This window comes from Vitis riparia, chromosome 9, assembly GCF_004353265.1.
Source record: "Vitis riparia cultivar Riparia Gloire de Montpellier isolate 1030 chromosome 9, EGFV_Vit.rip_1.0, whole genome shotgun sequence".
Lineage (NCBI taxonomy): Eukaryota > Viridiplantae > Streptophyta > Magnoliopsida > Vitales > Vitaceae > Vitis > Vitis riparia.
Genome location: NC_048439.1, coordinates 43,722 through 327,151, shown reverse-complemented (window position 1 = coordinate 327,151; position 283,430 = coordinate 43,722). Strand labels below are relative to the sequence as shown.

The window sequence follows — 283,430 nt, the reverse complement described above, 5'->3', positions numbered from 1 at the left end:
GGCCTCGAAGTCGTCGTCGTCATCGTCCTCGACGCCTTCGGACCAGAGCGACTTGGAACAGTGGTTGCCGGAGGTGCGTTTTTTGAGGGCGGGGAAGTAATCCTCGTCGAGCCGGCGGCAGCGGCTCGCCGGAATGAAGTCGGAGATGATGGCACCACCACACATGGTTTCTCACAGATTGTGGGAGAGATTATGAGGGCTCGAAAGCTGAGAAATGGAAATCGATTTCGAAATTGGAAGCGAAAAAAGAGAGAATTTGCAGGGTTTTTCTTCCGAAAAATGAGTTCTAACTTCTAAACAAAAGGTTAGGGATTTTATATTAAAGTAGCTGTGCTACGGTTTTACCACATTACCCCTACCTCCAACTCTAATTTACCAGGATGAAAATCTTTTTGGCATTGGGATGAAATAATTTAAAATTTTCCAACTTCCAAGTCGTTTGCCCTTTTCTTACGTTAAAAAACAAATTCTTAAGACCATGTTTGGTTGTTTAAGAGACACATTCGTATTTAATACGTAAGTTTAAGATGAAGATAATTAGATTAGGAGAGTGTCTTGAAATTTCTTTTAATTTCCTATGAATATTTATTTTTATTTCAACCAAACATAGGAGTAGACACCTCATCATAGCTTCATCCTATGTAAAAACCCATTTTCACCCTTGTCCCAATTAAAAATTTTCCATACTCACCTTGTTTTGTTTAAATTTTGTGACTTGTCCCACATCTATCCCTCATCCCTATTTATTAAGATTAGGTCTGATTGTTGGGAATAGGTTGAAAAAGGAAAGAAAATATATAAGGAAACTATATTTCTCTTCATATGTATATTTGGTTGCCATAAAATAGGTGAAGCAAAAAAATAAATAAATAAAGAAGAAATAAGAAAAAAAATGTTAAAAGATTCCCCATTTTCTTTGGATAAAAATGAGAAAGTAAAAGTATTTAAAAAAAATTAATTATCTTTTCCTCCAATTTTTCATAAACTAATAATGGTGAAATTTTTTATAAAGTTCTTCGGTTTTTTAGTTTTTTATTATATATATATTTTACTCATCATTTCGTTTCTTTCAAATTTTCTGAGAATCAAACTTGTATTAAAGAAAAAAACAATTGGGATTTTATTATGTTTGTAAGTAATTAAAAAAGGTGAAAAAAGAATTATAAAAAGAGAAGAAAAATATTAAATATATATATATATATATTTCCTCTTTTTTTTTTAAATAAAGATAAAGAAAGTTCCAAAAAAAAGAAAATCATTTCTCAATAATTTATTGAAAAAATTAGATAAAAAATAAAGATAAAGTTAAAAGGAAATTAGTTTTCTTATATTAAGTGTAATTGAAAAATGTAATAAAAACTAAGGCAAAAATAAAAGAAAATATTAAAATATTTTGGCCCTTGTCTTTCTTATAGAAATAAGAGTAAAGTTTGGGGAAAAATACATCTTTTAACCATGCATTTTTTTTTTCTTTACCTTTTAGGAATCACACGTGGCCTTGGCCTTCAAAAGTGGAAAAAATATTCTATGGGGAATTATTTTATTATTATTATTATTATTATTATTTTCATTTTATTTTGAAGGAAATAGTGAAAGACGGCGAAATTTTTCGTTCAATCATGTAATGACTAATGAGATGCGGATTTTTATTTATTTGTAATAAATAGGAAATTTTCAGATGTGTTGAATTAAACCCTAAAAACAAGGTGGTCAGAGTTATTAATCAATTTAATTCATCAAGCTCCGTTCAAAGTGTGCTTTTTGACTAAACCACTTCAAGGAATTCTAGGCAGGAGATTAGTGTGTAGAAAATTTTATTTTCTCGGCGGCCAAATGAGGGGGGGTTTGTTGGAATATTCCTAATTTTATGCTATGAAATTGTTGAGACAAACTTGAATTTGTGGGACACTTTTGGAAGGTCTCATCTTGGTTGGAGAAAGTTTCCAAACCTAAAGCATATTGCATTCAAAATTGAAACAAATGCCTTCTTCAACCATCATTGCTTACGATTGTATCATGTGGGGGTTCCCCTCCATGTGTTCTGTCACGAGGAACTCCCCTCCACGTGTCTCTTTTCCTACTTGGACTCCTTGATCACTCGGCATGCAATCCGTCCAAGACATCCCATCCGGATCTCTACCAGCCCATTTAGTTCCTGGCACAATGAGACCCCTATTTTCTATAAGGCTAGGTGGCAAGAGGGGACCGAGCTTCCTAGACGGACAGGATTGTCCAGTCGAGCCTTCAAGACCCATTGGCCTATGTGATCATTTGTGCCTAACATAGGAACAATTGAAGGGACCTCTGATAGCCTTCAAGTCCATGTCAATTAAATGTTACACGTAACCCCAGGCCATCTACAAGTTGAAGGGATAGACGGTTGCATGGTTAAACATCATAGTACATCAGTTGACAGCACTTGTCTTGCCACCGGCAAAATAATCATCATTATAGAGAAGCTTAAAGTGCTTAGTCAGAACTACAGTGATGTTCTCTTTAGCATTATAAAAGCCCTATGATAGCACAAACAAGGTACGCATAGGCACATAGGCTGACATATTCACTCTCTCATTTGAGTAGTTCAAACTATCTTTGTCTGACTTAAACTTCGGAGAGGCGTGCCCGAACCACCTGTCCAAACATCCTTTGTGTAGGTAAGAAGCTCACCCAGTCTTAACACCGTTGGACAGAAACTCTGAGAGGCACGACGTAGGGAAGAAGACCGTCTAAACCTCCATTAACTTAGATAGACCTAACCCCGGTTGAATCGGGAACAACATATCCCATTTCATCTCTCAATGGACTTCTAATTAAGAAAATTGTTGCTTCTACTTTAGTAAATAAAAACTCAGGTTTAATTAATAATTTATTATTAATGATATTATGTGCAATAAGTATACTTCAAATTAGCTACGAGTGAAAGTTCTTGTCATTTATAAAAAGCGTTCATCCCATATGTGAAAACAATAGGGAAATTTTATTTACTTTAGAACTCATTTAAAAGTAATTTTGAAATCATTAGAAGCGCTTTTTTTATTCAAATAAAATGCATTTTTTTTAAATATTAGAAAATTACTAAAAGTGACTATTAGACGTTTCTTTTAAAATATTATAAAAATATTTTTTATATATTCAAATATTAAAATTTTCTTTTTAAAACATGTTCTACAGAGAAGAATTACTCTCAAATAAAGTCTTTTGTAAATGCATTTAAAAAGTGTGAGTTAATTAATTCAAAGCAAACAACACCTATATTAGAAGTAAAAGACCGATTTTAAAATTTTTCATGAAAACAATTTTTTATTTTTCAAAGCAAAAATAAAGTTTTTAGTTAGAAAATACATGTGACAAAGTTTTTAACGGAAAATAATTTTGTTTGTGGAATGAGGTTTTTTGCTCCAACTTTAAAGGTGGGACTCCTATAAATTTTGACAAGTGAACATGTATCCATGTGTACACCTAAGGATGGAGTTTGAAGGCAAAACTAGAGAAATGTGTGGAGATTAAAGTCTAAATGTTTCACATGAGATGAGGTGGTTTACCTAATCTTTTATAGAATAGATGGATTCATCACCTACTTTGACTTGGAAAAAAAAAGCATGTTGAATCACCTAACTTTTCTTGAATTCAGGTGCTTCTCCATCCTCATGGACTCATTAGTCCAAAACACTACAACCCATTCTTATCTATCATCATCAGGCCCATACACTAAACACCCTTTGCTTCAATTCAGGTCACAGACACCAAATCCAAATTCTTCTCTGGACTTTACCCACATTTTCTGCTATCAAAGTTGAAGTTTATTCCACTTCAATACATGAGTAGAGACAAAGGTGATGAGGATCATGGCTTGTAATGAACATGGATGTAATAGGGCGGCAATATCCCATCCCATTCCTATAACCGAAACCTATTGATCTAGGGATGATAATAGGACGAGTGTTTTATACTTTTCAAATTGCTCATCCTTTTTTTTTTCTAGTACCACGAGGTTTGTGATAATACTAACCAGGGTTAAAGACGAGTTTAAATTTCTTTTCTTTTTTAATCCATCTCTGGACCATCTCGAGTTTAAGTATTATCTTATTCTCGTATCTCTCCAATTATAAATATTAAAAAATAAATATAAAAATGATTTTATTTTTTCACTTTTATCTTTTTTTATCACATATAAAATAAGAAAAATATTTTTCATAAAAGTAAATTATAAAATTTATTTATTTACAAAATATATTTATTTTTTCATATAATTAATTTTTGGGGATATGGATATGAGAAATTTCCCTTCTTGGACTAACCCACCTTATTATAGAAATTAATTTAAATAATAACATGGGATTAAGATGAAGGTGGCCTGCTTTAAACCCGTTAGTTGGGTTGGACAATAAATTAAAATTAAAGTCATAGTTTAAAAACGGAAATAAATTCCTATATAAGTTAAAAATGATTCCACTTATAAATAACATTTTATTTGGTCACGTATGTTTAGAAATAAGTAACTAAAAATTAAAGCGAAAGTTATAATTTTTAAAATAATAATACATTTTAATATAAGTTAAATAGGAAAAACAATGCTTTTCTTGAATCTAAGGTTTAAAACCTTTTATAAGTCAAATTATTTGATGAAGACAAAAATATTTTATTAAATAAAAAAAAAAGAATTTTCAATCCAATCTTAAAGAGTGAAAAAAATTATATACTGCAGTACTTGAGAAAAAAATGGAGAAATTATTTTTCATATTTCCTAAATTCTATAAAACAATTTTTACGAGTGGTGGCAATTTGGTGAATAAAAGAAAGGGAGAGGGGTAACCTGGGAAGAATGCAAAGACAGATGATTCAACGCAGCTGTCCTAGTTTTTAACAGCAAAGGGCTATAATTGGCAAATGAAAAATTGAGAAGAGAGGAGGTTCATGCACCGGCATCTACCGTAAATGAGGAATATCTAGAGAGAGAAGCGAAGAGGACAAAACCCAAAAATAAAAAAATAATTTTTTAAAAAAAATAAAGGAAAAAAAATGAAAAAAATGCAAAAAATGGAAAGGAAAAGTAGGAGATGGACCCACAAAAAGAGGGCCTCCAGGCTAATGACACATGAAGGGGGGGCTTGGAGCCCTACAACTTTAGGGTACCTCTTTACGGGTATACCTAGTTTTTGTTTTTTGTTTTTTTTGTAATTTTGTGTATTAGAGTGCGTAGAAGACTGTTGGTAATGTGACAAGGCCACACGCTTTCACCTCATCTGCTTACGTCCAGTTTCCAACTCTCTTCCATTATTTTCCACTTTGGCTACCTTCCAAAACCTTCTCTTGTGTCACTATTCCTAATGGTGATATCCCATCTTCGGCTCTAGGCTTAACCCATCCCCCCTCCCTTCAACCCTACTCCTCATCCCACTTCCTTTTTGGACAAGTTTTGGTGTCTTGGTGTTGGAAGATGAGGGGAAAAACTGTTACAAGCTTTGAATGAAAGTTCCCTTCCTGTTGTTCTCCATATGGACCTGATGAAATTGAACTCTGTGAGAAGATGCCGTGCATCAATTGCTAGATAAGGAGATTGATGCGTCTTGACACGTATATTGATTTAATAGGAAATATGATGAAATATGTGTCCTTAATCAATGAACCAAGTCATGTTAACAAAGAATGGGCTAATAATTAATGATGTAGATGGATGACAGGTAAATAGAGAAGTTTCGAGCAACTTATTTAGATATTAGGTGGATAAAAATCATACGGGATCGGAGTTCTAGCATTAGAAATGATAAAATAAGTAATAATAGTAATTTTTTTCCTGATGACAAGACGTTTACTTGAATATAGGAGTTGTTAATTATTATATGAACCCATAAGACATATTGACTTAATTTATATATATATATGAAATGATGGGCGTGATTGCGATTAGGGTAAGTTTTATCCTTTTATGTGAAATTAATGGTTTGATCCCAAGACGGTCCAAGAAGACAATGGGCTCGTGCCGCACACGCTTCACTTTATTAAAATATTGATATATATTCTTCCCAATAAAAAACAATAAAAAAAAAAGAAGGGTAAAACGTGTGGGTTGAGGCCCATGGTCAAAGGCAAGTGGGGCAAGTGGGGCAAGTGGGACAAGTGGGCAAGTGGGTGCAACCCTCCTCATCACTATAGACCCAAGCCAAATTAATAAATTCTCCCCACCCTTGGCCCATATATTGGGTACTCATCTACCCATTAAAATCTTTTGGATAGTTATAATTTTAAAGTCACCAAAGTTATGGGTGGGGTTAAATATCCCATGTGTAAAAAAAATGTGATTAGGGACATTAAAAATATAAATAAATGATGAAAAAAATATGATTAGGAACAATAATATTGTTATAGTACAAGGAATGCATGAGTGGGTTTTTTTTTTTTTAAAAAAAAAGAATAGGAATATAAGAATATGATTAGGATAGGGATCACATGAGAAATCATATATTAAAGTTCAACTAGATATTTTAAAACCGATATGCTTTTGATACTGTGTAATTTTCTAAACTTTTAAGAGTTTATTTGAAAATTAGACCTGAAGATCGTTGTTTTGTTCTATAGAACACAAACAATTTTCTAATTGAAAAAAAAAAATGATAAGACTTTAATAGAAAATTTTGTTTTAAAAATCAACTACTTTTAAAAACAAATTTGAAGTATTGTTAATTGTTTTTATAAAGTGTTTTGAGTAATAATTGAAAATATAGAGAACATTATGAGAACTTTTACATGATGTATAAAGGTATAATATTTTTCATGAAGCATAAATTGAGAAAATTATATTTTCCAAAATCATGCTGTCATTTACTATTATTCTCGCGGCTAATCACATAAATGGGTGTATGGTGTCGACATGTCTTTTTGTATCTTTTATTGACCTAAGTGATTGCAACATGTCGGCCCACTTGATATATTTTATCTTCCAACACTGTGTATTCTTGGCTTATCCATGAGCCACCCTTGTCGGGTTCATCTGCTGCCGGACATGTCTCTAGGCCCTGGCTGCGCCTTGTATGCGACTCATCTAAGATTTCAAATTTAAATCGTGGGTCAAAAGGGTCTCGTTACTTTGTATCTTATTAATGGTCTGATTGTTTTATGTATAGGTCATATTTGTTTATATTTAGATTTTATTTCCTTGTACATTTATTTAACGGTTTAGATTGTGGGTTGATGCAGTACTTATTTGATACCACAGCATTTTCAAAGGGCAACTCGGGTTGTGTTCGGGACCGAGAGGTGGAGATGGTGATGAGTTTGATGACATTGTCGGTAGGCTCCCCAGATGGTGACCTCATCACCTCCCTATTTTGAGCCCTTTGGTGTCATCAAAAGCAGTCCTTGGGCCATCGGTTGTCTGGGCTGGTGGCTTGGATGAGACCAATACTAATACAGACAAGCCCATGTGAAGCCTAAGCCAGGTAAGATTAGGCCCATGTTCATTGGGGTTGGGCCTCTCCAACTAAACTGGATATTGAAGGCCAGAGTTCTTTTCAGAGGTCATGGTGGGTTGAAGGGCATAATCTGCAATGGGAAGAGAAAGAGACATGTCAGAAGAGACAAAGCAGGTGCAGTAATTGGATGAAACCCATAATTATAGGCCACAGTTGTAAAGCAGTGGGTCCTTTTTCCAGCTAAGTTGTTGTCATTAAGCTGGTGCTTGCATCGCCTTTCTCACAAAAGTTGACATTAATTATGATAACGGTGATTATAAATACTATCAGAACCAATTCTTGACCTAGTATGAGACTGAGTGCTTGGAGGGACTCCGTAATCCTATGAGACACAGTGTGAGGAAGAAGTTGTGTTGGCTCTGATGAAGTTGTATTGGCTCTGACCCAATACGAGAGTATGAGTGCTGAAAGGGACTCTGTAATCCCACGAGACACAATGTGAGGAAGAAGTTGTGTTGGGCCATTGGCTCTGACCCAATACGAGAGTATGAGTGCTGAAAGGGACTCTGTAATCCCACGAGACACAATGTGAGGAAGAAGTTGTGTTGGGCCATTGGCTCTGACCCAATACGAGAGTATGAGTGCCCAGAGGGACTCCGTAGTCCCATGAGACACATTGTGGGGAAGAAGTTGTGTCTATATGGAGTGATGATGGAAATATCTAATGTCAGACAGAGAAAGTTCCAACTATGAGGGCCTAGTGGGTCAAAAGCGGGAAAGATTCGTTACTTCATTTCTGCTCCATATGCAAGTAATCGAACCGAACCGAACAGGAACCGAGTTCTTCATTTGGCTATTAAAACCCAGTTTCTGAATTCAACCTGGGGTCCAGCTCAATCTTGGTGAAATTCATATCACCAACCAATCAACAAGAGTCTTGGATACTCCAAATGCAAGCCTCCTGTCTCTGAAAGACACACAACAGAGTACACACACTAAATACAAAAAGAAACAGGGGAAAAGCTAATAAAGTCCATGCCCACACACATGAATTTTGTCTTAATGATTGTCATTATCATGGTCGCTTTGTTGCTAGGCATTTAGAATACATACGCAGATCCTGTGAGTTCAAAACTACACCACAAAAAACACCATCCTCCCTTCCCCACAAGCACTTGCCCAAACATGCCTTAAACAAATTATGGTAAGTTGAAAAGATTCAACCCCAAGATAGAAATTTTTTTAAAGTAACAAAAGCAGTTCTTTCATTGCTCTTGGCCTCTTCTCAACACACAACATTTCTTCAAACATTTTTCTTACTCCACTCGCTTTCTGATATAGAAAACGTTTACTTATACATAGGGAGAGATAATTAATTAATAATCCTATAAGAAGGAAACGAAAATTCCTAAACCCCAAAACCCAAAACCCTAACTACAGAGGTTCCTGCAGTGTCACAACTATGGGACTAGTGACAGTGTGCTTCCCATCTGCCCATACTATAGAGCCACTCTTTATACTAGTGCTTCCTGGTGAGAGCTTAACTGCCATGGCTTCCACCCTCACCAGGAAGTTCAGCTTCTGCCCCAACCTCCTGAACACAAGCTTCTCCGGCTGTACAGTCACCAGTGTTCCAGTGGGGGGCTTCACTGTCACTTGGTATACTGAATTGGGGTCCCCAACATTGGTCACGGTTCGTATGAAATGAGTCGAGAACTTGTGCTTTCCATATTGCTGGAAAACAGCAGACATGGATGGATAATTCAAGTTCCCAACATGGCCGGCCTTCCTTGCCTTGCTGCAATCCGCCATCTTCCTGGTGATCATCTGAATGTTGGTGACAGTGTAATTTGAGTTACAGAGGAAGTCGATGTAATCATTGGAGGTTAAGTCATAGATGAGGCCAGGGTCCATGGCCTTTTGAGGATGAACATGGCCTGCTCCAAAATCCATTACAGTTGAGGTATTCCCTGTGGCTTCATCCAACATTGTCTCGCCCCGGTTATCTTCTGTGTATGCGGTTGTCATCAAGGCTGATCGAATTGCTGCCGGGCTCCATTCTGGGTGGGCAGCCTTCAGCAATGCAGCTAGACCAGATATATGTGGGCACGCCATTGATGTACCAGAGAGTATGTTAAACTCTGTTCTGCGCTTGTCTGACGGAATCCCAGATGGGCCAACTCGGTCGGGCCAGGCTGCGAGGATGTTCAGCCCTGGAGCAATGACATCGGGCTTGAGTATCTCCGGTGACTCTGGATTGGGGCCACGGGCGGAGAATGAGGCCACGACAGGGGCTGGACGGACCCCTAGCCTGGTTCCCCGAAAAATTATGGTGGCGGTGGGCGGTGACTTGGATTTGGAAGCCACTGTGATGTACTTCCGAATCTCGTCACCTCCGGATGCTCCGATGGCTGTGGCCGGCAAGACATGGCAGTCAGCCACCAGGCCTTCGCCGTCAAACACACCATTAGCGAGTATCATTCCAATTCCACCAGCTTTTCTCACAACTTCACCTTTGGTAGCTCTTGAATTGATTCCTCTGTCACATAATACGATTTTTCCTCTTACGAAACTGGGATCTAAGGATCCTTCCAAGCAGAGTGATGATGAGTATCCATCGCCACCTACACTTCCAGCGTATATCAGAGGATAGAGCCGCCCAGGGGCCAACACAGGTCCGCCATAGACGCTTACACCCGGAATCAACTTTCCGTTTCCGAGCTTTACGTTGGCGGGGAAATCACGATCCATTGTTCCGGCGCCGACGGTTGTGACCCAGGGTGCGACATTAGTGACGGTGAGGCCGCCGGGGCCTCCATTGCCGGCGGAGGCGGAAACGAACACTCCGTGGTCGGAAGCTCCGAACGCGCCGATGGCGATAGAATCGAGGTAGTAGGGGACTACGACGCCACCAACGCTGAGGGACACGACGTCGGCTCCGTCGGCGACGGCGGCGTCGAACGCAGCGAGAATGTCGGAATCGTAGCAGCCAGCATTCCAGCAAACCTTGTAAGCGGCGAGGCGGGCTTTGGGAGCCATCCCCGCCGCGACGCCACGAGCGTAGCCGAGAGTGGAGGCCGGAAACACGTACCTCCCGGCGGCGATCGACGCAGTGTGGGTACCGTGCCCGTCGGAGTCCCGCGGCGAACGGTACTCCAACGTTTCGTTCATCTTCCCATTTGTAGCCTCGTACCCACCACAAAAGAACCTCGCTCCGATCAACTTCCGGTTACACGAACTAGCCGGAAAATCCTTCCCACCCACACACTCCCCCTTCCACTTCGCCGGAACTGGACCCAAATTTCTGTCATTGAAACTCTGCCTCTCCGGCCAGATCCCAGTATCAATAACTCCGATCACCAGATCGGACCCAAAATCAGACTCCTTCAACAACCCAGCTCTATCCGTCGTCTTCAACCCCAGAAACTGAGGAGACCTAGTGGTCTGCAATTCCCTGACCTGCTCAGGAATAACCCCAACAATACCAGACACCTTTTGGAGCTGGTCAGCCTCCAAAGGAGATAGCTTTGCAGAAAACCCATGAAACACAGTCTCGTAGGTGTGGAGAATCCTACTAGTGTCGGAATGAGACGTGGTTTGAATGGTGGAGGATAGGGATCTGAGGGACGAGTCGTACCAGTGCTTGTGGGTTGGGAAAACAGAGGGCTTGGCGTCGTGTTGGACGAAGACAATGTAAGTCTTATGAAGAGCTGAGGCTGAAGCTGAATAGAAAGGAAGGAATGGGAGAAATGAGAAGAAGAATAAGGAGAGAAAGAGAAGTGGAGAGATGGCCATTAGAGCTTAGAGGGAGGTGGAGAGGAGGAGAGCTGAGGCTTTAAAGGGGAGAGAGAGACATGTGTGGCTACAGTGGGAGCAGAAGCAGCAGTGCAATTAAGCTTTATTTTAAATCTCTCTCCCCCTGTTTTTCAAAATTGAATTGACGTTATTTTAGTTTCTTTTCAGCCATGGAATTATCTCACTCTCTTCTTCTTTGCCCCACACCGATTCCTTTCCATCATTTTCTATTCCACATAGAACAGAGGACAAGTTTGTAGCCCTTACAACGTGATCTTAGTGTCGATCCTTGATCAAAACATATATAAGAAGCCATGATCATCATATGATATTATGTTTGCAAGATGGAGTGAATTTTTTTATTATGCCTTTTGAAAGTCAAGCCTAAAATAGACCGTATCTAAATGATTGGGTGTGGGTTATTACAAATGATATCAAAGTTGATCCACAACCCTGGTGTAGGAGTTTATTTGGTTGCATGAGGAGTGTTTGTCTATTTGATCCCGCAATCTCATGGGCGTTGTGTCTGTATGAGGGGAATGTTTGTGATGTCTCACATTAGATAGAGAAGAAAATTTTTAGCGCTATATATGTAGAGGTTCTTCTTAACTAAGTAGACGCGTTTTAAAGTCGTAAGGACCCCTTAACACCAAAGCGGACAATACTAAGGGTTTATTAGGTTTGATGTTATTGGGAAGGAAATGAATCATTATAAACTATATAGAGGTCCCATCAATACATTGTGCTTTGCATGGGGCTCATTTTTGGCATAAGAATAATAAGTGAGTCAATCTAGACCGCCTAGAACCAATAACATCTCTATTAAAATGAATATGCAATCTTGTATTCCTTAAAAAGAAAGGACATTACATTTTTGGAATGGTGAAAATGATCCGTAGAAGAATTGATTGCAAATTTGCAATTGCATCACATCACCCAGGGGATGAGCATCTCACATGCCCTGCATCAGCTTAGATGGTAGGATGAATATGACACTCACAAGGACCACTTAAAACATGTATAGATGTTTTGCCTTGAAGTTCAAATTTCTTTTGGAAATTTTTAAGTCTAATCATGTGTCATTTAGCATATCCTCATGGTGGAGCTAAAATCATATATATTAGTAGAATGAATCTATGTTCATTCAGTTCAGGGGGGGAGGGGAGAGAACGAATAAAAACCATGGTCAACATACTCAAACCTTATTGTATATATATATATATGTAGACTACAAAATTTGGAAAACCTATGTTTTTATATTGTTTTTGAATTGAGAATCGTGACATAATATTAAAATAAAAACCCATAGAAACAACTTGGGCCCTTGGGGCCCTACGGGATTCTGTGTATGTTGGGTTGGGGTCTGGACTTTTGTGGTCATCCCTAAGCCTCTCTCAAGAAGAAGAATCACCCCCACGTGTTAACAACACCCACCTGATTCATACACCACCATGCTACCAAGCGCCTCATTCTAGGAGAATCACCTCCCCCTTCTCACACACGCGGGGCCCAAGTATTAAAACAACACGGTTTTTCATGCACCCATTTATTAAAGTCAGGGTCAGGGACATTCCCCAATAATCCAATCCAACCCATTCCATTCCAATCCCACTTTATATACTAAAATATCTCTACTATTATTACCATATATATATGTTTTCTCATTAGGGTTTAATTTATTGTAAGGTTTTAGTTAATTAGATTTGTAGTGATAATGGGGTTATTATTGTAGCAATTAGAATTGGGTAATGGTGATTTTTGTGGTGGGTGTTACTGGGGTCTCACATGTTGGACTGATAATTTTTTGGTTTCTTGTGGTTTTATTGCCTTGTCTCCTTTCTAAGTATCCATGGAAATATTAGGAAGTTGGCCCATAATTGAAGGAGACAGGGATGTTAGGTGGCTTCACCTTCACCCATGTGGGTACTTCATTTTGTGTAAATTGGACTTCATTTGAGGCACTAGATTGATCTCATTATTTGTTTATTAAAACACAGAATAGTTTTCTAATTTCAACTATTTTTATTTCCATATTTGAATTTTCAAATAAAAATCTTGTTCTTGAAGATGTTTTTAAAAACTTTACTAAATAATTTCTTCCCTCATAAATTATCTTAGTTTTTCAATTGCTTTTTTGTTTACAAGATATTGTATTTGATAAAAGAATCGACCCATTTCATGATACCAAATTTAGATTTCTCCATCAGCCATTTAGGTTTTCCTACTAGAAAGGCTGCATTTATTAACCAATATGGTAGATACATACATGTGGCCGAAAATTGGAAGGGAGAAGGATATCCATATCTACCAAAGGTAGTCACCCATCAATGCCTGCAGGTTGTTCCCATAAAGGGCATGTGCTGATTCTCAATTCATAACTTGGATTGTGTAGAGACAATCAATCAATACTCACTATAAGCAAGTCTACCAAGTAGGTAATGAACATTGTGCCCAAAATGGCTGATTTCTGGTGTTGGATTTGTGAGTTGGACTGGCTCAATGGTGCTTCTGCGCATGGCTTGGACAGTTGTCAATCATCCATTGTCATCATTGTGAATTTGGAGGGTAAAATGGTGGTGGGTCATGGAGTAGAAACAACAGCTAGCTGGCCATGATTCAATCATGGGGTTGTTTGAATTGGGGTGATGGTGGTCTTCTTGTGAGACTTTGATCCTCTTTTAGTTTGACATCATGCAAATATCAACCAGTATCAATGGTGGGGGACCCTTGAAGAGAGACAAATTCTCCATGCAGGGCTCCTACTTCTTGGGTTTGTGATGCTATGACTTTGAATTTAAAATGGACAGACTGGGGTCTTAGAGCCCTCCCTCTGACTTTTACCATTGAGAAAGACTACAGTACTAATGGGCATTTAAGTGTCAGTGTGTCACTATCCTCCTGGTAAAAGGGTAAAACAAGATGGAAATAAAAAATAAAAAAAAAATCAAAGAGAGGAGGACAGAGTAAAGGCATGGACAAAGGCCCATGGCACAGCTAAAGAAGATTAAAAATGGGTTGCAGAGGGGGAAGGAAGAGAGGTGGGGTCAGTACAGTTCACATGCAATTATTGGGAGTAGTCTCATAATTACAAGTAGAGAGAGAGAGAGAGAGAGAGGAGGGGGGCGGGCATGGGGTAATGGGTTTGGTTTTAAATGAAAGCAAAACCTTTCAGATTTGAGAAAACAGTACACCTTTCTCATGTGCCAATCCCTTAAGCTGGCTTTTTAAAGGGAATGTTGCTTAAGGCTTTATACACTTTATTATAGAACAAAAAGGAAAAGTGGTTTAAGGGTTCATGAGAAAAGAAGGTTCTTTACCATCTACCATCTTCTTGATGATCCTTTACTTTACTCAATTATTATGGTCTATCTTTAGTAAACTTTTGACAAATCCTAGTCTTTAAAAAGCAATGAAGAGGTGACATGCCAAAGAAAGCACCTGTCTTTCCAGGAAACCATTTGGATTGTATGGGAAGAGTAATGAAATGATATAGTAACAAAGCCCCCACCCACCCACCCACCCAGCGGTCCACCTTTGTTGTTTCCTGGCTTTCAATGGAAAGCAATGTATCTAAACGAGACCCATGACTGCAATTGCCTCCTTTAATCACTCTCTGGTTTCAGTTTGTTGGGTAGTCAAGCGATGAAGTTTAGTAACACAGAATAATTTGATAACCAATGCAAGTTTGATGTGTGGATTTACAATGTAGAAAAAGAATAATCAATGACAACTAGAATAAATTGCTTCTAGCTATTAGTACAAAAACACCAAAAGTTGAGTGACAGCAGAGAATTATATACTGCGTAAATTTCTGGACAAAGCAATGGATGAGAAAACAGCAAGGGAAACCCAAGTACAGAGTTATAATGCTGCCAACAACACAGTACATGCAATGAAGGAGGATGCTTGTCATTTTCCATGAGTTAAAGGTGGAGGATACAGGGGTGATACAGAGAAGAAGAGGACCACAAGATATCTGAAAAGATGGAAAATCCCAAAATTAATCCACATTCAGACAGCTTTTATCAAGGGCTTCCTGAGATGGAATACACAAATATCCAATCAAACAATAGATTCTTGTACTGATAATTACAATTGAGAGATAAGCTTACCACTCTACACCACTGAACATAGATGGTTGCATCACAGTATGAAATTGCCTTGGTGGATGATTCAGGTGAATGCTTCTTGCAGATGAGTTTTTGAACTACAGATGAATACATATGACAAAACAAGTAAAATATTTTCCAATAATTAACTTTCATTAAACTACATCAGCTATAAATGTCTATTTGGAGAAATGTCTTACAAGGACCTTGATAAGGGCATTCCATTCCTCCTCTCCCCGCTCCCTTGAAAACTGACCTCTCCTCTCGAACCCTCACCTCTACCCCAAGAAAATAAAAAAGGAAAAATGAAAAGAAAAAAGCCTGGGAACTTCATTTCTCCACATTGTTTGTGTTACTGATCTCTTGCTTCCCCATTTTGTGAACCAACTCTAATGCAAAATGATGGTAACTTAATAATACATGCCAACCGGAGTGGCTGAACGGATTAACAAATTTTCTCATGTGTAAAATGTGAGAAAATTAAATCTAACAGAGATATAGATCACACTAGTCATGATACTGCTAAACCTCAGGAGAAACCATTTGGGGCTTTATTCGCTTTCTTCTTAAAATTTGTAACGCTGCATTGTGGACAAATGTATTCTAGCCCATCTGTTTTTGCATAATCCTGCAATTTCAAAAAGGAAAAAAGGTTACATTTGTCATAAAAATTAAATATGAGAAAGAAATAAGACAAAATTAAGATGCATCCAAACTGCTATATTGGCCATGCATGTCGTGGGATAATCAAATTTTATCAAATCCAAAAGCTATGGACTTCGTATTACTTTCACAACCAAGAGGCCCTAGTGGAGCTATAATCTCATACCTTGAAGGCACCAAGGCCCTGCCTTCTATCACAGCCAAAGTGGGCCCACTCACCACAAATGCCACAGTTCACCCAATCCCCTGCTGCACTACTGGTAACAGATAGCACATTCCATTGTCAGTAAAACATTAATTTGACACACAGAATATAGTTTGAATAGAAATAATGAGATGAAAAAAGGTATGAACCTGTGACACAACAAGCAGCACTCTCCATCTACATCGTCATGTGCTAATTCATATTCTAAAAGGTAAGTTTCATAATGTCTCTTCAGTGTATTCCCGACACCCTGGTTCAAATAACCAAATGAAAACATGCTAAATTCCTGATTCCTTATAAATAACGGTTAGAGCTCCAAGAATCCAAGCATTAACATATGAAATTTACCATTGAATCCTCCAAGTCCACACATTTCAGCAATACCATAGACAGAAATACCGTTTTACCAACTTCATGAATAGATTCAGAGTTGAATACCCTAAAAGTACTATTGAACATGCGATCTTTACATAATACAAAATGAAATCCAAGTTTCCATATTGGCAAGCATGTAACCAGGGCCTGCAGCCCTGAAAAATAAAATTACAGTAAGGTGTAGGTTTCAATCTATTCATTAATGAAGCATAGACTCCAAACCTCTAAACTATTTGAAGAGTGAGGACTGGTGCAACCAACCCAATTCCCAGAACTGCTCCACCATAGTACTTCCAGTTCTTTTTTAAACTCTCCAAAGTGCAACTCAAAATCTTTAACTTGCCATCTTTGAATTTTTCTCACTTCCATTAGTTCCTGTAGCCGTTTTTTCTCCCAATCAAGTGAAGTACTGACACATTTTTGCTCATACTCAGGACAACCTAAACCACATAGGCTTATGTAGTTAAATTTACCTAAGTTTAAGGTACAGTTAGTCTTGGAGAAGCAAATGCCAAATTCATGGTACTACTTGACGTATGGGGTTGCTGTTTTGACATTCATATATCAAAAGCTTTTATCAAAAGAAATGAAAATTTCTATTGGAACAATTGTATTGGACTAAACTACAAAAATAGATAAAATCATTAATAAACATCATCAGGCTCAGGTTGTTTAGCATCCCAGAAACTTGAAACACCAACCATACCTGAGTATCTGGAGTCCCCTCATAACTTGAAACCCTACCCAGAGATGGAGCCACAAAAATGTCCGAGGGGGCAAGTGCCCCCCCTGAACTTTGGAAATTTTTTGGCACAAAAGGGGATTTGATTGACTTTACCTAAACTCATTTTTAAAGAATATGACTGTAGGAAATATCTCAAAATTCAAAAAGAGAGAGCAGCATAAGTAAGAGGTTAGGGCATACAGTCATTCGGTTAGTGACCGTGTGATTGCGCATCTTGGAGAACACCTGTCCTTTCCAGTTGATGCCATTGCCAACATGAAAGCCACCTCTTGAAACCACCTACGAAAGAATCCATCCTTTCAATAACAAAATTCCCTTACAATTTGATATGCAAAAAGAACAGTATAAAACAATTGCCCATTTGAAGTTCCTCAAGCAAACAATTAGCAGCTACTAGCCAAAGAGTTGTCAAAAACCTCACCTCCCTATACAAGTTATAGAGGTCAAGACGCTTTGCATTGAGAATAGCATCAGGGAACTCGGCAAGTCCTCCTTGAGGAATGAGACGAGTGTGTCCACGAAGGTTTAAAAACTGCATCACATCCTTTAGAAACTCCTCCTGCAGAACATCAAACAATGAACTGAAATTGAGTATCAGATGGGATGTAGGAGTCAGGTGTTCTAAGGCCAACTGCCAATGGTCTATATGATCAAATGATTTGAAGTGTTCAAAAGTGCATTATATTATATTAGAAAGTATCTCAAATTCATAATTTGGTTTAACAGTGAATTGAAAAGAATTTCTTTTGGCAGAAAATATTGCATGGAGTATTTCATTTATTAGTGCTTCCTTGTTAGATAAGGCAATATCTTAGGAACAACTGAATGTATATTTTAGATCAAGAGGGGACAAGTGAGATAATGTCTCTAGAGGCTACACTGTGTATGTAGAGATTTGGGATGCTTTTGGTTCACAGGGATCCTAACTAGAGAATGAATATCTTATATCCAAGTATAAGATTTCCATGTTTGAGTGTGTAAGGTTTGGGAATTTTTAGTTCTAATGTCCTTGTTAAAAGTAAGAGATGAACCAATTTTTTTGAAGAATGGATAAGTTTGCCAATGGAAGGCACATCTCCCACAAATTTCCTTTTCTTTGATAGGTAACCCTTTTTTGTTGTCCCTATCGAGTCTCAAAGACAGATCTCTAACAAAATTTACAACACCAAAATATTGCAGTGTGGAAGAATAGAAGAGTTTATATTTTCTTCATAACATGCAAAAACAGATGTCTCAAATTTCTGAGAATAACCAGATCTCACACCCAAATTTATGCAATTTGGTAGTGGAAAATCGTTGAGTATAATGTTTTTTGTTAAGTTAATGCACAAGAACAGACATGTCAAATTTCTGAGAAAACAAGATTTGACACCAAAACTTATCCCCGGTAATGGAAAGCATTGTTCAAGACCTTCATAGGTTTGAGTATGACAAAACTTACCTCAGAGCAAACCCGTATAGGGCTTCTGCCACAACCATGTTTCTTCAAAGGCAGGGGATTCAAGGAAATTATCTGCTTTGCTTGATATGAGCTTGAAAATGATTTTCGATGCATTGCAGAAGTTGATCCTACAATACTATGCTTCGTAGGGGGGGGCACTGACAAGTTAGCCTTAACTTGGCCTCCATCATGCCCATCTGCCTCAGAAATTCCAGAAAAGGGCAACATTTTATGGTGACGAATATGAGGAATAGGCCTCATTGCAGCAACTTTCAGTCTCTGCCGAGCAGGTAGTAGAGGCATGGTCACACCATTCACTAATCCAGTTTTTTTGTCTTCTTTGTCTATCCTTCTAGAAGTAGCTTGATTTGCAAACACGAGACCATTATGATGACCAGGACTTGTGTCCTGGGATGGTTCAACTCTCTTTCTACTAGGAGGAGGTGGTTTCAACCAGCTTGGAAGCCTGCTGGGAGTAAAATTGTTAGGATGGATATATTTACCCTGCCTTGTACAGAAGAAAAGAAGGCGATCGGCATCATCTTTCTCAAAAGAAGCAACAGCCAATCCTTGAATGCTAGCAATGCCAAGTGCAACTAAACTACGATAGGAAACATCTGGAGCGAGCTGCCTCAGAACCTGAAAATGCAAACCACCTAATCAAAACTCAAATTAAGTACAGGGAATAACGGTACGTTATGATCCATTACACATTGGAAGGGAAGGTTACTAACATGGAGGAAAAGAAATATCAATTAACTACAGTCATCAGACCATCCAACGTTCTGGATCTTTTTCCAAGCCTTTACACCATACTGATTTTTGTTTAAAGCACTTCTTGATTAACAACATTCTTGCAGCTTTAAATCCAAATCCATCCAGATTTGGACCGCCAATTAAACATCCAAAAAAGTAAAGTACAATACAATTGACATATGGTACACAGGAGGAACATGTTCATATTCCAAATGAAGTGCAACCATCACAAGTAAACTTGTAAAAATATTCTAGAAAACAGAGAATCCAAACAACATAATTTAGAGAATCCAAAAAGGGGTAGACAGGATTAGACATAAACAAACCTGTGAAGCCCAAGCAGGAACTTTGGCACAAACTTCAAATACTGCTGCCCCACAAGCAATTGAAGCAGACCTCCGAGGTTCAGACAAAGGTGGCTTGTTTCCCTCAGAGTATGGCAGTGCATGAACTAGTTGACTCTGTTCAGTGACTTCCTTCTTTATATTATTCTCCAAGAGCTAAAAATGAAAAGGTTATCAATGACTATCCACCAAGAACAATACCACAACCCAAGACAGAAGTAATTCTTTATTACCTGATCATCAAAGCAAGTTTGTGCACTACCTGAGACCAGAAGCGAGATATGAGCTGAACTACAGGTTGATAAATCACATCGCATGGTCACAACACCACGAGAAAACGTCCCTGCCTGAAGAGGTGGTGGAGGGGCACTGAACCACATTACAATGGCATTAACAAACTCAAGTTAGTTCAAGCCTACATACACTAGTTAGAAGATCTGTAAAGTAGAATGACTTTAAAATATTAATACTTAAATGATAGATTACTAGAACATCAAAAAACCAAAAGTAATAAAGTACACATGGTAAAACACTAATATATATACACATAGGTTCCTTATGAGAAAAAGCTTATGTATTCTCTCCTCCCCAATTAAGATATGGTGCTAATCTCAAGTTGATAAGAAATGCTATGCAAAGGATAATAAAAATCTAATTGATTTTGAAAATTATATAAATACTTCTTATGTAAACTATTAGGTTCCAAGTTGTAATATACCTAACTCTGTTATGAAGTTTGCTCCCGCGTATCTGAGACAGACAAAGAAAATGAAAGAAAAAATAAGAAACCTCTTACAGAAACCCATGCTAAGGATAACTCCACATGGGTAAGCAGCACATACCATGGTTTAAGGGGAAAGAAAGGCAAAAGAAAAACAAAAGCAAAAACAAAAACCAAATATCTCGTACTTTGAAATTGCTCCTTGCAGGAGAGAATGGAAGAAAGAAAAAATAGAGAAACGAAAGAATACAAGGACATTCATCCACAGTTGCCCTTGCTTTTTTCATCAAAGACAACCATCTGTATGAAAAATATCGTTCCACTGGAGGGGAAGGCATGGGTTCATCCTCCACTATATATGGGGGTGTATAACAAATCAAAGACAAGGTTGATTAAATTTAAGATATAAATGCAATCAAGTTTTTCATCATACTCACTTCAATGCTCAAGAGGGCATTGAGACCATCTTCTAAAGATTCGAATAAGCATGAATCCTGAAAAAATAAAAAATAAAAAATAAAATCAGTCTATAAGCCATAATTTATGAGACAAATTAACAGATACATACATGAGTTGCAGGTGCACAAACACAAGAAAATAGATATTCTTTCCAACGTACCAACATGCATGGCTCTCCACAAACAAGAAACCTAATGCCCACATCATCATCATATATCTTTATAGCAGGAAGAGTGCCCAGAGAGCCTTCTTCATCTTCCCCAGCATCTACCTCAGGAGGAGGAACATCAATTGTTGCAGGGTCCCCAAGAAGGCGTGGACCCAACTTACCACTAACTTTGTGGCTGTTGGCTGGAAGGACATGGTTATTGCGAACACAGTAAAGTCTAAAGGATGCATATGCAAGTTGGAAAGCATCCCATGTATGAGTAGATGAGCTGCAATTAATAAAAGAGAAAACACATGACTACGAATTTTTTAAAATACTTCTCTTTGTCTTCTCAATAAAAAGACAAAGAAGTAAAAGTAGCCGACAGATGCCCTCATTCCCCATTTAGCAAACAGGTTGAAAACAGGCCACTTAATGAATATGAAAAGGTTGGTTTACCAAGATTCAAACTGAGAATTATTTTTTGTATAACTTTACTTGTCCTGATAGATATCTTATATTTTGAGTCCAATAGGACTTTCAGAAGTCAGGAGGGATGATAGGCCCATTGGATAATCTAGTTATTCAGGTTGGATAGAAATATAATCCCACAATGTGATTGTGGTTGTATTGAAGTCTTGGGATTCCTGGTTTGAGAATAGAGAGGTTGAGGGCTTTTGTATCCTACATCATTATTTGGTAGTAGATCTGATTCCTTCTCTTTTGTGGATGTAGGTGCACTGCCAAACCACAAATTCTGGTGTTCCAGCATATTAATAGGTATTGCGCATTATCATATTAGGTCAGCTACACAACATTTGTATTTTCATTTTTATTTATTTTCTACGACTATAGTGTAGCTCAAGAATGGATAATTCAACCTTGCCCCTGTATATGCATTTTGACATGTTTGTTCATCAAGAGGTTATACAGTCAATGACCCAGCAATATTATTCATGTATCTTAACACCCAATTAATGAATTCCAGCATGGCATTTGACATTTTCATTTATTCAATCTTTATTTGCTTGGTTTCATAAGTAGATGGGTTCAATAATGTCACTTATTCAGATTTCATAGACAAGCATAGGGGCAAGTTTGGCTAATCATTTTTGTTGTGGTGCTCTCTATATACTCCTCATGTACTTGGGTTGTGCCCTACTTTTTGCAATACACATAAAACAATCTGATCATTGCAATTCTTTCATATGATACATTCTAGTGATAAAAAGGAATTGAATACTACACCATGACAGGGTGAGGAGTCAGTTTGCTAAGAGTATACTTACAAGTAAATGACAACATACCTCTGTACCACTGAAAATAATGCATTACGAAAATGGCAAGCTGCATAACAAGAAAATGCATTCTTCCAATATATCACATATGGGATTCCCTGCAATGATGAAATATCTTGATTCGACCTTTTTTTCCATGAAGGGAAGATATTTAAAAACGATAATGCAAGCTTTAAGCACTCAAATCCCAAAACCAAAATCCAATTCAAACAACCATCCAAATCATTTATGACAACCACCTGAAAGACATGCGTATAAACCATTGAGATCATAATTACCTTAGAGTGAAGTGCCTCTGCCAATTTTTCTCCATTTGGGATCTCAATATAAACCTGCACAAACATTTGAAAGTAAACCAGACTGAATGAGAAAACTAGTTGTGATGCATCATAAACAAAAACCACACACCCACATTGCACTTAACAAGTTAAGAAGAGATATATCACATACAGTGGTTGGCAATTTGGAACCAAAGAGCCCACATATATCTTCTGCACTGGACAACTCAACACCTCCCCATACTAGAGACCCAACTTCATCATTCTGAAGCTGTTCTCCTTGAAAGTACACAAAATTTGGCTGAACTGATTCAAAAACTCTACGAAACTCATCAGGACTCGGACTGGTCAGCGTTTGAACCTGTACATAGAGATTGAGAGGGTGGTCAATAGCCTTAGGGATCATCATAGAAACAATTAGATTAAAACTAGCAGAACAATGAGACATCCAGGGAAATACAATATGTGTGATACATTTTCCATTTAAACTGCACAAGAGAATGAAGACAGATTTTGCACCTCCAATCGCCCCAAAGAAACAAAGTCAGGAAAAGGGTATCTTGGTCGATCATTCGAAGTTTCATGCTCCTGTTTACATTCAGAAGTTTTCCCACATGTGACTGCAAGGAGACCACAAGTGTGATTTGAAATTCCTTGAGTATGCAACATCTTTACTTATGGTGTGTACCCGGAAATCAGAAAGGATCCTCCCAGAAGAGTTAGAACCCAATAACCTGATTCCACATCCACTGATTTAAAAACCGGGCAAAAGCCCCATACTACCAAACGTTGAAAGGAAAGAAACTAATCTCCCGAAGAAATTAAACCAATCCTCAAAACTTGCCCTAGAACTCAATCAATTCCATGAAAGCCCCAACTGCAAATCCAGAGTCCAAAAAACCCCACTTTCGGACAGGAATCAGAAGGGATGAGAACATCCTGGAAAATCAAACTCAAAAACAGCCGAAATCAGGAAAAATCACCCTACCCAGATCAACAAACACGGGGAAATCAAGAACCAGAAAAGTAAACATGAAAAATTGAAGACCCAGAAGACAAAGCCATGAAAACTTACCAACCCTTGTGAGGAAATAGAGAAATTCCAGCAACCCAGATGAGAAAACCAAGAAAATCCGACGACCCGTATGTGGAAAACTTGGCGTGTAGCTTCTAAATCACAAACAGGAGACACTCGAAATAGGAGTAAAGTAACAAAAGGAAACCCTAAGGCATTAAAAATCACAAAACCCAAAAAAAAAATTTTAAAAGAAAAAAAAAAAACCCTCTGAATAAGAAGAATCTCTCTATTTATCTCAAGCTATCCACGATATCAACACAAAAATCAACTACGCCCAAAAGAAAAAAAAATTAAAATAAAATAAAATTATATTCTCAATTGTCAAATAAAGTTGTCAGTTTTGGTGCAGTGACAAATACATACCCACATATCCAACCTCAGGTCAAACAAACCAATACATCGAAAGAAAGAAAAGTAGAGATTATAATTAAAAGCCTTTTGACGATCTGATAAAAGCAACAAAAACATATTTGAAAAACAAACCCAATATATAAATCCAAATAGGGGGAGAAAATGTATGAGTATATTAATAAAATTGAAGCAATAATGAGAGCTAATATTCATAACAAGAAGACTTTTTACGAAGTTTGAATGGGTGCCCACAAGATTCGGATATAGAAAACGTTATATTGTTGTCGTGCTCCAAAAGATAAATCAATCATCATAAAATCCCAAAACAAAAACAAAACGCTCTTTTTTTTCTTTTTTTTTTCTTTCATTTTTCCTTTACATGTTCCCCTCCTTCCATTCTCGTTTCTCTGTATTTCTGAACACTTTTCAGTGACGATACTTTACTGCTCCCTCCCTCTCTTCCATTTTTTTCCCAAGGAAACTGAATTCCAGGATTTGGATTTTTCAGGAGGTTTTTTTTTTTTTTTTTTTAATGGAAAATGGTTTCTATCATGGGTTGTGATTAACATGATGATACAGTACTAGATTTCTCCATCAATTAAGTAAAATAACAAGGAAAAGCTAAACCCCATATGTTTTCTTCATAGATTATTCTCTGAAAGTGATTAAATTTTGCCTCTAAAATTGATATTCATGATATGATTTTCACATTCTGAACATGGGAAAAAGTACAGATATTTAAAAAAAAAAAAAAAAGTGGTAAAAGTACCAAACCGTCTTCTCCACTAACGACCCAAAACATTTAATTGCAGAAATTTGATTGTGAGGACCACATGTTATTCCTTGTTTAGTCTTTTTCATTCAACTTCCACATGATAATTCAAACGTTTGTGTTAGTAATTTTGTATTATGTTTTAATGTAGAGAAGTTCCATGTTTTCTTAAATTTATTAATTTCTGTTTCAAAGCCCAAAGCATGGTTATACGGAAAAGGAAAGAACTGTGATCGGACGGTGAATCCAGGAGAGTCCATAGGAAAACTTCAAGAGGGTCAATTTGATGAATTTTGGAAGAGTTTTGAATATATTTTCCAAAATGATATTAATTAAAGGTGTAACCATTTCAAAATGATGTGTGGATTCTCCTGTTATGGCCTGTAAGCAATACCTATCTTGAAATGGATAGGGAAACCAAAAAATGTGGCTTCAAATTCATCTTCATTGTGTGATCACACGTAATACAATTAATGCTACAAAGATATTTCAACTACCCTCACTCATTTCTTCCACTTCCTATTTGTCTACCTTCCATACAATCTTCCTGGTCTGAAAAAAGAAACCCAGGAAAATGGGTGTTAACTATGAGACTAATGCTTGATTTTTATGGCGAGAGATTGGCTTCCTTCGCCGCCGAAGGTCCTCTAGGAGCACACAGGTCTCACACCCACCAGCAGAGCGGCAATGCCGGGAAGATGCTAGAATTTTCTTGGTTGAAGTCTCTATTTCTTTCGTTTCATCCATTACTATCTGTCTGTTCCTGCACTCTACACTGCAAAAGCCTTCATCACCCCTGCAATATCAATTTGACATGTACAAAAGACCCATGAGAAGGAGGACTAAAGCTTTGATTTCATAGCTTTGAAGCTCACCAAGGAGAACAAATAAAATCATTTCCTCAAATTCTGAATTTGAGATAGGGATATAAATAGTTGATAATTACCTCATGTATATGTCTTTATCAGGGGTTAACTCCTTGTTGCAGAGATAACATGATTTGAGAAAGCAACTCTCAGGAGAGGCGCCACTGGGTGGAGGAGGGGTTGGAACCCTCAACCTGCATGCAGATTTAAGGACAAGGTTGGATTCGCCATGTGAGAACTGTGTAAGGATTCTCAACCCAACAGGATCGACTGAGCTTCTCTTGAAGCTTTCATGGCCTGGGAAGTTGGGTCTCCTCTTGCCCTCATGGCCCTCTTCTTCCACATTCAAGGGGCTCATAGTTGATCTTGTGTGGAGGTGGAGATGGAGAAAGGAGATGAGGGTTTGCAGTGAGGAAAGGGATTAATATATGGAGGGAAACAGAAACCCTGGAGTACACATAGTCGCATACACCAATAATGCCATTTTAAAGGGAGAGAAAAGCAGGTGGCATCACTATCACGTGGTGAAATTCCAATTTAATATATACATACCCCACAGAGAGTGATGATGAGAAATGGGAATGGTGAGAGACGAGGCGAAAAAGTTGAAAAAAACACAGGCGGGTCAGATGCTCAATCAAACGTGCTGCAACTTTCCCATTTTTATAAATTTACAGTTGAAAGGGTGGGGGTGATTAGCCCTTTTACATGGGTCACCCCACCAAAAACCGTGGGCTCTCTTTGGGTGGAAGTGAAACAAGGAAAACGTGGAAACAGGAAGCAACTACTGAATAAAATATGAGATGTGACTAGTGAGCAACCCTCCAAGTGTTCATGCTGGGAATGCCCTTATGACCTAAGTATGTGTCTTGCTAATCATGGCTTAACGTGGCCAGTGCCCCTCCTCCTCTGGTTGGGTTGTATCCATTTTTGGAGTTTGAGTGTTGAGGAAAGAATTGAAGGTCTGTTACAAGTGCCTCATCATATTAACTCACTGGTTGACCCCGAGAAGAAAAGATCAGTAGCTATCTTGTTATCATTAATAAGGTGAAGTGACATGTATAACTTACATCTTAAAACTTTATATATCTTATATCATCATGTCTCCTTTTGTATCTTTCTTTCATTTTTATACTTTCTTTACTTTTTTTTATTCCTTTGTGTCTTAATATTATTGTTTTTCACATTAATTTATCTATTTATTCTTTGTAATTTCTATGAAACCGATAAGAAATTGATATATCATAATTTGGTTCTATAAATTAGGATAAGGAGCTTTAAACTTTATTATTGAATGTTACCAATAACCTATTTTTAATAAAGAAGAGATATATCTTTGTGATGCATCATTCGTGAAAGGTTATAGGTCTAATATTTTCTTGAAGGGGTTGACATTTTTATGCCTCTTGTATACTTTTGTGTGTATAAGGTGTTTAATAAAAGTTATATTACAAGTCTCACTCAAATGGGAAAAATAAATGTCATGTTTAGCAATTGTCTTTTAAAAATGATTTTATGTTCTTCAAAATAAATAATATAAATATACATATGTTTTACAATATAAAAAAACAAAAATCAATTTTTAAAAATTTTATTTTAATTATTTTTACTTATTTTCTAAAAATTGCTTTAAAAAACAATTATACATGAAAAATAATTAAAAACAAAATACTGAAAATAAAATAAGAAACATAGAAAATATGTTAATAATAGTTTGGATTTTCAAATAGACGTTTATTTTACAGAACATCATAAATCAATTTTCAAAAATACCGTTTTTCATAAACGTTTTCAAAAAATCTCCCTAAAACCCTAAAACCCATGAAAGTAAAAAAATTCAAAATGACTCATAGTATTTATGTACAAATTAGTTTTGATATTTTCATTGTCTCTCTAAACTAGAAAGGAATATGACTACCAAAATACATAGTCAATTTTATTAGTATAGATTCTGAATGGGGTAATCTTTAGATGATGATGATGATGATGGGTGTGCACTTCTCAATTTCTCCACAGCTAAAAGGGTGTGTTTGGAAAGATGCTTTGCGTGAATAGAAAGATGGGGCACTAGTGTATTGTTCCCTTAATCTTTAAATAGAATCTCCATTTTCCAAAGACAATGACATACCCACCAAAATGAAAGATGGCCACATATATGCTCCCGCATTTGCATGGTTGCCATTGCAATAGTCATCACTAAAAACATGTCTATTTTTAAAAACAGTTTTTTTTTTTTTTTTTGCCTTCCATAAATAATATCATGCTTGAAAACTTAAATATCAAAAATAGTTTTCTCCATTAATTATTTTTCAAAAACCATTTTATTTTCAAACTATATATTTAAAAAACTATACAATTTGTCAATGGGTACGTGTTGAAAGCTTAAAAAAAAAAAAAAGGAATTCATTTGTTATAAACTAGTTTACTATAAATGAAAAAAACACGAGGTCGAATGTAGCTGCATATAAATAAAGTGAGATGGCTAAGGATTCGCATGATATTAACGGACCAAGTTGCAACCACATATTCCAATTTGATTAATTAGTGAAATTTAGAAAGTTTAGTCAAGCATAAATGTAGACCTATGTCATAGGTGGTGAGAGGAGCAACTTGATTCCCATAATACATCACCATATGCAATTTATGTGTATAAATCATGACAGCTCCTTGTGAAAGATGATCCATCTTCAAAGTGAGGCATCTTGAAGATGATGATTCCAAGCAAAAACACCCCACCCCACCCCCACCTATTCCATTAGCCTACATTTGTGGCCCCTATCATTATTTTATCTTCTAGCCAAAGTTTGTTTAATCTTGGTGATCCTTGGCAAGCATGATCTAAAGATAACAAAGGTGACAATTATAAAACATTGAGAACGAACAAGAATATGATCAAATTGTAGAATAATTGGTTCTTCCATTGTCAACCATTAGTTAGAAAGGATCATATTTTGAGGCTACGACGCCCTACCATGGTGATGTGCAAAACCTTTCAAATAATTAAATATATATTCTAATAAGCTAAATAAACATATTTTAAAATTGTAAGAATAAATAACTCGAAATTGATATAATATTTATACAACTTTGAAGTTTAGCAAAACCAAACCACCTAGCTGTGAAAGAAAGTAAAGAGTTCATCGTGAAGAATCTGCCAGCAAGAAAGGGAAAAAATGAGAAAAAAATATCAAAATTATTCTTATAATGAGAAAGGGCCAGTGAGACAAAAAGAATAATCGTCAAAATGTGATCATTAACTGTATAAAATATCCTACCGAGGCAAAAATATCTTCAATTTTGTCAAAAGTAATAGAATATGTCAACATTTTTAGCTGGTAGTAACCTCATCACATAAAGGCTGAATAAAATTTTTATCATTTGAATACAAATTACTGCAATAAATTATAATATAATAAAATTAAACTTGTGACAAAATTAAAATAAAAAATTATAATAAAGAGAATAAAATAAGAAAACGAAGACAAAAAACAAATAAAGCACACGTCAATTCATCTGGTTTCATCTAAACTTATATAGACTATTATTGAAATTATTACAATTTTAAATCTCTTAAATCTTAAAATTCTAATTACACTAGGAACGAGTAAAAAAAAATTTCCATGTACATTTTTTATTATATAGTTATATTCTAATTAGGAAGCTAAGATTATATTTGATTGACAAGATAAAATATATATATATTAAGATATCATAAATGAAACCACATATTTTAGAATATGATTTTTAATGAAATATGATATTTTTGAATATTAAATCAGTGAACATAATATTTAAAAAAAATTATATTTGATGAGATATGTTATATTTTATTTATATTAATTTGTAAAATGAATAAAAAATAATATATGAATATATGTAAAATGTTGTTTTATAATATATTTTATAAATATTTGTTTAGTTCTTTTTTTTAATCATAAATTTAATTTTATAATAATATATTTTTATTTTGCAAAATAACTAATATAAAGAAAAATAATATATATATAATACATGGAATATATCATGTCTATTAACTTAGGATTAACATATTTTATATAAAATGATATAAAAATAATAATATATGATATATTTTATAACCACTTACCTTATCTCTAGTTTAATTGAGAGAGATAAATATTATGATAATTTATTCTATTCAATCACTAATCAAATAGAAAATAAGATATATTATAATATTTTTTTTCATCATATTTCACTTTATATCCCGTCAATTAAACATAGTCTAACAAATAATAATATAAAAAAATTGCTCTCTTTTCATAAAAATCTTTTTTCATAGATTTCTAATTATATAGTTAATTATATTCTAATTAGGAAACTAATATTATAATCATAAAAGAAAATTAAGTGTATAATTATTAAAAATAACTATTTTTAAAAGAAGATTTTACGTTAAGATATTTTATTTATAAAAATAGGAAAGACTTTGACGTGAACATATTTTACTTAATCATACACTTGCTTTCTAATAATAATAAAATTACTTATATGAATATATTTTATTAGAAAAATATCTATTATTGTTATTATATATATTTTTTTGTATATATTTAAAAAAAAAAAAAAAAAAAAAAAACCTTATCTTCCCACACATGTTCTTAAATACTGGCAATTATCTTGGGAATTGTATTTCAAAACTACTATTAAGCAATTTTAACTTTATGAAAATTTTAATTAAAATAAAAATCTACTCCTTGGCATGTGGGTATGTGATGCCATATTCTCAAGACCTGCGTGTCAGCTCCAACTAGAGTCTAGACCAATCCTTTTTGGGCCGTGATTCAACCATATACTACTGAGATATAATTAAGAATTTCCTAAGCCAATCAAAACTCTAATATACGTAGAGCCCTATGATCACATCCAAGGTCCAAGGCCCGACGTCTGAGCTTATAAAAGCCCTTGTCTAGGCATAAACCCATCAACACAAATCGCAAAACCCTTCTTCTATACGCCTAGTTCTCTCCCTTTCTCTATCTGCATAATTCTCTTTTTCTCTTCAACATGGCAAAGGTTCCCATTAAGAGCTTTCTCCTTTTCTGCAATAGGAGGTCATATGCAGCTGCAGCAGAGACTGCAGTAGTGCAGCCAGTAGCTTCAGCGGTGAGGAAGGCGATGGATTCGACTACTACTTCGGATTCAAAGACCGAAGCTGCAGTGCAGCAGAAGGAGAGCTTCTGGATGAAAGACCCCAAGACCGGTAACTGGATTCCTGAGGCTCACTTTGATGATACCGACGTGGTGGCACTCAGAGAGAAGTTCCTCCCTAGGGGGCCTCCATTTTAACGGAGGATTCAAGTCTTATCAAATCTTCTCGCTTCTCCTACTACTTCTAGGCCGGTGGTTAGTTACAAATTAAGGCTAAAACCACCTCAATATCTATCTATCTATCAATATACATGTATATTGTCAAAGTTAAGATAAATATCGGGATGTATCCACCATTAAGATATAAGTTTTCTTTCTATTTCTTGTCTTAAGTTTTTTCATGGTGACAATGGGAATGGCAACAGGGTTCACTTTATGTGGTATAAGTTGCCATATATACCAATCCTTTTCTTTGATGATCATATTCACAGATAGTTTACTGATGAATGGAAAGGGGACGAACCCAGTTGCAGATGAGGTGGTCAAGGATTCCCCAGTTCTTAACTGGTCAGGTTGCCCAAAAAAAAATCTTCAATTTTGTAAAAAGTTAGGTGGTCTAATTAAGCCTATATCTATGGAAAGATTCTAATCCTAGTCTTATTTTATATAAAAAAGTAATTGTCGGCTTGATATATTTTTAAAAGAATATCCTCCACGATATGTTCCTTGAGAATAGGAAATATCATATTAGGAAAATGTGAATAAACTAATATAGCATGTTTCCTTTGTAATAAGAAAGTCTCTCACATCAATATATTCTATTAAAATAATATTAATTACTGAAAATAGAATTTAAGATACTTTCCAACAAAATTGGATATTTTTTTTTAATTTTAAAAATTATAATTAATTTTAACTTAAAAATGAGCTATTATTATTATTATTATTATTGTTATACATGCTTTTTGGAAAAGCTTTTAAGGGAATTTAATTTTGCTTTTTATCTTTAAAAGGTAGGCCGAAGGTTCTTTTATATCCTATATATGAAACTTCATATAGAATTCTTTTTATTGAAAATTTAAAATTAAAAGAAAAAAAAAAAAACTTTTTCTTTCCACACATCTTGATTTCTAGGTTTTAGCCCTAAATTAAAGAAGACATTAATATCATTTGAGAGAAAGTCTTAGCTAGGAAGTTGTATTTCATAAGCTTTCTTAAAGAATGATTGTATATGATAAAGATAAGATAAGAAATATTAGCAAAGCCATAGAATTAAATGGTTCTTATAAGTGAATAAACCAGTCTTGGTGTGGGTATGTGATGCCATATTCTCAAGACCTGTGTGTCAGCTCCAACTAGATCAATCTTTTTTGGGTTGTGATTCAACCATATATATACTACTGAAATATTATGTGTATAATAAAATCCCTAAGCTTCCTTTATGCTTTTCCGTATATACACACAGAGATGATGCACATACAACAAGGATGTAGGAACCTCGTCTGAGTTAAGTTTCTGTTATGAAAAATCACGAAAAAGAAAATTAATAAAGAAAATACGTAAAACCCACAAAGGATTTATGTTCTAATTAGATGAAAAGGAGGATGTTTCATTTTAAGTACTCTAATTGAGAAAGTTTCTAAGTCTTATCTATCTTGAGGTTTCCTATGTTGGAATTTTTATGTGTGGACTTACATAATCAATGTAATAATGTCATAAATCAATGTTATTTTATTTTTTCATTGTGGTCCATAACGAGACTGGACATATATTGTTGCTTGATTTTTTATGGGATTTACTTGACTGGTTCATTAAGTCAAGTGGTCCAAATAATGTGTGATATATATAAGTGCAAATGAAATGACTCTCTTCTTATTGGCTGAAAGAGCACGCACTGCACGCACTCTTGAGAGCACACACTTGGACTGAATCTTGAGGAGGAAGGGGAAGAGCTCATTGAACCCAAATTTTCACACCATAACTGGATTGAACTTCTTCTTAAACACCAGTGGTGCGAGAAATGGCTTTTCATGGCATTGATCAAGGTGAGCATTTCATTTATTCCCATTTAATGCATGTTTTAATGTCTACATGTGATCCTATGTTGTTTAGATTTTCATCAATTGGTATCAGAACACTATATGGATGACATTTAAGCTGCATATTTGGGTTATTTTGGGTTTCCCGTTTTCTGGTTTGGAAGCCTTTTTTTTTTGGAGCTTTTTTTTTGTTTGGTGTTGATTCTCGATTTTCAAGCCCGATTGAGGTTGGAGACTTATAGAGAATATTGTTTGGAGCAAAACCCATCATTTTTATGGTTTTTTGGAGCTCATTTGGTGGGATTTCGAAAATTAAGGCTTATTTTGGTTAGTCATTTTATGCATTTTTTGTGTAATTTTTGGGTTTAGATTGAAGGATTGATGTTTGAGGATGAAAACCTAAATGTTTTTGTTGGAAAATGCACAAAATTTTGGTCGAATTTTTTTTTTCTCTAGAAGAACCAGGTCGTGTTTAGGTGGAGAAGATGAGATGGCGTCATCATGATGTCATAATTTTATTTATTTATTTGGTTTTGGTTGTCTTGGTATTCTTGGAATTATTGTGTGTTTATTAAATTTGGTTTTATTGGGACAATTATTATTTTATTATTTTTTATGGTATAATTTTTTATCTTATACCAATAATGTTGTCCTAGGCCATTTTTGTTAAATATTTAAATTATTATGACAATGAAGAACACTTGTGTGATTGCCTATCACAATTGCAAGTGTGTCAAGTTGTGCAAATTAAATATTTGAGTTTGTCATGACAATAGTGAACATATATGTGGTTGTTTATCGTGATCTTATATGTGTCAAATTGTCTCTGTTGAGATATTTTATCTCCTCTTTTGGTTGCTTTATTATTATGATTACTAAGGTCCATACGGGTATTGTAATTGTCCTATCAATGATTATAATACTTGGTAGGATACTTAGATTGGTGAAGGAAACTAATTATATATTATGAATCGTACTAATTTTCTTTTGCCTTTTTGGTAATAAAATTAGTGCACCTTTGTTGTGATATTTAATTAGTTGTCATTACCGCTATGAAATTTCAAAATTCCAAGTTATTGCTAAATTGCGAAATTCTGGAAACTAGCAAATAGCATGATATTGAAGTAACATGCATATTGTTTAATTTTGCTATTTTCCAGCTACTAGCAATCCTAGAATTACTCTGCAATTATCTGCCATCAAGCCTCTTACTGGAAATAACTTTGAGGAATGATATGAGTCTTTCAATGTGCATATGACTCTGCACAATTTGGACTTGGCTTTGAGAGTTGATGAGCCAAGTAAGCCCACTGATGTGAGCTATGCTGATGAAAGATCCTTTTATGAGAAATTGGAGCACTCCAATAGAAGTTGTTTGATGGTGATGAAGTATACTATGGATAAATCTATTAAAGAATGTGTGCCAAAGATGGAAATGGCCAAAGACTTTATAGAATATGTGAAGGTCAATTATACCAAGATTGATAAGGTAGAAATGACAACTTATTTGAAGTTTCTCACAACCACTATGTATGATGGAGTAGGTGGGGTTAGAGATCACATCATCAAGCTAAAACACTACTTCAACAAGGCAAATGAGATGAAAGTGGGGTTGAGTGAGAAATTCTTGAAATGGTTGATACTTGAGTCTCTTCCTACTTCCTTTGATGCGGTGAAGTTGACTTATAATGCCTTGAAGGAGGAATAGACTCTGGAGGAGTTGATGTCCATTGTGGTGTAATATGAAGTCTTACTAAAGAAAAATGAGACTCACTCTCTTGCTCTTGTTACTAACCAAGTGAACGATATGAAGAAAAAACCTCCACATAAGAATTTTGGAGGCTCTAAGCAATTCAAGAGGAAAAAGAATCCGAGCCAAGGAACCTCTAATGCATTTGCTTTTTCTAATGCTACAAAGAATGAAAGATTCAAGGGGAATTGCAACTTTTGCTACAAGATTGGCCGCAAGCAGGTTGATTGCTTCAAGTTTAAAAATTGGCTAGAGAAGAAGAAGAAATGTGAAATTGTGGTTGTGGTTAATTTGAATGCAAACATGATTGAGACTAATATTGTTGATGTTCATGCCAATTATTGGTGGTTATATACTGGTGCCACTATTCATGTCACTAATTCTTTTTAGGAGATGACAAACAAAAGGAGGTCGTCAAAGCATGAAGAATGTGTGTATATGGGTGATGGTAACAAAGTGAAAGTAGAATTTTTTTGGCATGATAAAGCTAAGATTGACCACATAAAGTTTTTTTTTGTTACACAATGTTGCTTACATACCCTCACTTAGGAGGAATCTGATTTCTGTATCTATTTTGGATAGACAAGGTTACACTTTCCACTTTAGAGGAGGAAAAATGGATATATTTGGCAATGCTGTTTTGTTTGGCAATCTTTATAGTCTCAATTTGCATCATGGTCCTTTATGTGATTCATCTTCTGCTAATTCTGTTGTTGGTTGCAAGCGTGCTAGAATGAATTTGAGTTCTTCCATGTTGTGGCATAAACGCCTAGGTCATATTTCTAAGCAAAGATTAGAGAGATTGGTTAGAGATGGTGTGTTTTCTAATCTTGATTTCTCATACTTCGAGACTTGTGTTGTTTCCTTAAAGAGGAAGATGACAGCTAAGACCAGAAATGAGAAGGTTGATAAGTGTGGAAGTACTTTAGACTTGATCCACACGGATATATGTGATCCTTTGACACCAATTGCTTTAGGGGGTTATAAATATTTCATCACTTTTATTGATGATTTCTCTAGATATGGTTATGTTGAACTAATCCATGAGAACTCTGACTCCCTAAATGTGTTTAAGGCCTTTAAGGCTAAGGTGGAGTTGCAGTTGGGAAAGCCCATTAAAGTTGTGAAGTCTGATAGAGGTGGTAAATATTATGGGAGATATAATGAAATTAGATGGAATCCTGGACCATTCGCTAAGTTTCTGTTGGAATGCGGCATTGATGCTAGATATATAATGCTAGACACTCCTCAACAGAATGGGGTTGTAGAAAGAAGGAATCGCACATTGTTGGATATGGTAAGTTGCATGTTATCTAATTCCTCCTTACCAGAATTTTTGTGGGGTGAAGCCTTAAGGACTGCGACATATATTTTGAATCAAGTGCCCAGTAAGTTTGTGCCTAAGACACCTGATGAGTTATGGTCAGGGAAGAAATCGAGTCTTCACCATTTTCATGTTTGGGGATCTAAGGTTGAGGTTAGGCCGTATAACCCACAGTCAAAGAAACTTGATCCTAAAACTATTAGTGGTTTCTTCGTTGGTTATTGCATTGGATCAAGGGGTTCCAAATTTTATTGTCCATCTCATACCATCAAGATCATTGAGTCAGACAGGGTTGTATATTTTGAAGATGAAGGTAATGTTGATCCCAATTTTGTGCCTCGTGAGATACCTTTTGGAGAAGAGCATATTATAATTCCTTTTCCTACATCTCATGTTCCAGATGTGGATGTTCCTATTGTCCAACAACCGGCCACTGATCAAAGAGAGCATGGTGATCAAGTGGAACTTGGCATTCCTGTTGATGGTACTGTTGTTGATGGAATTCATTTGAGAATAAGGGTTCGTAGGCCGGCTATTTCAAATGATTACATGATTTATTTATAGGAGCATGAGTATGATGGTTATGATGTCTTTGATCCAATCACTTATCAAGAAGCAATTCATTGTCCTCAATTCACTTCTTGGAAAGAAGGCATGGATGATGAAATGAACTTTATGTATATGAATGGTGTTTGGGATTTGGTTGAATTGTCACATGGTTGTAAATCAATTGGATGCAAGTGGGTCTTTAAGACCAAACGTGATTCTAGCGGGCAAATAGAGAGATATAAAACTAGACTTGTGGCTAAAAGTTATAATCAAAGAGGAGTAATTGATTTTAAAGAAACATTCTCACTTGTGTCGACCAAGGACTCTTTTAGAGTGATTATGGCTATTGTAGCTCATTTTGATTTGGAGCTACATCAAATGGATGTCAAAACAAATTTCTTGAATGGTGATCTGGATGAGGACATGTATATGGAGCAACCTACTGGTTTTACAGAAATTGGAAAGGAAGACTTAGTTTGCTAGCTCATTAAGTCAATTTATGGTTTTAAACAGGCTTCGAGACAATGATATCTGAAGTTTGATAGGATTATCACCCAAAATGGTTTTAAAGAGAATACAGTTGACAAATGCATATATTTGAGGGTCAATGGGAGTAATTACATATTTCTTGTTTTATATGTTAATGATATACTACTCGCGTCAAATGATTTTGACTTGTTGATTGAGACAAAGCACATGTTGTCAACCCATTTTGACATGAAGGATCTTGCTAAGACTTCTTATGTTTTGGGCATAAAGATTCCTTGTGATAGTGCTAATGGGGTGTTTAAATTGTCTCAAAGAACTTATATTGAGAAGATATTGAAGAGGTTCAATATGCACAACTGTAGTTCTACTAGAGCGCCAATTGTGAAGGGTGATAAGTTTTCAAAGACTCAGTGTCCTTAAAATGATGATGAGAGAGAGGAAATGAGAACCATTTCTTATTCATCTTTGGTTGGCAGCCTTATATATGCTCAAGTATGTACACGCCCTGATATTGTTTTTGTTGTGGGATTGTTGGGAAGGTACTCGAGCAATCCTGAGAGTCAACATTGGAAAGCTACTAAGAAAGTCCTTAGGTATTTGCAAGGAACTAAGGACTTAATGTTGACATATCAACGCACCAACATACTTGATGTAGTTGGGTTTTGTGATGCTAATTTTGTTGGCTGCATAGATGATAAAAAATCCACTATGGGCTATATTTTTATGATGGCATGAGGAGTTGTATCTTGGAAAAGTGTCAAGCAAACACTTACAACATCTTCAACTATGGAGGCAGAGTATGTGGCATGTTATGAGGCTTTTTGTCATGCAATATGGATGCAGAATTTTATTTCAACTTTGGGAGTTGTTGACTCCATTTCTAGACCGTTGAAATTATTTTGTGATAATTCCATAGCTGTTGCTTTCTCTGAGAACACTAAAAGTACTTCTCGTTCCAAGCATATTGATGTAAAGTTCTATTTTGTTAAGGAGAAAGTGGCAGAGTCTCTTATTGATATTGAGCACATGTCCACAAAAGGTATGTTGGCGGATTCACTAACAAAAGGCTTACCCATAATTGTGTTTCATGAACATGTATCTCAAATGGGGTTGTTGGGAGCCTAGGTTGCATTAAGTTAGTGAGAGCCATTTTTGGTATTGTAATATTATGCTATTATTGAAAGGATTGTTATTATTGTATATTTTCGTGTGAATCAAACAATGAAACATGTATAATTGCTTTTGATTATTTGTTTTGATGAGATTCTATGAGACATTGATTTATGATTATGTATATGTTGTGATGTTTGATTATGTAGTCCAAGTGGGAAAATTGTTGGAATTTTTATGTGTGGACTTACATAATAAATGTAATAATGTCATAAATCAATGTTATTTTATTTTTTCATTGTGATCCATAATGAGACTAAACACATATTGTTGCTTGATTTTTTATGGGCTCACCCTAATTCAGTTGACTGGCTCATTAAGTCAAGTGGTCCAAATAATATATATATATATATATATATATATATATAAGTGCAAATGAAAGGGCTCTCTTGTTCTTGGTTGAAAGAGCACGCACTGCACCCATTCTTGAGAGCACACACTTGGACTGAATCTTGAGGAGGAAGGGAAAGAGCTCATTGAACCCGGATTTTCACACCATCACTGAACTGAGCTTCTTCTTGAACACCAGTGGAGCGAGAAATGACTTTCCATGGCATTACTCAAGGTGAATATTTCATTTATTGTCATTTAATGCATGCTTTAATGTCTACATGATCCTATGTTGTTTAGATTTTCATCATCCTAAACCCATCAAATCTCCAACCAAGGTCTAATGGTCATCCTCTATGCCTATAAAAGCCGTTGCCCAGGCATAACATCGACGCAAATCACAAAACACTTCTTCTATATACCTAGCTATGGTCTCCATTACGGGTTTTCTCCTTTTCTGTAGTCGGAGGTCGTTTGCAGTTGTAGCATAGACTACAGAAGTGCAACCAACAGCTTCAGCGGTGAGGAAGGCAATGGATTCGACTACTACTTTGGATTAAAGACCAAACCTGCAATACAGCAAAAGTAGAGCGTCTGGATGAAAGACCCTAAGATTGGTAACTGGGTTCCTAAGGTTCACTTTGGTGATACCAACTTGGAGGCACTGAGAGAGAAGTTCCTCCCTAGGAGGCCTCCATTTTAATGGAGGATTCAAGTCTTAAAATCTTCTTCATTCTGCTTCTGCTTCTTAATCACAGATTAAGAGCCCATTTGACAGTGATTCTAATAAAAACGTTTTTCTTAAAAGTGTTTCCTTCTATAGTGTTTCATTGGAAAACACTTTTTTTGAGAATCAGAAAAAATGATTTTCAAGTGTTTTTGATAATATATTGTATAAGTATAAAAACACTTTTGATATTAATAAATTACCAAAAAGGACATATATACATTTATATTGTTTAAAAAAACTAAATATATATATATATATATATATATATATATATATATATATATATATATTATGATTTAAATAAATTTTTTTCAAGAAGAATTAGATTAATAAATAAATATCAATCATGCTATAACAAATTATTTGATTATATATTAGTTTAAAATTAATAATTTTTTTATCACTATAATAAAATTTTAAAAAATATTTATAAAAAACATCTAAATCAATAAAAAAGAACATTGAATAAAAGATCATTTTCAAAATAATATGATTTCATATTAATTTCTTCAAAAAAAAAAAAAACCTTTTCTAATTAAAAGTAAATAAGAAGACAAATGTTTTCATAGCAAAAAAATGGGGAACTGTAGTCGCATTTGAAAGGGTTTTTCTCACCTAATCAGATGGCTCATTGACGACCTAGGAAGTGAAGCTTTATCTGAAAATATTTTAGCTTGTTTCCCTGGTGCTTTGTTTGCATGAGTTTCTCATTGTTGTGGCCACCTCTGTTCTTGGACCCTATTCATTGTATGAGCTCTAAGGAGTAGAAGATTCATTCTCCGCGTATGGGTGCATCCCTTTTGCTTTGGTTCACGTCAGATCCACTACTCTTTTGCCTCATTTCTAGTATGCCATGTATGGCTACCCTCCAAGCTGTCTCTAATGTTTCTGCTAGCATCTCAAGTTCATCCACCCATGTGCATGGGACCCATGCAAATATGACTACCTCTTCCACATCCATTTGTTGTTAACCTGCACCACTTAATATCATTGATTCCACGCCCTTTACGTTCGACCCATTCCCAGGATTGGCTGCCACCTCCATCACCGCTGTCAAACCATCTTCCATTACCAGGCTACCTGAAGCTATCAAAGTTGTCGTTGCAGTGCACCGAGCGCACCCTCATGTATTATTTGGGTGATGCAAGTGATCTCTTGCCAGAGATCCCAGCATCATCGTCGCTGTTTGGGACGTCACCGGAGCGAGTTGCAGTATGCTTCACGGAGGTGCTTTAGACATGCATAACCAGCTCGTGCTTCGATGCCTCCACGCCGGACTGTGAGCTCAGTCACCACACCATTGAAGCGTCTGAAGGTCGTCCTACCGCTATCCCCCGTCCTCCGTCACTCATTGTTGGCAACTTTCCCTTCACTGACCAAGCCGGCAGCAGTTGCGCCTCGAGGTCGCGAGCGAATTCTTCCCCAAAGCCGGCGCATGGTTCGCCTCGAATTGCTCTGACCATGTAGACAGTCGTGCCGATCATCAACGACAACGGCAACATCTTTTGGATGTCACCGAACTGCCACCATTGCTTCTCTCCCCATCGTTTTACCGGTGGTGGAAGCTTCTTCTAGGAAATGTTTCCCAGGTGGAGGAGCGAGTTGTGAAGGAGATGGAGCCTTGGGCTTGCCCATTGGTGACGGATATTAGGTTTGAGAAGAAGCCCAAGCCCAAACATGTTGAGGGGGGGGGGGGGGGGGGGCTCATGCTCTCCATGCCAGCCATCCACATGGCCCATGTCCACATTTAGTCAGTCCATTGGGTTGTTGCAATTTTGAATAACCTTCAGATTTCTAATTTTCATAATTGATTTATTTATCTATTTCCAAAAAAAAAAAAAGAATGAGCTCTGGTTTCTCAATGAATTTTCTAAATTCCGAATTTTAAATCCTATTTTTAAAACTTATGTCCTTAAGCAATTATTCAAAAATCCGATTTTCAAATTTAATCTTCAACCTCAAAAATCTCACTATTCCCTTTCATCCATTCGAATATCATTTTGATTAATTAGTAATATTACTCCATATTTGTTTATCTCTTTTAAAAGTCTCAATCATTGAACTTAATTTTCAACCCTGAAAATTCCACTATTCTTTTTTATTCATTTAAATGTTATTTTCGTTAATTAGTATTATTATCCTATATTTATTTATTTATTTAAAGTTCAATCCTTCAAAAATCCAATGTCCTAATTTAATTTTCAATCCTAAAAATTCCACTATTCGTCTAAATGTTATTTTCGTTAATTAGAATTATTATCCCATATTTATTTATTTAAAGTTCAATCCTTCAAAAATTCAATGTCCTAATTTAATCTTCAATCTCAAAATTTTCATTGTCCAATTTTATTCGTTTAAATATCATGTTTGTTAATTATTATTATTATTTCATATGTATTTATTTATCCTATTTTAAAAATCTCATTCATTAAAGTCTAATCCTTCAAAAATCCAATGCCCTAATTCAATTTTTCAATCCTAAAAATTTCACTATTCGTCTAAATGTTATTTTCGTCAATTACAATTATTATCTCATATTTATCTATTTATTTAAAGTCTAATCCTTCAAAAATCCAATGTCCTAATTTAATTTTCAATCCTAAAAATTCCACTATTCGTCTAAATGTTATTTTCATTAATTAGAATTATTATCCCATATTTATTTATTTAAAGTCTAATCCTTAAAAAATTCAATGTCCTAATTTAATTTTCAATCCTAAAAATTTCATTATTCGTCTAAATGTTATTTTCGTTAATTAGAATTATTGTCTCATATTTATTTATTTATTTAAAGTCCAATCCTTCAAAAATCCAACATCCTAATTTAGTTTTCAATCCTAAAAATTCTACTATTCATCTAAATGTTATTTTCGTTAATTAGAATTATTATCTCATATTTATTTATTTATTTAAAGTCCAATTCTTCAAAAATCCAACGTCCTAATTTAATTTTCAATCTAAAAAATTCCATTGCTCATTTTCTATGCATTTAAATATTATTTCCGTTAATTAGCATTATTATTCCATATTTATTTATTTATTCTAATCGTTAAAGTTTAATTCTTCAGAACCCGACTTCCAAATCTAATTTCCAATCTCAAAAGCTCCATCGTTCATATACCGTTGTTTAATAATTATTCTCATTATTAATGTTATCCCATCCATTTATTTATTAAGTTATTCACATACCCAAGATCTCATCTCTAAATAAATTCTTAAGTTTTCAATCTCTAAATTCAAATCTCCAATCTCTAAAATTTCATCTTTCGCAATTATTTACCTAATCTTTATTATTTTACCATTGTCATTATTCCATTCATTTACTTATTCACTCATCCACTTATCCACTCATTTAAAATCCCGAACTCTCAAATCATTTTGAAAATTCCAATCTCGTTCAAATTTAATTTCTAAAATTTTCATTCTCACATTTAATCTCTAAAAGTTTTATCTTCAAATAAACTCTAAAACTCCAATTTTCAAATAATCTTCGAGACACCAATTTTTCAAATAAATTTCAAAAATCCAATTTTCTCTCAAATAGTTTTAATTTCACTTTGGTTTTCAAACAATCTTCTGCTCCTCTTGATTTTAATAGGCATGAATGAATTTTTCATAATTCCGGAATGGAATCTGTGATATTAATTCATGCAAAATAAATGGGTTTTGGTGGAAGCCCGACATATGTGATTTTATGATTGATTAATTTGATGGTCATACATTATTGATTTATTCTGCTCTATGACATACATGGGATTATTTCTTAATTGTGCACTAACACGCTCTCTTGACAACGCATTGATCGTTTGATGCCAAGGTATGCCCCGCTCCCACTTCGATCGTTCTTTATTGAGTGTCTTGATTCTCATATGTGCATGATCGATTTGAGTATCCATTGATTTTCTTATTGATTGTCATGTCAGCTTCATTTTATTAGTAGAGACCCGACTTTAGGGACTTAGAGGGATGTTACGGTCTTTACCATACCTTCCCGATAAGTAACCTAACCCCCGAGCCTGATCCAGTTTTTCACAGATCACCTTTTTCAAAATAAGGAATCACACTTAGGGTTTTCTTTCTTATTTTATTTACCCTTTTAAAAATAAAATAAAAATAAGTAACGACTCCAAGTCATATTTTTTTAATAAATAAAATCATTTTCGAATAAAAATCTAACTCGTCATCGAGTGGAAATCGCATGAGCCAAAATGCGGGGTCCATAGGAACATATCTTATAGAAATAATGAACCTAAAAAAAAATTAAATGACTAAGATGAAATATAAAAAAAGAATAAAGAAACTACACATTAATAAAATAAAAAACAATACCAAATTTTATAAGAAGTTCACCACCAAAGCTCATCTAATAGTCACAATTTTTAGAGAAAGAAATAATAAAAAGTATAAAAAAAAATGGCATAATGACTTTTCAATTCACACATAAAGCAAACCAACATCTCTTCCCTCCCTTCAACCTAACAACTAAACAATATTAGGTAACAAAAATATGTTTCCACATAAGAACAAGAAACAACTCCAACTCTCAAACATGTTTATGTTTAAGCCATGCAATTTGATCAACTGGGTCTTCTAATGCAACAAACATCTCTCTATTTTCCTTGACAACCATGATAACCGTGGCTTTCATATATAACTTAGTCATTCTTCACTTTAGGCATGCTACATATGATTTTCATCACTTCAACAATGCTACAACTTGGCTTATCTCCTCTAGATGAGATAGAAGACCTATTCTCCACAGCACTACAAATGCGCTCTAACTGGATAGCCACAAGCTCAAATTTGGTTTCATCTATTTTCCTCTTTCTTCTTCCTTCATTCTTTTTTTCCATTGAAGGTTGAGTAGTAGCTTCAAAATTATGGGAGATGGTATCAAGTGACGGATTGCAACTACAATCATCTTGGTCTTTTATTATATTATATTTGTGTTCCCCCACCTTAGATGAATCATCAACATCTTGTCCTACAAAGCCTTATGATGGTGCCCAAGCTCCTTCACCAGTAGCAACAATATCTTTGAAAAGTAGGTCTAATTGCTAAACATTTTTCAAGCATTTTGTTTTAAACTTTATTGCTTCAGGATTCTCCTACAAGAGTATTTAATTTATCATATTTCATAACCAATATATAAATTAATCAAATAAATTTAATGAATAAACAAAACATACCTTCAATTTCTTATCCCACCATTCATTGCTTACATTGATGGTTTGTCTCATAGGATCCCACCCAAGCCCAGTCTCTTTCCCAATCAAGGTATTCCAAAGTTGCCAATCATTTTTAAGAGAACTCCATTTATTCTTAAGTTGTCTATATTGATAGTTTCTTCCAGTCAAATTGTTGAAGGTTTTTATCACATTTTTCCATCTCAACTTGCTAAAGTGACTTTTTAGTCTATTTCTAGCCAGAGTCTTAGCCATACAAACTTTGATAAAAGCATCTATTGTAATATCATCCCAATAAGCTTTGCTTTGTTTTTCACTTTCTTCACCACTTGGTTGTTGTAATGGTTGAACTATATTGCTAGACATCCTCTATTTAAAATATATATATATATATTAGAGAAATAATAATTTTCAAACAAAGAATCACACAATTAAAATGAAGAATAAAGAAAGAATTAAGGAACAAAACATCATGAATATATAGTTATCTAGTGTAAACAATGCTTGGTATGATTAAATTTTTTAAGTGTAAACTCGATATTGAGCATCATATAAGCAGATTTTGTAAAGCATAATAAACAAATAAGAAAAAGAACAATGATGTTATCTGAATTTTTCAAACCAAACCATAAGAACAATGATGACATGAAAGCCTGAGTAGAATTTGGTATTTCAATTGATAGCTTTTTATCTCTGGGAAATTTAACTCATTAAGAAAAACTTTATTTTCCACATCAAGCACATAAGTCAACTGTCCAACCATCAATTTAGCCGACAATAAAATCACAGTAATCTGAAAAAGACTCGCAGTGAGCTACCAGCAACAGAAAGCTCAAATGAATATATTTGTTGATTCAAAGTTCAAGACAAGAAACTCATTGCAGTTTGTCAGCTCTTTTTAAAAAATGCTTCATTTTATCAATTCAAGCATTAAAAATACTTCAAGATTTGTCAATAAATTTAAGAATGGCTAAAGCTGGAACATGAGTTTGAACCAACTTAATGTAGCAAGGCTGATATCTCTAAATTCAAAGAACTCTCATGAAAGAGTATGCTAGCTAGCTTCACATTTCTCTTCAAAGAAAGAACATATGAAGAAGCTAAAGAAACAACAGGTGTATCATAACAAAACAGTTCCAATGATGGCGACTATCACTATTGAATCTAAAAGAAAACTTGATTTGCATGTTATAGAAATATTTCAAAACAGAACCATTTATCCATTCATAGGACAGTTTCTGAAGAAGTTCTATCATCTTAGAATAGATACCTATGAAAAATTGCCCTATTATGTAAGTGACAAAGTAATCCAAAATGCACATTCTAGATGCAACATACATGCAAAACAAATCAGCCTAGAAAAAAAGTGAATAGGTTGCTGAAAGATTAAAGCACTGGAAAATATGAAAAACCCATTAAATTAAACACATCAGAGTTGAATATCAAAAGTAACAGAAGCAATATGGATGTTATCTGAATTTTTCAAATTTTTTATATGGTGTGTACTACAACTAAAATAAATCCCAAATATATACTACTCATTATAAGGTGTGTCAATCTCAGATAACACAAAGCCCCCTCTTTTGCACTCAATCTCAAATACCTAAATAATAGTTACACAATCATGTTCATGTCAAAAATACAAAACAGGGCCCTATATTTTCCAGGAATATGGAAAGAGAATCTGTAACTGTAAAGAAAAAGAGTGATTTTGGAAATAAATATGAAATTTGGTGATGAAACCAGGGCAATCTCTTTGGGGTTTCTTATTTCAACACCACACCTTTCAGAGGCAAAGATCCAACTCAAAAGAAAATCAAAACTGAAAGAGGAAAAATCTAGTGTTTTCTTGAATTTTGATGAGAAAATTTAACAGAGATAGGGTAATCTTCCATTGCTGGTATGGATTCACCAAATTGTCACTTCTGTATGTATATATCAGACCCATCTTTCTACTTCAACACCTTATACAGAATGTTTTTGTAAGCTTTTCTCAGTAGTTAACCTTTTCGACAATTATGTTTTCTAGTCTTTTCAAGACATCCAAACACTTAAACTAGCCATAACCAACAACAGACAGAAAACCCTAAACACTTAAACAAGGTGATGGCAGCAGAGACATGTGGTTTACAGATATGTGAACCAAAAACCCTAAACAGAGCAATTGCATATGTGAACCAGAATAGAGAATGAGAGTTTTAGAGAGAGAAATACCGGGAAATGAGACTCGATTGCTGTATTGATTTACTATTTCATTTTCTCATACTTTCCTCCTAACCAAACAATCCTAAAACTCAAACCCTAACTAACATTTCAAGACAATCAGACATTAAAAACAAGGAAAAGAAAAACAAGAAAAGAACAAAGGGTTACCTTCGATCAAACCAATGACGTCAAACGAAAGTGTAGCGTCTTTCCTACTGTGTAGTCTCAAGTGGAGAGCGATGGAAGAGAACAAAGGAGAGAGGTACGAGTGAAAGGGAAAGTGAGGTATCAGGAATCACTTGGGGGCATTTTTGGAATCTTTTAAAATTTTGAAGTGTTTTTTTTAAAAACACCTGTCAAGTGATTCTCTAAAAAATCACTTTTAAGTGTTTTTCCATATTTTCAAAAGTATTTTTTAAAATTTACCAAACACCTTATTTTCATCCCAAAAACACTTAAAAGTGTTTTTAAGAGTAGAAACACTTTTGAAAATCACTGTCAAACAGGCTCTAAGGCTAGCTTCAACCACTTCTATATCTATACATTGTCAAAGTTAAGATCAATATTACAATATATCTATCTTCTTGTCTAAGTTTTTTCATGCCTGAAGCAAAATACTAAGGTTTTCAAGTGTGTGTGTGTTTTTTTTATAAATAAATTACTATTAGAAATAATTGAAAAGTATTTTGAGAAATTTTGCATTATATATATAAATAAAGAATACCTTCATGAAAAATAAATACATAAATAGAATTTTTATGATAGTTGTTTTTGAAGATATTGAGACCATTTTTACCATAATTGTTTTCAAAAATATTATTGAATAGATTTCATCCATTAGATTTTATTTGAAAATTGTCTTTTAAAACAGTTTTTTTAGAGTAAAAAATAATTTTCCAACTTATATTTAATAAGATGTTTATTGAAAATAGTTTTTTCTATTTTGTAGCGTATTCTTGAATGTTTTTTCTATTTTATATTTAATAAAATATTATTGAATGTTTTTGCAAATCATCTAGTATATTTATGAACTCACAAATATTTTGACTACCATCACGTGAACCTCCAACCTATAATAGATTTTGTTTTTATAAATCATTTTTAAGAGCTATTTTACAAAACTGTTATCCAATAAACCCATAAATTTTTTTTAAAATTTCCTATAAAGTACTAAATTTATAATGTGAACATGGCTAATATGTGTAGTTAAAATCTAAATGGATGAATAAGGTCACTAAAGAAATGAGACAAGGATCAATACCATTCAGACCACAGAATGACCCTTTTCTCGTCACTTTCTAGGGTATAGTTTGATGTAGAGGCAATGGCGGTGACCCATGAGGAAAAACAATCAGTGACTTTCAAGCTCACTCCAAATCAGATTTTACAAGCTTAGACCATCGGCAACTGGAAGGCCAAATTCTGATTCGTGTTGACCTATGTGAGAGAAGTTTCTTAGACTTATTGAGGAATCATTAGACTCATGGATGGCGCTCCTTTTTCTAGCCCATGGTTTCTTTCCTTCTTTTCCTAGAGGAATCCATTCAATGTATTAACATACACTTTCTAGTCCCACAAGGAGTTCAGTCATCTTCTACCACAAATCTGAGGAAGCAAAAGCGAGGATAAAAAAAATACATATATACTCGGGGAGGGGAAGGCTTCCACTTTTATGGTCAACCACCTGGGAATTTGATATATCAGTAAAGAGAAATTGATTGAAAGGGATTTGATGCCAACTGCCAACCCTTTATAACCATTAATCATCAAGAGAAGCACATCAAGACAGGGAGGTCATAGCCAAATTGCATTGGAATCAAACTGCAATGCAAGTGGGTGAATTCGAGAATCAATCTACTGCCTTGACTCCCAAAGCAGTCCATTGGCTCTAAAGACAGCAACAAACGGGTAGAAGCGAACCACATTTTTCATTACTGAAAAGCAATGAACAAAAATTTATCGAACTAGTTATACTAAAGTTAACTTCAACCCAATTTGCACTTTTGTGCATTGAATACAGTGTTGCCCTTCCATACGTCTTCTATCAGAAAACCATCAGGTGGGGGCGACCAGATCCTATTTAACAAAATCAAACAGAATTAGATCCACAAGTGACTATAAGTATAGCTGAATGAGTTCATCACTAACCACAGATGGGGTGAGAACACCCAGATCTGTAAAGAGTAATGTGAGATACTGAGGAGGTGTATAATCCCGCGCAGATGTTTCAACCTCAACCTTTGAAGGGATGGGAACCCCAAAATCAATGGGGCGTAGGGCGGGGGCCATGTCTTTCTGGTCCAATGGATAGAGACGAGCAAACTGCAAAGCAAAGTATGTGATGATTTGTCAAGTGGAAGTAAAATCAGTGGCCGATGATTCCTCTACCACACTATTACAGAAGGTATGTTTTTTCTTTCAACATACCTTGTAGCTTTCAGCAGCAACATAAACTGGTTTGTTCATGCTGTGAGCCACCAATGCGATTTGGTATGTCCCCATCATGTTAATTATACCTCCACTTTCAACTACTCCATCAGCCCCAACAAATACCATGTCAACCTCATCCATAGTATATGCCACTGCTGAGTCTATTAAGAGCTTCACCGGAACATCAAGCTTTGCCATTTCATTGGATAGTCGTAGTCCTGTCCTGTCCGGCCTTCCCTCTGCATTTTACAGCAAGTTAATTTGAATTCTATGGTGGACATACTACCCAATCTATATTCTACACCAGTTGAACATATATAATGTATCTGTAAGTGATGAGCTTCAGACAAACATGCATTGTCTCAAAACAACTTCCCCATGCTTTTGATTGTCAATAAATGATATACAATATAATTTATCGACATCATGCTAATTTCCAACACAATGTGGGGTGATACCTTGAAATGGATGTATAGCAAACTGCATATGCCAAATGGAAGTATCTTTTGTTCATTGATGGCTTTGATTTGATTTTAATACAACTACGGAAACATTCAAATCAAAAACAGGGTGTTAAGAAAGAAACCTGTGCAGAAAACTCGAAAGAGTTTCTTATTCTGTGCTGCTGTCTTCAGAACTTCCAAGACAACTCTAGAGAAACCATGCACCAAAATGGTACAACCATCAAATATAAAATCTTGACCAAGCATTGCAATGATTCTGCGCGCCTGTCAATATAAGGGGTAAGTTGAAAGGTTTTTGTGCTTAATTTGAACATTTGCATTGGGGATAATTGCAACATGACACAATAGTGAAACAATTATTACCATGGAAAAAGGGAAAAAAATATATATATAATCAATATACCTTATAAGATATCTCTCCAAACCTTTCTGCACGCTCAATCAAACGAGATTTAGCTGAATTAAAGTTCTCATATTCTAAAGCGGAAGTTCTTGTCACATATCGCATGAACAGATCGCAGCCAGCCGTCAAAGAGATGGAGGTTGTATCCCATGACTGAAATGCACAATAAGATTAACCATTTCAATTGAAAGATACATGAAATGCAAAATGCTGATGTCTTTACTCTATCTTAACTTCTTCAACTAACCTAAAGATGACTTGATGCCAGCAAAATCACCATCCTTTCAAGAGAAAACCATTATTTAACTAATCAAGGTTAGTCGACCTGTAAAACTAAACATTTTTGCTTCCCATGATGCCTCCAATTTGGTTAGACATGTAATCAGGTATCCACCTAATCACTTGGAACACTCACCCTGCTCAGAAATTTTTTGTGAGCCTGTTACTTACTTGCAGCCAGCTTAATAAAAACCAATCATATAAATCAAACAAATTTATACAAAATCATACAAAACATTTTGTCATTAAAAACCGAAACCAACACAATTTATATTGGTGTGATTTGATTGGTTCTCTTGGACCTTTCCCCCAAACTGGATTGTGCCCCTGTCAATATCCATTTCACAGCTCACCAGTCCATGATCCTCCTTGTAATCTACCCAGACTTGCTTGAAGGCTTTTTAGCGCCACAATGATATTGTCTGTAGCATAAACCTCGAGTTCCATTTATAAAACCCATCCATATTTAAATCTACTCCTCCACATTGTTGAAGCAGCAGAGGAACCCTATAGTTTTAACCAAATCTATACAATTCGAAATTCATAATAAAATCAAGCCGCTTTTCCTGAGTTAGGTAACATGATTCAAGCTTCGGTTTTCAAAGGTCCTTGTTCTCCAAAAATGAAAATACTAGCAACAAAATTTTCGAAACACAATGCATCATGTATTCATATGAAATAAGAATTTCAATTATCAATAAAGATGAATAAAAACACAAAATTGACGCCCAGCTACGAACACAAACAAGGAATCCCCCTGCATTTCGGTAGAAAGCACTCACTTTAAGAGAATCGGAAGCCTTCTTGAGCTCAATCTCCAGTTCCATCATGGTGGTAGCCTGGCTGAACCGAATCACCGACGCCAAAGCGCGAATCGCGGCCACCGCCTCGGCCAAATCGGGCTGCTTCCGCCAGCTATTGAACTCATCGATGACGCTAAAAGGCTTGCCGGAATCTTCGACCTTGGGGGGCGGGAGGTCGTCGGGGTGGCGGCCAACGGCGGCCTGAGCTTGGGAGAGCCAGTCGCTGGTGACGACGCCGTGGTGATCCGCTCTGGTCTGGTAGTAGGCTGAAATCTTAGGGTTAGGGTTTTGGAGAGTGTCGGCCATGGAGGTGTTAGATGGGGAGAGGCGGAGGCTCTCGCTCTCGTCCTGCACTTCGTCGTTTTGACCCTTGTCGAGAATGAAAGAAGCCGATCTCCACCACATCAATAATCTCTCTCTCTCTCTCTCCTCCTTTTTTCCTCTCAAAATTTTGATTATTCGTAATGAAAGAGAAGGCAATTAGGATTATAATCATTTTGGAGGATCCCCATACGATGTCGTTTTATTGTCATCACAGGAAAAAACGTCGTCGTTTTCTTCCACCAATTTTAGAGATATTCATACTATTAAAATAATGAGCGCCTTGATTATAATACCACCAGTGGGCCCTCCAATTAAGCCCAAACCTCATACAAGGCCCCAAAGCCCAAATTCACTGATATCATGGCCAAATCTTGCTTGAATTGGTCCTCTCATGTAAAAAAAATCTTTGAATAATATGATTGGATATAAAGCTTAAATAACACCCTTTTTTTCTTTTAAATTATTATCAATTTAAATTGTATATTAAAATTTGATGAGTAATACTAAAATATAAGCAAGGGCGAAACCCAACTTGTGCCTAGTAGCAGCAAATGACCCCTTGAAATTTTGAAAAAAAAATTTATATAGGAGATGAGATTCAATCCCTTAACCTAAGATTTTAAGTAAAAATAAGCCATTACCATTAGGTTATACTAACATTTATATATTGTTCTACCCTCTTAAATAAATTTCATATCATGTCTCCTTAAGTTTCCTTTTTAGCTCTGCCTTTAAATGTTAGTATGATATTTGTTGACATAGAACAATTTCCTTTATATGTCCCTTTAAGCATTATTGGTTAAGTTCCGTGTTTTTTCTTTGCAATCTTTTGGGTTGTAAGTAGTAAATAGTTATAGTTGCATCCATACAAGAGTTCTAAAACCACATTCGTAAATATAGGCTCTCTAGCAAGGAGAAGATCAATTTGATGCAATCTTCATGGATATAATGTATTAGCTTCAATTTTGCTTTAATGTTTATATGTTTTCATTCCATGCATATATACTTTTTCTACATCTGTTACTTTTTCTCTACATTCTTGTCTAGATGTTTCTTGTTAAATGCTCAATCAAATATTGCTTAGGGATTAAATCACTTTAATTTGTTGCATACTTTGAAACATCAAATGCCTAAAGATGTTTGATCTTCTCCGATTTGTTTGCATTCAGCTTAATTTAATAAAGTTGAAATCTCTTGTTAGAAAGTGAAAAAAAGTTTTCATAGAGAACGAGGAAACATGTCTTAAACAAGTATTTGTTTTGTAAAATATTTTAAATTAAAAGGTATTCAAAACTAATTAAACCTTCCAAAGTATACTCACAAATAAGATTTCATTTGCTTTCAACCCCTAGGTGAGATCATTGATGACACATCCATCTCTCCTAGCTAATGCTTAATCTTGGTATTTTACAATTCACCCTTTATCATTTCCTTTTCCTTCCAATCATATCTTCCACTAAGACCTCCACAACTTCACCACCTTACCTATTAACCTTCTCAACTAGCCTTAACTCCCTTCAATTCTCTCTTAGGTTTGACATCTCATACTCACTAGGTTGCTATAAATTCAAAGTCCTTACCCTCAAGAATTCAACAAAATTATGATCAACCACAAAACACAAAACACAATCAGTACTCTCCAAGTTTGGGGAGAAGAGGGTATTTATAAGAGGAGCTGGATACATATATATGGAGTCACATTTTGTGGTTGATAAGACCATATACAACAAGAAGTCCCATGACGAGAGAGTGATCAATATAAGGCTCCACCACCATTGTCAAAACATCATCTCCCAACACAACTCCACACTTCGATGTTTTTCTCTTTACCTGCTCACAAAGCATGATGATATATAAAACTAGTTATATCTATATAAACTATAATAGTAATGAGTTTAATCCACCTAAAAACATGAAGATGTACAGACCATCTCACCTCTGCAACAAGCAACCCCAATTCATCTACTATCTTGCATGTTGAATTGCTACTAGTCCTCTTCTCTATCTTAATCTGACATGGTTGATTTTTATCCAACCCCACAACCGCCTTAAATGGAGAACCTCCTCTTAGAATTCCAAATGTTTTCGATCTAACCCGGAACCCTGGCTTACCTTGCTTAATCTCTTTAGCAGCACAGTAGCCCTCCCAGCAACAGAAAAATTTAAATCTCTGCATAAAGAACTTACTTCAATTTATGAACTAAAGATTTATACATATATGTATTGCTTACCTTTCTCAGTATGGTGTAGAGAACTTTGCCTCTGAAATCCATAAGGTAAACTTCATTGCTGCATTTGCGGTCATAGTTATCAACACGATACACGATTCCCCCGTTTGAATCAAACACAGTGCATCCTTTTCCGTGCAGTACTAGAGACTTCATCCATAGAGTAAAAACTTCTTGTTTGGAAGTGAAGTAGCAGTGAGCAGAAGAAAGCAGTGATTGAGGATGAACCCTAGCCATTTCAAGGAAGTCTGAAAGAGTTGGATTTATTCATTTAGCAGCTCAGGCTAGCTAGAGGTTTTAAATGGCTCAGAAATAAACATGCAGTATAATCTTGTAAACCAGATAAAGACTAAAAAATTGAGTATGAAACCAAAACTAAAGTATAAAACCTTAGTTATTGTTCTTCCTAGATATCTAGTCTTATGCCATCTCCTATAGACCTATCTATATAATATATTTGTTCATGAATGCAGATGGGTTATTCCAAGAATATGACAAGAGAAACTTGCTAAGTTACAATTAAATTCCTTGTCTAGTTTCTTGACTTGTTCTTAGAGATTAAACAATGGTAACAAAAAGATAAAAGGCAAATGATAGGGTATTCTATATAAAGAAAAAGTGTTTTCTTTCTTTGATTATACAATTATCTCAATCAATCCTTATTGATAGCCTTCTTATGAATTGGTGCAATTAACATTCTTCCTCATTGGGTCATGTTGAATTTGATTTTTTGGATTTTTGGTACTTTAACAATGGAGTGTCTAATGGAATTTTGCAGTCGAGGAGTACTGAAAAAATAATAAGAATAAAGGAAGCAACAAATGGTAGGAGTCAGAGCAGACTCCAAACAGTAAGTCTTCTTACATAAATGGTTAGAATATGAACAACAGAGACATCAAATGAATGAGAAAGATTAGCATAATGAAAATGAAGATTCTGCATTGATTGTTACATTCATGTTATTAGATTATATGCTTTGGGGTCTGGATGACCCTAGTGGGGATTATTGAGCTGGAAACCTTGAAGGATGATGGACCTTTGATTTGTTTAATGTAACTTTCTTTGTAAACTTCAGTTGTCACTGTATTGAATAACTTGTCGTTGGAGATGATTGGCCATGAATTTGGAGAAGACAGAATGTTTGATCTCCTTCTAAGATTTCTGCTGCAGCTCCACTAATATATATAATAGTTTGATATTATGGCCCTTTCGAACCTTTCTCTTTTTTTAGGGTGTGGATAAGCATCACCCATTGTCCAGTGAGAGGGTTGGTAGGTTGGCCGACTCCTCTTTTTTTATTGCTACCACTTTTATTTTTTTCCCTCTTATTTATTTTTCCATTTTGATTAGTAGCACATGACTCTGTGGCTGAAACCACTCTATAGTTTCTATTCCTTTCTCTGAAATGGCTGATGCTATTAGAAGGGACTAATCCCCATTTACTTTTAGAAGATTTTTTGCCATGCCCGTCAATATTGGGTGGATATTTTTGGAAGGTGTTTCAGAATTTACAATTTTTTTTTTCCCTGGTACATACTTTCTTCTTGAACAAAAGCCCAAAGCTGACCCAAGTGGTACTAGCTCTGTTTCATTCACCTGGGCCACATGCCAAATAAGCCATTGGGCCCTTTTTGGATGTGGGGCTCCGAGTCCATGCCTCATAAGTAAAACCCTAGACTCAATGATATGCCCAGAGGCGCAAAAACCCTAGAAAATGTCTAGGATAAAGAGGGATTTCGCATTCTACAGATGCAGCAGCCACCCTTTAGTCCACAGAAGACGTCTCCTGAAATGGGGTGCTTTTGAGTGCAGTTTTCTTAATGGGTTGTTCAAGTTGAGGCATACCTAGAAATTTTGCCATGGCAAGGTCAGTTGGGTATTGGGGTGATGGCTAAATGTTATTTTCTTTTGTGGGTTTGGTTGATTGCAGCTAGCCGAGCTGGTTGGCTCAAGTATTGCCAGGCAGTAAGTATAGACAGCTGCATATATTGAAACCGTGGGGCACAAAACCAGCTCTTGACTGCTAGAGTTTGAGCAGTGAGATTGATAGTGCTCTACATTTAACCTCTTGTTTGATGGACCCTTTTCAGTGTCAGTTCCTTTTGTTTCTCATTCAAATGTCAGAAAAATCAAAGAGAAATGCAGGGGTAGCCTTCATTATCCATTTGGTATTGAAAATTTTAGGGTGGATTGTCTTTGGATATAGGTTGAGTTTGAAGATACAAACCGCCTCCATGGATATATCAAACTTGGAATTCTTGTACCATTGACTTCTCTGGGTCTTAGTTTTTTTTTCTTTTGTTAAATGTGTTTTTTATTTGGAGGGTTATATCTCTGTGCCATTGCCAGTTGGACTAGTTTTGGAAGTATGTTGTGGGCAATCCATTTGGTCAAGTCTAGCAAACTCTTTGATGCCTTCTTTTTCTTTCTTTTCTTTTTTGGGTGGAAAAGAAGAAAATAAATGGTGGGGTATGGATTAGTTGTTTGGTGGGTGCTTCTGGTGAATGCAAGCTTCAAATGGACACTTTCTTTTGACCAATTCTAGCAGATCTTTCATGGAAGTGTGGGAGAATTCCTCTAGTATCATTGCTTTCAATGAATAGTTGCCTAGAAAGAAATTGGCTGGTGTAGTGTCTTCCCCAGTCTAGACATGATCTAATACCAAGAAAGCCCTCATATGAGGAATTATGGAGCAAAGGGTTGTAAGCTACTTTGCATGTTATATGCCAAGAAAGCCTTGAAGCAAGATTTAAACGCTCAAGGAGTTCTTGAAGTTACTTTCTGTTATTTGCATCTGCATCCTTCGTATAACAAACCTCACATCACAATCACCCGTTGTCCAAAAGACAATTAAGAGAAGCCTACTTCATATATAATCCGATTTGAAGTTCGCTATATAATTAATCTTTGCAGGGTCAAAATTATCCCTGGTGGGGCTAGACAGATAACCCTCCTTGTAGAATTTGTTAGCTCTAGATCCAAGAATCCTTGTGGTATGCTTACTCCTAGCGGAAACATTAACTTGTACACAGCTATCTGAAACTTCTGCAGAAAGCCCATCTAATTGCAGTAGCAAATTGATTCCAGAGTCATATACATGCAATGGAAAAGCATCACATTCTACCATGAACTATTGACAGATGAGTGAAAAGTCCTAATCTATTATGACAGTAATGTGTTTGTTACCCTAATATGACTTGTTCATGTGCAAAGAGACTAGAGCAGCATCAATGAGGTTTTTGTGGAAGCTTGGACTGTAAACTACACTCTGCTTTGGTCAATGAGAGTCCAGTTTCAGCAAAGAAAAAAGGGAAAGTTGTGCTGTGGGCTTCCATCTCAATATAATAGCATTTTCAAAACCTAATAATGGGAAATATGAGAATCAACTTTTAGTGTGAAAAGTATTATCATTTTGGTGCACTTTGAGCCGGTTTCATCTTTTGTGCCCAAATTGCCCCTCCATTGCTCCAACTCAGTATCCTCAACATCATCCTAACCTCCAACTCAGTACCCTCTTTCCTTTGGAAGCTTTCTCTCATTTTTTTCACTCCCAAAAACTCTAAATTTCTCTCATTTCAATTCAAAAACCCAAATCCAAAACTCCAAGGTGGTGTCAAAACACGTCTTTCGGCCCATCTAGGAGCCATGGGAGTCCAAGAGAATTCGAGAAAAACGAAATGGAGCTCAGGTGGAGAGAGTAGGTACCCAAAAATCGAAACCCTAACCTCCAAATGTGTCCTAGACTTGCAAATTTGTGTCCAAGGTAACTCTATCAACAAGAAATAACACCAAGCATCTCTCTTATACCATTAAATCGACAAAGCTCTTGAAGAACCAGATGAAACAGTGTAGAAAATGAAGCATGAGAGACTCTTAAAGTATTGGGTCCCAACGAACTAGTGACTGTACCTTAGGTAGTACTTTAATAGCTCTTACGTATGACCTTAACAGGTCTTAGGTACTACCTTAGTTAAACTTGGGTATTATCTGTGTGAAACTTCAGAACTTCATTTATGGATATTACTTATTTTATTTGTGACTTTCAAAACATGTCATTTTGTGATTAATTAGTGTGGTTAGTTAATTCAACTTTGGTATTTTGGTGACGGTACCTTAGGTACTATCTTAATTGACCTTAGAAATTACCTAAGTAAAACTTGGGTACTACCTATTTGAAGCCTCAAAACTTCATTTATGGGTATTACTTATTTCATTTGTGACCCTTAAAGCACACCATTATGTGATTAATTAGTGTAGTTAATTGGTTCACCTTTGGTATTTTTGTGACTGTACCTTAGGTATTACTTTAATAGTTCTAAGGTGTTACCTTGATCTTAAGTATTACTTTAACCAACCTTATATACTAACTAAGTAAAACTTGGGTACTATCTATTTGAAACCTCAGAACTTCATTTGTGGATATTACTTACTTCATTCTCGATCGGACCTCGACCGAGAAGGGGTAATCAATCGACCGATTTTATGTCTAAAACTGAAAATGATACCAACCCGCTCTTAAACAATTGAATGAGCTTAACTAAGGTAGTACTTAAGGTCGGTTAAAGTAGTATCTAAGGTAGATTAAGGTAGTACCTAAGGTACGGTCACAGAAATACCAAAGGTGAACCAACTGATCATACTAATTAATTATAAAATGACATGTTTTAAAGGTCACAAATGAAGTAAGTAATATCCACAAATGAAGTTATGAGGTTTCACACAAGTAATACCTAAGTTTAACCAAGGCGGTACCTAATGTAGATTAAGGTCGTACCTAAGGGCTATTAAAGTAGTATTTAAGGTACAGTCACCGGTTCATCAGGATCCAATACTTCAAAAGTCTCTCGTGTTTCATTTTTTGCACTGTTTCCTCTGGTTCTTCAAGGGCTTTATCGATTTAATGATCTAGGAGATGTTTTGTGTTATTTTTTGTTGATAGAGCTATATTGGACACAGATTTGCGAGTCTAGGATGCATTTGGAGGTTAGGGTTTCGATTTTTGGGTACCTTTTCTCTCCACTCGAGCTCCATTTCGTTTTTCTCGAATTCTATTAGACTCCCATGGCTCCTAGATGAGTCAAAAGATGCGTTTTGACATTGTCTTGGAGTTTTGGATTTGGGTTTTTGAACTGAAATGAGAGAAATTTTGAGTTTTTGGGAATGAAAAAAGATGAAAGAAAGCTTTCAAATAAGAGAGGGTGACATAGAGGTTGGAATGATGCTGAGAATGCTAAACCGGAGAAATAGGGGGGTAATTTGGGCATGGAAGATGGAGCCGGCTCATATATTTCATTATTGGGTTTCGAAAATGCTATTATGTCGGACTGGAAGCCGGAAGCACAACTTTCCCAATAAAAAATATGACAATAATGGGAAATATCACATCATCTTAACTCCTAATTATGGCAGTGAGTTGTGATAGTCACATAACTGTCCACTGCCATTTAAAGTAATGGCAGAAAGTTAAAATGGAGTTCAGTAACGAGCTCTGCAGTTTCTGCAAATTTGTCATATCCAAAAAAAAATGGTTTCTAAATACAGGTGTTAAAATTAATATCAATTGAATACCCTAAATAAAATAATTAAAAAAACTTTAAATTTATTTTAAAAACCATGCTTTCAAAGTTAGTTATGATTTATGAATCAAAAAACTGTTCAACAGGCCTCACTTTTACCAACCAACTGTAGCTCACCTAAAAGGCTAAAACCAAACCCTCGCTGTAGAAATTTCTAACAAGCAATTAACAGAACACAGAAGCAAACAACCAGTTGCCTACTTCATTTCACATCATGTCAAATCTGATGAGATTTTGAAAAAAGTGGAGATCATTTTCTTCCACCCTCCTTATCCAGATCGTACAATAAAAATTTATTGTACAAACCTTGAGACCAAGTTCTCCCTCATTTATAAAAAATAAAAAATAAAAATCTAGATCATATTTTTCATTTATTTCATATATTTTTATTATATTTTTAAAATTTTAGTTTATGTCGTGTTTAAATAAGATTGGATAACGACTTTGTCAAAGCAATATCTATTAGCGATGTAATTCGAATCTTTGAAATATATATTGTTGTACAGAAAAATAAAATATATAAAAGAAATAAATACGATTAAGGTATAACCAAAAAAAAATTTATAGTCAGAGTATAAGACAAAAAAATCAAACTTTGGTATAAAATATGAGACATAAAGTGTATAATTGATATGATGGGAAGTATTGCTTTTTCGGTTTTAAAATTTAGGGGTTAAAAATAGGGGGGAGAAAAGAGGTGTAGACTGGTATCATAGATGAGATATTAATTCCCCATTAAAATGGAACTATAATATAAATAATTAAAATAAATAAATAATTGAAAAAGCAGAATTGAATGGAAATTTTATTTATTTTTTGAAAAATAGAATGGAGAATTTTGGTTTAAAGGCATTCACGGTGTATTCAAGAGGCCTTTTTCTCTCTCATCTGCCTCAGGAAGAAGGAAGAAAAGCCGCCGAGTAAGAACAACAAATCGGACACAGCAATAATAGAAAAAAATGAAACCAAAAATTGAATTAATCTGATAAAATTTTTCCCTCTTTTTTTTTTATTCTTTTTTCTTTTTGGTGTATTGTGTATTGTAATCGTGTTCACCGTAAAAGGAAAATATTGGGAATTGGGAGTTGCAGGTGTTGGTGGGCATTTTTGATTCATCAATATTTCCGATCATTCAGTTGATTTTACGGGAATAGAGAAGGAACCCGATTCTGGGCGTCAAGGGTTTTCAAGGGTTATGATCGCATGGCTGCCTCGAAGATCTGATTGCCATGTTGAATTCTGATTCAAGGTAATTCTGGGTCAAATTACCCGTTTACCTCCTGAATTTGTTTCGTTTTCTTTCATTTGACGCGTGAATTAATCTGAATTTGAGTGGGGGTCCTGAGGAAATCGTGATATGTATTGGGTTTGATTGTTTCTGCAATTTGAAGATTTGTTGGGGTGTTTGGATTCATCTTGTTGCCGAAAAAATAGTTTTCTTTTTATTTATTTTTTATTATTTATTTATTTTTATTTTTTTATGAATGGAAATTGATCAATTCCGCGTGAGAGTAATTTGTGGCGGATGGGTCTGAGTTGGGTCCTTAAAGGAACCGTGTTTTAATTTCATGATGCATTGTGGTGGTCCAGCTGTAACGTTTTTAAAATGATTTTGATTAATTTCATTTCTTTTTGTGCCATATTAATCGATTTCGTGATTGGGGCAGGCTGTTGTTTACCTTCAACAATTCATTTGGAGGCATCGTGGAAACACTAACCCTATGATTTGCAGTTTAGAGTTTGAATAATCTTCTGAAATAGGTTTCGGAGTAGAAGTAAGGATTGGATTAAGGGCTTCTGTGTGGCAGCTTCAAGAATTTAGGACTATGGTTGATGGGTCTTGATCATTTGAGTTTTTCTGATTGGCAATTTGTTCTGGACTTGCATTTGGAGTTATATGTGCAATCAGTTATAATTTAGGGGTTTTAATTTGTTTCTTGTTGGTGTTACTTTTCATTTTCTGGGATTTGGTCTTAAGAGTGGCAAATGAGCATTTCAGAATGAGTGGGGCAGGAGGATTACTTGTCAATGGATGCCCCGGACAAGACATTCTCTGATATAGTTGGCATCGTGAAATCCTGGATCCCTTGGCGGGCTGAACCAGCTAATGTGTCAAGGGACTTTTGGATGCCTGATCATAGCTGTAGGGTATGCTACGAGTGTGATTCACAGTTTACAATATTTAACCGTAGACACCATTGTCGACACTGTGGACGGGTGTTCTGTGCCTGGTGTACAACAAACTCAGTCCCTGCACCCTCTTCTGATCCAAGGATTCCTAGGGAAGAGTGTGAGAAGATTCGGGTCTGTAATTTCTGTTTCAAGCAATGGGAGCAGGGCATAGCCACTCTTGATAATGGGATCCAGGTTCCCAGCCTGGATTTCAGTACTCCATCATCAGCAACAAGTGTGGTTAGCCCTAAATCTACTGAAACCGGTAACAGTAGTTGCATTACACTTGGTTCAATGCCATACCCAGTTGGACCTTATCAACGTGTTCCTTACAATTCAAGTCTCAGCCCACGTCAATCAGCACTAACAGAAACAAGCATAGATAGGCAAGGCATAGACATGGTAGCATCCACAAGGAGCAACAATCCCATTGCAAGCATGGGGGACCCGTCTCCAAATCAATTTGGATATTGCATGAACAGGTTTAATTTCATCTCCCATCTTGTTTATTTTTCCTGTTGTTCACTCCAGAATATTTTGCTTGTTTAGCAACCCCTAATTTTTTTGCTTAAGAGTTTTTTTTCCTGCCTATCCAAAACCAAAAAAAAAACTATAATTTATTCTACTTAATTGGTATCCTGAAAGTTTTGCAACTTGTTTTAGAACTGGACAAAGATGTCCTGTGCTTAATGGATCCCATGGCACCTATAAACTGACATGTGGAATCCAAGTGGAAGGCATAACATGATCTGTTAAACTAAAGGTACGCCTGGCCTTCCTGAGGTAGAAGGCTAATATTTTCCATATCTTCCAGAAAAATGATCCGCAGTGCTTCTCATTTATGGCATGTTAAGAGTTTAAGATGCACTGTACAGATTTACTGGCTGTCCATTGAATCCCATTGACACTAGCACTATGATATAATGACTCAAGGTCTTTGGCATGTTGCCGCCATAAAACGTCACTAAGGTAACAATATGCCCCATTCCTTTTAATGTGGTGCAGACATTCCCATCCTCCTTAGAAGGACGAATTCTCTACTGGTATTTGAGGGACAGTTTGCACATGTTATTTGATTGCTCCTATAGCCTGTCATGGTACTGCACTTGCGCTCAGACTGCTTGCTGAGGCTCTCGCACTTGCTAAACTGGCTATATAGTGCTCCAGGGCATTATTCAAAAGCACACGATCAGAAAAATCTGAGCATTTTCTTTTTCTGGTTTCTTAAGGTCTTGTTTATTCATAAGTCAAAATGAAAGTACTCTTTTCTCCCTCCCAAGCTTCCTCCTGGCCTGCTCCACATTCTCCTCGTATTTGCTTTCTTTTGCGATCTTTACATCATAATAACTTCCCCTTATCCCCAAGAAGAACCTTCCCACTCAGAGTTGCTTGTTTTTGCACATATAGAATATGCATGTATTCAGTTGCTTATTTTTGCACATATAGAATAGGCAGGTATTCATCTCCAACCTGGAAGACAACTATACTATGGTGATATGTATAACCTATTTTATTGAGCTTTATGATTTTCAAAGTCGATTGCTCAGTTGGCAGTTTGAAGCAGTAGGCGTTATTTCAATTCACAATTTAATGTAGTTTAAATTAAGTCCACTGATTGGATGGCCTGGATCAATGGGCAGACCATGAGGAATGTGGTTTATATTGCATGTTAGTAGAATAGGACATTGCTAGGTTTACTAGTGTTTGTACCATGTCTTTAGCAGTTGTTAACTGATTATTGAGTACTTGTTGCTTTCTTGTTCTCCGGTATCAGGAGTGATGACGAGGATGATGAATATGGTGTTTATCGCTTAGATTCTGGAACAAGCCATTTTCCTCAGGCGAATGATTTCTATAGTCAAGTTGACTTTGATGAGATTGATAATGACTATGGTTCACATAAATTTCATCCTGATGGAGAAGATTCCAACACAAAAAGTTTGAGCAGCTCTCCATTGCACCATAGTTGTGATTCACAGGGTTTGGAAGGAAACCAAGAGGTGGGGAAAAAGGAAGATGAACATGATATTGGAGATGAGTGCGAAGCACCTTCCTCTTTCTATGCTGCAGAGGATGTTGACTCAGAACCTGTAGATTTTGAAAATAATGGACTTCTCTGGCTCCCCCCTGAACCGGAAGATGAAGAAGATGAAAGGGAACTTAGGGAAGCTCTCCTCTTTGATGATGACGATGATGGGGATGCAACAGGAGAGTGGGGCTATTTACAACCTTCCAGCAGTTTTGGAAGTGGGGAATATCGCAATAGGGACAGATCTACTGAGGAGCACAAGAAAGCTATGAAGAACGTAGTTGATGGGCATTTTAGGGCTTTGGTAGCTCAGCTATTGCAAGTTGAGAATCTTCCTGTAGGTGAGGAAGATGATGGAGAGAGCTGGTTGGAGATAATTACATCATTGTCCTGGGAAGCTGCTACACTTTTAAAGCCTGACATGAGCAAAAGTGCAGGAATGGACCCAGGAGGATATGTGAAGGTGAAATGCCTGGCTTCTGGGAGGCGCTGTGAGAGGTAAATGTTTTGATAATTTATGTTATCTTTCATATAGCATCCATCATGATGCTCTTGTTGCATATCTCAACTTCTTTCCCTTCGATGAAGATTTTGATTACTTTTCTTGCAGTATGGTCATCAAAGGAGTTGTTTGTAAGAAAAATATAGCTCATCGAAGAATGACATCAAAAATAGAGAAACCACGCTTGTTGATCCTTGGAGGAGCTCTTGAGTACCAGCGGGTTTCCAACCTCTTGTCAAGTTTTGATACTTTGTTGCAACAGGTTGTGATCATTTGCCTTTCTATCTGTTCAGCTTGCTATTTATACTTGGGAATGTAAAGAAAAGGGATATAAATTCTGTGATCTGGAATACTTTATTTTAGTTACTGGTTGTTAGTGCATGAGCAAAGAAATATGTTTATTTACTGGATTTTTACTTTAATTGGGTTTACATGCTTTATAGGAAATGGACCATTTGAAGATGGCAGTTGCAAAGATAGATGTTCACCACCCTGATGTCCTTCTAGTTGAGAAATCAGTTTCTCGATTCGCACAAGATTACCTTCTCGCAAAAGACATCTCACTTGTTCTTAATATCAAGAGGCCACTTTTGGAGCGAATAGCCCGATGCACAGGTGCTCAAATTGTCCCTTCGATCGATCATCTCTCATCACAGAAGTTGGGGTACTGTGACATGTTCCATGTGGAAAAGTTTGAGGAAGAGCATGGCACTGCTCGACAGGGTGGGAAGAACTTGGTGAAGACATTGATGTATTTTGAAGGCTGCCCAAAGCCATTGGGTTGTACTGTAAGTTCAAACTTCCCATGCTTGTGGAAAGTATTTAAATTTGTTATTAGTGGACCATGCAATTGAACCTTCTAATAACTAAGTTGATTTGATAGACCTTCTACATAGAATTCATCTGGCCCTTTTCTTTTTATCTATCGCAGATTTTACTTAGGGGTGCTAATAGGGATGAATTGAAGAAAGTGAAGCATGTAATCCAATATGGAATTTTTGCTGCCTATCACTTGGCTTTGGAGACGTCTTTTCTTGCTGATGAAGGAGCCTCTCTTCCAGAACTCCCATTGAATTCTCCTATAAATGTGGCACTTCCAGATAAACCATTAAGTATTGACAGGTCCATTTCAATGGTACCTGGTTTTACTGCGCTTCCTAGTGAAAGGCAACAGGAATCTCAGCCTAGTGATGATGCACAAAAATCCAACAGTGTCCCTCCACTGATGAATGCCACATTTCTCCAAATGGAAATGGCATCATCACCTAGTTTACCTAATGGTCCCAGCATGCAATACACACAACCTATTTCAAGCTCCATTAATTCTACTGATTTCTCCTTCATTCCTTCTTCAAAGCAAGAAGTTTCAGATTCTTACCATAGTAATATCCTTCCTTATCATGCATTTGTGGAAAATAAAATGGATTCCTCAGAATCATTAGAGGTGAGGGATTTTGCAACCAATGCTGGTGAAGCATTTATGTATAATCATCTCAGTTTTAGAGGTTATGGGTCTCTAGAGACAATGGGAGAAGGTGGTGTTGCCAACAATGGCCAAAATTATTATGATGCAACTGTTACAAATCAGCTAGGTACCTCAGAGATGATATCCTTGCAACAAGATATTAAAAACCATCATGGGGAGCCAGGATCATCAAAAGAAGAATTTCCTCCATCACCTTCTGACCATCAGAGCATTTTGGTTTCCTTGTCGTCACGGTGTGTGTGGAAGGGGACTGTCTGTGAAAGGTCCCATCTCTTTCGCATCAAATACTATGGCAACTTTGATAAACCTTTGGGGCGGTTTCTACGAGACCATTTATTTGATCAGGTAAGGTTTCTGTTTCTCACATTTTCACTCTCTCAATAAAAACTTGTAACATTCTGTAAGACTGAGGAAGCCTTTGTTATCAGAGTTTCCGGTGCCGATCTTGCGAGATGCCATCAGAAGCACATGTTCATTGTTATACTCATAGACAAGGCACCCTCACAATTTCCGTTAAAAAACTGCCAGAATTTCTCTTACCAGGTGAAAGGGAAGGAAAGATCTGGATGTGGCACAGGTGCTTGCGGTGTCCACGAAATAATGGTTTTCCTCCAGCAACCCGAAGAATAGTGATGTCTGACGCTGCTTGGGGTTTATCTTTTGGGAAATTTTTGGAGCTCAGTTTTTCAAACCATGCAGCTGCAAGCAGGGTGGCTAGTTGTGGTCATTCCCTACACAGAGATTGTCTTCGGTTCTATGGGTATTTCTTCTTCTCCCAAATTTCTTTTACTTGTAAAAAATACATAAACTTGAGTATTATCAAGAGCTCTTGTTTCCTACAGAGGACCTGTGCAAAAATGGCTGTGTGCTGATCCTGGAAATTTCTTTATGCCATTTGTGTGGCATTTTTGGATGAGTTCAGATGAACCCTGCTGTTTGAATTAATCCTGTCAGTTGATATCAATTGCCATTTTGCATGTTCACATAGATTTGGTGAATGGTCCCGGAAAAAAAAATCAAATTGGTATCATTGTAGTGTCCATCCAAATGAGGGATATTCGTAATCTGGTTGATACCTTGGATGGGAATGATTAAAAGCAATAAAGTTATCTTTTTCATTCATTTATGTGCACGATATCCATCCCAGAATTATTTCCCATCTGTTCCTCTGTTACAATCTTGATGTCACGGCCATCCTCCCACTGTCTGCCTCACCTTCTCACTGGCTGTTTTTACATCCGCAGATTTGGGAAGATGGTTGCTTGCTTTCGCTATGCATCGATCGATGTTCATTCAGTCTACCTTCCTCCTGCAAAACTTGAATTCAACTATGAGAATCAAGAGTGGATACAAAAAGAAACAAATGAGGTGCAATGATTATGATTTTGGGTTTCTGAAGTCATTTGAAATCTCACTGGTCCTCAGTGATCTAATTATCTGGTAAAAACAGGTGGTTGACCGGGCAGAACTACTATTTTCTGAAGTATGCAATGCTCTCCATCGGATTTCAGAGAAAGGACATGGGATGGGGTTGATTACGGAGTCAAGACACCAAATTGCTGAACTAGAAGGCATGCTACAAAAGGAGAAGGCAGAGTTCGAGGTGAGGTTCTTGGTTTTGTATTAAACTTCATCCAGCCTTGGTAACAGTGATTCTATTTACTCCCAATAAAATAAAGCAATCAATAATGATCATTCAACTATTAATAGTTTCTGTATTATGTTCATTGTTCTTCTTGTAAACCCTTCTGATTAACCTTCAATTGTTTTTCATTTGGCCTGAGGAATGCCAGACATTATTTGGTTATCTCAAAGTGCATAGCTTTGTTAATGAATCCTTTGGTTTTATATTTTTATGTTTGCATCAGCATTATCCTGTTTGAAGTGAAAATGATATCTTGAAATTTTTATTAGTATGTTGAAGATTTTATGTTCTAGAACCCAAAAATGTAAAAGATTGGAAATTCTTATAATGCTCCAAATTTAAAACCCAACTGCTTTTATTTTCTGAGTTCTAATTGATTTTTTTTTTCTTTGACATTGTTTTAGGAATCACTCCAGAAAGCCGTTAGTAGGGAAGCTAAAAAGGGCCAACCGCTTGTTGATATTCTCGAAATCAATAGACTACGAAGGCAGCTACTCTTTCAATCTTATGTGTGGGACCACCGCTTGATCTATGCAGCTAGTTTAGACAAAAATAGTATTGTGGATAATGTCAGTGTATCCATTTCAGAACATGAGGAGAAACCCCAAGCTACTAGTGACAAGCTTATTGACATAAACAGGCCTATTAATCCAGGCAAGGGCTTTAGTAGTTGTGACTCTCTTCTTGTGGATGCAAAGCTCAATAAGGGCCCTAATCAAGGAGGGGGGATTAGTAGCCAATCTAGCCAGCATGACACTGTTTATCAAGGAACAGACATGGTTCAAGATTCAAATCATAAGGAAGAAGACCAAGGTAATCTTCCTGCAAGCAGCAACGTCTGTGATCAGCCTGATCCTCTGGAATCTGGGGTAGTTGTTCGCAGGGCCCTCTCTGATGGGCAGTTCCCAATTGCAGAGGATTTGTCACACACCCTTGATGCTAAATGGACAGGAGAAAATCACCCAGGAACTGGAGCACCCAAGGATAATACCTGTGCACTTCCTGATTTAGCCTTGGCAGATTCTTCAACTGCATTAGTTGTGCCAGAAAAGTTGGAGTTGGAGGACCATACAGAAGAGCGGACTGGGCTCAAGGTAACCCTTTCTTTTTCATCACTGTTACCTGCCAAGGGCCAAGATACCATTGAGGACTCAGCCAGCTGGTCAGGAATGTCCTTTCTAAACTTCTATCGAGCATTCAACAAGAATTTTTTGGGGAGTGCTCAAAAGCTTGATACACTTGGTGAGTATAACCCCGTCTATGTCTCATCATTTCGGGAGTTGGAACTGCAAGGTGGGGCTAGGCTACTTCTCCCTGTTGGTGTTAATGATACTGTCATTCCGGTTTATGATGATGAGCCCACAAGTATTATATGTTATGCACTGGTTTCACCACAATATCATGCCCAATTGTTGGATGAGTGGGAAAGGCCAAAAGACGGTGGAGAACCTATGAGTTCCTCGTCACTTTCTGAGTCAGTGAATTTGCAGTCATTCCTTTCTTTTGATGAAACAGTCTCTGAATCTTTTAAAAATTTTAGTTCAATAGATGACAGCTTTTTATCCATGTCTGGATCACGTAGCTCCCTGGTTCCGGACCCATTCTCATACACAAAGGCTTTGCATGCCAGAGTTTTCTTTTCAGATGATAGCCCTCTTGGTAAGGTGAAGTATACCGTGACTTGCTACTATGCAAAGCGGTTTGAAGCCTTAAGAAGAATTTGTTGCCCGTCAGAGCTGGATTTCTTGAGGTCCCTTTGTCGTTGTAAGAAGTGGGGGGCGCAGGGAGGAAAGAGCAATGTTTTCTTTGCAAAATCCTTGGATGAACGGTTTATCATTAAACAGGTTACAAAGACAGAGCTGGAATCATTTATAAAGTTTGCTCCTGCATATTTCAAGTACCTATCTGAATCAATCAGCACGGGAAGTCCAACATGCTTGGCAAAGATTCTGGGGATTTACCAGGTATTTCCTGAGGGCTTCAAATGACAATTAGACTAGATTGTCAGTGCCCACATTAACCTGACATTTGCTAAGATCTACCACCCATATTGAAATGCTGGTATCTTTGCTATGATTACCTCTCCTAACTTAGCATGGATTTTTTTGCTTTATAAAGAGGTCATTTTAGTTAGAATGCCTAGATAATGACTGATGAAACCAACAAAGGAATTGTTGATTGATTATTGAGAATCTGCATTACTTCTAATAATAAAATACTGCTGGTGAAAAGCAAATAGTTATGGGCATTAAATAACTTGTATAATTTTGTTATAAACAACAGGTTGATTTATTTGGCTGACCACTGAAGCGCCAACCATGATAGTTGGCCATTGCAAGGTGTGCGCACACCTCAGTCGTTGGTCATGCTAGTTACATCATGTTTGGCTTCCTTTTCTCTGCCTGGGTTTATTTTATGAGGCAATGCAGGTCCTGGCTTAGATTAAGCGGGTGTTTTAGGAGGTGTTAGAGATTTTTATTACAAGTGACTTCACTGCATTTTGTAATTAATCTGACAATTATAGCTTGTTATCTCAGAGTTGTCCAGAATGTTCCTGTAAATAATTCATCTACTAATTATTATTTAATATAAAAATATCAGCTGAAGTATTTGAGCTACATTATTTTCAATCCTTTATAATTTGGGTTTTGAATATTGGTTATTCATTTAAGTTGGCTGTGTCATACTGATTGCTAATGTAAACTAGTTTTGGATGCTCTCCTACGGTCCTACCATATATGTTGAACAGGTTGAGGTCAATTAGCATCATCCTTGTCACAACTCAAATCCTATAATGTTTGTGAAGATAGTTTTTCAGATGTTTAAGTGGGTTTTGTGTTGGGATGATACAGTTCTTCAATTGTCACTATAAAATCTCCTGCATTTAGAGAATCAAAGATGGTCTTTTGAGCAATATAGTGATGCAAGTATTTAGGTGTATGCTTGTAACAAAAATAGATAGCTTTATACAAATCTTAATTTTTTTCATTTTTTTTAGTTAAATTCGTTATAGACCTTTTGAATATTGTGGTATAGAAATTTCATATGGTTACCTCTCCATAACAGTCAATTATACCCAAAGCTCCATCTGCACTGACTTTCTCTTCTTGATGTCTTTATGTTGGAAGGTTACGTCCAAGCATCTGAAAGGAGGGAAGGAATCAAGGATGGATCTTCTGGTTATGGAGAATCTTCTGTTTGAAAGGACTGTGACGAGGCTTTATGATCTCAAAGGGTCTTCTCGATCACGCTATAATGCAGATTCTAGCGGGAACAATAAAGTTCTGCTGGATCAGAACTTAATTGAAGCAATGCCAACTTCTCCCATTTTTGTGGGGAACAAGGCAAAGAGGGTGTTGGAGAGAGCTGTCTGGAATGATACTTCTTTTCTTGCAGTAAGTTTTGAAACCGATTGTGTTGCTCCCAAGAGTCAATATGTAGGCTGTTCCAATTTTCAAGTAGATTAAATGCTTGTATCCATTTTAATGTCTCTTTACATTATGCTATTACAGTCTGTTGATGTGATGGATTACTCATTACTGGTTGGGGTGGACGAGGAGAAGCATGAGCTAGTTCTCGGGATCATCGACTTCATGAGGCAGTATACATGGGACAAGCACCTCGAAACTTGGGTGAAGGCTTCAGGCATCCTTGGTGGGCCCAGGAACTCAACTCCTACTGTAATTTCACCCAAGCAATACAAGAAAAGGTTCAGGAAGGCCATGACCACCTATTTTTTGATGGTCCCAGATCAATGGTCACCTGCTACTCTAATTCCAAGTAAATCACAGTCCGAATTATGCGAAGAGAACACACAAGGTGGGACCTCCGTCTAGTTTACTGTGAAATTATGTGCTTGTACATGTAGTACATTGTTTTTTTCTTCCATGTATTCCCCCTTCTCCACACTGCAATTCTTTTGGATAGCAGTTTCATTTGTATTCTTGTTAAAAATAGAAATTCAAGATTATTTGTTAGAAAGATGCGGAACAAGGCTGTTCAAGCCAAAGAATTCTTCTGGGGGTATGATATTGGATGACCTCTGCACGAAATCTTTGTACAAAAATATTTTTGATGTATCTAGAATTCCAATATGTATATGTAATCCATGTGCATTCTTTGTGCTTCATATTTGAAGTTTTGATGTCAACTTCCAATACAATCTCCTTCCTTCTCTATTCCTTTTCTGATTAAGCTTTTGTGAACATTAGACCTGCATATCTTCTACTTATTTGCTCTCAGCTTAATGGACTCAGCCTATTTTGCTTTAGATGGCTCTCTTTGAATTCTCAGCTTCAACCAATTTAATTATATGGAAGATATCTAATGATATCCTGTATCGGATCGGAGGAAGAGGTTTTTAATACTATATGTAATGAGGTCATCTTTACTATGTGGTTATATTTTGAAGTTGTGAGATCTATTATTAGACCTTAAGTAGATATAATATCTACATGAAAGGGAGTAGTAGCTCATTATAATAGCGTTTATTATAAATAGTATTAGAGTTAATCCCTAAACCTGGATTTTGAGTGAGTGTTCAATTTTGAGTAGCATTGAAACAACTATTACCTTGTATTTGCATGTGGGTGAGTTCCTCTTAATCATAAGGATGCTTTCCAAAACCAGTCGCAAAGGCCCACTGAATTAAAATCCGATAATATCAACACGAGAGGTAGCAGATCGTGACAATACTGCACTCATTGTACCTTTTAGTTTTTTCACATCATCTAATTGTAAATGTCACCTCATCATGTAACCATTTCTCCCTGCCATTTCCAATTTCCCCATTTCAGATTGGTTCAACTGTTAGAAGCACTGTGTTGGCATGTACAATTTTTATTTATTTAAAGGGGGAGAAGTGAAACAAGAAAATAATGGGGTGAGAGAGAAGGGGGAAAATGTTCTTTGTGAAGAGGAAATCGAAAGGATGCATTTCAATACAAGAACCAAAGTGTAAGCCTTTTTTACATACAGTTCATGGTTGAAGGAAATGGCATGTGCCCATGTTCTCTGATCACCAGTATGTGTTATAACCATTCCAGTTGAGGTCCTCTGGCACACCAACTGCGACCTCATCCCCTTTAACTATCTGAAGCCAGTTTTGTTGAAGAAGATCAATGATCTCTGCATCCCTATTACTCACATATCACAACAATTTGTTAGAATTAGGGAAGTGGGTATATCTTAATACTCACAATCCTCTTCATTAATTACCTTGGATGATAGTTTTTCCTCTGCAGCTCATGGTGTAGACGAGGGCCTTCATCATATCCTTCACAGACTATCTCCCCTTTATCATCTCTGTAACAAACTATACCCTTGGACTGATCCTCAAAAACCTGTTACAAACAACCCAACCACACATTCAATCATTCTCTAAATCGAAGGTTTTTGATGAAACAAGATGTGGGTGTATCAAGAATTAGATAGAAAAAAAGTACCTTGTTTCTGAAGGAGGATTTGATCTCAAGTGCTGCTATCTTCCTGACTGAAACTTGACTCCTGTGTTCAAGCATCACCATGATTCTACCAACAGGCCTCCTGATAGGACAAGAATCTAGAACCAGGATTTGAGTGGTGGAATAAGCCCTTACTGCCATTGATTCTGTGCAACAAGAAGAGGAAGGAGGAGAAGGAGAAGACTCGGATGGATCTGTGGCTGAAATACCAGGAATTTAATAGTGGGTAATTGCATACAAGTGTTAAAAAAAAAATCATATATAAAATTCCAAGGAATGGAAATGATAGGCGAAGTCTTGTCATGCTGAATTATTTATAGATATGGGGTTAGGCTGGCCCCCATGGGGCTTATCTTCTCACCATTGATGCTGTCGATGCCCCAAGCCATTTCGTAGGTTGGTGCCACGACTTTGTGTGTCTTGATATAACTGTTGATGGTGGTGAAACCATCATCCGCTAGTTGACGAATGAATTGGTTGGTGGGTCTATTCCCACTTTATATATTTATATATATACTCCACCAGAGCTGTGGTTACAAGCTATTGCAGTATTACTCAAAGCCTTTCATGTAGTGCATGTTGAATGATTGGACGTATTTCATGTCTTTTTTTAGAAAGGTCTCTACACCAGAGCTGTGATTTCGCTTTGACATTGGATGTCATCATTTTTACTCATGTCACAAGATAAAAATGACAGGGTATAAAGAAGGTGAGCCTTCAGGGTGGATGGCTAAGATCAATGGAACCATGTGACTGAGAATTGGGTTTGACATTTAAAATCAGGATCAATTATTCTATTCTGGTGGGGTTCTTGAGGGTGTCATCCCACCACAGCTTCCACCCTACAAACAACAACAAAGCCTAGTGTATCATAGTTGTTATTTTTTATTATACCCTATGCTAACAAAGATATCTCCAATGAAAGGGTGCCACATGAATTCCGAGTCCACTTTGGCTTATTTACTTTGTACTAGACATTTTATTCCTTTCCATCTTAGTTTTACTTTGTATCATGATTTCAATTTTTCCTTGTTCTTGTACATTAGTGTTTATATTTGACCGATAAATTGGTATCACAAATTTTTCTCTAACCTATTTACAAAAGTTTATACTTGTCAAATCAAGCGACATTTTTTTATTCTCTAGAAAAGATAGATGATCCATATATGGTCATTTCTTCAAAGAAAGGTGCATAAAAATTGACAGCATCCACCTTGCTGCTCAAGGGTACCAATCCCTTAGATTGGGGATGGAAAAAATTGAATGCTTTTGACAAAAACGGAATGTTGTAGACCTGAGAAAAAGCTTGTAAAAAGTAAAACCATAATGGCTGACATCACGTAAATATCAATTATATAAAAAAAAAGGGAGATTTAGGTGGTATTTGTTTCTTGGACTTTTTTTTTTTTTTTGTTGAAATCAAGTTGTTTTCAAAATTTAAGTTTTTTATTTTTTTATGACTTATTATAACTTTTTTATTAAATGAAAAAAGTCAAAACATGTAATTTTTTTTAAATAAAAAGATAACATATTAATTTTTCTTTACTTTTAAATACTTAATATAAATAAAATACTATAAAAACAAACAACCTAATATTTAACATTATTAAACATTAAAGTTCTATTTTGAATTAAGTAAAAAAACAAACACCACCTTACACTTAGAGTCATCTCCGTACTGACCTAAAAAAAATTTATGTTTTTTTTTTAGAAGAAGAAAAAGGTTTTTATGCATATGAAGGGAAACAAATTTTGTCAGCAAACAATTAGATATTGTATCTCAAAAAAGGCTATATTTTTATTAGGGCATTTAATAGATTATGCTTTTAGGTTGAATCAGTACTTCAAAGTAGTGTTAGAATAAATCTCACCATTTTGAAGAATAAAAAAAATGGGTTAGAGGGTCTTAGTCCAAATCAAATTGTTAAATGGACGTCCTTGTCTCATCCTTATCTAATAACTTAAACCCTTAGGTTTAATTAGCAAGTTAAGCTGATGTCATGACTTTATTTTATTGAACATCAGCCTAAAATTAATTGGTCAAAAGACAGAGATGTTAGAGTGGTGTAACCCAGATCTACTGTGTTTACATTTGCTTGATACACATGATTAGTCCACTATAAGCAAAATTGGTGGCAAGGAGTTCAAAAGAACCATTAAGGCATTGAATGGATACCCGAGTTTGAATTTGGATTATTGAAAATGTAGGATGAAATTTAGGTTATTAAATATAAGTAAAAATATATGATGTGATGATATAAATAAATGAGGTAAAAATGGTATAAAGTAAATAAAATTGGAGTGATAATGCTCATGGAAGCCGTATTCTAAGAGGGGCTAAAATAAAGAGAGAGTTGAGAAGAGAGGGAGAAGGGAGAGAATAAAAAACCAAAGGAAGAAGCTTCGCTTCCCCAAAAGAACTCAAAATAAACAATGATGGTTGGGGGGTTTGTATAATTTTATACTGAGAGATGAGGAGTGATGAGTGCTTTTTCTTTCCACCTCCCAAGGCCTTCACACTATTCTTTTGATGAAGTACTATTTTGTCTTGTTTCTGTGAGAATTGAACTACATGACTGTAGTGTTGTTTTGAAGCAAGAGCTCCTTCTCCATGTGAGCCTCTCCTCAAACAGTATTTTAGACCTTAGTTCCTTTGCAGTCAATGCTTTTTCCCTGTTTGGCATTCCTGTTCAACTGCCTCCTCAGTCACTTTCCCAACGCCACCTCACTCTCTTTTATCAATATGATTCTTCTGAATCTCATACAAATCCCATCACCCCCAGCCCCAGGTTCCAAATAGCTTCTATCTCTTGCCTCACTACTCCTTTTTCACCCCACACCACCCCCCCATGGATCTCACCAGCCCCAGATACATTCAAGCTCCTCCTTTGTTTGCTTCTCTTGGGGTATGCTTCCTTTTTCTTTTCTTTTCTTTTCGTTTCTTTTTTCCCCCCATCTATCTGTGGCTTTCTGTTCATTCATTCTGGATTTTTATTTTATTTTTTTCAGGAAACATCATTGGAAGGGGACACAAGCCTCTGTGGGAATAGCAAGGGCAACCCATTTGCAGATACCTTCCCTGACCCACTCTGCAAGCTCAATCTCAAGGAGACTTCTGAGTTTGTCAAGTCATTTCCGATGGCAAACAATGCCGCTGAGGGGGGCAGAGGTTTTCTTGATGTCTCAGCTCAGAGGAGGAGGGAGGGGGTGAGCTCAGTGGCACAGAGGAAGCTTGAAGCTCCTCCCACTCCTGGCAGACCTGTTTTCAGCTTCAGTGTTGGTAATCTCACCAGAAAGAGCTTTCCTTCAAAATGGGATGATGCAGAGAAATGGCTGATAAGCAGCTCCTGCCATGAATCCCCTGCTCACCCCATGAAGCCACCCTCAGATTCCTCAAAGGTTTCAAAGCAATGTGATGAGGTGAAGCAACAAGTGGAGGTCTTTGCGGAGAAGTGCAGGGTCACTGAGGAAAAGGTCTCAAAGGTGGCTTCAGGCTTTCCAAGTCCGGTAGCTTTGGACCATCATAACTCAGCCAGACCTTTCAATGGGGTCTTAGCCTCGGCAGATGTACTTCTAAAAGGTTAAGATCTTCATTCCAAAAGCTTCATCACTTTTGCTTTACTTGCCCCACCAACTCCTTTTCTTTCTCTCCACCATTATCATCATTCTCTTCTTTTGTCTTCCACTTTTAAAACTCTTGCTTCTCTCCGCGGTTTGATTTTTTTTTTTTAACTTCCCATTACCTCACTCTATTTTTCTGGTCTTTCCATGGTCAATGGATTTAAACTTTGTTTGTGGGGAAGCAAAGGAAAGAAGAAAACATAGTACAAGTTTGACTCAGAAGAATGTGTTCTTTCTGGGGTCCCAAACAGACTGAAAATTTTAATTTCTTCTATTTTCCTAGCAACCAAAGGGACCATCATCCTCTCTAAGATGATCATTTTTTTTTTATGTATTACAAAAGTAAGCCTTTTTTTGTACATACCCAAATGCTGTTTGGGGGGGGGGGGGGGGGGGGGGAATTGCAATATTAAAGCTATTTAATAACCATGACTCCCATTTGAATTTGTTACTGCAGATAAGTTCACAGATGGGGTGGACCCAATTTTCCCAAATTTCAGATACTCAGAACCAACTAAAGAAGGGTTTCTGTTTGGAAACTCAGTGGATGAATCCATGAAAGATGCAGCCACAGAAGTGTTTCATGAGGTTCACCACAGAGACATTGGCACAGAGATGACTCCAATTGGCAGTTCCACAGTTTCAAGGTGTCATACACCCATCAAAAGCTCCTCACCAGCCCGCCATAACACTCCTGCTAATAGGTCAGGCCCATTGGCATTAGGGAGCTCCAACACAACCATTGACATTTCCCAGCTGCAAGAGTGTCATTTAGCTAAGCTGCAGCTTGGTACACAATTTGATTCGGTTGGGTCTCATTGGAGTTCAAGGGAGGAGGAAGAAGAAGAGGTATCAAAGAGCCTTAGACACTCTGAAACAGGCAATTTCTGCAGAAAGAGTATCTCAGAGACCAAATCTGCTTCATGGGAAGAAGAGGAGAAAACCAAGTGCTGCCTCAGGTAATTTGGCGCCTGAGCTTTGGAATTCTCTTGTTTTCTATCTTATGTCGTGCACCAATTCTGATTTGAGTTGCAGGTATCAAAGAGAAGAAGCAAAAATCCAAGCTTGGGTGAATCTACAGAAGGCCAAGGCAGAAGCTCAATCAAGAAAGCTCGAGGTACTGTTCTCCATCACAAGAACCTTTTTTACCTACTTCCATCACTTGTTAACATTTTTCATGTTCATGAGCAGCATAAGATCAAGATATATCTAATTAATTAGTCATGTCTTCTTTTCCATTTGTAGGGATATTACAAAACTTAATGCCCATAATTCTATAGTTGCAAAATCGGTTTGATAGGAAAGAACCTGTGAGCTGCAGCCAAGCTGTGGCTTAGTATTAAAAATCAAAACCTTCCGAGTCTAAGAATGTGCTATCCCGCATATGAAATGGCTGTATTATGTTGACTAAAGTTGGAAAATTTTGTCGGGTTTATCGTTGGCATGGTGGGTGTTCCTCGAGCCACCCACTGCTCCCAGACACTCCTCCCCTTTTATTTTTCTTTGCTGGTCCACCTCTTTTGTAGTGTCTTCACCTAAATATGCTGTTATATTATATGCTTTCACTCCTTAAGAGGAAGAATCATGGGAGGCCATGCCTTCATGCAAGACAGTTGTATTTGTAGAGCCCATGTGAAGGTCTGGGAATTAGAAGAGGAGGGGAGACTGACTCTCTTCCTTGAGATTAGTTTTTAATTCCTCATGAATAAGATAATGGTGGTACTAATCATTAATAAAAGATGCCACTGCTTGTTTTTCGCCTACTTACAAAGTATGATTTTTGGGATTTTACAGTCTGTTCATTTCAATGATTTTTCAGGTGAAAATACAGAAGATGAGATCAAATCTTGAAGAGAAGTTAATGAAGAGAATGGCAGTTGTACACAGAAAAGCAGAGGAGTGGAGAGCATCGGCCCAGGTGCAACACTCTGAGCAAATTCAAAGAGCTGCTGAGCAAGCTCAGAAGATGTTGAACCAACACAACTCAAACTTCTCTGCCCACAGCTCCTGTGGCTGCTTCCCTTGCAACAACCTTCATCACTAAATAATAAAGTAAAGACCAGAAAGAATTTCATTTCTGTATCTTACATCTGTCCAGGAAAACCCAGACTTTACCCTTCCTCAGCGGCAAGAACCAAGCTTCTATCTTTGAGAACTGTCTCATTTCTGAAGCCCATGTGAGCTTTCACTGTCTGCCAACTTAAAACCATGTTCATACATTCAAAATTTCTCAGCATTATCCACACTTGGGGTAGAAGAAAAGTAACAAAGCAATCAACTTTTTAGCAAGGAACTGATGGGCAGTAGGCTTTTGTGAGAGTGCAGTGGAAAGCTAGAGCTTTACAAAAACAAAAGGTAGCAGAAGCAGACTATGTAGGGTGAAGGAGGGCCTATGGATGTGGGTGTTGGATCTATGGTCTTGGCGTTTCTTCCTTTTGACAGATGGATGAGCCATTCTTTTAGAGCAAGCACTGCCAAATATCTCAGTGGATACACTCTGATGTCTTATGTGCTCTTTACGGTAACCAGCCTGCCTTGCCTAACCCCATCCAAATAGCCATGCATGCATCTAGCCTGCAATCTTGTCCCTCTAATGTTGTTTTTTTCTGGATGACAGTATAAAAACACAGGAAATTTTTTGAAGCACTGAAATCTATCTAACCAATGCATGAAAAACATGATCGACTAATAAGATACGAAGGAGACAAGGTACCCAAAAAAGGTCTTTTGGCTATATATATATATATATATATATGGTTCCATTAACTGGGTAGATAATCCATTTTAAAGTCACGGGGCATTTTTGAATGTATACATGGAAAAGAGTTTACGATTACATGCATTAACCCAGAACCAAATTTACATTCCTTAGTTTATATTATCAAATCTTAAGGTTATGTCTAGTTCCGAAAAATTTGAGAGAAAATATAAAGGAAAAAAAAGTAAATAAACATAAAAATAGATTAAAACTTAATAAACTATTTTTATTTGTTACTTAATACTTGTTTTATTTATTTTAACTCATCAATATAAAAATTAAATAATTTTAAAATGTCTAAGTATATAACTATTTTTAATTATATTTTAATATTTTTCATAGGACACAAATATGAGAAAATCATTCTCCTTAATATTTTTTTTTTCTTCAGTATTTTTTGGGAACCAAATATAACCTAACATAACTACATATAATAAAAAAAACCACTCACAAAACTAAAAGATGATGACATTTTAGAGTATATGTAAGAACATTGATGATGATGTTTTAGAGTACATGCACCAATGAATCCATTGCATACGCTTGTTTAATCTTGATGACTTAAATTTTCAACCTTTTCGTTACATTTGGTATGTGGACTAAGAACGGGGGTATAAGAAAGTAAAGATAAGACCTTTGTCATGCAAGTCTCTTTCAATTTACACAATCCATTATTTCATGTTAAATGGGACCACAATTAAAGGTAGAAGAGACGTGTAAGGAAAGAGGGAAAAAAAAAAAAAAAAAGCATAGCCAATGAGACTCACTCGATATAAAATAACTTAGGGCGAATAAGGTAAAGAAACATGTGAGACCCACAAAAGAGATTTAAAAAAATGCCACATTATTGGTGAGTAATACTATTATATTTTAATATATGATTTCATCTATGGACGGGCTTTCATACCTAGGGATATTGTTCTTAACCTTGTCATACCTTCTATAGCCATTTCTCTTGATTTATTTTTATTTTTATTTTATAAGTATTTAAAATTTTATTTACCTGAGCTTCTTAAACTTGAGAAATAATGTTTCAAAGTTAAAAATAATATTTGAGAGTACAATAAAACTCTTTACCCATCGAAACCCTAATTATTTCATACATATGATTCTATTTTGCAATATTTGATAATCACCATCAATACCTCGGTGTAGGTCCGGGATAATCCTTTGTTCCATAATCTTGGGGCTATTTACAACTAGCCAATTAAAAATTCTCAGATGTACTAGTACTAGCAATGTATCAAAGATGCAATCATTGATTCTTCCAAGAGACCACAATTATCGCGAGCAAGCATTTTAATGACGAATAATGCATTTTTGTTATGTTACTAATACTTATACTTACTCTGCTATTCTGCCCATGTCTAGTAGAGGAAGAGTTACGAGGAGTAAAACAAAAAAATACTGTCATTTCGGACAGGGCATACTATAAGTAATGATTATATTATTTGCGATAAATATAAATAAAAAGCATGAAATCTACCTTGTTAGATGAATGTATAAATAAATGAAATTAAAATATAAATAAGTAATACATTTTCAAAAAATACTAAAACCCTTTAATAATATAATATGTCCCCGGTTTGAATATGTAGAATTTTTTTTAAAAAAACTTAATATATGAAGTGAATTTTTATTTTGTTGAAAATATTAAAAATCATCCTTTTTTTTTTTTTCAAGACATAAAATACACATGGGAATAGGAACGGAAATGATAATATCAAGCAAAACAAGGATCGATCAAAATCTTAACGAGAATGAGATTTGATTTTTTTATGGAAATGAAATTTTTATTCTTATTTCTATTTTTAAAAATAATCCAAATTCAACAGGAATAAAACTGATTTATGATTTCCATCTTCCATTTGAGCTTTCCAAACGTGGCCCAGAAAAGCTAAAGAAAAACCAGAATGGGCCTAAGTGGGATTGAATGCGGGCAAGCATGGACAGTGAATGGGCTGGTTCAGTTGGAATTGGGCCCAGATGGTACATAGAAATGGAGATGGTTCGGCTTGCTAGTTTACCCGACCCAAAAGTCAGACAAACCCGAACCCGAAGTTGCCTTGTTTCGCAAGAAGGCTATTTCCTTTGTGAAGAAGCAGAGTGACATACAACACAAGAAGAACAAACCCACAGACTGAGAGAAACTATACGCAGAGCTTTTTCAGTGAGTTGCTCCACCTCTAATTCTAAATGCATTTTTCTTGTTATTTCGGCTATATTTTATTCCGATCATTAGTTTTTTTTTTTTTTGGGGGTGGGGGGAGGAATTTGATTTTTGGTTTGTCATTCTGATATTTAGGGTTGTCTTTTCTTCTATTTTCTTCTTCAGATCCGAACAGTACAAAATGTTTCTCACAAGGTGAGAGCACTCTTTCACTGCCAAATCTAGGGTTTTTTTTTTTTTTTTGTATTACTTATTATTGTTCATGTAAATGTTGATTTTGGGGTCTGGTGGGATTTGAAGGACTGAGTACGACAGAGGTGTGAACACCTTCTCCCCAGAAGGCCGATTGTTTCAGGTTGAATATGCTATCGAGGCCATCAAGGTTCGGTGAAATTCGTTTCTCTTATTTGTTTAATTTCATGATTGATATTTATTTTTTCAGTAGGTGAGGGTGTTTTTGTGATTTTGATTACAGCTGGGTTCAACTGCAATTGGGTTGAAGACGAAGGAAGGTGTTGTGCTTGCTGTCGAGAAACGCATTACTTCCCCATTGCTGGTATCTGTGCCTTTTGGTTTATGCATTTTCTTTTTTTGTTAAGCCAACCGTGAATTCGTTTTAGCTTCAGATAATCTCACCCATTTGAGAGTTTTCAAATTATTGATAAGTTATTTGAAGCATTTGACTGCATTCTTGAAGTCCAGTGGCTGGAACCAATGAAAAGAGAGAGAAAATTGTTGAAATAGCTTGAGAAAGACATTTCTTTCCTAGTTACTGGATGTTAGAAATATGTCATGCATGTGCAGTCTAAATTAGTTGATTGATGCGAATGTGGTGGTGATGTGACAGAAGTTGGGAGAGGTTAGAAGCAAGGGAAGTTCAAAGCGTTGAGGGAATCAGGACTTTTTGGCATTTTGTGTAACTAACAGTTTTGAGGGACAGAACAAAAGAGAAACTGGGGCATTAGTTTTCTTATTAGCATAGATTATCAGCAATTTCCTCTCTTACTCAGTCTTTCCAAGTCTCAAATTGTTCACATTAGTTAATTTTAAAGACATGTGAATAGGGAACTTCTTAAAGAAGTTATGCTACTTCGTCTACAGCTTATTCTTTTTTAATTGTCTTTCAGGAGCCCAGCAGTGTAGAGAAAATTATGGAAATTGATGAGCATATAGGTTGTGCTATGAGTGGATTGATTGCTGATGCTCGTACACTTGTTGAACATGCACGAGTTGAAACTCAGGTACCATTTGTAACAATGTTGATGATACTCATGTATATTACTTTTTTTTTTTTTAGGCAGATGTTATATTTTACTTTGCTTTGTGGTGTAGAAATACTGATTTCTAAATGTACTTTTAACAGAATCATAGGTTTTCATATGGGGAGCCAATGACTGTTGAGTCCACTACACAAGCTCTTTGTGACCTTGCCCTGCGATTTGGTGAAGGGGATGAAGAATCCATGGTTATGAATGCTTTACCTTTCCAATACCATTAGCCATTGTCATTTTTTTGTTTGAGGATCTAGTGAAATATTTGACACTATTATTTATTTTGCTTCCATGTTTGCATCTGATGATTATGATATTGTACAAAACAATCTTTAAAAATACCATTCTAAAGTATCAGCTTAAAACCCTTACTTTTATTTGTCAATAAATGATTTATGGGCATCTCGAACATCATTGCTTGCTTGTTTCTTTGCATCTCACTTTTGAATTGCACAATCCTTTCTTGAATTTGTGTTTCTCTCAAATGTGATGTTTGATTTCAACATTTTTTTGTATAAATATCCTTTTCTTTTGTATGGAATCGAACTTGGAACCTTTCCATTCCTACTCAAAACCCTTTCCACTTGATTTGATTTAGACAATGGTGCTGAAAGCACAATATGTTGTTGGGATACTTAAGTTTTGTTGGTCACTATTTGATGTGGTTCTTGCTTTTTCATACCTTATATATTCATTTAAATTACACATTTGAGAATCATTATTGGTTCTGTGTGCTTAGTTGGCCATCTTCTCCATATTTGATGTGATTATGTAGAGTAGACAATTGAAAATTATTGCCCTAACACACATTAAGGGGTTATGAAAGAGCCATTTGTTGGATATTGAAGCATAGTAGGAAAAACAAGGAAGACAAATTGAAAAACCTCATTTGGGTTTGAAAGACATGCAAAATGGCAATGTTGCATTTGGTGGGTTTTGTTAAAAAACAATTCATAATGGACAAATTCATGAAAATATGAGTGAGTTAGTATGGCATAGCTAGTATAGTCTATAGGTTGGTGTGGTCCTTAACACTATGGAAAAGAGAAAATTCTTATAGTTTAAACATCAATTACTCATATTATATCTTTGTTGATACTCAAATTTGCATTTCCAATCGGATCTATGAGAATATGCTATGTGTCCATTGTAGTGTATAGGGCTAATTGTGTAAATACATCCCTTACATTCATACATTGATGGGTTCCCTCCTTGTGAAGCCCTTTATGGGTGTTTTATGTTGCTTTACCTTCACGCTGTTTTTTGTGATACTTTGGCCTTTACTTGTTTATTGTGCTAGAATTGTATCACAATCCATGTAGATACCTCTACCTTTAGGTAAATGCTTGATTGTGGCAAATAGAGGGGGGAAGTCTCCTATCCATCTCAAGATGGAAGCATTTACATTGTATTGCACATCAAAGAAGGGTCATTCCCAACATACTAGGATTGACAATCTAGAGATCACTTCCTCACCTTCAAAAGTTGATATTACTAACTTCTTCTTACCTTATCTTGAGAGTATCCTCACTTGTCTCTATGTCATTCATAAGGTCGATTGAACTTGGTATCATCACATTGAATATTGTGTTTACTTCCTCTTAAGCTACTTGGTAGGATTGACAATCTACCAAGTAAATACTTGATTGTGGCAGATAGAGGGGGGGAAGTCTCCTATCCATCTCAAGATGGAAGCATTTACATTGTATTGCATATCAAAGAAGGGTCATTCCCAACATACTAGGATTGACAATCTAGAGATCACTTCCTCACCTTCAAAAGTGGATATTACTAACTTCTTCTTACCTTATCTTGAGAGTATCCCCACTTGTCTCTATGCCATTCATAAGGTTGATTGAACTTGGTATCATCACATTGAATATTGTGTATACTTCCTCTTAAGCTACTTGGTAGCATAGTATTGAGGTGTTTCATGTCTTCCCAAGTAAAAAAAGCATGGCTCTAGAAGTCCAATTGGCTCGGTTGGTTTGGCTTTTCCAACCAAAAAGTATATGGGATGATTCAAAGATCTTGGTTTGGTGGCTAGAGTTAGAGGTCTACCAAGGCAAGATTGACCCAAATATTATTGAGCTCGTTTTGGCTTGATTGGGAGGAAGGGGGACTACTTAGTTGGACATATATTGTTATTACCACATGTTTCTTGAATGAATCACTTGAATATTGTGGCATGTTATTGGCCTATGTTATATCATCAAGTTGGTTCTTATCCAAAAATTCCATATAAATAAAGCCTAAAAGGCTGCCATTTATAGAGACTAAAATTTTTCTATCCAAAGATTACTACTAGTTGCTTCAATCTACTCTTTTTCTCAATTTACTTCATTCTCTCATTGAATTGGGGCACCTCACCATCCACATAGTCAATCTCTTATGAAGAATTTTGCATAGGCATTGTGGCAACTTTAATGGGAAACGCCATGTTCATGGCAGGCAAAAAGAATTATTAAAGTGTCTATGCTAGATTCTTTATAAGAGAGGTTGCTCTCATGTAGAGTGGATTGAGAGGAATAGTGAGTTGGAGTAAACAACCATAATCTTTGGAGAGCAAATCCTTTAGAGAAAAAAAAATTAACCCTTTAGGTGTTGTGATCTTTGAGGCCTATTTATAGGGAATTTTTCAATAATAACCAATTTGATGACACTTTTGACCAAAAAAATGGTGCCATTTGTTCATGAACCAATGATGTACTGTCATGTATACATATACTAATAATATATTGCCGCATGTCCATTCAAGTAATTTATTAGGACATGTGGTAAATGCTATACATGTTTTGCTAAGTGGGTCTCGTTCCTTTTAGGTTAAGTTTAAACAGGTGCAAGGATATTTGCGTCAATCTAATGCTTATGGGGTCTCTAACATTGATCATCAAACCGAGAACTTCAAATCATTCCATTCGTTTGATGGCAGGGTAGGTTAAGCCTACCATGAAGATACACCGAGCCTAATTAAGCTCCCTAAATCTTGCCCCCAACTTGGGGAGGCATGAAACATCTAGGTGCTATACTACCAAGCAACTTCAAGGGAGGTATAGGTGATGGTTAATGCAATGATATCAAGCTGAAGCAATCCATCTATTGGATGAAGAAGATGGCTACTTGGAACATCTTCATGATGAAGTGAGAATGGGTTGGTAATGACAACATATGAAGGTGAGAAAGTGACCCCTTGTTGCACACCCTAGCATGTTTGGGATGACCTTTTTACCCACAATACTAAATGAATGTTTCCATCCTAACGTGGGTAGAAGACTAACATCAGCATCTACAACAATGTATGTTTGTGCATTATCTTGTCATCAAATTCTAACACAATAAAGAAGTAGAAACCAAGGTGTCAATAAGAATCAACACAAGGGTAAAGCAACAAGGAGCTTTCATAGTGGGCTTTGTGCAAAATGAACTTATCAATGCCATGATCCTAAGCCATGTATTTAGATAATTAGCCTCATGCACCATAGCTGACACATGAATATCCTCATAGGTGCAACTAACAGTTTGAAATTCAATTGTAAAAATTAAGAAACTAAAACTTAATGTTTTTACTAATAAACATGTTTAGTTTTGGGAAGATGGAAAAATCATATGTTAGGAAGTTTCTCAAGATTGGGGTTATTGGGTTCGACCACAGGGCATTACCCCTAAAGCATGGATGTGTCTGTGCAAACAGGCTTGTCATACAACCTGGTGGTTTTACTTTAATAATATGGTTTAGGAGGTTGCCATCCAAACTTCCATTTTCTTTCATTTGGTATTTAGTAGGGAATACTTGTTAATGGAAATGCAAAACTGCTACCAGTTAATGGTTTATTATTATCTAGTGTATTGACACTTAGAAGTGCAGAATAAGCTTGATTACAATAATGAGCCCATGGTTTAATCAAAGGGTATGATATACTCAAACCTGCCTACCAAAAAGGGGTTAGCAAAATGTGTCACTAGGAAGTTTTATTCCTCATATGGAGTAAAAGGGATTGATTCTGAAGTTACCTGTTTAAATTCTCTGGGGATAGTAATACCAATGAAGTATTTCTTGTTATTTTCCCAAGTGATCTTGCTTCCATGTCATGATATTTGTTGAGCTTCTATGAGTCTTGCAAAATACCTCTGTCCTTACCCCCACCCCCCCTATAAGCAAGTTTTGCAATATACCTCTTCATTCTTAAGAAAGGCAAAATCAGTGTCTTGACTTCTATAAAGTAGTTGTGTATTATGTTTTTGCAAACAAGATTCTTTAGGTATTGCTTTGATATGTTGTTAATATGTGGTATTAGATACTATTCTTATATGTTTCTAATATTGTTTCTGTACAGTCTCGACCATTTGGAGTATCTCTTCTCATTGCTGGTCATGATGAGAATGGGCCCAGTTTGTAAGTTCTAATTTGTTTGAGACTCTAAAGAGAACTCAGCTGTTGTTTTTTACCCCTTATTTCTTTTTTTATTCACATATTTTATTTGCTTTACTGCGGATTAACATGGCTAATCTGATACAATATATGGTTATGATAAAATAGGCTTAAGTTACTCTACTGTGTGTTTTCTTTTATTACAAATAGGCTCTCATTGGCACTTGTAAATATATGCTGGGAACATTTCTATGAAATATTTACCAAGTCATTGATCATATTTGCACTTCTGGAATTCAAGACAAGTATAGTTATGGGGTACATGCTGTCAACTGATCACCAATTTGGAATCCTTACAACATGGTTTAATTTTGAAACCTTAGGATAGGATATTTGTTTCAACAAAACCCAAGGTGGCTGTACTTTAAGGGACATGCTGAGTTACTGAATTCCTGAGTTATATATAAAATATGACTGGTTCCTAACGCACAGGACCCATTGTGTGTGTTAATTCAATAAATCCCATGTTTCTTTGTCTGTTGAGTTTGTTAAGGCTCCCTGACTTTTTGATGCTGAAAGGAGAAGCTTTTGAGATGCAGATACTATACGGACCCATCTGGAACATTTTGGCAGTGTAATGCAAAAGCTATTGGATCAGGTTCTGAAGGTGCAGACAGTTCTCTGCAGGAGCAATTTAATCAGGTATGTGCAATTTTTGGAGGATTGAATTGTTATACTTGTTAACTATCCTTTTCCCTTTTTAGCAGTTGACCAGTTAGCACCCTTTAGATCTTCTATATTAGGCTCAGTGTAGTAGTGATAGCTAAAAGTTTAGAAGTTATTTGTAATTTTCTTTACTGTTAAAGTTGACAAAATCCTTTTTAATAATATGATTTTCTGGAAAATTCGCTGCTTTCCCCACCTATTGCAGGACCTAACGCTTCAAGAGGCTGAAACAATAGCTCTTTCCATTCTGAAGCAAGTTATGGAAGAAAAGGTAGAAGCTTTTCCTTAATGCTATCTGCATTCTTGCATGTAAGCAATAATAACATTCGCACCTTTATTTTTAGTAAATAACTCCAATTGAATTGTGTTATTTGATTTCAGGTGACCCCTAACAACGTGGACATTGCGAAGGTGGCTCCAACCTACCATTTATACACCCCTGCAGAGGTGGAGGCTGTCATCAGTCGCCTATGAAAGAACTCCCTACAAAAGATGTCCTCAGACCTCAAATCCGTTCCCCATGATATCCATACACCAATGCTATTTTATTAGTTTATGGGGAGGATCTTTATTTGTTTCTGATTTGGGATTTTGTCAGGGAAACGCAGGAAACTTTTTTTGGGTGTGTACTCAAACCATGCTGCTTCAGTTGTTGGCGTGATCAATTCTCTTGCACTTTACGATTAGACTACCTTCGATGAACTTAACAAAACTTCGAGCTGCCGTTTAGCTAATTGATGGCATATGTTTGCATTTAAGTCATATTGTTAGGGGATGACTTATTCTCCACTTTGGAAAACTAACCCTTCACCTTTTTTTAACCTAAAAAAATATCAATTTTTGATAAAAATATCCTCATTGTTTTTCTTGTAGAAGTACTCTTTTTCTTTTATAACGCATAAATAATGAAAATATTGAAGACTATTTATGTCAAAAATGGGTTGTTTTTTTGAGTTTAAGAATGAGGAGGTTAGTTTTACAAATTTGGAATGTTTTTATCCTTTTTAATCTAATCCTATTAATAGTTATGTTTGTTTGTTTTTATCTTCTTTTATTTTAAAAAAAAAAACATCTAAATAAAAATTAATTTAATTAAACTATAAGTATAACTTAATATTATTAACAATTAAGTTGGTTTTTTTTTTATTATTTTTTTTTGTGAAGTATTAAGTATTAATAGCCAGTGTTATATTGAGATTGGATTTTGAGTTGATTGATTCAAAAAAGTTATTTGTAATATTTAAGAAAAATAAAATATTTTCTTTTTTTTATATAAGGAAAAGTGGGTTTTGAGCTACTAATTAAATGAATCTAATTTTTATAAATGGTATTTTTTTTTATAAGTTAGATAATTATTTTTTCAAATACTTTTTTACTTAATAATATTAAATAAAATTATCTAAAAATTAATTTATCATTTTAATTTAATAAAAATATATCACAAATAAACATATTATAAGTTTTTATTATATAATATGCGATACAAATTATTTTGAAAAAAATCTTCACACCTAATTCTCTAATTAATAATGATTTTATATCCTATATTATATAATTCCATTCATCTTCTCTTTTTTTTTTTTTAATAAAATTGAATAAAATTTTATTAATTGATATTAATAATAAAGTAAGAAATTTAAAAATTAAAAATTCAATTAAGACTAAAACACTTAAAAATTAAATACAATTAAATAAAAAAACTTACAAATTTTAAAAATAAAATATTGACTCTTATTGTATTTTCAACTCTTTTCATATATTTATGTTTTTTATTAATATAATTTAACGAAGTAAAAGTTAATATTTTATTTTTATATTTTTAGCTTTAAAGTTTTTTAAGTTTTAATTGCATTTTTAATTTTTAAAGTTTTTTATTTTAGTGATCTCAAATTAATTTCCACGCTAAAAAAAAAAATAGCCATAAATGTTATTAACCTAAGTCATTTTAGGAAATAATTACCTAATTTATGAAAAATTACATATATTTTAAAATATTTTTATATGAATGAAGAGAGTTTTTTTTTCTATATTTTTTTTTAAAGTACTAAGTCACAACTCACTTTCTCCTTTTTTATTTATTCAATAAAAATAAATAAATATAAGTAATAAGTAAAAAAAATTAAAATTAAAGTCAAACCATCTAAAAAGTAAATTGTATTATTACCAGTGAAAGATCTAAGGCAAAATAATTACCCGTTCAAGGGTACAAATTTTTATTATTATTATTATTTATAAATAAGCACGAAATATATTATCAAAGGGCAAAAAACCACAAAGCATACAGAGAGTATACATAGTAACTTAAACCTCAAAAAGCAAAAACAACAACTTCACCAACCTTTAAGTGAACGCTAGCCACTCCAAAAAGCCTATAAGTGAAGAGGACTCATCTCCAATATACACTCTAACCCAACTCCACAAGTTACATACAAAAGAATTTTTGAGTTTCTGTATAGCTAAGGACCACCCCCCCCCCCCAAAAAAAAAAAAAAAAAATTTCCTTTTAACACATCTTTAACTGTTTTTGGGAACACCAACTGAATACCAAACAAGGCAAGGACGATCTCCCAGAAGACTCTAACCACTATACAGTGTAAAAGAATATGATTTACAATTTCTTCTTCACAACCACATAAAAAACAGCAATTAGGGAACTACCGCCCCCGTTTTTTAAGCATATTTAAGGTAAGAATCTTCCCCCACGTGACCTCCCAAGCAAAAAATGCAACTTTGGTTGGGACTTTATCCACCCAAATGCACTTTTTCGGGAAAGCAAAATTGTTGGGAGCAAACAACAAGTTATAAGCTTCCTTAACCGTAAATTTTCCATTTCCTCACCCTTCCAAACAACTGAATCCTCCTCTGAAGATATCCTGTAGTCCCTCAACATAGTAAGCAAATCTCCTATCAAATCCAGCTCCTAATTATTAAAGCCTCTAGAAAATATTAGATTCCAACCTCTCTTACTAAAATTCGAATCCCACACTTTCATTTACCGTTACATTCCTATGGACCACCAAGGCGAATAACTGGGGAAAGTTTTGGGACAACGCTGCGTTGCCACACCAACAATCAGTCCAGAATTTGACTTTAGTCCCTTTACCCACTTTAAACTCTATATTATCCCAACAACAGTTTGTCTCCTTTAAGATCTCCTTCCAAACCTCCACTCCAAACGTCCCACTAGCCTCATTAGTCCTCCACCCAAAACCCTCTTGGCCATACTTCACCAAAATCACCTTCTTCCAAAGATTGTCCTTTTTGTGGGCAAATCTCCATATCCATTTGTCAAGCAAGACCTTGTTCAAAAGATCAAGTTTCCTTATGCCTAGACCACCCTTCTCCTTTTGAGCACACACCACCTCCCAATTGATTAAGTGGACTTTCCTCTCCAAATTTCCCCTTCCCCAAAGGAAGCCTCTTTGTAATTTTTCTAGCCTTCTTGCAACAATCTTGGGCATTCGAAAGATGGACAGTTGGTAAAGAGGCATGCTGGCCATCGTGCTCTTAATGAGGGTGATACCCCTGCCTTTGGAAATATATTGTCTTTTCCAAAGAGTTAATCTTCTCCTCATTCTCTTTCACCTCATCCCACATAGAAGGAGCCTTGTGATGGGCTCCTAGGGGCAGCCCCAAGTAAGCAGAGGGTAGAGACCCCACCCTACACCTTAACTCTACTGTCATTTCCTCAATCTCTTCCACCTCACCAACTGGAATAATTTCGCTTTTAGCCAAGTTGATTCTTAAGTCGGACGCGGCCTCAAACCAAACCAAAATCCAAGTTAAGTAGGTTAGATGCTCTTTCTTTGCTTCGCAAAATACCACTGTATCATCAGCAAAAAGTAAGTGGGATACATTCATCTCCATCCTTCCTCTTCCCCGAATTCTGCATCCTGAAATAAAACCCCCATCAACAACCCTTCTTATGATAGCACTCAACACTTCCATTCCCAAAACAAAAAGGTAAGGATATAGAGGATCTCCTTAACGCAACCCCTTGGAGCTCGAAAAAAAAACCTATCGACACCCCATTAACTAGAATAGAGAATTTAGCTGTTGAAATGCATCTCCACATCCACTCCATCCACCGTGACCCAAAGCTCATTTTATGCATAACCCTCATTAGAAAGTTCCAATTGATGTTGTCATAAACTTTTTCAATATCCAATTTACAAATCAGCCCTTTCTCTTTTCGTTTTTTTCAAGAGTCAATCACCTCATTAGCTATAAGTGAAACATCCAAGATCCGTCTACCCATCACAAATGCATTTTAATCCATAGAAACAACCTTTCCTAAAACCTTCTTCAGCCTGTTTGCCAACACCTTGGCCAAAAACTTATACAATCCCCCTAACAGACTTATAGGTTAGAAATCCCCAAGCTCCTCAACACCATCTTTTTTTGGAATTAGGACCAAGAAAGTGACATTAAGGTTTTTGGCAAAGGAGCTTTGATCGTAAAAATCCTTAAACATTTCCAAAATCTTTTCCTTCACAAAATCCCAACAAGATTGCCAAAAAACCACTGTGAATCCATCCAGGCCTAGAGCTTTATCACCATTCATTTCCATCAAGGCAAAATGTATTTCTTCCTCAGAGAAAGACAACTCCAAACTCTCAACTTCTTGGGAACTTAGACGTTCAAGATGCAACCCCTCAATGTCAACTCTCCAGCCTGGTTCTTCTGATAACAGTTGATGAAAAGCATTAACTACCCCTTCCCTCACCTCCTACTCCTCAGTCAACCACACCTCATCTATTTTAATTCTATCCAAGGAATTATTTCTACGGTGGGCGTTTGCCATTCGATGAAAGAAGTCGATGTTCCTATCCCCTTCCGTTCCTATCCCTTTCCTTTAATCATAGCTCCCTTGACATTTGTCTCCAATGGGTTTCTTCCGATAAGACCCACTTTTTATAATTTTCCTTTACTTCTTTTTTCAACTCTGTTTCTCCTTCTGGAAGGCTCCTCTCACTTTCCACGCCATCCCAGAATTCAACTTGTTGAAGAGCTAAATTTAACTTGTTGAAGAGCTAAATTTTTATTGACTTCCAACCTTTCAAAAACGCCCCTATTCCAATCAAACACAGAAGACCCCAATACGCTAGCGTTACAATTTTTGGTTGATATTTGATCCTTTTTTTTTATTGAAACCATTTTTGTGAAGATGGGGTGCCCTCCACTCAATTTTATCAATCAAAACTCTTCACAAAATGTCATTTTTTATTATTTTTTTATATAATTTAACAACACTCGAAAACTTTGATTTTAATATTTAAGTTTTCAAATAAAATTTTACTCCTAAAATCAATTTAAAATTATTTTTAGAAACTATTATTTTGAAAATCTCAAACCATAAAAGAGTGATCATGTCATGATCATGTTTGTACGAAAAACTGAACAGTATCGCCAACATGTCATCCTCATCAAGGAAAAAGGTCAAAAGAAGAGGGGCACACATGGCTTACAACGCCATGCCTTATTCAAAACTATGGAAGCAGGGCCCAGATTACATGCCTCAGTCTCGAAACTCCTCCATGAATCCTTTGTGGAATTCTGTCAGGCGGGACACAACAGCCGGAATCTTATCTTCTTGAGGCAGTATTGTGCACCTGAAATGCCATGTCCCAGGAACCTGTCACAGAATCACAATACAGATCAATCAAAACTCACAAAGCTGCTGGCAACAACAACTACTATTCATATATCGTGATACTAGTATCATATCACTCAGCCCATTAGGTCCAGAGTTGAGAATATCAGATTGAAATCAACTCAATCAACTTGACGGGATTTGGTGTTCTTTACGTGTATCTCACTTTCCAAATGTGTATGACCACCTGATTTGCTACTGTTTGAATAGGAACTTACTCCCATTGGAGTTATTAGCAGTCCCAACCACACTAAGCTAACATATGTACACAAGGATGCAGTTCAGATTATGCAAAGCCAGACAAGACTTACCTGACCGAAGCCAGATCCAGGAACAACAACAATTCCAGTGGCATTTAGGAGGCGTCGAGCGTAAAATGCATCAGGGGCAGTTTTTGCAGCTTCTGCTGCTTTAATTGCTTTCTCAGGCAGGTGAATACGGGGGAAGAGATACATTGCTCCTTCCGCCTTGTTGCAAGTTACACCCTCCAAGCTATTGAGTGCATCTTCCAGTGTCTGCAGTCATGAAGGAAACAGGAAAGGAAAAATGATAAAACTAAGGTATCATCTCGGGTCAGCCTGAAACTAGCGATTGTATACTAAAAGAGGCAAATAAGTGTGACAATTGGTCTCAGTCCTGCTCCATTTAATCAGTATTCACTTGTCTAATTTCATGGAATGAGATTAATTCATTTAACTAACCTTTGCACGCGTTGCCAGGGATGAGAGTATTCCGTCCTTCTCCATGAAATAAGATTCATAGGATTCATCTCCAACCTGAAAACATCCACCTGATTTAATATGATATAATGGAAGTTTAATGAACATTGAAGTTTGGAATGAAATAGCTAGTCGTGATGCTGGAAAACCAGCTCTTTAGTCCATTAAACTTTTAGCATAACTAGGTTTCCATGTGCATATGTCCAACGTAACTCTGATTATTTGCCCCAAACTTTCCCACAAGCACAACTCCAACAGCTGGATTATTAATTATACCTTCCTTAACAAACATTATGTGTTAGCAATACCTTATTGATTGATAAGGAAAAAGAATTATAAGGAAGCCTAAAAATAATCCCACAGCCATAATATAAGTTGAAAAAAAAAAAAAAAGCTAGAATTTTATATTGACAAAATTCAAACAAACTAACAAGTCAGACTGCTTTTAAGATTGTGACATAATCAATGATAGTAGTAGGAGCTTTGAAGATTGCTATGTAGTAGTAAGCATATTGAAGCCTATAAAGGGGGGCAAAGAGAACCAAGAAACTAGAATTTTATATTGACAAATTCAAACAAACTAGCAAGCCAGACTGCTTTTAAGGCTGTATATAATCAATCATGAGAGTAGTAGAGAGATTTTGAAGATTGCCATATAATATAAGTACTAGTAGTAATCAGATTCACACTTCTGAAGTTCTAATACAATATCATATTAACTTTCAAAGTAAAAGAAATGGTTCAAAAGTTCTGGTCTTGAAAATTCCAGACCTATAGATCAAGTTCCAAATTAAGATAAAAAAAAATAAAGGGGAAGGTAAAGATAAGTTGAAACTTCAAAAAGAGATTCCCTCCCACAGCTGGCCTCCATGACAAAAAAAATATGTAAAAGAGGGGATACAATGGAGGATTAACAAACAAGTTGTGAGACCAGACAGGCCCAAGATAGTATGAGCCTGACATGCCAAGTTAAGTCTGGTCTCCAAATGGTAAATAAGTAAATATATAAATAAATAGACAAAAAGAAAAAAAGAAGCAAAGAGTTTGCTAATTTATAGAGGGAAAAAAATTAACCTTGGGTGGGCTCATCACAAGGCTTGCAAGAATTTGACCAGTGATATTAGAACAAAGATTCACAGATGCCACTTTGTATATCTGTTCCCGCACATCAGCACCAAACCCAGTTACCTCCATGTAACCTCCTCTTTTTCCACACTCCCCATAGTACCCTGAAGCCAGCAAAGACACATGCTGATTAAATCCAAACTCAATATTCTTCTGGCAATTATTTCCTATCTTGTTTTGATCAATTTGGTTGATAAGATCAACATAGTACCCTTTAGAGACTGACTGAAATGATACTACAGAGATATCTTCCTCGCCATACCCCATAGATCGGGATATCTTCTTGAACGAGTGAAACTTCTTGTCAGGAACATATACATTTTCCTGGTATACCTGTACAAAGTTCACTGGACATTGTCACAGGTCAACTAAATTTAACACTTGCAAACACATCTACACTCATTCGATAAGGCTCCACATGTGTGAGATAAATCATGTCAATAAATGGTTAAGCCAAGAGCAGGGGGAAAAACAACTTCGACTCAAGTTTCCTTCAGAAGTACTTGTCTTTAAACAGTACTAAAGTACATATACAGCTGAAGATTTCACAAACAACCTACCTCATCTGCCAGAAGAACAAGACCTTCTTTCTTGCAGAATTCCACAATGTCTCGCTGGTTGTCCTCAGAAAGAACCTGCAACATGAAAACCCAAGAAAATTCAACCATAGAAGGTCAGAAGTAAACCGTCTTCTCATCCAAGAAGCCCTGTTTGAAGAAAATTTAAACACATGTTCTTTGCAAACCTAGCTATCAAAGCACTGATTATTGCTTACCTGCCCCGTTGGGTTGCCTGGATTTATTACAACCAAGGCCCTAACGGTGATACCCTTTGACTTTGCATCTTCCAATTGCTTCTGAAGTTCTGAAATCTCCAAGCCCCACCCAGTTGCTTCATCAAGATAGTAAGGAACCTGCAAAACCAAAGTAAGATTATATTCTTAAGAATATACAAGCCCTTTGGGAAAAAAGTGCAAATGCGGTGAGGATAATGTAACTCTGATCACTCTCCCAAGAAAGAGGAGATGAGGGGTCGTCATTTATTCAGTTTAAGCTTGAGTTGCAGCCAACTAAATAATACAGCTAAACGAATTGATTCTAAGTTTACAACTTTGGCATGCCCAGTATACTTTGTAAGGACATGGGTTGCCCCCCTTTTATTATGTGCTTTTTATTTACTTTTATTTACACATTTAAAAAAAAAAAAAAAAGGTTTACAGCTATTGCTCTTATATCATACAAACATACAAGAGTGCCACCATGTAGAACAATTGAAGCAGAGTACAAAGGGTACTGAGGAATGGGACAAAGAATTCCATCCTTCTCCGTTCTTATCAGTAACTGCATCATCATATGGACCTGATAAGAGAGGGAGAAAAATATTTGTTATTTATGTTTGAAATTTTAAAATCACAAATTTTCAATTAGTTGTCATTAAAAGATACAAAAGAAAGAAAAAAAATTAGAAATTGAAATTTACTGCTGGGCTTGCACCATCAGTCAAGAAAATGTCATTCGGATTAGAAGGAAAACCATCACGAGCTTCAATTCCAGCAGCAATAGTATCACGCAATCCTTTGATACCCTGATGTGGACAAAAATACAATAAAATTGATATGACATTTCACCATAAAAAATGAATTAACATCAAACTTCCCAAAATCCCATGGTAGAGGGGGGTATAATCATTGCCTGACTGTGACTATATGCACCAGTTGCTCTTCCAGGAATTTGATCCAGGATCTGCCAAGCTCGCTCTATGGCATCCGCACTGTAACAGGAGAATGTAAAGAAGAAGCCGATGATTAACAGAAGTTCAAAAATGTTCTTTGCCACATTAAAAACTCCTGCAAGGCAAAAGAGTATCATAGCAGGAGACAACTTGTATTTTGTTTTTGACTGGCTCTATATATTTAAGTATCACAACCACAGGAGTAAATATATGGGTTATTTAATGTCATCCAAACACATGTCTTTCAATGGTACAACTGAAGTCACTAGAAGAATTGACGAAGGATTAAATGAAGGTCAAGTCAAGAGCATAAAATCCATTATACTTTTTTAAACAAATAAAATTAACATTCTGCAATGCTTTTAGTTTATGGACAACCACATTTCAAATGTAGAAGATTTTGCACATCCCTTAATACCCACGAAATCCTGACATAGCAATTGAATTAATAAAAACAATAGCATTTCAAATATATGCTTTGTAGGTTGCGTGGCATCATCCACCATCTTTTCCAATTTGGAATGGACACTCTAAGATAGAAATCCTTCAGTTGGAAAGAAGTCGATGGTTTTGGTGGACCATCCAACTGCAGTACTGAAAATCTTTACAAAAAATCTTAGTACTCATCCATGATTGGAACACAGTAGCTCAGAAAGCACATGACTTGCTATAAATTTTAATACCTGAACAAACCCTGTGTCTCACTTTTGTCCAAAATAGGTGGATGATCACATAGTGCAATAACCTACGACAGGGAGGAAAATGATTAGGAATTGCTCTAGCTGAAATAATAAATGATACTATAAAGTTACAAAAAAACCCACCTCTCGGAAAAATGTAATTGGCTGTTGACCAAGAGATTGAGGATTTCCAATGTTGCAGTAAAGTATCTGTATGAGACCAGGGAAAAAAACAGTTCACAAGTAGAAAGGCTGCTACATAAGGCAAATTTTATTGCAAAAATGGTGGCATCAGAGGCACATCTTTAGTACAAGGAACTTTCTTCTGCATCCCTTAAGTTAATTTTGTTTACTTTTTGAAAAGAGGCAATAGTAATACAACTGGAAAAACCAAATCTAGCAGTAGTACTGGCCAGTTTGTTAAAGCACACTGGATCAATGGATAAGTCCAATCTTGAAAAACCTCTTTTTTTTTTTCCATTTTGGAAATTTGAAATTCATCTGAAGTTAGTTGTTACATTTTGCTTATAGAACATGCTTTGGAAGAAGTAATCTTTGTATGGATAAAAAGAAGTACCCTAGAAAACCGATTAATCAAAGCATCAAAGACGAACAAACAAAAACAAGTAGTTAACTTTTAATCCATATTACCTAATACTGCAAAAATCCACTCAAAATGAAAATTCTGAAAGAAAAAACATACCTCATCAAAAGGAAGAGAACCTGGCTTTTCTTGTAACTCCTGCTGCAACCGCTGTGAGAACAGAACATAAAAAAGGACACTCAGAGAAATGGATAGGTTGATTATATTAGATGACTCCTATTCAGTATGCAAATCCTTTCATAAAACCATCAAGCAATTCATTGTTTCAATTTCAACTTTTAATGCAAGCATGATGACCTTTTGGAATTTAGGCAACATGTGCATCCATATGGTAATGTCGGTAAACCATTCCTCAGTCCACCAACAGCTATAACACAAGTCCAGATTGCATCATCTGGGTCTCTTTATAGGTGGGTGTACAGGCATGTATGACTTCAATTTTAATATGATTCCCATGAAATAGTTTTACATTCAACAGCTACTGAGGAATGAGGCTAATTACCTGGGCAAGGGTGACAATCTCACCCCGGACAGCATACTCACATTCTAAGACCTGCAAGAGGACCAAAAGCAATAAGGGTCAACAACAACTGTAAATGCTAGAAGAAAGCCTAATAATGAGAAACCAGGGCAAGTTCAAAACTCATTGCTCTCATTCGTCAAGCTTTATAAAATCTACCAACCTCTTGTATTAGCAATAGAAAGAAAAATGAAAAAGGGTGAAAAGAAAAAGAGGTAAAAAAAAAAAAATTGAGAGGTAGGGATTCATTACAACTTGATCAACTCTGCTGTAAACTTCAAATGATTTCCAGCAATTTGGATCTTGAAAAGCACTGGGAAGGGGGGGAAAATAAAAAAAGCAAACTCAAACGATTTTCCCTTCTCCCCCTTTTCTTCTCTTTTCCTCAACCTTTCCTCAAATTCCCCTAAGAAATCAGAAATGCTCAGTCCCAAGTGTAAAGTTTCTAATATCATTTGGAAACTACAGAAGATGTATATCTTCAATAAAGCTGCTAAAAGCTACTTGTTTTGCCCAAAGACTGAACTTGAAAATAGTACTAGAGATCAAAACCATGATAGGAGTGCACCAAATCCACGGAAGCAGATTTTAAAAAAAAAAAGGCCCACAAATTTAACCAAAACAGAAAGCCATTAAAGAAATCATGAAAAGTGAAAGAGGGGAAAATGATAAACCCGATTAGAATAGAACAACACTGAGCAAATGGCAGACCAAAAAAGAAAAAAACGAATAAGAAAATCTAGATTGGGAAGCACAGCACATCAAAAAAAGAAACAATTTTCATCCACACATCTAGAATAAACACAGACAAAAACCAAAAACCCAATAAAACAGTGAAGAAATCAACGAGAAACTAAAGAAGAAAAAGCAAACCCAGTTGCAGAATCACAAAAACAGAACGCCCAGAAGCGATATAATCAAAGAAAAAGAAAAAGAAAAACCATACCTTAGGGTTGATGGTTTCGAGAGTAACAGGAGTAGGCATGGCAGCGGAAGAGGAAGAAGAAGGAGAATCGGAGTTAGGGAGAGAAGTCGTGGAGGAGAAGAAACGAAGAGAGCGATGAGAAAGAGATCGCTTCTGATAACTACTGAGCACACCGCTGACGAATCTCCGCATCTTTTTTATATGCAGGGGCCTCTACGTTTGTAAAGGGCAAAACAACCAAATAGTTGGATGCGTCTGCCGGCGCCCACACGTTTTACTTTGAAACCACCTAATTTCACAGGCTTTTTCTTCTCTTTCCCGCACACAGATTTGGCAGGTAGCCACCAGAGGCGCCGTTTCCTCAACTCCGCTCCCCACCCTCTCGTGTCTCCACCAAGTACCAACCCACCTCTTTTTTTTTATTATTATTATTTAAAATTTTCAAATTATGAGTAGCTAAGGAATACAAGCTCGTCTCAAATTTGACTACCATCACTTTTATTTATTACCATGCACGTCGGGGATTTTACTTGTTGATGCTAATCCAGAGTTTATAGCTAAAATAACCTTACCATCCTTTCTATGCTTCCTACTTTTGAAAAATAAACATGCGGACTGTCATGTAAGACATTGACAAACTGCTTTTGTAAAAGTTTGTCAAAATCATTTGTCATGAGAATCAATCATGAGTTTAACAATGAAAGTGAAGAATGAAAGTTCTCTAAAACAACACCCTTATTGTAGATTTGGACATTTCAATACATACTAAAACGTTGACAATGACTTCCATCAAATTTGTTCCAAATTTGGTAAAGATAAATGAGAAGATGTTGCGGCAAACCCAGAATGCGTTTTTAATCTTTACCTTTTCTTCGATTCTTTTAGATAAATACTAAATAGAACACCCACAAATATTTTTTAAAGTACAATCCCCAAAAAAAATGTTAAATGAACAAAGTGTCATGAATCTATGCAGTAGAAGAACAATAATACACCCACATCTGCTAAAAACTGTTGTGATGAGATAACCCGTTGATATAAATGTTCTGAGTTTGTTTGGAATCACAAGGATGCATCGAAGGTCACGCTGCTCTCTGACAACCAACTGACGCCTTGGATGAATGTTCCGACTGTGAACTTGGCTGCCTCATCCTCTGTGATGTTGGTCATGAATCCAGCCCATTTGACTCTTTGATCAAGGGTAGCTCCTGGGCCAGTGTTTTGAAACTCAGCATAGAAGATGGTGCTGGGAGGGTCGACGCCGGTGACCCATTCCGTCCAGCCTTTTGGGTTCAAGAATGAGCCGATGTTTGACTGCATCACGATGGTGGTGGAGTAGGCCTTCCATGGCCTGCCCAGGTACGTGGGTGCTGTCAGAGTATTGAGAGCGGAGATGGAGCATTTTTGGATGGAAATGCCAGTGTTCTGATTGGGGTCCTTCTTGCCCTGAGCAGTAATGGTGTTGAATTGGTTGGACATTGGCTGCCTGGGCTGGATATTGCAGGCCTGAAAGACGACAGCCGCGTTGCCGAAGATGAAGTCGATGGTGCCTGTGATGTCGCACTCCCGGTAGAACTGACGGTTGGAGTGGGCGTATAGGGTGTCCTGGAAGGCGTCGAATGAGCACTGGTAGAAGACGGACATGTCAGACCCTGAGCGGAAGGCCACCGCCTGGTGCTTCGCCGCACCTGCCGTGTTCTCGAACCTCATGTACTTTGCTATAAACCCCTTCCCCACAGCGGCTGTAAATTAAAGTACTAGTCAGCTGTCAATTCTATATGGATAAGCCCCAGCCGCCCAAGTACAAACCCCATAGTGGGTCTGAGCCTGTTTGGCGGGAGAAGTTAATGGACGTGCTGGTGGGGTTAGTGACTAGGACCCAACAACAACCCTCCTATTTATTCTGATTTGTTCCACATGACTCATGGGACACAGACACTGCAGGCTGCATCCGAAAAGAAAAGGGAAAAAAAAAAAAAAAAGGAAGCCATCGGGTGCAGCACATGGACATTAACCGCTGATGAGAATGCCTCGTCAAACCCACCAACCATTTCAACCTCTGGATTGAAGTTATCAAGATTTTCAAGACCTAAAAAGAGTGATAAAGTGTGTAGACACTGTATGGAATCTAAGGCCGGCCATGCTTAGATATGATTAATCCTATTTTTATTAAGAGAAATAAGTAAAGAAAAAAGCATGGCATTGCCGGAGAGTGAATGGTGAAAGTAGAGAAAAGGACAAAAGGGAGGTCAAAAAAAATGTACCGAAAGTGGCTGTGGCGAAGGTGGGGGTCCCATCAATGAAGTTCAAGTTGCCGGAGACGATGCTCTTATCCTTGCCGTCGCCGTATATCATGACGTTCCATTTGCTCTTGTCTAAAATGATGTTCTCCGAGTAGTTGCCTTCCTTTACGTATATCACGAATCGCTTTTCACTCTTCTTCGGCACCATTGCCACTGCTTCTTTTATGGTCACGTAGTCTCCAGTGCCGTCCTTCGCCACCGTCACATCTGGGGTTGGCTTTGTTTCCTCGAGCAGTCTCCGCTCGCCAGCCCCCACCCAATCGGGAAACTGATCGGAATTGGAGAAGCTCAGTAGTTTGCGGTGAACCTGGATGTCTAAGTCGTGGAGGATGCCGCCTAGTTTAGCCACAATGGCCAAGCTGTTACTAGCGAAGACCGTGGAGTTCTGCATCGCGGTTTTGACCTCATTCAGGAGAGTGGAGTTGAGCTCCTCAAGAGCGTCCAAGCATGTTTCTTGGTCGGTAATGGTGGCGCTGAGCCACGTCTTGATGTCGTCGATCTTGGAGGCGGATAACAGCTTCTCCCCCTCCCGCACCTCCATCGACGAGATGGAGTCATTGAGCCGGTCGATCGCGTCTTCGAACACGGTCTCGCAAACTCCCAACGCCTTCTTGAGTTGGGCATCGTTGGATTTGGCGCTGAGCTGCCTGGGTAAGGAAGATAGCTTGGAGAGCTCAGCAATGGCGACCCGGAGAGAGAGTCTGAAGAGCTCCTCTGGGTCGGTGGTGTTGGAGGTGTCGAGGGAAGAGATGCTGGAGACGCATGAATCTGGGTACTGAGTGACGCTGCACACAGCCTTGATGGAGGCGGCCGGCGATACGGGACTGGCCGGGACAGAGTTGGACTCAGACTTGCTCTTGTGGATCAAGGTTCCTGCGACCGCGCCGATGATGACCGCCACTAACACGACTGAGGAGATAATGAGAATGATGAGGCGCTTGCGGGTCTTGCGCTTAAATGCTCGCTCTTCCAGCTCGTCCACCTTGCCATAACCCTTGAAGGATTTGATCGAATCCATGTACTATATCAGCAGCTAGAGATGTAGATCAGAGGCTTTGCACAAAGGATATTGGGTTTTGGGAGCTTTGGAATGTGTGGAGATGGCTTTTTATTATAGCTTATAACAGGGAAACCATTATATTTTTCTAGTTTCTTCGATGCTTCCTCGTTGAGATGTTGAATCAATCATTAAAACGACAAAATCACTCTGTTTTAAACCAAATTCAATTAGCTATCTATTAAATTTAGGAATGGCAAATGTGCCCCACTGGGCAACGGGGTCACATGCGTAAGTGTGGTGGGGTAGTGTTGTATATTTGTAAAACCATGTCCACACAAATGGCAACGGGCGATGGCCCAAGGTTCTCTGCCATACCCAAATGCCCAAAATATCTTTAAACAGCTTGACAGCTAGACAAAACCGTAGGTCAACTTCCCCATGCCCCAAGTCCAATGCCCACCCATGTTCTTTGCAGGCTTGCAGCTTCATAAACCACTTCTCAAATTCCCAAACCTCACTTACTAGTTACCAGTTACCACCTACCACCATCACATTTTGCATAATCATTCCTTTTGTCCTCCGTTCTGTGGTCTTTCTTCAAGCCATTTTCATAGTGGGGAAGGGGCAAATTAAACTTTTGAGAAGGATGCCGATGTCTTTTATTCTTTAGTAGATTGAAGCTTAGATCAGCTTGATGTGGTGTTGGGTTCCTTTCATATGGACTAATTCAAATGGCCAACCGGCCATGTGCAAGTGCCAAACTTCATTGACGCGTGCCCGGCAATTGCGCCTCTTACACCTCTTGAGATTTGCCTTTTTGTTTAAGAGAAAAACACAAGGATTTGTGGAACTATCGTTTGTTAAATGAGTTGTACATTATAAGATATTTCAGAAAAGAAGATTGAAAGGAAGTGAAACAATATAATTTTTGTTTAAGTTTGACCCTTACAACTCAAACATTACCATACCTAAACCGCGTCCAACAAAGTGGTGGTACGCACGAATGTTCCATATGTCCAGATGCCCTTCTGATGTTCCCTAAATTTCAGAAATTTCTGGAAAGAAACGGTTTAGGACCCAAAAGAACATGATCCATGTTCACAGTATTGTTGAACCATGTCCATTACCTAGACCTCTAATGAGCAATGTTGATAACTCCTGTTTTACATCCGTCAAACAAGACCTTAATGGGCTTTTTTTCAGGCTAGATTCTTGAGTGGCTGCATCCTCTATCCTACTGTCCTGTATAAATCAAGTAATGTGATGGGGTAAACTGAGGATTCTGAGTAGAAATGAGTAGTACTTGAGGAAGGACTTGATAAATGATTGACCCTACTAGGAATGCCTCAAGGTGGTTCTTTCTTGAGCAATGGAAAAAGATGAGATCCTGCAATATGAAAATTTTAATGGTTGTTCAACCAAAGTCTCATTGAGCAAGATGAGAGATCCTGATTGAATTCTTACGCCCAGCGCATCCAAAAACACAAAACCAAGAGCCCTGCATCTCATGAACAACCCAATTGCTTTCTTAGCAATCTCTTTAGTTTTCTCAGAACCCAGAATCGTTTTACCAGTGTTGGGTTACCTACAAGACCCAAAACATGGGAACTGAACTATGTTGATTTCAATCCTTATTGAGATGATTTCAAGTTTCCCATTTCAGCAAGAGGGGCAGAAGAATCCTTCTTGGATTCTCTGTTTTTGAAATGGGGTTGCTGTTTCTCTGCTTGGGCTCCTATATTTTAGGTGGATTTTCAGAATTTATGGTCTGGTTCTCTTTGGTTATGCCCATTGAAATGTTATATTTGTTATACAGTTATACAGTTATACTCCCCTTGTGGTACAATTTTTCTTTGGGTCCCAGATGATAAAATGTGAGTAGAAGTGGCAGGTTGCTACAGAGCACAGCACCCAGAACTCTTAAGCTTTTCTAGTGCAGCGGGAATGAAACAAACTAATGAGTCTCATTATGGTCCAATTGATAGAGAAGCATAAAAAATCAAGCTTCGAATGCAGCCTTGTTGTTTTTCCAAAGGAATTACATTGTCAATTAAGCTGACAGAAAACCTCCAAATGCATCGCTCAATAAATTAACTCATACTCAATACACTCGGCCAACACTAGAAGGATACTAGTTTACAATTACAGACCAAGAGAATAGGGAAAGCCTGTGGAGCCCAACCAACTACTGCCTGCAATGAACGTCCCAGGAGTGAAACCTTGAGCCTCACTAGCACTAGTAATCACCTTGAAGCCCTTCCATGTTACTCTCTTTGAGGTTCCAGCCCCAGCCCCGGTGTTTTGGTACTCTCCATAATACAATGTGCTCAGTGCAAAACTCCCACTCCATTCATGCCATCCAGCAGGGTCGATCACATTGGTTATTGATGTTTGCATAACAACAGTCCTCGAGTATTCCTTCCATGGTCTCCCAAGGTATGTTTTGAAGCTGCTAATAACAGCTTGGAGGTCAGAAGTGGCACCAATCCTGCACTTCTGAATCACAATTCCAGTGTTCTGGTTAGGGTCAGTCCTGCCTTGAGCAGTAAGCATGTTCTTTTGGCCTGAATTGGGGCGGCGAGCATGGATATCACAGTCTTGAAACACAGCTGCAGCATTGCCAAAGATGAAATCAACAGTGCCTGCTACAAGGCAATTTATGTAAAATTGGCGATTGGAGTGAACATAAAGGGTGTCTTGGTATGCCAGCATATCGCATTTGTAGAATGCTGATAAGTCTGACCCAACTCGAAGAGCAACGGCTTGATGCTTTGAGGGCCCTGCTGTGTTTTGGAAGGTTATGTCCCGGGCTAGAAATTTTTCGCCAACCACAGCTGCACCCACATGAAAATAACAACTCATGTTAATGATCCAAAGGCCAAAGCAAGTGGCTACACATGTCACATAGAGAAATTTTTTATTCTTTATTTGCAATCTTATAGCTAGGTGAGGATACATGCAGAGATAGGTAACTATGCAGGAAAGAATTAGAAACCCATGTGCCTTCCTTATACATATGGCCCTAACTGTCTAAGTTTGAAGCCATTAATGATGTTAATGTGGGATAAGTGGAAGTTTTTATGAGAGATCAACTTTGACCTCGTGTAGTTTAGCCATCATGAAGTGAATGCATTCCTTAATTAGATAGAGTAGCCAATTGTCAGCATATTCTTTTTTGTTATACAGTTAAAAAGGCAGCAACCCTGGCCCATCCTAGCTGGTTTTTCTTTGCTTTTCCTCATTAGTTTATGATCTTTTCCCATTTTGGTGTTCGATATCTAGCGTCTCTCCTCCATTTTCAACATGAAGGATAGTTTTTCAAAACTGAAATATATGGCTTGACATTTAACGTTTGTTCCTTTTCAAAGGGACCATAATTAAAGGAAACAGCTAGCACTCATGCAACAAGCAAAAAGAGAGTGAGCCAGACAAAAGGGTCGTGAGCTGTGAGCCACCTATTCAAAGGGATTTAGTGAACTAGAAGATAATAATAGAAATGTTGGGGACAGACCAGAGCTCAGAGCCCCACAATTGTGAGGATTTCGGAGCTCTGGTCCTGACGTGTGTCCATTCAGAGTATAACCCTTCATGTCCTAAATAGACACGGAACAGTTGTTAGAAATGCCTAGCTGATGACTACAAGTGTCGTCACCATTATGCCCCACTTCCATAATTTGTCTCAAAGGTGACTAGGCTTTGGGATCACACTTATCTTCCCCTCTTCAAACAATACCTCTTTTCCTCATTATGCTTGGTGAGAATGGTTTTCTTCTGCAGAACTGTAGTTTTATAAGTTGGATCTGGCCAAACCCTCAGGATGTGAAAGGAATATAAAACAGAAGGCAGAGACATAGAGGCTGCGAAAGCCGGGCATCATTGTGAACTGGCCCGGTGACCTAATGACCGAGTCAGGAAGTATCACATTGGGAATTGTTAGGAATGCGGAAAAATAGACTGACACACGCATGTTGGTTTGGAGACTGATGACAGTGCAAGTGGACCCTTGTCTTTTTCTCTGGCTTGTTCTATCGTTATGATCTCTAAAATTAGCTGCAATGGGGTGGTACGAGAGATGAATCTCAATATGCGCGTAGAAGGACTATTTTGAAAAAGAGACAAAGAAGGAAACTTACCAACAGTTGCAGAGTTGAAGGTTGTGCTGCCATCTACAACATTTTTGCTTCCAGTGATGATAGTGTTGCTTCGGCCATCTCCCAAGAACATAATATTGGTCTTCTTCTTGCCCACTTCTACGTTTTCCTTGTAAACCCCCGCCTTGATTCCGATAATGTATCTCTTACTGCTCTTCTCAGGGGCGGCCGCCACCGCTGCCGCCACCGTCTTGTAATCCCCACTCCCGTCCGCCGCCACCACTACATCAGGCGTCACTGAAGACGACTGCAACAGCCTCCTGTCCCCTGCGGACAGCCACTTGGGCCACCCGCTCTCGTCCCTCTCCTCCATGAGCTTCCGGTTCATGGCTTCACGTTCTCTGGCGATGTCAGTATCGGTCATGTTCTTGATCATGGCCAGTGCGTTACTGCACATATGCTCCACGTGCCTCTGACCCTTGAGCAGCACCTCGCGGACGTGCTTATCAGCGTCGTCATGCGAAAACCCGTCGAGGCACGTCTCTTGGTTGGTCATTGCCGCGCTCATCAGGGTCTTGAGGTCATCCGCATGCTGGGTTAGCGATTTCTTGTCGGGGTATTCGTCCAGGTCGTCCATGGCCACGTGCAGCTCATCCAGCGTCTCGTCGATGGTCTCCAGGCAATCATGGAGAGCGGCCTTCTCACGCTTGGTGAGATTCTTGAAATCCAGGAGCTTCTCAATGGTGAAGTAGTTGTGCTCAACGGCGGTAACGGTGATGTTCAGAGACACTGCGATCACGTCCTTCTGGCTGGTCACCTTCTTGCTGGCTCCGGGAACGGTTGCAATGGCGGAGTAGCATAAATCCGGGTACCGAGTGCTGCTGCATGCAGACTTGAGAACCGCATGTCCAGCAGTCAATCCCACATCGTTGGTGGAGCTCTTCCGAGAGTGGACGCCGGCGACAATGCCAACTACAGCTGCAATGAGCAGCACAGAAGAAAAGACAAGCAAGAAGAGCTTTTTGTTTCTCTTGGAGATGGAAGTGTGCTTGCCGGAATCTGACATTCCCGTGAAGAATTGCTTTACACTGGGCATCTGTGGGATTTTGTGGCGAATGGTGTAGACAATGGAGGGGGAGAAGGGTGGTATAAATAATACGGAGGAGTCAGGACAACGATGCTTCATGGATTTTTCCTTTCCTTTTTCCTTTTTCTTTCCCTGTTTGCTTTTTCTTTTTCTTTTCCATGCGATACAAGAAAATTTTCTTTGTTTTTTTTTATTCTTTCTTTTGTTTAATTTAATAATACGATGCAAGAAAATTTTCTTTGTTTTTTTATTCTTTCTTTTGTTTAATTTAATAGAAGCCCACGTGAAAGCCCAAGAGGAGGTTCCTCTTTCGTTTTCATACCTTTCACCATTTCCACTCACTTTTAATATTTAATTTAAAAAAAAAAATGTAGACCCATCTACTTTCAAGTTTGAACTCACAAGTTGGGAAGCTCTGTACACTACACACATTCCAATGGGAGGGTGGTATATCTTGTTTCTTATCAGTAATTGTCCTTTGGTTTCCACCATCATTAATTTTTCTACTCCCTCCCTCATCCTTTTTGGGCACTTACTTCATGCCAATTATTCATGCATGCAGTTAGGTCTCATCATTTATCATGTGGGGGGTCTGATAATTGCACCGATTTGGTATTTATAGAAAAACATTATCGTTTAGGTGATATGATATGATATGTATGTAAGTCCTGATTCCTATTACTTTGTATTGTATTGTATTGTATTGTATTGTATTGTATTGTTTTTATATATTTTAATCATATTTATTTAATGATTTCTACCTGTATTCAACTATTCAATGTCATTACACACTTTTAACCACCTAAATTTGAAATTTGATGGAGACATTCAATATCTTAGATTTTTTTCCTTACAATTTCTATTGGGATATATCATATATCTGTCAATAATACTCCTGATGGTGAAAAGCTGTATCTAATAAAAAATCAATGCGTTATCAAAGGAGAAAAGAAAAGGTGTCAGACTCTTTTGTATCCTGGAAATAAGTTGTATTCCCTGCGGTATTCCCTTTACAATAGTCAGCTGTACCCGAATTGATTTAGTGGTAGATAATGGAAACAATTATAATTCCCTTTTTACCTTTGTATTCTGAGATGTCAATGGGCCGTAGGCTAGATGCCAGTAAGTAGGACAAAGGTACTTCCACATCTCCGCCCTCCGTGATTTATGTGGATGCCCTCCAAAGTCCAAACCCTACCCTAAAAAACTCGTAAGGTAAAAAAGTAGCAAAAGCAAAAGGCTGAATAATGCCAAAGGCTTCATGGCTGCAATGATGCCGCTGCACGGAGAATGAAGCCACTGACTGGCCTTGAATCCGAACCTCCATTGCTGATCAGCTAACTGATCTACTCTCTTATAGTGTAAAGGGAAAGATCCAAAAGGTAAAAGAGTAGAAATCGAGCCATTTCTTGTTCTCTGAAATCTCTGCAAGTTTAATTCACTGAAATCTCTGAAATTGGGTTAATTTGATGTGACATTAGTCCATGGAAACAGGCAAGTGGCAAGGCAAACCTTTCATGCTCAAGAAGAAGTCATTGACTTCCTTTTTTCTGTAAATTCAGCTGGCAACCAACAGATTAATGGGTGGGACCCACCCACATGCAGAATGATTCGGGTAGAGGCATACCTAGTGGACTGAAGAGAGTTTAATAGTGGGTATTGTTGGTGAAGTACAAGAAGGTGATAAAGGGAAAGACACAGGAGGACTTCACAACCTGGCTTCTTGGATTTTATGGCATAAACCTTCCAGTCCCATATAATCATCTTTGGGCAAATGCTCGAGGACATGTTTGGTGCCCCCTTGATCTTCTCATCCGGTTTGTGGGATACATATATGCATTTTTTGCTACGAAGGGACTGGCAAAAGTAAAGGGTCCAGTGTTTGCTTAATCTTTTTTGGAGTAAAAAACATCATGTAAGTAGAAGTGATTCGATTTCACAACTTACTAACCTACACACCCAACTTGATTTTTCAACCAAAAAGATCGAAAAAGACAATGTAACGACCACCTCCCATTCGGAAACGGACAATGTTATCAATTTTAATATCTCAGTCGCAAAAACAAGATTCCCCACTAATACATAATTTTGGTGAAGGACACAAAGACACGACAAACCATACACCCACCTTATGTTATTTCGAGCATTCCTTTAAAGTGAGGGTGGGACACAATAAGAGATGTCTAATCAACAAAGGGAGGTTGGACCCCAAAAAATGATTGAATCAGTAAAGAAAAAACCTTTGTTTAAGCTTAGTTGTTAATATCAAAATTTTCACAAAACAGAATTTGTAGAATATATGGAGGAAAAAAGTCACACCATGTGCTTTTGTTCCACGTTATCTAAGTCATCTTGCACTCCAATTACTCTCATTGATTTTGGTTACAAGTTGGGGGGAGAGAGGACCCACCAGCCAGCCAGCCATGAGCCAATTTCAAATTACAGAATTAATGAGGAGAGGTGTTTCACAGCCACCGTCGATGGCCGCTTTCTTAGAGTCAAATGGGCTCTACCCACGTTTTCTTTCAATCTCCTCTCCAGTGCCTGATTCTCACCGTCTCAGCGTCTCGTCTCTTCCTTCAACATTGCATATCTCTGCGTGATTCTCGCTTTCTCCATTTCAAACATCCACCAAAATTGGAATGATTATGTGGGTGTTTGTCATGGGGGGGCCAAAAAAACTCTGGAGTCAAAAATTCACACCCAGTAAACTTTCCATAGAAAAGAGTAGTTGCCTAGAGAATGAAACCAGAACTATTTATCATATCTAAGCAAAAGCCATAGTTTGAGTTCAAGAGCCCTTCAATTTTCCACTGTTTATTCCATCTGCACCGTAAAGCAAGGTGCTGATTGATTCAATGGGTTTTTTTTAACATTAATTAATTAATTTAGGTATTCAAAGGTGTCGGCTGGCCTAAACAATTGAGTTGTGACCCACAACGTGGGCATCTTCTCCTTATTAATGTGGATAAGTCCAAGTACATTCTCCAAGGCCTCATTTTCTCTTCACATTCACAGTGCGACACCTTGTACGATCCAAACAAAGTAATTCAAATACGATGGAGCATTTTAATTATTTACATAGGATTCCCATTGCAACAATTGTATAGTCAAAAACATCATCACTCCAATTCTACTATGTATTTATATTTCTTTTTCTTTTTCTTTTTTTTAATTTTCCTTTGCACAGATTAAAATGGAATGTAGTACAACTAAGAAGGACAGTAACTAATTAACTACCCCTTAGTATACTTTTAAAATTGGGCATGTGTAACATTCAACGAATGTCCCTAGGTTCAAGATATGCTTTTCAGTTGATAGTTTTTGTTTTAGGGTTTAGGGTCAAGTTGCCACATGGCCAACAAACTACCATCTCTTCGCCTGACATCATTGAATTTGTCCCACACTGATTTTAAAAAGGCCTTTCCTCATTGAGGGACGGGATTGGGGGTCGTGATGAGTTTTGGGTCAAAAATGGCTAATTTATACAATAATATATATATATAACAAACTTATACTTAAATTGGACTTTTTGATACCCCATACGAATCATATCATAAAAATATATTTAGTTAAAGCTTTGATAGGCAACTAAGACTTTATTTTTTAATTAAAGTTTTAATTGTCAACTGAGGTTTCAATTATTTTTTTTTAAATAAATAAATTTAATTAAAAATTATTAAATTATAATTTATTATTAAAATTAAAAATATATATTTATCTCTTACCTTTTCAGACCCATCATCAGTACAACCCCCTACTTCTTCAGACCCATTATCAATATAACCCCTTACCTATTTAGACTCACTATCAGTACAATCACCTATTTCTTCAGACCCACTTTCGATGTCTACTACCCCATATGTTCGATTCTCTTTCATTACTCCTAAATGCTTCCTTAGTTACTCCACTAGGATATGAGTTTAGGACATTAATTCTACCATCACCAGAGTCATATATATTTGTCCATATGTTTATATAAACTGACACATCTACTCAACTAGATTTACCCCCAACCATTCTAAAGGGTAAGCATGACTTATGTTGACCCAGATTACTACCTCCACCACCACCTCTATTTTCAATTCCAACTCTATCACAGACGGATGTTCTTCATGTGTCACATGCAGTATTTGCTATAGTTAAAAATGAGCGACCAAAAAGAAAAAAAATACGGGTTACACATAGCTTCTCTCCTTGTGGAGGCATGTGAGATTATATATGTTTTTTTTTTTTTTTTCCATTATATAAATGTTTAGTGAGTTTTTTTTTTTTTTTGTAACTTTGATGAAACTATTAAAAATAACATTTTGTAGTAGACTTTTTCTAATTAATTTTATTAAATAATTTTGTCAAAAAAAATTTATATATGACAACTTAAGAGTATATTATTATTTCAATAAAGATAAATTTGTCATAATATAAATTAATTAATATCTTAAAAAATAACAAATTAAATATCTTAAATTAATAAATTATATAATTTTATATCTTATTTATATGTTATATAAATTTATTATTTTAAGATTATTAATTTATTAATAAATAAAATATTCATTTATAATATCTTCTATTTATTAATTTATGTTAGTTAAAATAATACTAGGTTCTTAAGTTTAAATATAAATAATTTATTATTAAAGTATATATTGTTATATATCATTTAAAACTTTCTTTACAATAGAAAGAGAAATTAATTTAAGTAATAAGATGGGAATGACTCACCTCGAACTTATCCCTTTATAATCTCTTATCGTAAGCCTTTGCACATAATTTCCCAAGCCTAAGGTACAATATGCATTAATCAAACATTAACCTAAATCAACAATGTATATGGAACTTGAAAATCACACTAAATTCTTGATAAATTTTATCTAAAGAAATTAATAATAGAAAAATAATGACTCAATTTTTTTTTTAATTTTTTTTTACTACTAAAAACTCCATTTTAGACATATAAACTAAAAGGAAAAAAACAAGGAATTTGACTCTTATCGCAAGCTCAAACTCTCAACAATTTAGCAAATACAAAATTTTTTGGTAGTTTAAAAAAAAAAAAAAAAAAAAAGAAAAAGAAAAGTTTAGTACACTTTACCCTCAACCCATCACTTTCTCTTTTACATTCAAAATCCAACAACTTATCCTCCAAACTTCTTAAGGACCGACCAACTTTGTCCCATCACATTCAAAATCTAACAACTTACCCTCAAACTTCTTAAAAACTAACTTTACCCCTTGACCCCTTGATGTTCAAAATCCAACCTACCCTCAAAACTTCTTAAACACACTGAACGGAAATATCATCTACGTCATTTAATAAGCAAGGGTAAAATTGTCATTTGAAACAACCAAAACCCTAAAATCTCTTCCATCTTCATTCTTCTTCCTATAGAATCAACGAGCCCAGAAGAAACTCATCTTATGAAAAAAGAACAAAAATAAAATAAAATAAAATAAATTGATAATTATAAGATTTTAAGATTTTGGGGCGTTAGGGCTTTGAGGAAGAGGAACAAAAATTGAATTTCCAAAATTTACTTTTTTTCCTAATCTTTCCAACAAAATGAAACGATAAACACCTAAACATCCAAAATTTATTTTCTTTCATTAAATTTTCTCAATTATAAAAAGGAAGCCTAATTTATTCTCTTTCAGCTATACAAGACTTGATTTAGTGATTAGGCATGTGTTTTATGCAAGTTTTTGGGCTTCAATGCTCAGGCCAGTATATGGGCCAGGTTGAATGTACAAATTCTGCCAAGCCCAACCCATCATAGATGGATCATGTCGGTTCAAACATGGGTTTGTCCCAAAACTCAAAATTTTTGGGGTGGGCTGGGTCCAAACTTTGGGCCTAGAGGCCAAAATTTCATCTAAAAACCGACAATTTTTTAGAACAGTGTTTGTTTTTAGGAACAAAATTCTATTTGAAAACTTAAAAGGAAAAACATTTTTCTTAATTTATTCTTTATGTAATTTAAAAGTTTTCAAAGTATTTTTAATCTTTTTTCAAAATGCTATATAAAAAATAATCTAAAACATATTAAATTTAATAATTTATTTTAAAACAACTATTTTTAAATTAAAAAATTATTTTTTTATTTTAAAAAACAAAAAACTATTTTTCAAAAAAAGGGTGCAAACTGTAAACACATACGATATTTCAACAGGCTTAAAAGTTAGAAGTGTTAGCCCTAGTCTGGCTCGGCCCTAGTCTGGAAACAGGTATTGACTATTGGGCCACGCCCTACCGTTCCAATTTACAAAACAAGCCACCGCCCCCCTTCGGCTTCCTCTGAATACCGAACCAGTTTCCATTGGAGGGCTCTTCCAAGAATCATACACTCGCTCTCTCTCTTTGCTCTTTGGTTAGGTTTCTCATCTCAGAACAATGTCCTCTGTTTTCCTTTATTTTCTGTATGCTTGTTTAGAGTTTTTTTTTCATCCAATATTCCCTTTAATGCATGCTAGTTTGAGTTCTATTTATAAAGCAATATCCCATCTGTATTCTTTTTTTGGTTGGGGTTTTTTTTTTTTCTGTAGACCCGAAACCAGGGAATTGCTTCTGTGCAAATTTGGATTCTGGGTTTTGGCTGTTCATTGTTTGTTCGTGGTTTCTAAAATTTAACTAGGAAAAGAAGAGAAAAAAAAGAAGGAAAAGAATGCTCAATGCAATGGTTTTTGTCGCTCATGTTCCCTAATGCTTTGAATGCATTGACTATTTCATGTGGGTTTTAGAATATTGATCCTTTTAAATTATCAGCTGTGTTGCTAACCTGGTGGAGGTTGTGTATTATTTGTTTGTTTACTGCACAGTAGGTTTATGATAGGAGAGAATAGCTGGTGATGTGCTTATGGTTTCTTTTGGTTCAAAAGCTTTACCGTCGAGGAGACACAAAACCCATAATTTAACTGAGGATAACTTGATGGCTGGGGAGGACAATTCCTATGGCAGAAGGAAGAAAGACACAAGAAGGAAAGCTGCAAAGGGGCATCGTGAGTTTGAGGGGGATCATCGTCAAAAGGGTTTATCTGGGTGGGGGCCTGATGGAACTGTGAAACCTGAAAAGCCCTTCAAGCACAAAAATACCTCAGAACCAAAAACTTATCATCTCAGGTTCTGTTTCTTATTCTCTTTCTCTTGTGTGATGAGCTACATTGGTTTTATCTTGTAGTTTTTTAGCTTTCATGAACAAAATGCATGCTTACTATACGGATATTCTGTTGTTGTAATTGACTATTTTCAATGCCAGATGTTATAAGCATGTTTTTGGCTTGAATATACTTGTAGGAAACAGGTGGATCCAGAAATGGCAAAATACTTCTCAGAAATTGCAAATGTAATTGAGGGTAAGGAGGTTGATTTGGAGGAACGATCAGTTATTTGTGGTAATGCTCTGGAAGAAGCTAGAGGGAAAGAATTAGAGCTGGCAACTGATTATATCATAAGTCACACTTTGCAAGCCCTCCTTGAGGGCTGTGATGTAGACCACCTTTGTCGTTTCCTTCAAAGCTGTGCAAAGGATTTCCCTTATATTGCCATGGATCGGTCCGGTTCTCATGTAGCCGAGACAGCTCTCAAGTCTTTATCTTTGCATCTTCAGGATAAAGAGTCCTACACTCTTGTCGAAGAGACTCTAGCTACGATATGCAAGGTATCAAATGTTTAAAATATATCAAAATTGAGTTTCTGATTCCTGTATTCTGCGTTGATAGTTACTAATTTCCCAGTAGTGCATATCCAGTTGGTGGGGTACCATTTTAAGAACATTTCTAGCGAGGAATTTCTGAATCTTGTAAATGTAATTACCTAGGAGAGTGGATGTCGTGGTGCACTCACAGGCAAAATAAACTGCTGATAATTACTAGAGAAGTTAATTTCTTTTTTTTTTTATATATTATAATTACTAGAGAAGTTAATATAATTTTGATGGATTTGGTTTACGTAATCTGATCAATTGGCTTTATCTTTTCTTCTTATCAGGTGATTGTAGTCAATCCTGTTGATGTGATGTGTAACTGCTATGGATCTCATGTTATTCGGAGTCTTCTTTGCCTTTGTAAAGGAGTACCATTAGATTCTCCTGAGTTCCATGCCACAAAGTCATCTACAGTTCTAGCAGAGCGGTTGAATTTCAGGCCACCTCAATTGGATGGAAATGGCGTACTGCATCAACAGGGATTACCAGAATTGCTTAAATTTTTTGTATTAGAGATGTTTAAGTGTGCCCAAAAAGATATTGCAATCCTGCAAGTTGAACAGTACAGCAGTTTGGTTCTCCAGGCAAGTTTCCAATCCCTAATTAACTTACTGACCTGTATTTTCAAGGTATGGTAAGTTCACACATATTAAGATGCACTGCATAAATAGGAAGATTAAGAATGCCTTTCTAATCTTGAGAAGTACTTTGAAAATTTGTATTGAACATATGGAGGATCGTTGTTTGAATAGTTAAATATCTTTCTAATAGTTAACTGAGTTCAGGAAGCTTAGAAGTCCTATTTGGTGCTTAGTGCCCTTTTCTGAGAAATCCTTTTTTACAAATTGAAAGTGGTGTTTGGATGTTCTTTCTTGGCGAGTTGATTTGTCATGGATGGGATGGGTGAGTTATAAAGTTTTCATTGTATTTTTTATTTCCCTATCTGAGGCACCGTCCTTACCTGTGGTCCTTTCATGTTTTCAATAATTCAGATTGTTTTTTTTTCCTAATAAGATCTTAGTTTTGCGAATCAGTGCCATAACCAGATACTTCACATTTGATGTTTTGTCATTGTTCAGACAGTTTTGAAGTTACTAGCAGGACATGATGAAGAATTGTGGCATATTATTCCTCTTCTTCTTGGCTGCAAAAAGAAAAATAGTAAGGAAGGAAACTTCATAGAAATAGATGAAGTGCGAAACATTGTTGATTTGATGAAAGAAACTGCATTTAGCCATCTAATGGAGGTGAGTGGCCCATCAACAAGGTTGAATTATGTTTGTATTTATGTGTATTTGAACTTAAAAAGTCATACCTTTTTTTGTGACACAAATGGCCAGAAGACCCCTGGCTTTTATGCATTCAGATTCAGCATAAAAGCCAGGGGTCCTGCTAATTGTTTCTGATATCGCCTTTTGTGAACTTTTGATTTAAGTGAGTTTTATTTGCATTTTTCAGGTTATTTTGGAAGTGGCTCCTGAAACCTTGTACGATGAGATATTCACAAAAGTTTTCAGGAATTCATTGTTTGAGGTTTCATCTCATCATTGTGGAAATTTTGCTGTTCAGGCGTTAGTTTCTCATGCAAGATGTCAAGGTCAAGTACGTGTTCTAGCTTTTCATTGCATATGGCTCCCTTTTCTTTAAGCTCTATGGAAGTGTAGCCAGCCCCTGTTTGAGATTTTCTCCCGTTCACCTTTAAGTTCAACCCCCGATTAGTAAATAGTAGCATTAAGTATGGACCAAACTTCGTCAATATCTTCTTAAAAACTATATCATGTGCAAATAGTGGTGGAGAAGCCATGACATCATTTCTAGGCTTCTAGCAATCACTCAACTTTGACTTGGATTGTTAACTTGGTATCGTTGACCTTCAGAAAGAACCTATGCAGGGAATTGACAGCCATGGTGAACAAGGGAAAAGGGGGATCCTCTGATGAAAACCATTGGAGGCCAAAAAGAAGACATGCATTCAGCATTAAACTGCTTCATCTCTAAAGAATAGTGAAGAAATCCCCAATTGCTGTGTCATAAATCATTTACAGTCCACTTCTAACTACAGTGCTTTGTCAATTTTTTTTTTTTTAATAATCCTTAATGCACTCATTACCCCTTGCAATCTGATGTCTAATTTTTTATGGCTAGTAAATTACATTTACAATTTCCATTTTTCTTGAAGTGGTGTTTTGGGTTTTTATGCACATTGGTTCATTTTGCACAATAGGTGGAGTCCATATGGGAAGAACTTGGTCCAAAGTTTAAGGATCTTCTAGAAATGGGAAGGTCAGGGGTTATAGCTTCTCTGCTTGCAGCAAGTCAAAGGCTTGATACCCATGCACAAAAGGTTTACAACTCAAAGCACCTTTCATCTTCATCTGTGTTAATATCAATGTTTCGGAAACTTTTAAACAGTTTAAGCCAATCATAAAATTGTAAAATTTATTTTGATAAGCTGTTAAAAAACAATCTTTATTCATAAAACTGACAATCTGAAGTTGATACCCTTGCTCCAAATATATCTAATCAAATCTTGGTTACGCTTCATTTTTGTTGGCAGTGTTGTCAGGCCCTTGCTGCTGCAGTATGTCCAGCAAATGAGCCTCCAAAATGTATTGTTCCTCGGATATTATTTCTTGAAAGCTACTTATGCTGTGAAGACAAATCCAAATGGACCTGGCCACGAGGTGTTAAGATGCATGTCTTAGGTTCTCTGATTTTGCAGACAGTTTTTAAATGTCTGAGTGTATGTGAACTTTCTCACCTCTTTTGCATTTGACTTCTGTTTTTTCCCCTAGGTTGGTTTGTTTTTTCCTCCATAACACTATTAGTAGCAATAATTATATGACATCTCATTATATTAGGGTTTTTATGCCTTCTTTTTGTTTTAGGAGTTTTGAAATTTTCCTTCTTTCTTCTCACAATAAATTTCATTTCCCATAATGAAAAAACATGCTGAGCTTTGAGTGATGGCATTGGTGATGAATCTTGGTGGAACCATGGAAACGAGAATCTAAAGAAAATTTTCAATTGAAAGGAATTCAACCATCCTGTGGTATTGTGTGTTCTGTTGACAGAGAGTGTTGGATGTTTACTGCATATTCTTTGGCATACAGTGTGTTGTGTTATAGCCATTAAAAACTTAAAGTACATACTATGTCATGCAAACTATGGTTATTGGTTGCTCTTATTTCAGTCGTCCATTCCCCTGGAATCAACTAAAGAAAATAGTCTATTCATGTTGAGCATTTTGTCATTGGTAATAGCCAGGGTTTCAACCCTATGATTAAGATGGTTTGTTTGATGACAGTGTTATAGTAACCTTATCAGTGTTGTTGGCCTTTTTTCTCTTTATATCATCATTCTAACCTTTCCATTAAAATGTTACAGTATCGGAGATCAATTGTTGGAGTCTCGTATTAAGTTGAATATTTCCGAGTATTTTTTCTCTTCTGGAACATATTTGGTATTTGTGTCTTAAGTTTGTTTTTATGTGAGGAACACTATAAATTTTTACTTCCCAAATATGATCATAATGGTCCAGATATTTGACACTGCAATTATTCTTCATGTTCGTGTCAATCTGTTATGGGGTTTCAAGAGTGATGCTGGATTACTTGGGTTAAGCGGCTACATTTAATGTATTATGATTTTAGTTTATTCCTAGCAGTATGCCATATCATGAATTTCTGTATTGCAGGGATTTATTCAGCCTTATATATCAAGTATCACATCCATGGAAACTGACCATGTTCTTGAAGCAGCAAAAGATGCAGGGGGAGCACGTGTTATTGAAGCTTTTCTAAGTTCAAATGCTTCTAAGAAACACAAACAGAGATTAGTTGTGAAGTAAGTTATGCAGCTGTAGTAGTAGCTTGTATTTATTTCAGAAAGTCTTATTTATGATGAGGAACTTTGGTTGGAATGCATCATGGAAACAATTTGAATAACCAAAAATTTGTATGCTTAGTTATTAAAATTCCACTTCATACGAATGTCAGCATGCTGTGATATTTGTATGGGATCCCCTTTTATGCTTTGACCACTTATGTCTCTCAGCATGGTGTGATATATGCAACAAGTAATTGTTAAATAGGGTAAGAAGCAAAGCACCAAGAGGAAAAACTGATTTACTAGGCCTTCATCAATCTCTAAGGCAAATGGCCAAGGTTTTCACTGGAAGAAGCAGTTGACCATGCTAAATTTTTTTTATCAGCTCTGATTATTTTTGCCCTCTGACCTTGTGTATGAGAACTAATTCCTTTAAAGTGGTCTGATTCCATTGTTAACGAAAGTTTTATGCTTGAAATTTAAACAAGGTTATAGCGGGGAAAACCAGACCAGCAGTGTTCTCTTGCCCGGCAACCGTTCCAGTCTAGAAAGCACCTTTTTTTTTTTTCATATAAGAAACTTTAGATCTTTGAAGTTCTTTAGTTTGGACGTCATATTAGAAATTTTATTCGGAAACAATTTTTAAATGCTTAGGATTTTGAATTTTATGTTGTTTTACATATTATTTATTTATTCTTTGGTCTCTTGTTGTTTATTTGAAGGCTACGAGGACATTTTGGAGAGCTTGCAATGCACCCATCAGGTTCATTTACAGTTGAAAAATGCTTCACTGCCTGTAATGTGTCACTGAGAGAAACCATTATGCATGAGTTGTTAGCTGTTCGAACCGAGCTCTCCAAGACTAAGCATGGCCCTCACCTCTTAAGGAGACTAGATGTTGACAGGTAATATATTGGTTATGTATATTATCATTTCATGGCATACTAATTGAATTTTCTGTCTTTAGTGATGTGCCCCTGACAACTAAATTGAGAATTACATAGTCTTTACAGTGTTTGAAATATTTTTTGAGTTGTAGATGAGTTTGCTGAATGCTTAGACTAACTGAAACTTTAATTGAATTTCCATACCCTAATTAGATACTTTGATTGTACGAGTGTAGAATTTGGTAAACTGATCTACAATGTGTTTGCCTGAAACTTGCAAACTCAAGGGTTGCTCATCCATTTGCTCAAATAGAGAAGGTCTTGTTATTGACTATTAGGTCCTAAAACTTTTGTTTTTTAATAAATGAAGAGTTACTTGAGCCCTGCAGAACGAGGATCACTGCTAATTTTACATATCAACTTCAGCTTTAACTACTATTGATTATTGAGTTTTTAAACCTTGTTTTTAAATGCAATCAATTGAACAGACTAAAAACACAGATTTGTTTCATCAAAATGTCACTGCACTTACTCCTGCCAGTATGAGGCACATTTTTTTTTTTGATAGGAAACCACGCAAGAATATATTGATAGAAAAAGAAGTACAAAAGGAGGATGAGGAATCCTCCCTCCAAAAGAAAAACTAAACAACATGAAAAAATAACAATACACTAGGCCGTCCCATTGGAACTATTGGAACTACACACTGATAGCCAATCAAGTTGTAATTCGTTAAGGGGAGTGCCCTTAAAACCCGCTGAACAAAACGTCCCAAAAGGACGCAAGGAAATGAATGGAATCCCAAAGATTCCCTGAATTCCTAGCCTTGTCCTCAAATATCCTAGCATTTCTTTCCCACCACACAACCCAGATTAACGCTATACTCGCGTTTTGCCATAGAATTACCCCTCTCTTGGACTTGCCAAATCCTTTGTAATTGATGAACATCATGTCTGAAAATGAGGCACATAAATACATCAGATTTCCATGTGGTTCAATTTAGGAACCACCTTGGTTTGTATTTGTGTATCCACTCTTTCTATTCTTCCTCACGATTCTCTGTTTCTTGAGACAGGGGTGTGGGGCATCAATTTCTTTAGTGTCTTATGTTTCTCTGGGCATTGCTTAAATAATGCATGAGGAGAAGTTGATTATAATTAGCAATGGAAAATGCTAGTTGCACCATCACTTTTATCACTTTGTTTGGTGACAATCAGTGATTGATGGTAAAAAAAAAAATTTGCATTTAATGCATTTTTTACTCTATTCAATTGCTCCAGCCATCCAACCCGATGGTTAAGGTGGTGGTATATGTAGCACCATGCACCATCCATTCGCCATAGTTGGAGTGATTTATATACATGTTTGCAGTAACAACTTCCCAAAATTTTATGTTCAATTTTCAGAAATCATCCCACCCCCCAACACACACAAAAAAACAAAATACCTTAACTGATGTTATATAAGGTGGTATAACATTTCTTTGTAGTTGGATCATTTGGAAAGGGTGAAATAGAAGTTATCAGATCAAGAACTTAAATCCTGTTTTATGTGTAGCTTTTTGGAATGGACCAAAGGGGGCTTAGAGGTTAGGTCCATGTCTATGTTTGATTTTGTCGATTGGTTAGGCAGCACGAAAGGGGAGGGAATACATTTTTTTTTTTTTTTTGCCCTTTTCTAGTTCTTTGCTTTGCTGCGCACTAGTATACATCCTGTGTACTTTGTGCTGCCTTTTTTGGGGGCTTACTAATATATTGCTCTTTTGCCTATAAAAAAATTGTTGCAGTTTGGCAGTTTATTATTTTTGTTAATCTTTATCTGTGTTCTCTTTTGCCTTTTGCAACAGATTTGCTGCCTGGCCTGATCAGTGGAGGCTGAAACAATCATCAAAAGAATCTGCTTATAAAGACTTTTATGCTACATTTGGCTCTAAAGAAACTCAGTCATCCAAAACTGACAGCTTTGTTGATCCTTCCTACCACTCATCACACCCAAATTCAGTAAAAGCAATGAGGAAAGAGATCGACCAGTGCTTGGCTTCAGTGACTAAATTGAATGTTTCTGGGCATAAGCGCCATCCAGAAGGAGCTGAACAGGGCAGTGAAAAATTTTCCAAACAGGCTTTGGATGAAGATGTCTTGAAAATAAAAAACAAAGAATCGAAAAAGAAAAAGAATTATGGTTCAATTGAGCATGCCACTGCAGCAGCAAGGGATAAGGAGCCATCCCAATCTGTTGACAAGATGGAGAAGAAACGTAGCCGGAAGGATGGCCTGTCAAAACCTTTTACAAAGAAGTTGAAGGTCTGAAATGCAGATTACGTAGCTTTTGATCTCTCTTGATCACCCAGTTTTGTATGACTTAACTTAAGCTGCATGACTGTAGCTTAATCAGAGAATTTTGTTCTTGTTTATATTGTCTACGCTGGATAGTGAGTTCCCTTGCAAGCATTAGTTGAAAACTGTTGTATATTCATTATAAATTTCAGTGCATGTGACTCTTGCAGGACACTAGAGAAGTAAAAACCAGTCTACAGTAGCAAAATGAATGCAAATGTAACTGAAAATTAAATGTAGAGCGATCTTGTTATCTTCAGTGTTTTGCTTCCCTTTCAGTCATCAGTCATCTGATGGAGGGCTGCACCTAGCACAAAAATGTAGCATTGGAGTCAATTATGGAAAGCTGCAAATGGCTGAAAGACCTGAAATTTCAGTTGTTGGTGACAGAAGTTACTTGTTCTGAATGGGATTGGAAGTGCTTGGAGGTATTCTTCTGAAGCTGGACCCTAACTTGAACCTGTCGTCCGCATGCAAATCTTTGAGAGCCGGAGGGGAAGAAGATGGTGGAGGGAAGGGAAGGTGCCTGGCGTAGGCTCCATTGGCCCAGAGGCATGGAAGGATTGCAGCAGCAAGAGCAAGAAGAAGGAGACAGCAGGCCTTCATGGTAAGTAGAAGATGGGCTTAGGAGGTTGTGAAGAGATTGAAGGATGGTGGGTTGGTCATTGGTGTTGATTTATGTAATATCAAACTGGGTCACTAGTGTGATCATGTGAAGCATCTTTGACTGCTCCCATGTTGGAACTATACCATAGGATATGGTACCATACTACCACAGTATCAGAAGGGTCATGTGACTAGGCACGTGATTGCAACATATAGGGTTTTATATTTTGATTTTGGTCCTGGTGCTTCTGCCTGTCAACCTACTGCAGTTGTTTAATATAAAAAAAGAGGAGGGTTTGCCATTGCCTTTGCCTTGTGTCGTTATGCACAGCACAGCAAGCCTACACCTTTCCCTTGTATGGACCTGCTTCTCCGTTAATATTCAATCCCAAGAAATTTACCCTTTTCTCAAGTAGGAGAGTTAATGTTTATCCTTAATTTAAATTAGTATTTATTATTAATTTGAATTAGAGCAGAGTATAGAGTTTGAATAAAAGTAAAAGATAAGAGTCAAACTGTTTGAATTAGACAAATCACTCCTCAATCTTCTCATCCCCATTCCCCACCCACGTATCGAAAGGACAGTGTGTTGGGTTGGGACTTAGGACCCGTGGGCCGCAGTGAGTTGGAAAACACGCTCCAACCCTGAGGGGATTGAAAGGACAGTGTGTTGGGTTGGGACTTTGGACCCGTGGGCCGCAATGAGTTGGAAAACACCCTCCAACCCTGAGGGGTGGGGCCTGGGCCCTGGGGGCACCAGTGATCACACTCACATTCTATTATTTTCTAGTCCTACCTACTTCGTCTTCTACATTGCCCACCAAGTACCAACCAACTCTAAACTTAACAACCATATACCAGTGCATCAAATTATTGGGAGGCCCTATCCCAAAAAGTAAACTATGTTTGATAAGCTTCTAAACTTATTAACTGATTTTTTATATATCTCATGATAAGAAAACAAATATCAAATCATTTTAAAATAATAAAATAACAAGTTTTAGAAAAAAACACAAATTAAATGTTTTATCTGACACCTAAGAAAGACCCCAAGCCACCATATATGTCATCTATAAATCCTATTCAAAAATATCTATAATAATCTTCAAATTCATATTTGATAATACGTTTTATCTCCATATTAGGGGTGTAACCATAACATTATATTGGTTCGGACCTTGTCAGTTTGGTTTACAATTTTCTTGTCTCTTGACTCATAAAAACCTATATTTTAGAAACTCATGTATAATTGTTTGATATTTGATCTTTTTTTTTTTAATATTATATTCAATTAAAGTAATTTATCCTTTTTTATATTATGGTTAAATGCATTTAATATATTTTTGATATCAAATTCAAGTTGATTTTATTTTATTTTAAAAACAAATTTAGACTTAAAAAATAATATAAATTCAAATTAATGAACTTTAAGTTCAAAACAAATAAAAATATACAATTGAACTAAGCATTAAAAAAAACCATTTAAGTTAGGTTGAAATTAATTCACGAATATCAAACCAAACCAAACCAACCTTAAAAAGCTTTGATTTGATTCAAGTTTTCATTCTAAATCTAATGGTTCGGTTTTTATCATATTTAAAATTGATTATAAAAATCTATGTATTTTCCATCTTTAAAAAGTATTTTAAGCATTACAAAACACTTTGAATCCATGAAAACTCAAACATACCCTGTATTCAAAATGAAATTAGAAACACAAATAATCTTTGATCAAAATAAATTATTTTTTGATTAATAATTTAAGGCTTAAGTTGGGATTAATACAACTCCCAAATAAAAATGGTTCTTACTACGAAAGGTCAAAACTAGACATTTGCTTTGGAGAGGGGTAAGCTTACCAACGGGAATCCAAAAGGGCAAATTCGTCCTTTTACAGTATGAGAGTAAACCGCCAGTTTTCATCAAAGACCTCTCGGACGATGCCAGTATGCCACTCGCCGTTTGTACTGTTGTACACATCTTTTCACGAACTCAACGCTACTATTTTTTAATATTATTATTATTATTATTATTATTATTATTATATACATTATTACCAAAAATAAAAATAAAAAGAAAATAAAAAATTGTCATCGCTGAAGCGATCGTATGGCTGAGACTGAGAGCCCCCAAATCCTGTGAATCGATCGAGGTAAGCCTTCGATCTTCCCCTTCGATCCTCTTTCTCTGCTTTTGATTCCATTTCATTGATTGTTTGCTTTGCCTCTCACGTAACGACGAATCTTTTCCTCATTGCAATCAAACCAATCTTTGCTTTCCGCTGTTTGATTTTTCAGTTTTGGGTTTTTTGTTGATTGTTTTTACTACATGTGTAATGCTCTGTGGATCTCGGTTTTGAATAGCATGCTTTTTTGGATTTTTTGTTTGTTTGGTGTCTGATTTGGGCGTTTTGCTTCCCAATTTCAATGGTTGTGAGTTTAGGGTCACTGGAATTGAGGATGATGGTCAGGTTGCCAGTCAAAACACGGTCTTTTGGATGCTTTTTAGGAGAATTTTATCATTTGAATGAGAGATGATTCTCAATCAATTCAATCTAGATTGGCTTTGGAGGTTTTCCAGGTCTGCTAGCATTCTATGTTAGTTAGGATGTTGAGAATTTCTAGAGGAAAGGTTTGGATTTTGGTTTTGTCCGAGTTTTTATGATTTCGTGACCTGAAATTTTTGTGATTTACGGCATGCACGAGCAACAAATCCGGTCCCAAATTTAGTGTTTACAACTCTAATTTGTTACTGCAATTATAACTTCAGCTATTGCAATTTACACGCAGAGGGAATGTTTTACCATCTTCCCCCCCCCCCTTTTTTTTTTCAGGTTTTGATTGAATGCCCTCCTGTCCTGGTTGAACTTTAATTGGAATTAGTTAATTGCTAATATCTTGTGTTATGACATTTTGTAATCCATAGGCATAGAATTTATGTTATCTTTGATGTGTTCTCTATACAAATTTTGTTGATGGGGCTGCAAGACTATGCAACAAGGAGATTTGTTTTAATATTTTTTTCTTTTGCAGTGTCATGCATGCCACATTTCATGTATATGAGGGTCTTTTTTGGTTGTTTGTATTATCTATACTATCTTCATGATATGCCATTTTCTTGTTAGATGTTTTTGTTTCTTGCATAGAATAGTACTTGTTTTTCTGGCATTTTTTGAGTACATGGAACGGTACCTGGAACTTCACCATTCCTTCCCCCTACCCCCTGAGACCTGGGTCAGGTCTTAAAGGCTTATTACTTTTAAATATCTAATTACATTTCTTAATAACATTCTTTCCCTTCAGGTTATCATCCAATCCATTGTAGCTTTAGCTCTCCAAGAATTAAAGGAACAGTACAGGGTTTCAACTTTTGTCTTACTACCATCCAAAGCTGGGAGATGGCAGAAAAATCATGTGTCAAGCGCCTTCAGAAAGAATATAGAGCACTCTGTAAAGTATGCCTTCTTAATATGCCCTTTTAAATTGTATAAATAACTACTAATTTATATTGTTATAGCACATGCATTCTGGAAATGATCTTTTGATTTGTTTTTCTTTTGGGTTAAATTTGTTAATCATGCTTTCTATGAACTTGCAGGAACCAGTTTCCCATGTGGTTGCCCGCCCTTCCCCAAATGATATTCTTGAGTGGCGTAAGTTGCATCTATCTCTATCTCTTTGCTTTCTACTTCATTTAAATTTTCAACTGAACCTTTTCTAGATAAGGCTATACTGTGATTGATTGAACACATGCACTGTAAAAATATTGAGTCTTCCATTTTTGTCTGTCTATCTATCTTTATTAAGAAAAACCGAGATTAATGATTCGTCTTTAGATAGACGATTGTAGGTTACAACTGGAAACTGTCATGAAATATGTTGTATAAGATACACTTCCAAAAATCCTGGATGCAAATAGAGCAAAATTGGGAACACGTCTTTTCTCAACCCTGTGGAGAATGGAGTTATGGATAATGCAAGCTAATAAAGATTGATTATTGGAGCTGACTTGTTAACTTTAGTTCACTTAATGAATTTGCAATTGTGTGTGTCTCTTAATATGGCATGGCTGTGCCAGTGTTTCCCTGTTGATGACTTGCTTTAGAATGTCCTCAAATGGATTGAGAATAACGAATTCCCATTGCTTTCCTTGGCTAAGTTGACATATACTGTAGGATGTAAGTAAGCGTTTGCTTTCCACTAGTGTTTAACAATAGAAATTGCATTTCCCTTAAAACTTGATTAGTGTGGTTGGATGTAATTGCCTTCTAGATAGATAGTAAGTAAACTGGAGCCTGTTAAGGAACAACCCCTAATGGACCTTGGCAAGTTCTTAAAATATCTGGTGCATGCAATAACTGGAATTGAGTTCTTTGTTGTACTGGTAAAGATCATCTGTTTATTGCAGTGAGCCCCTTTAAAAGTCTCTTTCTTTGCTTTGGTGACATCTCTTTTTAAAATCTTAACCTCGGATAATATAGTCTTATGAGGAAAAGTCCCCCTCGATTGGTATTATATGTGCAAGATATGATGAGAAAATGGTGGATCATCTACTGTTCCATTATGTTTTGATCTTACATCTTCAAAAAGAAGTATTTAGATGGATTTATTGTAGATGCAAAACTAAAATTGTGTAGAATTTAAATTCAATTATTTTCTTACTACCTACTAATCTTGCATTTTACGATATGTCTTAAACTAGTACTTGGACTCATCCATAGATGGATTGGGACTTGGGAGGCTATTGCCTGTTCTGAATTATGGTCAAATCTACTTCCTTAGGGTTTCATTGTTTATAAAAGACGAAAATTATGCCTTAATATTGTAATTCAAGTAATTTTCATGGGTAAACTCTATGGTAATTAGTTACTCCATTTCGCTTGGTTTATCTCATGTTGTCTCTTGAAAGTACTCTGCTTTGGTCTTAACTCGGTAGTAGCGGCTGCTTTGTAGTGTAGGGGATTATTATTCAGGATTTTTTTCCCTGGTATTATGTTTTTCTCTCAATTTCCTGATTTTATTATGGTCTATTAATTTTCTTGAGCATTTGTAACCTTGATTTTATTCTCCTACCTTGATGTTTCAGATTATGTGCTGGAGGGAAGTGAGGGAACACCATTTGCAGGTTTTTTTTTGTCTTTGTTGTTCATTTTGTGATATTGGGCCCTAGTTTGTCATTTGTTGGATTTGTATTTTTTATTGTCTCTTTCATTCTGAACTTTGGGACTCAACAGTTTTATTCTGTTTTTTGAAATTTCTTCTGCTTATGATGATAAGGTGGATATTACTATGGAAAGATCAAATTTCCTCCAGAGTATCCATATAAACCTCCAGGAATCAGGTATTCTGTATTCTGGCTACTTCAATTTTCCCAAGAAATATTCTGTTGCTTTTAGCAGCAGTATTTTACTTATATTAATGTATTCATGTAGTTGCTTTTAATTTTAATGATGTTTTCCTCTCTTGTAGCATGACCACTCCCAATGGACGGTTTATGACACAAAAGAAAATCTGCTTATCCATGAGTGATTGTAAGTCTCTTGGTGTTTCAGAGATGGAAAATCCTTTCTTATTTATATTTAGAAGTTGATTTTATTTTCACTTTTATTCTGTTACTTTTCCAGTTCATCCAGAAAGCTGGAACCCAATGTGGTCTGTATCAAGGTAAGACAGAGCCAAGATTTCTTACACATGACACTTGTTTTATGTTATCTTTTCTGTTATTTAATATAGCCTTTTTGAACTAACATAGTTGTATGTTACAAATACAGCATACTTACAGGGCTTCTGTCATTTATGGTGAGTTTATTGTGCCTTCTTGTCTACATTACCTTTTAAGAATAGATTGATTTACTGTGACTGGTACTCCTTGTCTTGGAATTTCTTTTTTGTTATTTGTGTAAGAAATATTTTACAAACATGTTAGTAAATTAAGTAGATGTTTTAAGTCACTTGTTGATATTGGCCTGGTGACTTATCAATTTGAATAAACATATATAAAACATGTATTACGATATGGAATTTCACCTGTTTAGGCACTTCACTACTTCACTTCTTTGGCTGAAAAATGTGGTGGCTAAATATTTAATCAAATAAGAATGAAAATACTAGTAGGACAGTTTTAATACATGCTAATGATTGTTACACTCTTAACTGATATTCTATATAAATGAAACATGCACTTTAGACTGAAAATATCCATCTCATAATCATATGGAAACTCTGTACCTAGTACTGTTAACCATTTCCAGGGACATTTCTTTTTTCCATTGTGATTGTTGTCATGATTATCAGTTTCTTTTTTATTCCTTGTGCTAATGTGTAAACTATTATTTGTTTTAACATTGTTACTGCAAGGAGAGAAACAATGAAGAGGGGAAGGCCTTTGTTGTAGGCGAGGAGGATGATGGGATGGAGGAGGGGAGTCCTTCATCAGGTTGGCTGCCTTTAGTAAGTTCCTGGGGATGCCAACCGAAGGCTTTGAAAAGGAGATTTTGGCACTTCTAAGAAGAATCAAGGCGTGTAAGGGACATGAGTGTCAAAGACTTAGTAGGAGCAATGGTAAATTTGTGCCCTCTTACTTTGAAAGGGAGCTTAAGAAGCTGGAGTGGTCGGTGAGCTATAAGTGGACAAATTCAGAAAATGAAGGGACAGAGAGTGTGGGAAGATTTCAGCAAGAGGCTTATGAAGTTAAGAATTTTGTCTTGGAATGTAAAAGGGGTCAATGACAGTAATGAAAGGATGGTGTGAAGTCTTTGATCAAAGCATGGAAGGTAGATTTGGTTTGCATTTAGGATACCAAAATCCAAGATATTTCCTTAGGATTGGCGTGAAGTCTAGGGACAAGCAGATTCCTTGAGTGGGGAGCGGTGAATGTGAGGGGGGCAGTAGGGGGAATTGTGGTTTTCTGGGATGATAAAGTTCTAGAGCTGGTGGTTATGGAGGTTGGGGTGTACTCAATTTCTTATCGGTTCAAGAACTATGATGATGGTTTTGTCTGGATTTTCACTGGGGTGTATGGCCCTACCCTTGGGGGTGTTAGAGAGGATTTTTGGGCAGACTTGGGGGCAATAAGGGGTTTGTGGAATGACCTGTGGTGCATTGGGGGTGACTTTACTGTTGTGGGATTCCTAGGGGAGCATTTTGGTGCCAACACTAGACTGTGTGCGACAATGAGAAGATTTACAAAGGTCATCGAAGACCTTCAATTGAGAGGTCTTTCGTTGCTGGGGGGTTCCTTTACTTGGAGGAAGGGATTGAATAATCAAGCCCATGCAAGATTAGATAGATTTCTGGTGTCAGATGGGTGGGAAGGCCACTTTAGTGGTGTGATACAGTGTTTATTAACCAAACTTGTATCAGACCATTCAGTGATACTGTTTTATTTATTTACTTTTTGGGTGGGGGAGGGGGGAGGGCGGGGTTTGCGGTTTAGGTTTGAAAATATGTGGCTTAATGAGGAGAGATTCAAAGATTTAGTGAAGTCTTGGCGGATGGACATCAATTTTAGGGGGTCTCCCAGCTTCATTTTGGTATAAAAGTAGAAAAGTCTAATTTGAAGAAGTGGAACACTGATGTTTTTGGCAATGTGGCAGTTAAGAAAAATTTGGCCTTGTAACAAGTGGATTTTTGGGATTCAAAAGATTTACAAGGACCTTTTATGTTTTGAGTAGGAGTCTATTAGGGAGGCTTCAAGGGTAGAATACTAAAAATGGGTCCTTATGGAGGAAACAAGCTAGAGACAGAAATTTAGAGAGGTTTGGTTGAAGGAGAGTGATAGAAATACCAGTTTTTTCACAAAATGGCAAATGCACATAGAAGGAGGAATACTTTGACTGAGGTGAAGATTAATGGGGTTACTCTCACAGAAGAGACTGATGTTAAGGTAGGGATTGTTCAAGCACTCCAATCTCTTTTGATAGAAACATCAGGGGAGTGACATCCTTGTATAAGGGACATGTGTTTCGATGTTTTACAAAGTCAAAATGCAACAAAGCTGGAGGAACTGTTTCGAGAGAAGGAGGTGTTCATTGCCTTGTCATATTTTAATGGGGATAAAGCACTGGGGTTGGATGGATTCTCTATGGCTTTTTGGCAGTGTTGCTGGGATTTTGTTGAGGAAAAGGTTTTTGGGTTTCTTTAAGAAATTTCATGAACAGGACTGTTTTGTGAAAAGCCTCAATGCTACATTTCTAGTATTGGTGCCAAAGAAATGAGTGAATATTTGAAGGATTTTAGGCCGATAAGTTTGGTGGGTAGCCTTTACAAGCTATTGGCTAATAGGTTAAAAAAATGGTGGACAAAATGGTCTCCAAATTGTAAAATGTGTTTGTGGAAGGAAGACAAATTCTTGATGCAGTGCTTATGGCAAATGAAGCAATTAGCTCAATATTGAGAAGTGATAGATCAGACTGTGCAAGCTTGATGTTGAGATGGCTTATGACCATGTCAATTGGATCAGTTGGTGTGTCTCAACACCAAGATTCTTGGTGTTAGTGTATATTATCCTGTTGGGGCTTTTTCAGAGCTTTAGGGGATTAAGGCAGGGGGATCTGCTCTCACCATATTTGTTTGCAATAGTCATGGAGGCACTTGGTTACCTTCTTAGAAGGGCAAGGGAGGGTGGTTATTTGTCTAGTTTCAAAGTGTTTCGTAGAAATAGAGAGGGTTTGGAGGTTTCCTATCTTTTGTTTGTCGATGATATTTTGGTGTTTACGAGGCCACTTCTAACCAAATGACTTACTTGAGTTGGTTGCTTATGCGGTTTGAGATCATTTCGGGTTTTAAAATTAATTTAGCTAAGGGTGAGCTCATTCCGGTTAGAAGAGTGTTGAATGTGGAGTTGACTTTTGAAGTTGGTTGCAAAGTGGGTGTATTCCCGACCTCTTATTTGGGGTTCCCACTAGGAGTCACTCATAATTCTGTGGTGGCTTGAGACGGGGTCGAAGAAAGGTTTCGAAAGATATTAGCAATGTGGAAAAGACAATATATTTCCAAGGGGGGGATTGTTAATGTCGGTCAAGAGTATGTTAGCTAGCTTGCCAATCTACTTTATGTCTTTGCTCCGGATGTCGAGGAGAGTTTGTTTGAGCTTAGAGAAAATTCAAATGGATTTTCTTTGGGGAGGTGGGTCTTTAGAGAGTAAGTCTCATTTAGTGAAGTGGGCTATTGTTTGTTCAAACAAAAGAAAGGGGGTCTTGGAGTTAGATGCCCTTCATTGTCTTTTGGTTTTTTTTTTTGATAACCAAGGAACTTTCCATGGGCAAGCCCTTAGGACTCTCCATGAGGACCCAAACCTCGAGGTGTTGACCGCCTTCACTGTCTACATGAGACCCTTCTTTGCAAGTGGAATTGGTGCTTTGCTACAAAAAGGGATGTCTTTTGGAGAGAAATTATTTGTGGTAAATCTGGGGAAATGGAAAGGGGTTGGTGCTCTAAGGAAGTGAGGGGTAGCTGTGGTGTTAGGTTATGGAAGGTTATAAGGAATTTGTTGGAGTTAGTTTCTTGTCAGGTTTCCTTCACGATGGGCAATGGAAGAAGGGTTGAGTTTTGGAAAGACAAATGGTATGGTGATGAGTCTTTATATGTCTCATTTTCCTCCTTATTTGCCCTAGCTAGCTCTAAAGAGGCTTGGGTGGCGGACTTGTGGTTGCACTCTAATGAGAAGGGTGTTTGGATTCCTAACTTCTCTAGACCTCTCAATGACTGGGAAATTAAGATTGTGGAGTGCTTTTTGTCAAGGCTTCAAGATATGGCGGTAGATGTGGAAGGGGAGGACAAGGTGTATTGGATGGCGACAAAGAGTGGATCCTTCTCTGTTAAGTCCTTCTATTTTATCCTTGAGGCGGGAAGGGTAGAGCCTTTCCCATTAAGTGTAGTGTGGAATGCATGGGTTCCTCCAAAGGTAAATTTTTTTGCTTAAGAGGCATCATGGGGGAAAGTTTTGACTTTAAACCAACCATGAAGGAGGGGTTGGTCTTTAGCCAATAAATGTTTGCTTAGTTATGCTCATGAGGAGTCAATTGATCATATTCTCTTGCATTGTGGAAAGGCGAGGGTGTTGTGGGAGCTCTTGTTCTCCATGTTTAGGGTGTATTAGGTGATCCATTCTACAATTAGAGAGACCCTTCTAGGATGACATGGCTCTTTTGTTGGAAGAAAGTGGAAAAAAGTTTGGAGAGCAATGCCTTTATGTCTTTTTTAGACAATATGAAAGGAGAGATAGAATATCTTTCAAGAATATGGAGCTCTCCGTTCCAAGGCTGAAATTCTTGTTCTTGTGCAGCTTGTTATCTTGGTCTAATTTGTTTGTAGAAAATATAACTTTGTCCTTAAGTCGATTTTATTAATTGGTTGGGGTTGGATTAAGGGAGGGACTATATTTGTTTTTCATGTCCTTTTTGGCAGTTGTTGTAAACACCGTGTGTTCTTTGTTGCATCCCTTTTGACACTTTTATACTATTGCCATTTACTCATCAAAAAAAGAAAAAGAAAAAGTATTATCACTATTATTTGTTTTCAACATTCATGCCAAGTGCACACAATACAAATAGACACAAACGTCTGGCCTTGCATTGGTCTAAGTTCTAACTATGACTTGACTCGCTTTGCGAGCTCTTGAGCCCCTTTACTCGTGCTTTATTTTTATTCTTAACTCTCTTCACCCACCACAACCACCACCATGGCCGCCACACTAACATCCCCACCACCAAAAAGCTTGCCAGGGAAAAGATATATGTATATTGAGCGCTTTGGGAAACTTTTCTTCACCTGTTTCTTTGTGGATCCATAGCTGGAAACTTCCATCTGAATTTATATTCCTGACTGGGTTGCCCCTATATGATGGGATACCTTACTGAAATGATATACCAGAAATTGTTGTTATTAGGTTTTGGGGCACAAGGAGAGATGGGAAAAATCATTGAGGAAATTATTTCCATAGATTGAACCTAAAACCATTTTTTAGATCTTTTAAAATAGTGATACCCTTCTATTAATTTGTCCATTCCCAAGAGCTACTTACCTGAGTATGCATTTTTCTTATGCAGATGGACAACAGTCCTACAACAGGCAGTGTTACAACTACTACTAAAGAGAAGCAACGTCTCGCTAAGGCTTCTCTTTCTTTCAATTGTAAAAAGTAAGTCCATTGCTATTCTTATTCTGTTTTTTTGTAATTTTATCCCCAATTCCTGTGGTTTCTGGATGAAACTTCAAAATTCATTCCCCTTAAATTCGGATAATGGTAATTCACCATAGCATGCTATATTCAGGCAATCAACTTTCTGTTTGTCACACTTCATGTTATCCAATCTATTCTATCATGTTTTGGCACCCTTTTATTTCCTTTTGATTGCCTGCCTGAATTTAGTTCATTTTGGTAGAACCTTGCCATGATGATTATTCTCAACCGCCATTTTGGTTTTGTTCATGACAGCGCAACATTTAGGAAAATGTTTCCTGAGTATGTGGAGAAGTATAACCAGCAGCTTTCTGAGCAAAGTCTTTCAGAACAAGGGTCACCTGCGCCTTCTCAAGAAGATTCCAGACGCTTGTTGGATAAAGTTGGAAATTCTATGCGGGAGGACCTGAAAAGAGTAGAAACGCCAAAGGACACAAGAAAAAACAGGAGGCAGTCATTTCCAACCTGGATGCTGGTCCTGCTGGTTTCCATCTTTGGCATCGTAATGGCTCTCCCTCTTCTTCAACTTTGATATGTAGAATGGTAAAGGAGACTAGCTTTTGCAGTGTTCAAACACTCCTTTTAAAATGCTTTTAGGTTTGTCATATATCTAACAGAACTTGTATAGGGGGGTGAAGGGAGAGAGGGTCAGTTAGATCTCTTGCCTGATGTCTCTCCTTCTATTCTACCGGTGACGCCTTGTTTGTCATCCTTGAGATATTACATGCTTGTGATGTCATCTTTTATCTATTTGAGGTTTCTGCTTGGCTCAGTTGAGGTTGGTATTCCTTTATTTGTTTCCGTGTCTAAAGCCCAACTGCCGGGGCCATCTCCAGCCACTAATGGGTGGATTTCGGTGGAAGGGCACCCAAATGCTCTGGCAATTATAGTTAGTAGACTGGAATTAAAGATGATGGGTGGAAATTATTTGTATTATGTGGATTCAAGGGCATAGTCATTAGCTACACTTTCTGTAGGTCCCCCTTTCTCCTAGAATAGGGAATCATTATTCCTAGGTTTTGGAAGTGGGATTGGGTTTTTAAGTCCAGAAATCACATGTAATTTGACGTAACCTTGAGCTGGAGCTCACAGGGACCTTGGGACAGGCAGATCTTTCAGACGCTTTCAAGTGGTTTTCAACAAAATTAATGCACTTTCTGAAAGAAGTAGACAAAAAACCATCGGCCATGTTAATGCTGATGGATCATGGGAGTATGCAAATATCAAATCCGAGAATTGGACGGACGTTATTGGCATTTGTCTTATCTGCTAGCTACAATTTAGAGGCTAACATGTTTGACAAAATTTTCGGGAAAAAAAATTAGTTTTTGACTACGGTTCTTTCAAATAGCTTTTGGTTTTCAATTTTGAAAACCTCTAAGTATGGTAGAAATCTGTTAAGTATTCTCTATTTTTCAATTGTTTCTTCAAACATTCTATAAATAATAACTGAAAATATTTCAAGAACAGGTTTTAAATTCTGTACACCCACATCCGAGCAGCATAATGTCTAAAGGGAGAAAAAGCAGGAGGCATTGAGTGGGGAGAGTTTGTAGATGAAGTCGGTCAATACTTTGCTCCACCCACAGAAAAAGTAGCGTGAGAATCCGAAACATGCGGCGGACTTGATGCAATTCAACCATTTAATTTATTCCCCTCCATTATAATATGATTACAGAGTATATCTTGATCTATTCAAATTAATATTTTCCCTCCTCCAATATCAACTGTTTTCCATCCTGGTGATTATTAGCAAGGAAGGTAATCAGATATTCTAATACTAAACTGGTAATACATTAAACTGTTTTAATTGGCTCTTCCTTCACGGATGGGCAAACTTAGATTTGATTCTTTGTTAGTAGAGGCTGAGTTGTCTTGATGCTGATTTTTTTTTGGTAATGTGTGGATTGACTTTTACTGTGTTTCCATTCACTTCTCCTTTACACCACTCTCCTTTCCAAAAGCAAAACCCTAGTATAAATCAAAAAGAGAAAAGTTAAAAGGCCCTTGCCCCCTTGTTTGCCAATTCAGCTTGCTTTCTGTACTCTACAAAATATACAGACACTGATGTTTGATGGGGTTTTAATGGGGTGGTTGGCTTTGCCTCTTCCACCCATCAATCATAAAGTTGTTAGAACAAGATTTCTCTTTCTCATGTCATTTCTCTTTCAAGCCAACCATACTTGAAGTTAAGTAAACGTGAGTTGCATTCCATCTTCTTGTCTTTTGATCTCTCTGCCAGTGTCTGCTCCATTGGTTTCACTTCCTTTTAATAGATTTTGGGAGGATTCGATTATTCAATCTGTTGAAAGAGGTTTGCTTTTGGAAATGATTTGAAATCATCAAATTGAGACAGAACAAGTTCTTCTACTGGTTTGATTTTAGTTTTGCTTTAGTCATGGTAATGGGGTTCTGTTGCTTTCAGGCAAAGATGTTGAAATCTGCAGTGTATCCAAAATGTGAGGCGGGGGATTACAATGACCATGGTCTTGATCTTCAGGAGGACTTTTCACAGGTATTTAATACACTCTTTGTCAGCTTCTGCTACTTATCTCTAGACCTATGTGTACAGCCTTCTATATTGAGTCTGTTCATATCAGTTCTTGGAGGAAGCAAGAAGGCATGCAAGACAAGGAAATCCCCAGGGCCCATCACCACATGGAGATGAAGCTGGAAAGGGAAGATTGAGTGAAGAGAAAAGGAGCAAGAAGTCATGGAAAAGCACTCTGTTTTCATGGTGGAAAGCTGATAAAAAGAACAAGCCCAGTGTGGAACAGGTGCCCTGTTCTCGCATTTCTGATCCAAGACGCGGACATGTTTCTGGTCCAATTTATGGGAGCGGCAGGCGAACAGATAGCAAGCAGCGCCGCCCCACATCTGGCCCGCTTACTAGTCTCTTCAACCCCACAAGGAAAGCAGAAACTGATATTCCCTATGTGAGTCTTAACCAGCTGAGCAGTTCACATAGTGCCCAGGCCTATGGACCTGTTTACTTGGTAACGTGAAGAATCGACACCAGAAGGTTGGCAGAAGCCTGAAAATGTTGGTACATTGGAAAAACAATGGAAGTTTGGCGACAAGGAAGTGTAATAAGATAATTTCCATGGTGTGTAGAATCTGAGTGCCTGCTGTAATGGTTAAGCAATTGGAATGTCTGAAGGGAATACAGAGTTTGGAAATAGAGCCAACTAGGTTGGTTGGTTGAGTTCTCTTTAAGTTGCGCAAGAAAATCTCCAAGCAGTCTCTTGAGCTTCCATTTCATTTTTTCCTCTGTTTTGTTAGTGCATTTCTCTAACTTTCCCAGGATTTCTTTCTAATTTCGGGGATAATGCTGCATTTGCTTTTACTTTCTGAGATTTCTCAGAAACTAGATACAGAAAACGACTCAAAATTTTTGAAATCATCAAGCCATATTAGTCTAAGATCCAAACATACAAAATCACAGCCAGTAGTCTCTTGGGTGATAAAGATGGCAAGAAACCAGCCAGCAGGAGCCAGAGAGTAAAAGAATACGTAACCAAAAACATGTTTGATTTGTCCATTTCCCCACTTCATGTTCATATTATCAAGGAAAAAAGACAAACAAAAAAGGATGAGGAAGTTGGGAAACAGAAAAGTAGAAATAGGGCAAGCCAAATGATATAAGAGGGATGAGGAAGTTGTGAAACAGAAAGTACATACAAGATCATTCTCAGGCAAAAACTAGAGGAAGCTGAAATTCCTATTTTTTCCCCCCGAGTCCGATACGAGCAGTGTGGTCCGCCCATATCCTTCAAACCTTGAACATAACTATCAGAGAACTGTATAAATTGTCCAGTAAGATGAGGGGCATGTTCCACAAACAAAGGATTGAAAAGAGAGCATAAAATCGATCAGGTAAATAAGATAAGCTGGAATCCATTGATCCTTCATAAATGACCAAGAAGTTATGGGGCATATGCAGTTACAGAGATGACTGTAATCCTACAAGAAGTAGGATACTCGGACACACTGAAAAAGAGCAATTGATATCTTCTCCAGCAATGGACTACATTAGCTAATCTTCCATTCTAGAGAATCAAAAAATAGAAAGGAAAAAACCCCCATCCTTAGTCTTATATAAAAATTCTGTACCTGGCTGCTTTTATCTCCTTCGGTACACAGCCCACAGAAATTGAGTTGCAGACTAATTGGAACAAATATTGATATTCAGAAACACTCTTTGTAGATCTTTTCATTCAGTAAAATTTCTTAAATTAATAATTCCATGCTTTTACATCATGAATTCTTGCATCATCCTTTAGATGGATGGTATCTCCCAGCAATAGACGTAGCCTCCTTGACCTGACCCCTGACAGGAAACATCACATCAGGTCACTTTTTACATGTTCAGTGTCTGGATCCCTTTCTGTTTTTTCATTGATTTTGCTTCAGAAATTCAGATTTTCTTGCCTCATGCAAACCCTCTTTGGGTTGCAATGCTAAATCCTCAAGACAGAATCACTTCCCCACATTCCCATGTAATTTGTGAAGAATCCTCCAAGTCACAGCATCTGGGGTCAATCCATTCTTTTTCATTTCTTGAACAATTGCATAAGCTTCTCTCTTCGAACCTAACTTGCAAGCATGGTCGATCAAAATGTTATAGTTCACAACATTCAAAGTAACCCCGCAATCTACCAATTCATATAAGAAATCACAAGCCTCGTTCAATTTGCCTGAGCGGCAAAGCCCTTTGAGAATTGCTGCATAAACAAAGTTATCATGAACCTTTGATGGCCAGATAACATCATCCCAGAACCTCTTAGCCTCATCTATTTGGTCAGACTCAAATAATCCATCAATTATTATAGTGTAGGTTATAGTGTTAGCAGCTACCCCATCACTTACCATACTGTTAAAAACCTCCGTTGCTACATTTGCTTGCTGCAGCTTAAACAAACCATGAAGAACTGCGTTAAATGTTACAACACCAGGCTTAAAACCTTTTTCGGGCATTACTCGTCGCAATACATCAAGTGCTTCTTCAGATCTTCCGAGATTCAGTAAACCACAGATAATAGTGGTATAGGTCACAGAATCAGGAGCACAAAATTTTCCCATCACCATATCATCTAGTACTTTCAAGGCTTCTTCAACTCTCCCCATCTTGCAGAACCCATTGATAACTGTGTTCAGGGTAATCACATCAGGCTGGCATTGGGTCTGCAGCATGAAAACAAGCACATTCAGAAGCTCGGTTGGGTTATTCATAAGACAAAGAGCTCTTAAATAAATATTGTAGATCCTAGTTTGATCTACTCCTTCCTTGTTCAACATTAACTGCATAACTTCCCTTGCCTTGCAGAGATCAGCGTCACGACAAAGAGCTTCTAATAGAACCTTATATGTATGCTCTGACATCATGAACCCAAATTCAACTCCTTCCTTTAACAATTGATAAGCCCTCATACAACCACCCTCCTTGCTTAGCCCATGTACGATATAATTATAAGATACTAAGCTCGGAAAAAACCCTCGCTTTCTCATTATATAAACAATTCTGGAAGCCCCATGGTTCCTTCCACATCTACAAAGAGAGTCTATCATTTGCCCGTATGCAAATTCCTCGCTCACACTCTTCCCTTGAGGCATATCTTCTGCAATCCTGAACACTTCAAGAAAGAACCCTTCTTTGCATAGAGAATCAATGAGATTAGCAAAGGCTGCATTGTTCACAGATGGGTCATTCTCATCCATCATTTTCTGCCAAAGTTTGCACATCAGTTCCCTTCCACGTTCAACATCCCGCTTGCAAAGAACCCCTTTAAGCAATACACTATAGGTCAGTGAATTGGGCACTACTCCACTCTCAAGCATTTCGTCAAACAACTTCCATGCACTAGTCTCTTCACCAATTTTACAATAACCATCTATGAGAGTAGTGTAAGAAACCGCATTTGGGCAATGGCCCCTGCTCCTCATATCAAAAAACAATCCATGGGCTTCATTGGGTTGTGAAAACGAGCAAAGCTGATGTATCAAACGATTGTAGTTAATCAAAGAGGGCACAAATTCGGGTCTTACAGCGATCAAACCGCGAAAAACATGCAGTGTGGCATGTGGGGTACGAGAGTCAAGTAAGCGAGCAATGAGGACGTTGCAGGTGCGCTGGTCCGGGACGCAGTGAGAAGCAAAGGAGAGTAGAAAGCGATGGTGAGCTTCAGAGAAACGGTTGGCATCACAGAGAGCGTGAATTATGCTGCTAAGATTGAGGGAGTCGGGTCGGTAGCCTCGGAGGCGAAGCAAGTCCAGAAGGCGGAGAGCTTCGTCCACGTTGCGGTCGCGGGTGCAGAGGTTATGAATCTTTCTGCTCCAGAAAGCCTTGTTGATTATGCTTTCTTCTTCTTTTTCTTCTTCATGTTGTTGATTTGGGGTGGATTGAGCGGAGAAGAAGAATGCAAGAGGCAGAGTGTTTGCTGCTGATGGCAACTGTGGTACTTGGACCCGGCCCCTGAACCTAACCCCATCGATCGTCTTCCCCATACAAATCAAAAACTGCATTTCCCCATATAACAAGAATCAATATCTTGTCCTTTTGACATTCAATTCATAATTTTCAGTGACCAAATAAAATAGACAAGTTGTTGTTGTGTTTTGAAGAAGGAAAACACTTTCCATCTGTGTTTGGCAACATTTTATACATCACTTTTTGAAACAAATTTTTAATAAGAGTTCAATTTGACTCAAATACTGAAAATAACTTTCTCAATTAATTCACGAAGATAGCATCCCTCATGTTAGTTAGTTGTCTTCAAAAACCGGCATTAAAAACCAGTTGACAACAACATATTTTCAGAACAAATTTTTAAAAAGAGAAAATTCAAAATAATTTTTTAAATTAAAAAAGAGTTTTTTATTTTATAAAAACATAAAACTACGTTCAAGAACAATTTGGACACAAGCCCTTTCATTTCTCCAAGCTAATCCAAACAATCTTAAGTTAATAAAACTATCCCAAAACAATGAGTAGAAAGAACAAAATCACCAATTCATCAATCCACTGAATATGCCTAGAAGGTATAAGAAATTGAGAAACCACCATAATTCATGAATGCCACTACAGGACTTGGTGCTTGAGGAAAACAATTGGATTGAGCTGTAATCTCAGCCAAACAGTTTTCAAACAAAACCTTCCCAACATTTTTCATGATTTGCTGAAGAGCTTCTACAATGAACTTCCCAACTTTTCTGCATGATTCTTCTACCTCTGGTAGCTTTGGTCAATCAGAAGTGATCTCATTTGCCCAGACATTCGCATTCCAACCCATCATTTTCATGTCTGGCTCAGGAGAAACAAGAGACATTAGATGATATTTGATTGATAGAAGAGCTAATGCCAAACAAAGCCCAACAAAGTCTATAACAAAAGAGAGAATTTTCATATCCTTGCTCTTAGAAAATTTTGACATGAGAGTCCACATAAATAAGAATACTTGCAGTGAACACCAGAACTAAAGCAAAGTTGCTGTACTTTGATATAATAACGACAGAAGATCAAATAAAATCAAATCGAAACAATGAACTTCTACAGAACAATGCGAAACTGAAAATATGCAAATCCCACAAACAAATGCACAATGAATCATAAAATTGACTGGTAAGTATAACTTCCAAAAACAACAAAAAGATAATACCGCCATTCTTCGTAGTGTAAATAGGCTACCTCCATATGCAACAATGTCCACCGCTAGACAAGCCTGTAAGACCAATGACTTTAGCATAACTTATCAGGTTGTCGTTCAGGGGTTCTTAAGCTGCTAATAACAGTGAGTTGAATGAGTTTTTGTATTCAACAGAACTACAAGATTGTAGTATACCAAGTTCTAGATGCCTGCATCTCTAATGAATAACCAATTGTCTTGCACATACCAGTCCATCCCGTAAACAACAATTTTTGTATTCTTGGCAAGTATTAGTATCAAATTTGGAGTATCTGTTTGATACACATTGCATTTCAATTTAGTGGAATTTCAAGTCTCTGATGAAAAATCAAGCCCATATCTGAAAGTTTCTCCATCACAAGTAGTTTATTGTTAGAGAAATCAATTCCACTGCAGCAAATGTAAAGAGAATCTATATAGAGAACGAGGTTTTGAACAGTTCGATTAATAGCTTTACAACAGATGGATTGTCCATCCTCTCAAATGAAAGAAATCCTACTTTTGTTTCATAAGATACATTCTAGTATAAACAACAGATTGCAGAGATTTGAAGTGCTGCAGCTTCACCATTTCATCTTCAAAAAGAACCACCAAAAAATAACGAATGCTGGTCTACCTGAGATCTGATTATTTAACAATCTCAAGCTCTCGACTGGATTGTCATGTCCCAGGGGCAATGCTCGCAAATGGGGGGTGGGGGTGATGTTGTCAGACATCTAGAGTTGATTTTGAACTCTGTCCTCTCCCTCCTTGTTCAACATCAACAGAGCCGGGACTGCAAGGAACGACCCTTTTCTCCCTGCTCAAAAGCCTCTTCAATGACCTCAGTCTGGTCGTCATTGGCGATTTGAGTTCTTCCTCAGAAGTTCCCCCTGTGGAAGGCGACAAGGATGAAAAATTCTCAGCCGTCTGCCTGGGTATGTCAATCACCAACATCCCATCTGGCCCATTACCAGGGGAGACACAAGGGGGGTGAGAAGAAGCAGCGCCTTCTTCCAAGCACAATCCAGCAGAGGTGACCCGAGTCTGGTTTCCCCAAAACAAGATGTTTGTGGGGTAATTCGGAGACTCTAAGGAGTAGTCACCAGCAGCTGAACTCTCATCCGATAACTGAATAGCCTCCGGCGACTGGGGAGTGGTTGGGTCGGAGAGTACGGTCGCAACTAGGTTTCTACAAAGAGGGCAGGTGGAGTGGGATTGAAACCACATGTCGATGCATTCAACATGGAACCCATGGTTGCATTTGGGAAGCAACCGGGCTTTCTCGCCGGTGACGAGCTCAGACAAGCAAACAGCACATTCCAGACCGTCCTTGAACTCTTCAGGACGGAAGACCAGTACGGGTATGGAGCCAAGAATGGAAGGATCGAGGCCTCTGCGCATGGCGGGCAGAGCCGGGTCTTGGCCCGGGGCGAAGACGAAGCGGCGGCGGCGGCGGCGGCTACCACCAAAGGAGCTGCCTCTGTCTGCAGTTCTCCACCAGAACCATTTCGCGTAGAGATGCAGAAAGAGAACAAACACAACCACGAAGAAGAGAACTATTATGGCTACCACCATAATCTTGCCGCTCAGTTCCACGGCTGCGGAGTCGTCCAACGAGCTCGAATCAAAGGAGTCCCCCATCTTTGAACCTCTCTATGAATGAAAAATGGTGTAGAAGGGAGATGTGATTTGGGGATATGAAGCAGAGAAGCTTTAAATACGACGAGAAGAACAAATTGGACTTGTTCGTTGGTGGGATTGGGAGAATGGAAAATTCAGAGGCATTTAAACGAAAGAAAGTTCAAACAAGGAAACGCATTGAGGGAAGAGATGACGAGAGATGGGTCTAAATTCTACATTGACATGCCATAGAGTAAACACCAAACCTGTCCCCCTCTTTCTCTTCCTACTGCCTTCTCCCTTTGACTCCTCCCGTGGCCTTAGATTCTTAGAAGACGCAACCCAACCCCATTTTCACTCACGCAACTGCTCTTGCTCTTCAATTTAACCATCACTACCCATTTTTCCCACTTGGGCTTACTGCCCATTGTCTTCTGCTTTCTTCCCTCTCTTTATCCCCTACTTTGACTTTTGTGTACGAGGTCATCCATGTTTCCATTGCTGGTTTTTCCTTTTTGCCTTTGTGTTTTTTTTTTCTTAATGATGTAACGGTGATGTTGTTTCACTATGGGTGATCAGCATAGGTGGTATATTTTGTATAAAATTTACGTCCCCATCCATACCATCCAAGTTAAAATATTGATCGTAGAAAGTGTCCCATAAAAATCTCATCTCAGAGTATGAGATCATGGGATGAGTCAATTTATACATATGAAACCACCATCCGGTCAATGATTACTTTGATACTCTAATCAGACCTTAATACATTATACAAAATGAAAAATCTAATCCTACTAAATTGATACATCACGGTTAATTACTAAATGATGGTACCCATTTACAACATCGTGAATCGTGATATCAAAATCAATGTACAAAATGTCAAAATGACAAGACTAAAGTACAAAATAATTGAAGTAAGGTATAAAATAATAAAATCATACGTGAGATGCGACATCATTTGACTTATCATACTTTTTTATATATACCGGATTATAAATATCCTTATTATATGATCATTGATGAACTCATGTGCATATATAATAACCCAAGCCTTCTTTTTTCTGTGTGCAAATTGAACAAAACATGCTTTAGCAAAAGAGGGGGCGCAGCCCGCCATGTTGCAAACAACGTCAAAAAAATTAGCTTAACAGATCTCGTAAATTAATCGACCCTTGTTCAATGTACAAAATTCAAAAAGACAAAAGAGAAGATCTATTTTGGCCTAATTTAATTAGCCCATTGTAAAAGGCATTTTCACACTTTAAATGATTTAATATTTTAAATATTTTATACATTATCCTTGAATGGTGGACAAAAATCATTGGATAAGCATGCCAAGAGGGCTGCTCATCTGAACTCCGACTACAAACAAAATTATTATCAACCTCCTATCCATCTCCTTAGCCTCAACCTGGGCTGATTCTATGTTACCAAAAAAGCTTGATACCATATAGAAAAAAAAAAATGTATTTTATTTACTTCAGTCTCATTTATTTGCATATCAATAGATTAAATTTTGGATTGGATACTGTACCTAGTCAATACCTACTTTCTTCTTTATTGCCGAGTGAGAAAGAGGATGAAGCATATGAAGGCTACCCGTATTTTGGTTCCCATTCAAGCATCACAAATTCTTCTCAATGGGCACGACAGTTATTTTGGTTTTTCTAAGAAATAAAATAAAATAAAATAAATGATGACCCACACCACAAAAGCCGGTGACGTGGTGAGCCACCCTTGGTGCTTCTTGGGGCTTTGAGGTGGTCAATAAGGCGATGGTGGGTTTGTTGGTGGTCAGCGTCAATGTAAGAAACGACCAGGAAAGTCCTCCTTGTCAATTTCTGGTCTTCCTTTTTCTTCTTCCTTTTAGTTTTAGCAATCAACTTCCTTTTGAAACTCAAACTCAAGGAAGGGTTTAAAATAGTTATTACTAGTGTTGATTTTAGTGGGTTTTGAAAACAGAGAGTTATTAATAAATAAATAAGTTAGTTTAAAATAGTAATCACCTACGTTGATTCTAGTGGTTTTAGAAAGCTAAAATTATTTTAAAGAATTGTTTATTTGGAAGTGCTTTTGAAAACCTAGCAAAAGAGAAGCCTACATTTGCGGGCAAAACTTTTGAATTCTAATCATTATTTGGTTTAAGTAGGGAGGGTGGAGAGTCACTTTCAAATGAACATAATTGATTAATGCCTCTTTAGGCTCTCACACAGTCACACATGATCCAGCCCCGTGATTATTGAGATGTGAGAGACCCCATTTTAAGGTATAGATGCAAATGCAATCATAAAATATCATTCTGGGTTTTACAGGCAAGTGATTTAGGACAAAATGATGAAAGTATGTAATGATATTTCCTTGTCATTGCGGCCACAGGAGGGGGGAGGGTTCTGTGAATCAGACCATAGATGTGAACAGAGGGGGCCGTTCATAACTGACTTTGAAGTTTGAAAATTCAAAGGAAAAGGGTTCACGCGCGCCCACCGCCCTTTCTTCCTAGATTCGTGGCTCCATAAGTCAAAAGTCAGCCAACCTACCACCCACCCAACCATTGTGGCCATCGGAGGCTGAGGCTGAGTCTCAACCCTACCATCAACATAATTCACATGAAAAACAAGGTTGGATAGGGATTAGGGATCTACTGTCTATAGTCCAGAGACCAGCCGAAAGGGAAGATCCGGGGACGCCTTTGTCTGTTGGCGCCGTGGTTCTGAATCTTGTGATGGAAGTATGGAACCAATCCTTGAGCTTTAAGCGGGAAATGTTTTCAAAATACTTCTAAAAAAAAATAGTTTACTTTTAGTGCCTTTCCATATTTATATAATTAATATTTAAAATAATTCTAAAAAGATAAATAAAAATATCTAATTTTCTATTTTTAAGATAATTTTTTTATTTTTTATTTTATAAACATTTGTTTTTGGTTTTAATATGGTGCTAAAAGTCAAAATTTTAGAACATTATTATAAAATTTTGTTGAACATAAAATTACTATTAAATATGAAATATTTTTTCACTCTTATTAAAAAAAATGGTTGAATAAGCATAAAATACTTTATTAAATTATTAAAAACAATGAATCAGAGAGAATTTCTATCTTTCCCAAAATTCAACTCAAAGTTCATGAAAAACCCATGATTCATCAATTAATAATTCCCCACTTCACTATAAATTTTGTTTTAATTTGGACAATGAGGGGCCTAGTGAGGATTGAATTAATGGTTTGGGAAAGAAAGCTTAAGTGGAATCAAAATCATCATGTTTATTCTTATCCAACAAGCATTACTTAGTTTTGATCTTAATATTATCCAACTTATATATATAAATTACTAAAAGAAAAAATAAATAAAAAAGGAAATATATAGTGAAAAAATAATGAAAATTGAAAGAGAAATTATAATTTTTTTTCCTAAAAATAAAATTATATTTATAAGTTGCTCTAAATTTTACTTATATTTTTATTAAAAAAGAAAAAAGAAAAGGAAAATATTTTATTATTTGATTTTTTTTATTTTTTAAATATGAGAAAATTAATTTTTTCTTTTAGCAAGTTTTCAAATATGAATTCTATCATTTTAGCTAAATAAGATGTATTCTTTTGGACATTATTTTGATGGATTTTGGAAAAATGATAAATTTTTTGAATATTTAAAGTTGTTTCATTTTTTTTTTTAGAAAAACAATTTCAATGGGAAGTAGTCTCCAAAATTCCAAATTGTCTCGAAATATAATTTCTAACTATCATATATTTAAAAGTATTTTTTGAATTATTGTATTTTAAAAAATGACTATTCTTGATTTTCAAATCCCTTATTTTGAGGAATGTAAAGTTTTACAAATTGATGAATTTCGTCAAGTACTATATTCGGTATTCACGGGAGGCTACCAGGGCCCAGGCCGTTCAAATGCTTGACTTTTGAGTTTTGAACTTTTGACAAAAGTAGACGTCGCCATTTTTTATTTTTAAAATTTTAAATTATTATTATTTTTAATTTTTTATTGTAGCGTGTGGGCAGCATGGAGCATCCAGTCTAATAATTGATAATCATAACCCGACATGTTTTATTATGTGTTAATTTTAAATACAAATCATTTTAAATTGGTTTAAGTATCATTTCATTAACTTGCATTCATATGTTAGACTATCCTGGATCTTCAAACCTTCAGTGAAACCATCGCCCATCAAACTTGCTATGATATTACAAAAATAAATTATTTAATATTCTTATGCAATTTTCCCATAAATCAATAGCATTTAGATTTTAATTGCATTTCAAAAAAGCACTTTCAAGGTGGGTATTTGCAGAAAATATTTTAATTTTTTTATTAAAATATGATTATTTATAAAAATGAAAAAAAAATATATAATTACAATATTTCTCAAGAATATATTTTTAGATTTGTTTTTGTCAAGTATTGTGAAAATATTTTCAAAAAAAAAAAAAAGTATTTTACAACTCTCCTACGATGACATCTATTTAAGAATTTAAAATGCTCCTCGCCCCTTTTCCATATTTTTAAATATGTTTTAAAAATAAATAAAGTGATTTATTTTTAATCATTCCTATAGTTGTTTGTCAAGCGGGACATACAAAACCTTATCAATCGGACTCGGCTTAGTGGGCTTAGCCACGGTGGAGAAGCCTAACAGAATGGGCTTAAAATATCTTAGCCCAAGAGTGAGCCTATTTGTGAAGCTCTAGTCTTGGAGCTTGAATGTAATTTCGTTATCCAGCGTTTACAGCATTTTGGACAGTAGTGTGTGTGGCTCTCACTGTGCTCTCTCTTCCTGGGCGGCCTCTTCTCCTCTCGCTGCTTCGCTTCATCTACTCGCCTCTTTCTCCATCCCACTCCTACTTCCATGGCACCATTCTCTATCTCCATCTGAAGCATTTCACTGAATGACACCTCCCCATCCATGCCTTTATTAGGTACACGCCTCTTCTTTCTATTTCTTCGCGATTTCAATCTGCTAAAAATGTGAAAATTTGGTGATTGGAGCTCAATTGCTCCTTCACACAGCAGACCCGCGCATAAGGGTTTTGTGGGCATTTTGATTCTGGGCGCGCCTTCTCAAATTTACTTGGCTATTTCGTTGGGTAGCTCTATGCAAGTTTTAGGTTTTTTAATGTATCTGTAATGCACAAGTTTTAAATATTTTATTTCTCCCCTTTTCCTTTTTTGAAAAAGGAGCAGTAGTTCTGCTGAAGGTATAAGAATTTCGATTTGTTTTGATGGTTTCCAGCGGAAAATTTTCGGTATTGGTGTTTTTTTGGTATGAAAGCATTCTAGCCAAGATTGAAATGCATCGTTTGGATAAAAACTTGAAGGTTATGTTTGGTTGCAGAAAATTTGGGGGACAATGCTAGGAATGAAAATAGGAAAGAAAAAGCAAAAAAAGAAAGTTAAATTATATGGTTGCAGAAAATTACATGCATTTTACTTTCTTTTTTTCTCTTTTTTCTTTTTAATATAAGTATTAAAAAATAATTTGAAAATCTATAAACTTTTGTAACTAATTTTAATTTTCTTTTACCATTTTTTTTATGGTAAATCATTCAGGAAATTTTATTTTTCTTAGCATTTTTTTCCCTTTGCCTAGTACTTTTTGATATTGTGCCTGAAGTGCCAAAATAGGCCTCAACACACAATGGAAATAACATAAGATTTTGAAGTAAATTTGGATATACGTAAAAGCAGCATTAAAATGTGGAAGAGAAAAAAAAATTTGTATCATTTACATGGAACTCTTAGCAGAAAATATGACGGAAATAACATAGATTTTTTTGGAAGAAAAATTTGTGGTCTTAGGAGTCCCATGTTGATAATTACTGAGGACATCTTTCTTATGTTGCTATTTGTTTGGCAGATATTGCTACAGCACAGCCTTCTTTCCAAAATCATTTAGTTACACTGAGTGCTCAAACCCTCATTCATGGTAAGGTATCAGGTAAATTTGCCTCTGGACCTGAGAAGAGGTTGGCCTCTGCATGGAAACCCTTCCAGATCCCCAAAAAAGTGGACTTCAATGTTGGGCTTCTTGAGGCGCGGTGGGGCAAATTCCTGATCAAGGCAGTTGCTACTCTTGAAGCCAAGTGCTCAGTTCAGGGTGAAGGTGGGCAAAAAGGTTACAACAATTTACCCTTGGGTGTTGATTCAAGACCCCCAGGTAATCCAATTCAGTCCTCAAGTGAAGAGTACTCTGAACTGGACGAAAGAGAAAGGTTGAGACGAATGAGGATTTCTAAAGCAAATAAAGGAAACATACCATGGAACAAAGGAAAGAAGCACAGCGCAGGTAACTGAGTACTGGTTGAACTATTTATCACTCTATTCGCAATAGTATTGCATTGTAAATTTAAATATCTTTAATTTTGTGCAACCTATAAAAAAAATATATTTTTCTTTAATTTTGTGCAGAAACCCTTCAGCGGATCAGAGAGAGAACTAAGCTTGCCATGCAGGATCCTAAGGTGATGTCATGTAAGAATTATTTTACACATTTCCTTGGTATAACCTTGATGAAGTAGAGGATAAACTCAATTTCATAACTAGAGCCACTTCTTGAGGTTCATATCAGGCTTTTGCTTAAGCCCCCATTTATTCCTTATGTGCCACACACAAACTGATGGAAAAAAACATTCAGTTACTGTATGCCATTTGAATTATGCCTTTGTTCATAGTTGGACACGCATGCAATAATATAAAGGTCACTTTCTCCATAGGATAAAAGCACTTTCAGTTTCGCCTAAATTTGAAACAACTGTGTCAACTTGTTCAGTTTGCAGTCACCTTAGATCCTTACCTTTTAATCAACCAATTCAATAGGTGAAGTGAATCTGTGATGCTTTAGAATTATGAGGTAATCAGCAGATTATGTATTTGATGAAGAGGAGACAAGGGTTGTCATGATTTAATTGTTTTCATTAGAATCTGATTGGATTGTTTATTTCTTTTAACAAAATTTTGCCATGCAGGTTAAGATGAAGTTGGTTAACCTGGGACATGCTCAGAGGTGGGTCCTGTGCCTTCCATCTTTGTTCTCTTGGATTTGTTAAATGAATGTCTCAAGTATTATAGTCTGAACGTCAAATTTCCAGTAGCTATCATTCTAAAGTTCTTGCTTTTATAGTTTTGCCTTGTAATGAAGTATATGATATTTTTTTTTTCATTTAATCTCCAGTGGCTTGCCCTATAAAGCCATGAAAGAGGACGTGAACCAATTGAACTGTCTATGGTAGGTTCTCATGTAGAGGAGTTTAATCATGTAGATGGTGAGATGTACAACTCAGAGATAGAAGTGAGTAGGCTTATAAAGGAGTCATAAAACGAATGAAGCAGGGGGTCTTGAGGGTTGGGGTCCTTGGAACACTCTAAGGATCTTAGAGACTTCCAAGCGTGGGTTTAGAATTCTTAGAACTTAGGACCTTGTGCTATAGCTTATGGTGTTTGAACCCCTTAACTGGTGGCCAGTTGAGCCTTGTATAAAGTAATGGAGGTCAAGAGAATGTAAGGTGCTTGGGGCCCTGGCTTTGCCATATTCAGGCCTCAGGATTCAGAAAATCCTGGACTTCATGTTTTGTCATAGATGATACTTGTTCAGGCCTTTTGGTGTTCAGACCTGATTGGGACTGATAACTATTCTATGACAGAGGCAGGTCTCTTTTCCTCTCCGGTGCTGGTGATGTAAGTGCCTGACTTTTTGTTTCTGTCCAGCTGTGACTTTGAATCTTCCATTCATAGCCACCAAGTTAAGGCCCTCAAACCTTTCCAAGAAGACTTGGTGGTGGGTGGTTTGCCCCACCTGTAAGGCACCAGTCCAACTTTTGTACTCCCTAGCACCTGTTTCCAACTTGGACAAGAAAATAAGCATCAGGCACTGTATCTTGGGTGCCTAAAAATGGGCCTTCAAGAAAGGGGTCTCTTGGGTAACCACCAGAATGGCAGCTTCTGTTGTTATGGGCATCCACCTGAGCTGTTAGCATCCATGCCAAGGTTATGGTCACTTAGCATAGGATGGTCTAGAACCCCTCCTTTTTTCAGTTTCACAGGTGACATCACCACATGGGTGCCTGACTGTGGCACATAATACTCTTGCCTGCATAGCTTAGTTTAATTGATCCATGTGTTGGGTCAGGATTGGTTACTGGAGCCTACAATGGTATTTCTTTTTTCCTTTTAAGTTTGTTATTTTTTCTTTTTGTTCAAATTTGAGCTATTGAAATATGGAGAACTAGAACTCAGCTTCTTGATACCTCCCAAACTGGCTTGTACTAGGTTCTTCATTAAGTTCTGGAGGTTTGAGTTTTGAAATTTTGATTTATGTTTTTTCCCTGTATATTCCACTACACTTTTTTTACTGACTTGTTTTAATGGATTTTGCAGCGAAGAGACAAGGGTTAAAATTGGGGTTGGAGTGCGAATGGGATGGCAGAGACGCCGTGAGAAGCGGATGCTGCAGGAAACCTGCTATTTTGAGTGGCAGAGCTTGATTGCAGAAGCTTCTAGAAGAGGCTATGCTGGTGAGGAAGAGCTTCAGTGGGATTCCTACGATATCTTGGATGAACAGCTTGAGCGGGAGTGGTTAGAGAGTGTAGAAGAAAGAAAAAGGATGCCTAGACCAAAGGGTAGCAAGAGAGCACCTAAGTCCCCTGAGCAAAAGAGGAAAATTTCAGAGGCCATTTCTGCCAAATGGTCTGATCCTGTAAGAACTTATCATGACATTTTGAACGGTCTTGAAAATTCTCTAGCAGAATGTGGGTTGTTTCATGATGATCATAGCTGCTATTCCTATAGGTCTTCCATAGAAAATCAAACTTTTACAAGGAGTAGCCTGATAGAATACTAGGAAATTGTTTTTCTATCAACTAATGGATGCATAATCTTTCATTAACACCTCAATGCCATTGGTGGATCATATTATTGGTCATGGATAATTAGGTTCCTTGGATTTATCAGTGGAAAGTCAAATTATGGTCTGAACATGATGATAAGGCATAATACCCTTCCCTCTTGTCTATCCCGAAGATTTAGTACTCGTGCTATTTTCTAGCTCAATAGAATCCAACCTGTAAAAACAGGTTAGAACAGAATAATCCTATCCAAAATTTGGCCCAGCTTTTGAACATAACAAATATACAAATGTGCTTGTTATGCTCCTCTTTCAACCTAAAATTGAGGACCTGATTCATTTTGCCGCCCTTAGTGTCCTATATCTGCAGTCAACTGGTTGCTGTGAAGAATATCTAATTTTATGCTAGACTAAAGTCCCTCAGGACCGAATCCTTCCTCACTTGTTTCAAGCTGATACTGAGTATTTTCAATTCGGTCTTTCTAATTTTACCGATTATTTCATAGCATTGTGCCTAACCATTGTTTGTTGAAAATGTACTTTTCTTCTCCTACTAGGCCTACCGTGAACGGGTCTGCTCTGCCCTGGCTAAATATCATGGAATACCAGAAGGAGCTCCAAGAAAGCCAAGGAGAAGGCCAAGTGGTGACACACAGTCCACAAGGAGTCCTGCGAATAAAACAACTAGTCATATACTTGATTCTGCTGGGAGTGAAACTAAAAGCCAAAATCAGAAAACCAGGTTGAAGAAAAGTAATTCACCGATGTATAAGGATCCTTTGGCAAATTCCAAATTAGAGATGATAAAGAATATTAGAGCTCAGAGGGCAGCTGCTGAAACCAAGAAGACCGAAGCTATTGAACGAGCAAGGTAAGTTTGTTTACGTTCACTTTCATCCATGGGTTAAAAATGAATAGAAAACTGCCCTGCACCATCAAATTGACAATGCAACACCCCCTAGACATTATTTCAGGCTGTAGATGCACGGATGTGCTGATTCCATTGGTATTAAAAAGTTAAGCTCACTTGACATTTGCAACTCTGTCATGGATTCTTAATCATAAAAATGTGATGGCAGAGTGCAATCTTCAGCACACTTATGACACTTCCAGGATTACCCAAGCCCTGGAACTTTAGTGTCTTCTTTTGTAGGAAATGCTGGGCAAAATAGACCTATTCAATTTCCCAGAGCTTCTTATCTTTCTTTTGATGCTATCGATTCCCCACTGGCACATTAGGCTAGTTTTATAAGCTACTTCACGGGTCACCAAGCAGCTTTGTTTTTGTGTATCAATGATATTCTGCAGGCTATTAATTGCTGAAGCTGAGAAGGCAGCAAAGGCACTTGAGGTAGCAGCAACAAGGAGTCCTCTTGCTCACGCTTCCCTCATGGAAACCAAGAAGCTTATAGCTGAAGCAATTCAATCAATTGAATCCATAGAAGCAGGGCAGATCTCCTCCCATGAGAACAGCAGAGACCCTTCATTTTCCTCAGCTGTACCAGTAAACCATGTTGAGAAGGAAATGGATGCGGGAATTGAAGGCCTGAACCAAGCAGATCAAAGAAAAGTAAATGGGACTAAAACCCTGGTATCAAGTAAAAATGACAATGAGGACTTTGATTTTGGTAAGTTCACCTGGCAGGATCTACTGAATGGCGACATGGAGCTTCTCTCAACAAGCTCCAGTGGGTATGGTTTGTCCCCTCTGGATTTGGACAGTCTAATAGGTTCAACAAAGCAGCTGGATCAACAACCAAATCTAAATGTCGAACGGGAAGACAACCCACTACCCAATGGAAGCAAACTTAAACCCAGAAAAGAGGCAGCACCTGCTAATTCAGTAACTACAACTAAGAAATGGGTTCGCGGGCGGCTCGTCGAAGTGGCAGAAGAGGATTAGGAGAGAGAGTCGGTTCAAGGAACACTGAAGCTAAATTTTATCTCAGCTTTTAAAGTGTAGTCCACATAATGCAATTCTTGATCATAGCTGTTTCAAACTGAATAGCCTCCCAGTCTTGGCACATCAAAGTTGATTTCTTTCATCCTCTTCTTGTCTGGTGAGGTTCATGTCTATGGCCGATTATGTTTCTTGTTATATAATATGTTTACAAGAATTTTGATCAAATAACAGTTCTGGCAGCATTAATAGTCCTGAATCTACTGATATTGCTCTTGTACATGCTATTTTATTTGAATTTTGAACTGGGTTAGTTCTTTGTTTCATCCGAACTCCTAGATATTGCCACATTTTTATATTAACTTGGCGGATGGCACATACAATGAACTGGTGAAAGAAGTGAACTTCTGGCTTGAAATAGTGTTTTTCATACAAGGGTCCTCATAATCGAAGTCATAGTAAGTAGTGATAGAACAATTCTACATGCAGGTTATGGTGGTGATCACTGATCACTTAGTGGGAGAATCAGACTCTTGGGGGTGGTTGAGTTAGGAATTGGGATTCCAGAGTCTTCCCTTTTCTTTTCCTTCTTTTCTTTCCCTCTGTTGATCTCCATCTCCACTTCCTCCTTCTGGAATAAAGACAAAACCAAAAGTAGAGAGTTAGATGAAGATTAGCAGTTGAGACTCGCCTGCATTTTTGAAGAAGGTTCAAAGCTGAATGATGGGGAAGAGCAATCCTTTCTTTCTATATCGGGAGTGGAAGCATGGACCGCACCTACGTGGCCTCTTTGTTATAGGCGTGGCGCTCTGTCATCATTTCGGTGGTGAGTTGGGTGCTTGGCTTGTTTTTATCTAGCGAAAATTATTGAAAAGGGTTACATTTTAAAATTTTTATGTTATTGCTTATACTATTAATATTATCATGATAATAATTATTTTATTATAATATTATATTATTCGCCTCATATATTGAATATGTGTTGTATGTGATTTTTTGTAAAGAACTTAAATGCTAAAAATAAAAAAATCTAGTTTTTAGGAGATGCTCGAGGTTATCACGCAAAGTCATGAACAGGTCAAACTATATATATATATTAGACATTATTTATATAAAAGTTATATATATATTTTTTAAGAAATAACTTATTGATATGAAAATAAATAATAAATAAATAAATAATTTAAACCTATAAAAAAAATCCAATGTACAAAAAAGTTCCTGCACTTTATCTTTTTAATTAAAAAATTGAGTAAAATTTTCTTATTTATCTTCTAAAATTAATTAATTAATTAATTAATCAATATAAAAGAAGCGGAGTCGGGACGGGCAACGGCCAATGGTTGAAACGTCTTGTAGTGGTGGTGGATGGGGTTTCAGTTTTCACTATCACCCACCGACATCCCCAACTCCTTTCATTCCTTGCTTCCGAAGCCCCCTGCCACCCTCCCCGTTACAAATCACAACTTGAATCTGATTCTAAGTCCAGAATTCCATCCAATCCTAACCCCACCTCCACCTTCCCTCTCCCCCTACGGCCCACATCTTCATCATCGCTCTCTACCACTTTCCTCTTTGATTTTCTAAATACATACATGAACTCACTCTCCATTCTTTGAAATTTAATTGGGCCTTTGGGCATTTGGGCATTGCATTTCGAAATGGAGAGGGAATCTTCCGACGATGAGGAGGATCGACAAAACCTTATCGACGAAAATGAGCGGAAGCTCCCTCATCGATCCGGCTTCCAGATCGAGGATTTCAAGTCTAGACTTTCTGCTCATCGTTTCTCCTTTAATAAGAGGTACCTCTTCGCCATCTTCCCCCCTCTCTTCATCCTCCTCATTTATTTCACCACAGATGTTCGAAACTTATTTACCACCAATATTTCCATCGTTAAAGCCGATTCTCCCACTGATCGTATGAGGGAATCCGAATTGCGAGCTTTGTATTTGTTGAGGCAGCAGCAGTTGAGTCTCTTCTCTCTTTGGAACCATACTGCATTTGCTGATTCCGCGCCCATTCCTTCTAATTCCACTCTTGATTTCTCTACACGGCAGGTTCTTCTCTCCTCTGCCGATTTTAAATCTGCTCTGCTGAAGCAGATTTCGTTGAATAAAGAGATTCAGCAAGTCCTCTTGTCGTCTCATCCATCTGGGAACCTGTCCGAATTGGTGGACGACAACGGGGATCTCAATTTCGGGGCTTTCAGTTTTAATAGGTGTCCAAAGGTTAATCAGAATATGTCCCAGAGGCCAACCATAGAATGGAAGCCGAGATCTGATAAGTATCTGTTTGCAATATGCTTGTCTGGGCAGATGTCCAACCACTTGATTTGTTTAGAAAAACACATGTTCTTTGCAGCCCTCCTCAACCGCATTTTAGTTATTCCCAGCTCCAAATTTGATTATCAATACAATCGGGTACTTGATATTGAACATATAAATAATTGTTTGGGAAGAAAAGTGGTAGTCACATTTGAAGAGTTTACCGAATCTAAAAAGAACCACTTACACATAGACAGGGTTATATGCTATTTCTCACTGCCACTGCCTTGCTATGTGGACGATGACCATGTTAAGAAGCTGAAGTCATTGGGAATTTCAATGGGTAAGCTTGAACCTGCTTGGGCTGAGGATATCAAAAAGCCAAAGAAAAGGACAGCCCAGGATGTCCAGGCTAAATTTTCTTCGAATGATGATGTTATTGCTATTGGTGATGTTTTTTATGCTAATGTGGAGGAAGAGTGGGTCATGCAACCGGGTGGTCCCCTTGCTCACAAATGTCAGACTCTGATTGAACCAAGTCGTCTCATTATGCTCACTGCCCAACGTTTTGTTCAAACATTCTTGGGGAAGAGTTTTACTGCTCTCCATTTTCGACGACATGGGTTTCTGAAGTTTTGGTATGCTTTTCATTGGCTTTACTTTCTTGCTTTAATTTCTAAAGAACATGCTTTTATTATTTTATGTTTGACAGCATGGAAGCACGGTTGTCGTAACAATACATGAATTGCATTGCTGATTTTGTATTAAATAGTTTAGCCTTTGAGAGTCGAAGTTCAATTTCCATTTTTTTTTTTCAGTTCTCATGATGGGAATTTCTAAATTTATCTACTAAGCAGTGCAAAGTGGGGCACAGAGAGTGTATAGTGTCTGAGTTGGTGAACTTTTGAACAGAACTTTGCCATCAAAATTTATCTCTAACATTCTTGCTTATTTTGTCAGTAATGCTAAAGAACGAAGTTGCTTTTTCCCCATTCCCCAAGCTGCAGACTGCATTAGTCGTGTGGTTGAGAGGGCCGATACACCAGTCATCTATCTTTCCACAGATGCTGCTGAAAGTGAAACTGGTTTACTGCAGTCTCTGGTTGTCCTGAATGGGAAGCTTGTGCCACTCATTAAGCGACCAACCCGTAATTCAGCAGAAAAATGGGATGCTTTGCTCTACAGACATGGCCTTGATGGAGATTCTCAGGTCAGACTGTGCTTTCTTTTTTCTTTCATCTTATACTTTCAAGCATAGTTACCTGATTGGCAATCATTCCACTCTTGAAGTTTCAACTGGTCATTTCAAAATTATGCCACCAATGGGTTTAACCCTGAATTTGTTGGTTTTGCCAAAGGAATTGCCATGTGATATGCAATCTCTTGAGGCCTATCCAAAAGATCAGTCTGTGGGATATATGGTACATGGAGGCCATGTTAGTGTTTAGGTGTGGATTGTGAAGGAGAAATCTTCATGGTCCTACCAAAAAGCATGTGAGGGATGAAGCACCATCATCACATCTGGTAATGTCCTTTTAGCTGCCATGTCTTTTGGAAGAACATTGGCTTGAGTATCTAAATCCCTAACTCATTAAATTCTTCTTGGGAGAAGAAGTGTTTGTCCACATTGAGCCCAGTCCTGTGTTCATCTGTGCAAAAGTGCAGATCCTTTTCGGTTTGCAATTGCTCCATTGAAATTTGATCTCCAATGCATGTTAAACAATCCAAGCTTTGTTTGCTAGAACATATTTTCAAACTAAATTTTTGAAAAGAAATTAGTAAGATGTCAGAATTGTGGATGAAGGGGAGTCTTATTATGGACATTTGATAAAATGATAGTTGCAGAACCTTTAACATAGTTGAGAATTGTTAAGATTGAAAAATATGAACTGAGGCTGCAGTTGAAACATGTTTCAACAACTTACCACTTCAATTTAATAATTATCCGTTCCATCCTTCTGCTGTGTTGCCAATGGCATTAGGAAAAAAAAATAAAGAAATTGTGGCTTTAGAAGCTTTACCCACATAGGGAGGAGCACCCAAATATTTAATGGAAAACATTTTCTGATAAAAACCAGTAGCCGTTGGATAATTTGAGTCCAAACATGGCATTTCTTAGAAGAGTAATGGAATTGTGTTTCTCTACATTTGCCAATTGGGCCAAGGATTTTCAGTAGTCATGGATATCTTCATAAAGTTAGAGATGGTCCTTGTACTACTTCCATATATAAAAATGAGTGAATTATGGAGTTACTGGATATAAAATTGGGTCTCTTTGACGCCCCTTAGATGCGTAAAAACTATCCAGGACACCTTGAAATTCCTCATCAAACCCATGACTCGACACTTCTTTAGCTATGATAAACAAAGTTTAGGGAACACAGATCTTCGTTTGGCTCAAATCCTAAGGAGAATGGTGGTTTTGGAAGAGATATTCAAAGTAACATTTAGAAGTGCATGATACAATGTCACTATAGGAGTCTTTTGTAAATATGCTTGTTCTCCAACATATTTTTTGATGAAAATTGAGTTGGACACTTTGGTAAGTGTCTTAACCAGTTCTAGAAACAGGTGGGAATGGATGTGTTTTAAAAATGTCCAATCTATGAATTGGCAGTATGGAAGGGAGGCTTTTTGTTCTTTTCCCTCATCGCTACTAGGTGTTTTTTTGTATACTACATGTGTGCTTTGTTATGTCTCTTTTGAGGGGCCTTTAATACATGTTTTCCCGTTTGCCTATCGAAACAAAATTGACGGTGGGGAGAAGTGTCTTACATTATCATATAATGTAAGGAACATTTGAAGCTAGTTAAGGCTAGATCTTCATAGCTAAATTTGTAGCTGTTAAAGACCTTCCAAATATTTTGAACTTGGCTACCTGAATCTTTTGGCTGCATGAATCCTATTTCTCAATTCAGCTCTATGTAGTAGTCCCAGAACTTCTGCCAAATCCTTTGCCATCATATCTTCTCTTGCCACTTAATGTTCTTTTTGGGCTAGGGTTTCTTTGTTTGCTTGATTTCCTTTCTCCAATTTGAATAAGGATAATGCTACAGTGTCACCCTCATATATTAAGACAATGATTCAAGGTCACTCAGGTACACACGCTGTTAAAGTTTAAAAAGGTGAGATTGGTTGGCTTTATCAGTGGAAAGTGAAGATTGAAATTTGAGCCATGAACCAAAATTAAATCTGTTGGAATGGGGTCAAAAAGTATCCCCTTCAAAAGTCTGATCAGGCTTGTGTATGAAAAACAGTGGTTGTGTTGCATTATTAACAAGCATAAATGTTGTCGTTTGGCTTTTGGAAAAAATATTTTTTAAGAAAATTTGAGAATTTATTGGTTATTATTCTTATAATTTTGGTAATTTTGTTATATTGCAGGTGGAAGCCATGCTGGATAAGACAATTTGTGCTATGGCTAGTGTGTTCATTGGAGCCCCTGGTTCCACTTTCACAGAAGACATTCTGCGGCTCCGGAGGGGCTGGGGGTCTGCATCACACTGTGATGAGTATCTCTGCCAAGGTGAACAGCCAAACTTCATAGCAGACAATGAGTGAAGACAAACAATAGAGAGATTGGTGATATCTCATGTTAGGTGAATTTGGCTGCCTTCACTTGGTACGCATTCATTCTGTTAGTTCAGCAGGATGATTGGATTTCCAATTGGTTGAGTTGCTCAGATTGCCATCAACATGTATTAGTAGTGTATGATAATAGCATATGCCTTTTTCCCAAATGTTCTTTCATACACCTCTTTTTATTTTTTAAGGCATGTTTTGTCAGTCATATTTTTTATGCACCTGGTGCTAGTGAATTCAGGCAAGGAATTATTTGTGATGTAAATCGACTGATGCTCACTTTTGAGAAACAACTTTTGGAATTGTTATGTTGTGAAGGTAAAGACAAGAGGGCCCATTGGGAAGGAGTATTGTAATGGCAAATTGTGCATGAACGAACTGCAGCTGGGTGCAGGGAAGATGCTTTTGTAAAAACATATGAGCCACCAGCCACATGTATATAGCATTATACTCAATTTGGGTTATAAGGCTTTATCGATGTCTTTGGAAATGGGATTAGAGAACTACTCTTTTTTAAGTGTTTGTAACAGAGGGTAATTCTATGGTATGGTATCGAAATGGTCCCATTTCCTAATGTTTTCGTTTAATAGTTTAAATTTGATTGTACAAATTAACAGCTCACAAGTTGGGTGGATACCTCATCACTCTTTTTTTTTTGTAATATTAATCATGCTCCACTCAATTTCTGTAGCATAAATATTGATATGAATAAATGGAAATTAGATCCTGAACTTTAAATTAAACCTCTTTCTCAATCGAAATGTATTTGCATTTTTTTATATATATCTATCGAAAATGGATCATTAATTAGATGTTTATCATTGTCAATGTGTCATGTATGTGTTTTCAAAAATGTTTAGATTTCATATTAATATCCACCAAACAAAAGATTTAAACCATATCATTGAATATATGTAAGGTAAATAAGGATACGAATGATGATATTTGTACCACTTGATTGGTGGTGGTGACGGAAGTATACTACGTGATGTCATTGTTTCGTATTTCATAAGATTGATCTCATTTATACTGTCGTTGGACGTTGGAGATTCGATTAATTAGTGGAATAGAATTTTCCTAATGAATGAAAAATAAAGAAGGGCACGTGGGAACTGACTCACAGTCCATCGGCTTCGTGACCTCACTTTTATTACCATTTTTATACATTTCCAACAAAAAAAAATTAAAAAAGAAGAATTAAAAAACCGTCTTGCCTTCAAATGCGCGGCGATTCACCTCGTTTTCGCATTTCGTTTTCACCCCCCTCCACAAATACTTTCTCTGTGCGATTCAAAGTTCATTTTTCGAACTTGAATTCTCTGGGCTTCCATTTGCTTCCAATGTAAAAAAACATAAGAGGAATGAAATTGAATTAAGATAGGGTAGGTTTTCAAGAATGAAAGCTCGATTGGTGGTCTTCCCGATCAAAGGAAGAAAGTGGTGTTTCTCCAGATCCGTAGACCCCGCTGCTGCCGACTCTCAGGCTGCTCATACTCCTTCCACTCTCAGAGACCTCTGGAACCGCATCTCCTCCAATCCAAAGCCCCTCAACGCTAATGCCGAGCTCCTTCTCGATTTCGCCTCCAACAAGGTCTCCCCTCTTTCTTTTTTCCGTTTACTCTTCTTCAACTCTCCTTACTCGTTTCTTATTTCCAATATTTTTAGATGAATAAAGCTTGGGTGGGTCTGGAGAAGGCGCCCGAGGGAACTTTGAAAAACAAGCTTTATGGGTAATCCTGACTTTTCTCTTTAAATTTACACCCCCTGTTTTATCATTCTTTTTTCCTTTTTAAAGTAAAAGAGGGACTGAATCATATTGTGGTGATGCAGATTGGGTTTGCGTCTTTTGGCTCGTGTTAAGCCTTCTGAGATTTTCCTCAAATCTATCTCCAAGGAGGTCTCAAAGGTCCATGTTGCATATCCGTCAAGGTCAAGGTTTCTCCTTTTTTTCTCTTATTTCACCTCAACCTTTTCGCTTTTTTTTTTTTTTTTTTGGGTTCGCTTGTTGATTACCAAGTGTGTGGGATATTCTTGTTATAGTCCTATTTTCTTCCCTTGACGCCTTTAATTATAACTAAAGCTGAAACAAAAAACCAATATGAATAAACATCTTGTGGGTAGGTTCTTCAATGGCCTTTCATCTTTTTACGTTTGGATCTCTTCTCTCTGGTAGATTTTGTTTAAATGTTAAAGAAATATATTCACAAAATATTAGTCTTGAGAATGAAGGGAAAAAGTTGTAAATGATTGCATTTCCAAGAAGAAAAAGTAATACCGATGGAGCCAGTTTGAGAGAACTGTGGTTGAACTGTATGTTTAAGACTAGTGGCTGCAACAGTAAGGATTGCTACTAACCTGGTAGAATGCGGGTTGCGGGCTGACAAAATCTATGATATCCTCTGAATAAATTGAGGTATGACCCTATGTAAAACACTGATGATGAGGGAGCGCTCATGCAGGTGGTCCTAGATAGTTAGGGCAGGATTTCTTGCTTTGAGTTATTTTTTCTTCTTTCTGTAACTCCGATCTGTGGTTTAGATACTTATTAATTAATTTTTGGATATGTAACTTTTAACTTATTTATATAGGTAACAAGAGCCACTCAGATTTTGAAATATTAGAAATTTTGCTGAGTAAGCACATATTGTCATTTTTTACCCCATTGAAACTACTTATATTTTTTAAGTTGTCCAGTTTGTGTAGATTATAATTATTTTTTAAAAAAGTATGAATTAACATCTTGAAATTTGAACTACACTGGTCTAACCTTTAACTTTTTTTTTCACCCTTTTTTCAAGTTGATGGGAGTCTTGAATTTTCTACATTAGAAGAAGTATTCAACTAGGATGTTGAATTCTATGAGCTGTATCATATTGATAATTTACATGTGCTATGCTCTGCAGGGGACTGTAACCATGGGATATGATTGCAGGGCCTGTATTCTATTTCTTTTTCGGTTTTTATTTTGGTGCCTTCTATTCATCTATCAATATTTAATAGTATTTCATGGCTTGCAGCTTAAATGCACGACTTGTACGTCGAAGATTACGGCATGTTGCCCTAAGGTAACTAATATTCTTTCTTCTTTTTGTGTGACTCAATATTTCAAAGGTTATAAACTATTGTTGCTTTTTTGTCACCATTCCTTCCTTCAAGTTGCCATTTTGGATCATATAGTTCCAAGAATTTTGTATAACAAGTAAAATGTTATAAGCCAAATGAGGAGATGACAAGTAGGTTAGCATCGTTCTTCAACTAATTAAAGCCAATGAATAATCGTTTTTTTGGTAACTCTCCTCTGTTGTGGCAAATCACCCAGTAGGATTGATTAAATTTTAGAATTTCCCATTAGTCGCTATATCTTTTGAAAGACATGACCCTGGATCAAGCAGATCCTTAGAATGGCAAAAGATAGCATGGAATTGACCCTAAATGGTTCATGTTAGGCGTTGTTGAGTCGGGCATTGCTATGCCTTTATAAGAGCTTCATTCTACCTTATTGTCAATTTTAAGCATGTAGAAAGTTGAAGATGTATTTAATTCAATTGAATCATACTATGTTGTTTGTATTAGTTTCTTAGCAATGATAATGTTTACTGAAAGGAACTGCTATCTGATTATCAGGGGAAATTTTATTCACAAGAAATACTTCTACGGTTCAGTTTCATTGCTTCCGTTCACATTTGCATTCAGTGTACGTTGCTGATCATTTCTTGTACTCCATTTTCACTTTTGGATGTATATTTGTTATTTCTATTGATTGTCAAATTTTATTCACAAGAAATGCTTCTACGGTTCAGTTTCATTGCTTCTGTTCACGTTTGCATTCAGTGTACATTGGTGATTGTTTCTTGTACTCCATTTTCACTTTTGGATGTATATTTGTTAGTTCTATCAACTGTCAAACTTATTTCTTAGCATGCTTGAAACTATATGTTCTCAAATCCTCATTATTCACATTCTTTTGTCAAATATGTTGGCTAGCAGGTTCTTACTTGTTTTGTTTCTTATCTTATATAGGTTTTACCTCTGCCTAACATCCCATTCTTTTGGATTTCATTTCGCACTTATTCTCACTGGCAAGCTCTCCAGGTGTGTATGATGTTCTTAGACATTGTGACTAACTTTATGCTCATGTGGTTATGGTAAATACTATGATCTTAAATAAGTTACTTTCGGGTACTTAGAAACCAAGGGAGTAGGAATTACATCTATTCAATCTTCCCTCCTTTGGGATGATCTATAGGGAATAAGGGAATTGTTCACTCTTCATTATTTACTCACTGTTCAATCTTCCTTGGTTATTTTTCATAAACTCTTCCACTAAATGGACTTTGTTTTAATGTTTTTCTTATGTAAATATGGTGTGAGTTGCCTTGGTGGTATAGAATGCTGGCAGGCAAGAGACAGATTCAGAAAATGGCATGGTGGCTAAAGGATGTTGGGATGGATGAGTGGCCAAAAAAAGTATGATAAGACACGAATGCACATGAGAAGCTAGAGGGATTAACACGAGGACACGATGAAGGGAAGTCAGTCAAGATGGTTTTACAATGTGCAAGACCAGTGAATGCTTATAAGGAGAAGTGGATATTTTGGGGTGGGGTGGGTGGCAAAAGGAATTGACTGGAGGAAGCAAGAAAAGACGTGTGATTAAAATTTAAGGATTTGTTAAGTTTTAGTTGTATGGGTGTATTTCCTTTAGTATGGTTTATGTTGTGTATTGATGGTCATATTATCTGTTTGTGCTGTTCTCCCCCTAGATGAGTCTCCTAGGTCTACAGATATTGTTGTATATCTTTTTTACCCCTTTTCCTTTATATGCATGAAACTACAGTTTCCTTTATTATTTTTGTTTATATGTTTATATTGATCTTTTAGGGAAGCGAGAGACTTCTTCGGCTAGTTTCAGATTGCATAGAGACTCAGAAATCGGATGCTTCTAATAAATCCAAGGATGAAATCCATAAATCACTTGGTTGTCCATGGGTAAGATATGGTTTGCTATTTTGAACTTAATGACAATAATTGGAGTATGGCTTTGGTTGGTGATATTATTACTTCATACAATTGGTAGGATGTCTTATTTTCTGGAGCCTTGTGGTCGTTATCTTAAAAGTTCCAACTTGTTGACACTTCCTTTTCTGTGTCATTAACTGAGTTTGCATTACTCATTGGTGGACTTTATAAGTTCAAAACTTTCCCAAACTCTGTTGATGTCTTTCATTTGATTTTTCAGGCAATTAACCTTTTCTTTGGTTTTAACCTAGGCTGAAAATCATAAAGATTTTTTGTTAGGTTTCATGATAAACTTGTACTCTTAATTTGGAACTCAGCTGGGTTATCGTTAACAAGAAGAATGCTTCTTTTGTGAACAATAATATCATAGGTACTTCATCTCTTATTTGGTTGGTAAAAAGATTGGTCTTTGATCAGAACTCTTTACTGGTAACATAGGATTAACAAAGCCTATAAGAGGCATATCCATGCCAGTGAACTTTGTACTGTGCATGACAGATTGATCCCTATTCTCTCTTTCCACATATTCTCAATTCAGGTCAGAAAATAAATTCTGTCAGTAAGATGTGAGTTGTTTAGCTGCAAGCCAGATGGATTATGCATTTACTGACAAGTGGTTCAACTCATCAAATGCATTCTCTGTTTGTCAATCTATGAAATTATCAGACAGTTGTTGATAAGGCACTCTTTTTCTTAAGACGGCTTGTTTTGGCTATTGTGCATAATGATATTAATATTCTTAAGACATCTATGGTGAAGGGGTCTTCTGTCTTGTTTAATTATTTTTTCTTTATTGTAATTAGGTATTGGAGCCATCTGAGGAACTCGAGAAGCTTCTTTGTATTGGTGATGCCAATGATGGTGTTAACAAAAATGCTGTTTCAGATATCTGCAAGACCTTTCACTTGAACAAGAATGACATTCTGAAGTTCTGGGATTCAATGTAGTTACAGATTCTTGTATATGTCATTGGCATCTGGAGAAAGACATGTAACCAAGTTTTGTTCATTTCATTTTTGTTCTCTCTTTTGGGAGGTTTTGGGCAGCTGCTCCATGTTACCCTCATACCAAAAGACCATGGAAAATTTAAATTTCTTAAGTCAGTTGTATCCAATTATTCTGGGTTTGGTCTTGATATATTGGTTTCATATATCACGCCATAAATCTTTGTTAAAGCTATCGCCCTAGGCACGTAAACTGGCTAATGGCCCAAATGATAATTTTCTTCCAAGGTTGTAGCAGAATCCTCATGTGGACAAAACATTTCTTTTCTAAACTGTTGATCTTAATAAAAGTTTCTTATATTTCGAACCAATTTGGAAGTGATTTCTTATGCTTGATAGCACTTTATTTTAAATCAGGTAGTTGGCAAAATCTACAGAATCACTTGCTGTAATTCATAGGTTGTTCTTTCAAAAATCATATTTTTGTGTTCATAAATTGCATTTTCGTCTATATATATGTCTATTTAGGAGTAATTTTGGGTATGCTTTTATTGGACATACTTTTATACCAAAACAAATTTTTTGATAGTATGTTTTTGGTATGCCATTATGTAACAAAAAAATTCTTTAAACTTAGGAGAAACGTATTTGTCAAAAAAATTTAGATGTGTTAGGAAAAAAAAAAAAACCTCAAATCCTCCTCAAATAACTCAAAAAAAATCCGTTCCATTATTATTATTATTAGAAGCACTTTTAAGCTCTCTCAAAATCATTCTTAAACAAACTCTAAATATACTTAAACCAAAATGACTTTAGCTTTTAACCTTTCTCAAAATCATTCTTAAATGAATTCTAAAAATGACTCCGGGTTATCCATCATCTTAAATTCTTAAACAAGGGTAAATTTTCTTCTTTCAAATAATTCATACGTTTCTTTGAGTGTTGTGGCAAAACCCTAAAGTTTTCTCTTGAAGTGGGGTTGGCAAATGGATATTCTACCTCAACTGGTTAGCCCAATCTCAATGTACGTAGGGTTGGAAATGGAGTGGGTTTTTTCGAATACTTATCCCACTTTGCCCCCCCCTTTTTTTTTTTTTTTTTTTTTTCTGGGATGGGTTCGAGGTAGGTTCAAGTAAAACCTTGTTCCATCCCACCTTGTCCCAATTATATATAAAATTAATTTTAAAAATTAATTTAATTTAATTTTTATTTTTCCATTTTTAATACATTGAGAATAATAATAGTAACAATAATAAAAATACTTTTCAATAAAATAAATTATAAAAATATAATAAGTTAATTATTTATAAAATATATTTATTTTAACATAATTAAAAAATTCTAAAAATTTCAAAAAATATATATAAACAGGCCGAGGTGGGTATGAGAAATTTTTATATTTGTCCCACTTTGTTTAATTTTTTTTTAATGGGAGGAAGATGAAAATTATTTTGAATAAATGATGAGGCGACCTGTCTTGAATCCGCCCGTTACCATCCATAAATTTATGTCAATCAAAACGTATGAAAAAAAGAAGAAGAATATTTTATTGTAGAAAATGGTAAACAAATTGTGTTTGGGTTGTTGAACTTCAAGAGCCCAATAAGACTAAGCCCAAACCTAAGCCCACTTTCTCAAAAGGAAGGTCGGTGAGACTGGGCCCCTTCGGCCCAAATTAACCCACTGGGGGAGCTATAAATCGATGTTGAGGAAGCGGAACTGAGCGTGAGGTCTGTTGTGCGAGGTAACTTGTTCGGAAAGAAAGATAAAAAAAAAGAAGAGGTGAGACAGAGCATCGATGGCGCCGGAGCCCGAAGATGAGATTAAGGATGAGAAGAACCCTCGGCCTCTTGATGAAGATGATATTGCTCTCCTTAAAACCTATGTAAGTATTCGTCCCCTTTAAACCCTAATAGTTACGCTCCATATACGATTTGTTTCGACTAGATTTGTTGCAATTTGTTGGGTTTCCGGTGAGATTCTCTCGCGCTGTTGATTCTCTTTGTCCACTGTTCTTTCATTACTGCGATTGTGATGTTCTTGCCATTAGTATCAGCTATGTGCTGATTTTGGCCACTTCATATTTTACACTGTTGAAAAGAGACAGGAGAAGAATGGGTTTAATGGAAACTTCCTTTATCCCATGATTGTTGTTCATCAATAACAGCTTGAAAATTATCATCTCTATGATGATGTTATTGACGAGCACATCAAAATTAAAGTGGTCAAATCGATAGTTGGATCGAGGGGTGGATGGAGATCTGATGGTGCTAGAAGTGTATAACGGCAAGCCCAAATTTTCTCAGAGTTAGGGGCATTGAATTGAAGTTGCATGGGTGGGCCTGGTGGGTCAATTCTTATGATTTTGGTCCCATTAATTGAGTCAATCATTTGGGTTGGCCTGGTTTTTCAACCTGACAATGCTTTTTAGTTTATATTTAGAATGTGGAATTTTGTTTAGGGGTTACATGCTTCTTGATGCACACTTACATTAAAATTATTTCTTGTGAATTTCATTTTTCAGCTGTTATCAGCTTCTTAGATTTTGGTGGGTCAGTTATTAGTTCTTCTAAACAGTTGAATGGTTTATGCAGGGCTTGGGACCTTATTCTGCACCAATAAAGAAAACAGAGAAGGAAATTAAAGAAATGGCTAAGAAGGTCAACGATTTATGTGGTATGTTTCTTATTCTTGATATTTCCAATGTATAGTGCTATTTGATAAACTAGGCATGTATTATGTTGATCCATGTTGAAAATAGTAGTAGCCAAGGTTATATGAGAAGTTTTGATAAACTAGGCATGTATTATGGGCTGATTATGGCTTGAATAACACTTCATGAAATTATAGCAATGATTTTCATCTTATAACAGGTATCAAGGAATCTGATACTGGCTTAGCTGCACCAAGTCAGTGGGATCTTGTTTCTGATAAGCAAATGATGCAGGAGGAGCAGCCTCTTCAGGTGTTTTTTCTTGATTTTGTTGAACAACATTTACTGTCTTAATATAATGTATATCTGAAGAGTGGCTGGTTTTGGAAACTAGGTGGCAAGATGCACAAAGATAATTAGCCCCAATTCTGAGGATGCCAAATATGTGATAAATGTTAAACAAATTGCAAAGGTAAGCTTCAATTTTAAGACTCTGTTTCTTCCTATAGAAACTTGTAAAGCATGGACTTTCTTTTTCTGTTCCTTTTGTTTTGTTGAAACGCAAAATTTTTCTGAAACATAAAATTCTTTCCTTTTTTTTTCCCATTTAATACATAAGCAAGGTCATAATAAAAAGGCAAGCAAAATACTAGTATAAGACACGTGAGGTGTACAATGTGTGGATGGAAGTATAGAGTAACTTTTCTTGCATCTTTACCAGGAAAATGATAATCTCATTTGCGAAGAGATCCTCTCAAAAGTCTTGATTAGTGATAACAGACTCTTTCTGTCCCTGAGATGATAAACAATGAGTTTTGAATAGGAAAAAAAAAGCATATAATAGGCAGATAAGAAGTTGCTGTGATCCCTAACATTGCCACCGATATGTGTTTCACTAGGTTTTACCAAAGAAGACTCATGAAAGTTGCACTTCAATTTTATGAGAAAGAGGAGGTTACTAATTGGTCATAAAACCAATCGGAGGATTCCTACTAGAGAAAATGAACATTCAAGTTGAAATAGAAGAGATAGCAATTCTTTTATTTCCTTGGTAATTGTGGTCCATTGGATATGTGTGTGTGTATTTGGCATGCATGTGAGCGGTTCACCTACACAGGGTGCATAAAAAGGAGCTTTGGAAGGCAAAAGGCAAAGGTACTTATTCAAAGCCAACTTGGGACACTCCAAATCAGGCATGGTTTGATCTCACTTCTTCCTACCAAACAAGCACAACGGGCCAATCCCCACACATCTTTCGGTTTTTGCCTACTAATTGTCATGCCAACTAGAAAAGTAATCTTAACCATGCAAGAGCAAAATCCAAGAAAGCCTAAAAATGGATATTAACAAAGAATGCAAACTAAACTCACATGTAGTCTGTGATAAGATGGTTGGTTGACTTGTCCATTTGTTGGCACAAGCTGCACCAATCGACAATAATCCTGCCTTCTCCCATTAGCTGGTCAGTAGTACAAATTTCAGAGATTCTTTAGACTATAACTATCATCTCTACCACCATGAACTGCAGAGAAAAGAAGTTGCAAAAGTAACTCCACTGAATCCCATTCATAATCATGAAATTTTCTAAAATTTAGCGGATTCTGGAGCTGCAACCACTTTCATCAAGCCAATAAGCAACCACCCAAGCATTTTTATCCATTGCCTTGTTCAATGAGTCTAGGAAACATCCTTTCTAAGGAACTCTTCTCCCCATCCTCCATACATCCTGCCAACTCACCATATAAGTTGGTACAAATAATCCTTTTACAATAGTTTTCTAGAGACCATCCTAGAAGCCTTCCCCTCTTAGAACACCACCTACTTTTAACACTACTAAACCAGATTATTCCACGGTAGTTCATATCAAAACAACCTGCACAAGGACAAGAAATCTCCAATAATGAAAGAGATTGAGATAGTGCCACCAACAAAACAGAAATTATTAAAGAGAAACAAGTGAAGGACTGATAGGATGATAAAAGGGTGCTTATAAAAAAAAAGAAGGATGAAAAAGGGGCACAAATTGAAGTATCCCTCTTCTTTTTTGGTCTTAGGAGCTTGTATACACTGCATATATTTTTGTGCGCCCTTCTTTAGGCAGTTTTAGTACAATTGCTTTTACCTAGCAAAAAAAATAGTTCTGAAAAGATTGAAGAGCCTGTCCATTTGGGAGGCGTGTTGAAAGATCTGTGGGGCATTGAAAGATCTAATAGTTATGAGGAGATGATAAAGCCGACATATCCCACAGTGAACCTAATGCCAGATCCATTATACACAATGTAAGGATAAAAAGGAGTAAAATATAGTAACCTTGAACAATTTACATCGAAGGATAATAATTTTTCTTCTCCTTGTGCATCTGTGTCATCTGATCCATGATCCCAATGGCACACTTGTGCCTTATTTATAAGCACATTTGTTGATGATTGCCACAGCAAGGAATGCATGCAAATAAACAATGGTTTTGAAACTGGGCAACAGTGAATATGAGCACAAACCAAGGAATCCTGTATATTGGTGGTGAAACTGTTTGACTACAACTAGTTAGGGAAAGGTGTATAAATGCAAAGGTGACTGAATTTGAATAAGGTCTGTGGATGGATGGCTTGCCTTAATTCCTTGCTAAAAAACCATTTTAAGCATTAGTAGCTTTTAAGAAGGCAACACCTTGTTACAGATTTATCAACCCTAAAAATATTCATGTGGGGACCATCAAGCCAACAGCAGTGGAACAGTCCTAAATTAATCCACTAATTCATGAGCTCCTCAGTATCTAAACAAAGTTACATGAGAGAATTGCAGTTCTCTCGTGTTATTGCAGTTCTGGCCTGGCTGAGTTGGACAGCAGTGGTGGAGCCACACTATGCCCAAGGGGGGAAATGCCCCCCCTCAAATCTATGAGTTTTGATCCCATGCCCAGGATTGTGCAAAATATACATGGCTACCACTGGGCTATATGAGCACTTTGGTCTCATTTGCCCCTTAACTAAAGTTCATATGTTGCCTCTCAACTCTTTCTCTGGCTCCACCACTGTTGTACAACATTGCTCTAATTGCAGTTCTGACCTATCACCAATAAGCACATATCAATAATTGCTTTCTGTAAACAATGCCTTTTATACTCCAAATTTATGGCATATGATCCCTTGTTACATGATAAATTAGTATTTTTGTCAGAAATGTTTTCCATGGCATATGATTTGAAACTAGCAGAAGTCAAATTTTCATTTGTTGGATTTAGTCATAGATACAAAACTGCAAGCATCATTCTAATTATGTTGACGAATTGCAAAGTTTGTTGTTGGGCTGGGTGACAAAGTTTCTCCAACTGATATAGAAGAAGGCATGCGTGTTGGGTAGGTTTCATATTCATCTCTCCGTTTTTACAATAAATTTCCACTACCATGCATTTTAATGCTGCTCCTTTGTGCTGTAATAATTTTTATATTTTGGATTCTTTGTCTCAAGAAATGTGCTTGATTTATTTATATGTGGAATACTCAATGATCTTTCTTTTTAACTTTATTCTTATTATAAGCATGGAAATGTGCTTTATTCTTATTCCATATAGCTGTATTTGGAATGGGAGGGTACAACCCAAAATTAGTTTTTTTTGCGTGGGAGGCCGCATGGGGCAAGGCTTTAACCCTAGATCTTGTTTAGAAAAGAGGATGGTCCTTGGCTAATAGATGCTTTATGTGTCTTGAGAATGAGGAGACCATAGATCATTTGCTGCTTCACTGTTCAAAAACAAGGACATTATGGGAGTTACTTTTTACCTTGGTTGGGGTGTCTTGGGTGATGCCCTCTTCAGTTAGAGAGACGCTTCTCAGCTGGCAAGTTCTTTTGTGGGCAAAAAGCGCAGGAAGGTGTGGAGAGTTGCTCCTCTGCATATTTTTTGGACGGTTTGGAAGACGAGGAATAGATTGACTTTCAAGGATAATGAGTTGTCAATTCAAAAATTGAAATATTCCTTTATCCTCTCTCTATGGTCTAAGGCTAAGCTGTTTATAGTTGATTGTCCTTAATCTTTGGTTAATTTTATTGATTGGTTGGGATCCTTTTAAGGCTGTATTTTGGGCTTGTTGATCTTTGGGTCTTTTTCTTTTTGTGTGGCTTTTTGGTGGTGGGTGTATAGGTTTGTATACCGAGTATAGGTTTGTATACCTTGAGTCGCTTTTTTGGCGTCTCTTTTTATATGAATTTTCTTTACTTATCAAAAAAAATAAGCATGGAGGGTGCATTAATGTTTTTATATCTTCTATTCATACCTGTTATCCATGACATTTATACCTAGATATGAGTTTCAACATGATGAATTGTAAGTGTTGCTGCACTCCCCCTAAATCAACTTTGATAATAAGACCTACACCCAAGAATCGTGCGTGTTGGATGCCAAGACCTCCTTAAATTTTAACTTTGGTAAAAAAACTGACACTCTCTGGTAATGGAGAGATGACAGATCACTTTTTCCTATCCTGTTTGGTAGCTTTAACTTTGTTGCAGTGATTATTGAGATTTGCAGGGATTTTTTTTTTCCTCCCAAAGGCATAGTATTTAATGTTTTTGCACTGTTTTGATGATTATTTGTTATTATTCCTCTGTTTAACTATATCAAAGTCTAAGCTATAAATTGTTGACGTAGCTTTTGCAATGTGATTGACAAATCTATTGTGATGCCTTTAAAGGCATGTACTTCCTCATAATTTTTGTGGTGAAAAAATTTATTTGTTTAATGTGTTCTTGTTTGTCTCACCAACATGCTGCCATTGCAGGGTTGATCGAAATAAATATCAGATTCAAATTCCCTTGCCCCCAAAGATTGATCCAAGTGTAACCATGATGACAGTAGAAGAGAAACCGGATGTGACATATAATGATGTTGGTGGATGCAAGGAGCAGATTGAAAAGATGCGAGAAGTGTGTATATTCTTTTTACATTTTTTTTTGTCAGATCATATATGCATTTACACCATGTCTTTCTTGATTAACGGCTAGTTTTTGATCCTGTGAACTTCTGTACTTCTCTTGTTTGCTGATATTTATAACTTTGGCTCTAGGTGGTTGAGCTCCCTATGCTCCACCCTGAGAAGTTTGTGAAGCTTGGAATTGATCCTCCTAAGGGTGTTCTCTGCTATGGTCCTCCTGGAACCGGTAAAACACTTCTAGCTAGAGCAGTGGCTAACAGAACTGATGCATGTTTTATTCGTGTTATTGGAAGTGAACTTGTTCAGAAATATGTTGGTGAGGGGGCTAGGATGGTTCGTGAACTATTTCAGGTCACAAGCTGCCACATGTTTACAGTTTGTCTTCATTTATTTTATTGTTCTTGATCATTGCTATATTGTCTGACTGCTACCTTTTTTTGTTGCAGATGGCACGCTCCAAAAAAGCGTGTATTGTGTTTTTTGATGAAGTAGATGCCATAGGGGGTGCGCGTTTTGATGATGGTGTTGGTGGGGACAATGAGGTCCAGCGTACCATGCTTGAGATTGTAAATCAGCTTGATGGGTTTGATGCTCGAGGAAATATCAAAGTTCTAATGGCAACAAATAGGTAAGTTGGCTACCTTCATTGGATTATTGTCTGTGTTGCTGTGCTACCACTGTTAGAAATGGTTGTTGGGGTTATTTTTCTAGTAATGCAATATGACAATCCAGTACCATATTTATTACGGATGTTTTGGTTGCTTTTCCAGACTTTTACTTGTGAGTGTTCTCTGTGATGCTTAACTCTGTGGCAGATGCAACAAACACAACTTTGGGATTGTTCCTATTTATTATTTTTTTTGAGTTTTTTGAATTTGACAGTATTATCTCCTCACTCATTTAGAGTGCAAATAGAGTTGAAGTATCTTCTGTTTCACATATTGATTACTGATATTTGCTTCCTAGCTTTAACTGGATGTTTCATTTTTGAAGCATAATTCTAGATATAAGCATAATTTTTGGGTCTCTTCCACTAGCTTAGATGTCTCTACTTACAATTTAAATTTGGTTTATCATTTTACAGGCCTGACACACTTGATCCAGCACTGTTACGCCCTGGACGGTTAGACCGCAAGGTTGAGTTTGGCCTTCCTGATTTGGAGAGTAGAACACAGATATTTAAGATCCACACGAGAACCATGAACTGTGAGAGGGATATCCGTTTTGAACTTTTGGCTCGTCTTTGCCCAAACTCAACTGGTAAAATACTTATCTGAAGGGCACGTTGTCTTTGTATACTCTCCATTGATGGTTTTGGCTGTTATTTTGGGTTCTTGGTTTTTCTCATATTCTTTTTCCACATTCAACTGGAGCCGACATAAGAAGTGTGTGCACTGAAGCTGGAATGTATGCTATTCGAGCACGAAGGAAGACAGTGACCGAGAAGGACTTCCTTGATTCAGTGAACAAAGTTATCAAAGGATACCAGAAGTTCAGCGCAACACCTAAGTACATGGTCTATAATTGAGCGAGCCATTTTCTCATTTTTCTAAAACAACTTTGCTGAGGTGATGATACATCCATCTGCAGATGATATGGACCTTATTCTCCTTTGACTGACATTTTTTTTTTACCTTAATTTATTATTTGGAACTTTGAAGTTTGAACTGCTTGTTGGGCTATTGTGCCATTTAAAAAGACCCAATGAAGGCTTATCCAACTACTTTGCAGGCATGCTTGAGTCTCATTTATTCACTTAATTTTCGTATCATTATGGATTGCCTTTCTTCTTACTACATCAAATGTTTGAATTGTGATGAAACTTTTTGATTGCTTTTTGTGCTTTTGTGCTCTTAAATATATAAATGGAACATTGGTGTTTTCAGCTTAAGTGATGTTGCATTGGGCAGGTTTGGGACTTGAAATTGGCTTGTCTCATGTCGAGAATGAGAGCGGTATCGTCCGTAAGTCTACAATATTTTTAGAGAGAAGTTGATGAAATTATTTTCCATTCTCAAATAGAATTGAAAACTGTTTTTTTAAAAAAAATTATTTTACTAAAATACCACAAAATTGACCAATGAAATATTCATTATGATGTGAAACTTATTGGTGAGACTATTCAATTCTCTCGCCAGGTCCCTACATTGAAATTTTACTTGCAGCATTTGGTAACCCTTTAAAACAAGGAAACGAAAGAACGAGCATATACACTATTAACACCTTTTTCCAAGGTTTACATTGCAACGTCAAACTTAAAAAGTTATGCCATCCAATCTCAATTTAAGGTTTACACTCAACACACAAGAAAATTAAGGTTAATTTGTTCATTTTTCAATCATCAAAACAAGAAACCAATAATGGGTTTTCAAGATGTGTGGTCTTGTGTATCTGGGTTGTCACCTCTCGGAGATGCACCTTGTTCGTTACTAATGGTTCTCTTGCTCATGTTTGCCCGCTGGACTAGCCGCACCAGTGCTTGCACCACTTCTGACATTGGTGGCCGGAACTCTGGCTCAGGCTGCCCAAAACAATAAAATATTAAAATCAGAGAACAGATCTTTACCATCAGCAGCTGAAACAAGATGATGAATCCATCTGCACTCTTTACTTTAACTAAACACCTTACCTGGACACACAGAGCAATCACATCAGCGAACCTGGAGAGAGACTTGACTGGGTAGAGCCCTTTGAGTGCCGGATCAACCATTTTAGCCAGAGCATCGATGTCATGAAGCTGAGGAGTAGCCCATCGAACCAAAGATTGCTCAGATCTGGACCTGGAGCTGTCAGAAAATGTTAACATAATAGTTAGCTAAGTAGAAAATGGTATGATTCAGGTCCTTTTCTCTTCAAAAAAGGTAACGGAATCATTGGATGGCTAGTAGTGCAACATTTTTACCTATCAAATGGTTTACGTCCAGAAAGAAGCTCCAGCATGACTACACCAAAACTGTAAACATCACTCTTCAGAGTATATTGACCTGACATGGCAACCTCAGGTGCACTGTATCCAGACCCTGCATTATGGTTCAGTACCTGCGTAATTCAAAAGAAATAGTTAAACCGTCAGCACACTATTTTCCCAATTAACAAAATTAATTTTCAATGTAGGTTATTGAACTAAATTCATGATGCAAAAAGGGCACAAAGCAGATCTCACACAAGTGTAAGAATTTGTGTCCACTAAAAATCACAATATATGATGATATGTTGCCCACAAAAGGTGGATGCACTTTGTCCACTCAATGAAATATTTGAGCAAAGCTCTCCTTAGATCTAAGGAAAAGAAAATTTCCCCAGAATGGTTTGACAGATGGCTCTAAGTGAGGCCTGAGCCAAGAAATGCTGCAAGTAAATTAGCCTGTTCTGTCCTGTCCTGGATTTGGTTTTTGACTTACCAGTTTCCAGTAAAAACTGGTATGAACTTTGCTGAGGTGATAATAGAAACCAGCATTACATGAGATACAAATGAAACAAGCCATGCAACTATTGTACATTAAGGAGAAAAGTCAGATAAACAATATCATATGCCAAAAACATAAATCAGCAGTACCAATAAAACTTCAAGAGGCTCAAAATCTACCTGATCAGCATTTGGGATGAAGCTTGCTAGCCCACAGTCTGTAAGGTGTGGATTGAGCTCTGTGTCTAGTAATATGTTAGCTGATTTGAAATTTTTATGAACAATTGATGGTGAGCAAACTTCGTGTAGGTACCTGAAAAAAGTTCCCTTGGTGAGTACTGTGCACCCCTCACGTTATTATCATAGTAAGAATGAGGTTACAAAATCAAATGTAAAATCCAAGCTAATTTTATTAACCCCAACAGAGAAAAAACAATGGTTCATAGAGTCCATCTCTTTTCTTATCGCATAGACTGCCAACTTCGATCTCATCAGAGTAGCTGCAACTTCCAAGTTTTAAAAAACCTTGGGCAGTTAGCAAACTCTGAGCACCTAAAAACCAATGAGCATTCAGTATTGAGCACTAGGCAATAACTAAGCCAGCCAATGTTACGGAGATTTAACACTCCTTAGATAGGGAGATTTCAGAACAGTGGCTCACCAATCCTGTCTCAGATTGTGGATTGTCAACATTACAGTAATAATATTAGAAACAAATTTGTGATCTAACATAGTTTAGGAGCAAAACAAACTAATGGCTTTTCAGATTTTAGAACTGTTAACCTTATAGACCCACCATTTCAGTCTGAAGGGTAGCCAGAAATGTTTTAATTGCTTCATCAATGTTACTAATCTATCATGAGAACTGGATCCACAAAACATAAACTGCTGATGCTCTATTTGATTGGGTGTTGTTCACAGGACTTAATGTGATGACTAATACAGATATTACTAGAGGCAATTATACTTTGTTGTTGTTTTAGGCATTATCCATTTATCGACTTACTCTAATGCACGGGCAGTCCCTAAAGCAATCTTGACGCGGGTGTTCCATGTCAAAGGCTTGCTGTATTCATCTGAAAGATGCAGGAAATCATGCAGCGATCCATTTTTATGGAACTCGTAAACTAGGAGGTGCTGTCCGTGCTCTGAACAATAACCCACCAGCTCTGTTACATTTGGGTGATGCAACTGGGAGATATTAGATACTATCTCTGTGAAATCTTCAGAAAATTGATCGGGGAGAGCAGATGAATCTATTTTCTTGACAGCAACAACCTACAACATTGGCAAAGAGAAATAAAACATTCCGACCATTAAAATGTACTATGCCTTTGGGCATATTTTAAGGATGATATTAAACAAATAAACAACCTAAATGGTCTTTTAATTCCATCAATTGCTTGACATCAATGTTCGGTGGAGTTTCAGTTACCCAAATGAAAATCAGAGATAAAGAGAGGAGGGTGTTGGTTGAAATGGGAATCAATCAAAGAATCATTTTATGGTTCAATTTCTTTGCACATCAAAATTTGCATATGATATATATATATGTTACTACACAACTATAGCTCCTTCCCATTCCAACCCACTCTCTCCTAGGCAACATGTCCCTTACAGCGGGTGACTAGTTTACCTTAATCATCAATATAGATATTGAGAAAAGAAAAAACCAAAAATGCTTTGCAGCTTAGGATATAGGGATAAGTAAAACATGCATGACACTATAGCAGCATGCAACATGAAAAATATTAAACAGATATGTACCTTTCCATCATCAAATTGAGCCTGATAAACACGTCCAAAAGACCCCTCACCAATAAGGTTTTCGACACTAAAGCTACCTGTAGCCATCTGTAGGTCTGCAATTGAATATGATATTGCATTTATAGGAGCAGTATTAGCCTTCTTGGTAATAATGGGCTTCTTCGGAAGATCCTCTTCATCAAATGATTTGTGACGATCAATGGGTGGAGGTCTAAGATTAATTGAGGCTGAAGGTTCATAGGTCTTTGTGTTTATTGTGGATGATGCCTGGATAGACTTCATTTCTGCAAAAATAAAAATAAAAATAAGACATTACAGAAAAAAAAATTAAAATTTCAGCTGGAATCAAGAGAAATGATTGAAGGCAATGAACTTAAATATGAAGAGGCAAACTACTAAAATTGACAACCAATGAGACCACAGTAGGGTGAGACCCTACATGATAGTTCTCAAGCTACCAATCTCACTCAAAAGCTTATGCTATCTGGTAATAGTGGGCCAACAATGCATATTAGACATATTTAGGTTAAAGCTATTAACACCCTGCCTCACAAGCAGCCTTCTTTAGGCTTGCACTTGGGCTAGAGAAAATAAATATGTTGTGAGGTTCAAATCCGCGCATTGAGTAAACCAAGGCTCGGACACCATGTTAAGCAACCAATTTGACCTCAAAACTTATGTTATTAGGTAATAGGGACAACAATGTTTATCAAGCTGATTGAGCTGAAGTCCTAACAGGTATCAAGCAAGTCGACTACACAAATTTTGCAAGAGATACACAGCCTATATTAGAGGGTCTTAAAGGGCTTCTCAATAAATTTTTTCAATTGTTGTGACTGGTTTCTAGAATCGGTGCTCATTTAAGTAATGGGAGTGCAAATTGAAGCACCAAAACAAGATGAACCCCCAGTACACAGTATACAGAAAGACTCTCCAACCAACCGCAGTAAACAGATGAAGGAATAGCAAGAAAATAACAAGTTACCAAAAAAAAAAAAACCCCTCTGCAGCACCCTCAGCCCTCTCACAGTCTGTCCACAAAATCAAGAAGAGGCACCATTCTTTCCATGAAGGAACTTGAAGACTACAAAATGCAAGCTTTAAGGAACACATCATTTTACCTTCAATACAAAAAGCACTTCACCTTTGAAAATTGTCCTCAACAAGGCTTATTAGGCAGGGGCTTTGGAGGTTCATATTAAAAGGAATAAGTTGTGGAGGCCTGTGGCTGTGATTGAGGAAAGTTTGGGGAGTCCAAAGGAAGGTGGTGGAATAGGGTAGGTAGGGGTAGGATATGTTGCAAGCTTTAGCAAGCCATGCAGAAAGGTTGGGAGTATTAAGTTATCAATTTGACCCAAAAGTTTAAGTTGTTAGGTCACATCTGAAGAGCACATCACAAATCATGGATTACAAAGAAACAGATAGGGGAAATAGAAAGAGACTCAATCTCAAAACCTCTAGTTGACTATAGCTTTGATACCATGTAAAGCTATCAATTTGATCTAAAACTTAAGTCGTTAGGTAATAGGCTCATAATGTATACTAACCTAATAGAGAGTTCTTCCATGTACTTCCGTGTATGTTAGTGAGGAAAGGGATGGAACCAAATTTTGACTTAATGTTTGGTTTAGGGAGGAGACTTCTCAAGGATCAATTTGGGTCTCTTTTACTTGGCTTCAAATAAAGGGGCCTCTATTGCTAACTCTTGAGTTCATGAGGTAGTTTTGATCAATGGAGCCCTTGTTTCTCTAGGAACTTCTATGATTGGGAGCTTGAGTTGGCGGTGTCCTTCTGGGATTCCAATTACAACTATTGTATTAGGGAGAAGTTAGAAGACTCGTATTGTTGGAAGCATCCAAAAAGGAAGCATTCTAGATTAAGCTCCTAGACATGCTTCATCTTTTTCTTTCCAGTCAACGCTTATTTGGTGCTCCACGGATCCTACTAGGAAGTTTTTTGGGCTTGGAATGCTGTTTGGAAAATATTCTTACCTTTAATCAGATGATGTGGAGGGGCGGACTAGGGTGAATTGGTATTTTTTTATGCAGAAAGGAAGAAGAATCTGCTAATCATATCCTTCTTCATTATGAGTTTGCTAATAAGCTATGGCCCATGATTTTCTTCAATTTTTGGCATCTTGAGTAATGTCTCTGTCTTTGACAGAAGTTCCGCTTTGTGGGCATCTATACTTTGTCAGAAAGAGAGATAGGAAAGTTTGAAATTTTGCACCACTTAGCAAGTTCAGCTGCCCATGGAAGAAATGGGATAGAAAGATTTTTGAAAGGGAGGAAACCTTAGCTGTTAGTCCTAGAACCCTTTGCATTCTTTCCCTCTTTTCACGGGCGAAGTCGGGGAAATTGTATTTCTTCAACTTCATAGAAATTTCAGCATTGGCCTTGGCCTTTTCTCCAGTTAGTTTCTTTTGGATGTGTCCTTGTATACATCCTGAGTTTCACCTCCCAGAGGTGTTTCTTGTAGAAGCCTCTATGAAAACTCTCTTCACAAAGATGTGTGCTATCAATGAAGCTAGTTCTTCCTAATACCTTCCCTTGTTGCTTGTACTTTTAGAGATTAAATAAAAGAATTTAAAAAAAAAAAAAAAAAAAAAAAAACCTGACTCTATTCCCCAGGTTGATTTTCATAACTCCCAAGCAATCAAATTGGTTTGCAGAATTGGTATTGCTACCTTGTACTTCTTTTGAAGCAAGAGGAGCAAAAGGCTGATCATCATGCTTTTCTACATCCATAGATGGCCTTCTAGATCTTCTCTTCACTAAAAAGAATGTTATTATCGCCCCAATAACAAGGATGGATATCACTATTCCTGCTATTCCACCACCGCCTATTCCCGATTTGCCACCACTGCCACCACCACCACCAGATGGGCCATCATTACCACCAGATTTGTGTTTTGGGGGGGTTCTGCTGACTGGAGGGGTACCTGGTGGAGGTGGGGGTGCAGGCCCTGAGCTCCATGAGTTACCATCCTTCCTGCATGAACATTACTCCAATCCAAACAGTCAAGAAATTGCCCTATAGAAACAAAATAACAAACATAGCAACTAATGGTACTATGAAATGCTTACTGCAGATTAATGTTCTTCAATGATTCAGGAATCCAGCCAGTAAAATGGTTATTGGCGACATTCCTAAGAAACATAAAAATGAACATAGTAAAGGACCAAATAACAGATCTTTTCTGAAAAAAAGAAAGGGATATGAGTCTCCAGATGCATTTTGATTGATACACCACTTACAATGTTTCAAGAGGAAGACTGGCAAGGACATTAATACTACCAGTAAATTGGTTGTTTTGCAAAAACCTGTGTAATGAGAAATTAGATAACCAAGGGATCCTAACCAAATGAAAATATTAGTTCCACAGGATAATCTCTTAAATACTCACATTGTCGTTATGCTTGAGAGGGAGCTAAAACTTTCTGGGAGGTCACCCGTCAGGGAATTCAAAGAGAAATCCCTAAAGCATAGGAAAAAGAATAGTGTGATTTGACATTCTAGCAAAACAAACCCCAACTATTTGACATATAATTTTCATTTTCTGTAATTAATCATGTAATGAACATTACCCAAAAAAAGTAGAATGTAAATGCCATATGGAGATCTGATTCATCCTACTAATTGAGGAGGTAACTGACACTTCTAAAATTTCTAAAAGACATACTAGAAGGGGTATTGAAAGAGAAGAAATTAATATAGACAACACTATGTAAAAATAATAATACATTGCAAGTAACACGAGGAAAGTAAAAGCTATATAGGCTTTTTAAATTGAAAAGCAAAAACCATACCAATAAGAAAATTACAAAGCAATAAACCTTTTACTCTGGACTCTTCTATCATAAAGATAAATTTTAATTGGGATAGAGTTGGGAGAAGATCTCACAATGTGGTGAGGGACGACAGCTGACTGAACATGTCACCCAGTTGACCCTGAAGTTGATTGTGACTGATGTTTCTACAGTTTTTTTTTAAAAAAAAATGTTTAGTTTGTATTTTAGAATAAGTTGCATAAAGAAATAAATTACAGAGAAATATAATTTGGCTCACAGGTATTTAAGAGAAATCATCAGAGAAATAGAATAAGGAATGCCGCCATTGAAGCCATTACCAGCAAGATTTCTGCATATATACGAATTATATAATGGAAGTCATTATAAATTAAATAGGAATAATAAACAAAAGAACAAGAAAGATTTTCAGATATGAAGCATACAATCGTTGCAGGTTTGGAGGGAGTTGATAAGGTATCTGGTTTCCAAGATTGTTGTTGCTTATGTCTCTGCAAAGTTTTGTCAAATCACCGCATCAAGATAACCAAACAAGGAGAGAAAAGTTTACCCATCCTATAAAACCATTGATAGGATTTGATACAAAAAGGGAAAAGTTCAACACATAATATAAGAGCAATGATCTTACAGGTTGACTACTGATGTCAAACTTGTGAGCTGGTAGCCCATTGACCCAGTAAGTCGAAGACCTGATAATTCTCTGATAGAAAAGAATAACAGACAATATGTTATGAATCAACATCATCTGTGATGCTTAGGATACCATTAACATGGAAATAAACAGACAAACCAAAAGTTACATTTCTGTGACTCTTGAGCCTTTGCATGTAATGCCTTGCCATGACTCCCCACATGGATCACCACCATTTGAGCTCCATTTGGCAAGCTGAGGTGGTGAATTAAGACTGCTGAACATGACCCTAAGAGCAGAAGCTGCACATCAACCATGTCATAGGTACAATGACTATACCATTTTTACTTTCGGATGATCTTGAATCAAGTTTAGCAACACACAGTCAACATAGGTAAGTGAATGAATGACATAGGTATGATGATTATATCATTTACAGCAAAGGTAAGTGATTTATTGAGCATCAATGTTCCACCTGCTTTTTCTTTTCTTGATTTCTGAGATTTACTGCTGTAAAATGTGCTGTGGATGTGTCATAGGTTCTATGCATTATAAATTAACTTTCTTTCAGATCCAGTAAAAGCCCATTTGATGTGCATGACCCATCTATGCAACGCACAGTCAAGGTGATCAGAATTTCAGAGGACAAACTTAATCCAAGCTTACACACATCCTTTAAGCCAACAAGTTCTTAGTCCTACCTCATACTTGGTAGCAAAGAGTAATTGCAATACTGCAACTAAAGAATCCTTTTGAGAACATACTAGTGAAAAAAAAAAATGGTGCACAATAAAAGAATGCATATTGGAAGGAAAAATCTAAAATTAGAATTACCTGTTCTCATCTTCTAGACCTACTTTTCTTCCAGACCAAATTGTCTTCTAAACTCCAGTTTTCTTGTAAAACATTCATCATTTTCTTAAAGCAAGAAATGTGTAAACAGAAGGATGAATCATCCTTCAAAAAATTACCAACAAAGTCTAAAATAAGCTCTAAAAAAATCCTTAATAACCAACTGTGCCTCAAGTTGACACAAGCAAAACCAATTCGCACAGAGAAACTGAAGAGTGAAGATAGGCTTGACCAGAGTATGAAGCATTTTTAAGATGTCAAAGAATAAATGAACAAACAAGGGACCAGTTTAGCTTGCAATGTGTGTGCATGATAGAGTTTTGCTTAAACCTCTTTTGTGTCCTCTTGCCTTGTGGTAAGTTGGTAACTGATTGTCACACAGGTTTCCTTCATAGCTCAAGGAATGTGAGACTGGGTGACACCTTATCTCCTTTTCTCTTTACTTCTGTGGTGGAAGTTTGAGAAGATGGCAGTTCATTGCTTAAAGTTAGAACATGATTTCCAACAAGTACAAAAGGAGGGGAAAAATGATACTTGTTCAGATACTTATCTTTATCCACGTGATGGACCATTAGTCTATTGACCACCAAACATTTTACAGAAAGTATATATGTATGACTTAATAAGCATGTGGAAGCTTTGCTTAATTGCTTCACTGAGGAACAGTGAATACATCTGGCAATCAAACTCCCATATTTTATATGTGAATAACCTATCAACTTTTATGTATCATTAGATGGTACGGAAACTGATGATTCTTCTGTCTCTTGACGGCGCCTATAAGGTGCTTTCAGAAGATGATCATTGTTGGCGTAATTGGAAATAACTGAAAACAAATGTCCCTGAATTGTTATAACTTCTCCACAAGCTCAAAGAGGCCCTACTTAAATCTCTGTTTGATTAAGTATCCTTTGGTTAACAATTTCTTTAGGGTGTTCTTCAAAAGAAAAACAAAAAGAAGAATTGAATTTTGTTGGAGCGTCCAACCTTTGTGACCATTATGCTGCAGTTGCGCCCTAGCTAAGCACACAGCATCAGGTTCCCAAGTATATAATGAACATGAAATTCTATAGCGGTGCTAACCGTGGCTCAATAAATCTAGATACTGTTTATTTGGTTATGATGATCATCTTAGGCAGTTTCAGCCCCCATGCCAACTACCTGCAACAATCTACTGTTAAAGCTTTGTGTTGGAGCGGGTGGGGAGCATTAATTCCCTATTAGAATGCCCCCAAATTGCCCCAACAAAGAAAAAACTATAAAAAAATTAACGTTCTAAAAACCATTACCTAACCCCTACCAGATCCTAGGTCACAGCCACCTGGAAATTCATTACCGCAACCAGAAAACAAAGTAGAAGTGAAGCTTAATGGGTAACATGGTGCCCACATTGAAAACTGAAGCTTGCATCAGTAAGAAATAAGAGAGATATTTGATAAGATTCTTCATGAATCTGACTTCTACTTTCCATAGTAGAAACAACATTCAACTGATCTCCATAATCCTACCCTCCAGGTACCTCTAAAATTATTGTCAGCATTCCGTATACTGAAAAACAAGAAAATAAAAATAAAATCCACAAAAGTTCCCACTCCATTACTAATCCCAAGCACAAATGCAAAACAAAACCCACCCATAGCAACGCAAACCCACATAGTAATGCAGATTTGACTGAGTTTATCATCTAAAAAACGAAAGAAAAAGCAAAGGCAAAAGAGACAGAGTAAGGGGCAACTGGGTTTAGTACAAACCATCTTGTGGATCTGTGGCACCATTGATGAAACTTGGTCCCCACCTCAAGACGCAAATTAGAACCAACATTCTCCATTTGTCCCACATCTCTATCTCTCTCGCCCTTCTCCCCTCAGAGCAAGCAGCCTGATTAGCCCTTTTTCTCTCTGTGTTTCCTCCTCTTCCTCTTTTTCTATTCACAGATTTTATACTTTAAAGTCCCCACGGTCTCAAGTAAAGCTGGCAGGCACGAACTGGTAGAAGAATCCAAAGCCACGGAAGGCTTATTTTATCCTATTTATATCATTTTCCTCTCCCTTTTACTCGCCCATTTACGTATTTTCCACCTACCCAAACGCAAAAAAATAAATAAATAAATAAGGAAATAAGGGGACAACACGCATATGGCTTACACCGTATCTTAATCGTATTTTTCTTTCTACAGAAAAAGAAAATTAAATATATGATAATGTAAGCAGTAGACAGGGTGGAGCTTTCGCAAGAAAAACACGCTTTCGATTCATCCACCTGGTATTTAGTCTATTGATTAAAGTAGAGAGAAACAGAAAGAAATTCATGGGAAGTAGCTTTCAATTCGTTTGGTGCGTCTGACGTAATGATGGGGAGTTTACTTTGAAGGTGAACAAATTTCCCCTTTTTTTTTCACTATTTAACCTACACGAGAGTCTCGTAAAAGCTTGGGTTTCCTTTTCTTTCCTTTTGAGTTTCGGAAGGGAAAAATTTTCGGGCCATCATTTGATTGACCTTTTGGATGCAATCTGAGTCAATCTGTTTCATTGAATATATTATTTTGAAAATGTGTTTGGTAGATGAGAAGGCAATGTCTGCCTCCCAGAGTAAGGAAGTTTTGAAGGGGAAAAAGAGGAAAGTATATACGAAAAAAAAATACTTTTATTTGGCAATTATTTTTTAAAAAAGTTTCCTATTCTTTATTAAATAAATAAGAAAATATATTATATTCTTGAAAATGTGAAATAAATGTATTTTCTGTTTTAAAAATAATTTTTATTTATTTATTATAAATAAAAATTATTTTTAAAACAGAAAATACATTTATTTCACATTTTCAAACAAATCTTTATTTGATAAAACATATGACAACAATTCAAAAATTGTTTTATAAAACTATTTTCACAAGTGTTTTTTAAAACATTTTTTAAATAGAGTAATAGTTTTCTCAAAAGTTGTTCACTTTTTATTAAAGGAAAATGTAGGGAAATATATTTTGGTTTTCCCTTTTTTCTTACCTTTTTAATGATACCTAAATATAAAAAATATTATTTTTCAAGAATTTTTTATAAATCAAAATACAATCATATAGATGAATCAAAATCTTGATGCAAATAAAGTTATAAATTTAAAAGATAATTCAAAATTAATAATGAGTGGAAATGAGATTTAGTTTTGAGTCTCAAATCTCAATCTCTATTTTGACATTTTAAACACGATATTAAACGATCCATTGTACCACATAATAATAATAATAAAAGAATTTATACCTTAGGCCTCATTTTGTACTTAAATCACTTTTTATTTTATTTTTTATATCATAATTGAAAGATATTTCAATGGCTCACATTAAAAGTTGGATGTTAAGCAATTTTCAAAAATAATGGAAAGAGTCAAAGAGCCGTAGATAATGCCATAGCTGGCTGTCCCCACAATGAGATGGAATGAGTGTAATGTTGAGGAATTAGAGTGTACAGTTTTTGCAAGTCGGCATGCCATATCAATCCAAACCCAGGAATTACCATAACCATTATATGATTCTTAAACATCATTTGAAGGGCCCCAGTTTGAAATGTGAGGCCTTTCGTATATAATACTTCTTTATGAACCCATTCCTAATTATATGGTCCCATAATATTTCTAAATTGTTGAAAGTACTGCTTCAACCAATATTGGTATGATTTCACAAAAATAATTTAAGCTTACAAAATAAATAAATTTGAAGACAGAGATGGGATAGAAGAAATTGTCGTTAGAGTCGGAGAAGAAGTACTGGGCTGGAAATTTTGGAAGGATGTAATGAGAAGTCAAAAATCAAGCACCTCACGCGTCACGCCATGTGGCGACCATCACGGGACGCGGGAGGAGACTTGCTCTTTGTCCAGATTGTGAGTCTGTGAGTCTCTGACTCTCCATCATCGTGTCGGCTGGAACGTAGCATTTCCCATTTTAAAATATTCAAATTTAAATCCTTAAAACTATGCCATAAAATATGAATCAAATAAATACAGACTATAGAGTCAAGACACGTTAAAAAACACAAAAAAGGGTATAGAAGATAATAGGACATGTGTTACACAGATACTACCACCCGATCGATGATGTTTTTCCGTAGGAAGTTAGGAACTGAATGGATAACGCACCTGACCCATCCCATTATTAACTCCTTTTTTTCTATAATCTCGTCTTCTAGTTGTAGAGTGGGAGCCCATATTAGGATTCATAGCTCCCTCATAATTGACTTTTGCCTTCTTTCATTCCCTCTATTTTTTATATATATTCTATATTCCTGGCTCAGACTCGTCACTCACCGGCACTCAATGCTAGCTAATACTTTGAAATGATCTAAACCCACCAACGCTATTTATAAATTATCTGAATCAAAGTGCAGGCAGTTAGAGAGGAAAAATAACAGAATGATATGGGTGTTAATGGAAAAGAAGGCTCCTAACAACTACGAGTCTACGGCTTTCATATATATATATATATATATAGAAATATTTTTCCTTGGGAACGCCATACCTTCTCCATTTTCAATACGTCCACGCATTCCTAAGAATTGCATCTGGATAGCGGTCCCACCCTCTTTTAGCTCTGAGCCTGTGGCCATATCTACTGGGTCCCTAGCTCTTCTTTTGGGTCTTGCGTGGATAGGTTAGAAGAAGAAAGTAGTAGCCCATGAGCCTTGGAAGGAAGAATACAGGATGAGCAGCCCACAGAACTAAAGGCCATCCGCCCATGAAGCAACTTGCAGGGATGCGCAGACAAGAGTACGTGATTTGCTCTAAAGTTGGATTTATCTGTTGGGCCGTGGACAATGGATGTCCACAAACCGTTGCATATTGGGCATGTTGGGAAACTACAAGTTTTAAGGGGAAAAAACAAAAGGGAAAAGGAAAAGGGTCAGAGCCATCAGGAGCAATGATGACGAAATTAAACTCAAGGGGTTTAACGGCAATTTGTTAGCTTTGCATCGAAAACGTGGGTTTTTCTTGGGGACGTGTTGGAGTTGGATAATGTATAAATTATGTAGAAATTGCTAACAAAAATCATGAACTCTTAGTCATGGCGACTGAATTTGATGACAGCCCAACTGGGGGTTTCAGGTACCTGATTGTTAGGCCGGAAAACGGTGGGATAGCTGACCTTGTGCGAGGCTTAGTAAGGGGTGGCGAAGCAACTGCATTGAAGTTTGTGGAGAGCTCAGATGAGGATTTGTTGGGCGCGGTGGCGGTGGACCACCGATGGGTGATATTGGTGTCCGTCATCGCTTGCAAGATCATATCTGTTTTCGGGAAGCCCATGGAGTGGACTGGCTGCTTGGTCGAATTCCTCCTTAATCTATTCTCTCAGAACGGAAGCCTCCTCGGCTTACTCTACAACCTTCTCCACGGTACTCCCTTCCTCTCTCTTTACTCTGATTTCTCTCTTTCACAACTAGCACGAAAAGGAGAAGGGAAGGAAAATGATTTTTGCCACCATAATGGTGTTGTGAAACAGGAAAGGTGGTGATACCGCAGAGGGGTTCTGAGACTTTTATAAGCACGATTGGGCATTTAGATGGGCGAATAGACTTGTACAAGAGAGATGATTTAGTGAAAGAAGTTGGTGATTCTGCCTCAGGGGAGCAAGCTCTCATGGACCTCTGTATCATAGCTGCCAAGTTGGCCTATGAGAATGCTAATGTGATTAGGAACATCGTAGTTCATCACTGGAAGGCATGCTACTTCAATTTTTTTTTTTTCCTTTCCGCCTTTGCTTCTTTTCGTATCGAGTGATAGGATAAAGAGCAGTACCAACTTCTCGTAACTTAAATAAAACTGACTTTTGTGTTTGAATTTCTTGGTAAAATCAGATGCATTTCGTGGACTTCTACAATGGCTGGAATGGTAAGGGTGCAGATGCTTCCTATTTTTGAGTTATTTGTTTGCTTTTAAGTCAAATTTTGCATTACTTCTTCCGGACGTTTCTGTGTTTTCTTTTCTTACTTTCGTGTTTTTTATCCCCCATTCTTCTATCAATCCGAATATGTTTTTGCAGATTTCCAGAAGCAGTGTTCCACCCAAGTGTTCATTCTATGTGACAAGCCCAAAGACGCAAATTTGATACTGATCAGCTTCAGGGGTACAGAGCCGTTTGATGCTGATGATTGGAGCACAGATTTTGACTACTCTTGGTATGAGATCCCAAAATTAGGCAAAGTTCACATGGGATTCTTAGAGGCCTTAGGTTTGGGCGACAGAGCTAATGCTGCCACCTTCCAGGCTCACCTTCAAGTTAATGCAGGGCCTGCTAGTACTGGCAGAATGTTGGAGAGAACCGCATACTATGCAGTGAGAAATAAGCTGAAAAGCTTGCTCATGGAGCATAAGAAGGCAAAATTCATAGTTACTGGGCATAGCTTAGGGGGAGCCCTTGCTATATTGTTCCCAACAGTGCTGTTGCTGCATGAGGAAAAGGAGGTTATGCAAAGGTTGTTGGGCGTATACACGTTTGGACAGCCAAGGGTGGGGAACCAGCAGTTGGGGAAGTTCATGGAAGCTCATCTCGATCATCCAATCCCAAAGTACTTCAGGGTAGTCTACTGTAACGACCTTGTGCCGAGGTTGCCCTATGATGACAACACGTTCTTGTATAAGCATTTTGGCGTGTGCCTCTACTATGACAGCTGGTACATTGGACAAGTAAGTACTCAAGCTTTCCCGTTTCACACTTTCCTTTTTCACATTTCCTAGTTCTTCTGCACTCGCTATGAGTCTATCTTCATCTTAAATGATCTTGTCACACCATATTTTGTAAAAAATTCTTCCCAAATAATAAACCGGAAGAAAAAGAACAGGAGAATCTCAACTGCCCTGTCACAGACTCACAGTACTCAAGGATATGACAGTTTCTCAATGAGTTCTGACACATCAGACAATACAGGTGCTTACTCAAAATGGTCAAACAGGTGGAAACTTTCTGTTTAAAGTTTAAACCTAATATCTTTGCCACCCTTGTGGACTAGTATTTGTTGTTTCAGTTAACTGGAAGAAATTCAGATAACTGGTTAAGATGAAGGTTCATTCTGATCTCCATGGAATTTGCTTGGCTTTATTGTGTTTTACATACTAATTGAACATAAACACACATCATACAGAATGAGTCATGGAAGAAAATGGGAGCCATATTGCCACAACTTCCAGTTTTCTGCTAAATTATTTGTGAGATGGCTACTATTTTCTGAACCTCCTTCTTATGATGAAGGATTTCATGTTTTGGTTGTTCCAATTTGAAGCTTTTTTTTTAATCAATCACTCCTAATCATTTCTCAATGATTTGGCCTCTTCATTTCTGTTTGTCTCTGAAGAAAGTGGATGAGGAGCCAAACAGAAATTACTTTGGGTCGAGGTACCTGATTCCAGAGTATCTGAATGCTGTCTGGGAATTGATGAGAAGCTTAACAATGGGGTACATGCAAGGTCCAGAGTACAAGGAAGGTTGGTTGTCTATATTTCTCAGGGTAATAGGACTAGCCCTCCCTGGTGTTTCTGCGCACAGCCCCACGAATTATGTGAACTCTGTGAGGCTTGGTAAGGAATATATTTCTGGAATGTCCTTCTAAGAGCGTCTCTTGCAAATAATGCTGGTCGCAGCATCAAGACCAGAGTAGATTTTGTAGTGAAGTGCAGTCATGACATCATGGATTTATAGAATCTTAAACTATGGATGAAGTCATAATGAAGTATTGTCTATTGCTTGATTTTCCACCCTTTAGCTCGCTATGGCAAATGTTCCTTCATCGTCCTCTAGAACCATTATGTATCTGCATTCCTTAAATTAAACACTCTTGCCTGGATCAGTCCAATGGAATGGTTTCTATCTGAGGGATATTATAAGCATCTACTCTGCGCCAACATTGGAAATCCATAATTTTCGGTATCATATAAAATAGATGCATTACTACAAATGGAAATATAGCTTTGAAATTGTGATGGAAGCAACTCTAAGGTTATGTTTGGTTCTAAAAAATGTGAGAGAAAGAAAATAGAGAGGAAAAGTGAAAGAAAATAAAATATAGATTTAAAATTGATAAATTCTTTTTATATACATCTTCAAACTCATTTCACATATTTTCTCTCACTGTATAAGAATTAAATAATTATAAAATCCATAAATTTATAACTAATTTGAATTATATTTTATTTGATTTTATATTTTTTATCAATGAAATCAAATATAAGAAAATTATTTTCCTTAGGTCATGTTTGGTATATGGGAATAAGGAATCTGAATGAATATTTTCTTTTCATTTTCATTCCTCCTTGAATAAGAATGGATTTATTGGTTGCAATTCTTTAAGTTTGAATGGATTTAGGAATTGAAGGTTGGAATGATTATTTGTTTTTATTTCAAATATTAAAATATTTATTTTCATTTTTAAAAATAACTCTCACATTGTGCATAATTAAAAAAAAAACTATTTTTTTGTGTGATTTAAAAACAAATTTATTTTTAAAATTTATATCATTGCTTGATTGTTGTTCTTAAGAAACAATTTTTAAAAAACAAAGTAAGAAGTTTATTAATTTTTAGAAATAACTTAAAACTTAAAAATAGATATGATGACAATAAAAATTAATAGACATGATTAATACTTTAAATTCTTTAATGAATCTTTTAAATTTTAAGAATAATTTAAAATTCAAAAATTGATTAATTAATTATAAATTATAAATTAAATAAAAAAATTCAAAGATTAAATAAAAAAATTTAGAATATCATGTTCTTAGTCGAGTACTAAAGTTATGCATATAATAAATTTTTTGACTCATTTATACCTTAAAATAAAATAGTATTAGCAATTATTAATTTTAAAATATTATTATTATTTAATTTAAAAAAAAAATAAATCAATTGTGTTTTAATAAGATATTAATATCCAAAATTTTATAATATTTATAAAAATATAATTTATGATTTTATTATAATATCAATATTCATATTTTATTAGAAATTATTTATTTTTAAATTTATTTATAATTACAAAACTATTTTTATTATTATTAAGACTTGAATTAAAGTTAGTTTATATTATATAAATGAAATTTAATTTTTTTTTAACAAAATCTAAATAAAAAATATTTTAAAAAATAATTTACCTAAAAAAAATATTTTTTAATATTTAAAAAATGCTTTTAAAAATAAGTTGCACTAGGTAATCAAAATACCTTTACTAGGGGATGAATTGAAATCTCACTTATAAGTGAAATTTCATTACCTTTGAAATCATTATTGATTTCATTTTCATAATCACTTCCCATCCCTGCGTATCAAACATGGCCTTAGCATTTTTTTCTTTGTTTGTATTTTTGGGAACCAAAGACAGCCTCAAGCATTTACAATGAGCCACTAGATACAGTAGTAACTCCATGGTGCTAAACAGAGTCTACAGGGTACCCATTAACTCTATATAATTGCACGGTCTATAAGACCCAACTCTGAATCATATGAGAGGTGATGAATCTGGTAAATAGGAGTTTCCACCATGTTGGTAGCTTTATTACTCTCGCAATGGTCCAAACATCACACAAAGATCTCTGCAAACAGAAACTAGAATTTCCACCTCTCAAAAAATGTAATACATACTAAGGAATGACACGAATTATTAGCAGAAGACCCTCTAGAGGCATCCCTGACCTTTGGAGTCCAAAACAATTGATGAAACATAACCGCACAGATTACCTACATCATTTCCAGTTGACAACAAAAAGATCAACGCATCTTGCAGATTATAGCCAAGACTAATCACGTAAATGGCTGCTGCAAAGTCTCTGTTTCCTGGAAAATTGCATGATACAATCTTCACATCATGCCTTCATACCGTATGAGCTGCCTGGATCACATTGATGTCCAAATTCTTAAGCCTCACCACTGATTCTACATGTCCCCTCAATGTGTGTATCTCTCCCAGCCTGCAGAGTTCATGGGTCAATTCAAGATGTAAAATTCAGGAAAGATATTGCTGAACCCTTCATCTAAAACAAAAATAGCATGTGAATAAACAAGCCAACGCAGAGAGGATAAACAAACAGAAAGAGCATACATTAGTAAATAAAAAATCCATTCCCAAATAGGCATGGACAAATTCCAATCTGAAAGAAAACTAAGGAATCGAAGTGAGTCAGCCGAGTGAGCGAAATTCCATATACCTGGCTATTTCTGCACGCCTCCTGGCCTGTTCAGCAATCAGAGAAGACCGCCTGCCGTTGACCTCAAGCTCTGAAGACATCAATCCTTGTATGGTTCTTTGAGAAAGTACCCACTTAGCCTCTCTATCTTCCTTCCCATAATCCTTCTTAGAAGTAAAAGCTGTCTGTTGAACCCCGGAGGTAAAGACAAAGTAAGAAGAATTGTTTGGAGCTGAGGCTTATTTCCCTAGAAAGACAATATTATAACACCAAGTAAACAGGAAGAAGTGAGTACTGCACTAACCTTCCTATCGAACAAGAGATTCCAGGCTTCACCACTCAAAGCATAGCGAACTGTAAACTTGATAACGTCAAGGGGTACATAGAAGATCACGCTATATAACCATATGACACCTGCCCATCCCCAGCCAATGCCACTAATTGAAGCAAAACTAATCTCTGCATAGACTGCAATCAATGTAGCCACCTACAAGCGAAGAGAAACACCAAACCCGATTAATGATGTCAAAAACTCAACTTAATTTGGTTCCATTCTCCTTCATAATAACATTCGTTTTAGAACTCTAAATAGTAAGGTCAAACAAGATTCCCAAGTTCAATCTCAAAGTATAGATTTAGACAGGCATCTTCACAGACATTCCCTGAAGATCAGACAAGCGAAAAAGAATAAATTGAAAAACACCGTACATGTGTATCTCCTTGCAGGAGTTGAGTCTATTTGCATAAACCTTACCAGTTGAGCCACCACAAATGCACACATCAAAAGAGCCCCAGGCCTTTCCATAAATGACCAACTTTGACTGCGTGTAACAAATATGAGAGCCTGGCTGATAATGCTGACTTGCAGATATATAGCAGATGAGATCTCCTCAGTACTCTTTAGGGTACTCACATGGAAGTGGGTCTGCAGCCAAATAAAAATGTTAAATAAGTAAAACTATCGGGAACAGGGAATAAAACAAAATTATCCAACACTTTTGAGAGACACATTTTATAATTCTGATACCTGAAAGAAAGTGGTACCATCTATAACCCAGTAAAATAAGACAGTAACTAAAGCAAGATAAGTGCCAATGACAACGCCAGTTGCAAATATTTCATTGAGCTTCCAACTGTCTGGTTTTGGAGATGGCTTGACCCGATCTTTGGAAATGGTCATGATGGTCCCTGTTCAGAAACATCAAGAAACATGTTTAAGTGCAGAGTCACATGAAGTTACTTTGTTTTAGATGGCTAAACATCAATGGTTAAGAGATACATCGTTTTCTTCTTTTTTATTAAACCAGTTAAACATTTTTTCCTTGAAATCAGAATGAGTTATAAAAGCTCTAAAAACCACACACTTTACTAACTTCCACTTAATGGGGATCCCAAATCAAGAGATGCCTGGGAGAATGACTTGTTAACTACAAAAGAGAAATAACAAGTTGCACCCATCCAACTAGGAGAAAAAAAAATGCTCATATCCTATGAGATCATATAATATAATTGACAGTTTTTTTTTTTTTTTTTTTCTTTTGGGTCAAAACAGCCTTTAGTGTTGAAATTCAATCAAACCACTTTGTAGTCACTTTAGGTTACAATAGACAAGAACTTCACTTATTGCATGTTTGAAAATCTAGTTTTGAGATGAGATAACTAGAAGAAAACAGGCAAATGTGTCAAATAAGTGTAAAATGTATCAATAGATGATGATATAAAGAAGTTTCTTAACACCAATAGAAACTTATCCCAGGCACAACCAATTCACATGATGTTCAAGCCAACCAAAACCTCGAACTGTGGCCTCTACATACTTTTTTCCTTTTTTGTTATACAAATACCAGTCAAAGTTCAGGTGATCAAGCCTATTTTTCTCAATTTTGGCCTTCGACATTTTTTATTTTTTATTTTTATTGTTAACAGGAAAAAAAAAAAAAAAAACCATAGATTAAGACATTACCATCATTTAGTATAGCAATAATCAGAACCATGAATGGTGGGAAGTCATATTCCCAGATCAATGCTAGGAGCACAAAACCAAGCTGCAATACAATTAGGTTTCATTAACTATTTTATGTTTAAAACAAAAATCAGAATCTGAAACTTCTAAGGTACATAAGTGAACATAAAACAAGACATCAGAATTTGTAGGATAAATCCAACTTACCACAATCCTTATGGTTATAGAGACGGCATATATCTGCAGATTCGTGCATATGATCAGTACCATCATATAAACATTTTTTGAAGCATGAAATATGAAAAATAAAACAAGGAAACTGTATAATATAATCATCTCAGCCATATATCTAGTTGTGCAATTATGTATACTCCATAGGACTTTAAAGCCCAATAAATGTAAAACATAGAAATCCATGCATGCATAGAGATTAGATCATTCAAATAGCTGGTATTTAGTTAAGACACTTGAGACAGGAAGTAAAAAATCACAAGTATGCTGACAGAGCTACAATTTTTTGTTCAGAAAAGAATACTGATACTCAACTGTATAATTCTTCATTCTCTGGAATATAGCTCGGCTAGTTAAGACAGCACTGATAATCACACTTAAACCAGGTTCTGTTAAGACAATATCAGCAGCACTCCTTGCAGCATCTGTAGCATCCGCCACAGCTATTCCAATATCTGCTTTCTTCAGCGCAGGTGCATCATTCACGCCATCTCCAGTCATTCCACACACATGCTTCTTTTCTTGTAGAATTCTCACAATTTCGTACTTATGTTCTGAAAGTTGCAAGGCAAGATAATTAGAATCAGCTATCAGGAAATGAACAATAAAGATGGAATATATTTCTGACTATGCTGCAACTAATCAATTATGTTTTCCATAAAAGACAACAAAAGCTACTTTGAGGTGATTGAGTTAGATAGTTCTGTGGCTTGACAACTTTTTCTATGCTTTGAGCTACTATAAAAATTTTAATAGGAACAGTGAAATTATTTTAAACAGCAATACAGACAATTGATTTACCAGAAATGATTTTAAGGTTGATACTATAGAGCTTTCGCAGAAGCTGACGGAAATAGTGAATACAGATAAAAGGTTTAAAAATGGATATCCGAGCAAGAGCACATCATGGGGTCCCTTAAATCCTGGCTGCCCAAAGTCAGCTGAAGTAGATACTATTACATGGGCACAACAATACACTCCCATCTGTTCAGCACCCACTATTATTCATGCCCAGTAGAGATACCAGTACAATATCTAATGGGTGTTTTGGTGTAACCTGAAGAGTCTTGACAATCAAAGAATAGGATAACACAATGGTATACCCTAAGCTATCTTAGTATTAATTAAAGGGGTAAATCAGGGTCATCTGGAATTGGTGGAATTTAGAATAAGACTTGGGAGTTATGAGAAAGATTCTAGTCTATCAGGAGTGAAGATTCCACTGGTGAAGGCTGAAATCATCAATATTATGATATTGATGTAGCAACCACTGCAAGGGAGAATATACAATGTGAGAAGGAATGAAAAGTCCTGTGCCTTATGGATGGGTACTGTGAAGGTCTGATTTAAAAATATGTTCCATTCATGCCCAGCATTTGTGATTGGTGACTGTCTCTCTGCCTCTGTAAGATGATTAGTTTGCCAATATTACTAATGCAGTTTGGTTGATTAGATTATCAAATGTAGACCAATTTCGAACTATGAATCCTTGATTGATGCACAATATAGAAGAGGTAAAGAAAGCTACAATCTTGGTCAGAGAAAGAACAAAAGTTGTTCTCATTAGTTGGAGTATTCTTTGGTTATGTTTGGTTCCCAGAAAGTACTAAGGAAAGAAAAAAAAAATACTAAGGAAAATAATCTTTTCATGTTTGGTTGAACTGTGAAAATACCAAAGAAAATAAAATATAATTAAAATTAGTTATAAACTAATGTATTTTCAAATCATTTAATCTTTATATCAAAGATTTAAAATAAGTTAAATGAGTTTGAAAAAGCATATAAAAATAATTTATTAACTTTAAATCTATATTTTTTTTCTTTCCCTTGCATAACTTGCCTTTTTTTAATGCTTGTATCCTCAAATTTCATGTATAATTAAAAAAAAAATTATTGATTTAACAAATGAAAAAATGAAAATGTAAAGCTAGCTTCTCATAAGACTGGTATTGGATTTAAATACCAGGGAATACACCAGCGAACCCATCAGCCTTTTCAATAAGCTCATCCACTGGAAGAACTTCACTTTCATCTTTCTCACGTCCCAACAATGATGAAGAGGGGTACATGTTTGTTCCCATTCCTAGTCTACGACCTGTCTCCTTTGCGATTGCCAACTGATCACCTGCATTAGCACATGAAACAGAACAACTATCTCTTTAGGATTTTCACTGCCAACAATGGACAACTATGTTTCCCTGAAATCACTCTGAAAAACATTTGCAGCATTTGATATTTCAACATAGATTACAGGCATCATGAATTTTGAGATGAAAGACAATTAGAAGCATCATTACATCAAGAAAAAAACCCCTAGCAATAAGTAAGCATAAAGAGTTGACACAAGTCTCTTTCAAAGCATTTATTTCTGTCTTCTGTTGCTTAAAACTTCCAAAATCTAATCACTGACACAAATGGTTTCAGGTTGAATATTTCATTGCTTGGCCAGTTTTGGTAACCCGAATACAATCTGATTTTAACTGGATTATATCTGGTTAATTAATCTCCCAGATCTATTAGCCCAAAAATAGTTAGTATTTTATATATACATTTCAGGATTTTGCCCGTAAAACTCATTTTGACTGGTTGGGTTGGGTAGGTGGTAACTTTTGTTTTCTTAGAACCCCATAGTTTCTAAATATTTGGTCTATTTGGTAGGTTATAGCTCAGAATCCGAGGATTGACTTGAGCTCTCAATATTATAGAATTCAGGGGTCAGCTATTAGAAGCATCTAAAGTTTGGAGTAAATCTCTGATTTTGGGAGTTACATGACTTGTACAACAATAGTGCTGTTGTTTGCTTGGTTCATTTGTGAGATTATTTAAGTGGTTTATATAAAGAACAGGTAGTGGTTTAGGTCGGTGTTCGAGAAGTGTCTAGCAAAAATGCAAGTAGTTTCTTGATATTAAATTTTTTTTATGCATTTTGACAAAATTCCCCAGTTAGTTATCATCCGTTAGTATGGATTGGTTAAAGCTTATGTCTCTACCTTTCCCTACACAATCAGAAAACATAACTTAGTAAGGAAATATTTAAGCCCCTGGTAATATTGCAAAAAATCAAGATTTACCTGTAATCATCTTAACACAAACCCCAAGGTTAAGTGCCCTGCGGATGGTCTCAGCACTGTCATGTCTTGGAGGATCAAACAAGGGCAACAACCCACAAAATGTCCAAGGACCTCCAGGACTTTCCTTAGTTTGTTCTGGAACCTCCTGAAAGGATTATAAGAAGGCAATGAGCATGAAACACAATCGTAATGATTGGGTGTAAGCAAGTGCCCAAAGCAAGACCCTTTTTTTTCTTTTTGTAATTTTCAGTTTAACCCAAAATTTTGAATAACCAATGTTAAGCCACCAATTGACCCAAGGCAGCCTTCTTTGGTTTGCACATACTCTTAAAATTACTGCCAAACATACTCTTACTTGGGCTAGAATTCTAACAACTAACATGGTTAATTGTATTCCCTAGGTAACTGCCAACTACTTTTGTACGATTATAATATCTTTCCACGCAAGTGCAATATGTTCTTCCACTGACCACCCATCAGCTCATGACTATATTGGTGGCATGCATACTGCACGAACTAAGAAACTGAGTTTATCCTAGCCAATGATTCCCACCTCACATAACAGTTAAAAAGGAAAGATAACCAAGATGCTGTACCTGATATGCAACCCCAAGAGATCGTAAACCCCTTTCAGCAAACTTGTCAATAATGGCATGGACTTTTCCAGCAATTTCTTCTTTCTCTTGGCAGAGATTTAGAATCTGAAATTTTAAATTAAAATTAGATAAATAGTTGGGCAGATAATTAGATAAAGAGAGAAAGGGAGGGATGTTGTACCAGAAAACTATCCTCATAAGACATGATTTTTAACATTAAGTACAAATTTTCAGACACATTCATGTTGGTTATGATTTCTTCAGTAAAGGGACAAGAATAAACTTGAAATGTGATCTTCAAAACTGAAGACACATACAAAAAGGAGAACCTTGAATTTTTGTTCTGTTTTTTTTTTTTTTTTTTTGAAATGCTATAGGGAAATAACATCCATTCCTAATAGCATGGACAATCCAATAATTATGAAGATATGAGTTAGATCAATAAATCATGATTTGGATGGGTTGGTCATGAATGCATGCTAATTTGAATTCTGTTCCTTCTTTTAATCTAAATTCCTTTGGTTCTCTTTCAGTTGCAGAAATATTCACCATCAAACTGTTATTTGTGAAAAAAAAAATGATATTTAGTTGCACCAATGTTTGTGATTGCCAAGTACCAGGGCATTAGAAATTTTAGGGTGATTGGCATTCAGACATGTGGGTACCTGTTCAGGAGCTCCTTTGCTGGCCCGAATCCAGTTACCATTAGAATCAATGTAAGTAATTGCAGTACGCTTGTCCACAGGATTGAAAGGCAGAAAATGCACTTCTGTGATGTTTGCACGTGCCTATAGGAAAAAAGTATTTGTGATATTATTTAAGCCCAGAAACAAGAATAAACCAAGCAACATTCACTGATAATGTAATATATTGTTTCCCCTACCTCCTTTGGATCAGCAAGCATGTTAATGATGGCTGTATCAATGGCATCCTGATTTTCCAGTCTTGATGCTCTGGCTGCAAGCAAGACAACTGTGTCTTTGTCCATATCTTTGGCAAAAACCTGCAGAAAACATCCATTCAGTTTGTAGGCTCAATACAGACAGAAGGAAGATTCAATACCATCTCAAGTTACCTGTCCAGAAATTAACAATATTTTAGAACTGCCATAGAAATTTGGAACATAAATCTCAACTATTGCATAGAAGACACCAGCTTAAATGAACTGTAAGTTATATCATAACTGTTAATGAACTATATTTATATGTTCTGATGTCTAAAGACATGGGCTGAATAATTTGAGATGAAAGGTATTTCAGTGAGATGAAACTTCTTATTAAAATAAATAAATACATGATAACTAACTGAGTACCTGTAAAAAATATAAAAAATTCCTTTTTTTCTCACATAAAAGCATCCCTGAGTTAGAGTTTGATCCTATATATTTGATGAAATACAATAATATCTTGCACCAAGTAAGAGCACTATTAAGTGAAACTGCCAAGTGAGAAGGACTTTACAAGTCCCTTTTCAAGAAAAAAAATAATGAATTATCTTCTTAAAATCTCTAGAAGCAAGAATAAACCTCCAAAGTTACATTGGCATGCATGGAGTTGCTACCATTTCAGCAACAACTTCCCAGGCAAGCTTTATTTACCATATAGTCCATGGTTGGATATGCAACTTATCCAATGAGAACATTTGAAAGTATTTCCTTTTCAATTCTTCTCGTAAACGATAATTTTACAACTTTTTCTTCAGCCAAATTATTCTGGAGTTGTAAAGGCCTTCACCCCTCATAAAATTAAAATCAAAGCCTTTGCTACTGGCTCAGAATAAAGTGATACTAGTGAAATGCTTCAGATTAGGAAGCTCTAAAAAGCCATCAGACCAGAGAGATGCATTTATGTGCGGGAAGTTGGGAGTTAGCTAACCATGTGAAATCCCACATCGCCTGGGAGAGAGAAGTTCTTAACGCTCATAAGGGATGGCTCCTCTAGACTCTATAGACGCATGGGCCACAACAAGCCATCTTTTACTTTAATGTCCTATTTCTTATATATGATGGTGGATGTTTCTTCATACAGGGATTCATCAGGTAGCTCCTAAAGGTATCTTTGAGGGATGATGGCTATTTCTGTCAAGGGCTTTCAGAGAAAGGCTAAAAGAGCTTACTTCTGAAGCATGCTTAGTGAGCCATTATCTGGCTAATTAAGAAGCCCACAGGTTGGCAAAGTGGAGAGCTTCTTCTTAGAAAGTTCTTGAGGGATATTAATAACTCTTTTTATTGCACTTAGGGGCTGTCTTGATGTTCTGTTTGTTTGGTTAGTTCCTTTTATTTGTGCCTTTGCTATTTAAGGATGTTCAATCTTTTTCTACGGCGGAGTTCTCAGAGGGGCATCGCAAGGCATTTGGGAGAAGATGGCCCTTAATTCTTCTTTCTAAGAAAAGATTATTTGCTTCTTATAAAAAAGCATAATGTAATTACACAAATAAAAAAAGAGTTGGATCTAAAAACTAAAATTTAGTATCCTCAGAGTCGAGCTAATTCCAAGTATGCACTACACCATCCATTTAGAATATTTCAAGTGGGTTACTCCCATCTAAAGATAAAGCTCTTAACTGGCAGGTGCCTCATCAATAACCAAACATGCTAATCCAACAAGTTGTTCAGTGTTCCCATATTAATGTTACATAGCAACTAGGATACCATGACTAAAAATGTGCCAGATCAAACATGATTGAGTTTTGTTATTTGCATCATTGTAGATGATAACAGTTTCCAAAACCAGATCATCATATTAGATGAAGGAATTAAAGAGCCATCATGAAATTATGTTTTGTACCTCAATAAGGTTTCGATCAACAGTGAGGCGATTCAGAGTAAGAGTTCCAGTTTTATCACTGCAGAGGACATCCATTCCAGCCATTTCTTCAATTGCAGTCATTCTTTTTGTAATGGCACCCTTAAGAAAAGAAATGAAAGACAAGAATTAGAAACAATTTCAGCAATTGTAATTGGTAATGGCGTGAAACAAAAACTTGAAGTTCTTTTCCCTCTTTATTTCATGAGAATGTTTGGTCAGTATTGATAAATGTTTTTCCATACTATATAGATACACATATATAAGAAATTATGTTTGTCAGATGGTTTAGACCATTAAAACAATTTGGCCTCTCATATGCATTGCCTTCCAACTCATTTCAGTTATTTTTATGTTATTTGATAGATTAATTGGGGTTATAAATCTCATGATAGTTTTGCCACATGGTAGCCTTGAAACTAAAGAGAGCTGTACCTGTTGAGATAGTCGATGTGAACCAATAGCAAGTGTAACAGATAACACCGTAGGCATAGCTATGGGTATTCCTCCAATTAAGAGCACAAGAAGGTTGTTGATACCATTCCGGTATGATCGGTGCTGTATAGGGAACATGACAATGATTTCAAGAATCATTCCCACAGCTATAGAGCAAATGCAGAAGTTTCCGATAGAGGTAAGAACCTGCAGGAAAAGATATGTTTCTGATCTCAGATTAATAAGGGTTTTAGAGTCCAATGGAACTTCAAAAACTTAAAGTGAGTTCAAGCAATTCCAAACTCATAACTAGTTTGGCCAGGCTTCCTAACATTTTTCTGAACTTGAACAAGGTTCAAAGAAGCTGTGGGTTAAATCAATGCTGAAATCAGGATCCAAGAGCCAATACTCAAGCTTAGGCACATTCAGACACACCCAAGAACCCACAAATAGACACTTGTCTTTGTGGAACTCATTAGTCCAAGTTGTTTTCATTAAGATTGGAGAAAAAGACATATAGCATAACTGTGGAACAACCTGTGTTGAGAGTTTCCGTTTAAATAATTCCAAGGTGTTTTTTCATATGTGATAATGAGAAGTATCTTGTGATTTCTCATGCACAAGATCAGGGCCACACTTAAGCATGAAATAGACTCTTCCAGGCTTATTTGCTAATTACCTTCTGGAAATGTCCAATAACTTCAGTGGAATCAACTAAATGTGCTGCTTTTCCAAAGAAAGAATGAACTCCAGTTGCTATCACCACAGCTTCAATCTCTCCATGTTTACATGTTGAACCAGAAAAAACTTCATCACCTGTTCTTTTGGTGACGGGTAGGGATTCTCCAGTAAGAGCTGACTGCACAGAAGAAGGTTTAATTGAACATCATTGTGCAGATCAGATAAAGTTTCCCAGAATAGTTGCAACCTAGGTAAGTAGTCATGCAATGAATGTTACGAAGTTAAGAAAGAACCACCCAGCCAAAAAAGTAATGTATAAACTTCAAAAGTACACTAATGAAAAACAATTTAGTTTATCAAAAATATTTGCCTGGTCAATCTTTAGTGGGTCTCCTTCAAGTAGGCGAGCATCTGCAGGGATGATATCACCGAGCTTTATGCTAATAATATCTCCTGGAACAAGAATAGCTGCATCTTGCTCTTGCCAGTGCCCATCTCTGAGAACCTGTATAAGAAGATGAGTTTTACTTTCATATGCAAGGGGTATTACTTCATAAAAAAAAAGGTGAACTATGCAATAATACGATACTCTTGATCAGAGCTCCTCTTGAAGGGGGCTAGGAGGTAAAGAGGAGAGACAAGAAGTGATCAAATGGAAGAAAGATTCCCCAAAGCATCTGAATCCTCATTAGTTCTGTGCAAATTATAACTTACAATTTACAGCCGACAATTCTAGCTATGTTGAGTCCCTAAGGAGATCTACAATAGTGAAAGTCCAAGGCTTCTACAAGCTCGCTGCTGAATGAATCATATTAGTTGAGTCTGCACACTATTCTGACCCATAGAAGTCCCTCGGGAAATCTTCAGGCTAGCTGGTCTCTGGCTTAGGCCTTATCTAAATCACCAGTATCATTAAAAGCAAAACCACTAAAAGGTACCTTCTCTAGTATACCTTTAAAGCTGGGTTGGGCTTCTAAGTCTACAAGTAATAAAACTGAGGCTCAGCAATCCTATTCCTGGTTCCTTCTCTAAGAAATTAGCAACCCAAAGCATTTCAAAATGCATTATGATGTGACAGATTTGAAATTCAACCATACTAATGATCCAAAATGTCAAATCATTCTATCTGAGAGCAAAGAAAATAATACAATAAGTCTGGTTCATATGGTTGACTGTATATGCATGCCTGTGTTTATGCTTCAAAGAGGAGGAATATAACAGGGAGGAAGAGGAAGTGGGGGTTTGAGGTGGATAGACAGTTGCTAAAATTAAGCACCACTAAATAAAAAAAGGGGGATTTTCTTGGCATCATGAACCTGAGCAGCCAAAGATAAATGGGGTTTTGATGACAATGAATAACATTCTAAACCAATATAAAAGCACAATAAACTCGGGCAAGAACATTGTGAACATTCTTGAATGAACATTTTGACATATGTAATTATTCTCAGTTGAAAGCATAAATTAAAGAGGCACACCTTTGTTTTTGGAGCTAAACGGGCCATAAGTGCTGCTGCTGCATTCCCAGCATTATTTTCCTCTATAAAACTAATTGTTGAATTGATAATCAATAGACAGAGGATCCCCACAAAGTCCTGCCAGTCAGGACCTTCCCCCTGAAATATATTTGAAAAAGGGGGTAAGAGAACAGAATGATAACAGTCAAAAGAAATTTTAACATTGCAAAGTGAGGAGGGAAGAAAATTCCACGAAAGACAGTGAACTAGAAAGGCATGGGAGGATCTAATTGACTCACTCCACCGTTAGCAAGTACGATCGCCATCACAGCTGCAGCTTCCATAACCCATGACAAGGGATTCCACATAAAACTAAGAAATTTCAAAAATTTGTTCTCCTGCATCAGATAAAATGTTTGTTATAATGGAAGGTAGGAGTTATTTAAAATATGTAAACTTGGAATTGATGAACATTGATGCCAAACATAAGCATCTGTTGTCCTGTGAATAATTAAAAATTTATATGGTTTGCATACTCAAGGAGTTTCCTAGGCTTGATTTACTTCCAACTTCTTTTTTGATAGGAACCCAATTAGGATGCTCAAATTAACTTACTTATTATTCAAATTAAATATTATTCTTGCTTCAAACACTAATGTTTAGAAATCAGAGAGGATCAGAACTAGAGTGCTCACAGGCTTTTCTTCAAGCTTGTTTGGGCCAAAAATTATCAAGCGGGCCTCAGCATCTTCAGATGAAAGTCCTCCGCGTGATGTTCTCAGTTGTTCAAAAACTTCTTCCAACGGTATCCGTTCCTAATAATTTAAATTGTTCAAGAAACATGTTAGTATTGAACTCGAGTTTCAGGATGTCAAGCTTGTACATGCATTCGTTGCACTCCTCACCAGATCAATGCCTTCTCGGTTGAAATTCTCAGGATCAAGCAATGGTTTGTCCAGATCCTCCGCCATGACTCAGACTTCAAAACCTGGAACTAAATCCATCAGAATCAAGCATACATGTCAGAACCAAAATGAATCAAACCTATAAGTACTCAAGCACAGGGGTTGACAGTCCAAATGAGTATAAGTTCCACTCATATGAACACCTTTGTGAGTAAGTTAGAATGATATGAAGACCAATGGGAGCCACATTCCCCATTCTGTGTGTGAAATAGAAAACAAGATCTGCCTATCATGTAAGCCAGATGGTTTGTTCATCAAACTGCATCCCCCACATTCTAGCATCAAGGGAAAAAATCAACCAAGCCCATATCCTAATTTAGCCTAAATGTGACAAGTGCTGACAAGCATTGACTAGTGAAGAGCATTATGGTAGAAGGATTTCCCATTTATGAAGATATCAGTTGTGAGTATAAAAACAATGAACTAACAAAAAAAACCACTAATGTTGATAGAAACATAGAGAGACTTACTTGGGTAAGCTTAAAGTTGTGAAAGATAGAGGATCCAAGTTTATGGAAAGCAGAGAGTAGTGGAGTGGGATGGATCCTTGTTGATGTGGATGAGCATGGTACGAGCAATAAACGTGAAGAAGATGAGAGTTTAAAAAGGGATAGACGATTTGGTAGATGATAATTGGTTGGTGATTCATTTGGACGAACTAAAAGTCGAGTCTTCAATCTGGATCCCGTCATGGCGCTCAAACAAACAAACCGTTTCCTTGCCTTTCTTCTTCAACCACCTTTCAAAACTTAACCTTCAAACCTAACGTTCCATTTTTCTGGGCCCTGTTGTAAGAGTCTTGACTCCCACCTCATTTATTGGACACCACCCAACACTTGCTTTCCCCATCAACTCTCGCCCAACTACTCCCCACAGTCCACCGTTTCCTCTCATTTTAGATCTCTCAATCCCCACTTGACCCTCTTCCACCTCTCAATTGAAAGCCCATTCCCATTTTGATTTCCCCTTCTCTTGGAAACCTTTTCTTTTTTCATGTTACAAACACGTGCCCCTCAATCATCTTGAGTATGTTCCACTGGTGGGTCCGTTGAGCTACATATCCTACCAAACTTCAAATCTGAATTAAAAAAATTTAGGGCTAAATCTGAATCGTTGACCCAAATTAGAGAGAAAATATAACCACAGAAAATACAAAATAGAGAGGGGAAACGGTAGAAATAGAAGAAAAGAAAACATAATGAAAATATAAAATATACGAAAATTAATAATTTATTTTTAAAAGTTCCTATAAACTTATATTTTATATAGAGATTAAATAATATGAAAATATATAGGTATTTAAATAATTTTAATTTTTTTAAAATATTTTCCTATTTATTTAATGATAGACCAAGCGTAAAAAATTACTTTCCTTCATGTTATATTTGGTTAAAATAAAATATTAAAATAATTTGCTTTTTTTTTGTTTTATTATAAAAAAAGAAACATAATTAAAAAATTATATATTTTAAAATTACTTAATCTTTGTAAAAAAAAATATTAAAATAAATTTAAAGTAAAATATAAAAATAATTTAATAACTTTAAATTTATATTTCATCTTTCTTTCTTTCACAATTTTTCTTCATTTTTAGTTTTTCTTTCTTTCATATGTAAAGATTATTAAGCTGGTAGAATGAGGCGATGATTGTTGCTCGATTGATGGACTTGATGACATGTAGCATGTATGATCCACTCATGGTCCTTACCATTTATAAGACAAAATTTGAGGATGAAAAAAAACAACAAAAAGAAATAAAAAGTGAAATTCATGACCATATGAAAAAATACCTCCAATTAAGGGAAGCCACTTATGCATTATGATTCCACTTCAAGTGGGTTATTTCACATCCGGGGTTTAATTGTTTTATATTTTATATACGAGTCCATGGTTTTAAACCTTAATATAATTACTTTATATTTTTTGCTTTAATTTTATTTTTTATAACGTAATCTCGTTTATTTATATCTTAATTCAACTTAAATATTTTAAATTTAAAAATTAATATGATATCATTATCATAAATTTTTTCATTTTTCATAAAAACGACATATTAAAAAATGAATACACCTAAAAGTTGACGTGAACAAAATCAAGTGAAAGTATTAAATTCTCCTCGTATTTCTTTTTGCTTGGAGACACCTCATGATCCAAAGTCGTAGCCAACTAATTTTCGTGCCTAATTTTTCTGTCACAAGGTACGATGGCAATGGTTCAAGTAAGCCTGATTTGGGATTTTTCTCAATAGTACGGTAATTTAAAAAAGTTATGCTTAAATTATTGTAGTAGACTATATATATATTTTAAAAAATTTCCAAATTATTATTTTAAAAAAAAAACAATTCCTCAAGGGAACTCGTCTCTTCAAGAGACGAGTTCCATGAAAAATATATATATATATATTTTTAAAAAAATTCTCAAATTATTATTTAAAAAAAAAATAAAAATTCCTCAAGGCCATGGGAAAAAATTCCCAAAAATTCCTCAACGGAACTCGTCCCTTCAAGAGACGAGTTCCATGAAAAAATATATATATATATATATATATTTAAAAAAAAAAAAATTCCCAAATTATTATTTTTTTTTTAAAAAAAAAACAATTCCTCAAGAAACTCGTCTCTTCAAGAGATGAGTTCCCATGGAAAATTTTTTTTTTTGTTTAAAAAATATTTTTTTATAAAAAAATTCCCAAATTAAAAAAAAAAAAAAAAAAAAAAAAAAAAACAATTCCACAAGGGAACTCGTCTCTTCAAGAGACGAATTCCATGAAAAATAAAAAATATATATATTTTTAAAAAAATTCCCAAATTATTATTTAAAAAAAAAAAAAAAATTCCTCAAGGAACTCGTCTGTTGAAGAGATGAGTTAATATATATATTTTAAAAAAGTTCCCAAATTAAAAAAAAAAAAAAAAAACAATTCCTCAAGAGAACTCGTCTTCAAAAGACGAGTTCCCATGGAAAAAAAAATATATATTTTTTTAAAAAAAGTTCCCAATATATATATATATATATATATATATATATATATTTAAAAATTCTCAAATTATTATTTAAAAAAAAAAAAAACAATTCCTCAAGGGAACTTGTCTCTTCAAGAGACGAGTTGCCATAAAAAAATATATTTATTTTTTTAAAAACAATCTCAAATTAAAAAAAAATATATTAAAAAAAAATTCCTCAGCTTAACTCGTCTCTTGAAGAGACGAGTTCCCATAAAAAAAAAAAAAAAAAAAAAAAAAATTTCCTCAAGGGAACTCGTCTCTTCAAGAGACGAGGTCCCATGAAAAAAATATATATATATTTTTTAAAAATTCCCAAATTAAAAAAAAAATTGTTAAGAGAACTCCTCTCTTCACATGAAAAAAAATTAATATATTTTTTTTTTAAAAATCCCAAATATAAAAAAATTCCAAAAGGGAAATCGTCTCTTAAGAGACGAGTTCCCTTGAGGAATTTTTTTTTTAATATATATTTTTTTATAATTTGTTATTTTTAAAAAATAAATAAATATATTTTTTAATAATAATTTGGGAATTGTTTTTTTTTTTTAATAATAATTTGGGAATTTAATATATATATATATATATATAATGGACCCTTGAGGAATTAATTTTTTTTAATTTGGGAATTTAAAAAAAAAAATTTTAAAAAGAAAATATTTTTTCTCCCATGGGAACTCATCTCTTCAAAGAGACGAGTTCCCTTGAGGAATTGTTTTTTTTTTTTTTTTTTTTTTTTAATTTGAGTATTTTTTTTCCCATGGGAAGAGACGAGTTCCCTTGTGGAATTTTTTTTTTTTAATTTGAGAATTTTTTTATTAAAAAAAAAATTTAAATTTTTTTTTCCATGGGAACTTGTCTGAGAGGAGTTCCCTTGAGGAATTGTTTTTTTAAAAAAAAAATAATAATAATTTGGGAATTTTTTAAAATATATATATATATATTTTTCATGGAAGAGACGAGTTCCCTTGAGAAATTGTTTTGTTTTTTTTTTAAATAATAATTTGGGAAATTTTTTTAAAATATATATATATATTTTTCATGGAACTCGTCTCTTCAAGAGACGAGTTCCCTTGTAAATGGGGAATTTTTTTAAATACTAATTTTTTTTTCATGGAACTCGTCTCTTGAAAAAACTATTTCCCTTTTGACTTTTGAAATTTGAAAAGATGATTTTGGTTTAAAAAAAAATCTATTCGTTCACTCTCTCTCCTCTCTCCTCTTTCCTCTCTCCTAAGTGGCAAATCTTCTCTCCTATGTGGTAAAAACTACCTATATTTGTAATAACTTCTTCTACTACAATAATTTAAACATAACTTTTTAAAATTATCGTACTATTGAGAAAAATCCGCCTGATTTGTTCATTTTTTTTAATTAATTGCCACATGACTTGCTCCAAACCGCAAATCACGGTATTACTCATAAGCTGATGAATAGCGGAAATAATAAAATAAATATAAGTGAAATAGCCATGTAAATCGTATTAGGAAAAACTAAGGTCAGATAACAAGATCACAAATGAACATTAACCTGGGAAGTGAATTAGGGAATAGTAAGCAGTGAATCCACAGCTAGTACCAGGGGCAAGAGTCACTATCAAGGTGGTGGGACTTCTATGACAATCTTGTTTGAGGCATAGCCAGGGTAGAACTTAATAATTTAATTTAAGTTATTATATATATATATATATGAGTCATGCTTGGTACTGAAATATTCTCTTCGGTAGCATACCTCCAATCTTACACCAATGACATTTTGCCACATGTAAGGATTGTGAATAAAAAATAATACAAAACTTGTCATATGGGTTACCAACGGGTCAACTCCCATGCCAAAAATAATAATAATAATAATTCAATGCAACACAACAATTTTAATTCTTTACAACATTCAATTATATAATATTAATGAATTATTTTATAAAAATTGAAAAATATTGAATAATTTGTAAAAATAAAAATGTTGCTACAAAAAGAAATTAGAATTTATTTTATTTTTGTAATATGAAGTGATAAACCGAGGAGGTGAAGGAAAAAAAATTAAAATAAAGTAAATATTGTAAAAATAATAATTTGATAACATAATTTATAAATTGAGAGTTAGTTAATTTATTTTATTTTCAATTGAAATTATTTGTGGAAAAAATTGGATGAATATTGAAAATGCAAAAAGCAATATAATTGGTTTAAGAAGTAAAAAATAAAATAATTGAATAATTTCAATGAATTGCAAGTCTAATTAGACTTTTATAAAAAAATTAAAATAAATTTAAATACGTATACATTGCTCAAACATTAAGATGGTTATGTACTCAACATTAATTGAAAATTGCATTAATAAAATAATTATTATAATTTAAATTTAATTACATAAAATATTGGTTGAAATATTGAAAATACAAAAAATATATATAATTAGTAACAATATGGAATTTCACACTCTCGCTAATTTTTTTTGTCATTTTGATTTTTCCAAAATTTTTAAAAGTTAAAAGAATGAGAGAATAGAGAATCTGCATATTCTTATCCCTCATACTAATTATTTAGTATTTTTGGATTATGATTTTTTTGCATCCATTAAACATCTCATAAGTGTAATGAATCTATTTAAATAATATTCAAGTCATATGAGGTCAAAAAAAATTTAAAAACTTTTTTAAAAAATTGGAAATCATTTGAACACTCTTTAAATGTAATGAACACATTTAAATAATATCCAAATCATATGAAGTCCCAATTTTTTTTTTGAAAAGTTCAAAGAATTGAAAAATTGGGAGGATACGAAGAATGTGAGATTCCTCATATTCTTCGTACCCTTGGTAATTTTTTAGCATTTTTGGATTTTGATTTATTCGAGCATCATTTGAACACCCCATAAGTGTAATGATCCTATTTCCAATGATAGAAATATCAGTAATTATGGATATATCGGTAGTTCGATTTTACGGATATATTGGATATATCGAAGATATATCATCGGATATTTTGACATAAAATATCGATTGACCTAAAATTTATCAAAACTTATGAAAATATAAAATAAAGCTCTTATAAATGAAATTATAAGTATAATAGGTATTTTAAAGTTGTTTTGTTGAAGAAATTAATATATATATATATATATATATATATATATATATAAAAGTGTATATTGATTATTAAATTACATAAAATATTATTCAATAATAATATTGTGATATTTGATTATAATATGTTTAATTTTAAAATATATTTAATATTAAAATTATGATATATTTAATTTAATTGTATTAAATGATAATAAATTTATAATTTTTTAAATATTTAATTAATGTATTAATGATATTAAAAACTTTTTGATACTTAATTAAATGAAAATTTTTTATTTACTTATAAAATAATTATAATTAATTCATTGTTTAACGGATTATTTTAATATTTTGTGTATATGAACACTTTTAATGTGTGTGTGTGTGAGATAATTATTTTCAATGTTCAATTATGGATCTAACCACATTATTTTTCATTAATGTGATCAATCCATAAATCTAACAACAAACATGAAATATGATGAATACAACTTTGTAAAACACATTATCAATACTCACATTTTTTTTCCTTAATATAGAACTTAACAAATAATTACGACACAATTGCCTTTTAATTAACAAAAAATTATGTCATTTTTCAGTTTTCTTTTTCTTTGTACTTCACGTCGTCGTCTTCTTCTTCCAACTACATCTTCAATTCGGGTCTTTAAACCACAAAGTTTAAAACCTGAAAACACTCCCTTACAGCTCTTAAACCAAATAAAAAATATGAAAAAAATCAGGGATATGGAGAGGAGAGGGGGGAACAAGAATATCACACTCTTTACTTCAAAATCTGAAAAAACCCCAAATATGGAAATGAAATATGGACATAAATAGAGGATGATACGAAGAAAAGAGAAAAGTCGGAAAGATGTTACTCCTACATCAAGAATTTAGCACCCGAAACAATTAGAATATCTCATCCGAAAACACCCAACAACACACGAAAACATCCAACAACACATGAAAACAATCGAAAACACCCAAAAATAACAATCAATGGAGAAGAGCAGAAAACACAAGTACCTGGAGAAGAGCCGAAATGCACGAATCAACCGAAAAACACACACATGTGGCGATGAATGGGGGATGAGTATGGAGAAGAGAGGAAAATAGAGGGAAAAAAGGGAGATAACAACTACCCGACCTGACTGTGGAGGGTGAGTGAAGAAGAGAGAAATTACGAGGAAAAATGGGAAAATGGGGGGAGAAAATAAGCGACCCGATTGTGAAAGATGAGTGGAGAATAGAGCAAATTAGAGGGAAAAAAAGGGAAAAAAAGGGAGATAACAGGAAGGAGAGGTACCTGGTTTCAGTCGGGATTTTTTTTTTTTTTTTTTTTTTTTAACTTTTGATTTGGATGGCTGAGATTAAATCTTTTCCATCCAACGGCTAAAACAAAACGAAGGCATGATACCTCCGAAGGCACTGTAGAATTTTCCTATATATATATATATATATATATATGGGGTGAAATGACTTATTATTATAACTTAAAGTTAAAAATAATTAAAATAAATAAAAATATTTAAAAAAATTAAACATATTTTATTTTAGTTGTTTATATCTCTTATCTTCCTTATTTCTATCGTAACTTTATTACTTAATATCAATGATACTAAATATATGAATTTAATAATTTAGAAAAAGCTTTAAATTGAGTTTATTAAATGATTTTAATACTTAAAATAAAAAGTAAATACTAAGTTTTAAATCAAAACTTAAGTATAATTTAACTTAAATTCACATTAAATATTAATTATTAATTTTTAACAAATATCATCCACTTTTCTTAATTGGGTTACAAACCTTAATTTTCATAAATACTTCATGCAATGGAACAAGTATTATGCTTGATAAGTCCAAAGTAGTAGTATAAGAGAACAAAATTATTAGTTAATGAAAATAATTAATAAATGAGAACATCACACTTGGTATATCCAAGTAAATCATGGTGAGGTTTTTGGTTAATTCATATTTTAATACTTGAGCTATAATTATTGGGATTTTGAGTTGGAGTGACTTCATTAGTTTGCTTCCCATTTAGGCTATGCGGGACTATGAAAAATAGTAAATAAAAAGAAAAAAGTTATTAAAGAAAATGATTAGACTATGTTTGGTTTTAAGTAATAAGGAAAGGAACAAAAAAAATTAAGGGAAATGATTTTCTTATATTTGGTTATGTTAAAAAATATTAAAAAATAAAATATAACTAAAGTTAGTTAGAAACTTGTACATTTTCAAATTATTTAATATTTATATGGAATAGCTAAATTAAGTGAAATGAGTTTGAAGTAACATATAAAAATAATTTTTGACTTCAAATCTATTTTTTATTTTCCTTCATTTTTTCTTTTCTTCTCATTTTCCAATCTATTTTCAAATATATATACACATATTAGGAAAAAAGAATGGAAAATGTTAAAAGATTTTCCTTTCTACTTTCCCTAGATAAAGGTGAAAAAAACATTTCAAGAATTTAATTTTCTTTCCTTCAATATTTCTATAGGCATCTAAATAAAATAAAAGTTTCATAATTTTTTTTTTTACTCATAATTTTCTTATCTATTTGATTTCATCGTGGGATGCATTCTATTAACATCCTAGGTTTACTAGATCTAATAAATGAAAATCTTTTTTAACAAAAAAAATAAAATAAATCTAAATGCTTAAAAAACAATACTTGACATCTAGATGTTCCTAGATTGATTTCAATAGATGAAGATGGTAATGTGAATCTTGAAACCTGGTGATCTTTCACTTGATCACTCTTTCTTTGGTCCATGGCATTAGTGCAAAGTGGTTACATACCTTGAAATGAGATAAAAGAGAAAAAAGAGAGAAATGAGGAGAATAAGTATCAAGAAGACTAAATAGTCTAAAAAATTAGAGTCTAAACCTAAAAGAATTGAGGTTTATATAGACTCTCATGTGAGCTTAACTGACTTTGACTCAACTTAGGCTTGAATCACTTAATCTACCCCATTGGATCCTAGTTAATTAATTAGCACTGATGGACTCCAATTAATCAATTATCCTAATCCAAATAAGCAAAAATAATTAATTGTAAAATTTTATGCAATCTTGCATTTTTACCAAAAAGGCCCTTATACACATAAATGATTAATTCTTCATAAATCATCAAACCTTTGTGCCAACAAAAAATATGAACTCAAGTAAGAACCATTAAGACCTATAGGAAAATACTAGTTCTCTTACAATTCAATTTTGAAGTTGACTTAACATTCTACTATAAAGAGTTGTAATATCTCATATAAGATAAAAGAAAAAGGTTTTGGCACTATACATATATGAACTTCTCTTAACCTTGTGGATACGTTTCAAAGTCACGAGAACCCTTAGGCTCATAGCGAACAATATTTATACAATTAGGAACAAGTTGTTATAAAGTTGATCCCGACCTTGGTGTGGAAGTTTGTTTAGCCAACATAATGAGTGTTTGTCTGTTTGACCTCGCAATTTTATGAAACAACACGAGGACGTTGTGTCTGTATGGAAAAAAAAGATGATTGTGATATTTCACATAAAATAGAGGAACAAGTTTTTGGTGTTATAAATAAGTTTGTTTAGCCAACACAACAGGTGTTTGTCTATTTGGCTTTCTAATATCATGGGACACAATAAGGATGTTGTGTCTATATAGGAGAAATGAGTGACTGTGATGTTCCACATAGGATAGGGGGAAAAAGTTTATATATATATATATATATATTATCACAATAATCTAGAACATATAATATCTACATGGTTGAGAGTGGGTTGTTACAAGAGTCAATTACACTTCATTATCTTATGTTATTACATCAAAATAAAAATTGATTAAATTCAATTTGTTCAATTCATTCGATCTATGACCTACCATCCATTGCATGTAAACTCTTTATGAACTGGTGTCCATAATTTAAAGAGATAAACGTTATCAGCCTCTCAAAATTACCTTTGCAATTCTTGAGTTTTAAACCTTTTTGTTATGTGATCAATTGTCACATTCTACTTTGCAAATAACATATGTTAAATCCCACTTAAGGAATTACTATGATGTCACATATTTTATGATTACGAGTTCTTAGGCTTAATTAAGGGGACACACTGTCTCAAACCTATGAAATATCACGGTGCCTATCTTGAAAATACTTTTCGTCACCTACCTTAATCAATAATGACCTAATTGATAAGGAACATATGACCAACTTAGAGTCCAACCCATATGTAAAGCCACTAAGGACCTCAACATTAGCTTAATATTCTTTTAAAGTTGAGAATCCATGTGTGTATCATGACTTTCTGACTCTAATGTCATGACTTGCCATAGGTTATATCTAATATATAACCATACACACTAATACACTCACCATGGGAAACTCATCTCGATGACTAATACAAATTATCCCTCCAATTAGGAAGTAGTGCACTATATAGTCTCATATAGATTACTTAAGTTTATGATTTGACTATGATCAACTCATCAACTTGTAAGAAATCTATGACTTGGATCTTTCATGAAACTCCTAATGTATCCAAGTCATTTATAATGCAAATAATGCATGCTTGAATATTCAAATAAATCTTAATGCAGTTAATGAATAATAGAATAGTGGAAACTCAAGTCTAATTTGTCTTACTTTTAAGGCTTTTATCCTAACAGTTTGTAATCAACTCTTAAATTCACAGTCGCATTCTTATGGTGACATATGATATCGAATGATGGTAAAAAGGTGTTTAGTGAATTCATTTAATGACTTAATATGACTTAATAACTTAGTTTGGGTCATTGAATAAATTAAGCATGTTCGGTAAAATAACTTAATATTACAACTTAAAATTATTTTTAACTTTAAGTATTAAGTCAAAATGGTTAACTTATTCTTAATCTCAAGTCATTTTTTTTTCTCATTTACACACAATAGTGAGAGTATATTTTATAATTATGATTTTACATTCATGGCTCATTTTTTTATAATAAATATTTTATGCTTATCTTATGTATCCACAATACTTTAAATATGGATATTTTATAAATAAATTTATTGTTTAACATTAATGAAATAAATATAAATTAAAATAAATGACGATAAATAGTAGTTAAAATTAATAAGGATAAAATTGTCAATTTGATGATTTAAAATAAATTTTAAGTTTATTTTATAAAACAATTAAGTTTTAAGATAATAATTTTAAAATAATTTAATTTAAAGTTAATTTAACTCATTAATTAAAAAGTATTATGTTTTATCAAACATCTACTAAGTTTCTTAATAGTGACATACCATCATCCTCAATCATATAAAAGTGGGTTTGAGATGCATGTAGTCATTTTTGCCTCAAAGAACCTTTAGCTTTATGCATCAAATCAAAACTCTTAAGATGTCTTAAAAACTTGATGGTGGGAAAGTGAAATTTACCAACGAGGTACATCAAGTTTATATATTATCATTTGAGCTTTATTTTATATTTAATCAAATATAATATCATAATGTGTCATGCCCTATGTGGTACACCTTGAAGTGGTACACCTTGAAGTGGTACAAACTTAGAGGAAGAACTCTCCATGGTATTAGAGGGTTCAAATTGACACCACTCATACAAATGATTGATTTCATTTATAAGGGGTTAGGTCCATACTATTTTGTGGAAATGTTGAATTGACGTAACCTTATGACAAGTTTGGGTTAACAACACCCTTATCAAGGGAAGAATCGAAGCCATGCTTGTGAGAATTAAGTCTAGTTGTTACTACTCCTATTGGACAACATTGATTCTAAGGAGTCACGATAAGACAATCCTCTCATCTATTCATGTGTAGGGAGGAGTATTTGTATCTCAGTTTGGAGGTGATAGAGAGACTTTCTTTACACCTACAAATGATGGATATCCACAAAATGGGTAAACACTCATATCAAACAAGTTGATTTCTAAATGAATTAATTGGTTAAAATAGATGAAATAATTCTTAAATTTGTGAATATAACCCCTCTTATGTTTTTATTTGAAAAATAATTCATTATTGACATAAATTTCTTTCATCATTTCAAGTATTTATATTTAGGTTTTAATAGAAATTATTTTTAGAAGAAAAAAGTGAAGATTGTTAGAAATAAAAAGAATAATGAAAAAGAAGAAATAAAGAAGAAAAGTAATGGAAGAACTCTAATTGTGATTTTCATTGATCTAGGTATTCTATTTATAGGAGTTGGAAAACCCAAAATTAAATACAATATTTAATTCTTTATGGGGAATAGTAAGTCTTTATGGATAACTATAAGGTCATTCAAAATTATATGCATATATTTATAACATTCCCCTTTGAATGACCATTATTACTGAAGAAGGTTAAGATAGACATTGATTGTTAGAACTGTCTCGTTAAAAACCTTGCTAGTAAAACCCAATAGGACAAAACTTGAATAAAAGAAAAAAGAGTACAATATGCTAACATTGTGTGATGATGGTATCCTTCATGATGACATGATCATATTGTCTTCAATGGTTTAATTTCAAAATCTTTGAGTTGACATATTCCAATTTGGTATATGAACTTCTTGAATGTTACAGTAGGTAGGGCTTTTGTGAATAAGTTTGTCAGATTATCCCATAATCTTATTTGTTGAATATAGATTTCATTACTCTTCTAAAACTCATGTGTATAGAAGAACTTTGGTGAAATATGCTTGGTTCAATCGTTTTTAGTATATACTCCTTTGATTTGTACAACACACTCAACATTATCTTCATGTAATACTATTGAAGTATTTGATAAAGAATAATCCACAAAATTCTCGAATATGCTTTGTTATAGATCTTAACCATGCACATTCAAAATTGATTTCATAAATTGTTAGCATTTCTAAATTATTTGAGGAAGTGACAACCATTATTTGTTTAACCGATTTCCATGATATTGCAACACTATCTTGCTAGTAAATTGACAAAGAAGACTATGTTTGGTCTAGTAAAATTTACAAGATATATCAATACATTAATTACATTGAAATATGTATTTTTGGACCAAATAATTTTTTATTTTCTTTTTTAGGATGAAACAAATCTTTATTCACTTCAAGTAAATGAACAACAATGAGGGAATTAAGTAGACGTGATTTGTCCATATAAAAACACTTCAAAACTTTTTCTATATATGTTGACTAATGGACTAACATGCCATTTGAACAATGCTCAATCTGCTGATTGAGACAATATCTTGTTTTTCCTATATCTTTTATTTCAAATTCCTTATTTAAATAATTGGTTGGTTTTATGAGCTCTTCAAGAGTTCCTTTAAGATTCAAATCATCCACATATATTGTAATTATTATAAGGCCAATCTTTTATTTCTCAATGAAAACACATGGATGTACAAGGTTATTTACGTACCCTTCTTTTTGAAAATTTTTATTAAGACGATTATACCACATACATTTGAATTGCTTCAATCCATATAAGTATCGTTATAACTTGATTGAGTACACACTATGAGGTTTTAAATAATTTGTGTCAAGTATTTTCAATTCTTCAGGAATTTCACATATTTTAAATTCATTATCCATGGATCCATGTAAATAAGTTGTAGCTACATTTAGAAAATATGTATAAAGTCTTTCTAGAACTACTTTATAAATAAGTTATTATGGGAGCTAATATATGGTTTCTTCTAAAAACTTCATGCTATAAGTAATGTTTAATGTCTCATGATCTCATTTTTCATATCGCTTTAATACAAATACTCATTTTATCCAATAGGATTTAAACTTCAAGTTCTTTTATGTTTACATCTTCAAACATTGGACTTCAGGTTCTAATATTTCTCGTTTTATTAACGAGTTTAGAATTGTTTGGATTCTTTCTTCCACTTTGACTAATGGTTTTTTATTTTTATTTTTCCAATTGGGATCCTCTCGTTTTTAATGATGTTAAGTCACTTTGAAAAGAAGACATTATTTTGATCCAATTTTATATGACCTATGGAGATCTTACTATTTTAGGTACCTATGCCTCTTTAAGGGCTATTACCTTTTTAGGAACCATCTTCCTCTTTGAGGGATGTTGTATAATTTGTTGGTTTTTTGAGGGTTATTTATTTATGCTTCTTAAAGGTTTATTTATTTATGATTTTGGACTTCTCAATCATTTTATTTCCCTTTTTATGATTGTACTCTCTTTAGTAAGACTAATTGTAGTCTCTTCAAGAATAACCGATATTTTAATGTGTTTTTTCCTTATGTCAATCTCTTTGGAAGAATTATGACCTTTTGAATTTACAGATTTATCATACTTCAAGACTTAAACATACTACTCTATCATGCTTCAAGACTTTGAACATACAAATTTATCATGCTTCAAGCATTTCTTAGATTCATTTGCCACTATAGTGGCTAATTGTCTTACTAGGACACCAATCTATCACACTTCAGTGAGTTTTAAATGTATTTGTTGTAGTATTAGTTAATTATCCTTTAAAGACATTAACTCACATTCAAAATTCCATGTCATTTTTTTGCAATCAACTTATCTCCCCCCAATGGTAGGAAAATTGTCTCATCAAATTAGAAATTTGCATAACATGTAATAATACCTTTTAAGGGTTCAAATATACTAGTTACTAGTTAAAGAAACTTCTAGTTATTTAATAGATATTCATATGATATTTCAAGGAGTTGATGTATCATTATTCACCTTAGGGAACCAATTGGATCATGTTTGATTCTTCTAGATTTGATAGAATGCAAAGTGTCATTCATATGGATTCATGTGCCACTAGTGACATATTATGAACTCTTTTGGAGCGTTTAATATATATGGTAATGACATCAATTATTACCAATGTCATTGTACAATTAATGAAACAAATATCATAGAATATATTTATTAGGTAATTGTTATTATGTATAAATTAAACATAAACATGTATTAGCAAATATGACATGTACTATATTAAATAAAAAGACACAACATAAAGAAATAAGAGTTTATTACACTTTACCCCCCTCAAACTATAGCGTGTTTTGCACATTGCCCTATCGAGTTCAAAATCGAGCAATGTATCCCCCTTAATTTATAATTGCATGTAATGTTCATTTTTAAAAGACAACGTTATTTTTGTGGATGAAAAGACACGTGCTCTCCATGTAATCAAGGGCGAAAGGGTCACACCATATAAGAGCAAAAATGTCACATAATTTCTTCACCATATAAGTCACATCGCAAGCTTTTTGGATCACACCAAACAGAATTTGAATCACCAAACTCTAATAACAATATCCTTATTCAAGGACCAAAATCTCATCATTTATATTCAACTGTTCAAATCTAGACTTTGGTAGGTAGATAACATTTTCCTACCTCCAAATATTAAAAAAACAACACAAAAAGATAATTGAAAGTAAATAAAACCTCCATTTAGGTAGGAGGGAGTTGTTTCTTTGGCTTGAAATTAGGCCATGCCGAGTCCTAGGTCAGTGTGGGGATCAGGGAGTAAGAAGACACCACATTTTTGTTTGATTTGCAGCCTTAGCTTGGTCTAAAGTCCAAACCGAAGGATATTGAGTTCAAGCAAAATACTCAGCTGATTCACGTCTGCACTCAAAAACGTCGTTTGTTTCAACTTCTTATTTGGGTTAAAAAGAAATAATGGAAAAAACTAATAAATCTGGAATATCAACACCAATTTTTTTTTTTTTAAATTTTAATTTTGGTTAGAATGATTTGGAAGAAAAATTATAATGTTCAATTTGATTTATGGGTTATAAAAATTTTAAACCAATGAAAATTGAATATAGTTTTTATTTTTTTTATTTTTTATTATTAGTATATGATTATTTATGTTATATTTGGTGTTAAATAAATATAAAATAGGAAAAAAAAGTCAGGAAAATAATTTTCTTTATATTTGGTTTATTATAGAAAATTATAAAATATAAAAGAAAATAAATTATAATTAATTTAATTAGAAAATTATGTATATTTAAATTATTTAAAATTTATATAAAAAATTACTAATATGTGAAATGTATAAAAATAAATTCATTTTCCTTCCATTTTTTCCCTTATGTTTTTCCTCAAAATTTCCAAATCTAAATACACAATTAATACTTAAGTTGAATTATTACATATATATATGAATTTCGGATCCCTATTAAAAATTTGTATTATCACGTAATTATGTGATGTTGTATGTTGAATTATTATGAGGTGATATTCTAGATTATAGTATCATACCTTTTTTTTTTTTGTTATTTTTGTTTAGTTATTTAACATAAAACATGTTTTTTGATAGTCATTTTTTTTTAAATATAAGGTTTTGACCCAAATCAAATGAATCAAACCAAATTAAATTATATAGATATTAAATCAAAATGGTTTGGATTAATAAATTAATGAATTTTAATTTAATTAAAATTAATGAACTTAGGTTGATTATAGTCTCTCCCATTTCTTTTATTTATTATTTATTTTTAACGAATGAGGGTTAAAAATTATTTTCATTTCAAAAAATTTAATGCATTGAACTAAGATTAATACCTTTTGATGCTTAAATTTGTGCAATTCAGCTGTGTAATGAGATGTGAACCATTAAATAATATAATCAAGGCATAAAATATGACATCACATCAAATATATGAAATTTGATTTCAAAGTAACGACGCTTGAGTTGTATATGATGTTTTTTTATAAGTTTTGAATTAAATCCTTTTTATTTTTTATTTAGAAAAATATAAGAAATTAAAACTTACAAAATTTTAAATATGGTCCAATTTAAGATGTATGGTAAAATCCTAGCCATTAAATGAACAATGATATAAACAAATTAAAAAAGGATTAAAGTATATTATATAAGGTAATGCGAGTCGGCGGATTAATCACTTGGTGATATCTTTTGGATGGATACCGGTAAAGTTACCGTTGTTGTGTGTGTGCTGGGACTTCTTAATTTTGATTTCTAATGTGGGTGGTTAAAGCTAAAAACAAAACGGTAGCAAGGGACCTAAGGGTGGAGAGGTGCGGAATATTCGATGACGGAAGCAAGGCAAGGCAAGGCAAGGCAAGCCAACCCACTCAAAAAACCACTATCATGTGGAAGTGGCACTCAACCGAAACCACATCCATAAAACCATCTATCGGTTTCGCACAAACCCAATACCCTAGCTCCTCTCTTCTTCAATTAAAGCGTAATCTCCTTTTCTATTCATACTTCACTCCTGTCCAAGGTAACAGTTCCTCATCTTTATTCATCGCTGTTATCTCTACAATCGTTTTGCTTTGTTAACTAATGAAATGAAGGTTGAGCCGTTGAGCAGCAGTTGGTTATTATTATTATTATTATTATTATTATTATTATTCTTTTTTGGGTTTGACGTTGGTGTTAATTTGGATTAGAGTTTGCCATATTTGGGAAATATGCTTTGGAAGAGAGCTATAATTATTTTCTGTTACAGGGTTGAGTTTGGGTTGCCTTAGACCCCTTTTGTCTCTGTTTTGTTTGAATCTCACAAGGATTGCAGGGACATTGATTTGATTGTTGAGATGAAGCTTAGAGGTGAAAAATGTTTTGTATGAGGGGGATTGAGAGGGATTTTTTTATTTTTTATTTTTGGGTTGCAATAGTGATTGGTTCCGCGCTTATGGCTTTTATAAGTAGGATATTTTTTTATATTTTTTTTCCCTCAAGAGCAGGAGAGCCTTCAAAAATGCTTCAATTATACCTCATTTCTCTCTCGCCCTCTCTCACACACATAGTGCATATTATCTGCATGGAATTTCTTTGTTGTAATAAAAGAAAAAGAAATGAGAAAAACAACATTTGTTATTATATGAGCAAACTCTAATAATTTTTAATGTTAAAGTTGATATTATGAAATTTATTATCATAAGATAGCTAATAAGACTTTATTTTGCAGCATTTACATAAGTGAAAAAACTTATGAGGGAAATGAAATTTATTTTCATAGAATTGCAAACAAGAGTTGAATTCTCTTTTAGTAGTGGGTGCTAACAACTTTTTTTTGCAGTATTTACATGAATGAAAAAATTAAGTGGGAAAGATAACTTAATCATGAAGCGCTCACTGGGTATATTCTGTATTGGTGTTCAGTTGGGTCTATTTTTGATACAAAAAAATTTTCTCTTTTTTTTTTGTATATGTTTTTAAGTATGAACTAAATTGGAGGTTAACAAACCTATGAAATGGGTATAATTATCTATAGTTCGTGTTTTTTTCAACAGTTAATATGGTTATTTAACATGCTGACAATATTCTACAGGGGAGATACTGAAATATGAGTGATTCCGGTAATGGATTAGATATAATTAGCATAGACAGATTGAGGCATGGATATAAAATTTTTATCTTTCAATTACAAGATGGCATGGTGCACACACAATAATTTTTTTGCGTAGGCCAAAAAAAAAAAGCACAATTAGTCTTTCATATACAGTTGAAGATCAGCACTTGTTAGGAGGAAATGACGAAGATTCAGAGAAGGAGAACCAAGAGATTGTCAATTGGCTGCGCCCTCTTTAGAGATGGATATGCATATTTGATAGCTTCATTAATTGTGTGATAACAGAAAGACATGATATTTCACCTAAAAGAATACTTAAAAAAACTATTAGATGCTGAATGGAGACCCTGGAAGAACTTCCCCTTCTATAATGGCCTAGAGGCATGGAATGGTGCATTCTCTTTGCTTCATGTTATTTCTCCATTATTTGTTTTTATTAGTTTATCCACATAGCTGTTTTCTGTACTTGCCTATCTTTAAAGAAAATTTGGTGGATAGAGAAAGCAGTGGATGAGTTGACACAATTTGAATTGAAATGATCATACATTCTTTTTTTTATTTTTATTTTTATTTTCTATTATGATGATATGGTAATACAATGGGACTAATTTTGAAAATTTGATAGTAGGCCAAGGGAGGGCAAAAGGAACTCTTGGACTTTGACAGTCGTGTAGATGATTTAATATTATTTAAAAGTCAAATGTAAATTATTTAAATCACAAAAATACTAGAAATAAAAGGATTCTCTATAACATAAAGTATTTAATGAAGCTCTAAAATGGTTTCTTACAATGCTGTCATACAGTGACGTAGTGATAAGATCTGAATTGACTGTGTAGTGCACTCTGGTGAGTACCCTAACTCTATTCCAGCCTTTTTTTTCTTCTTTTCCTTCTAGAAAAATTTCTGAAACGAAATTCGGAAAGTTGTTGGGATTGTTGGAAGAGAAGAACAACATGAATTTACAAAGTTGGAACTCTCGGCAATAAATTTATGCAACCACTCCCAAACTGTGAATCCATGTTTTGAGTGCTGGAGCAACTCCTTTTTTCATGAATGATGGGAATATGCATAGCCATGCATCCATTTGGAGATTGTGTCGATAATGACTATATACTAATGTTATTGTTGTTGTTATTATTATTACTATTATTATAGAGACTCTATAGTAAAGACTGATACTATTGTTCTTGTTATTGTTTTTACTGCCACTATTATTATTATTATTATTATTATTATTGCTATTGTTGCTGTCCACTGCTGTTATCATCATTATTATTGATGTTGTTGCTGCTGGTGGTGGCTATATGGAGGTTTTGATTCTGTACCATTGGAACATATGAACTATCTAATTTGCATTATTCTGGTGGCTGATGTGCAGAATAACTACAGTTGGACTGTTGATTTCTGTTCTTAAAAATTTGTTCCGGTAAATAATTCAGAGATTAGATTTGGTGAAATGACTCAATTCAGATATGTTTCTGCGGTGAACTTGAGCTGCCAAAGTAATATAATAAACTTTCAGAACTCCCAATGTACCTGGAGACATCTTTATATTGATTCAGATCAGACCAATACACTTCTATTTAGAGGTGGTGACTCTATGGGTCTCAAGTTGAGAATTCCAAATAAGCATTCTATTGGAACAAGGCGGAGGAAGGATTTCTGCCCCTTGCAGGTCTGTCTTCACAAACTTAAGAGGGTTTTAGTTTTCCGGACTAACTAAATCATCAATCAGAAATGAGTTATTTGTTTATGATACAGGTTGTTTGCATGGATTATCCAAGACCAGAACTTGAGAATACTGTGAATTTCTTAGAAGCTGCATACTTATCCTCATCCTTTCATACTTCTCCTCGTCCCAGTAAACCATTAGAGGTTGTAATTGCTGGTGCAGGTGGAGAAATCTAATCCTATTTGAATCTTTTATCTTCCATTTGTTTACTGGCTATTGTCTTTATTTTGATATCTCTTGCTGTCAGTTTAGGTAATCAAACTTGTGTCCATGGAATTTACTGATATTGTTGTGCCTTTTCTGTGGTTGGATATAAATATCATGCATTTGTTCCTCTTAAGTCAATCTAAAAATGTGTATTTGCCACCTCTTTTGTTGAATAAAGGTATCTGCTGGTATGGAGTGATGAATTAGGGAGCTATTGCTACTTGCTGAATTTGTTAGAATATGTTAAAATCATTATGTAGACTGGGATGAGGTTGTTACTACCATATTTATCACTATAGTTGGAAGTTTTATGTATTTGAAAACATTCCGTGTTGCTAAGTAATTATCTGTAATGCTTGCATCCTGGATTCTATTTGGTTTAAATGTTTAATTTATGACGCGGCCGAATATCATCTATGACTTCTGCATTGCCTTTAAATAAGTGTTCCCAACTTTATAGTTGGCATTTCCATTGGTCTTATCATGTCCTTGAGGCATGGCTCAAGTGACAAGGGTTTGGGGTGGAGATGTGGGAGATCCTAGGTTCAAGTTGCAGCATGCACAAAAAAAGATAACTTATAAAATAAAAAAAGAAAAGAAAAATTTATTGGTCTTATCCTGCAAGAGTAGCCTTTGGCACACCTGAATGGATCATTGGAAAGCCAGATTTAATTGCTTTTCCCAAAGGTGGGTTCCCTCTGACTTGCAAAAGAACCTTATTGTTATTTTTTTTCCTTTCCTATCATTTAGGGTTTTAACTTGTGTCTCTTTTAATCGTAATTTTGGTCCTTTTTGTTCCTACATTTTTCCTCTCGTATTTTCATCCATTGTGGATTGTACCTTCTTTGATCATACTTATAAAACTTTAGTTACCATAAAATGATTATGTAATGCAAATTGCTTTTGAAGAGTGGTTTGCCCTTTGATACCTTCTTTGGTTGTGACATCAAATTGCCAATTTTTAAACACTTGCAGGTTTGGCTGGTTTGTCTACTGCAAAATATTTGGCAGATGCAGGTCACAAGCCTATATTGTTGGAAGCAAGAGATGTTTTAGGTGGAAAGGTTTATGAGATGCTCTATTTTTGCCCCTCTTTTTAATTTTTAGTCATTAAACTTCTCTTGCTTATTCTGTCATATAAAATTCAGACTTTCTCCCCTTATTGGTTATTATAAGACATAAGAACAGTGTTCACCTAGAAGGAGAAGTAACAGTTTATATCTGGTTAGTGTTTTTTTTTAATTAATTTTTTATTCTTACTTTATTTTTATTTTATTTTTTAACTTTTTGAGGGGGAAACAAACAGTTTATTTAATAGAGAAATGGATGAAACAGTACAAGAAGAGGAGCTATCCTACCAATAGAGATAACATAAACCAAAAAGAGCATAGAAGGGCACAAAAGAGTAAAGGTGAAGGTGGTAAAAAATCCCTCACAGAGGACAATCAGTTATAGGCTCCTTGGTCAAATAGAATAATTTTTTAGTTTTCCTTAATTGTAAGGTTTATATGCCAAATATGAACTTTATTTAGTTCTTAATTTTGCTTAAGAAGGCAAAAGATGGGCAAAATTCAAGGCATATGATCATCTATATATATATTTTTTGATTGGTAAAGGCATAGAGAGATAGTATATATAACGAATAAAGGGCGTCCAAGAGCCAACCCAAAGCATATAGGGAGTATATAACAGGCGCCTAAAGGCAATAGCAAAAAAGAAAAGGGAAAAACAAAAACTCACCTGCCCTCATCTAGAACCCAACCAATCAAATAAATTGATTAAAGATAAATGACCTTCATCTATAAACAACTTAGTCTAAGACCAAAAATTACAAACAAAAGAATTTTTCATCGTTTGAGTCGAAAACACTTCGTTATCAAAGGTAATCTCGTTTCTTTCTTCAAAACTGTCCAAAAGAGACATAAGGGAGTTGCCATCCAAGCCTTTTTATGCTTTTTGCCCACAAAGGAACCATGCCAACCAAGAAGGGTCTCTCTAACCAACATTGGGAGGACCCATGTCACACCAAAAAGAGCAAATAATAACTCCTTCAAAACCCTAGTCTTGGTACAATGGATTAGAATATGATCAATCGACTCTTTTTCAACACAATAAAGGAAACATCTATTAGCTAGGGACCTCCCCTCCTATTTAGTTGATCCAAAGTCAAAGTCTTCCCTCACAAAGCTTCCTAAGCGAAAAAGCCCACCTTAGTAGGAACACAAGGGCTCCAAATGGTGCTCCTCGAAAACGAGACTGCAGTTCTAAGCTCTAGTGCACCTTAAAGGGACTTAACAAAAAATTTCCCATCCTTGGTCTCTTCTTTCCAAAGCACCCTATCCTCCAAGTCAGTAATCACCCTCTTACCTTGTAAAGTCACGAGGAACCACCTCTCCACCATCTCCACCATCTCCACCTCCCCATCATTGAAAGGCCTAGAGATCCGAGGATTCTAACCCCCTTCTTACCTGAAATGTCCCAAACCTTTGCTACTCACGCCTTTTTTGAAACCTCTTAAGGCATACAAAGAGGGGAAAGAAACACACAAAATATCGTCTACACACCACTTATCCTTCCAAAATCTCACTCTTTCTACCATCGCCCACTGAGAACACAATTTTGTTATTCAATAAAGACACTTCCTTCTTGATTTCCTTCCATAACCCCACGCTATACTCATCCCTCACTTCACAAGATGAGGCTTCCTCTCCAAAGCCCCCCTCCCCAATAGAAAGCCCCTTTGGATTTGCTTTAATCTCAATATAACCACTCTTAGCATACAAAACAAAGACATGAGGTAAATGGGAATGCTAGACAATGTACTCCGAATGTGAGTGATTCTCCTTCCTTTAAATATAAATTGCCTTATGGCTAGCCTCTTACGAAACCTCTCCTCCACCCCATCTCAAACCGCCACAGATTTATGCAGAGCACCTAAGGGAAGTCCTAAGTAAGAAAAGGGAAGTGTCCTTGCCTTGCAATCGAGCTCAAGGGCTAAAATCTTTGAATTGTCTACCCTCCTCATCAGTAAAATTTCATTCTTGTCCAAATTGATTCTCAACCTTGAAATGACTCCAAACGACATTAACAACTAGCTTATGTAGGTCATCTGATCCTAGGAGGCTTTACAAACAACAAGCGTATCATCAACGAACAACAAATGAGTGATACGAGCCCTATCTCTACACTTTTCCTTTACCTTACAACTTGAAAAAAATCCCCCACTCATTGCTCTATTGATAAGGCTGCTTAAAACCTCCATCACAATCGCAAATAAGTAGGGTGAGAGAGGATCTCTTTGCCTTAATTCTCTAGTGTTGTGGACAAAACCTGAAGGTGTGCCATTAACCAAAATAGCGAACGTCATCGTAGAAATACACCACCTTATCCAACTTGCCCACTTCTCCTTGAAACCTATTTTTTGCATCACAAGTAGTAAGAAATTCCAATTTATATAATCATACGTTTTCTTTAAGTCCAACATGCACAACACGCTATTCTCATTCCTTTTCAATAGAGAATCTATGACCTCATTAGCAATTAATGCAACATCAAGAATTTGTCTTCCTTCAACAAAAGCGTTTTGGGGCAAAGACACTACTTTGCCCACCGCCTTCTTTAGCCTATTAGCTGATACTTTTGCCAACAACTTGTATAGGCCCCCTACCACACTAATAGGTTGGAAGTCTCTAAGGTTGTCAACCCCTCATTTTTTTGGGACTAAAATTAGGAATGTAGTGTTCAAGCTCTTAACAAATCATCATTTCTCATGAAATTCTCTAAAGAAACTCATAACCTCATCCTTCATGAACTCCCAATTAAACTACCAGAATGCTGCATAGAAATCGTTCAAGCCAAGTGCTTTATTCCTGTTCAACTTTGGAAGGATTGAAAAGACCTTTTCCACAGAGAATGCCTTTTCTAGCCTGACAACATCCTCCCTTCCAATTTTTTCAAAATCCAACCAAATCAAACTAGGACACCAATCATCAAGTTCTGTCAGCAAGTTCTGGAAAGCGTTGACTACACCCCCCCTGAATCTCATGCTCCTCTGATTTCCAAGTTCTGTTAATTTTGATCTTAGTCCAACAATTCTTCCTTCTATGGGAGTTAGCCATTCTATGGAAGAAGCCAATTTTCTTATCACGTTCCCTCAACCACAGTTCTCTAGATTTTTGTCTCCAATTAATTTCCTCCATGAGAGTCCATTTCTCAAACTCGTCCTTTGCCTCCTTTCTAATTTCCACCTCTTCCATTGTTAACACTCTCAATTTCTCCTGTTCATCCCAGAAAGATGCTTTGTGTAGCGCCAAACTCTTATTAACCCCAATCTTCCCAAAAACATCATTGTTCCAGATTCTCAAATTGGTCTTTAGAGCCTTCAACTTTGCTGCCATAACAAAGCTACAAGAACCGCTAAAATTGAACCCTTGCCACCAACTCTTCAGTAACTCCTTAAATTCCTCCTCTTTTAACCACATATTTTGAAAGCGAAAAGGAATTGGTCCTCTCCTCACCCCTCCTCCATCTAGCAAAATGGGACAGTGATCATACACTGGTCTAGGAAAAGTGCACTGCACCACCCCACTGAAATGACACTCCCAATCCTCCAAAACCAAAAAAAGATCTAGTTTTGACATGGATTGACTATTCAACCCACCTCTCTAAGTAAACAAACCCCCTTGCAGGGGAAGGTCTCTCAAATTCAAATCATCAATCACCTCTGAGAACCTTCTCATAGCTAAAGACACCTTCCTTTCCTTAGTACGCTCATTAGGGAATCTAATTACGTTAAAATCCCCTCCAATGCACCAGGGATCATTCCATAACCCGCGGATGACCCCTAACTCTTCTTAAAAAAATTCTTTGCTTCTCTTCAAGGTAGGACCATAAACACTCGTAAAAATCCACACAAATCCATCCTCGTAGTTTTTAAAATGGCATGAGATTAAGAATTGACCCATCTCCATCCCAACCAACTCTAGCACTTTGTTGTCCCATAATACTACGACCCCACCAGCTACACCCTTTGCATTCACTGCTGCCTACTCTAGAAATCTCCCCATTCTTAGACTTAGCACCACCCCAAGGGACATATTCTAAATTTTAGTCTCTTGCAGACGAACCAAATGCGCCCTTTGAGACCTGATTAATGCCTTGATTAACTTCCACTTGTTACTATCGTTAGCCCCTCTTACATTCTATGATAAGATTTTTATCTTCTTCTAAGGCTTGAAACTCTAACCCCTTCTCCTCTGTCCATCCCACTTTCTCTGCTCACTCCATTGTTATTAGTCGAACATTATAATTTTTTTAGTTCATGTTCAAACCTAGTAGAAGTTTAACATCCCCTCTATGATCATCTATATTATTTTTTACTAAGTTGAATATGAAGGTCAAGGAGAAAGATCTAAGTGAACTCACAATTAGGAAAGGAAAAGTAGGGGCTTTGAATCATCTTAAATTCGTTTTAGGTGAGGATGAGAGAGTTTTAGTGAAGGAATAAGAGATCAATGGCAGGAGGAAGAGTGGAAACAAAGGACCTTTACAGGTGTATTGAATTCATGGAGGACATGCATAATGATTAGTCTGAAATGGACCACCAAACTCAAACCATCCTGCTTTACTTCTATTGTTAATGCCCTTTTCATTATTGCCCTTCTTATGGAGTGATATTTATGTATTGTCTAGTAGTTTGTGGGGTTAGGGATTTGTCATGTCATCTTCTTAAATTTTAGGGCTGCAATAGGTTAGATAAATATTGTACATTTCCAAGTTCCAGTTATGCAAAGACTATTTCTTTGAGTCTGTATGAAAGGTTGGAAGTTGAGAAGTTCAGTGCTTTTGTAATCCTAGTTCATACTTTATAATGATTTGATCTCCCCGTCGTCCATAGATGTAGAATCACTGGCATATCACATCAAAATGGGTTTTTTTTGTGCAATTGCTTTTATTTAATTTTATATTTTCTGGTATTTGTGCTTGACTGACTTGGCCTTGCAGCACTACTAAGGTCAAGATTGTTCAATTATAGTGAAGATGACTGGTACCAAGTCTGAGTTGGAGAATTGGAAAGATTAACTTTTGATATGGCAAGGGGCAGGAAAAATCTCTTGGTAAAGCAGGGCTTGCATAAGGCTTCATTTAGAAAAAAACAAAGAACTTTCAATAATAATAGAGGAGGCCTATCTTAATAATGGATGAGGAATCCCTTTCTGTGGAAGGTTCATTACAATCAGGCCATCAGCCATGTTTAGATCTTCCTGGAGAGCAAAAAACTTATCATTAATAGCCATCCCAGTACCAGCTGGCAAGGAAAAGACCTGCAACATCTCCCTTACAGCACAGGAAGGAGGGGACAATGGGAAAATAATTTCCTCTCTTTTTTTTGGTTACTCATGCAAGCAGCTTTCCAATCTAGCAATATAATGTTTGGGGAATGCCAGGGAACTCCTTAGTGGCTAATAGCCAAAGAGGGGTGATTAGAAAACAACTTATATCACACAAATTTCCAGGTGTCCAGTCTTATCCTGAAAAATCCTCACTCCAATCATAATATCATAGTCAAGGATCAGACACCACCAACTCTACTATTCTTCCTCTTGCCAAAATCCCTTAAAAATGATCAGCATGTTATTACAAATATCGTTTTAAGCATGCCCAAGTGAATCTAACCAAACATAATAGTCTTTGTCAGATCTCATAAGCAAGAGGACAATGGAGGTTTGATGGTCGACCAGTCCCCTCACTGGCCATATGCAGAACACATGCATTATGCCTAATTTCTCTATATGACCTCTGAATATGAAGTAATTCATTGGTTTTTCTGGATAGAAAATGGTTATATTTTCAGTTGGTGCAAACAAACCTAAAGAAAACTCTAGGTAAGAAAAGATCCCTTCTGTCTGGAGTTCAAAAATGCTTGTCAGGAATAGAAGAATCTTTCTCCAAGAAGTGGAGGACAGAGGATGTGGGTAATCGGTTTCTCTATCAATGAGAATTTGGTGGAACTTGAAGTTCCAAGTATGAGATGCAGTAGGCTTGAGGAAATACCAGAAGAGGGGTATCTATCCTCCATCTAGAAATACTTTCTAAGAGGAGATAATATGTACATAGAGAGGTTTCCCCACTATTGAATTCATATGGTTGTAGTTAAAATCTAGTTGTGGAATAGATACTTTTAGTTCATAGTTGGAATATAAACTTATTGCAATACTAATTGTATAATAGATTTAACTTCCTACTTAATTTCCCCTTTTATTGTTGGAAGTTTCTTTCATTTAGTGAAGGCTAGTCTCTCTTGATATAGGTGGCTGCATGGAAAGATGAGGATGGAGACTGGTATGAGACAGGCCTACATATATTCTGTAAGCTTATGTAACTCTCATTTTTTTAGTTTGTGATTGTGAACCTTAATTTTGTTGGTGTCATTGCCTAGGAAGGGCTTCTGATCGGAGTTTTGGTTATTAATCGTTTCATATCATAAGTTTCATTTTTTTTCCCTAGTACATGCCACCTTTCAGGCTATTTGTTCTTTTAATGTTGTCATGCATGGACCTGTGGAAATTTTGTATGAAACAACTAATTTTGATGTCTTTTTTATCCCTATTTTGTATAAAATGTACTGATCCACCCTATCCTGATACATCATCATGTCTGTAAGAATTTTTTACCTAATTCTTAATCTGATTCTTGGTAAAATAATAATTTGTTTGCTCTCCTTTTAGTTGGGGCTTACCCAAATGTGCAGAACCTGTTTGGAGAACTTGGTATTAATGATCGGTTGCAGTGGAAGGAACATTCTATGATATTTGCAATGCCAAGCAAGCCAGGGGAATTCAGCCGATTTGATTTCCCTGAAGTCCTTCCTGCACCCTTAAATGGTGAGCAACTCATAAGCATCATTAGCAATATTTAAGTCTTGCATCTTTGTATATGATGAGCACAATTTAATTTTTCTTTTAATGAAAAATTCAGTGTGACAGTGGTTGGAAACAAATGGTAAAATTGGTTGTTCAAATTGGATAGAATGCCACGACATCTTGTATTAGTTTCGATGAGGGAGATCATTAACTTCTGGAAGGCAGTGCTTGGTCTCCTTGTCTATAGTATTAGGCAGGGAAGTTAAAAGTTTAGATGCAGAAATTATTAGCTGTTGCAGTTGTGAGATCCCATGCCCATCTGCTTCAGATATCACTGATGCCATCGATCCTTGTTTTTTCTTGATTGAGCTATCAATAAAAAATTGCTATAGTTCAGTTAAACCTTTGTCAACTTTATCAACCTTAATAGCGAAAATGTCCCTTCAAATATAACATAATATCTCCAAAACATTGCAGTACATCTGTGCATTCATTAGAATCTTGTACATAAAAAACAAAGTTTATAACAGTGTACATCATTTGGTGAAAATTGTTGTAGTTGGAACTTTGTAGCCCAAATGCTTCCAAATTTGGATGAGAGTTCCAGGATGAGATGGCTATGCTGGCTCCAGACCTGACAACTTTTTTGGGGCTTCATATAAACTTAATCCTTGAAATTCATGGTCATTTTTTTCCTACTAATGAAAACCCATGTCAGGATGCAACCATGGCACTCCAATCATTTTTTAATCTGTCCAATTATCGATGTATTATACATTGTCCATTACAACCTTTTATGGCTTGGATCTCCTAGATGCAATCACTTATTGGATTGAATTCCTATCCTTTCACGTGGAAACAAATTGTCTGTGGGACATCCTAGACATATATATTTTTTTTCTTTGTAATTTTCTACTTTTGTAGATTTTTTCCTGTGTAAATTATATATTGCTCCCCGCTTGAGTTTTAATGCATATTTCTTGTAAACATGATTGACAGGGATATGGGCCATCTTGAGGAATAATGAAATGCTGACTTGGCCGGAGAAAATCAAGTTTGCTATTGGACTTGTGCCAGCAATGCTCGGAGGACAGGCTTATGTTGAAGCACAGGATGGTTTAACTGTTAAAGACTGGATGAGAAAACAAGTATGGCTGTTGTTGTGATAATGCTCTATTGCAGGTTCATGTTAAGTTCTGGGTGAAGCTATTGAACAATGAAGCTAAGCTTGAGCAGCTTGTGAATTTTGTTCTTGGAACATCATGAGTTGAAATTGAGCTTAGACAAGTGGCTTGTCGGATTACGTCATACCCCAAGTCTGATTAATTTTGATGTTTAGCTTAGGTGAATAACCCAACATAGCTATAAAATGTAAATTGGAGAGTAACTTTTCACCGACATATGTAGAACTAGAAAATAGAGATTATGACAATGGTATGTGGGATGCTTCTTCCTTTCAATATTTTTTTTTTTTTTGATAGGAAACCACACAAGAATATATTAATAAAAAAAGAAGTACACAAGGAGGATGAGGAATCCTCCCTCAAAAAAACTAAACAACATGAAAAAATAACAATACACTAGGCCGTCCCATTGGAACTATTGGAACTACACACTGATAGCCAATCAAGTAGTAATACGTTAAGGGGGGTGCCCTTAAAACCCGCTGAACAAAAAGCCCAAAAGGACGCAAGGAAATGAATGGAATCCCAAAGATTCCCTGAATTCCTAGCCTTGTCCTCAAATATCCTAGCATTTCTTTCCCGCCACACAACCCAAGGGGGGTGCCCTTTCAATATTAGTGTGGAACGTTCCTAGATAATAATAAGCACACATTTTCATCACCACTTTGAACTCTTTGTATTGACCTTTGTTATCTTGTGAAATCTATCTAAGAATGTATGTTACAAGTTTATAACCATGTGAATTTGTTGATTGGTTGGGTTGTTGGCAAGGGAGGAAGCTTTTTTTTTGGTTTTCCCCCTGTGGTTGTTCCTTGGCTTTTTTTGTTGTTTTCTTGGTGCTCTTTGTATACTTCCTGTGTACCTTGTTGCACTCTTTCTTTGGTATGTGTTTATAATATCTCATCATTACTTATAAAAAAAAGGCTTATAACCATGTCCCTGGTGTCTAAAACTGGGAAAGTTGCCATGTCTGACAGATCATTAATCATGTTAATGCATGAGAGTTGTGTCATGTGTTCACAAATCATAGCATTTCTGCTCTATGAGAGAATCCATGCTGTTAGATAAGGCTCATGCCATTATGAGGGTGATATTAGCATATGTGAAGATGCAGGCCTTGAATTTGGGGAATATGAGCAGAAGAATGTAAGAACTTGGAAACCACAATGATTAATGTTTTCCACATAAGATATTTACATGGTTAAATCTAGTGTAACCACGTATGGATTTGTTTTGAGGGCGCAAGCAATGTTGTAGTATTCCTTATTTGCTTAAAATAGTATTGGAGTTTACTTGATCAGTTTACATAAATATAGTTGATTTATGTTGAGCTGGATTGAATTCTGTGTCTATTAAGTTAAGGTTAAATTTCAGAAAAATTTAAAATCACCAATGGTTTTCTTTTCTCTCTTTTTCAGGGTATTCCTGATCGAGTAACAGATGAGGTTTTCATTGCCATGTCCAAGGCACTGAACTTCATAAATCCGGATGAACTTTCGATGCAGTGTATATTGATTGCTTTGAACCGATTTCTTCAGGTTTGATCATCTCTATTTTCATAATGTTCTAATGAAAGCTTCATCTCTATTTCATGGATATAAAACTGGTATCATGACCATTGAAATTGATTTTGGAGAAGTTTTTGCTACAAAATATCTGATTTTACTGTGTAAGCGATGTGCATCAACAGGAGAAGAATGGCTCCAAGATGGCTTTCTTAGATGGTAATCCTCCAGAGAGACTCTGCATGCCCATTGTTGACCATATTCAGTCACTAGGTGGTCAAGTCCAACTTAATTCACGAATACAAAAGATTGAGCTGAACAAAGATGGAACTGTGAAGAGTTTTGTGCTAAATAATGGGAATGTAATTAAAGGAGATGCTTATGTAATTGCAACTCCAGGTATGCATTTTAACTCTCTCTTTGATTGTACATTTTTCTTCATGTGTATAACCTCAGCTTCTCTATTGTTGCTTTTGAAATTTGTTTTAATCAGTTGATATCCTGAAGCTTCTTTTGCCGGGAGACTGGAAAGAGATTCCATACTTCAGGAGATTGGATAAATTAGTTGGAGTTCCAGTGATCAATGTTCATATATGGTTAGTTCTATAGTTTTGGATGTTCTCTAGCTTATTTAATGTTAAAACTATTTGTGCTAGAAAGTCTAAGAAATAGAACATAAGAATAAATTAGGAAATGGGATGTTGGAATGAGAGGTGTACTGCCGGCAACTTTTGCCACCTTAATTGACATTGAGATCAAGAATTGAGTGGGTGTGGAAAGACTTTGTCTGGAAGAAATAGTGAGTGGGTTCCTATTCACCTGGTTTGTTGGAGGGGTTTGGGTGGTTATTTGTTATGATTGTCTTTTTTTAGAGTGATCTTTCATGGGCTGGTACTTCCTCCTGATATGCAAGCAAGATTACTAACAGGCACCAAAATGGAACAGGTTCTACTATGTCAATTTCGCTTGCAAAGCAACTTGTGACAGAGCCAGTGAAGACTTTATCTTCTTGTTTTGGAGCTTGATTCCATTCCTGGGCATCAGGATGCCACCGAGTTTGGGGGAGGGAGGGTTGATCTCAATGTGTTTCATTTCAATAACTAGAAGGGTTGGGGTTTAGGTAAAAAATGAGGATGTTTGAGGAGTTTATGAAAAGTAGACCTTTTTTGTGGTTTTCCTTGACAAACTTATATTAGACTAGTTTGAAGGGGGTTTGACTCCTAAAAATTTACAAGGAGAGAAAGGCCTTGAGGTCCACATACCTCGGCTTAAGGCCTACATGTAAATGGAATAATGGACTTGTAGGGGTATGGCGTACTTACCCTGAAAGGAAACTAACTTTTCCTTTAAATTAAAGCTGTTTATTTCTCTTGGAGGTAAAATGGGCTAAATAGCTACTTTTACTAGAAGTAAAAGTGGTTACTTAACCAAGATGTTACTTTCTTATGTAGAAGTAGTTTAGTTAAGGTGGAAGCAAAAAACCTACTTCACTAGGAAACAGCTTCCATTGTGAATGAAGGGAGATGCCTTATAATAGAAGATACTGGAATAAAATTAAGTTCTTTTCAGTTATGGTGATATGCCCAATACTTTGGAGTAATTGCTTCATCCAAATCCTTCCTAGTAGGTGTTGGTTTCTAATAGAATCCTAGGTGCTGATTCCTAGGTTTGACTTGTTACCTATCTAGCATTTTTTTTTGTTCTTTCATTCTTTCGAATTGATTTTCCTTCTATTATTTGTCAGCCATTAGATTGAAGGACTAAACCTACCATCCTTATTGTACAACCTGTTGTCACCAAACTTACATCCAAAGGTAAAGAGAATTCTAGCAGTAGGTTAGAGAAATTTCTCCTCTCTCCTTATTAGGAGACTCTATATACTTTGTCTGGTTGCTCTGCCTAGGGCTACTTAGATCATCTTCACATCTTGTTTTTAATGTGGTATAACTAGTCAAAGTAAATCTCTTTTGAATTAAAGAATACATTTGAAGACCCTAGAAAATGATGCAGATCACCAGAAATCTGCCCACCCTCCTTATATTTAGTTCCTGATCCATCATCCTCCACTCTACACAAACCACTTCCCATCTCACACATTCCCCTTAGAATTTGTAGCACAAATAGCTAATAAACTGATATTTCAATCAATATACCGTCATAAACAAAAAACGAAAAAAGGGGGGAGACATTCTAATCCTTGTCATGGTCTATCTCAGTTGCTTTAGTCTTTGGGTCAATGCATATTTTAATATTTGTCTTAGTCGTTGATAGTTAATGTGTTTGCTCATTGGTCCTGTAATGTAAATTAATTTTGATTGCAGGTTTGACAGGAAACTGAAGAACACATACGATCATCTTCTTTTCAGCAGGTCCTGCTCATCTTTTGAAATAAATTTTATCCCTTAAAGTCAGCTTGGGCATGTAGAAGAAGTATATTAATGCTTTTGTTTACAAAATCTGCTCATCTCATGATCGATGCTTTAGTTAACAGAATCTGTATGCTGATGACATGCTGATTTTCTGTGATGCTTTCGAGGACCAATTGGCTCACCTTAGCTGGGTGTTGTTGTGGTTTGAAGTCATTTTTGGTTTAAGAATTAATCTGGATAAAAGTGAGATAATTCCAGTGGGGAGGGTGGAGAATCTAGAGGTGCTGGCATTTGAGCTTGGGTGTAAGGTGGGGAAGCTCCCATCCTTATATTTAGGGTTGCCTTTGGGTGCACCTCACAAATCAGTGGCGGTGTGGGATGGGGTGGAGGAGAGGTTACGGAGGAGATTAGCATTTTGGAAGAGGCAATATATATCTAAAGGAGGGCGACTCACTCTCATTCGAAGCACCTCGTCTAACGTGCCTATTTACTTTATGTCAATTTTGCGTATGCCTAGATCGGTTAGATTGAGACTTGAGCAATTTCAAAGGGAATTCCTTTGGGGTGGGGGAGCTTTGGAGAGGAAGATTCATCTTATTAAATGGCCGGTTGTTTGCTCGGATAAAAGTAAAGAGGGTTTGAGGGTAAAATGCCTCTCTACTCTTAATAGAGCTCTTTTGGGTAAATGGAGTTGACGCTTTATGGTAGAAAAGGAGGCTCTTTGGAATCAAGTTATTAGTAGGAAGTATGGAGTAGAAGAAGGGGGGTGGTATACGTGGGAAGGTAGAGAGGGTTTTGGTGTGGGATTGTGGAAGGAGATTAGAAAGGAAGGTTCTCGGTTGAGCAACTACATTGGGTTTTCCATGGGTAATGGAAGAAGCACTAGATTTTGGTTGGACTCTTGGTGTGGTGATGAGGCTTTGTGCAACTCTTTCCCCTCTTTGTTTGCTTTGGTGGTTTCTAAAAAGGAGTGGGTGGCGGAGGTGTGGGACTCTTCGGTTGAGGGGGGGAGTTGGAGTCCTCATTTTTTGAGGGCTTTCAATGATTGGGAGGTAGTCTTGGTGGAGTGTTTGCTCATGTTCAAGGAAAGAAAGTTAGTGCAAAAATGGAGGATAGGGTGATTTGGAAAAAGACAAAAAGTGGTTTTTCACAGTTAAGTCTCTTTATAGTGCTGAGGAGCCAGGAAGTAAAGTCTGGTTTCCAAGAAAAATAATTTGGAGCCCTTATGTTCCTCTAAGAGTGGGTTTTTTTGCTTGGGAAGCCTCATGGGGGAAAGTTTTAACTTTGGATCAACTCAAAAGAAGGGGTTGGTCCCTTGCCAATAGATGTTTCTTTTGTTTAGCCGAAGAGGAGTCTACTAATCACATCTTAATTCACTGCATGAAGACTAGAGTTTTGTGGGAGTTATTATTCGCTCTCTTTGGGGTGACTTGGGTTCTCCTTTGTTCAGTAAGAGAGACTCTCCTTGGTTGGTTTGGGTCATTTGTAGGCAAGAAGCGCAAAAAAGCTTGGAAGCTGGCTTCTTTATGTCTTTTTTGGGCAGTGTGGAAAGAAAGAAATAGGATAGTGTTTGACAATGAAGAGTTTTTAGTGCATAGGTTGAAGTATTCTTTTGTGTGTAGTTTTTGGTCTTAGACAGAGTTGTATATAGATGCTTCCCTTTATCTTTAATTGACTTTTTTGATTGGTTGGGTTCTAGGTGAGGGCGAGTGAAGTTTTTGTTTTCCCTCCTGTTTTGCTCTTTTTTGCCTTTTGGCACCTATCGTATACTTCTTGTATGCCTTGGGTTGCTTTCCGGGCTTCCTTTATCTAATTAATACACTCTCTATTGTGTTTACCCATAAAAAAAAATTAGTTGTTAGTCTTGTGAGTGCTTTTCTACATATGTTGCAAATCATGGAATCACTGAAATTTACAACTTATTAAAATCATAGAATGGGGGGAAGCTGTTATCATTGTATAAATGTAGGACAACTAATAAAGAGTTAACAGGACCAACTTTCTGTTAAAACTATCTCTTTTCTCTAAAGCTTAAGTTATTAGAAAATGGAAAATGGAATAATATCAAACTAACAACCTCTCTCATCCAACCCCAACCTGCATGCAGAGAGGCAAAAAAGATGTTTTTCAACTAGACTAATAACAAATGAGGGAATAAGTAGATAGTAAGGCTTGAACACAGGACAGGCAAGACATGTTTCAAAATAACAAATGGAGGAACAAATAAAGAGGCTTTCTCAAGACCTCCAATAATCAAAGCTTTGATGTTATGTTGAGCTACCACTTGCCCCTAAGAAGTTGTTGGGCAAGTTGTAGTTTTAACACTTCGAGGGATCTCTACCAAAGGGAAACAGTTTTATCATTTTATTTTATTTTATTTTTTGATAGGTAAAAGAAATTCATTAAAAGCCAAAGAGGCTAAAGAAAGGGTATACACGGAGTATACTAGGATACAAAGGTGCAAAAGGAAAAAGGACAAACAAGCCTGACCCTTACTTGGTAGCTAACCAGTCTACAAAATCTATCAAAGAGAAAGTGTGTTCCTCTATATACACCCTAGCCCAATTCACAAAAGTGTACAAAAAAGTGGATTTAATTTCTTGGTCATTCTTCTCAACATCATCGAAGGCCCTCCTATTCCTTTCTTTCCAAATGGTCCACATCAAGCAGAGAGGGGCAACTCTCAAAGCTTTCTCCTTTTTCTTGCCCACAAAGGAACCATGCCATCCCAGGAGGGTCCTTCTCACAGAGTAGTGCATCACCCATTGCACCCCAAAAAAGGAGAAGATCAGAAGCCATAACATTCTGGCCTTCTCACAAAACAAAAGAATATGATCTGTGGTTTCCTTCTCATTTTTACACAAATAGCACTTGTTGGGGATGCACCATCCAAATCTCTTCAGGCGGTCGATGGTGAGCAGCCTGCTCCATGCCGCCTCCCAACCAAAGAAGCTAGCCTTAATTGGAACCCAAGGCGTCTAAATAGTTCTAGCAAGGAAGGGAAGTCTAATGCCCCTTGAGAGTGAGCTATAAAAAAACTTGACTGAAAAGGTCCTATTCTTGTTCTCTTTCCATCGAAGCAAGTCATCCACACCTCTTCTAATAGTCAAAGGATGAAGCTTGTTTAACAAGCTTTCTACTTCCCCCACCTCCCAATCATTTAGGTGTCTATTAAAACGAAGCCCCCAACTACCCCCAACTCTGTCTTCCTCCCAAGCCTCAGCAACCCAACCTTTTTTGTTGACGGATAGATTAAACAAGATGGGGAAAGCATCTTCCAGAGATTGATTTTCACATAAGTCCTTCCAAAACTTCACTCTAGTGCGATTCCCTACGATGAAGCGGGAGTGAGTTCGAAAGTTCTCCTAACCATTTCTGATGGCCTTCCAAACCACTACCCCATAACGGTCTCTTACACCTTTGGAGCACCATCCCCCCTCTTGAAGGTCGTACTTTCTAGAGATAATTTACTTCCATAGGGACTCATTCTCATTAGCAAATCTCCACAACCACTTCCCAAGAAGGGTCTTGTTAAAAATAGCTAAATTGCAAATGCCTAGGCCTCCATCCTTTTTAGCGGCACAAATAACCTTCTAACTCACCAAGTCAGGTCTATTCTCTAAGGTGCCTCCGCCCCATAAGAAATCCATTTGGATCTTTTCAAGCCTTGCACACACTCTCTTGGTAATCACAAAGAGGAAAAGAAAGTAGGTTGGGAGGCTAGAGAGGGTGCTTTTTAACAAGGTAAGCCGACCACCTTTGGAGAGGTATTGCCTTTTCCAAAGAGACAACCTTTTCTTGAATCTTTCTTTCACTACATCCCACACCCTAGTGGATTTGTAAGGGGCTCCAAGGGGGAGACCCAGGTAGGAGGTAGGTAAACTCCCAATCTTACATCCCAAGACCGAGGCAAGAGCCTCCATAAGAATGTCTTCCCCCACTGGTATGGCCTCACTTTTGCTCAGATTAACTTTTAATCCTGAAATCGCCTCAAACCACATGAATGTCCAATTTTATTTTTAATGTCCTATTTTGCATAGAATTTTCTATTGAGTAACAATTTTAGTTTTTAAGATTACCCAGTGAAGTGAAATATGGCTAACAAGGTCTTCTAGACCATTTGGTGAGTTCCAAGTTTCTTAATCTTCAAATTTTGGCCCAAGATTGAAGGGGAGAGTTTCTTTTGCTTCCAAATCATGTTTCTTTAGTCCAGTATTTGTCATTGTTGCTGATTTTTCTTACTCAGATTTGATGTTTTGTTTTTTCCCCCCATGCAGAAGTCCCCTTCTGAGTGTGTATGCTGACATGTCCGTAACATGTAAGGTAAATTCTGTTCATAAAAGCATTGATTCTTTCTTGTATTTATGCACTTTAAGCCTCCATAATGCCATCATTTTAGTTGTTTTCATAGACCTCTTAGATGTCATTTGTGACAAAAATGTCTAATAGAACCCTACATGCCCATTTACCTTCATGTGTAGGCCTAACACACTGGAGAAACTTGAAATAATGACCATATTGTATGCTACTGATTTAGGCTCACTTGCTATTACCCATGACAAAAGGAAAATAACATGTTTGGAATTTGCTAAGGCCATTGTTAGCCTTTTGCTTTGTGTTTTGTGGATACTTAGGCATTTGTGACTAATATATCATCACATTTGGGAATTATAAGGGCATGGATATTTTCAACTTATCACAATATCCACAACTTGATCCATTGACACCAATTCTATATTGTTGTTTGTATAAGTGCCCTCGAGAATGGGCTAATATTTTTTTCTTCTGTTTTTGTTATATAGACATATCCAGTATATTTAAGGATGAAGCTGTTAGTTGTTTCATGATTCATTGTTGTGCAGGAATATTACAACCCAAATCAATCTATGCTGGAGTTGGTTTTTGCACCTGCTGAAGAATGGGTCTCACGCAGTGACTCAGAAATCATTGAAGCTACAATGAAGGAACTTGCCAAACTCTTTCCTGATGAAATTTCAGAAGATCAGAGCAAAGCGAAAGTTTTGAAATACCATGTTGTTAAAACACCAAGGTTAGAATGAAAAAAGTCATTTATTTATCATCTTTCCTTTTCTTTTTTAATTAAAAAATGCCAATCCATTCAATAGTAAAAAAAAATGTACAAAGAAGGATGAGATATCCTTCATAAAATAAAGGATCTGACCAACAGAAAACAGAAGGGACTACATCCAGAAATCCAAAGGGAAGAAAAAAGGAGAGCCATCAAAAGCAAAACAAGTGTAAATACAATGTTATGTGGATACTCCTCATGGTGGTAAGAAATCCCCTGTAAAGAAATCTAACTAAAAAGCCCCTCATTTTACCAATTGATCTGCTAGCTGCTTTGCTAAACAAGGAATCTAAGGGATAAAAACACCCTAAAACTTTAGCAAATCAGTTATTTGACATGACCAAATATCAAGTTTACATGGATCCTAGATTCTCCTTAGCGAACATGGAATTGAATAGTAGAATCTCCTCCCAAAAAATTGAACAAACCCAAAGAATTTGCCAACAAAGGGCATTTCAAAAGGTTTGAATCTCTCCCTCAATAGAATCTTGATCTAGTGCATTTAGAGAAAGCTCTCAACACATTTCCACAATGATCCATCTGACCCTTCATCCCTTAATTGTCCTGGGTTTCCTAGAAAGGGTCTGAATCTCTACCTCTATAGCTATTCCTGATCTAGTAGGCTTATAGAAAGCTCTAGTGCAATACTACAATGATCCCTAATCATGCCTACAATCCCTGATTGTCCTGGGTTTCCTAAAGAGCAACCATCAAAATTCAGCTTGGGAGTTTCTGGTGGAGGTCTTCCCTTGGCTTGAACCCCTACAACTGCCCTCCTAGCATTACAAGCTAGACTCCAGTCCAGAAAGATCAAGCTTAAGGGTACGCATGAAAATGCAACTGTAATAGATGCTCACAAAGAGGATAGAAAGTGTACTGAATCCTGTGTGGCCTTCAAAGTTGTCCATCTGTCTTTCCACTTGAGCATTACAAGCAAGAACTCCAGTCCAGAAAGATGAAGCTCAAGGGTGTGCATGAAAATGCAAATGTAATAGATCCTCTGTGGCCTTCAAAGTTGTCCATCTATCTTTGCCACTCGCCACTTAAGAATTTCCACCAAAACCTCAAAAGGCAATCTTCATCCACACTTTTTTTTGTTGGGGTGAGGGGGGGAAGGGGAGAGATGATTCACCGATTTTCCATAATCACACGCACACAACACATGGTTCAGGGCTAAGATCTTACTGGGTCTCCTCAACTGCAACATGTCATTAGTGTGACCCCTTTAGTTGCTACTAGCCAAGCAAAAAGTATTGAATTTTGGTGGGACTTTGGCTTAACCAGAATGAAGTTAATTAGATGCTCTGCAGTAGAAAGGGCTTCACAAGGGAACAAACTGAGCATGAACTCTGAAAGTCATGGACCAACTTATCAAGAAACGGAGATGCTAAATACACACATGGTAAAGGTGACAAAAGTACAAAGTGCCTTGATTCTTGATCATACAAGTAATGATAGATTAAAATTCCAAAACTTTGAGGAAGAAGAATGGTCTAGGATAGAAACAATATGCGAGGACCTATAGATCAAATAGAGGTTGGAGAATTGAGATCAAAGAGATTGGTCTCCCTATTAGATATCTTCCCATAACTGAAATTTTTATCCTTTGCCAAATTGGTAGCAAATATATCGAGAAAAATTATGGAGATCATGGGAAATCAAGGACAAAGGTATGGCCATTTAATTACGATGTTGTCATCCCATCCACTAGACTGTGTGCCAGAGATACTCTTGATAACCTTTTTCCATAGTGCCAACTCCCTACAATACCTCCTCAACCACATTACCAAGCAAGCTTCTTCCCTTGAATAAATCTTCCTAAAACCCAAGTTCCTTTTATATTTGGCCTACACAACTGATCCTAGCTAATTTGATGATCTCTCCTTCCTACCCCCATTCCCTGCCACAAGAAGTCTTTATGAATTCTTTCAATCCTAGATTCTACTTTTACTATAATCTTAAACACTGGTAGAAACTTAGTGGGTATATGGACCAAATAAGACTGGACTACAGTGGTTCTACCTTGTAGAGATAGGTAGGCTCTTCTTCAACCTTCAAATTTATGATATATGCTTTCTAAAACTAGATCCCAGGAAAAGGAGGCTCTAGGGTTCTGTCAGAGAAGACCAAGTATTAAAGAGACCAATTAGAGTTCCTACATTCTAGAATGGTAGTTTGACCATGAATTTGGTCATCACCTAAAATGATACCTTACAAACTACTCTTGTTGATGTTTATCTTCAGACCTCATATGTTGAATAAGCTATAACATTAATCACCTAAGCTCCAGCACTGAAGAAAACAATAGTATCATCTGCAAACTTGTAATGAGGTGTTCTAAATTGACTTCTATCCGCCAAACATTCTTCCAGAATCACTCCTTTGAATGGAGTGAAGAAAATCATGAATTAATCTGTTAGCCTAAATATGTCCTATGTGTATCTTAGGGTTGCCATCCTAGACATGGCTGAATTTTTTTTTTTTTTGTCTTGATTTATGACATTATTCTACTTCACAGGTCTTAGCTTCACATGCGAAGTATTTATTTGTTCATTTGGATGCTGGTGAGCATTTCCTAGTTAGCTGCCTACTTATGTACTGGTTGCTTCAAAACTTGTATTGTATAACATATGGGTTTAGCATATATGTTTGCTTAAAAGTTGCCCCCCTGGGTTTAGCTCAGTAGTAGCGCCCTTTGGCAATGAGCTAGAGGTCCTGAGTTTGAGCCTCTCTGGTATTTAAGTAGTATAGGTAGAGGGGCGGACCAGTATTTACCTGGTTTGCTTCATCAGCAGTTGGAATAAGTGTCTTACTGTTGGGGGATTTCACATTATATACACACACACTCAAATGTCAACTGTTTCAATATTCACTATATGTTTTTTTTTGCTTTTTCACTTTATAATTATTACTTAGTAGTTTCAATATTTATTATATGTTTTTTTTTTCCACGTCAAGTTATTGCCTTTTGATTTTCGTTTATTTAGTACTATTATAGCATATTGTAATAATTTTAAGCTATTGGATTCAACTTCAGATCTGTTTACAAAACTGTCCCAAATTGTGAACCTTGCCGTCCCTTACAAAGATCTCCTATAGAGGGCTTTTATTTAGCTGGGGACTACACAAAACAAAAATACTTAGCTTCAATGGAAGGTGCTGTTCTGTCAGGGAAGCTTTGTGCACAGGCTATTGTAAAGGTAACTTCCCACAGGAAGACTCCAATATTTGCATCAAATTTGTACTGGTTAAAAAAAGTCATACTTCTCTGATGAGAGTATACTTTTATTATTTTCAAACTTTGTTATTCTGCTTATAGATATAATTGCATTCTCTTAGAAAAGGTTGAGTGTAGGTTTTTTCGTGTGTGTTTTGGCTGCTAGGTTTTTGACTCCAAGATGCCTTTGGCATTAACTCAGTAAGGTTATCTTTTGATGATATACATAAGCAAACATAATGTTGTAATTGTTAATACAGAGATCCTTTGTGGATTAACTAGTGAAATGACTGGTTGCTATAACATGGTACCACACTGCATAACATATGCAATCACCATAATGTCGTTGTTTCTATGGTAAAGATCCTTTGTGGATTAGCATGGGGAAATAATGGGTTACTCTAAGATGGTTCTTCATTGGACTATATTGCGTAACCTGAAGCAATAGGCTTCAGTTGCAATACATATCCTTAAAAAATATATGGAAGAAATTACGGTCTGATAAGGGTTCTGTTTGTTGACAGTGCTTCATGTGTTTTATGCATTACTCAATCCCTTTATTTTGCAATATACAGGACTATGAATTGCTTGTAGCTCAGGGAGAACAAAAGTTGGCCGAGGTCAGCATTCTCAGTTAAACCACTTGAATTGGAGGAAGTTTTTGCAACAGTACCTGAGAATTACCCAACTAGCGCTTGCAGATCAATGGCATTTTACAAGTTATTAACCATTCACCAGTAAAAATTGGTATTTATGCTGTGGCAATTTCCTAGCTCTTTGAAAGTAACTTCTCTATAAAAGAAAGCATTTAAACTGATCTGATTTATTCATGTTATAAAAGCATCCTTTACTTTTTCAACATTTTTGTGGTCTTCCCATAAAACATACATAGAACGTACCTAATTGTAAAAACAATCCAACTGAGAAGATGGCAAAGAAACTCTATTTGTCTGTATATTTTGTTGACCTAATGATACAATTTGGGAGAAGCCGCAGTTTCTAGAGCTTGAGTCATTTGAAATGTTCATCCTTGATGGTGAACTAGCTGGCTCATCACCCAAACCTCTCACTTGATTGAGCCAGCTTTGAAGGCAAGTTGAGTGAAAGGTCTAGTTCAACTGATGTAAGATGCTCAACTTGGCACAGTCCAGCCAGAGGTGCAGGATAGGGATTTGGAGGTTTTAGTAGAGGATAAAAGAACCAACTTATGGCATTTGAAATTTGTACCTGTGAACTCCCTGGTCTTTCACCTAGACAGCTAGATCTCCCACTTGGTCAGGTCTGCTTCGGAAGCCAGTTGAGTGAAAGATCAGGTGAATCGATGAAAATGTTTAACTCGATGTAGCCTTACTCAGAGGATCAAAGATAGGGAGTGAAGGGTTTGACTGGATGAAGGAGTCTTCTTTTTTTTCCCTAATAGTATTTTAAGCTCTGAATCACCCAGTTAATTTGTGTGGAATTAAATGCTTCTCAGGCAGACATGGGAGAGCTTCTGTAGACTGGGCATGGGAAATTATTTGATTTGCATTGGGGTTTTCAGCTTTTTGAGAGTGTTGGGTTGGAAAATGGTAGAAGAATAGGATTCTAGTGTTGTTCTCTTCAATTCTTTTAGCTTCAGCATTTGACATAGAGAACTACTTGTTACTTGTTTTCTCAAGGGGCAAGGGAGCTTGCTGATGGGGGGGGGGGGGGCCGGGCATGAATGGCTTCTTCCTAACTCTCCTGAATCCTCAACTGGTTCTTTCATGCTGTCCTGAAAGCCTTTTAAGTTTTTTTAAATCTTTTCAAAGGATCTGTGAAAGGAGTATGTGAAAGAGCTTCGATTGCTTTGCTTCTCAAAAACTAAATGTAAAAAAGTTCATGAAAGAAATAATTTAATGAAAGATTCTGTAAATTTTTTTCTTTTGGTTTCATTAGGAGTGGGAAAAAAAAACTGTCAAACTAGTCAAGATGAAAGAATCATATTGAATCAATTTTTAGTCTCCTTAAAATTCTTGTTTTTGAAATTTATCAGCTTCTTTTGATTAAGAAGGGAAAATTTTGAATATATATATATATATTTTTTTCAATCAGCAGTCTGGATGACAAGTTCGGTAGGTATCGATTCTTTACCCTACCATTTTCCTATCCAGTTATCTACTTCAATCCATGGAATCATCCCCAGTGAAACCATCCGATGCCGTCATCTAAAGTCTGGTTTTGTGGGACAGTTGCAGCCTTTACAAGTTTGAACAAAAGGAATAATGATTAGGTTGAGATAAGTACAGGAAGTCAAAGTCCTGACAGTTGTAACGCACTCAAACATAAGATATATGGTATTAGGTAAAGGACAAACAGAAAGATTTTACAAAATCTAAATCTAAGTGATGAAACCATAGTGAAGCTCGAGGTGATATCCAGGTGCAGTGTTTTCATCCTCTTCCAACGTGGACGAGGGTTTTGTTTATATCACTTCTGTCTCTTATTTCTTACTCTAATTTTCCACTTTCTACAGATGCATGCACTTATAATACAAGCCACTTGTTTTTTCAAATTCATCATTATTCCATATGTAGCTATTGATTTAAGAAAATGTTAAGCTATTTCAAAGTATAAAAAAATGAGGCCTAGTGTGATTTTTTAAGGTACAAATTAATAATACTCATTTAGCCATATAGTCATTTGAGATGGACTGACATTTTCCGTACCATTGATTTAACATTAAGTGAAACTAGGAGCTGGATTGAGGTGGTTCTAGTTAAAATGCTTTTGGTTCAAGACACTTTTGTTACTAAGATTTGTCTATTAGAAGGGCTTTTAAGGGATTCATATACCATGTTTGCTTCTCGAAAATTTTGGGCGAAAATGAGAAAAAAATAAATAAAATAGAAAGGAGAAAAAGTATAATGAAAAAAAATGTGAAAGAATATTAAAAATAAATTTAAAAACAATAAATTATTTTTATAGACTTTTTAAAACTCATTTTAATGTATAAAGATTAAATAATTTAAAATACATAATTTTTTTAAACTAATTTTAATTATATTTATTTTTTTTATTTTGCATAATAAAATTAAACATGACAAAGATTTTTTTTTTTTAACAAATTTTCCTTAGTATATTTTCCTCGAATCAAATACATATTTAATGTATGGATAAAAAAATGATTTTATAATATTTTCAACGTTGTGACATGTAAAAGAAATTATATTTTCCCCATTTAAGAATGATTCTTATTGAAACGTTTTAGTTTATAACACTTTCATTAAAGGCTCTTTAAAAAAAAAAAAAAAGTGTAAAAAAGTGATTTGATTATATTTTTCTAATGTATCATATAACAAAAAAATTGTTTTTTAAAAAATAAACTAAAATAAACTATTAAGAATCCGTTTGACATTATCTATATTTGAAATATTTTCTCGAAGACTATTTTTAGTAGAGTCATTTATAAAGTCTTTTTCCAAAAACTATGATTTTTTAATATTATAACTAATTTTTTAGATTTTTAAAGTATTTTTTAAAATTTATTAAACATTTAGAATATGCTCGATACTGATTTTAAAAAGTATTTTTAGGCTATGTTTGATTCCCGAAAAGTACAAAGGAAAGAAAAAAAATGTTAAGGAAAATGATTTTCTTATATTTGGTTATCCTATGAAAAATATAAAAGAAAATCAAATATAATTAAAACTAATTAAAAACTTATGTATTTTTAAATTATTTAATTTTTATATTGATGAGTTAAAATAAATAAAATGAGTTTGAAGTAACAAAAAAAATAATTTATCAACTTTTAATCTATTTTTTTTTATTTTCCTTCACTTTTTCTTTCCTTCTACTTTTCCTTTGTATTTTCTTTCCCTCATATTTTCCCTCAAATTTTCCGGGAACCAAACATAGCCTTAATATTTTTATTATTTAAAAAAAATTATTTTTTAAAAAATAAAAACACTTTAAAATTATTACCAAATATTTTTATCTTTCAAGTATCAAACATACTTTTATTTTTTTTTAAAATAATTTTTAAGTTAAAAACGATTATTATCTCGTAAAAATTTGATGGGATGGATCATAGAATATGTACTGTTTGGCTGATTTCACACTCCTCTTAAAACACACAAAATTAACCAAGACTATACTTGCAGAAATAACCAAACAATGATTTTTATTCATGACTGGCCGGATTTGCAGCGGTTAATTAATTGTGATATAAGATGTTTTTTGAGCAACCATATCTAAGGAGATCGACGTTGTCTGCCTTCACCCAACCATATAAGATGTTTTTTGAGCAACCATAAACAAGGCAAGAAATCTCGAATCCAAATCTCAATGTCAACGTGGCGAAATCTTCCTCTTCATAAAATCTTTTTGTATATCTCCATAACCCTCGGGCATTGCTATAGGTTTAAAAGGGTTTAGTCCTTTGGGTTGGGATTTAATCGGTTGAAAAGATGGAATAATTCCAAATGGTATATTTGACCTTTTTCTTCTTTTTGTTTTTATTTAAAAAAGTAATTATTTTTTTATATTTATATCCTTTTTTTATTTTAAGTATTTACATATAATTTTTTTTAAAATGATTATTTTTATAAGAAAAGAATTAAGGCATTTCTACCAAATTAAAGTCAAAAAATGATGAAGGGTTGTGGGAGAAAAAAATCAATAGATGAATATTCATGGGTTTATACTTGAATTAAAACTATATCGAGTTTGTGATGATAGAAAAATAAAGTTAAAAATATATTTAGGATTTATAGTATAAGATATAAAAGATGTATTTAAAAATTATTTTAATCATTTATAATAACAATAAATTACTTTAATAAAATTTACATACAATTATAAATTTCAAAAGATTACAACTCTTAGAATATCAATTTGACTTGCTTTCAAAAAATTAAGAGAAAAGAGAATATATATATAAAAAATAATAATTAAGGTTTTGTTTGATAATTATTTTTTAAATTAGTTTTTAAAATTAAGTTGGGAGAATTATTTTTGAAAAATATTCTTTAAAGTTTTGTAAAACAAAAGTTTGTTGAGGGACTGGAGATGTTATTCACCTATTTTATATGAATTAATACTTTATTTTTAATCCTTTTATATATTTATGTAATTATTTTTTAAAAAATATTATTAGAAAATATCTTTATTTTTTTTTGTTTTATGGTTTTTAAATATAATTTTTCTTTTTATATTCTTAAAATAGAAAACTATTTTAAAAAACTACTTCCAAACATATCTAAGACTTTATTTGGATATATTTTCTATTTTTTGTTTTTAAAATAGAAATTTCTATATAAAACAAATTTTTATTAACAAAGTACGTATTTATCTTATATTTTTAAAAATTATTTCAAAAAGTTTTAAAATTTGAGATAATAATATTTTTAATATTTTAAATTTTTAATAAAAAAATCATTATTTCTCAAATATAAAATATAAATATATAAATTTATGAGAATTCTTATACTTTATATAAAAGTTATTATCATTTTTTATGTTTAAAAATAAAAAGTAAGAGTGGTATCCAAATAGACAATAAAGTTTTATAATTATTTGAAAACTAAACTGAGTTTAATAATTTTAATTGAATTTAGATAGATTATATCAATATTTCGGTATTCAGTTAGACAATGAAGACTTGAATGCGTGCATCAGGTTCTGGGGTTAGGGGTGAAAGGTGTTAAAACTTTCTTATACAAATTCTGAAATTCGGTTCCCTTGACTCCCAAAGGCAAAGAAAATAGAATAGAAAGAGCAAAAAAAAAAAAGAAAAAAAGGGAAATGACAGAGAAGGTACCTTGTATGCATGTTATATCGCGCCAAAATAGTAACTTACTTGTTATAATTATTGGACATTGCTTTATTTGATTAATCTAATGACGAAAAATTAGGTATACGTAATTTAGATTCAAGACTCTGAAAAATTAGGTTATGATTGATTGTAGTGTAAATTCCTTCACTTCATTATTATTTGATTAATAGTTGTCAGCTAGGTGTCTCCAGCGGATGATTAGATTTTATAATATTAATTTCTATAATTTTTCATAAGTTTGAACTAATAACATATATATTATTGTAATTTAATCTAATTTCCAATTATTATAACTTCGAAACTTAGTTGTTACTCGTTTGGGCTTTAGTAGAATAATGTAAATAAGGCCTAAGTTTTTAAGTTATAATAATGTTTTAATGTTTTTGTTTGCTCAAATTTAAAAACGACAAAAAGTAATTGGTTTCTAACTAAATCCAATTAAATTGAGTTAGACCGGTTGAATTGAATCGGTTACTGATGAAGAATATTGGATTCTCAATGCAGTCATGAGCTAAATCAATCAAACCAGTAGAATCCCTTTATATTTGATCGATCAAATTCGATTCTCATGCATCCAAATCAATTAGATTTTAATACTCGAGATCCAACCACTTCAATTCAATCCAAGTTCCAACCCTACACATGCATGCTCCTACTCCGTACCATTATTATACCGAAATTTCAATGACTTGAAGTTGAAGGCAAAGGAAGGAACTTTCATTGAAAGATGAGGGGGGAACTTGTGGGAGAGCGGACGAGACCTGGGAGTGAGAGCCACCGCGGTAGCCAACCAAACAAACCTCCCCCCGACCTCAGAATCGAGATCAGGTTGCCGGGGCAATGTTCCTTCGGATTTCCTCTTTGCCTCGTCTTGATTAAGCACTCCTCCTCTTCTCATGCTTCCTTTGCCACTTTTCTAATCTTCCCACACCCAAAATAAACCAGAAACCATCAGCTCTTGTCTCTTTACTTATTATAATGCCTAAAAATCCATGGCCACGTTCGCCCCTCTTATTAGAAAACTGTGCTGAGGCTGCGTGTCTTTCCATGCAAATCCCCCGGTTTTCGAAACTGACCATGTTCACTCCCCCTTTCAAAAGCTGGTCAACTTTACTTGGCTTGGACGTGTATAAATGCATCAGCCCTGTACCCCACACGGTGTAAAGCTCTCAGCTGCGCTGTGAGTCTTTTCTATTTTTTCCCCCTCTTTTCTTCTTTTCATTTATTTTTCCTATTCATTATTCACCATGGTTGAGTTCCAGCATCATCATAGAAGGTGTGGTGTGAAGGGCCCTACAAAGACAAAGGGCCATGGCTTCACAAGGAAGTGCGCTTCCTTGGTGAAGGAACAACGAGCCAAGATTTACATCCTTCGTCGCTGTGCCACTATGCTCTTGTGCTGGTATATTCAGGGCGATGACTAGGCAACACAACTTCAAGAATCAACACCCTACTACTCCTCCCCCCACCTTTCCCTCTCCCTCTATATATATCTGATCTCTCTGTTTTTTTTTTTCCTTTTTGAACCTCTTGTCCCACATTTCTATCGGGCTTGTCCTATTTGGTTCAGTGGGCAATGGTGTGGCCTCTCTATGCATTACGCTTCCGAATGTGTCGCTTGTCTTTTTTACCTAACTGGCTATAGTCCATTAGGTTTATGGGCACAGGAGCTGTTTTGGCTGCACTCTGCTGTTCAGTGAACCGCCTGTGGGTACATGGACGGGGAAATTAAATCTTTGTAACCTGGAACATACCTTGACTGTTGGCTCATGTCACTGATCAATGGTTGACTATATCCCTTGTATAAGGCTACGTATTTACACTTGTTTCTTTTGTGTTTTTTTCCCCTCAATCTAGGGTACTGAAGAAATGTCTTAGCCCCAAAATATATATATGGAGGGAATACTCTTGACTAATATTATTGTAATACCCAGTTGTGCTGTGGCAGTGTTCACTTGCTATAAATTATATGGTTTCACTAAATTATGATACCAATCCCACAACATGAGAATCACTCAATTTTGAATAGCAGGATAGTGGAATATTTGCCTTGCTTCATTCACATCTAGCCAAGCATGATTGATATTCAAACCCATCTTCACAATAAATAATATGGCCTAACTGGCAAGTCAACAGGACAACCCTAGATATTATGATAAATAAGAAGGGGGTGTTCTCGTATGTGCTGTCATATATTCCTCTCAACTTTAAGATGCATTCTCAAAATTCTTTAAGTCAGAAAATGGAACATATTCCAACTTGGTTAATGCAATACAGCCACCATATCAGGTCAAACATAAGATGTGAATACATGATCAGACTTCATGTTTTGGTAGCGAATACGACTAGATGTATGGTGGCAGCATGTCAAACATCGTGTATATGATCTCAATAGGAAAATGTTTTCTGGTGATTCTGAAGGCTAAGAAGTTGGAAGGAAAGAGAGTTTTGAGCATAAATTTTATATAGTCAATGTCATTTTACTCCATTATTATTTTTTGTTTATTGATCATTATAGGTATGTAGACTTGAACTGTTGTCCTGCAGTGAACCCATTAACGGCACATACCAATATTGCTTAGAGTGGGAGCGGGGTGTTATGTTTAGTTTGTTGCACCCCTTCTTGTTGGTTGCTAGTTGTTGTGTGTGGGGTTGTGGTGTTGGTGACGTGGGGGGAAGTTTATGATGGCCCAGACCCACCATACTTTGACACTTCCTCCAGGGAGAGGAGTTGAGCATTCACAAATGGCATTCGTGGACAACAATGTAAGATTCTCTAAGTGGAATGTTTGTGCTCGTATTCAGCTCATATAAATTAACAATCAGATTGACTGATGTCTTATCATGTCTTACAGATTGAAAGGTCCTGCTGCTAATGATTATCGTATATGAGAGTATGGTGACACTAAAGCTAGTGGAGTAAAAATGAAATAAAGAGAATCCTTCCTTTGGATTCTCTTTGACGTTTTAAAACCATCCAGTAGTGGAAAGGGGAAAGCACAGGACTGAGGGATGTTTGAACTGTTCTTTCATAACTAAAAATTATGATATATTGTCTTCATCCTAACAAGTTTGGGGGTCAGAAAAATCATTAATATAATTTCTCTTATAGCAAACACTGGTGAGTTCCCGGAGGATTATTTGATCTTTGAAGGAAGGAAACTAACTACAACCTTCTTTAGGGAAGAACAGCTGCAGCAATTGAGGCTATCAAAGGTAGGAAATTTTGAAACAGTTCGCCGTCTTTTGAAGAACAAAAGAAGAAGATTGTTAGTTTGTATTGAAGAAATTCACTCTCCTCCATGTTCTAAACTTTGGTAGATCTTGGAATTGGGGAAGAACTAAGGGAGAGCAAAATTATCTGCACCTTGCACGATTGTTGGCACATGACATGAACACAACATAATATAGCCATTGACATTGGTGAAAGACTAAGGATTATGGGACACTAAAAGCATGAGGCTTAGAGGCATGAGGGTGTAACACCTTAGCACTAGGCCAGGTTTGAGTAAAGACTCTTGTCACATTAAGAATATGTGTCACAAGCATGAAATTCCCACACAATTTTTTTGCGTCTATGCGACACTTAGAAGTCATCTAAGCTAGCCTACTCTAACTACACGAGATGGCAATAAAAGAACAACCCATTAGACACAAAATTATGGGGCTCAAGCCCTAACTTTGTATTTTATTTCCTCCTTGAATAATAATATAAGACATCGTTTAACAAGACTCCTACAATAACTATAGTGAGATCATGCTTTTTCTCATGCCCCTAAAAGGCTCTCTAGTCCTCCTTTTATAAATGACGTGACACCACCCATTCCCTATTAATTAACTTAGAGCACAAAATTTTAATCATAATTAAACTCTTATATATTCATAAGCTATGACACCAGTCACTCCTATTTGGACTAAGGACTAGCAATCCTAGTACTACTCATACTACAATTACAATAATAATACAAGACCTCATTTAGCAAGACTCACTTTAGTGAGTTCATGTTTTTTCTCATGCCCCTTAGGACTAGGAGTACACAGTCTTGGTCCTACTAAAACTTTTATTCATAGGTTGTGACACCAATAACTTCTATTTGGACTAGGAATGAGCAATCCTAGTCCTACTCAAATTACAATTACAATAAAAATATCAACTCTTACTCAAACTCGAATTGCAATCCCACTTTGAATCCAACTTTGAGCTTTCAAATATCTTAGAGCCATTCCTCATTCATTTGAAACTCCTCATATTGTTGCCTCTTGCCTTCATCCATATACCAACCTTTCAAGTCTCTGTTTCATGGTGTAACTCGTCTTTCTTGGGGCTTGCCTTAATGCCTAGACGTTTCAAGACAATTTGCTACATGCATCTCTATGTGGGTTATGTTCATGCCAAGCCCTCTCTTGGCCTGCACATCTAAATCACATTCATGTCGAGGCAATATGCTTTTACATTTGTCTTCTTGTTATTGTACTGGCACCATGCCTTGGCCAAACTCTCTCTTGGTATAGCAATGAGTCGTGACATTATGCCCATAACTCTTCATCTTCGCACACAAGGCACTGTGCCCTTATACCACTTTGCCATTGTCATAGGTCGCTCATGGGGTCAAAGTGCTATCCCATGAGGCTTTGGTGACACATACTCTATGTCAAGGAGCTAACAATGACACTTAACATGGTATGCTATAAAGCATTTGACTGGAACACATGATACGTTGAAACACTTGCTAAACACATAACATAAGCCAAGCAAATCCTTGTGAGGATGGGACAAGTGGCATGCAATGGTGCAACAAGACCTATAAAAGAGGGCATGAATAGAGAGTGAGTTGTAAAGCGTGGTACATGTGGCATGAGCAAAGCAAGTGATGCAATTGCTATGACAAGTGTCATAAGGAGAGGTATGCAATGCAACCGCTGGATAGAGGATAATGATTGAAGCGGCGAGAAGAACCACTACCTAGATGTATGTGGGATTAGTAGCCTTGTCCTTAAAGTGTGAGTAGGGCTTGGTGCCAACATATATTGTATCTTCTGACCTTCTCTATAGCTCACCAAGGAAAGATACGGGAGTCTTCTTCAAAGAAGGCATTGACCATTTCTTGTAATTACTTGAAATTAATACAAGATAATGGTTTTTCGTTGTAAGTTATGTGTCTTATATACTCTTACATTAGACATCTCGTGAGATTAGAAAATGCGATCTTAGAGGACTTTAAACACTGTGCAACACAAAATTTGGGGGTAAATTTTGTGCTTATGACAAAAACCAAGGTCCCATAGTGTAGCTAATCTTCCATCTTTGCCAGAGGAACTGAGAAACTCTGTTGAAGCTCTAGTTCTAAGGTCCACGCTCCAGCCAGTACTTGGAGCTGGCCGGAGCAATGTACAAGGCCTGAGGCCCAACCAGATGGGGCCCAACAAAAGCTTGGCCATGGGCTAGAGCCTGGGTGTATGAGAAGAGACAACAATAGTTTCCTTCACTATTTTTTTTTTCTCTTTCTAACTTGACGAGACTTATAGTGGTTTAGTTCATCACTATTATTATTATTTCTCTTTAGAAGCTTATCACTATACAGTATAATTACTTAAAAAAGGATAAAGCTCAGCAAATAAAATAAAATAAAAAACATTCTGCACAGTCAACTAGTTATAACAGGTGAACTGGACTGAAAAACTGAAATAGTAATGAACCCAGTTATTCTTTTGACCTTTCTAGTTATGCCTATTTGTTCTTATGATGTATGGAAGGGTAGTCCCAGTAGCTACTGGATTGCTATGCCCTTACTTGGGTGCCTGTGGGTTGTTCCCTACATTTTCGAGCCAATTAACAACTTCCTTGATTGTGGGTCTCTTGAAAGGATTCTGGCTGACGCACATGCAGGCCACATCAAGCACCTGCAGCATCTCTTCTTCAAAGCCCTTGCCTCTGAGAAGAGGATCAAAGACTTGGTCTTGTTTTCCCTCAGACCTCATTTGCTGCACCCACCCAACCAACTCTCTTGACATTTTTGGCTTGAATACCTCCACAGGCCTCTTCCCAGTGAGCAGCTCAAGCATGACAACCCCAAAACTGTACACATCTCCTCTCAAAGTAGCCACCCATGCTTGCCCGTACTCTGGAGGTATGTAACCCAGAGTACCTACTAGCTCTGTTGTAACATGAGTGTGATAAGGGAGAATCAATCTGGACAATCCAAAATCTGCTACATGTGCTTCAAACTTGTCATTGAGAAGGATGTTGCTCGACTTGATGTCACGATGCACAATGTGTGGCTCGCAGATTTGGTGCATGTAAGCCAGCCCACAGCTTGCTCCCTGTGCTATTTTCAGTCGAGTCCGCCAATCAAGTTGAGGTGAACCATCAGTCTTCTCATGTAACCAGTAATCCAGACTTCCATTCTCCATGTAGGAATATATCAGTAGCCGAATGCCGTCATGCACACAGTAACCTTGGAGGGACACTAGGTTCTTGTGTTGGGCTGTGGACAGAGCTTCAACCTCTGCTTTGAATTCCCTTTCTATCAAGCCCAGATCTCCTGAAAGTTTCTTAATTGCAAGCTTGGTCCCATTTTCTAAAATAGCTTTATAAACCAAACCAAAGCCCCCGCATCCAATGATGTTTTCTTGATTGAAATTGTCCGTGGCCTTAAAGATCTCAGATATCGTGAGATCCTTAATTCCATTAGTATTGCTTGGGAACACTATGACCATGCTGGTATCCTTGTCAACCTCAGAATGAAAATCTGTATTGGAGGTGCAGGAAATTGTGTCCAGATTACTCTTCTCAGATTCCCCTCTTGGAAGGATTCTCCTCTTGCATATCCATAATGTCAGCAAGGCAAGAATTAACCCAGTGACAAAACAAATCCCTACTATGAGTCCAACAATGAGTTTCTTGTTTAGACTTTTACCAAGTGTAGAGGAATGGGTGGTTCCTGGTTGACTGGAGCATGACCGCTGCAGAGGTGGACCGCACAACCCTGGATTACCTTCAAAGCTAGAGTTAGGAAAAGTATCAAACTGACCTCCTGATGGTATTGCTCCTTCAAGACTGTTGTTTGCAACATTGAAGGAAGATAAGAAATGGAGGCTTCTCAACGACCCTGGGATTTCGCCAGAGAGATGGTTTCCCGAGAGGTCCAATTTTTCCAAGTTAGTGAGGTTAGATATCTGGTCTGGAATGCTGCCAGAGAAATTGTTATAGCTGAGATCCAGAATATGAATAAACTTCAACTGACCGATCTCAGTAGGGATATTGCCACTGAGGCTGTTGTTTCTCAGATATATAGCTGGTGGAAGGTTGGAGAGCTGATTGTACTGCAGATTAGTGGCATTGTTGGGCATGACAAATACAGGCAACTCTAGGTAACTCTGGTCTACTTCAGTGGCCGCCTCTTCCGACGTCAGCCTTGGCAATCGTATAATTTCCTTGGGAAATTCCCCTGAAATAAGGTTGCTGGACAGGTCTATATAGAAAAGGCTGGGCAGAGTCCCCAACCAACCAGGGATTGAGCCTGTGATTTGATTAAGAGACAGGTCCAGGACCTCTAGCTTGCTAAGCTTAGCTAGCCAGGTAGGCACCTGACCAGTGAATCGGCAACCCCCAAGACCCAGAACCTGGAGCCTTTGGAACCCGTTTGAATCTAAAATACTATCATCATCTGGCAATCGCTCATTAAAAAAGTTCTGTGTAAGAATGACAGTGCTGAGATTTCTGCAACCCATCAGCATCCTGATTGCCCCAGTGATGTTGGTTAGATTGTTTTTGGAGATTGAAAGGAAGGACAGAGATTGCAGAGCAAGTATGTCAGGCAAGATCTGTCCCTCTAGCCGGTTGTTGGCCAGTCGGACAGCGGTCAGTGACTTGCACGAGTAGAGACTTACAGGAAGGTTGCCAGTGAAATTATTATCGCCGAGGTCAAGTGTGCTCAGTTCTTGGAGGGTGGAAAATTTAATCAGGGAGATATCTCCTTCAAACAAGTTGACCCTCAAATTCAGTGTTGTTAGCTTGGTGCAATCCATCAGAGATGCAGGCAGAGGACCAGTCAGTTTGTTGATGTGAAGGAGCAGCCGTTTCAAGTAGAAGAGCTTCCCCATATCGTTAGGAAGATTGCCAATCAACTGGTTAGAGTAGAGCTCAAGGACAGTTAGGTTGCTGAGGTTGACGATGGCATCGGAGATGGGCCCTGAGAGGCTGTTGACTGGCAATGAAATTTCCCGCAAAGCTGCTGCGCTGTAAATATCTTCGGGGATCAATCCTGAGAGAGAGTTAAAGCCTGCTCGGAGAACCTCCAGTTTGGAACAGTCCCCCAGCCCCAGGGGAACCTGGCCGCTGAATTTGTTGTAGGAGAAATCCATGAGCCTAACGAGGGGAGAATTTCTGCAGATGTCAGATGGAATAGAGTCTGTGAAGGTGTTGTTGCTGACATTGAAATTGGTCAAATTCCTAGCCAGCTGGAGAAACGAAGATTGGATTACCCCATAAAAGTGATTACTTGATAAATCTATTGTCTGGAGCGAGACTCCGGAGTTGTTAGGCGACTGAGACAGAGACAGTGGTAATTCTCCTGAGAGACGGTTGAAGCTCACATCAAGAATCTCCAAGGACGAAAATAATTCTAGGGGAACAGAACCAGAGAACGAATTACGGGAGAGATTGAGGTGGGAGAGAAGGGTGAGATTAGCAAGAGAGGGAGAGACGCCCCCGCTGAGGCCCCTTAAAGGCAGGCGTAGATGGGTGACCCGGCCGTCGTAACAAGTAATCCCTTCCCAGAGGCAGCAGTCAAAGGAAGACCAGTTGAGAGGAGCGGACGGAGGGGAAGAAATGTCCCGGGAGAAGGATAACAGAGAGGCCCGATCCAGGTGGTGGCAGGCCTGGTGAGAAGAGACAAAACAAGAGAGCAGTAGCAGGAGCAAGACCAAGAGACGGCTGCTGTAGCTGCCGCTGTCGCAGAGGCTGTGGCTGTGGCAGCTGCTGCGGTATAGGGGTGAATGAATCTGGGACCGCAAGAGCCACATGGCTGTGAAATCTTCAGTTTGGTTAATCTGTCAAACGAGACGAGACCGGACCCAGACCAGACCAGACCAGAATAGACCAGGTTGGTTACTCTTTATTAACAGCTCTGCTGGTCGGAACCGAGGAAGACGACATCAGGGGCACATAACGGAGACCCAAATGAAATCTGAATCCATCGGCGAGAGAGTGGTTCTCAGAAATTCTCAAAACCGTTGACTTTTTGGGGGCGGCTAACTGGTGGACTTTCTCCATTAAGATGATAATGATGATGATAGAGAAAGCGTGTAAAGTAGGAGAAGGGAAAGAGACCCAAACTGATGCTCTTCTCCCCTCTTGTCGTTTCCTAATCACCTTCCTTAGGATCTTCATCTGGTTTAGATCAATCACAAATCTCGAGTTTTTGTTTTTCTAATCCTTTCCTCGTAGAATTAATGGGTGAAAAGGATGAAATAATTTTCAAATTTATACACCTAAACCCTACAATGTTTAAATTTGAAAAATATATTATTCATATTTTAAAAAAAGTTGTCAAATAAACTGATAGGTTCCCTTATCATGTATAACCACATAACTTATGATTATAATTTTTAATAATATAGTATCTGCTTCCAAACTCTAATGTTACATGATTAGAGTAAAATATGTGGGTCAATAACAACTTGCAAATACAATAGAGGCTAAAACTCTGGTGAAGCCATTATTTTGATTTTTAATAGGGGCGTAATGACTTCAATCCAATCCCTTAGACTAGTAGAATAATCTATCCTACCCCTCTCTCTCTCTTCTTCACCACTGACCACCCTCCCACCTTTCTTTCTAAAAATCATGACATTTATATATATATATGCCGATGTTTAAACATAATCTTAAAAAGTAGTCAAAAAGGAAAATGACTTTAAATTTCTTTCTTTAGTCTAGAGAAAAATAAAAATAATGGATACGACTCATGAGAAGAGTATCATTTTCTATGTTTTTTAGCATGGCACAAATAAGATTGAAATTGACTGAACATTATAGAACTTGAAACCAACCCTACTAACAAAAAATACAAACTTGCAATAAAAAAATATCTATTAGTGTTGGTTTAGCGACTATACTATATTCAATTTTTTTTTTTTGAATGATAAGGTTGCTTGATTTTGATTACAATAAAAATTAATAATGATGTAATTATACCCCAAAATCATCATAGTAAATTTTTTATGGAAAAGAAAATCAATTTGCTTCGGGATCTCGCTTAGCCAATAATACATTGAATTTCTATCATGGTTTAACTTTTATATAACGATTACTTTGATTGTTTCATATCAATTGATAGAGAAATTCTTATTGCAAAGAAATTTAATAAGTAGATATAATCATCAAAATAAACATAATGAAGTACCGTATGAGAAAAAAAATCAATTTGCTTTCAAATATGAGCTAAACTAAACTACATTAAATTCTATCAAAGTTTAATTTTTATATAAAAATAAATTTAATTCTTTCAAATTAACAGGTATAACAATTTTGAATGCAAAGAAATTTTACTAGTTAGATTGGTTAAAATCATCTTAATGAAGTGTTGTATGAAAAAACAACATTTTTTTAAAACTAATGAGTGCTTAATGATACTATACTAAAGAACTTTTAACTATCACTTTTGATATAATCAAATAATAATATTGGTTCTTTCAAGCAGTAGTATTGTGAGATTTTGATTGCAAAGAAAAATAACACAACTTATCCAAAATCATTAAAATGAATTTTCAAATAAGGAAAATTCAATTTGTTTATAGATCTCTTAGCTACATTATTGTGGACCCTGTATTTCTGCGCATGTGCTTTCACTTGACGGTGAACTCGTTTTTTATTTGAAAAATATTTATTTTTTAGAAAATGACTTGGAGTTGCTACTTATTTATTTATTTTTTTTTAAAGAAAAAACAAAATAAGAAAGAAAACCCTAAATGTGACTCCTTATTTGGAAAATATGGTTTGTGAAAAACCAAATATGAGCTCAGGAGTTAGGTTACTTTTTGGGAAGGTACCGTAAAGACCGTATCACCCCTCTAAGCCCTTAAAAATTAGTCTATACTAAATAAGATGAAACAAGTATGATAATTGACGAAAAAAATCAATGGATACCAAAATGATCACACATGGGAAGCCAAAACATGCATAGAGGATAGTTAAAGTGAGAGTGTGAGCGTACCTCAGTAGCAAACACTAATGCACTATCATGAAATGGGGTTAGTGCACAATAATGAATACAAAGTATGTCACACATGTCATTAAACATAGTAAGAAACCATCACTAACAGATATTGCACTTTACTCAAATATATTTTTTTGAGAAAACATCAATGATGTTGGACCTCTACCCAAACCCAATTTATTTTTGCATGAATCAATTCCATAAATTCCATTATTTGGAATTACAAAATTAAATTCATGCTTATTTTAAAAAATTTAAAAAAATCAAGGAAAATGTGAAATGATGCTTGCCGAAAAGAAAATGGTAGCAAATTTTATTGAAAAATGAGATTTTTGGTGAACCTAAACTCTAAAGAAGAATGAAGAGTTGTGAGTTAAATTATTTGGAAATTGGATTTTCAAAAATTGGTTTTGAAGGTAAAGGAAAGAAGCACATGGGCTTTGAAAATGGGCTTGGGAAGGTGGCCATGCAAATTGGAATCATACACGTGTACCCGGGGTGCAACTGGTACCACGCTGTGAGGTTGGTGATTGCATGAAAGAAAAGGAAAGCTGCATGAAAAATACCAACAAGCCCTTTCACTATAGAATCAAGGTGTAGACCCCCATTTTGGGGCTTGGTTTCATGCATTTTCTGCAGCTCGTATTGCCAGGTGGAGGGCTCTCAAAGAGCCAGATGCTGCTTCCTGGTTTGGTGGTCAGTGAATCAGATAATGGGTTGGAGATGCAATGGGGTGGAGACACCTGTTGGAGAATATTCAGAGGAGTTTTTTTTTGCTACTAGAGAGGACCGTCTTCTGCAGAGGGGTGGTGCTTTTGCTGCCGTTTTGAGAGATATTTTTGGGGAGAGGATTCCGGAGCTTGGGAAAAAACAGAGGTGTGCTGGAGAGGAGGAGAGAGGGTATCAGTGAGGTTTTCTCGAGTATGAGAGAGATTTTTTTAGGGAGGTGAGCTGGGGAGGAGCAAACAGAGAGAGTTGAGAGATTTTTTTGGGGAGTCTAGAAGCTAGAGGGGATTTTGGTAGCTAGAGAGAAGGAGGAGCACATGAGAGAGAACCAGAGATTTTTTTTAGGGGGGAAGAGGTTCATGGGAGCTTGGGGGAGAGCATAGTTGAGAGAGATAACCAGAGATGGGGAACTAAGAGGTTTGAGGCTGCAGAGGAGGAGGTTTTTCATGGCTGTTTGATAGAGATTTTGGGTGTGTTTTTGGCTAGTTGGAGTTGGAGAAGGAAGATGGCAGAACACAGAGGAAAACTAGAGAGAAATTAAAAGAAAACAGAGGGAAGAAAAGGAGCATCCTCAGGTACGTTTGCTGAACCACATTTTGCTTGCCATTGATATATTTTGGGGTTGCTGTGACTACGTGATAATGTATCCACACTTTGTTCTTCATAGAAAATTTGTTTTAGAATAATCTGATTCCTTTATAGCTCTCATTTGAATGTTTGAGTCACATGTTTAAAAAATGACTTGCTATCTTAAGGTTGGAAATGGAAATGGAACCCCTAATACTTGTCGAATGCAGCTAACCTTTTGACACTATGAGGAATATTTAGTTCGCTGAAATCGGGATTCGACAAGGCCTTTGAATTCACGTTCTGACTAAAGTCGTCATCCACTTGAAGCTAAACTGGGTAAGAATCTCAACCTGCTGCAACTTTTCCAAGTTCTCTTCATTTTACCAATTTTCATAATAGGCTTCCTTGTGTCTTCCATTAATTTTTGCCCATGCTAGAAAATGTCGTGCATATCATGCAGATAGGGGAATGGGAAAGGTGACAAGGAGATCGGGTAGAGAGTCGGATATAGGTGGATGGTTGCGTAGGAACCATCGAGGAGGGTTGTGCAATGCAAAATTTGTTTGCGCATAAGGGATGAATAGAAAGATATGAGGGAGGAATTGAAAGAAATGGGTTTGGAAAATGAGGTATCTAAGGTGTCCATGCATGCATCTGGGAAAGAATGGGAAAAGAAACTTATATGGAAATGAATGAAAACATGAGTGAGAAAGGTATTGAGGGAATCGGGTTTGGTGGTAGAATTAGTGGAGGAGGTAGTGAGAGAAGTGGGTTTAATGGGTATGGAAGATGAAGATATGGATATAATGCTGGGTATGGTGGATTGGGAATGTGAATGGTAGATGGAGTTGCAGCTAAGAATAGGAACATAACCACTTCTGATTTGACCAGGGTAGTCCATGATGATGACTCGGGCGGTGAAGTTGGCAATTTCTTTTGTAGGATAAATCTTTGGAGCTAGATGCAACAAAACCACATTTTAGATCATTCACAACAACATTTTTCACGTTGGAGCTTAATTTGTCACCAAGCGTAGACTCTAGGAGCGACTGATTGGCATGTTTCATCAGACTTGAATTCAACTATCAGTTCCGAGGGGCCAAAAGCCACCACCATACTGGACTTTAAAGCACCAGTTTCTACATGTCCCACTAGGACAGTTCCAATCCCACCAATCTCATACACATCTTGTAGAGGAAGATGCAGTGGCTTGTTTGAGGACCTCTAGGGCTTATTGATCATGTCTGGGGCCTTAAGAAGAATTGGGCCTTTGTATTAGTCAAAATTGGTAGGCCTTTCTATCATATTGTCTCATTCGAGGCCTTATTGTAGAGCATATTTGGCGTCATATCGTTTATCTTATTTCAGCAGCAAATCATCTACTTCACACCAAGAGTGAAAACAAGCATGTGCGTGCTCATAGGTTGGTCTACCTTTGGAGATATCAGCTTTAAATCCATTAGTGATGGAATCAATCTCGCGAAGTAATGAATCAATCTTAGCTTTGGCCGACAAGAAGGAAGAAATGGCCATTTCTTTCACATTCTCCATCTGCAACATCAATCATATTTCCAACCACTTCAACACTATTCATAATTCTTCGACCCTTCCCAAAACTCAACTAAAGAGTAAATAGTGGTGAATCAAATCTTTCAACTGGTATCAGTCACAAAAAGCTGGAACCAGGTGCATAGGTATCATATAAGCATGGACCATTTACTAGACATCTTGGCGATTTAGCATGTCATGGAGCTCCTTCTCTACAAAGAACTCGGATACTTGAAAAGGAAGCTTTCAACCACCAATATGGAAAAAATCCTCTTTCAAAATCTGATCACAATGGAAATGACATCGGAATGAATTTCTTCATTGAACTGTGTTATTCCTGTCATCATCGTCAAGAGAAGCAACATCATATCTTGTTAGAAGCAGGCCTCCTTCATGCCTTCCTTGGCTTGATAACCTTTAGCTCACCAAATAGACAATAGGATAATGTCTCCCAAAGACTTTGATGCAAAGCTCTCTCAGAAGCACCCCAATCCAAACGGCCAACCTAAACATGATACCCAACACTCTAAAAATACTAGAAATAGAGGAGGAAGAAAAAGAAAATAGAGCATGCACAAACAAAAATAATACAATTGAACATAACTCCATTTCATAAAGATCAATGGGCTGGATATTGGTGGAATAAAAAAGGAAAGCAAGAACATGATCTTTGAAAATTAGATTCAATGATGGATCCATATTCAAGTTGTTCATGAAGAGAGGAGTGCACAAGTTATTCACAAACAGAGCTAAATGAGCCTGACTAGAATCAACAAGAATGCATAAAAATAAGTCTTAGATTTCACAAATATGCATAATATCAAATGTCCACATTCACACACCAAGATGAACCCAAAACCAGTAGGAAACAAAGGAGAACAATCTAAAACGGGAAATGTAAAATAAGTTGTAATAATCCCCAGATGAGAAAAAGAATGGCGAGTTGATTCTTTGTTTTTTCTCCCTTGTCGCTCAATTTTGCTTCTTGTCTTTGTTGCTCCAAATGCCATTTTCTCCTCTATAACTCTCTCTAGAATGATTCTCACTAAAGCTAAAATTCTATTGGTTCACTTTTTCTATTTCACACATTTTCTTAGCTCTCACTCAAAACCCCTAAATCCAAGAAAAATAAAAACCTCATCTCATCCTTAGCTCCTTTGTAAAAGCTCTCACCTCTTCTCATTCCTTTCTAACTTCTTTTTTCTCTCATCTATTCCCTGCTCCCCCTAACGACCTCAGCTTTCTCTCTTTTTCTCCAAAACTTCTTCAAAATGGTCTCAGAATAGTCCCACACATGTGTCACTAGCCGATTCCTTCTTCAGCAAAACCACCACTTCTCTTAACAGGCAATATGCCATTATTTGATGACCACTCCTGAGGTGACACGTGGCCCTCTAAAAACCTTCCACCTGGAAAAACAAATAGTTGTAAAAAATAAGCCCAGAACGGGGGTCTACAAATATGCCCCTCTTCGGTAGAGCTCATGAGTATAAGGAGTATGAACACTAGAGTGAAAAAAATGTGTGAATTGTGAGTGAAATGAATTGAACTCTACCGAAGAACAAAACAGACCCTCAAAGGGACACTAATAAAACACGAACTCGTTCAGGCCAACAGAAGAACAAAAGAGGCTTTAAAATCCTAAAAGAAAAGTGAATCTCTCAAAGTGCCTCTAAAGTTGCACTAAGGCTCCAGACTCCCTCTAAGACGTCTCCAAAAGTGACTTGAAGATTAATGTCGAAGATGAGTAACGGTTGAACCACCTTGGAGTACATGAAAGAATGCGTCCCAAGGGAACAACTATATGTGTACTACATGAGAATGCTAAGCGTAGAGTGCCCAACAATATGATCGAAATATGTGTTGTGAACTCAAAGAACTATGTCATGTGCAATGGAAGAGGAAGTCTAGAAGAACATAGTGAAGAAATGATAAACATAAGGTAACGTGGTAAGGAAAATGAGGACGAATGCAAAACCATGAAGGCAAGATGTGCAATGCCAGTGAATATGAATGTTAACGACTATGACTCTGAATGACAAGGCTGAGGAGAAATGACTCTGAACACCAAAAGGGAGGAAAAATGGTGACTCAAAATACCTGAATGAGTAAGCACAACGACTCTGAACGCCAAAACTACAGAAAGATGGTGGAACTGAATGTCAAGCTGAACAATGGCTCTAAATGCTAAAATGAAGACACGATTTTGAACACCAAATTGAACAATGGCTCTGAATGCCAAAATGAAGAAGATATGATGGCTCTGAATGCCAAACTGAACAATGGATTTGAATGTCAAACTGAAGACAAACAATAGCTCTGAACACCAAACTGAAGATATGACTTTGAATGCCAAACTGAAGATATGACTTTGAATGCCAAACTAGAGATGCGACTCTAAATGCCAAATTGAAGATGTGATGGCTCTGAATACCAAACTAGAAACAAACAACGACTTTGAACGCCAAACTAAAGATATGACTCAAAACACCAAACTGTAGATATGATGGATTTGAATGCTGAACTAGAAACAAACAACGACTTTGAACGTCAAACTAAAGATACAACTCTGAACGCTAAACTGTAGATGTGATGGCTTTGAATGCCGAACTAGAAACAAACAACGGCTCTGAACGCCAAATTATAGATATGGCTCTAAACACTAAACCGAAGATGAGTCTCTAAACGCCAAACTAAAGAAAAACATGATGGCTCTGAATGTCATATTGAACAATGATGGCTCTAAATGCCAAACTAAAAAATTGATAACATTGAATACTAAAAACGAGGCTCTAAATGCCTAAACTGAACTGACAGCTCTGAACACAAGGAATGTGGCTCTGAATACCGAAAATGTGGCAATGAATGCTCGATCGTGATGGGATGATGGCTTTGAATGCTATAACTGTGAAAAGATAGTGACTCTAGATGCCATGATTGTGGAAAAAATTGTGACTCTGAACGCCATAACTAAGAAGAAATGGTGGCTCTCAACGCCAAATTGAAAAGAGATGGTGGCTTTGAACGCCATAACTGAGAAGAAATGGTGACTCTGAACGCCATACTATGAATCATGGCTTTGAACACAAAACTGTGAACTAATAGCTCTGAATGTCAAACTGAGAAAGACGACTCTGAATGTCATAACTAAGAAAAGATGGTGGCTCTAAACGTCGAGCTGTAAGAAGATGGTGGCTCTAAAAGACATACTATGAACCACGACTCTAAATGCCAAACTGAAAAGAAATGGTGGCTCTAAAAGCCATACTATGAACCACGACTCTGAATGCCAAACTGAAAAAAATGACTCTGAATGTCCTAATTGAGAAGAGATGGTGGCTCTAAACACCATAATATGAACCAAGGCTTTGAATGCCAAACTGAGAAGAACGACTCTGAACGTCGTAACTGAGAAGAGATGGTGACTCTGAACGTCGAGATGTAAGGAGATGGTGGCTCTAAACACCAAACTGAAAAGGGATGGTGGCTCTAAACGCCATACTATGAACCACGATTTTGAATGCCAAACTGAAAAGAACAATTTTGAATATTGTAATTGAGAATAAATGACGGCTTTGAACGCCGAGTTGCAAGAAAATGATGAGGGGGAAATATGCCCCAATATAGCTTGCTGCCACAATTCTCAGTCTACTGAAATGATTTGAAAGAGACTCCATGAGTCCCAAAAGACGCTCCACTAGTGAGTCGGATTAGTCAAATTGACTATAAATATAGTCTCACAACCCATCCGACTAAATCACAATGCCTGACAAAGTGTCACAATAAGTTAAACGCCTTTAACTTGAAATGCTCTGCTGGAGGAATCCATTGTCGTCTCAAAGGAATGATCCACTAAGTCCCAAGAAAATAGTCCGCTAGGGTAACTACCACGACCTTAACATAACAATCTATTGAAGAGTCATGGATAGTGGGACAATCAAAACCTGAATGTCGTGCTCCGCTGAAGGCTCATCTCGACAAAAAAAATCATCGAAATTGTGACTAGTAATGCAAATAAATATCCCTTGTCCGAGTAATAAAGACTGTAACAGGTCTGTGAGAAAACAATCATCTCCACAGCTAAAAAAGATAAATATGCCCCAGTATAGCAACTAGAGCATTCGGTTCGTCTTGGTGACTTGAGAATAACTCAATGGGGATGTATAAGAGATTTGACATGTACTATACCGAAATGATGATATGAGAGTCTATGCGCCTGAGATAACTTCATCAAATAATCATGACAATATTAGAAAGTATGAGTCAGACTGAATGACTCAAAAAAGATTCCACTAGAGAATCAGAACTAAGTGAAAGTGAATCATCAGCCTGATGTGTATCTCGTAAATGAGGATGATCATGCAAATCAATGGAGATCTACAAATCTCAACTGAAAAAGAAATATGCCCCATTATGGAATCAGATGTGTGATAATTTAGAAAATTAGATGACATCAAACCATCTATCATCAAATGTGTAATCCTAGTCATCCACGTCTATAATTGAATCGAACCCATAAATCAAAGAGATGTATCCTAGAAGAAGAAGCATGATGACATCTGAATGTCGAAAAGTGTGGGCCTAACTGAATGACTCAAGAGAGACTCTATTGGAGGATCATGATAAGATAACAAACAAGTCATTGTATCGACGTGTATCTCGTAAGTGGAGATGATCATGCAACTCCATGAAGATTTATAAATCTCAAATGAAACGGAATATGCCCTAGTATGGCATCGAATGTGCGATAGGTCGAAAAATCGGACAATATCAAATCATCCATCATCAAATGTGTAATCCTAGTTGTGGACCCGCATTTTTCACGTGCATCCCCACTCGATCGACGAGACTCGCTTTTTATTTGTGAAAAATTAATTTTTAGAAAGAAAAGTCTGAGTCGCCACTTATTTTAAAGGAAAAATAAAACAATAAATAAAACCCTAAAAAATGACTCCATAATTTTTGGAAAAGCATGTCTTTGAAAAACACGAGTCTAGGTCCGGGGATTAAGTTACTTATTGGTAAGGTACCTCTAGGAGGTAGCACCCATCTAAGCACTAAAGAGGTCTCTACTGACTAAATTGGGAGAAATGTAGCAATTAATTGATTAAGTGAGGATACCTAGATAGACTAGGGTGATTTCAAATATAACATGCCAAACATGATCAAATTACAATAAAGGAGAGTTAGGGTGTATACCTGGACTACTTCTTAAGTGCCATCAAAAGGCATCAATGATTAGTTTGGAAAATAAAACACACAACATATATTTTATCCTAGTCTCTTAATCAAACATGACAAGCTAAACAAACAATAAAAAAGATATGCTAAACAGGTTGAGAATCGCATATGAAGCAATACATAACGATCATATATAAAGCAATATATAATTTATGGAATTAAGATACGAAGGTAAGAAGCATACCTGAATAGCATGGGTAACTTGTAATGTGCTTCCACAAGACATGAGGAGTTAGATAATAAATAATAAGATAAATCCTAGCATGCTTGTTATTGAATTAGCATAGCAAAAATTATCAGAGTATACTAATTCATCAATTATCACATACGTCTCATATATAATTCCTAAAAAAAAAAAGATATGATTGTAACAACCAACAAAGGTGGTAGCAAAAAAAAGTTTTGAAATGATTTTTTTTTTATTTTTTATTTTTTATTTTTATTTTTATGTAGGGGTTTCATCAATTCCCCAATTGATATACACAAATCTAACATGGAATTATCCCATTTATGTGGGACCACAAGTTTAGATTTGTGTCTGATTTAAAACCAAAATTTTCATTAAAAAAAACGAGAAAGATGCAAACCGATCAAAAAAATGGTTGCATATTATTTTAAGAAAATGAGATTTTTGATTATAAGGACTCTAAATGAATTTTTAAAATAGATTTTTACAAGGAACATTTTGAGAAAAGTATTTTATTTTAAAAGGAAAGACATTATTCACAGACAAACAATTCACAAAGATCAAATATAGGCAACCCAAAATAAAACAAAATCACAAAGTAAAATTTTCTCAGTAATCAACAAGACTAATAAAGGTGAGGGTAGAGGCCAATCTTCATGATTTTCCAATGACCTCTAAAAATTAAACTTCACAAAAAAAAAAAAAAAACAAAAACAAAAAACTATCAAAGCAATAAAGTAAATGACTTTAGATCAAATAAAATTAGAAGATATTAATCTAGAATTAAAAATGGGGGAACATAGAAGAATAATAAAAAAATAACATAAGATCAATTAAGCTAATTAACTAAAATTTTAGAGAAACATATGAACTAAATTATGATCAATCCAAGAGTGAAAATTTATATATTTAAGATAGAAATAATATAACTTAAGATCAATTAAACAAGTTATCTAAAGCTTTGAAGAACATACAAACTAAAAGTGGATCAACCAAGAAATAAAATTAACCAGTTCAGAATATGAAAATGACATTGGAACCAATAAACTTAAACAACTTAGGTCCTAAAAACTCATGTACTAAAAAGATGAATAAAAAAAATAAGATTAATATTTAAAAACATGAATTCAATCGCATAGGGATGAATCAAACTAATAAACTAGAATTCTAAAACCACTTAAACTAGATAACATGAATCAAAACAAGGATAACCAATTTTAAAAGACATGAGATTAATTACATGGATCAACCAAATTGATAAACTAAAATTAAAAAAAAAACCTAAACTAAATAGATAAATTAAAAACAAAACTAAAACAAGGTTAAAAACATGAATTTTATCAATAGAATTGATTAAATTAATGAACTAAGATTATATAAAAAAATGCAAACCAAACAAATAAATTGCAATTGAACTAAAAACAAGATCAGAGGCATAAATTTTATCAATAAAATTAATTAATCTAATAAACTAAACTAAGATAATAAAAATGCATTAAATAAAAAGATGGGACAAAACAAAATCAAAACTCGTTTAAAAACATAAACTTTATCTAATAAAATTATTTAACTAATGAATTAAAATTACTAATACATTCAAACTAAAACATAAACTAAAACTAAACTAATGTGGAATTAAAAAAATAAACTTTACTTCACAAATTATTTAAACTAAGGAATTAAAGTCACTAACATATTCAAATTAAATCATAAACTAGAATTAAGTTAATCTGAAATTAAAAAAAAAAAAAAAACTTTACTTCACAAATTACTTAAACTAAGGAGTTAAAGTCACTAACTTATTTAAATTAAATCATAAACTAAAATTAAGTTAATCAGGAATTAAAAAAAAAAACTTTACTTCACAAATTACTTAAACTAAGGAATAAAAATCACTAACTCATTCAAATTAAATCATAAACTAAAATTAAGTAATCGGGAATTAAAAAAAAAAAAACTTTACTTCACAAATTACTTAAATTAAGGAATTAAAGTCACTAACTCATTTAAATTAAATCATAAACTAAAATTAAGTTAATCCGGAATTTTAAAAAATAAACTTTACTTCACAAATTACTTTAACTAAGGAATAAAAGTCACTAACATATTCGAATTAAATCATAAACTAAAATTAAGTTAATCCGGAATTTAAAAAAATAAACTTTACTGCACAAGTTACTTGAACTAAGGAATAAAAGTCACTAACACATTCGAATTAAATCATAAACTAAAATTAAGTTTAAAAAATAAACTTTACCTCTCAAATTATTTAAATTAAGGAATAAAAATCATTAACACATTCAAATTAAATCATAAACTAAAATTAAGTTAATCCGGAATTTAAAAAAATAAACTTTACTTCACAAATTACTTGAACTAAGGAATTAAGGTCACAAACACATTCAAATTAAATCATAAACTAAAATTAAGTTAAAACAATAAACTTTACCTCTTGAATTATTTAAACTAAGGAATAAAAATCATTAACACATTCAAATTAAATCGTAAACTAAAACTAAAAGGTGGATTAGAACTAGACTAATTGAGAATTTAAAAAACAAAATAAAATTTAACACAAAGAATTAATCAAAAATTGAAATTTGTTTTAAAAAAATCTAGACTAAATAAGAATATTATATGAAAAACTAACCTGTGAAGTGAAAGAGAAAATCCCCTCTTGGTGACTAAGGTGATAGCCCGGTCTTTGACTGAAGTCTCTTGCTCTTCTCCAAAGTTCCGTGTGAAAATTCTTTTTGCCTATTCCCCTCCGATTTTTTTTTCTTATGCTTGGATTCTCTCATTTATTTATAAGGCAGTCCACTCCTTATGGAATATCTTATTTCCATTTTTTCTTACGTGCATGTGGATATGGGAAGTCCATTATGTGTGGCTCACTTGGAGATTTCCCCAAGGATGCAGTCGTATCTTGTTTGGTAAGTGATTAGATCCTCTTTAATCTTCTTTCCATATGCTCCCGGATGTGCCTCAGCGTGATTTGCCCACTTTCTATATGCAGCCCGGATTCCTTTTTAAAGTTGTGATCTGCCCACTTTCTATATGCAGCCCGAATTCCTTCTTAAAGCAAATCATATGCAGCCCGGATTTGTTCTTAAAGCTGTGATTTGCCCACTTTCTATATGCAGCCCGGATTCCTTCCAAGTTTCCCTATTTGGCTGTGATCTCCTCTCCTTGATGGCTCCAAGTCTCATGCAAAATTAAAAATAAAGTTGAAATAAGAAATCATGTAATTGGAAATAGAATAAAATCAAATAGAAAATCAAATTACATAGCCACAAAATCCAAAATGTCAATTCATGGAATTAAAGAATAAACGAATAAGTGAGTAAATAAACAAATAAATTGATAAGGGTATAAAAATAAATATCAGACATATGCAATTAGAAAAAATCAAGAAATTAAAGTAATGTAATGGATTATAATAATTTAAATGTTAAACTCAAACTCTTAAAAATAAAAAATAAAAATTCATTTCATGCAATAAATAGTCAAGCCAATACTCATCCTATTTCGGAAAAGGAAGTAACCAAAATCAAGAACACACCTAAGTGGGCTATGCCAAAAAAAGTGTCCAAGTGACCTATTTTGAAAGATTGTCTAAGTAACCTAGGGTGAATGTGTGCAAGCTAGAATGTGCCAAGTGCATCTAAATGGGCCTAAGGTGATGCCTAATGGGCCAAGTCTATCTAAATGGGTCTAGGGTGCCTAAGTGGGCCTAAGTCTAAATTAGGGCTGTCAAGAGTCACAACGGGGTTGGATAAATCTCTCAAACAAAGTCCTTAAGGTGGCTTAGAAAAGATAGACTACATGAGTAGTAATGGGCCACCAGGGAATTGCCAGAAAGTACCGAACAAATACTTAGTAGAACATGTGCTAGGTGGACAAAATTGAGGGTCTACAAATATGCCTCTCTTCGGTAGAGATCACGAGTATAAGGAATGTGAGTAAAAATACGATTAATGAGTGGAATGAAGTGAACTATACCGAAGAACTAGAAGAAGGACCAGAGATTTTGTCCTAGTACATGACCAAAGTAAGATTGAAACACAGGGCTGCAACGACAAGGATGGAACTACTTTATGTGGGGGGAATGACAGTAAAGAGATAAAGGTATGTGACGAGTAGCACAAAGATGGAAAGAGGTGAAAAGGATGACTCAAAGTCATGGATGAGATGAATGAATCTAGGTCATAGATAAGATGAATGACTCTGGGTCAAAAATAGGATAAACGACTTCGGGTCGGAAATAGGATAAAAGACTCTGGGTCATGAATGAGTAAAACGACTCTAGGTCGTGAGCTTTGGGCTCTGAATGCCCATGAAAATAGTGGCTCTGAACGCCTATGCAAGTGGTGGCTCTGAACGCCTATGAGAACGATGACTCTATACGCATATGAAAATGATGGTGGCTCTGAACGCCTATGAGAACGGTGGCTCTGAACGCCTGTGAAAATGATGGCTCTGAACGCCTATGAGAATGGTGGCTCTGAACGCTTATGAGAATGGTGGCTCTGAACGCCTATGAGAATGGTGGCTCTGAACGTCTATAAGAACGGTGGCTCTGAACGCCTATGACAATGATGGCTCTAAATGCCTATGAGAATGGTGGCTTTGAACGCCTATGAGAATGGTGGCTCTAAATGCCTATGAGAATGGTGGCTCTGAACACCTATGAAAATGATGGTGGCTTTGAACGCCTATGAAAATGGTGGCTCTGAACGCCTATGAGAATGGTGACTTTGAACGCTGATTCGTGCCCGATTGGTGTTCCATTTGATTCAACTCAATTGATGTGCTTTGATCTCAATCCTCAGACGAGAGTAATCAACAAAATTTATAAACCTATTTCACCATATACCAGGGTAGCATTTAGCTAGCATAGTATAGTGGCTATAGGATCGTCCACAGAGATGGGTTTTCACTTCGCAATTGATATTAGTTCAAAAACTGAATTGGTGTTTTTTCTTTTCTTTGTTAGCTTTAAAAGAAGACATAAGTTTGAATGAAAATGGATGGTATTAAGCTAACCTAACATAAAGTAACTAAAATTAACTAGAAAGAAATTATAAAGAAAGGTGTTTCTTGGGATTTCAGGTTACTAGGATCAGGTGCCAACTACAAAGAGGGAGATTCGGTCACTTGAATCTTTTCCTCGCATTCGGAATTTAACCTATAGTTATTTCCCGAACCGGTGTGATATAGATGCTTGCCATTAATGGTTTCAACGCTAAATCCCTCTCACTGATACACCTTGTAATGGCTCGTACCTCTTACCTAGTATTTTCCATTCAAGGTGATCCTTAGCATCGGATCATCCTTCACAAGTGAACAAGAGATAACAATTAGACCTCCATGGAGCAAGATTGCAAGCAATAAGAATCCATGGAATCCGAAAGCTTACCAAGTATTGGCTATTCATGGTAATCCTAGTTAACTAAAAATATAAAAACCAAAAACGGATCACACTTTCTTTTCATTAAAAACGGAAACAACAAAATCTCACACTTATGTAGCCGGAACCTTACTTAGCTTCCTTCACCCAAGAAACAAAAATCCTAGCCACTCATCCTCTGAGAAAACATTTCAGAGAATGTTTGGCTAGCAAGAAAATGAAAATGAAAGAGAAGGAAAAATAGAGCAAGGCTCTGTATATTCTATATATTGATCGATTCTACATAGTTATATATCTCTCTCTTTTATAATGGATGCAAGGGAATATATATAGAGAAGTTTTTCCAACTTTCCTAGCTAAGAAATCTTATGGTTGGTGGATTACAAGGAGAAGAATGGAATTTTATACAAAAATATATGAAGAAAAGATCTAAAAGAGTCGGTGCACAAATATCCCAGTTCGCATGTAGATTTCGCACGTTGCATGGTGACTTGCGAAAATCTCACAAGTTGATTTCGCAACTTGGAATCCATTTTCGCACGTTGAGCTCCAAGTTCGCAAGTTGCAAAATCACTTTCACAAGTTGGGCTTCTCTGTGACTGTGCGGTTGTATTCCATTTCCATTTCGCAAGGTAGGCTTTAATTTCGCACGTTGGAGTTCCAAATTCGCAAGATGCGAATTTGTCCTTTAGCTGGATGCAGTTGTCTTGAGAAGGCCATATCTTCCTCATTTCAGCTCCAATTCGTACACCGTTTGAAGCGTTAGATTCTTGACTTACTGAGCTTTGAAATGGTATATAGCATGTAGAAAATGGACTTCGGGAAGTGCTCCAAAAGTGCGAAAGAAGACTGCAGCTGCTGTCCTCTATTTTTCCTCTCTCCGTTGTTCTTTCCTTGCATACTTTGAACGACTTTGGCAAAGGGCTATGGAGCTCCAAAGCTTGGTTCTTCATGAATTTGAGCTTCCAAAAGCTTTGCCATAAATTATATACAACTCCCCCTCATTCTTGGATTGCTTTGGTGTAGCTAAAAGCTATAAAAAACACCAAAACTTAACACAATTTGATTAGAAACGATTGCAAGGGTCCTTAATATGTCAATTGAGTTAAAAGGTAATAATTACTACTCAAGAGTGTTTAAAAGAGTTAATTACAAGCTACAAAATAACACTTTTTGAGTAGTAATCAAACGCCTATGAGAATGGTGGCTTTGAACTATGAGAATGGTGGCTCTGAACGCCTATAAGAACGGTGGCTCTGAACGCCTATGAAAATGATGGTGGCTCTGAACACCTATGAGAATGGTGGCTCTGAACGCCTATGAGAACGGTGGCTCTAAACGCCTATGAGAATGGTGGCTTTGAATGCCTATGAAAATGATGGTGGCTCTGAATGCCTATGAAAATGATGGCTCTGAACGCCTATGAGAATGGTGGCTTTGAACGCCTATGAGAATGGTGGCTTTGAACGCCTATGAAAATGATGGTGGCTCTGAATGCCTATGAAAGTGGTGGCTTTGAACGCCTATGAAAACAGTGGCTCTGAACGCCTATGAAAATGATGGCTCTGAATGCCTATGAAAATGGTGGCTATGAACGTCTATGAAAAATGACTCTAGGTCGAGAGCTCTGGGCTCTAAATGGAAAAGAAATGACTCTGGGCCATGATGCAATGAGTAACTCAGGGTTACAATGAATAGCTTAGGGCTATGTGAACAGCTCCGGGCTCTATGACTGATTGGCTAAAAGAAGAGTGTGATACACAAACTCCAGGCCATACCACTCATGGGCGACCAAATGACGAAGACTCAACTCAGGGCTATAAGACTCAGGGTCTAGAAGGAATGGATAGCTAAAAGCTATAAGACTTAGGGTCTAAGAGGAAAATGATAGCTCAAAGCTATAAGACTCAAGACCTAGAAGAAGCGGATAACTCAAGGCTATAAGACTTAGGGTCTAGAAGGAATGATAGCTCAGGGCTATAAGACTCAGGGTCTAGAAGGAGTGGATAGCTCAGGGCTACGAGGCTCAAGGCCTAGAAGGAATGGATAGCTGAAAGCTATAAGACTTGGGGTCTAGAAAGAAATGAAAGCTCAGGACCTAAGGGAAGAAGAATTACTCAAGGCTATGAGGCTCCGGGCTTAGAAGGAAATAATAAAAAAGACCAACTCGAAAGTGGATATGAAGTAAAATGACTCAAAGTTGTATACTCAAAATGACAAGAGTAGGATTATTGAATCCAAGAAGGGAAATATGCCCCAGTATCCAGGGTGCTCGCATTGATGAAACAACCAGTAAATCAATCATCCACTGAAATCAATGGGTCAGGGATCAATACATCATGACAAACCTCTGAAAAGTCAAACTGGAAGAACTCTCTGTGTCTGGAAAGCTGCTCTGGCGACGAATCTCAAAAGGTAAATCTCAAAGTGTGGATATCGTGGCTCATCTAAAAATAAATCTCAAAGTGCACAAAATACTGCTTATCTAGATAATCCAATTTGCAAGGTAACAATGACGAAAACAAATCCATCTCATGAATATCTGGTTAAAGGATCCGCCCATGCTCCTCGGGTGAAACCCGATGCAATCCATCTCTGCCTCAACAAATCCATGTAGGGAGGTCCTGATACAATCAATGGTTGAAAGATCCAAACTAATACTCAATCTAAAGCCAAGCTGGCCACTGTCTCAATCTCAAAGATACTCAAAGAAAATGGGGAAATATGCCCCAATAAGATCTGATGTCAAAATTATGAGGTAAATAACCAACACCAATCATCCATCTTAGTACCACTGCGCAAACGAAATCTCATTAAGGGGATGAGAATATGCCCCAGTATGGATATATGATGTACAATAAAGAATCTATCAAAATCAATCAAACATCTTTATAACCATGAATAGGGATAGCCATATTGTCTAACAACAACTAGGAATCTCGGAGAAATTGGGAGATATGACCTAGTATGGATATCTAATGCACAACCAAAGGATGAATCCAACATCATCAATTAACCATCCCAAGCTCAACAATAATCTGTTAAAAAGTCAAAATGAAGTATCGACCAAAGCCTTAACAAAGACACTTTAAATCTAACCTCAAATGAATAGCCAAAATGATGAGGGATGTGATAATCTCAAGAGTAGAAACATGTCTTTGATGAATCCCTAACTAAATCTGATAAGAATATGATAATCTCAAAATGGGGAAATATGTCCCAATGTACCAGATCTATACACTACACTAGAAATTGTCTCCAACTCAGTAATAATCCACTAGTTTATCTCAGAAATACTTCGCAAATGGAACCTAAAATCATGAAAACCGTCAATGGGCTCAACAATGCTCCACTAAAACTAATATCATCTCAACATACTCCACTAGGGATCTCTGATCGATGAAAATGCCCAAACTCAAAGAAAATGCTCTACTAGGGGCTCATCTCAACCAAATGAAAGGAAATATGCCCCAGTATGGATAGTTGATGAATAGTAGAATGGGAAGCTAGACAACATCAAATATCATCCATAAAATGAATCAATCATCTACATCTATCACTAAATTACCTCCAATCATCAAAGAAGCATCTCCTAGAAGAAGAAACAAGACGACGTCTATATGTCAACCAAATCCCAAACACCAGCCTAAGTAGAGGTTGTCAAAAATAACATCTTATTTCATGGCCTCAAGGTGGTCTTAAGACACGGGACGTAACGTAGGCCAGGGTGATAAGGTGAAAAAAATCAGTAAAAGGTAAACAATGGTATGACAGGAATATCAATCATGGAAGCTAGAGTAGCTAAGGCATCAACAAACTGTTTATGCGCTTTAGGTATATGTGTATACCTCAAATCATCAAATCTCCCAACCAGTAGCTCTAAGTATGCATGGTAAGGCCTAAACTTCATATCTCTAATCTTCCACTCGCCCTGAATCTATCTCAATACGAGATTGGAGTCATCAAATAACTCCATCTATCTAATCCCGAGCTCAAGAGTTGTGTCTAATCCCAAGATGCAAGCCTCATACTTAACAATATTGTTTGTGGCAGGGTGTCGATTAGAGAATGCCAAACGAACAAATCTAGGAATGTGGTCGCCATTAGGGGATATCAACAAACACCTATCCCGTATCCAGAATGGTTGGCCGCACCATCAAAGTACATGCGCCAACCTGATAAACTAGTCACAGTAGCAGTATCCTCATCTGGGAAATCATCATCAATAACCCTACCATCAGAAACTGGTAATAAGGCCAAATGATTTACAATAATGCTTACTCTAATAGACTTCTGAGTAACATAATGAATATCGAACCGAGTCAGGAGTATTAACCATCTCATGAGTTGACCAATCAAAGCAGACCTGTTAAACAAATATCTCAGGGGATCTAGACAGGATATCAAGTGTACTGAATACTTGGTCATGTAATGTCTCAATCTCTAAGTAAACCAAACCAATGCCAAATAGAAGCGCTCATTCATGACATATCTTGTCTTATAATCTAACATCCTCTTACTCAAAAAATAAATAGCTCGCTCATTTCCCGAATCATCG

At 36.0% G+C, this 283,430-nt stretch overlaps 25 protein-coding genes across 39 annotated transcripts in view; 12 read left to right on the top strand and 13 right to left on the bottom strand.

The window, feature by feature from the left end:
- The window catches only part of LOC117922083 (ethylene-responsive transcription factor RAP2-12-like), a 2,945-nt gene extending 2,653 nt beyond the window's left edge, over positions 1 to 292 (bottom strand). For both annotated transcript variants that reach the window (XM_034840097.1, XM_034840098.1), the window contains exon 1: positions 1 to 292. This exon is cut by the window's left edge and continues 82 nt beyond it. In XM_034840097.1, the coding sequence (XP_034695988.1) occupies positions 1 to 165 (165 nt within the window). In that variant the 5' untranslated portion in view covers positions 166 to 292.
- Positions 293 to 8,452: 8,160 nt separating this feature from the next.
- On the bottom strand, positions 8,453 to 11,235 carry LOC117922264 (subtilisin-like protease SBT1.5). Its single transcript, XM_034840332.1, has one exon. It carries the CDS (start codon positions 11,202 to 11,204, stop codon positions 8,844 to 8,846), a length of 2,361 nt encoding a protein of 786 aa, XP_034696223.1. The 5' UTR covers positions 11,205 to 11,235; the 3' UTR covers positions 8,453 to 8,843.
- Positions 11,236 to 14,875: 3,640 nt separating this feature from the next.
- LOC117921987 (AT-rich interactive domain-containing protein 4-like) lies at positions 14,876 to 24,804 on the bottom strand. Of its 4 annotated transcripts, none has more exons than XM_034839937.1 (18): positions 23,822 to 24,804; positions 23,266 to 23,685; positions 22,919 to 23,107; positions 22,747 to 22,800; positions 22,460 to 22,566; positions 21,183 to 21,459; positions 21,001 to 21,057; positions 20,561 to 20,592; positions 20,076 to 20,211; positions 19,825 to 19,998; positions 18,743 to 19,381; positions 17,723 to 17,860; positions 17,482 to 17,580; positions 16,331 to 16,431; positions 16,143 to 16,233; positions 15,514 to 15,941; positions 15,317 to 15,411; positions 14,876 to 15,180 (listed from the first exon to the last, which is right to left on the bottom strand). In XM_034839937.1, exons 2-16 carry the CDS (start codon positions 23,413 to 23,415, stop codon positions 15,843 to 15,845), a joined length of 2,343 nt encoding a protein of 780 aa, XP_034695828.1. In that variant the 5' UTR covers positions 23,416 to 23,685; positions 23,822 to 24,804; the 3' UTR covers positions 14,876 to 15,180; positions 15,317 to 15,411; positions 15,514 to 15,842. The 4 variants fall into 4 exon arrangements, with proteins under 4 accessions (XP_034695828.1, XP_034695829.1, XP_034695827.1 ...); XM_034839938.1 differs by having other exon boundaries at positions 15,520 to 15,941; XM_034839936.1 differs by having other exon boundaries at positions 14,922 to 15,180; positions 15,317 to 15,941.
- Positions 24,805 to 25,352: 548 nt separating this feature from the next.
- LOC117921988 (FCS-Like Zinc finger 17-like) lies at positions 25,353 to 26,298 on the bottom strand. Its single transcript, XM_034839940.1, has 2 exons — positions 25,894 to 26,298; positions 25,353 to 25,743 (listed from the first exon to the last, which is right to left on the bottom strand). The coding sequence occupies exons 1-2, from the start codon at positions 26,169 to 26,171 to the stop codon at positions 25,533 to 25,535; spliced, it is 489 nt and encodes a 162-aa protein (XP_034695831.1). The 5' UTR covers positions 26,172 to 26,298; the 3' UTR covers positions 25,353 to 25,532.
- A 22,024-nt stretch (positions 26,299 to 48,322) lies between these two features.
- On the bottom strand, positions 48,323 to 53,884 carry LOC117922364 (methylthioribose-1-phosphate isomerase-like). The gene is made up of 8 exons (XM_034840492.1): positions 53,629 to 53,884; positions 53,334 to 53,567; positions 53,097 to 53,227; positions 51,053 to 51,521; positions 49,992 to 50,144; positions 49,711 to 49,852; positions 49,122 to 49,363; positions 48,323 to 49,016 (listed from the first exon to the last, which is right to left on the bottom strand). The coding sequence occupies exons 1-8, from the start codon at positions 53,860 to 53,862 to the stop codon at positions 48,810 to 48,812; spliced, it is 1,812 nt and encodes a 603-aa protein (XP_034696383.1). The 5' UTR covers positions 53,863 to 53,884; the 3' UTR covers positions 48,323 to 48,809.
- A 6,159-nt stretch (positions 53,885 to 60,043) lies between these two features.
- LOC117922775 (1-phosphatidylinositol-3-phosphate 5-kinase FAB1B) lies at positions 60,044 to 71,213 on the top strand. Of its 2 annotated transcripts, XM_034840991.1 has the most exons (13): positions 60,044 to 60,450; positions 60,869 to 61,855; positions 63,148 to 63,900; positions 64,013 to 64,166; positions 64,348 to 64,692; positions 64,836 to 65,735; positions 65,819 to 66,150; positions 66,635 to 66,758; positions 66,841 to 66,993; positions 67,440 to 68,999; positions 70,164 to 70,430; positions 70,548 to 70,882; positions 70,916 to 71,213. In XM_034840991.1, exons 2-12 carry the CDS (start codon positions 61,230 to 61,232, stop codon positions 70,869 to 70,871), a joined length of 5,538 nt encoding a protein of 1,845 aa, XP_034696882.1. In that variant the 5' UTR covers positions 60,044 to 60,450; positions 60,869 to 61,229; the 3' UTR covers positions 70,872 to 70,882; positions 70,916 to 71,213. The 2 variants fall into 2 exon arrangements, with proteins under 2 accessions (XP_034696882.1, XP_034696881.1); XM_034840990.1 differs by having other exon boundaries at positions 70,548 to 71,213.
- A 643-nt stretch (positions 71,214 to 71,856) lies between these two features.
- Positions 71,857 to 72,741, bottom strand: LOC117922777. The gene is made up of 3 exons (XM_034840992.1): positions 72,480 to 72,741; positions 72,253 to 72,377; positions 71,857 to 72,170 (listed from the first exon to the last, which is right to left on the bottom strand). The coding sequence occupies exons 1-3, from the start codon at positions 72,636 to 72,638 to the stop codon at positions 72,053 to 72,055; spliced, it is 402 nt and encodes a 133-aa protein (XP_034696883.1). The 5' UTR covers positions 72,639 to 72,741; the 3' UTR covers positions 71,857 to 72,052.
- A 2,360-nt stretch (positions 72,742 to 75,101) lies between these two features.
- Positions 75,102 to 78,764, top strand: LOC117921607. Its single transcript, XM_034839547.1, has 5 exons — positions 75,102 to 75,403; positions 75,507 to 76,077; positions 76,576 to 77,077; positions 77,154 to 77,235; positions 77,938 to 78,764. The coding sequence occupies exons 1-5, from the start codon at positions 75,347 to 75,349 to the stop codon at positions 78,160 to 78,162; spliced, it is 1,437 nt and encodes a 478-aa protein (XP_034695438.1). The 5' UTR covers positions 75,102 to 75,346; the 3' UTR covers positions 78,163 to 78,764.
- A 2,205-nt stretch (positions 78,765 to 80,969) lies between these two features.
- Positions 80,970 to 88,170, top strand: LOC117922217 (proteasome subunit alpha type-5). Of its 2 annotated transcripts, none has more exons than XM_034840268.1 (10): positions 80,970 to 81,046; positions 81,212 to 81,241; positions 81,347 to 81,428; positions 81,522 to 81,602; positions 82,174 to 82,287; positions 82,410 to 82,511; positions 86,652 to 86,710; positions 87,286 to 87,388; positions 87,618 to 87,683; positions 87,794 to 88,170. In XM_034840268.1, exons 2-10 carry the CDS (start codon positions 81,228 to 81,230, stop codon positions 87,884 to 87,886), a joined length of 714 nt encoding a protein of 237 aa, XP_034696159.1. In that variant the 5' UTR covers positions 80,970 to 81,046; positions 81,212 to 81,227; the 3' UTR covers positions 87,887 to 88,170. The 2 variants fall into 2 exon arrangements, with proteins under 2 accessions (XP_034696159.1, XP_034696160.1); XM_034840269.1 differs by having other exon boundaries at positions 81,010 to 81,046; positions 81,182 to 81,241.
- A 4,549-nt stretch (positions 88,171 to 92,719) lies between these two features.
- On the bottom strand, positions 92,720 to 99,741 carry LOC117922102 (alanine aminotransferase 2). The gene is made up of 15 exons (XM_034840122.1): positions 99,391 to 99,741; positions 98,427 to 98,477; positions 98,024 to 98,074; positions 97,465 to 97,530; positions 97,324 to 97,385; positions 96,601 to 96,679; positions 96,389 to 96,493; positions 96,157 to 96,267; positions 95,685 to 95,822; positions 95,470 to 95,544; positions 95,121 to 95,242; positions 94,859 to 95,012; positions 93,767 to 93,841; positions 93,377 to 93,580; positions 92,720 to 93,047 (listed from the first exon to the last, which is right to left on the bottom strand). The coding sequence occupies exons 1-15, from the start codon at positions 99,559 to 99,561 to the stop codon at positions 92,931 to 92,933; spliced, it is 1,581 nt and encodes a 526-aa protein (XP_034696013.1). The 5' UTR covers positions 99,562 to 99,741; the 3' UTR covers positions 92,720 to 92,930.
- Positions 99,742 to 100,091: 350 nt separating this feature from the next.
- LOC117922363 lies at positions 100,092 to 107,964 on the bottom strand. The gene is made up of 6 exons (XM_034840490.1): positions 106,806 to 107,964; positions 104,819 to 105,506; positions 104,092 to 104,170; positions 103,636 to 103,710; positions 101,634 to 102,693; positions 100,092 to 101,111 (listed from the first exon to the last, which is right to left on the bottom strand). The coding sequence occupies exons 1-6, from the start codon at positions 107,947 to 107,949 to the stop codon at positions 100,432 to 100,434; spliced, it is 3,726 nt and encodes a 1,241-aa protein (XP_034696381.1). The 5' UTR covers positions 107,950 to 107,964; the 3' UTR covers positions 100,092 to 100,431.
- A 6,087-nt stretch (positions 107,965 to 114,051) lies between these two features.
- Positions 114,052 to 123,494, top strand: LOC117922256 (pumilio homolog 23). 3 transcript variants are annotated; one of them, XM_034840319.1, is made up of 11 exons: positions 114,052 to 114,218; positions 114,727 to 114,967; positions 115,142 to 115,505; positions 115,835 to 116,134; positions 116,630 to 116,797; positions 117,009 to 117,152; positions 117,775 to 117,894; positions 118,108 to 118,293; positions 119,248 to 119,396; positions 120,101 to 120,283; positions 122,112 to 123,494. In XM_034840319.1, exons 2-11 carry the CDS (start codon positions 114,777 to 114,779, stop codon positions 122,572 to 122,574), a joined length of 2,268 nt encoding a protein of 755 aa, XP_034696210.1. In that variant the 5' UTR covers positions 114,052 to 114,218; positions 114,727 to 114,776; the 3' UTR covers positions 122,575 to 123,494. The 3 variants fall into 3 exon arrangements, with proteins under 3 accessions (XP_034696210.1, XP_034696209.1, XP_034696208.1); XM_034840318.1 differs by having other exon boundaries at positions 114,670 to 114,967; XM_034840317.1 differs by having other exon boundaries at positions 114,667 to 114,967.
- A 1,760-nt stretch (positions 123,495 to 125,254) lies between these two features.
- Positions 125,255 to 135,165, top strand: LOC117921444 (ubiquitin-conjugating enzyme E2 34-like). The gene is made up of 10 exons (XM_034839297.1): positions 125,255 to 125,359; positions 126,510 to 126,661; positions 126,805 to 126,859; positions 128,293 to 128,331; positions 128,484 to 128,547; positions 128,676 to 128,737; positions 128,831 to 128,870; positions 128,978 to 129,005; positions 134,255 to 134,346; positions 134,644 to 135,165. Exons 2-10 carry the CDS (start codon positions 126,605 to 126,607, stop codon positions 134,918 to 134,920), a joined length of 714 nt encoding a protein of 237 aa, XP_034695188.1. The 5' UTR covers positions 125,255 to 125,359; positions 126,510 to 126,604; the 3' UTR covers positions 134,921 to 135,165.
- A 1,000-nt stretch (positions 135,166 to 136,165) lies between these two features.
- On the top strand, positions 136,166 to 137,654 carry LOC117921445. 2 transcript variants are annotated; one of them, XM_034839298.1, is made up of 3 exons: positions 136,166 to 136,587; positions 136,814 to 136,903; positions 136,989 to 137,654. In XM_034839298.1, exons 2-3 carry the CDS (start codon positions 136,820 to 136,822, stop codon positions 137,391 to 137,393), a joined length of 489 nt encoding a protein of 162 aa, XP_034695189.1. In that variant the 5' UTR covers positions 136,166 to 136,587; positions 136,814 to 136,819; the 3' UTR covers positions 137,394 to 137,654. The 2 variants fall into 2 exon arrangements, with proteins under 2 accessions (XP_034695189.1, XP_034695190.1); XM_034839299.1 differs by lacking the exon at positions 136,166 to 136,587 and adding an exon at positions 136,595 to 136,702.
- Positions 137,655 to 138,269: 615 nt separating this feature from the next.
- LOC117921442 (pentatricopeptide repeat-containing protein At3g18020) lies at positions 138,270 to 142,266 on the bottom strand. 3 transcript variants are annotated; one of them, XM_034839294.1, is made up of 2 exons: positions 141,449 to 142,266; positions 138,270 to 140,904 (listed from the first exon to the last, which is right to left on the bottom strand). In XM_034839294.1, the coding sequence occupies exons 1-2, from the start codon at positions 141,449 to 141,451 to the stop codon at positions 138,868 to 138,870; spliced, it is 2,040 nt and encodes a 679-aa protein (XP_034695185.1). In that variant the 5' UTR covers positions 141,452 to 142,266; the 3' UTR covers positions 138,270 to 138,867. The 3 variants fall into 3 exon arrangements, with proteins under 3 accessions (XP_034695185.1, XP_034695184.1, XP_034695186.1); XM_034839293.1 differs by lacking the exon at positions 141,449 to 142,266 and having other exon boundaries at positions 138,270 to 138,711; positions 138,820 to 141,258; XM_034839295.1 differs by lacking the exon at positions 141,449 to 142,266 and having other exon boundaries at positions 138,270 to 139,572; positions 139,708 to 141,258.
- A 189-nt stretch (positions 142,267 to 142,455) lies between these two features.
- LOC117921443 (RING-H2 finger protein ATL3-like) lies at positions 142,456 to 144,074 on the bottom strand. Its single transcript, XM_034839296.1, has one exon. It carries the CDS (start codon positions 143,691 to 143,693, stop codon positions 142,779 to 142,781), a length of 915 nt encoding a protein of 304 aa, XP_034695187.1. The 5' UTR covers positions 143,694 to 144,074; the 3' UTR covers positions 142,456 to 142,778.
- A 4,328-nt stretch (positions 144,075 to 148,402) lies between these two features.
- LOC117922732 lies at positions 148,403 to 154,750 on the top strand. The gene is made up of 7 exons (XM_034840940.1): positions 148,403 to 148,606; positions 149,545 to 149,973; positions 150,096 to 150,148; positions 150,653 to 150,690; positions 152,061 to 152,379; positions 153,084 to 153,397; positions 153,835 to 154,750. The coding sequence occupies exons 1-7, from the start codon at positions 148,594 to 148,596 to the stop codon at positions 154,427 to 154,429; spliced, it is 1,761 nt and encodes a 586-aa protein (XP_034696831.1). The 5' UTR covers positions 148,403 to 148,593; the 3' UTR covers positions 154,430 to 154,750.
- Positions 154,751 to 155,780: 1,030 nt separating this feature from the next.
- On the top strand, positions 155,781 to 160,911 carry LOC117922733 (O-fucosyltransferase 36). 2 transcript variants are annotated; one of them, XR_004652533.1, is made up of 4 exons: positions 155,781 to 157,331; positions 157,654 to 157,903; positions 160,078 to 160,315; positions 160,594 to 160,911. XR_004652533.1 is itself a non-coding variant. In XM_034840941.1 (3 exons), the coding sequence occupies exons 1-3, from the start codon at positions 156,088 to 156,090 to the stop codon at positions 160,252 to 160,254; spliced, it is 1,671 nt and encodes a 556-aa protein (XP_034696832.1). In that variant the 5' UTR covers positions 155,781 to 156,087; the 3' UTR covers positions 160,255 to 160,847. The 2 variants fall into 2 exon arrangements, 1 of the variants encoding a protein (XP_034696832.1); XM_034840941.1 differs by having other exon boundaries at positions 160,078 to 160,847.
- Positions 160,912 to 161,496: 585 nt separating this feature from the next.
- LOC117922790 (uncharacterized protein YDL183C) lies at positions 161,497 to 166,609 on the top strand. 2 transcript variants are annotated; one of them, XM_034841008.1, is made up of 8 exons: positions 161,497 to 161,866; positions 161,941 to 162,005; positions 162,106 to 162,210; positions 163,293 to 163,340; positions 163,900 to 163,969; positions 164,296 to 164,367; positions 165,157 to 165,264; positions 166,098 to 166,609. In XM_034841008.1, the coding sequence occupies exons 1-8, from the start codon at positions 161,672 to 161,674 to the stop codon at positions 166,239 to 166,241; spliced, it is 807 nt and encodes a 268-aa protein (XP_034696899.1). In that variant the 5' UTR covers positions 161,497 to 161,671; the 3' UTR covers positions 166,242 to 166,609. The 2 variants fall into 2 exon arrangements, with proteins under 2 accessions (XP_034696899.1, XP_034696900.1); XM_034841009.1 differs by having other exon boundaries at positions 161,500 to 161,866; positions 162,106 to 162,204.
- Positions 166,610 to 167,969: 1,360 nt separating this feature from the next.
- LOC117922573 (26S proteasome regulatory subunit 7) lies at positions 167,970 to 175,590 on the top strand. The gene is made up of 10 exons (XM_034840722.1): positions 167,970 to 168,123; positions 168,833 to 168,914; positions 169,112 to 169,203; positions 169,286 to 169,363; positions 172,186 to 172,247; positions 173,667 to 173,811; positions 173,952 to 174,170; positions 174,266 to 174,447; positions 174,904 to 175,079; positions 175,190 to 175,590. Exons 1-10 carry the CDS (start codon positions 168,037 to 168,039, stop codon positions 175,345 to 175,347), a joined length of 1,281 nt encoding a protein of 426 aa, XP_034696613.1. The 5' UTR covers positions 167,970 to 168,036; the 3' UTR covers positions 175,348 to 175,590.
- Positions 175,591 to 175,997: 407 nt separating this feature from the next.
- On the bottom strand, positions 175,998 to 186,321 carry LOC117922572 (protein STRUBBELIG-RECEPTOR FAMILY 6). Its single transcript, XM_034840721.1, has 16 exons — positions 186,036 to 186,321; positions 183,602 to 183,734; positions 183,430 to 183,501; positions 183,227 to 183,292; positions 183,061 to 183,132; positions 182,897 to 182,968; positions 182,399 to 182,470; positions 182,250 to 182,315; positions 182,079 to 182,141; positions 181,679 to 181,983; positions 178,993 to 179,276; positions 178,232 to 178,503; positions 177,406 to 177,538; positions 176,722 to 176,858; positions 176,449 to 176,605; positions 175,998 to 176,340 (listed from the first exon to the last, which is right to left on the bottom strand). Exons 1-16 carry the CDS (start codon positions 186,121 to 186,123, stop codon positions 176,188 to 176,190), a joined length of 2,145 nt encoding a protein of 714 aa, XP_034696612.1. The 5' UTR covers positions 186,124 to 186,321; the 3' UTR covers positions 175,998 to 176,187.
- Positions 186,322 to 189,215: 2,894 nt separating this feature from the next.
- LOC117922537 lies at positions 189,216 to 192,112 on the top strand. The gene is made up of 5 exons (XM_034840682.1): positions 189,216 to 189,658; positions 189,766 to 189,983; positions 190,121 to 190,154; positions 190,306 to 190,949; positions 191,615 to 192,112. The coding sequence occupies exons 1-5, from the start codon at positions 189,331 to 189,333 to the stop codon at positions 191,867 to 191,869; spliced, it is 1,479 nt and encodes a 492-aa protein (XP_034696573.1). The 5' UTR covers positions 189,216 to 189,330; the 3' UTR covers positions 191,870 to 192,112.
- A 1,653-nt stretch (positions 192,113 to 193,765) lies between these two features.
- On the bottom strand, positions 193,766 to 207,255 carry LOC117922010 (ATPase 10, plasma membrane-type). Of its 2 annotated transcripts, none has more exons than XM_034839974.1 (22): positions 207,109 to 207,255; positions 206,579 to 206,667; positions 206,369 to 206,488; positions 205,973 to 206,071; positions 205,695 to 205,832; positions 204,587 to 204,721; positions 204,215 to 204,394; positions 203,536 to 203,742; positions 203,083 to 203,202; positions 201,180 to 201,299; positions 200,962 to 201,084; positions 200,297 to 200,401; positions 199,701 to 199,845; positions 198,593 to 198,754; positions 196,945 to 197,183; positions 196,606 to 196,638; positions 196,399 to 196,480; positions 195,463 to 195,623; positions 195,190 to 195,360; positions 194,740 to 194,922; positions 194,457 to 194,620; positions 193,766 to 194,219 (listed from the first exon to the last, which is right to left on the bottom strand). In XM_034839974.1, exons 2-22 carry the CDS (start codon positions 206,642 to 206,644, stop codon positions 194,123 to 194,125), a joined length of 2,850 nt encoding a protein of 949 aa, XP_034695865.1. In that variant the 5' UTR covers positions 206,645 to 206,667; positions 207,109 to 207,255; the 3' UTR covers positions 193,766 to 194,122. The 2 variants fall into 2 exon arrangements, with proteins under 2 accessions (XP_034695865.1, XP_034695866.1); XM_034839975.1 differs by having other exon boundaries at positions 206,579 to 206,661.
- A 16,499-nt stretch (positions 207,256 to 223,754) lies between these two features.
- On the top strand, positions 223,755 to 249,129 carry LOC117922015 (15-cis-phytoene desaturase, chloroplastic/chromoplastic). Its single transcript, XM_034839981.1, has 15 exons — positions 223,755 to 223,932; positions 226,388 to 226,684; positions 226,771 to 226,903; positions 227,924 to 228,012; positions 234,258 to 234,315; positions 234,676 to 234,831; positions 235,810 to 235,958; positions 237,413 to 237,532; positions 237,685 to 237,898; positions 237,993 to 238,095; positions 239,821 to 239,868; positions 244,146 to 244,191; positions 244,731 to 244,918; positions 247,995 to 248,157; positions 248,750 to 249,129. The coding sequence occupies exons 2-15, from the start codon at positions 226,466 to 226,468 to the stop codon at positions 248,810 to 248,812; spliced, it is 1,749 nt and encodes a 582-aa protein (XP_034695872.1). The 5' UTR covers positions 223,755 to 223,932; positions 226,388 to 226,465; the 3' UTR covers positions 248,813 to 249,129.
- A 10,429-nt stretch (positions 249,130 to 259,558) lies between these two features.
- Positions 259,559 to 263,277, bottom strand: LOC117922484 (tyrosine-sulfated glycopeptide receptor 1). The gene has a single exon (XM_034840613.1). It carries the CDS (start codon positions 262,993 to 262,995, stop codon positions 259,759 to 259,761), a length of 3,237 nt encoding a protein of 1,078 aa, XP_034696504.1. The 5' UTR covers positions 262,996 to 263,277; the 3' UTR covers positions 259,559 to 259,758.
- Positions 263,278 to 283,430: the final 20,153 nt, after the last annotated feature.

Excerpts from the sequence above, each read along its gene's own strand:
- LOC117921607 (XM_034839547.1), top strand. The coding sequence starts at position 75,347 with ATGGATCTCACCAGCCCCAGATACATTCAAGCTCCTCCTTTGTTTGCT. Across the intron at positions 76,078-76,575 it reads GGCAGATGTACTTCTAAAAG|ATAAGTTCACAGATGGGGTG; the intron begins GTTAAGATCTTC and ends TTGTTACTGCAG. Across the intron at positions 77,236-77,937 it reads CTCAATCAAGAAAGCTCGAG|GTGAAAATACAGAAGATGAG; the intron begins GTACTGTTCTCC and ends ATGATTTTTCAG.
- LOC117922732 (XM_034840940.1), top strand. Across the intron at positions 149,974-150,095 it reads AGGAAAGAAGCACAGCGCAG|AAACCCTTCAGCGGATCAGA; the intron begins GTAACTGAGTAC and ends AATTTTGTGCAG. Across the intron at positions 153,398-153,834 it reads GAAGCTATTGAACGAGCAAG|GCTATTAATTGCTGAAGCTG; the intron begins GTAAGTTTGTTT and ends GATATTCTGCAG.
- LOC117921443 (XM_034839296.1), bottom strand. The coding sequence starts at position 143,693 with ATGGGGGACTCCTTTGATTCGAGCTCGTTGGACGACTCCGCAGCCGTG.
- LOC117921987 (XM_034839937.1), bottom strand. The coding sequence starts at position 23,415 with ATGTTGCATACTCAAGGAATTTCAAATCACACTTGTGGTCTCCTTGCA. Across the intron at positions 16,432-17,481 it reads CGGTCACTAACCGAATGACT|GGTGTCGGGAATACACTGAA; the intron begins GTATGCCCTAAC and ends TATTTGAACCAG. Across the intron at positions 15,942-16,142 it reads AGGGCCTTGGTGCCTTCAAG|GATTATGCAAAAACAGATGG; the intron begins GTATGAGATTAT and ends TTGAAATTGCAG.
- LOC117922733 (XM_034840941.1), top strand. The coding sequence starts at position 156,088 with ATGGAGAGGGAATCTTCCGACGATGAGGAGGATCGACAAAACCTTATC. Across the intron at positions 157,332-157,653 it reads CATGGGTTTCTGAAGTTTTG|TAATGCTAAAGAACGAAGTT; the intron begins GTATGCTTTTCA and ends TTATTTTGTCAG. Across the intron at positions 157,904-160,077 it reads GCCTTGATGGAGATTCTCAG|GTGGAAGCCATGCTGGATAA; the intron begins GTCAGACTGTGC and ends GTTATATTGCAG.
- LOC117922364 (XM_034840492.1), bottom strand. The coding sequence starts at position 53,862 with ATGGCTAGGGTTCATCCTCAATCACTGCTTTCTTCTGCTCACTGCTAC. Across the intron at positions 50,145-51,052 it reads AGGCTTCCGATTCTCTTAAA|TCATGGGATACAACCTCCAT; the intron begins GTGAGTGCTTTC and ends TGTGCATTTCAG. Across the intron at positions 49,853-49,991 it reads TTGGAGAGATATCTTATAAG|GCGCGCAGAATCATTGCAAT; the intron begins GTATATTGATTA and ends TTATATTGACAG.
- LOC117922256 (XM_034840318.1), top strand. The coding sequence starts at position 114,705 with ATGGTTTCTTTTGGTTCAAAAGCTTTACCGTCGAGGAGACACAAAACC. Across the intron at positions 116,135-116,629 it reads ACAGCAGTTTGGTTCTCCAG|ACAGTTTTGAAGTTACTAGC; the intron begins GCAAGTTTCCAA and ends GTCATTGTTCAG. Across the intron at positions 116,798-117,008 it reads CATTTAGCCATCTAATGGAG|GTTATTTTGGAAGTGGCTCC; the intron begins GTGAGTGGCCCA and ends TGCATTTTTCAG.
- LOC117921988 (XM_034839940.1), bottom strand. The coding sequence starts at position 26,171 with ATGAGCCCCTTGAATGTGGAAGAAGAGGGCCATGAGGGCAAGAGGAGA. Across the intron at positions 25,744-25,893 it reads GATAAAGACATATACATGAG|GGGTGATGAAGGCTTTTGCA; the intron begins GTAATTATCAAC and ends TTGATATTGCAG.
- LOC117921445 (XM_034839298.1), top strand. The coding sequence starts at position 136,820 with ATGTTGAAATCTGCAGTGTATCCAAAATGTGAGGCGGGGGATTACAAT. Across the intron at positions 136,904-136,988 it reads TTCAGGAGGACTTTTCACAG|TTCTTGGAGGAAGCAAGAAG; the intron begins GTATTTAATACA and ends TGTTCATATCAG.
- LOC117922015 (XM_034839981.1), top strand. The coding sequence starts at position 226,466 with ATGACTCAATTCAGATATGTTTCTGCGGTGAACTTGAGCTGCCAAAGT. Across the intron at positions 226,685-226,770 it reads AGGATTTCTGCCCCTTGCAG|GTTGTTTGCATGGATTATCC; the intron begins GTCTGTCTTCAC and ends TTTATGATACAG. Across the intron at positions 244,192-244,730 it reads ACATGTCCGTAACATGTAAG|GAATATTACAACCCAAATCA; the intron begins GTAAATTCTGTT and ends ATTGTTGTGCAG.
- LOC117922572 (XM_034840721.1), bottom strand. The coding sequence starts at position 186,123 with ATGTGGGACAAATGGAGAATGTTGGTTCTAATTTGCGTCTTGAGGTGG. Across the intron at positions 176,859-177,405 it reads TCATCCCAAATGCTGATCAG|GTACTGAACCATAATGCAGG; the intron begins GTAGATTTTGAG and ends TGAATTACGCAG. Across the intron at positions 176,606-176,721 it reads GGACGTAAACCATTTGATAG|CTCCAGGTCCAGATCTGAGC; the intron begins GTAAAAATGTTG and ends ATTTTCTGACAG.
- LOC117922537 (XM_034840682.1), top strand. The coding sequence starts at position 189,331 with ATGGCGACTGAATTTGATGACAGCCCAACTGGGGGTTTCAGGTACCTG. Across the intron at positions 190,155-190,305 it reads CTTCTACAATGGCTGGAATG|ATTTCCAGAAGCAGTGTTCC; the intron begins GTAAGGGTGCAG and ends ATGTTTTTGCAG. Across the intron at positions 190,950-191,614 it reads ACAGCTGGTACATTGGACAA|AAAGTGGATGAGGAGCCAAA; the intron begins GTAAGTACTCAA and ends TTGTCTCTGAAG.
- LOC117922484 (XM_034840613.1), bottom strand. The coding sequence starts at position 262,995 with ATGTGGCTCTTGCGGTCCCAGATTCATTCACCCCTATACCGCAGCAGC.
- LOC117921442 (XM_034839293.1), bottom strand. The coding sequence starts at position 140,910 with ATGCAGTTTTTGATTTGTATGGGGAAGACGATCGATGGGGTTAGGTTC.
- LOC117922102 (XM_034840122.1), bottom strand. The coding sequence starts at position 99,561 with ATGCGGAGATTCGTCAGCGGTGTGCTCAGTAGTTATCAGAAGCGATCT. Across the intron at positions 96,494-96,600 it reads GTGCATATAGTCACAGTCAG|GGTATCAAAGGATTGCGTGA; the intron begins GCAATGATTATA and ends TGTCCACATCAG. Across the intron at positions 93,581-93,766 it reads CCCTGGCAACGCGTGCAAAG|ACACTGGAAGATGCACTCAA; the intron begins GTTAGTTAAATG and ends TCATGACTGCAG.
- LOC117922010 (XM_034839974.1), bottom strand. The coding sequence starts at position 206,644 with ATGGCGGAGGATCTGGACAAACCATTGCTTGATCCTGAGAATTTCAAC. Across the intron at positions 206,489-206,578 it reads ACCGAGAAGGCATTGATCTG|GAACGGATACCGTTGGAAGA; the intron begins GTGAGGAGTGCA and ends TTAAATTATTAG. Across the intron at positions 206,072-206,368 it reads ACAAGCTTGAAGAAAAGCCT|GAGAACAAATTTTTGAAATT; the intron begins GTGAGCACTCTA and ends TATCTGATGCAG.
- LOC117922775 (XM_034840991.1), top strand. The coding sequence starts at position 61,230 with ATGGATGCCCCGGACAAGACATTCTCTGATATAGTTGGCATCGTGAAA. Across the intron at positions 63,901-64,012 it reads TCTGGGAGGCGCTGTGAGAG|TATGGTCATCAAAGGAGTTG; the intron begins GTAAATGTTTTG and ends CTTTTCTTGCAG. Across the intron at positions 64,693-64,835 it reads CAAAGCCATTGGGTTGTACT|ATTTTACTTAGGGGTGCTAA; the intron begins GTAAGTTCAAAC and ends TATCTATCGCAG.
- LOC117921444 (XM_034839297.1), top strand. The coding sequence starts at position 126,605 with ATGGCAGAAAAATCATGTGTCAAGCGCCTTCAGAAAGAATATAGAGCA. Across the intron at positions 128,871-128,977 it reads CCAATGTGGTCTGTATCAAG|CATACTTACAGGGCTTCTGT; the intron begins GTAAGACAGAGC and ends TTACAAATACAG. Across the intron at positions 134,347-134,643 it reads CTTTCTTTCAATTGTAAAAA|CGCAACATTTAGGAAAATGT; the intron begins GTAAGTCCATTG and ends TGTTCATGACAG.
- LOC117922777 (XM_034840992.1), bottom strand. The coding sequence starts at position 72,638 with ATGGCAGTAAGGGCTTATTCCACCACTCAAATCCTGGTTCTAGATTCT. Across the intron at positions 72,378-72,479 it reads AATCCTCCTTCAGAAACAAG|GTTTTTGAGGATCAGTCCAA; the intron begins GTACTTTTTTTC and ends TGTTTGTAACAG. Across the intron at positions 72,171-72,252 it reads AGGAAAAACTATCATCCAAG|GGATGCAGAGATCATTGATC; the intron begins GTAATTAATGAA and ends TGTGAGTAATAG.
- LOC117922363 (XM_034840490.1), bottom strand. The coding sequence starts at position 107,949 with ATGAAGCATCGTTGTCCTGACTCCTCCGTATTATTTATACCACCCTTC. Across the intron at positions 105,507-106,805 it reads CTTCAACTCTGCAACTGTTG|CTGTGGTTGGCGAAAAATTT; the intron begins GTAAGTTTCCTT and ends ATGTGGGTGCAG. Across the intron at positions 102,694-103,635 it reads TTGGACGCGGTTTAGGTATG|TACATGGATTCGATCAAATC; the intron begins GTAATGTTTGAG and ends CTGCTGATATAG.
- LOC117922790 (XM_034841008.1), top strand. The coding sequence starts at position 161,672 with ATGAAAGCTCGATTGGTGGTCTTCCCGATCAAAGGAAGAAAGTGGTGT. Across the intron at positions 161,867-161,940 it reads TCGATTTCGCCTCCAACAAG|ATGAATAAAGCTTGGGTGGG; the intron begins GTCTCCCCTCTT and ends CAATATTTTTAG. Across the intron at positions 163,970-164,295 it reads CGTTCACATTTGCATTCAGT|GTTTTACCTCTGCCTAACAT; the intron begins GTACGTTGCTGA and ends TATCTTATATAG.
- LOC117922217 (XM_034840268.1), top strand. Across the intron at positions 81,603-82,173 it reads GCATTACTTCCCCATTGCTG|GAGCCCAGCAGTGTAGAGAA; the intron begins GTATCTGTGCCT and ends ATTGTCTTTCAG. Across the intron at positions 86,711-87,285 it reads GATGAGAATGGGCCCAGTTT|ATACTATACGGACCCATCTG; the intron begins GTAAGTTCTAAT and ends TTTGAGATGCAG.
- LOC117922264 (XM_034840332.1), bottom strand. The coding sequence starts at position 11,204 with ATGGCCATCTCTCCACTTCTCTTTCTCTCCTTATTCTTCTTCTCATTT.
- LOC117922573 (XM_034840722.1), top strand. The coding sequence starts at position 168,037 with ATGGCGCCGGAGCCCGAAGATGAGATTAAGGATGAGAAGAACCCTCGG. Across the intron at positions 169,204-169,285 it reads AGGAGGAGCAGCCTCTTCAG|GTGGCAAGATGCACAAAGAT; the intron begins GTGTTTTTTCTT and ends TTTGGAAACTAG. Across the intron at positions 175,080-175,189 it reads TCTTTGCCCAAACTCAACTG|GAGCCGACATAAGAAGTGTG; the intron begins GTAAAATACTTA and ends CACATTCAACTG.